Source organism: Drosophila kikkawai, chromosome 2L (assembly GCF_030179895.1).
Source record: "Drosophila kikkawai strain 14028-0561.14 chromosome 2L, DkikHiC1v2, whole genome shotgun sequence".
In the NCBI taxonomy this organism is placed as follows: domain Eukaryota; kingdom Metazoa; phylum Arthropoda; class Insecta; order Diptera; family Drosophilidae; genus Drosophila; species Drosophila kikkawai.
This window is the reverse complement of record NC_091728.1, coordinates 8,848,283-9,085,692: the sequence shown is the minus strand read 5'-3', so window position 1 is coordinate 9,085,692 and position 237,410 is coordinate 8,848,283. Positions and strand designations below refer to the sequence as shown.

At 39.5% G+C, this 237,410-nt stretch overlaps 26 protein-coding genes and 1 long non-coding RNA gene across 46 annotated transcripts; 12 read left to right on the top strand and 15 right to left on the bottom strand.

The window, feature by feature from the left end:
- Positions 1-50,125: 50,125 nt before the first annotated feature.
- On the top strand, positions 50,126-52,618 carry LOC138927907 (uncharacterized). Its single transcript, XR_011444360.1, has 3 exons — positions 50,126-51,437; positions 51,733-52,068; positions 52,136-52,618. It is a non-coding gene; the product is annotated as an uncharacterized lncRNA (long non-coding RNA).
- A 28,877-nt stretch (positions 52,619-81,495) lies between these two features.
- On the top strand, positions 81,496-86,369 carry LOC108074862 (probable multidrug resistance-associated protein lethal(2)03659). Its single transcript, XM_017167075.2, has 7 exons — positions 81,496-81,737; positions 81,965-82,213; positions 82,381-82,534; positions 82,592-84,345; positions 84,402-85,611; positions 85,667-86,083; positions 86,145-86,369. Exons 1-7 carry the CDS (start codon positions 81,670-81,672, stop codon positions 86,178-86,180), a joined length of 3,888 nt encoding a protein of 1,295 aa, XP_017022564.1. The 5' UTR covers positions 81,496-81,669; the 3' UTR covers positions 86,181-86,369.
- An 80-nt stretch (positions 86,370-86,449) lies between these two features.
- Positions 86,450-87,991, top strand: Nthl1 (Nth-like DNA glycosylase 1). Its single transcript, XM_017167076.3, has 3 exons — positions 86,450-86,637; positions 86,695-87,186; positions 87,247-87,991. Exons 1-3 carry the CDS (start codon positions 86,527-86,529, stop codon positions 87,829-87,831), a joined length of 1,188 nt encoding a protein of 395 aa, XP_017022565.1. The 5' UTR covers positions 86,450-86,526; the 3' UTR covers positions 87,832-87,991.
- A 281-nt stretch (positions 87,992-88,272) lies between these two features.
- Positions 88,273-89,351, top strand: RPA2 (Replication protein A2). The gene is made up of 4 exons (XM_017167061.3): positions 88,273-88,370; positions 88,431-88,492; positions 88,553-89,133; positions 89,203-89,351. Exons 1-4 carry the CDS (start codon positions 88,358-88,360, stop codon positions 89,279-89,281), a joined length of 735 nt encoding a protein of 244 aa, XP_017022550.1. The 5' UTR covers positions 88,273-88,357; the 3' UTR covers positions 89,282-89,351.
- A 218-nt stretch (positions 89,352-89,569) lies between these two features.
- On the top strand, positions 89,570-93,558 carry Mtp (microsomal triacylglycerol transfer protein). Its single transcript, XM_017167060.2, has 6 exons — positions 89,570-89,799; positions 90,612-91,411; positions 91,469-92,402; positions 92,465-93,005; positions 93,068-93,235; positions 93,292-93,558. The coding sequence occupies exons 1-6, from the start codon at positions 89,727-89,729 to the stop codon at positions 93,440-93,442; spliced, it is 2,667 nt and encodes an 888-aa protein (XP_017022549.1). The 5' UTR covers positions 89,570-89,726; the 3' UTR covers positions 93,443-93,558.
- Positions 93,559-93,685: 127 nt separating this feature from the next.
- On the top strand, positions 93,686-137,539 carry sky (GTPase-activating protein skywalker). Of its 12 annotated transcripts, none has more exons than XM_017166989.3 (12): positions 93,686-93,783; positions 95,910-96,135; positions 110,197-110,759; positions 127,179-127,381; positions 127,452-127,656; positions 132,612-132,736; positions 132,813-133,141; positions 133,205-133,376; positions 135,123-135,179; positions 135,864-136,022; positions 136,268-136,488; positions 136,555-137,539. In XM_017166989.3, exons 3-12 carry the CDS (start codon positions 110,609-110,611, stop codon positions 136,694-136,696), a joined length of 1,764 nt encoding a protein of 587 aa, XP_017022478.1. In that variant the 5' UTR covers positions 93,686-93,783; positions 95,910-96,135; positions 110,197-110,608; the 3' UTR covers positions 136,697-137,539. The 12 variants fall into 12 exon arrangements, with proteins under 12 accessions (XP_017022478.1, XP_017022487.1, XP_017022482.1 ...); XM_017166998.3 differs by lacking the exon at positions 135,123-135,179 and adding an exon at positions 134,634-134,720; XM_017166993.3 differs by lacking the exon at positions 135,123-135,179 and adding an exon at positions 133,695-133,724.
- A 1,414-nt stretch (positions 137,540-138,953) lies between these two features.
- Positions 138,954-140,651, bottom strand: LOC108074805 (UPAR/Ly6 domain-containing protein bero). The gene is made up of 3 exons (XM_017166999.3): positions 140,323-140,651; positions 139,666-139,824; positions 138,954-139,592 (listed from the first exon to the last, which is right to left on the bottom strand). Exons 1-3 carry the CDS (start codon positions 140,390-140,392, stop codon positions 139,363-139,365), a joined length of 459 nt encoding a protein of 152 aa, XP_017022488.1. The 5' UTR covers positions 140,393-140,651; the 3' UTR covers positions 138,954-139,362.
- Positions 140,652-140,955: 304 nt separating this feature from the next.
- LOC108074785 (UPAR/Ly6 domain-containing protein bero) lies at positions 140,956-143,950 on the bottom strand. Its single transcript, XM_017166963.3, has 4 exons — positions 143,651-143,950; positions 143,476-143,558; positions 143,155-143,328; positions 140,956-141,499 (listed from the first exon to the last, which is right to left on the bottom strand). The coding sequence occupies exons 2-4, from the start codon at positions 143,525-143,527 to the stop codon at positions 141,270-141,272; spliced, it is 456 nt and encodes a 151-aa protein (XP_017022452.1). The 5' UTR covers positions 143,528-143,558; positions 143,651-143,950; the 3' UTR covers positions 140,956-141,269.
- A 540-nt stretch (positions 143,951-144,490) lies between these two features.
- On the bottom strand, positions 144,491-147,584 carry LOC108074782 (UPAR/Ly6 domain-containing protein bero-like). Its single transcript, XM_017166959.3, has 3 exons — positions 147,427-147,584; positions 147,191-147,367; positions 144,491-144,866 (listed from the first exon to the last, which is right to left on the bottom strand). Exons 1-3 carry the CDS (start codon positions 147,485-147,487, stop codon positions 144,658-144,660), a joined length of 447 nt encoding a protein of 148 aa, XP_017022448.1. The 5' UTR covers positions 147,488-147,584; the 3' UTR covers positions 144,491-144,657.
- Positions 147,585-149,911: 2,327 nt separating this feature from the next.
- bero (belly roll) lies at positions 149,912-151,777 on the bottom strand. Its single transcript, XM_017166951.3, has 3 exons — positions 151,601-151,777; positions 151,255-151,431; positions 149,912-150,277 (listed from the first exon to the last, which is right to left on the bottom strand). Exons 1-3 carry the CDS (start codon positions 151,659-151,661, stop codon positions 150,069-150,071), a joined length of 447 nt encoding a protein of 148 aa, XP_017022440.1. The 5' UTR covers positions 151,662-151,777; the 3' UTR covers positions 149,912-150,068.
- Positions 151,778-153,422: 1,645 nt separating this feature from the next.
- Positions 153,423-154,342, top strand: LOC108074778 (uncharacterized). The gene has a single exon (XM_017166956.3). It carries the CDS (start codon positions 153,449-153,451, stop codon positions 154,190-154,192), a length of 744 nt encoding a protein of 247 aa, XP_017022445.1. The 5' UTR covers positions 153,423-153,448; the 3' UTR covers positions 154,193-154,342.
- Positions 154,216-159,767, bottom strand: twit (target of wit). The gene is made up of 3 exons (XM_017166957.2): positions 159,528-159,767; positions 155,009-155,224; positions 154,216-154,867 (listed from the first exon to the last, which is right to left on the bottom strand). Exons 1-3 carry the CDS (start codon positions 159,595-159,597, stop codon positions 154,650-154,652), a joined length of 504 nt encoding a protein of 167 aa, XP_017022446.1. The 5' UTR covers positions 159,598-159,767; the 3' UTR covers positions 154,216-154,649.
- A 3,831-nt stretch (positions 159,768-163,598) lies between these two features.
- LOC108074786 (uncharacterized) lies at positions 163,599-164,641 on the bottom strand. Its single transcript, XM_017166964.3, has one exon. The coding sequence runs from the start codon at positions 164,563-164,565 to the stop codon at positions 163,729-163,731; it is 837 nt and encodes a 278-aa protein (XP_017022453.1). The 5' UTR covers positions 164,566-164,641; the 3' UTR covers positions 163,599-163,728.
- A 215-nt stretch (positions 164,642-164,856) lies between these two features.
- LOC108074783 (UPAR/Ly6 domain-containing protein twit) lies at positions 164,857-174,958 on the bottom strand. The gene is made up of 3 exons (XM_017166960.2): positions 174,638-174,958; positions 169,952-170,137; positions 164,857-165,510 (listed from the first exon to the last, which is right to left on the bottom strand). Exons 1-3 carry the CDS (start codon positions 174,705-174,707, stop codon positions 165,293-165,295), a joined length of 474 nt encoding a protein of 157 aa, XP_017022449.1. The 5' UTR covers positions 174,708-174,958; the 3' UTR covers positions 164,857-165,292.
- Positions 174,959-177,664: 2,706 nt separating this feature from the next.
- On the top strand, positions 177,665-180,362 carry Oseg5 (intraflagellar transport protein Oseg5). Its single transcript, XM_017166954.3, has 6 exons — positions 177,665-177,847; positions 177,923-178,379; positions 178,444-178,671; positions 178,742-179,121; positions 179,181-179,708; positions 179,762-180,362. Exons 1-6 carry the CDS (start codon positions 177,711-177,713, stop codon positions 180,360-180,362), a joined length of 2,331 nt encoding a protein of 776 aa, XP_017022443.1. The 5' UTR covers positions 177,665-177,710.
- Positions 180,363-180,373: 11 nt separating this feature from the next.
- Positions 180,374-181,926, bottom strand: LOC108074777 (glyoxylate reductase/hydroxypyruvate reductase). The gene is made up of 5 exons (XM_017166955.3): positions 181,903-181,926; positions 181,328-181,725; positions 180,930-181,267; positions 180,745-180,870; positions 180,374-180,538 (listed from the first exon to the last, which is right to left on the bottom strand). Exons 2-5 carry the CDS (start codon positions 181,720-181,722, stop codon positions 180,420-180,422), a joined length of 978 nt encoding a protein of 325 aa, XP_017022444.1. The 5' UTR covers positions 181,723-181,725; positions 181,903-181,926; the 3' UTR covers positions 180,374-180,419.
- Positions 181,927-182,395: 469 nt separating this feature from the next.
- Positions 182,396-183,796, bottom strand: LOC108074781 (glyoxylate reductase/hydroxypyruvate reductase). Its single transcript, XM_017166958.3, has 4 exons — positions 183,361-183,796; positions 182,885-183,216; positions 182,700-182,825; positions 182,396-182,636 (listed from the first exon to the last, which is right to left on the bottom strand). Exons 1-4 carry the CDS (start codon positions 183,765-183,767, stop codon positions 182,518-182,520), a joined length of 984 nt encoding a protein of 327 aa, XP_017022447.1. The 5' UTR covers positions 183,768-183,796; the 3' UTR covers positions 182,396-182,517.
- A 680-nt stretch (positions 183,797-184,476) lies between these two features.
- LOC108074869 (glyoxylate reductase/hydroxypyruvate reductase) lies at positions 184,477-187,408 on the bottom strand. 7 transcript variants are annotated; one of them, XM_017167088.3, is made up of 5 exons: positions 187,345-187,408; positions 185,579-186,007; positions 185,188-185,525; positions 184,998-185,123; positions 184,477-184,710 (listed from the first exon to the last, which is right to left on the bottom strand). In XM_017167088.3, exons 2-5 carry the CDS (start codon positions 185,974-185,976, stop codon positions 184,592-184,594), a joined length of 981 nt encoding a protein of 326 aa, XP_017022577.1. In that variant the 5' UTR covers positions 185,977-186,007; positions 187,345-187,408; the 3' UTR covers positions 184,477-184,591. The 7 variants fall into 7 exon arrangements, with proteins under 7 accessions (XP_017022577.1, XP_017022578.1, XP_070145195.1 ...); XM_017167089.3 differs by having other exon boundaries at positions 185,579-185,998; positions 187,345-187,396; XM_070289094.1 differs by lacking the exon at positions 187,345-187,408 and adding an exon at positions 186,438-186,454.
- Positions 187,409-191,138: 3,730 nt separating this feature from the next.
- On the top strand, positions 191,139-193,135 carry LOC108074847 (reticulocyte-binding protein homolog 2a). The gene is made up of 5 exons (XM_017167055.3): positions 191,139-191,968; positions 192,091-192,260; positions 192,330-192,418; positions 192,489-192,800; positions 192,867-193,135. Exons 1-5 carry the CDS (start codon positions 191,214-191,216, stop codon positions 193,047-193,049), a joined length of 1,509 nt encoding a protein of 502 aa, XP_017022544.1. The 5' UTR covers positions 191,139-191,213; the 3' UTR covers positions 193,050-193,135.
- Positions 193,122-213,876, bottom strand: LOC108074848 (protein FAM107B). Of its 2 annotated transcripts, XM_017167058.3 has the most exons (4): positions 198,429-198,568; positions 197,824-197,935; positions 194,145-194,346; positions 193,122-194,078 (listed from the first exon to the last, which is right to left on the bottom strand). In XM_017167058.3, exons 2-4 carry the CDS (start codon positions 197,882-197,884, stop codon positions 193,799-193,801), a joined length of 543 nt encoding a protein of 180 aa, XP_017022547.1. In that variant the 5' UTR covers positions 197,885-197,935; positions 198,429-198,568; the 3' UTR covers positions 193,122-193,798. The 2 variants fall into 2 exon arrangements, with proteins under 2 accessions (XP_017022547.1, XP_017022548.1); XM_017167059.3 differs by lacking the exons at positions 197,824-197,935; positions 198,429-198,568 and adding an exon at positions 212,941-213,876.
- A 1,342-nt stretch (positions 213,877-215,218) lies between these two features.
- Acn (apoptotic chromatin condensation inducer acinus) lies at positions 215,219-218,141 on the bottom strand. The gene is made up of 6 exons (XM_070285433.1): positions 218,028-218,141; positions 216,334-217,959; positions 216,059-216,269; positions 215,749-215,995; positions 215,572-215,684; positions 215,219-215,460 (listed from the first exon to the last, which is right to left on the bottom strand). Exons 2-6 carry the CDS (start codon positions 217,923-217,925, stop codon positions 215,278-215,280), a joined length of 2,346 nt encoding a protein of 781 aa, XP_070141534.1. The 5' UTR covers positions 217,926-217,959; positions 218,028-218,141; the 3' UTR covers positions 215,219-215,277.
- A 242-nt stretch (positions 218,142-218,383) lies between these two features.
- Ttc19 (tetratricopeptide repeat domain 19) lies at positions 218,384-219,854 on the top strand. Of its 2 annotated transcripts, none has more exons than XM_017167063.3 (4): positions 218,384-219,008; positions 219,064-219,227; positions 219,301-219,448; positions 219,506-219,854. In XM_017167063.3, exons 1-4 carry the CDS (start codon positions 218,475-218,477, stop codon positions 219,767-219,769), a joined length of 1,110 nt encoding a protein of 369 aa, XP_017022552.1. In that variant the 5' UTR covers positions 218,384-218,474; the 3' UTR covers positions 219,770-219,854. The 2 variants fall into 2 exon arrangements, with proteins under 2 accessions (XP_017022552.1, XP_070141610.1); XM_070285509.1 differs by having other exon boundaries at positions 218,831-219,008; positions 219,078-219,227.
- Catsup (Catecholamines up) lies at positions 219,772-221,459 on the bottom strand. Its single transcript, XM_017167062.3, has 2 exons — positions 221,039-221,459; positions 219,772-220,972 (listed from the first exon to the last, which is right to left on the bottom strand). The coding sequence occupies exons 1-2, from the start codon at positions 221,355-221,357 to the stop codon at positions 219,999-220,001; spliced, it is 1,293 nt and encodes a 430-aa protein (XP_017022551.1). The 5' UTR covers positions 221,358-221,459; the 3' UTR covers positions 219,772-219,998.
- A 1,528-nt stretch (positions 221,460-222,987) lies between these two features.
- On the bottom strand, positions 222,988-230,248 carry mib2 (mind bomb 2). Its single transcript, XM_017167000.3, has 6 exons — positions 229,891-230,248; positions 229,093-229,252; positions 226,558-226,725; positions 225,683-226,352; positions 225,464-225,626; positions 222,988-225,407 (listed from the first exon to the last, which is right to left on the bottom strand). The coding sequence occupies exons 2-6, from the start codon at positions 229,157-229,159 to the stop codon at positions 223,341-223,343; spliced, it is 3,135 nt and encodes a 1,044-aa protein (XP_017022489.1). The 5' UTR covers positions 229,160-229,252; positions 229,891-230,248; the 3' UTR covers positions 222,988-223,340.
- Positions 230,249-230,319: 71 nt separating this feature from the next.
- LOC108074809 (uncharacterized protein C1orf50 homolog) lies at positions 230,320-231,258 on the top strand. The gene is made up of 4 exons (XM_017167003.3): positions 230,320-230,503; positions 230,554-230,711; positions 230,767-230,928; positions 230,986-231,258. The coding sequence occupies exons 1-4, from the start codon at positions 230,449-230,451 to the stop codon at positions 231,163-231,165; spliced, it is 555 nt and encodes a 184-aa protein (XP_017022492.1). The 5' UTR covers positions 230,320-230,448; the 3' UTR covers positions 231,166-231,258.
- Positions 231,259-231,460: 202 nt separating this feature from the next.
- Positions 231,461-234,063, top strand: hook (hook microtubule tethering protein). Its single transcript, XM_017167001.3, has 6 exons — positions 231,461-232,439; positions 232,497-233,057; positions 233,117-233,235; positions 233,291-233,343; positions 233,401-233,577; positions 233,630-234,063. The coding sequence occupies exons 1-6, from the start codon at positions 231,549-231,551 to the stop codon at positions 233,869-233,871; spliced, it is 2,043 nt and encodes a 680-aa protein (XP_017022490.1). The 5' UTR covers positions 231,461-231,548; the 3' UTR covers positions 233,872-234,063.
- Positions 234,064-234,071: 8 nt separating this feature from the next.
- On the bottom strand, positions 234,072-237,180 carry Sidpn (similar to Deadpan). Its single transcript, XM_017167002.3, has 3 exons — positions 236,778-237,180; positions 235,674-235,985; positions 234,072-235,586 (listed from the first exon to the last, which is right to left on the bottom strand). The coding sequence occupies exons 1-3, from the start codon at positions 236,824-236,826 to the stop codon at positions 234,415-234,417; spliced, it is 1,533 nt and encodes a 510-aa protein (XP_017022491.1). The 5' UTR covers positions 236,827-237,180; the 3' UTR covers positions 234,072-234,414.
- Positions 237,181-237,410: the final 230 nt, after the last annotated feature.

Here is a 237,410-nt window from a genome sequence, read left to right as displayed (position 1 = left end):
ATAAACTTTCCACTCAAACTTCTAAATCATTTTCCCCGGCAATTGCAAAATATAAATCCTTTTCATATTAATATTTGTTCAATATAACCGTTTAACCTTAATGGTCCTACAGCACATTCCATCAATAAATTTACCCAGGCTTTTGGGGGCTCACGATGTGTTTGCGATTCCGCCCACGACAGTTTGGTTTGTTGTTTCATATCAAACGCGTATATCCCGTATTTGTGTTTTATATGTGCACACGGGGCGTGTGCATATAGCATATAGAATATATTATATATATGTATATGCCCTCGAATATCCATTCAATTCTGACATCAGGTTCGAATGATACACGCGGCATTATTATTGTTGTTACAAAATGTTTCCAATGAATATTAAATGTGTGCGCAATTTTAATTTGATTCACCAGTTCGGTTTCTTTTATATGCCGTTCGCGACTGCCATTCCAGTATTTTTATCATTACAAACAAATTACAATAAATATTGTTTTTGAGGGCAGCTTAACACGCCCAGAGGGTGTCCACAAAGCAAATGGAGGTAGTCGAAAAGGGAATCCATGCAGAAATTATCCTTTTGTTCTTAATTAAGTGACATGTACGTATGTTGGGCTCAAAAGTTCAGCTTGAAGGCGTGAAAGCGGAAAATATTTGAAGTTTGGGTTCGGAACAATATCCATATTATCATTTATAATTGGCGCATCAGATGCAGACGAAAATGCTGAATTGCCCTCATTACGGCGAAGTAACTATCTTAAATTGTGACTCGAATGGGAAGGATGCCAACGTTTTCTAGACTTTTCAATTGCCTTTCAATTTGCCAAGGCGGCTGCTACTTAACCTGTTAAGAAACCATGCCCAACTTGTGTGGGCTGCCGCAAGGCTGACTCGCTATTAAGACACATAAATAAGACAGAAGGGCTTAGGGACGGTGCAAGTGGGATGGCACTTTAGGGTGGTGGTGTTCTCCGTGGTACTCCATGTAACAGACGTGACAGCCATTTAAACGGCGAGGAGCAAGGCATTGTGCAGACATTAATGGCTGGATGCAACACCACCGGCACTTCAATTAATTAATTGCAATTTGCAAGGCACTGCAGACAGCGTTCGTTGGCCATTAAATGCGCTTAGCAGCGACGGTCTTGCAGGTAACATTGTGTAAGATGCCAGCATGGCGTATACTTGATGTTCCTGCACACGAACACCCATCACGTATACGCCTCGTATACGACGTACACGGCTGCCTTCTACCGCCAGCCAGCCGACGTGTTATTAACACCGCGTGAATCCAGCAGATGTCGTCATACCCATAATGCATCCATGCAGCGCCGTGGCACGCATAAATAAATGATGATGATACGGCTGCTGATGCCTCAAATAAGATTCAGCATCATGCACGCACCGACTGAACCAACCTCGGCGGTTGAAGGTGCTGCCGGGAAAAGGATTATGCAGCTACCGGGATTCCTGCTGCGGAGAAATGTATCCACTTCAATTTCATATAGAGAGGCACAGGGGGAAGCAAAGGGATTGAGAGCTGGTGCAATTCCCAGAGGTAGTTAATCGATGCAGCGATGCGACCTAATTTGAACCCAAGTGGCTGCTTATGATAGCCAAGACAGTACAGCAATTAGTGCCTTTCTTAATACAATTAAGTCTAATAATCCCCTAAGAGCTTGGAAATTAAAGTTGAAGTAAATATTTTGAAAATAACCAATAACTAGTACTGTAAAGGTCTTAAAATATATTTCATTTGAGTTATTATGATTGCAATTTTATCCCATTAGTAAATAATCGCCTGAAAAATATTGTGACACGGAGAGGCTTACAAATTGATGCCGTTTACATGTATGAATCGTACATACAAATATAAAATTTCGCACGGGGTTCAAAGAGCCATTAAATTTCACCCTAATTACCACAAATCGCCCGCAACTAATTTAATAATAGCAGCAAGCCATAAGGGAGGTCGGATTGAGGGCAGACGCTGGTTGGCGAGGGATGGCTGATGGTAAATGGGAGTGGCAGCTGCATAAACTGGCCTCAATGGCCATTAAAAACTTCTCTTAGTTGGTATATTTCTCCAAACCCCCCTGCCTTTTCACTCCCTCCCCCTGTGTGTACGTATATTTGCGGCAAATTGACGGTTTCATTCTCCGGCAACAGAGTAAACTTTCTGGCCAGGCACTCAAAAGTGGCTCCAAAGTCTCGACAACAATTCGCTCGAGGGTCGGCGGAGGATGGCACGGAGGGGTGGATGGTGGTGGTAGGTAGCAAACACTTTATAGAGACCACTCGTAACCTCAAAGCGCAGACGGCATAAAACAATTGAACGTGAAACGTTTGACGCTAAGTCCGGACTGAGTACGAGTACGAGAACCATAAAAAAATTAAGTGACACTCAAACGGAGACACTGAGCAGCAGTGATTAATTGGCCCTCAAGTTTGCTGCCATCATTAAAAGTTGCTGTCAATGTTGTCATCTTCATTTGGCATTATGATAATAATTGGGCCACGAACCAGGACATCGTCAGGACATTGGGTTCAGGTCCCTGTCAAATGTTCAGGTCAAGCCCTCTAAAAGTTAGGCCCGCCTGTCATCTGGGGAGAACTGGGGGAAATATTTTCGAGGTGGTATGAATTTTCGCAAATTGATGGCGTTAGTCGGCACTCATGAATACGTCAGTGAACAAATACGCATAAAACGGCCACTTGATTATTGGGCGCTCCTCGAGAAAGTTTAATGAAATTTATATATACGAGGGACAGCATGATGAATGAAGTTGTCTTTAAAGACTGAAGCATTCTCGAGAAGGTTTTTGCTTAAATTTGAAACACGTGCCAGCTGAAAAGGGTTTACAGGAAAAGGTCTGGCCAAGTGAGACTTGGTTAGATGGTATCTTTGAAGACGGTTGAATACAGATAAGTAAAGCATGGATTTTTCCAGGAAATATTTGGTGGTTTTCTCGCTATGAGCAAAGTGAAATGAGGCAGCATTTATTGGCTTAAATCCGAATAATCGAGTTCTGGGAATGCCACAAATTGAGTAAAGCCAACTCTCTTCATTTCCAGGAAATATTAAGTGTTAATCTTGGAATTAACACTTAATTCTAAGATTTTCCTAAGGAATATTGTTTCCTGGAATTTTAAAAGGCGTCACCTCGAACTAGGTAGTTTTATTTGAGCTACTTGAATTGGCAAAGGATACTAAGTCACCATTTTAATGTTATACATGCTCTACTAAGCTCATATATATATTTTTGTTTTTTTGTAATATTTAATCAACTAAAACCACTTATTTACTAATGCACATACTTAAACTGGTTTTAAGTGTACTCACTTTAATTTTCTCCTATGCAAAGCGAATTCAGTCAACTGCAAAAAAGTATAATAAAAAGGTTAGTGATGAAATAATATGCACATAATTATTTGTTTTAAAAAGCGTTCTAATTCATATGAATAAATAATCCCTGGTTTATTGTTTCACCATTTTATGCACAATTAAAACAAAAGCAAATTGCAATTGTTTTTCAATGCCTGCAAATTCCATTTTAATAGTTTTGTCCTTTTAGGGCTTATCCTAAAGAGAATCAATCAGCATTTGGCTTTCCTTTTATGCATTTCAAACGATTTACATAAGCCAATTCATTATTCAGGCAGCCCTCATCTCTCCTGTTACAAATAGATGTCAAAAATCGAATAATAAATCACAGGGCGTTAGAGTCGTACTTCTTGCATAATTTATTTTCTAAGCTCGTTGCTCTTTTGTTTTGCCTCCCTCTTGGCATAATTCCATTCTCTATTTCCGATTCCCTTTTTCCTGGGCATATTGTGCCAATTTGGAGCTTATTATAAGTTTGCCTTTTATTTTTTCATCGAATGTTTCGATTTGCTTGCGCGCTTGATTAAATTTGCACTCAACTTTCGAGGGCTTCATTAATCATCCGTTTGAGCAGGGGTGTAAATATGGCTGATAGAGCGTGAAACAAAAGGAAAAAAAATACAAGTAAAACTTTATCCCTGAACTTTGATGCAGTTATTGAAGCCCCTGCAGTTGGCATTGCCAATAATATAATTTACGCTGCCTTCACAGCAGGGCAATTTGAAGGAATGAAAGGGAAAAAATTATGAGTTTTCTCAGCGATTTGCCATGTCTGCAGCTCAGCGAAAATCCACTTTTCGTCTGGACGCTGTGTGAAATAAATTAGGAAATTTATAACTGAGAAAGGAGAAAACTTTCATGACTAATGACCGCTGAACCGAGATGGCATAAATACAAAATATGAAATGTGAATTAATATTAAATTTATAAACACAGAGTTTTTAGTAAGGCTTTGAGATCCTTTAGAGTGTACTTAAAGTCCGGGCTAAGGGATTATGAAGGGCGTGGGGCAAAGCGTTTTAATTATTCCATGCGGACGGAGGAGTGCATGTCGAGTAAATGAAAGTGGTAAATTCTCCTTGGTTGCGTCCAAAAACACAAAGGCCTTCATTTATTCATCATCAAAATGGCGGTCGCGATGGCTAAGACAAAGGCCTCTCTTGTGCTCTCTCCTGGCCCCGTTCCCCATTTTCCACAATATCTCTGAGTCATTTGTATCGCCAAGGCGGTGAAATGATTCGAAAAGGATACACTGAAAAGAAGTCATGTACCTCAGGTTTATTTGTAATTAGTCATAAAATATTTAACAAAAATCATTCCAATATAGAAACCTACAAAATGTAGTATATAAATATATTTAGATTGCATTTAAGCCTTGTTTAAAATATATTTGTTTGCAATATCAACTCCAATACCCTGATTTTCCTCAGTTTACCGACAAAAAATAACAACAAGGACCGCAGTGACCGGCAACCGCAATGCCCGGAGTGCCTTGCAGCCCTGCCATCAGCTGGGAAAGTGGAAAAGGCTCCGGCTCGAGTACGGGTAACTACAGGGAAAGGCGTGGAATGAGTTTCCCTTGTTCATTTAGCAGTCAAACGGAGTTTGCCAGTGTGGAGACATGCCTGTCTCCGCTGGGTTTCCGTTTCCTGTGCCATCTGCAAATTTCATGGAAATATATTTTTGCAGCTTGTGCGAAGAAAGACGGCAAATGCCAGCGAGTCTGCGAGCAAGAGAGAGAGAGAGAGCGATGAAGATGGGCAACTTTCCTTGCCGGGACATCATCAGTCATTTTGTCTAAAAGAATATATTGCAATTAAAACCAGAAAATATGCTTTTACACTGGCCAACAGAGCTATAAGTTTGCCACATCCTTTGGTCTATCCCCTCCCACCTCGGTTCTTATTTATGAAGCGCCGCACTTTGGGCCACACCCACTGCATTTTGAGTGCAGAAAAACTTTGGAAGGAGCCTCGGCCGCTTCCTTCAGCCCGGCTTCCCCAGCTTCCCCAGCTTCCATCTTCATCTTGTTGCCACTGTTGCTGATGTTTTACAATCCGGCCAAGAGCAGCAAATTAAAATTGCTTCATTCTGGCCCTCCAAGTACGCTGTAAGTCACGCCTTGTTATGGCCACAGCCGGACCTTCAATGGATAAATGGACGGATTTGTTGGTTGGTTGGCATCCTGGCATCCTTGGACGCTCGTTTAGTGGATGAAAACTGCTGCTCCTGCTGATGCCGCAGCCGCTCGACACTTTATAAATTATGCGGATGGCAGTGGCGTGGGCTTTAATGAAATTTCCACCTCTTTCCACTGGAATTGAATTAATTTTGAACCTAAAGCGAAATCGGGAGGTCAAGAGGTTATTTACTTGTCATTATATAATATAAAATAGTACTCTTTGATCTTGTAAACTCTGTTATCCTTGTGTAGGTCATACAGTTGCTCTTAAAAGTCAATTCAGAAGAAAACTTTTGCATAAACGCTTATAGCACCCACGAAAAATAAGGGTAGACGGTCAGAGCCCTAATTAAATAAATTGCAGAAATTCCATTCAACAGTACAACTTTATTACAACTTCGCGTTCACCTTAACTGCAAAATGTCACCTTCACGATTCAGAAGTTTTTTAAGTTGAGCAAAAACTTGGCTCAGCCTTTTCACGACTCTGGAAACTAGCAACAAGAATTTGATTACTTTTCATTTCGCAATGCAAGGCAGTTTGCTAAAGCTTAAGCCATCTGCATCCAATTCAGAGAGTTATCCTCGAAAACTCCGCTTCCATTTCCATTTCCATTACCATTTCGCAGTTATCTGGTCACTGGCAACTGCATTTTCATAAGCAAAACTTTAACTGAGCATTAGTTTGGGGCTGAGGCTCTCTTCTCCGCCAGCTGAATTTTTCATTAGAAAACTTTTATGCACTGAGCGAAAAGCTAACAACACAACAGCATCAGCATGGGACACCTGACGAGGCGAGGAAGGAAAATCCGGAGGAAATGACGGCTCGAAAGTCATTTGCCGCTTTAGTTGAAATGTGTAACAAATGTTTAAAAAGCGCTGGGGGACGTCGAACAAAAGGCGGCGGCGCTGCCTAAAATGTATGTGGGTGCTCTGGCAATTTTATAAAAGCTTTGTCAGTTATGCCAAAAAATTTTGGGAGACCCTCTCGCTACCCGGCCATGTCATTTGCCACACTTTTCACTCAAGACAATGAGTGTCATCAGGGAGGCATCAAGTTTTCATAAGACCACGCATGCTGAATTTCTGATGAGTTTTCTCTCCTTCAAAACGGCAACCCTTCTCCGGCGAAATGCCGCCTACTTATGAGAATTTTTCTTATATATACGCGGCTGCTTTATGAGGCGTGCAAAATTTGTTCAAAAAACCCCTCTTAATAGAAAAATTTATTCGTGGAAATGCCAAAGTTTTTGCGGTCTTTTAATGAGCAGAAAAAATATCATCTGCAGATAGCCTCAAAGATTATTCGAGTCGAAATGCAAAGTTTTTATTTGCAGTTTTGATTTAAATTCTTTGAATAAATTATCGAGGCGACACAGAGATAAGGAGCTGTGCGAAAATATCAATCATTCGCAGTGAAGTACAGCTGTTTGCTTTAAGCGTGATAACAATTTGAACAAACAAGAAAAATTACTTTTAAAGCCCAAACACTGAGACACATGTAGCACTTACTTGCAATCCTCCCTCTAAAAAGCCAGGGGAAGCTCTCGACCAGAGTTTAAAGACAACCTGACATATGGGACTGTCGGGCTAAACAAATCACATCAGAACAAATAAAATCCCGCACAAAGGCAACCGCCAGCAAATAGACAGACGCACACAATGTTCTGACATGGCCGTTAAGTAATTCCATATTTTATTTGCCATGCCAACACACAGCAGCCGAAATAGAAAGGATTCGAGGGAAGGACTCCGGCACGCACACAGGCACCTTCAAGTGTTCGCTGAAAAGTCTTACATTTGTTTGCCACATTCGCAGGTGGAGGCGTCCAGGCAACAGATTTGGGAGCAAAATAATATAAAACTAGGAGTGGCACTATAGTTGAAGTACCCAAGATACCCAGCAAAAAAATCTACATTTTCAAACTATCACAAAGCAAATGTTGTAAACTTTATTTTTAAACTAAATATTGTATTAAATGATGATAGCTTAAACTTAGATATAATATAATATAAATAAAAAACCAACACGCAATGGAGTGATATACATTTCAGTAAGACTTTTTCCCTCTGTTACCAACATTACAAAAAAAAAACTGTATACCCTTACGCTGTATATATAACTGGGTATAAAAATGGTAGCCTGAAAAACTTGTTTAAAGGGATAGCAATAAAGTGCCTGGCATATTGGGATTTGTCCCTTTTTCGTCTTCTATTTTTTACCTGCAAATATTTGGCATCTCCCAAATGAGAAGATTTTTTTCGCCACATGCCAATGATGGCCGACGTCCCCTTAACCCTCTTCTCTTGCCTTCCCAACCCCTTTCCCCCTGTCATCTGTCAGTCGTTTTATGTGCAATTCCCTCAAGTGCTTTATTTGGCAACAAAAACAAGAAAGAAATGTTCGGGGACTCGCTCACAACATCGTTAACTCTTTGGCTTCGTGCTCGGCCTTTTTTAAACTGTTGCATATAATTTATTGTAACTAAAAGTTGTTTTTTTTTTTTGTGCCTCGACCCAATAAGGGATTTCGTTTCGTTGGCCTTTTGAATTTTGTGGGTCTCTGGTGTGCGATTTTATAGTGCCTTTGTGTATGTTTATTTTTCTGGCGAGCTTAAGATTGCTGTTCGGCAAGCATTCGACTGTCAGCAGTGACTTTGGTTGGGATTAAAACCGACATTAAGCTGTGATTAGTAGCTGACTTGGCGCTGACTCTTTTGCGCAACTCACTCGGGTTTATTTATTTTTTCCATTGGCACTTGAAAAGATCGAAGCTTATGAATTAAGTGTCCCTGAAATGGGATTAAGCCACTTGAATAAAATATGACAAGCTGCCCTTTGCCAGAAATTCTTTTTAAAGCTGACTTTGTCTCCGAGCAACGGGCAAGTGTTTTCGGTAGAAAATTATTTAACAGAGAACAGGGCGTACTGGAAACACTGAGAAGCCCCTCAACGACTTATGCATAATTAAAATATCTAATTAGATATAATCATATTAAAGCGCCAGACAGCAAAAAATATGTTGAAAGTGATGGTTACCGAGAGCGGAATTCTCGGGGCCACATAATGAGAGCGTTGACTTGCCGCAATGGCAAAATTGTTGACATTAATTAAAATGTCATTCAAATGAAATATATAACAGTGCGGAATTTCACTCTATTAAGGCGGGACGAAGTAAACAGCCGCCGTCATTCCGCTTTCATTTTTTTTTTTTGTTACCACCACCCGCAAGATGGAACAAAAGGGACACAATGTCGGAGAGACACACCGGAGTAACGAACCGAAGGACAACATCTCGAGCAAAGCCGACCTTCAAGTGGGCGGGACATTGTAAAAAGGGCAAAAGGGATCTCAAATGGGAGAGAGGGAGCCGGCCAGTGGGAATGGGAAATTAAGGAGGAGAATGCATGGGAAAAACACTCCATTAGGGTAATGAACAAGTTAACAGGCGCATATTTCTCATTTCTTTCTTTTTATTGTTGCCAAGGGAAGATGTTGGTAAGAAAGAAAGAAATAAAGCGAAGAAGAAAGAAGGCCCAAAAGCAATTTCCATGTCCCAGTGCTTGAGTTTAAATTTTTAATTTCCCTTGTTTTCTTAGGCGAACTTCGACCGCTTCCACCGGTCAGAGTCAATATGAAAATGTCGGCAAATAATTATAAGTAAATTAATGAAAATTGAACAAGCCAAAGGGAGAAAAGAAAGAAACGATGGCCGAGATGGAGAGGCGGCAAAAGTCAATGGAGTGTGCAAAATTGTTGGCAATTTGTTGTTGAGCAAATAGCTTCATGGTCATTATGCTGGCGACTCATTTGCAAATGGCCAAGAGTTCGCCGTTGGCCTTTGCCCCGATGACTTGGCATCAAATTGGTTACTTTGTCTGGATTTCAGAGCCGAGGGCAAAGCTCTTTGAGCTGATTCAGCGCAAAAAGATTAATGATTCGACATCGGATCCGCTCGCAACTCCGCTGCTGGTAAACATTTTCCGTTTCCTTTCCGGCGCGGCTTTCGCTCCGTCTGGCTGTCTGCCCTTTTGGCTGTCTGGACTTTCGTCGCCTTTGACTCTTATCCAATAAAATGAAATTAAATAAATTTTTGAGCCAAATCTTATTTGCGTATTGTCAGCTTTGTCATCATCAATGGCCTCCTTCTTGTTGTTCGATCCAGTGTATTTATGTGGCCCGAAGGATGAAAAAAGTGACTTTTATTTATGGCAATTGTTGGTGAACATTTTCTAAGCCATTTACCCTTAGACTTTATGTTCATTTCTCTGGTCATAGCATCGAGTGGATGCTGGGAAAACTTGTGAACTTAAAGACAGCTTTAATTTGTTCGAAAAATGAAGCTGACATATTCTTAACACTCAATAGAAAACTCGAAAACAAATTCTAAACATAAATCCACGACAGCATCTAAATCCTTTAGATTTTTTATCAACATGCCCTGCAGGATATTCAGACAGCATGAGTGCAAGTTTTTACTAAAAACACAATACAATTAAAGTCTGAACTTGATGAATAACTACAACAACAACAAAAATCAACTATCCTTTTAGCAAAGTTACCAAAAATGCAATGCCTGCTGGGTATGCAAAATTCTTGTATCAAACAGAAAAAAAATATATACAAATATATTGCTAAAATTGTTCAACAACCGCTGGCCCACTGCGGGGCGTACTAAGTGAATTGGGGCGTGGCAGGAACAAAAATTCATCATACGCCATGTGAAACATCGGATATATTTTTCAGAACCAAACAAGCGAGATTGATGAGAGTGGCAATAGATAGATATAGATTTTCTGGCTGGATTTTGGCAGAATCCCACAGACGAGAGGGTTCTGTGTAGGACGGGGTAAATGCAAATTGTTTGGCTTTTTAGCTGGAGTAAGCAAACGTGTAAGCAGTCCAAATAAACTCCCTGGATGTCCCAGTTCCCAATGATTGTGGCTTCAAAATCCAACCCATCTGCGTAATTCCCCAAAAATCACATGCAAATGTATGCACACACACCTTTTCGGCAAACAAAAATACAAAATAGTACAAATTAAACAAGAACATGAGCGAAAACAACAATCAGTGTAATTAAAACAGATTTGTACACTTTATTTGCTAGTGATTACTTGATTAAATTAAATTTAAAAAATATAAAAGAGATTTGATAAAAAATACAACGTTTCAACATAAAGTAAAATTTAAATTTAAAATAAATTAAAAAAGAAGCAAGGAAGCGAGTTTCAACAAATTCCTCTGCAAGTCAATATTGTTCGATATTTCCAAACGCATTCAAGTAAAAAGCCCACAAAACCTGTCACTTTAATTGAATCCTAATTTTTTTTCAAACGAATTTTTGGGTGAAAACCACAAGAGAGTCGTAGGAGAGAAGCAAAAAAGGCTGCACTTGATGATGAAACATTGTCGGTGACGTAGGAAACCGCAATCACAACGCCCCAAGACGTCGTTCGGGTGGTAATACAAACGACAATTACAACTTGCCTTCAAGTGAACATACAAACAGATGGACCGCAATCGAGGAAGGGGATACGGAGTACAGCAATCCTAGGTTCTCCGGAGGAGGAGTCACGAAAGCGCACTAAAAGCAAATCTGTGCGGTTAAACGCAAGTGTCAGCTGTCATTTTTGTGGAAAGAATTCTAACGAAAAAAAAAATCCAAGTACGTACGACAAGAAAAAAATGCACACACACAGAAACAGAGTGGAATATGCAAAGGCAATAATTCTTGGAGCAAGTGTAACAAGAAAATAAGGGCAATGGCGGTGGCAATGGGAAAGCAGCCTCAGGGACAGACGTAATGAAAGCGGAGCTGCAGCCAGGAGATGTCAGCATATGCACTGAAGAGCTATAAAAAAGTCTTCTACTTTAGCAATGGACCGAAGAAAAAAATTAAGAAAAAAATGTACACCGAAAAAAAGGGTATTGCGTTAAAGAAATTCAGATTTGTTAAGTATATCTGCAATACTTCAGCCATACAAAATACCCTTTTTTGCTGAGTTTTATTTAGTATGCTTACCACCTTTTAAGCCAAGTTTTCAAATATTTTATTTAAGAGAAATCAATACAATTTGGCTCAGTGCAGAAATAGAGATTGAGAAATGGAGTACAAAAGAAATGCGTGTGGCTGTAAAGCTGGCCAAAGAAGGATAACGGATTTCCATAAGGCCCGAAGATAGATGGCCGTTTGCTAGGTTTTTTCCTGGTCCACCTTAGATCACTTGGTTCGATAGGAAACGGACAACGAGTAGTGGATAGTCAAAGGGGAACGGACAAAAACCGAAGACAAAGCTGCAGTTAAGTAAGAATCTTCTTGCATAATCGCATTGAGAGATTGCTTAAGCAAATTGAAGACAACTTTTTATGAGAATTGAAACTAAGTGCAGAGTATCTAAAAAAATGATACATTCCCCGGGCTCCAAGTGGAGAATAAATGGTGCTTAGCCCAAAGTAGTAAGGGTCTTAAAGAGGTTTTAAGTTGGTTTATAGTTAGTTAACTACAGCAACCCAATTATTTTATTTCTTCTCTGTATTTTTTTATTGCTAATTTTACAAACTTAAACCACAACAAATATACAAAAAACAATATATCGATTATTTCACCCTGATTTTTTATAGAAATTGAACCTTTTTTTAGGCCACAAAATCCCACAAACGAACAACCAATCTGGAATTAGCGAAGCTCTTGGCCTTAAGTTTCTGGCAATAAGGTATCAGCCTTGAGCGGCTTCACATGAGAATCCAGTGGACACAACTGTCGGAGACATTTTCAAGAGTATTAGGGGCCAAATCCACTGGCCAGCAAATGATCAACCATAGACAAAAGCTAACGTACGACAACAGGCTGGATGGCCAGGTCCTCGGATCCTCGGTAGCCCCGTACATCCCTTCATTCCCGCCATTCTCCATTCTCCATTCTCCGTCTCTAATGCCTGCAAATCGCCTGATTATGGGCTTAAAGCCGGGCAGCCACATATATCGCCATTGAAGGAGCAGCTGGACAAGCCAGTTGTTGATGGGGAAAATGGGAAATGGGGAAAGGACACGACACGAGTGGCCATTATGTTGAGTTGTGTTGCTCAGCAGGATTTGCATGGCATTGCAGCGTTCTTTAGGTTTTTGTTTTTTACAATCAGTTTCTTTTCTTTTTTTTTTTTGCAGCTGAAAGACTCCTTGCTGCGACTTGGCGCCAGCCCATGAGGAAATCTGTGCCGCACATACATACGTACACTGAGAAAAAATGAAGAAAGTCAAAAATAAAGTGGGAAATTTTTGTTGATGATTTTGAAACACAAGTTACAAATAAAATTGGAATGATTTGTGTTATAATCCCCCAAGATTTACATATTTTTTGTATTTTGAAAAAACAAATTTAAAGAATCAAAGCATTTTAAATAGTATTAAATATTTTTCCCAATGAAATATAAATATATTTTACAGAGAATAAACAATTTTTATTAGGTTGAAATAAAATATATCCCACTGAAGTTATATTGAAAACTGAATTTAAAAAAGTTTACTTTTCCGTGTACACTGTTCTGGGTTTGTTTTTGTGTGTGTTTTGTGCGAACTAAAATCATAGTCATGTCCATGAATATCCTTAACTGATTACATGCAAGAAAGCTTATAAAAACAAGAGCACCGCCCGGCGACAATGACACAACAGCTGCTCGGAATGCAGGCTAATATCCTTGGCCCTGGCTTCATCCTCCTTCTGGGTCCTAAGTCCTGACTTGACTTGCCTCGTGTCTCAGAAATGTTTTGCATTCCAAGGCAGCTGGTGGGCTTCCTAGGGGCCAGTGGAAAAATAAATAGGTTTAATGGCTAAAACTCTTCCCCAGCAGGACATTGATGAAGAAAATACTTGCATAATTTGTGTATTTCTTTTATATTATAAAATTTTTTTAATATAACAAATTACTTTCTTAAAAAAGTATATAAAATTGATGTCATATTTTATAAATTTGAATTTTAATGTATTCTTATTTTTTTGTTCTTTGCCTTATTTCTGTGTTCTGCTTTTCAATTGTACACTGTCACTGTGTCAGGATTTACCACATGTTTGGTTTGTCAACTGTCGTCATTGGAATTTCGTTTGGTTAAAAATAAATAATAAATATATAAAACTCTTTAGTAATGGAATAGTAAGTAACTTATTTCCATTTGATAATTACCTAAGGTTTTGGTGGTTTTCTTAAAATCTTGAATGATTCGTCTTAATTAAAATGTATCTGTGTTAATCCATTTAAATACAAATTAAATAAAAGGAATTGCCCTCGCCTAAGTGATGCCAATTAAAAGCAGCACGTAGCGGATCAAATATATAGTATACTCGAGGGTCCAAGGACCGCCTCGTGTGAAACCACTGACTGTGGCCGCTCTAGCGCCAAACCACTTTCCCCACAATTACGCGCTCTTAATGAACGGCAATTGGGCGACCACAACAAGTTGAAAATTATGCCCCGTAATGGCCGTTGACAGTCATGAATGAATGCCATTGACAGGTGGAAGAGGAAGTGGAAGTGGGGAGAGGCAGCGAGGCCATAGACTTCCCCTTATCGCATTTCATCACTTTAAGTGGCTCGCACATTTTTATAGAAGCGTTGGCGGTGTGTCCTTAAGGGCCATAATGCAGCCAATTAATTATTTGACCGGGACTTTTGCCGCAGGCGTTTTGACTGACAGCTGGCCGTATTATTATTGTTCCCAGAGTGCGGCCATATGTCCAGCATCCAGCATCCAGCATCCTGCATCCTGCATTCTGCATCCTGCATGCGGCATCCCTACATTCTGCATCCTTGGCGCATTGCGTGATTTATATTTTTAATATGGATTGCTTTCATTATGCATTTTTCACAATTTTCTCCTCCTGCTGCTTCTGCCTTTGGCGCGGTCAGTAATTGTAATTTCTGTTGTTTAAAAATTTATGACCATCAATGGGCGCCCGAAGCTGCAGTGCAGCAAGAGATATATACTGCCCAAATTTATATATATACATATATAAACATTCGCCAGTGTGTGTGTGCAGTGCAAAGTGGGTGCAAAAGTGGCGCAAAAATAATTGCATTCCCCTTCGAGAAAATTGAAATTGCATATGGGGTAGGTGCCCGGAAACGAGCATAAAGTGGAGAAAAATGTATCAAGTGGAGAAACGAGACAGTTCATTGGGCTGAGATCCCCCCAGTTACCCCTCCTCCGACCCGAGAAAATTGTTGATCTCAGCGTATGCCTGGTATTAATTAAGAAGAGACCCAAGCTGAGCCGAGTTCTCCTCCGGAGCAGAGAAACCAGGCCACAGAGGACTTAATCCGGTAACTTAATGTTCATGGCAACTATCCAAAGGAGTCGCTGTCAAAGTTATTAAGTCCTGAGCGGATTCTCTCACCGGATAAGCCGTTGGCAGTTAACATCATTAGACGATGGCCAAAAGTTTCTCCTGGGCAAAATCAAAATAAATAAAATCGCATAATAAAAATTGAAGTGAGCAAAGTTTGCGACGTGATAACTATGTGTGCAGGGGATTTCCACCGCACAGCTGGGAAATCTAGGGGGGGGGCATCGACACACTTAACTACGTGCGACAGGTGAGAATGGAAAAGGAAAAACAAAAATCTCAATAAATTCGAAGTAAGCGTTAAGCAGACAATTACTTGGGGATTAGCGTCATGCTTAGGGCCAACTTGTTGGGGATCGAACAAAAATTCCGAGTGGAGTTGAGAAGAGAAAGTTATTGAAGCTAAAAAAAAATATTTGTTTAAGGTAATTTTAAAAAATAACAGAGGAAAGTTTACATAGGGAAGATTTATTGTTAGATCATTTATGCTTAATCATGAAATAAGTACTTATTAAGTGTAAAAAGAGATCAACAAAACCTAGGGACAATATTCTAAAGGTTACCTTCTATTCATCAACAAAAATTTGACCATAAATAATATGTATTAAATGGATTGATAAAAAGTATGTTCAACAGATTTCTTGTCGATTATTGCTCAAAAATCCATAAAAAAATATATACAACAAAATATTTTGATATTTTTCCCGTATGAACACAATCACTCAAAGGTAATTCAATTATATTTGCGGATACACTGCACTTGACCATTATAAATGCATTCGAGTCAGAATCACACAAAGTCCCTGTCAGCCGAAGGCCCCCCGCCCGTTTCTTTCTTGCACTTGCTTGGCATTTACTTATACTTTTTGCCAGAGCAAGACTATTTTCGCTCTTTATCTTGGCCATGACATGATTTATATGCAGCCATTTTATCTGCTATGCGCACAAGTGGAATATGCGAGTTTTTGCTCACAAAATGGAGCTTCGAGTCGAGTCCTGCAGAAACACAAAGCCTGCCAGCGATTCACCTATGTATCCGCAGACACACTATAAACTTGGCTCTGTGGTCGCATAAACTTTGCGTATGCACAAAGTCCATATTATTTAAAATATGCATAAATTGGACTTTAAAACCCCAGCTCAGGCCAGCTCAGCCCGCACCGCCGCACAGGTGTATACCTGCGGCGAATGCAGGTTGTATGCATTTTCTAAATACATATATCCAGTATCCGAACATGAGTGCGATACCTGATATGCAAAACATCGGTGAGCTTAACACACTTCGGCCCCGGGCAAGGTATTTGTTGTCTCTCTTATCCTCAAGTGGGGTATAATGAGTTTGTCATGAAGTTTGCCACAAAATACAACTTAGTTCATGAAAACTTTCGATATTATAAGTAACAGTGGGATAAATCTTTAGCTAAAATATTTGTATTAATAATAATTTAAATTAAAACAGACCATTTTTTCATTTTTCACTAAAATAATTACTTCCTTACCAACTTTACATTTTCCAACAACGCAAAACTAAAAGAAATTCCCCTCATCGTTTTTCTGAGTCTGCTACTTTTTTGTTGAACGTTCAAAAAGACATCTTTCTCACAATTACACTTTGCATACCTCAACTTTAAGTACTTTCGGGTAATCAAACAATGTCCGAAAAGTTTATTAATTCCTTTGTCATTCTCCTTTTGCCAGACGTTAGTTTTTCACAGGTAAATTTATCCTTCTGTCTCAGCAGTCACGTGTTTTTAGCTGCGGCGTGAAAAAAAAAGTTGGGGAAAGCACTCTTACAACGAACGTGTAATGCCAGATTCAAGCTCAACTTTTTGGGCGCAGCACCAACGCAAATACACAAACAGAGACAGACACAGAGAAAGAGAAAGAGACAGAACCAACAGAAATATCCAAAGGGCTGGAGTTGGGTTATTTTTGTTTTCCTTTTCCTCAGGAGACTTTGGCATGTGCCATATGGCATATGGCAACGTATATATGACAACGCAAACTTTATGGCAGGTGGTTCGGTCGCCCGTGGGCTGGATTTGTTGAGTTGTATGGCTTAACGAGAATAACAAAAGTTCACTTTGCTCACTAATCCATTTGCTTGCCCCTCACGCATTAAATGCATTAAGTTTTCCGCTGCAAACTTTTCTCAACTGAATGCTCTTGTATTTTTTTTAGTTCTGGGTTTTCTTTTACCCATTATTTAAGTAGGTCGAAGGTATTTTGATTTGCTGATCAGAAAATAGCAATAAAATAATAGTTTAAAGTAAAGAACAAATTGTAAAAGTATAACTGTTAGCTCCTCTAAATTTTAACAAAACAATGTAATTGTCTTAACTAAAAACAGGATATTAGGAAGTCGAATCTCTCAAAAAAACGTATTCTTTCTTGTTTTATAATTGAATTGTACGGCAGCTGGCTGGAGGCCCTTTGTTTACACTTGAAACTACTCGTATTTGCACACAGCTTGGCTCGGTGTTCGCTGCCGCTTTCCCTACTTGCCACACTCCTCCATTGCTCCCTGTGTCTGTTTCATGCGGAAAAATCTAATTACTTGGCTGCTATTTAACTAACTCCGGGTAGCAGCAGCAGCAGCAGCAGCAGCGGCATCAACATCAGCACTCAGACAGCTTCCCGTACGTGTGTATTTTGTTTGTTTTTATTGCCAGGCGTGGCGAACGTGGCGTATGCGTAATATAGCGCCCGACAGGCCTACGTGGCGCAAGGATTTTCCCCGGTGATACATTAAGTGCTTATAATTGGAACGAATGCGCCAAAGTAACTTATGATGTTTACACATGACTTACAAATTGTAAACGTCGTTCGGTTTTTAGCATCCAGCAAACCACCGCTCTCCCAAATGCAACTGACACGAACTCTGCCCCCATATCAGATCTGCGGTGCTGTTAATGGCCATGGTTCCGAACTGCTGCCACGAACAGAATTTGCCTTGGCGCGGCTTACCTCACCATATTTGTCATGCACTTGAGCACGTCGCCATTTGTGGCAGGAAAGGGGGTGGCCCTTGGGTGGCCAAAGGGGAGACCCAATCCCTTGAGCTGCAGCTGTGACTAACTGGTGCAACAAGCGAAGCTTAGTGGGAGCTCAAATGATAATCTCGATATGGAAAAGAAAAGCTAGTTTTAAGAATAAAAGCAAACTACTTTCAATGTTTGCGAATTTAATTTTCTATCCAAGGCAGCAAAGAGATTTAAGAAATATGCAGTTTATATATATAAATAATTTATTGATTTTGCTTCTTTACTCTTCGCGGCTATTCTCATTATACAATTTTTGTATATTATATTTCAACTTAGTTTAAAGTTTCTGATATTGCTTTCACAATATTGGAAAGAGTGTACAAGATAACAAGAACGTCAAGGCTTCAAGAAAATTCCTAGGAGATTAACTTGCTAAATTGCACTTCCTCGGAATTCGTTTTTCCCTAGAAAAGCTCACTGGCATGAAAGCTATTATTAAAGAATATTCATAGTGCCAATTAGGCGGACTTGGGAATACTGCCCAGCGCGAGGAATTAAAAATTCATAGACGCCTCTTATTAAGTATACGCAGGGTGTGACATTTGGTTTGTAAGCAAGAAATGTGGAAACTCTGGGGCCAGAAGGCAAAATCCTCCTGTAATATATCAAAACATTTTAAGCTAAATTTAAATTAATTATAGGAGAGTCTTGCGCTCGATTCTTTTCTGGTTGCCAGGGCAACTCGCGTCAGCTTCGAGCTGGAAAATTAATTACATGCAATAGCAACAAAGTCCTCGACTGATGGAGAGTTGCCTGCTGTTTCTGCCCCAAAATCAACACTCAAAGTAAACTTTGACAACCAAGATGGGGGGAACGAGGTGGGTGGCTGGAGTAAAGGAAATAGGAAAAAATGTTGAGAAAATACTAGGGATGCCTGGGGGGTAGGTGACGGCACGGACGGTATTGCGTTAGGTAAAAGTTGTCAAGTGTTCTGTTTACTTTACTTTTATCAACATTAGAAATCAATTAATTTCGCTTTCAGGCCAAAAGAGAAATCAATAAAAATTACATCTCTTCCGTTCGGAACCTTTTATTGTTGTTTCTCCAAGTTATTTCTGCTTGAATAAGTTCCACAGTCAATGAATAATTTACAAGCTTCTGGCAGTCAGTCTGTCGGAGTTTTTATTAGTTCGCCGTTTGATTTTGTTTTACAACGAAAGTTTTTTAGGTTTTAAATAAATTTACAAAATCTGAGTATATTTTGGACTATAAATTGTGAATGAGATGTGTATTTGTGGGCTCGAATTACCAATGACACAAATTGATTCAATTGATAGAGTCCAGTCTGTGGCCAATTGCAGGTTTTTTTTAACATTTTTACGGATTTATAGTCAATTAGTTTTGATACAAAAAAAGGCAGTCAGCTATTAAGCTTGATTTTGTTGTCATTCGACATTGTTTAATGAAAAAACAAATGAAATTACTGAGCATCTAAGCTTACCAAAATGTATGCGTTTTTCTGCGTATTCCCAATGGTAATCCGAACTGGCCGATTGTTTATGCCATGCATTTAATTAAAGCATTTATTTATCACACACAATGACACAGTCGCACACGGGGAGACACTGATATTTATGTAAACATGAAATTGCAAACATTTTTTGCGCTAGCCTTAAATGTTTCCAAAGGCCCAAATTATGTAAGCATTCTTTTATATATTTTTTTATGATGAGATTAATTTATATTTCGCTATTATTTTAATGCATGCTCAATTAAGTGGCGCCCACACATACACATTCGCAGAAATATGCGATTTCGAATACACATACACACAGATATATATATATATTGAACGGGTAATATGAAGCACTTTAATGCATTTATATCATCGATTTATTGCCGTTTGCCGTTTGAAAGTTTGCCATTTGCTATTTATTGCATTTTATATGCATTTCGTTATTTTGTTGTCAATGCGATTTCCTATGCTTCCTGATATCAGATAGCAATTTTTTTTTCGATTAACATGGATTTAGGTCAAATCGAGGGGGGATTTTTCTGTGATTTAATAAGCATATGCCTTAACTTTTGTGCTTTATCTAATTTTGATTAATTTGAATCAGTTGTTCAGCATTTCCACAGTTCTATTACACTTTTTTGATCACCTTTGTTTGTTTTAATTTATATATTTTGATTTATATTTGCGAATCTCGCTGAGATATTTCGATTGGTTTTTATGTCGTTTGATTATTCAGTTCAACTTTTTTATGGCATGGAATTTATTGTGGCTTTTTGTATGATAATTTATTGTATTCCCTTTGTTTTGGGTTCTTTGTAAACTATTTATTTTTTGAGTTACTTTTCTCTTTTGAGAGATTGATATATTTTTTAAGTACCTTTTAAATTTATTATCTATTTATGCTCCTTTTTAAATGCACTTTACTCTTTGTTCAAGTTTTATTTAAATTTTGATTTATTATTAAGCAGAGGATTTTTCGTTTTTTTTTACAATTTTGATTTATTTTTATTGTTTAAATTTTTGAAAAACGATTAATTTTCGTTTATTTTTGATTTATTTGCACACCTTCGGCCAGGTTAGGCGCAATGCTAATTAGCAGCTGGCCCTGCCACTTTTGGGATATTAATCCTAATACCTTCAAAAATGTTTGGCAACAAGTCAAGCACTAAACAAACACTCGGCCAATTTTTTTGGATCCTTTTTGGCCCCAATTTGATTTGATTTCGGCTGACAGGACCGTCAATTATGGACACTCGACTTAGCACCAATTGCGGGAAAAATAAACAGAAAATGTACCGGTAAATCACGCCGATTTCACACGAATTTCAGCGAAGGATAACGCTTGGCAGGACGCAGCCCCAGTGTCGAGGATAATAGAGTGTTGTGCACGGTAACAGCAACGCCGCTTGACTAACGCTGGGATGCTGGGACGGAATTTCTTGGTCAATGTTAACAGTGAAAAGCCGAAGTTCGAATTGTTTGTGGATCCTGTGGGGATGTGCGCATGCCCCTGGCTTTTCGCCCGCTCGCTCTCTCTCTCTCCGATTTTTGGGCCTCGGCTGACACACTTTTTGGTTTCACATTGCTGTAGGTTAGGGCCTCGTCTTAAAGCGAATCGAAGGCATTACTTAATATGCCTGGCACCTTTTGCGAGCACTCATTTCATGCTCCTAACCCCGAGTCTGGACTTAGCATGGCATAAATGATTTATATGGTGTTGCCCAAGTTTTCATTCATCTTTAATTCGAACCAGAGCCAGAGCTGAAGCCGGAGCCTATAACCCCGCATGCACACACGTCTCGCCACATTAAACTGCAGGTCAGTGTGATTTGTCCATTTGTCTGGCCCTCGCCCTTTCCGGGGCTCAGGGATAGGGTTTCCTTTGGACAGCTGCAAATTCATTTATGTTAATTTCGCTCGGTTAGACTTCTTGGCCGCAAAAACCAGTGTAGTGTCGGTCGGCAGACACATTAACTATGGCCTCTGTTTGCCTGCTTTATGTACTCCGACCTGTCAACACACAACGTTGCGTATGCGTAATTTTAATGAGGTTTTTCGTGCGCCCTGAGGATTAGTTTTATGATTGGGCATATTAGTCAGGACCCTCTGACAGCGTGCCGTGTGCTTAATTATGCGTAATACGTACGTATTTCTTTTCAGCATAAAATATTTACCAGTAGCAATTGAGCCGAGAAGTAATCATCAAAACAGGCGAAGGCGTTAAGTGGAAAAAGAAATAATGGTAAGTCCTTTGAAAGGTTTTACAAAAGTATAAGGAAAGGGTAGAAAAAGTATTTAATATCACAAAATATAACATATTTTTCGTGGATAAAAGGAAACTATAAAATTATAAATGTAATTGTTTTAATTCTTGTGAATATAGAAAACGTTTTAATAAAATCTTCTCACTTATGTCGTAGAAACAAGCTCAGGTTGCCAGCTATAAATTAATTAAATTAACATATTTCAGTGCTGTTCAAGGAATCTCTTTCTTTGGAGTTGTGTATTGCCTAAATAAGACTCATGTGCACTTACCCCCTTCCTAAGTGAGAAGTGGCTCTGTCAAATCCATTCTGATCCACTCCGCATGCCATACAATAGAACACAATCAGGCTAGCAGCACTCGCACTCTGTCGAAATGCGCATTCATAACTCAAAATGGCAAACTAATTTACGCCAGACTTATTATCTCTCCGGTGGCAACATGTTGCCTAGAGTAGACCACCCCGAGGACCTCTCGCTGCTTTCACAGGACCGCCTGGCATCATCGCGGCCACTTGGGCGCAGACACATACACTATATAGGTAACAGTGCTGACATTTTGGGCATACTAAAAATTATACCTTTTCCTATTTTAGAATTTTAATTAGTTTTATTTTAAACATTATAAGGATGATATAAAAAGAAACTATTTATTAATTAATTTATTTTCTGCTTAAATACTTAACTGGCAACTCTGTCAGCAGCCATCTCCTACACGTGACGTACGAGTTAGGGTGCTGAGAGCTTAGGGGCTAGGCTGGGCATACCAGAAAAGCACGTGTGCGCCAAATGCTTTCACCTTTCGCGATGAACAGACAGACTCACGAAGGCAGGCAGACATGCGACACCGAGACAGACACAGACACAGATAGAGACACGGGCACAGGTACAGCAAAAACACACAGACAAAGCATAAATATAGCTATGTATGTTGCCGTGTCACATCATATTTTTTCACATTATGTAATTGTGTCTGGGGAAAAAAGAATAGGCGTGACGGCCCACAATAAACTTACCAGAAAAACAACAGAGACTCCATTCTTTGGAAACATTTCTAGCTTTATATCATTTGTATAATAGTTATCTTATATTTTCATTAATATCTAAGGGAACTTAACTCTTTTTAAAGCACCGTCTCAAAATCGCTCTCACCTGTCCCTCTGCCATGTGTCGTGCAGGTGTTTTGTCATTTTAGCGCCACAGACGCGCCACTGGGGCGAGCTCAAATAAAAAAAGATAACGCCGTCGCGGAATCATTCCCCCAGATCCGAACCGACTCCTGCTCTTGGCTTTATTTACACTTGAGTGAATTGTTACGCATTTGCGACATGGACTCTTGGAAAGTCTTGAAGCTACGCAAATGAGTGCTTTGGGGGCCAGGGCGACTATGATGAGCACATTGCCCCTGTCGGGATACAAGGATATAAACAACAGCAGGAAAAAAAACAACAACTGAAGCCCGTCTTGGCTAGGTACCAACATCTGGCTTTGAGACTGCAGCAAATGAGCTGCCGTTTGATTTTCAATGGCTTCTGTCTGCCTCTAAGCCGGTGACATGTCGCGTGATTTGAATTGAAGATGCCATCGCAAATGTGCATTAATTTGTCAGGCCTTTGGGAAATGTGCATACTAAACATGTCTGCGACGGCAGTCAAATGCGTGAATAATGCGGGATTGAGTGGGGAACCATGTACCTTCGTTGATTGCAATTGTTATTTAAGCCCTCAAACAGTTTGGAGACACCTATGTACATATCAGAAAAGAGCCTCATGAAAGGCTTATCTTGAATAATATTCCTGACAATAGTTTCAACATTTCTTATCAATTTTTATTGTTTATTAAAATAACACAAAAACTTCGCATTATTTCAAGTTCGTCAAATTGTTTTCTCTCATGTATTCAAATGGTCCAACTTAAAGTATTATTTTCTTTATTTTTTTTTTTGGCGACTCACTACCGCATGTCATTATCAGTGGCATTGCGTACTCAAAATGTGAGTTTATGACCTGTAAAAGTTCTATCATGCTTCTCTTTTCCCCCATTATCTAATTTTTATTTTCAATTTTTGCTTTGCCTTTTAATACGGCAAATTTCCCCTGTGCACTTTGCCAGGCAATAAAAATATTTTAATGCAACATTTTTCTTTCCCTCGGCCCGAGTTCGCCCATTATACGGGTGCCCATTAAAAGGGCTAGAGAATACATAGAAAAAAGGAACAAAAAAAAAAACAAACACACAATATATCAAAAAAGGTACGAAGCTGGCCGAAGCATCTCTAATTTTTGGGAATTTTCTGCTGCTAAAGTTTTCAGGTTTTGACCAGGCAAACGAAAATGGTGAACGTGAACGTGGCCATAAACTAATTGAATATTTTGGGGCATTATCTAAGCCATTTATTGTTTGAGTTTCGCCTGGCTGGGTTTCATTTGCAGCTGTGCGCCCGGGCCAGGGTAGCGGGAGGGTGGGTCCAGGCGGTGCGAACGGAAAGGACGAGATGGCCCTAACGAAATCAGCGCTGGCTCCTGATTTTATTTATTTATTTATTCGCCGGCTGCCTCTTTTTACTACTTCTGGCTCCCCCAGCTTTAGTTCCGTTCCATGTCGTTTCGGGCTGCTGGTAATCTGTTTGTGTTTTGTTATTCCCCGTGTATAATTTTTTTCCGGCACACATTTGTTACGCCCCAAGGTCCGCCTCCTGTAATACAATCCCACCCGATATTTTTTTATATTTTTCTTTTCGTTCATTTGCCACCGCTTTCATCTATTATGCTTTCATCATCTGGTAAAGCGACTCTACTCACCTTTTATAGGCCATCATCTATGGACTTTGATTTTTGTGCTCTATTTTAGTAGTCAGCTGTTGAATTAGTGAATAAAAGAGATACTAAAATGTACTTTTTCTGGCATTAAAGTATACTTTTTAAATTCTGAAAACCTTTTTTTAATTGTACATTTTTGTTAATTCGACTTGAAGACAATCACTTAAATATTCAATAAGCCACAAATGTAAAAAAGAAATTATTTAAAGCGTTTGCCGTTAACTGCTTGTCAGTCTTTGCAATGGAAAAAACGTGGCCAAATGGCACTGCAAACGGGCTCAAAGCTTCTGGACACGCGGAGATAGGGACATGGGGCAAAGGACAAATGCGGCTGCAACTTTGCGCGGAATGATAAAAATGGCAAAGGCTGCCCTTTTCGGGCCAACACAGTGACAGTGGCAGTGGAAAAAATTGGCCAACAGAAAGGCACAAAAATCACAGACCAAGGGCAGAAGGACCAAGTATCGTTCCAGGGCAAGTTACCAAAAAAAAAAACAAGCAGCGCCAAAAATTGTGCTTCAAAAATTGCATTTAAGGTATGCAATAAAATGCCATGCATACATTTGGGTCCTGCTGCACTTTTTGCCATCGACTCTGCGAACAAAGGGCTGCTGGCCAAAAGAAGAGAGGAAAAAGTCCATTGAGGCACAAAATAAGATTATTAACATTGTTAAAGCGAACGAGAGCAGGAAGCTGGCGGATAACAGAGACAGGGCCTGGGTGAGGCTACTGATGATTGGCTTTGGCCAACAGGACAATCGAGCGGATGCCTCTTTTTACCAGCTTTTTACCATCATGGTGTTCCTGTTATTCTGCTCGCTCTCACTCTTTCGGCTGAGGTTAAGGCTAAGGCTAGTCTGCTACACCCAAAATGCGGAAACTGTAAACTACAAAAAATTTATTTAAGGAAGCTTTCAACAGCCGCAGTAAGGAAAAGAACAACAACTGAGCAGACACTGCTCTGTTGCCAGAGTAAAAATAGAAAATGTCTAACAATATAAGAAAACCATTTGTGGGATCAGCCCTGAGGGTGGCCAAAAACTAGTTATTATTAAAAGTCAACGCACCAGAAGCGAAAAATGTTTATACCCTTTTGTTAATGAAGGATTTTCAGGTAGAGTTAAAGCATTTTTTCCTTATATTAAAATATTCCACATTGTTATTTCTAGTACTTTAAAACTAAGAAGCTATTTTAAGTTGATCTATAAATCAAATGCAAATAATTACTGAAAAATCTACTTAATAAATATTTAAAAAATATCTTACAGTAAATAAATAAACTTTTATTAATAATCTACCTTTAAGGCTAAACTAATAATAAAATGCGTTTATAAATAAAACAAACTCTTAGTTAGAGTACACCGTTTCGTCTGGGCTTCAATTTCATTGCAAAGAGTGCGGCAGCAAAATGGCAAACTAACAACATTTTGGGGCAACACCAAGAGTTGACTTTTGGTCTATGCTTTTGGACTGAGTCTGGGTTTTGGTCTTGGTCTTGGTGTTGGTCTCGGCCTGAGCCTGAGCCGTGGCAACTGATAACTTCCGGCCTGCAACAACATCATAAACAGCCACTTGGCACAATGAAATGGCTTTCGCCCTGGCGCCCTGGCCTTACTCCTTTCTGCTTTCTACTTTCTACTTTCCGCTTGCTCCTTGCAAGGGACTCCGAAGGACTCCTATGCAAAAGCTGCCAAGATGATGGATGGAGAGCAAAAGGCTTGCACTGGCCAGTATTCTGATGAAGCCTCGTTCGCCACTCTTTTTGCGTCCATAAATCGTGAGTGGAAGCAGGGCGAAAGACATATGTCCAAGTGGTATCATCTTTGTGCATGTACCTTTAAATCTTCGGGTTTTACGCTCAATATGCTAGAGCTTTGGCCCCCACAATTTCCATTGTCAGGGCCCCGACTTGGGTTCATTTGTAAGTGTCGGCGCTGCACTTGGCTGCGGCTTCCCCGTACTTAGGGCAAGTCCTACATATCCTTTTAGCAGGACTTGTGACACACACACACATGCAAGCATCCTTTATCTCATCCGGTTAGCAGGGCCACATCATCTGTTGGACTAAGCCCACAATGACCCAGTGATTTAGCCAGTTTGCAGGGCCGCTTAATTATTTTAGACTATTAGTTTTAATCCCATAATCATTGGGGGGGATTGGTAGAAGGATATTGATTTTAAAAGGGGCTTACGGCTTATCTACCTCGCCGTGGGTCAGAGTCTTTAAAGTTTCAAGTTTATAGATCTTTACTTTTTAAAGTTCTCCTTCTAAAACATTCAAGTGTTTATTTTGAGCTATCTTAAATTTATAAATTTAAATATATATTTAAAAAGAGACTACAAGATTTCCTGCTTTGACTGACCTACCTCCTTGGCCTCAAGTTCTTTGACTACTTTGAGTTTCTCTCTTGGCCTTCGGGAAAGCCTTTGCTCTGGTATAGGTATCCAATTTAAACCGAATGTATCTGATGGTTACACATCGAAATCCAATTAATGTAAATAAATAAAAGATAAAGCCGGAAAAGGAAAATAAAGCAAATAAGTGAGTGCGTGGTTTCTTTTATTTAAAATTTGTTGCCGATGTCAAAGGAAGGAGAGGGGAAGGACCACATGTATGCCCTTAACGCAATTAAGGTTGCTTTTGTGCGGCGTCCACTTTCAGAGTCGTTGGGGATCTTTTCCCCCATTTTCCAGCTTATTTTACACCACTTTTCCCCTTATCTTTTCCCGTGAGCGCTAATGCTCCGGCCAAGTAAAGCACGTTAATCTGTTGCAATGTGGCCAACACATAGCACACACTCCGCCACTAATACAATTTGCTTGGCCATTTCAGTCGGTCTCTTTTCCAGCATCTTTGTTATGTTTTCTCATTTTTTTCTGCTGTTTTTTTTTTGCGTGCTCCGCTTTTCCTTTGCACATTTGACAGAACGAATGGCAGCGGAAAACGGCAGCCGTTAAGCAGTTTCGCCTCGTTTTTCATTGCAGCACAAGATTTGTTTGTTTCCCTACCTCAAACACGGTACGAGTATGTTTGCTCGAGTTTGCTGAGGAAAAGAAACGGTTCCATTCCGGTGTTTGCTATGCCAAGAAGTCTATGCATATGTGGGCGGAAAGTTGATTTCTTTGAGTATCCTGAATTCGCATTCTTAGGGTACTTTATTTGCCAGAGAGATCTTTAGCTCATCTAGCCAGTTCTTTTTGGAAAGGTAAACTTGATACGGTTCATATATAAAATCCATATGCAACAACAAGAGTTTCAAGGCTAAGAAATTCTTCATTATTTTATAATTTCAAATTATTGACACATAAAAACCAAATACAAATTTCATCTTACCTTTAAATTTACTTTAATTGTACTAGATTTTTGCAGAGCATTTCCACGACGTTCAGTTGCCTTAATTTTCCGCCATTTTCCCAGATATTTGTTTTCATGTTTTGTGCGCTTTCCCCAACTGGCAAGTGGAATTGCTAACGGAATTAGCGCACCAACAGCCATGCAACGTTGCTCCTGGTTCCTGTTTCACCTCCATATCCAGACGGCTGCTTCTGTTTCTGTTTCTCTGTCGGATCCTGATTCAGATTCAGATCCCGATTCCACTTCAGCTGGAGTTTGTTGTCTCTGTTTGGGCTTCTGGAGTTGTTGCCATCGCTATCTTTCTGGTTTTTTCCCTTATTGTTGCCTTGTTTATTTCACGTGGGTAGCGGCTATTCCTTACAATTTCATTTGGCTGCCCAGCAATATTTTATCTGGTTTCGTTTTCTCCTTGTTATTTCTTTTGCCCGAATCCTCTCTCGATCCTTGGCGGTGCTTTAAAGTCCTCATGCATATTTAAATGTTATGAGACCATTGGCCAATGTGCTTTTCTAAGGGCCCCGGCGATATGTGCAGATGGCATAATTGATTAGATGTGAAGTGCTTATAAGCAATGTGGTGTAGGAGGTATATCGTGAGAGGGCCGGAAAAAGCCGCGGCAATTGTTAAGGACTATGTTGGATTAAAAGCCGCTCGAAACAGCAGCAGCTGAGTTTGAGGATTTCTCACTGTCTGTCAGGCTGAGTGGTCTTTAGCGAAGACAGCTTTCGCAAATGGAATTTTTGTGATGCCCTGTAGACTTTAGGCTTGTTAAAAGTATCTTGTATATTTTATATTTGTGTTGTAGGTACAAATCTAAGGGTAATATTTCTGTATTAATGTAAAATCAATTTGTATAAAACTTGTAGAAAAATTAAAAATTCTAAAAGATTTATAAAAGTTTATAACTAAGCTAAGAAGAGATTAAATATTACTATTCAAATAAAATATATTAAGTCAAACATTCAAATATTTAAATTTATTCCCATTATTTTATAATTTTTCCATAATTAAAGTATGGGGTGCAGTTTAGTTCACTCTTTTTTTTTCTGAATTTAACTTATTTTTCCTGTTTGCTTTGCGTTTGCATCACATCCCGCGAACTGTTTGTCATTTTGCAGTGGCATGACACAAGGACAGCGACACCAAGGACATCCGAAATGGTTTTCCAAGTACAGGCCTCGCGTCCCCTAACCGTATGAGCCAAGTGAACGACAGGACAGCGGCATGGAGTTGTGTCCTGGCCGGAGATCCTTTGTCGGGGGCTTTGGTCCAGCTTTAGTTTGAGCCGAGCTGCTTGTTATGCACGCGCGCTGATGAAAGACGGGTTCCATTTTTTTCCCCCACTGGCTTCCTTCTCTTCCCAATGTTTTTGGCTTACAACAATGTTGGTTTGTAGTTTTTGTTGGCAATCAAAAGCATGTTTGGCCAACAGCTGGCATGCGCCATTCATTCATTGTACTGACGCTGCCGGAGGACAACGAGGACAGCGACGGACAGCAACCGACTGCAATCATTTTTATTAATTTTACCCAAAAGGGAATTTATGTAGCCGGCCGATTGCCGGGGCTGTCCTTTCGGTCATTAGTTATGTGGCCAACGGGAGCAGGAGCTCATAAAAGTCCAGCTTTCCGAGGCGTACACATATATGCAGATCTCTGGCCGCCTCTAATTGGATATTTTAATTACATTGGGCAATAAACGAAGTCGAAGAGCTCAACAAAATGACCAAATAATAACTCCACGAAATGCGTATAGGGAAGTAGAGAAGAGCTGGTTGAAATCTGCCATAGTTGCGGGACACTGACAGAAATAATATGGAAGTTATGGAAGTGCTACCGTAGCTGTATGTTCTTAAAAAGAATAAACAATGTAAAATTACTTTTACAACTCAAGTCCATCATCTTTATTATTGCTCATTTAAATATACTTCTCCCTCCATTTTCAAAAGGGTTTCTTTCCATTTTGCTCAGTGAAATATCCACCACGTAATTTGTTTGCATAATAACAGTTTGCCATCATCCGCCGTTGGTGTTGCTGCTGGCTCATCTGTCTGCATATTTCAAGAGCTGCTCAGCTGCTCGAATTCACAGGACATCAGGAGTGGAAAGAGGAAAAATGGCAGCCAACCGGAGGAAAGCCGAAGATTGATTGCCTTATGAATGCGAATGGATATGCATATAAAATGAAATCTAGAATTATTAGGCCGAAATATATCACGACTTTATTCTGCGACAATCCCACTACAGAAATCTGTTTATTCCAACGAATCCCGTTTGGTGTCAAACTTATTTGAAAATTTCAAAATACCCCTGTAGAAAAGTGAAACGATCCAAATGTTGGCGTCTTGTCGTGTTCAAAGTACCCCAGCAAAAGCGACAGCAAATGCACATTAAAAAGCAACAATACCAAGTTGGTTAGTCACTACGAGAAAAAAAGAAGGAAAATCCGAGGAAAACAACCAAAGGAAGCATATTCTTTGTTGTTGGTCGAAAAAAAATGCCAAAGAACATAGTCGTTAAAACCAAATGTGCTGATTTCCTTAGTGCTTCCCAGACCCACTGGCTGGTGGTTGGAATTCCCCCCCAGAAGCAGACACAAGCGATAAACTTTTTGTATGAGAATTAATTTGCGCTTTCGGCTCTTGTATTTTGTTATGCTTTTAGTCTTAATGGCCATAAGTGGGCATATTTTGTATATGATGTACAGTGGATTTTGAAAAGAGAGAAATAACACTTGTAAACTTTAAGCCAAAGAGAAGATCATGGGGATTAGCTAAAGGAATATCACTGAGCTGAAAGTATATTATTTAATCAATTTTTTAATACCAATACCAAATAACAATTCCCATCGAATACCCATAAATCCCCTTGAATAATGCCCGCACTAAACTAGACCTTCTGAGGCATATTTACGATGTCCCAACTTGCTGACTCTCCAGTTGCTATCTTCTTTTGTAATTGCCAATAAGTTAAAATATATACTGGGCCCAGTCTGTCCGCAAAGGAGAATTACGCTTATCGCTTTAATCGACCCCAAAGAAAACACTCGACAACAGGCCAAATTACAAGCGGCAAAATGTCATTTAAGTGCCATAAAAGCAAAGTAAATAAGTAAATCAGGGGCGGCTAGAAATTATCTGCAGCTTAAATAAATTTGGCAGAAAAATATAAAAAGCGAATGTAAAGTTAAGCTAAGAAGCGAAACACCTGAGAGAGAAATGGGCAAAGTTCCTTGGCAGCCCATCTTTCAAATTTAATGTCTAATTTAAATGTTGTAAATACCAACTGTGTGTGTGTGGGTGTGGGCTTTCGTTGGGGTGGTGTTTGGCGTTCGGCGTTCAGCTTTCGGCGGACTTTGTTATGCAAATGACTTGCGCTGGCGTTGGCCAGGAAACTCACACAGTTAACACCAGGGTCGAGTGGGTATGGGAGTGGAGGAGTGGACGGAGCGGGGGCGTGGCAAGGACTGAGGCATTCTGGTCAAAAGGACCAAGTGAGTCTGCCGCTCCACTTGCGAGTTTGTAGCTCAGCGCCCTCTCAACCGCCGCTGTAAATATCATTAACGTGATTTTAAAGCCGGCTCATAAAATTGCCAGAGTGGGATAGGTACACTGAGAAAATAAAGACCGCATTTGCATTTCTTTAAAGAATTAAATGTAAAATATAACTGAAAATCTGTGATATTTTAAGATGTATAAAATGTAATACTTAAATTAAATTTATTATTAAGAAACAGTGATTTTGCTAAAGCAAAATGTTTCCTTATTCTTGAAATTTTCAGTGTACTGGCTGCGGAAAGGGATAGCAGATAGAGAGCCACTTCGAGTGTTGGAAATTTGCTTTTAATTTTTGCAGCATTCGTGGGCGTGGCCACCTCTTCTAAATGCCTTTTTGGTTAATGCAGCTTCCCTTGTTTTCATTTTATATTTCTCTCATTTTTTCGTAGCCCCACGCACCTGCCATTTATTTCCAGTCAGACCCTAAATAATGTAAGGACAAAGGATGCTCTATGCCAGTATTTTTCCTCCTTTCTAATTCAGCAGGAAATTGAGACGCTCTTCCTGCCTGAAATATATAATAAATCATAAGAAACCAAAAAAATGCCTTATTTTATCAAAATTTCTTATTACAATCAAAAATAAATTAATAATTGCCAGATTTATCTCCCAAATTATACCAATTTAAATCTTTAAATGTTACTATAACTGTATTCCGCTTAGAGCCTAGATGAAATCATAAATATTTTTATATTTCAAAAGAGAAAACACGCGCCCCAAATATAAAATTCCCCACTCCTCATCAGAAATTCATTGATTTACAGCAGCAAGAAAATTCTTTTCAAAGAATAAAATAGGAAATGTTCCCACTTGACAGGGCAAATCAAATTATATATCAAGATCAAATGCGCAACCAGAATCAAAGTGGTCTAAATTTGGTCGTGACATTTCCCTAATGGCACTGGATGGAGGAGGCTGCAGAAATTAGCTTAATTTTTAATGCGGAATGTCTCAATCTGACGGCTTTCGGTGTGACAAAGGACTATCATATCCTTGTCATCGGAAATAGGAAATAAAAAAGTGAAAATGAATAAAGTGTCTCTGGGGGAAACACACTTGACATACTTGGTAAATTTAACTAATTGAATTCGGTGCTTCCCGCACGAACCTTAATTAGAGACGTCGCGTCGTCCAAAATTAGGCTAAACAAGTTAGGTTGCAAAGTTTTTGGCCAACTAAAGTTCTTGGAAAATCGCGACATCAAAGTGTGCGCTTAACTGATATAAACCAGCCCAGCAGCCGTTGGAAATTGCCTGAATAATTAACCGAGAGCATCAAATTACATTACATTAAGTGCTGGCTGTCGGCTGCCGGTGAAAGTGTTCGCAGCGCAGCTGTTCCCTGTTGACTGTTACAGAGGCCGAGACCCGGCCAGGACCTAACCAAAACCAGGACACAGACCAGACATTGGCTAGCCCTTAATTTAAGCACACACAAAAAACAGCAACGATTTTACGCAATTGTAATGGCCACGGAATTTAACAGGCGGAAATGTTGTTGAAGTGTAAAACGTGCCCCCGCAGAAATATTATTATGTTCCGGTCCAGTCAGGACACGAAGGACACGACCATGGCAACGCTCCACTTGGCTTACGTAGCATTTGCAGCATTTGTATGCAAACTTTTCCCATATTTCATTTGCTTCTAATTAACTTAATTTACTTGCTGGCCAACAACGAGGTTCTTGTATTCTATTCCATATGTGAGCGGGCGGAGGACAAGGCCAAAGTAACAAGTTTTGTCATTTCAATTATGAAACGAGCAAAACAAAAACTTGCTGGCAAGTTAATTAGCCTAATACGGAGAAGGTGAATTATAAAATGTTTTATTGCCGGCGACAGACAAAGGAAACATCTGCTTTAATGTGAATTTTCTGAAATTCTAGGGCATTGGACTGAACTCTGGTATAAGCCAAAGGATTAGAAACAAAAGGAAAAGAAGCTAAATGAGCAAAAGTAATGTCTTGCAACAATATGAAAGCGAAAGTTTGGTAGTTAAAGTTTGGCTTACTATTTTAGGGCATCTTTGAATTGGATGTTTTTAACTTTCTAAATTATTAAAGAGACATTATAAAATTAGTTACTTTAGATGTGATTTTTGTAGAATTCCGAAATCTTTATTAATTATTTCATTTGATGTTAAACTAAACTAAGACTTAGACCTGTTATAGTTCTAGCTGCCAGGGCCATCGACTATATAATTCTGATATATAAAAAAGGTTTATAAAAGGAATACAACTTTGTTTTTTAATAAGCGTTGTAAACTCGTCAACCCGCTTAACTTTTTCATTTAACCATCTCCAATCAAAGTGCATCCTTTACTTGCCGGATTTCCTTTCGCCGCATATGGCATTTAAAATTATTTTGTTGATACCCCAACGAGACGATGATATTCAATTTGGTTAATGCGCTTTTCAGCTTAAGCGCAATTATATTCAATTTGTCAGAAATATTACGTGCAATCCGATAAAGCCAATGCAAAGTGAGAAAAGCGCTACTGAATGAGGCTGGAAAAAGGGATACAGCGATACAGGAATGGAAAAGGGGGAACGTGACCCCATATACATATGTACATATGTATGTCAGCCATCTCCGGCTCACCCATTTTTCCCCACTCTTTTTCCGGTACTTCTCCCCCTATCTGTCCCTTTTGTCACTCTCCATTCCGCCGACTGCCACAATAAATAAACAATGCGAACAAAAGAAATCCAATAACAAATTTTTAAACAAGTGTTAACGCTACCTGAGCCCCGTCATCGTCACAATGGAAATGGGAAAAACAAAAGTGTAAACAAAATATAAAACAAGTAAGACCCAGGCTGATAATTATTTCGACCATTGTATACCCAGTGGTGGTTAATGAAAATATATTACATACTTTTAAGAGTACTTTTTGGCTTAAAGAAATTAAAGAATGTGCAGATATTGTCGGTAATAAGTCAAAATATAATAAAAAAATCCCTTTAATTCTTAGGATTTTCCTAAATATATGTGGTTACAAAATATTATGAAAATAACTTATATAAAAATATAAAATAATTGTGCGTATTTTGAACAAAGAGTATACTCCCTTACTATATACAAAGTAACAAATATATAACAAAAAAAAAGACAGAAACGCAGCGTTTTAAATGTGGAAATGGAAAATGCAAGTACATAAAGTGCCAACCGAACTGACCAGAGGCAGGAGAGCCAGGGATAAGCCTTGCCCGGGATCCGGGGATTGTCCATCCAGTCGGCATGTTGAACCTGGGCATTGTGGTCGACTCTGCGTTTCTGCCACGGCGTTAAGTGCTATGCCGAAAAATATGCAAACAAAAGCTCCGTTTTCCAATGCCTCCCAAAAATGCCCCTCTTGCTGGTCTCTGTTCGTGCGTGGAAAAATATTTGACTACAGCATCGGACCATAAATACTGTGTGCCGAAGTGCTAAAATATCGAGTTAAATAACAGTCTGATGGCTTTACAATACCTTTTCTTGTCGGCTAGTAATTTTAAATATTTAAAACAAAGTAACTTAACAGGATTAATGATGTGTTGAAGAAGAAACATTTAACATAATAAGAAAAAAATCGTGTAACATTGCTTATGTTTATAATTATTAGGTTAATATTCTGATATATTTATTATTTGTTATAACTTTCCATTTTTTGTCGTGTGTTCCTTCCTTTGAAAACCCCCTCTTTCTCTTTGCATTTCCAATTTCTTTATTGCATTCCCTTGATCTTAAAAGCCTTTTAAGCTAATTAGCTGGTATCAGCTGGAAACTTAATAGTTTTTTGCCCCCTTCCGTGCCATAAAAAAAATAGAAGAAAAACTGTCGTCAGACACTTGCCACATCAGACATCGTAAAATTAATTTAGGTGACAAAAACGAGGAATGACCCGGCAATAACAATTTGATTTACTGTCCACAAGAGCTGCCAAAGTCATTAAATTTAGAACATACAATACATAGTGCAAAAAACTTTGAGCAACAAAAATAATTGTGCCATTTTAGCAGTGCCATAAAAGTAAAAATATAAACAAAAAAAAAAGGAAACAAAATAGGAAAGAAAAAAAAAATTAAAAACGAGGCGAGAAAAAAATTGAAGGCGAAAACGCGCGAAATTTATGGGGCATCTTTGCGCAGTAACACGCACGCATATAACGAGCCATAACCAGTACACACACACACACATAGACACACACATAGACAGCGGGAGAAAGTGCTTCTAACAGTACTTTGTTTTAGTTTAGGGCACAATGGCCGCCATCGCCATAGCAGGCCACACTTCAGTCAATAAAACGCAGGCAACAACATAAAATGAATGGAACAATGGCGCCAGCAGGAGAGGAAAATCCTTCGGGGCGGCGATGGGGGTTAAAATAGGAGAAAAGGCTAAGCCTAGGCCTCACTAGAATAACCCCATAACCCAACCGAACCCCCTTAAAGTTTGACCAAGAAACTTTTGTTCAGCTTTCTATCTGTATCTGCACTTAGTTGCAGCTAATGGCCAACGGGGGTGTGTGTGTGAGAGGAGGGCCAGGATCCAGAATCCAGGATCAATCATCAAGTTTAAACGCATTACACAGAGCGTTAAGCGATAAGCAGCTTTGTTGCATTTGCTGACCTGCTTCTTCCTGTTGCAAGGAGATACATCGATGACTTTGGCACACACACACCCACAAGCGTTTTGCTCCTCATCATCAACTCGAGCAATTTTATTGGGCTGCACTGAGGAAAATCTATTATTTGGAAAATTAAATAAAATATATATAAAATACAAAATAAATAAACCTTATTCACCATAAAACTGCACTTTGTATTATGTAATACATTTTAATCATAGCTCTTTTTAGTCTTAATATTTTTCCCCGAGTGTAAGACTCCCCCTGAAATAAGATAGAGCCAAAAGAACCAAAGCAATAATACGCTTGCCTTGGCTCGTCTTACCCTGAGTCGCTTATTTTGTATAGCCGTTGATATATATACTATTTCTCCGGCAGGATTTACGATGCCAGCAGCAGGAAATCAGCAGAAAAGCAGCAGCAGCAGAGTTGTCTCTATTTTCAAGTTGCAAGCGACTCGCAAAGTGCTGGCTTGGAACAATTGCTTAGGGGATGGGCTTAAGGAGGTCCTTTGGAAACTGAGTTAATGCAGGTGCAAGTGCAATTATTGTCCAAAAGGTACACAATGAATGACAGGATACAATTACCAAGCAATCATTTATTTATCCGGAAATCCTGTGTATAAAATATATATTTTCACACATGAGATTACCTTTAAAAATACCTATTTGATAATATTTAAATATGAACTTTAATTTGTAAGCAAATGATCCAAAATGGTATCCAAAAGCTTATTATATTTTCATTACTATTTTTACCCACATAAAAGTCAGCTTTTTCTGTACTAAATTTCAACATTTCCACTCTTACAGAAGATTTACCTCAAATAAACGAAACACTCGCTATTAAATTGTGTGCAAATATTATCCGATCACAATCTAATTGGGCATTGGGAAGCCATAAAAAGAAATTCAAGCCGAGATGGGGACTGAAATTGGAGTGTTGCCTGGTGCCTGGTGCCCCACTCCTGTTTGCCTGTTCCGGCTCTGTCTCTGTGTGGTTACAAAACTATTTATTTAGTTGGTCATTTTGTTGTTATTTGTGCATGTAATAGACACACATACAGGACTGTGTACCCGAACCCCGTGCATAAAGTGTAATATATACAGTGCCCACCAGATATAAGGTCCTCTCTGCTCCTTCTCCGCAACTATTACCCGGCGCATTTCTCCTATCTCGTGTGTTTCTGTCACCGGAGAGACGCACATCCGGTCAGATCTATAAATTTCCTGTAACTTCATGCGGAATGTGTGCGTGTGAGAGAGTGTGAGTGTATGCCATTGCAAAAGCGTATTTATTTATTGTTGGCGCTAACTCGGCCAGGCCAAAAAAGTGCGGGAAGCCAAAAGGAAGACAATGAAAAAGAAATACGAAAAATGATATAAAAATGTTAGTGGGCCAGGACACTGACAGCCGATAGAGCTCTCCATGTGTGAACAGACGTGCACTTGAAAAAAAAAATTAAGGTTAAGAATTATAAAACAATACGATTTTTAAAGCAAAAACAAGAGAAAATATAATCGTTCTCTTGTAAATAAATATCAAAAAAAAATACATAAAAATATTTTTAAACCTTTAAAGCTTTTACAACTTAAAGATATATTTAATATCTTCTTTTTTTCTCAGTGCCTGTGTATATGTGAGTGATTGTACGAGTGTGGGTATAACGATTATTGAAAAGAGAGCAGAGAGAAATGAAGCCAAATGAACGAACGAACGCAATGCGCAGCGGATATTAAAGTGCGATTTATTTTTATTAGTTCCGGATGTCAATGTGCGGGAAATTGAGAAATTAGAAAATATTATACAAGTCCTTGGCTTGTTAACGCTCACCTAAATTCCAACACACACAAACGCACACAGATGCTCGCTTAGATTTATGATTGTGTTGGTGCTTTTATGAGTGTGTTTTATTTTATGTCGCCACTCGATGATGGTGCCCCGCGCCTTGACCTTTGACCCGGTCACGCCTCCATCATTAAGTCGCCGATTTTTCGGCATTGGGGGCCCCACTAATTGTGATTCACTTAATTGGCATTTATTAACATTTGTTTTGATTTTTCTACCGTTATTTCTGTAATTGAAAAATAATAAACGTTTTAATTGCAAATGTACAAGTTAATTAAATTAGTAATTACAAAAAAATATTGCACCATTTCTATGACAGACAAATTCAATTATAATTAAAAGTGCTAAATGGCAAACGGCAAGAATTAATTAGATAATTTAAACGGCAGCCTTGATTATTATTTTAAAATTTTTAGTATATAAGAAAAATATAAATAACTATTGGAAATTGAATGTATATATGTATAGCATTTTTTAAAAATTTAAATTCTTATTTAGGACATTTCTCAATTGGCTTTGATTGGTGATTTTGTAATGTTTTTTGTAAATTGTTAGCTATTCAAATTAATATTATTTATTAAATTACCTTAATTTCTTCCTTTTTTTAAAGAAGTATAGCTTGAACTATATGGTACATTCAATTTTTCGAAATTTAAAACCCATTTCCTTTAAAATTCAAAAACACAGTTAATGCATTTCGAATTTATCTATAGATTTTGCAATTATCTAATTACACAAACGCCTGCAGGAGCCAGTAAATGTCGGCTAGCCAGAATATGGCAATATCCATTGCCCATTTAACAATTGCAGGGACTCGTGGTTATGTACTACTTGCATGTGCTGGTGGGTGTGGCATTCAAATTTATTCAAAACAATTTTATTCAAATCGCAAAAAACTAATTCGGAGCACGTACGCCGGGCTACACAACACGCGTTTGCCAATAAAAAGCAACGTTTGCCCTTTCCTCTTTCGAATCTGTGTGTTAGAGGGCCAGTAAATTTCATATGTGTTTGCTTAGTTTATACATTTGTTGTTTAGTTTTTGCCATCGATTCACAACGGCCACTGCTCGATTTCTATGCAAAAGTTAACGAGAACATTTTCTCTGCCGGCCAGCAAATTATATCGTTTTTGCCTCTCGCCATAGGAGTTTGCCTATATTTTGTGGGCTCCAAATGTGGCGTGTTTTTGTTTGAATTTCTGTATTTCTCCGCATTGATTATATTGGCTAAGGGCTCTTTGTTGTAATTATGTTTAATTTTATTACCGACTCCCTCGGATAAATTTTGTGGTGATTATTTGGGCTGCTCCCTTGGGTTTTTGGCTATCCGTTAATTGCCGACGGTTTGATAGGCGAAAACACTCAAAGAAAATGTGGTTTGGCTTTTGTTAAAAATGTAAAAATTACATCTCTTTATTCTTCATATGTATTCGAATAATAAAGATTTATAGATTTAAAATGTAATTTTATATGATTAATCAAACCTATAATTATTATTTCAACAAATTCATCGATTTCGATTTGTTCTGCACATTTTTTTCTGAACTGTAAATCTGCAGCCAATATAATTTTACTATCTGAACGGGTACGAAAATGTTATAGCCACTGATATTTTTATTTTATATAAATATAATTGAGCCAGCCTGAATTTAAATATGAAGAAAACCGTAAAAACATTTTTACAAGCCCGCACGATTCCTTTTTTTTCATACTCGTATCTTCCCTGAACAAACATTTATTTCGTATTTAACAGATTCCCGGCTTGTTGGAAGGCAAATTCCACTGGACATCAATGGATGTTTGTTTCAAAGTGGCCACGCCCACCGCACGCCAATTGATTGGGGGAGAGAGATACCAAAACCCACCGACTCATGCTTCTGGCCAGAGTTGCCAAACAACGAAAACGTTTCCTAGAATTTTTTTTTCTTTTTTTCTCCTTTTTTTTGGTCCTCTGCAGTAATTGAAGCAATAGAGGCCGCCCCGCCTCCCGTTCCGCCCACAGGGGAATGCTATCAATATTGGCCAACGTACACTTTTTAAATGCCCGCCAACAGATGCAGATGGCGATTTGTAAATGGGAATGTGTTAGGGATGTCTATCGCAAAATATCGACTTTAATATGACAATGAAAGTTTTGTTTATCCGTGAAAAAATTAGTTTTAAATAGAATTTATAAATAAAAACGTTAAGTATATGAAAAAATCGCTTTTAACTCCATGTATTTTCAAAAGACATATGTATTATACTTTTTTTAGGCGCCTTGGTTTTGAAGTAAATTAATAAAGTACAGATAAAATATTGAACACCATCCCAGGACTGATAATAAATCTAAATTAGAAACTACAAAATTATGAATTATATTATAAAATGTATCAATCTTCGATATAATACTTTTCATTTGTCATCCCTATGTCTGTGCTGGGCCAACATGACATTCTTTCTGTTTATCAATTTTCCCTGGAAAATGGCCGGCGTATCTAAACGACAGACCACAGTCGACAGTGAGGGAGCGAATTTCGCTGTCAACTTTTCTCTGTGGCCTACAATTCAATACTGCCAAATTGAAAATCGATTCAGCCACGATCCCCGCAGATCCAACACACCGATTGCAAACGTTGCCGAAAACTTATTTCCACCAATTAGCACAACAGAAGCTCGGCTCTCTAAAAACTGTGCGTAATTAGGGGCCAGCAAAAAAAAAGGAAACTCTTGGGGGGAAATATTGTTGTTTGGTTTGCGTGTTTTCAATAACAAAGTATAAATTTCCATGACTAAAAATACATAAATATGGAAGGCGTTAAAAGGCTTTTACATTAAATATGCATGAGAGTTAGCGTAATTAAATTATGCAAAAGGCTGCGGCCGCGTGCCAAAACTGGTAATATTCTAGTTCTAACGTTCTAACAACTGGCAAGCGTTCAATAACAGCACACTTTGAAAAAAAATTGAGTAAAATAACAACAGGAATATACATTTTAAATATTTATTTGCACATTCTTAACAATATTAAATAGTAAAAAGTAATGAAATTTGCATTAATTTTTAGTTTTTGCACAGAAATAAGAGGAAAGTATTATTTATATTAAAAGAGTTTACTATTGTCAATTTCCTGGAATTTTCTTTAAAGTGAAAAGTGTCTTCTTCCCACTCAGTTCTTCCAACAATTCAATTAAAAGTTTAAAGCTATGTATATATTTATATATATTTCATAATTTCCCGACAATGCCAGTCCTCTTGCTCATTTGGCTGTTGTGACTTAAAGTGACCTGTGCCTTCTGCAGTACTTCAACTCCAAAAGGCGAGGCTTTTCACTTTTCATCACTTTCCACCACTTCAAGTGGACCCAAGAAAAAACGCCGAAAAAAAAACCGAGAAGCCAAAGGAGAAGTGGGCGCGCAAACAGGAATTATGAGTTTCATAAAGGCAATGCGCCAAAGAGCCTGCGCTGCGGAGGATCGTAAGTCAAAGGAGCTCTGACATCAATTTCGAGCTGCATGAATGAATGCACTAATAGCACTCGAAAGTGCCGTGGGAAATCCAAAGTTGGCCGGGCACTTGGATGAAATTGAAGAAAACTCAAATTATACGCGACACTTCAAGAATTTATGCCCAAAACTTGGCTCAATAATTTTTCTTCGCTTTCTCAGTCTGAAAATTAAATTGCCCAAACGGGGGCGAAATCATTTCCCAGAAAGAGAGTCCTGCTAATCTATTGTATTTTTTGGTAGGGAACCCGGCACATTTGTCAGCTGTCCCCGCTGCCATTGCAACTCCATACGCAACTCCATAGCTGGGGGATCAGTATTTGACAACAAACTAAACGAAAACAAACACGAGCCAAGAGACTACACTAAAATAAAATATTGTATAGAAAAAAACTAAAAGTATGTTTTCTTATTATAACAAGAAAATTATATCAAAAAACTTTCTAAGTAACATAAAAAACTAATAAACTTAACAGACAATTTTGGTATTTCCCCTTTTTTAAATTGCTTTCGTAAACATTTATTTTCCTTAATGTACCAGAGATTGCAGACAGATTGAAAAGGGAGAAATGTCAGTGCCTTGGCAAAAATATTTCCAAATAAAATGGTCGCAATGTGCCGGAAGTAAGCCAACTCGACTCCACTCCGCTCCCTCGCCCGGCTGTCTCCGTCCGGGAAAGTGAAGTTCTCTCTGGGGAAACGCATTAAACTAAGCACTGTTCCAAGATGCGCTCCGAAATTTGAATTTGCTGCATTTGTATGCAATTTGCGTCCCGTCGTCGCCTTTTGTCTCGTCTTGCACTTTCAGCAGTCAGCTTTCAGTCCCGGTCATTGTCTGTCATCATTTTTGCACTCTGAATGCATAATTCCCATAATCCTGTTAAATGTTAAGCAGACAAAATCGCAGCGAGTCGAAAAGCCGGCACTTTAGCTTACAGATAATAATGATAAGCTTTTCAGCTTAAAGAAATAAATGTATTTATTTAAGAAGAGTAATTCATGAAAAGAATAGTAAGCTTATTTTTAAATGTGATTATTTATTGTTTGGAGTCCAAAATAGTCACATAAATCAGCAAGGAGTGTAAAATTTTACTAGATTTTTTTTGAAGAATAATTATAAAATTAAATCCAAACAAAATTAAGCACTTGTTGGCCTTAAAGCCTCTTTTAATAGCCCACTTGACGATGCCCAAGCAAACTGCAAATGAAGCTAATTTAAAATCAATTGCGAACAATAGCCGGATTTCAACCGCAAAACAGACGCTCAGGCACTCGCTGCCCACACTTTCCACTAAATTGGTTAACCATTGTTTGGGCCATGTCCTGTTTTCCTGGGGCCTGGGGCAACATCTCGGCCTAACATCTTCTCAACCCATTCAGCCGGATGGATGGAAGATGCCCAGATGGCCGATGGGAGGCCAGAATGATTATAACTGACATAACCCCGGAAAAGCTAGAAACTGCCGGAGCCCTCTGCTCCACAGCTTGCTTGTTTGCTCCGTTTATGTAAAAACAATTTCAGGCCGGGGCCTTCGGTGGCTCTTAAGTGACGAAATATCAGAACTCAAAAACGGGTTGTCAGCACTAGAGTGGGACGACTCGTGCCGCTGTCACTGGGCCAGATCTAATGAGTTGGGTGAGAGCAGGACCCGGCCTGGGAGTCGGAGTCGTTTTCGGTGTCGGGTCATTGGGATGGAGCCCACTCCACTGTCACCAGAGCTCTGACTGATGCACAGAAATAAAAATAGTGTAAGAAGAAGTTTTATAGCTTATGTAAAACTGTATTAGAGAAAATTAAAACAATTTAAATAAATTAAATGAACATATAATATTCTTAACAATATTTACATCTAAATGTTCATATATTTATACCCTTGTGGGTGTAACCAATTTCTCGCTGTGCATCTGCTGTGGCTGATAGACATTCGGGATGAGCTTCAAATCGAGCGTGAATTCTTTTTTGGCTCTTGCCTGCTGGTGGAGCCCCTATTCTGCTCTCACTCCGCCCCTGGTGAAAAAAAGCGAGCGAAAATGTCAGATAAATTTTTCAAGGGGCGTATACTCGATTTCCCCAGAGCTCCGCTGGCAGTCATTCAACCTTCAGCAGCAGATCCACTGCCAAGCTGCCACTACACAAAACTATATACACACTTACATATATATATAATATATCTTTGTAGTGGGGTTTTAATTAAGATGCCTGCACAAAGCAAGTGTTGATGCTTCCAATTAGACGTAGTTACAATTAAACAAACAGCACAAAAGGCATTTGTCAGCTGCAAACAGCAGCAACAATAAAATATGCAATTATTTTTGGGCAAAGCCTTGACTGAGGCATTTGCACAATAATCGTAACAATAATTGCGTTGAAAGCAAAGCTAAATATGTTGAGACAACACCGCAAAATATGCAAGATATCTCCGGAGTTTTCAAGCAGTATTTTACACAAAAATCTGACAGGACCCGAGTCTCTGGCGTGTTGCTTTTAATTATATTTTATGGAAATGTGCAAGTAGTAGTGGTCCAACTGCTGCCAACAAGTCATCTGTGCGCAATACACACACGTGTCCAACAATTTTCTAAATGTTCCAAAAAATGTTTTTATACCTTTGCCAGGTGTTAGTTTGACCAACTCGTTGCCGAATGCAAATTGCCAGCATGAAAGCTGACACATATTTTCAATACGACTCCCCATGGGCTTGGCACACTCCCCCACCCCCATTTTCCACTATTTTTATACCCTTGCAGGGTATTATAATTTCAGTCAGAAGTTTGCAACGCAGTGAAGGAGACCTTTCCGACCCTATAAAGTATATATATTCTTGATCAGCATCAACAGCCGAGTCGATCTAGCCATGTCCGTCTGTCCGTCTGTCCGTCTGTCCGTCTGTCCGTCTGTCCGTCTGTCCACCTGTCCGTTTCTACGCAAACTAGTCCCTCAGTTTTAAAGCTATCTAAATGAAACTTTGCATATAGTCTTCTATATACTCTCACTGCTATATATGTCGGAACGGGCCGGATCGGACGACTATATCATATAGCTGCCATACAAATGTTCGATAAATTTTTAGAAAAAAAATTATAACTTGGCTGTTTTTCAATATTTTTGCACAATTTTTTAGATATGGCCATTATATATTACTTCAGAATTTCGATAAAAATTTCATGAAAATCGGACGACTATATCTTATAGCTGTCATATCTACTCCGGGATATAAGCTTATTTTATTATTCTAGAATTTTGGCACAAATTTCATAAAAATCGGACAACTATATCATATAGCTGCCATATAAACCGATCGGTAGATGTAGAGAAAATGTAAAGCTGGGAATGCAAAACTGTAACTGTCAAACTGTAAACATAATAATATAGGTAAAATGTAATGAAGTAATATCTGCAAGGGTATACAAACTTCGGTGTGCCGAAGTTAGCTCCCTTTCTTGTTCTCGATGTTTTCTAAGCCTTTAACTAGAAATAGTATTATGTATTTCTCAAATGATATTCAAACACAGATTTTACCTTTTCATGTTTGGCTTGGTCCGAAAGATGGCAGGCCCAATAATTGTTAGGCAGAGAAAATCTCTTTGCCAGAAATCTTTTTCCCCAAATCGTAATCCGATGCGGTACAACCGACAAATATTTTTAATAAAATAAATGAATATTTATGTTTGTTTTTTTTTCGATTTTGTTGTACGGATAACAGAACATTTAATGCTTTCCAAGCTCTGTGTTCAGTTGTTGGCAACATTTTTTTGTGTTGAAAGTTTTTCGATTTTTCGATATGCACAGATTGCACATTTCATTTACCTTTTGCGGTTGGCTCAGGGGAGTTGAGTCCCGAAAAACATTTTGTTATTTAATTTTGGTGGAAAAACATTTATTGCGGATGTTCAAGCTTCGACTGGAATTCAGGAACATTTGCATAGCTTAAAAGTCAAGGGAAAACCAAATTTTGTATATTTGTTTAGATAAGTAAACTTCAGCAAATCAACTAGATATTCGGAGGAAAATATTTCTGCCAGGTGAATTTTTGTGTCAGGTTGCATTTAAAATAATTTATTTAAAATACAAATATAGAAAATCTTTGAAAATAGTTAAAAAGTAACTTTAGTTAGGTTAAAAACTGGAACTGGAAACTTTTCTTTGGCATTTCGAGTGCGTGACGCGAGGCAAAAACTTGTGACAGTTGCCAGGGTTGCCACCTCCAAGTAGTAAGCGGTAAACGTCAAGCACGAAGCACCGTTAACGCCTCGACACTTTTGTCAAACGCAAACTGTCAGATAACGATGACGATGCCAATAATGCTGATGCCTTTTTTTGGCAGAACCGACACCGTGGTGCTTGGCTGCTTAAATCGCTGTTTACGACTCACTCACCCAACGTGTGTGCCTGAGTGTGTTAAATTGGATTCGAGTGACAATTGACAACGGGGGCGAAAAGTTTCGAGACCCCTAAGGTCCCCGAGCCCCCCAAAAGTTGTCAATCAGAGGGCAAACTTCACAGCCTCCACGGCGACTCCAACAACATAATCAACAGCAGCTTCTGTTGACAGTCGCGATAATGATGTCAGGCGTGTTGTTGTACTTAACAAACGCCACTTAAACTGAACGTTATGTATACGGAATGTAACGCAACGTATCTGGGGCGCCACATGCCAACGCCGATTAACGCCCGATTCGATCGGAAATTGAAAGCAACTTTTTGCCGGCATCGATGCTGAAAATTGCAATTTAAGCGACACTTTTGCCAATGTTGTTGAGTCATCGGGCTATGATTTATTATTTTCACCTGTTGACTGCTTTTTGTTCAGCCATTGATGATGTGTATTGAGTAATCGGAGTATAAATACCAATTCGAGTAACTTTAAAAATAATGAAAAACTAATTAAAAGTCTAAAATAACCTCATAATTGACGCCATTTCATTTGGAAACATTACTCAGGTATTAATTAAGTTTTATTCAAATTTTCCTTTTGTAAACATTCTGTGTATCAAGTTTCTGAACTTTAACTTATTCATGATCCCAAAGTGCTTTTGCTTTTGAACGAGAAAGTTTACGTTTTATGCCAACTTTTAAAGAACCTTTTCTACTTCTCAGCTAATGGAAAGTTAAATCTCGACATATGCATTCATGAATGGCATAAACAGAAAAAAAAATAATAATAACACGAACAAAGTGATAAACATTTGGCAGACATTATCAAACAGATGTTGCCACTCGGAGAAGAGAAAAAAAATAAAGAAACTCGACTCAAAGACGTGCCTGCCAAGCTCCCCGATGATTACCTGAACCGAAATAAAACAGACCGAGGCGGCGGAGAGCATAAAAAGCCAAGTCAAAAGGTATTCCAAAACCCCGAAATTGGCAGCATATGTGGCTGAAGCACCCGGGCCATTTATTGACACAAGATTGTCAAAAGCTACCTGGTTGATGGCGGAAGACGGTCGGAACACGTTCGCCGTGGGTTCTCCGACCGACATCAATTCAATTAAAATGGAGCACTTAATTTTATGCCAAGTTCGCCGCACTCAAAACTCAACCTGCCTCACCGGCGGCTTGGGGGCGCCCGATGGCAAATCAAAAAGGAAGCTCGGTAGCAGCTTGTTCGCTAGAGACAGAGCGCGGGAGGGAGGGACTCTACTCCGAGTTCTGGTATCGTAACGGTGTCCTGGAGGACTTGGCGTGAGCTTGTGCCGTGCATGCGATATGAGTCAATAATATTGTAACAGCTGTCTGTTTCTGGGGGGGCCACCCTTCATGCCCTCCGCATTTCTGCTGCCAATTTCAAATGGAAATTTAAATGTGCCCAAGGCAACGCCACGACGCACACGCACTCCACTCCACTCACCTCACCCGTGGACCAAAATGGCGGGCGGTATGCAAAATAGCTGATAATCAAAAGTACCGTTTCACTATTTGACAGTTGATTTGGCAGGAAGCGAATGCATCACAATGAGGTGGTCACGGTGAATGTTCGCGCAGAGCTTTTCAGTTGCGGGTCTTTGACCAAGAGACCCACCAGCCAACAGGGCGAATACGTAATGTTTAAAGATTTCTGGTGATTTTTAGTGGAACGTAGGAAAGTAGGAAGTTTGAAGCCAGATTTAAAATGTAACTCATTTTGAAAATAAAAAATAATATTAAAATCAAAAAATGTCTTTAATGTAACAAAATCGTATATATATTTCCTAGGCCATCGTTGGTTTTGTTTTGCCACTCCTTTTTAAAAGCCACCGACACTACTTTTCTCTATTTTTCACCCTCTTTTAGTCTTCTCACTTCCACCATTAGCAGGGGGGGAAACTGGGCAAAAACTCTGCTAAAAATGTCTAGTTTTGCACAGCAATTATACGTTAAAACGAATCCCGCTTAAGATGCCAAGAGCTACAAGCTGCAGGAAAACACACAGGACAATTTGTAATGTGTGTGCGTGAGCACATTTTCCGAGGAAAATGGGAGATAAATAGAGCTGAAACGGTACAGAGACCGGCATTTCCTTTTAATTGGCTTTAATTAAAATGAAAAGCTGCCCGAAATTGAATATGAGGCACGGCACGGCAGCAAGGAGCTGCTCCCTGCTCCTGCAGAAATCCGCAACCAAAACTGTTATTACTCGGCTGCTGATGTGGCGCTATTTTCCCCACAAAACTTTCCGTCTCGCCCCGAAAGCATTGGGTAATTATTGTTGCTGTACTTGTATTTTTAATTGCTGTGTGTTGTGGCGTCCGTAAAGTTTTGTCGCTAATTTGTTGCGCCATTTGCACGCAGTGTGGAAGTGGACTTTGCTCGGCAGACAAACTCGCATCCGGAAATAAAGCCACCCCAAGCTCTCACAATAAAATCTGTCCGCGTTTAGTGCCAAGAAATTGAATCGAATTGACGGCGGCCATGTGCATAAAAGTTGACTTTAGTCTCCTTTCTCACGGTCGCGCACACGGCCCCCCAAAAGTTGGCAATATAAGTTTAATGACTTTCGGGGCGGACTTATCGCCATAGCCTGTGGCTTCCACCGCATTCGAGACATGCGATTGCGGCCAAAGAGATTCCAGCTAAAATTTAAGAGATACTGATACGAATTTTCGTTGAAAATTGTTGAAAATTGTGCCAAAGGGATGATTAGACAGGAGCAATGTCTTTGAGCGGCACAAACATTGAATTGTTTTGGTTGAATGACTGGCAGAGCTTTCTAAGAAAAAATAAAACTGAAACTTTAATCAAGAAATAATGCTTACCTTTCAGCTCTTGAACTGCAAGCCCACGAGGCGTATACTTAATATATTTACTTTTCCAGTATATCAACTGAATTCAAGATTCTTATATCTAAAAATTTTATCACAATAAAAATCACTTTACCCCTTTGTTGCTTACATTCCATTATATTTTAAAAAATTATTTACCTCTTAATCAGAGCCCATCTAGACGTCTGCAACCTACGGCTGTTTGCCTAGATTAAAAACGGAGTCAGACAGAAACACAAATGAAAAATTGCGCATACGCCCCAGAGAAACTTTAAGCTTAAGCTGTTTATATTATTTTTCAATTTCCAACACACACACACACACACCCACACACAAGAACACAAAAAAAAAGGGGTCAGCAAAAGCCGAGAAGTTTAGAACAAAGAGTGTGTTGTCAATGCCAATCAGAATGTCAAAGTGCAGCTTCGAAAACAGAAGGCAGAAAGTGAGGAGCGAAATGAAAAAAGCTAACCAAGCAGCAAATGCGGCAAATAGGATTAAAGCCAATCTCATACAGCACTCGCAGTCGGGAATCTAGGTATTAACAAATATGTAAGCTTCGTGTAGGGGAGTGGCCAAAAAAGGTGTGCGACCCAGCCGAGAGAGACGGACGAGACAGTGGAACAGCCCGAGATAGTCAAACGTATGCTCCCAAAAAATGCACCTAAAGAAATAGTATAGAAATTCTTTACATTAAAATATTCAAATAATTTCGACACTTATTTTTATATTTCAATATGAAAGCAATAACATTTATTTTTCGTTTTTGTCAACGAGACGTAAACATTGCGTATACTTAATTTACTTAATTATTTAAGCTTTTGCTCGAATTTAAATATATGTAGATATATTTTAGTAGGTTTATAAAACACAATAATATTTCCCATACTCCTTTCATTCCCAATTACTTATTGATTTTTTGCAAGTGCATCAGGAATTCTCAGTTAACGAAGCATGAAGCGGAGCCAGAGCGGTACGGCCAACAACAAAGCCCAGCCAGATAAAGGAATTCAATCGAAGCTGCCAAGTTGACAGCGTCTAGCGTGGCAAATATTTAGGAAGCGTACCTAAAGCGTTGGAAAAAAAAATGGAGAAACGGAAAAGCCAAAACCAAATCGGAGACCAAAGTGCAAATATTGCCCGGGAAACGCTTTGCTGTTTGGTTTTCACAGCCATGAGATTATCATCAGAAAACCATTAGAATTTTTATTGAATTCCGCACGCACATAACGCCTACCCGCAACAAAACGATACGGCACAGGCTGTCACCATCACGAAATAGAGGTGGTATTTCCGGTCGTAATAAGGATTTAAAATTAATCAGATATTTATATTAAAACATGCAAATACAATTTTTAAGCTGTTTAGCTAAATCTTTTCCTTGTCTCTAAGAACAATTTCCTTTACAACTTTTCACATTCAATTTAGTAATTCCCATCGCTTGGCTGCTATTAAGGTGATTATCCTATATCATGATTATCAGCTTCCGCTCACGCTCCCATCCCTATACCACAAATATATACATAGTGAATGCTTTCCATTTCCCTTCACCAATATTGACACACGCTAGGCATTGAATAATATGCCATGGGCTAAATATACCCCGGGAATGAAGACAGACACACGGAAAGAAAGGAGAGGAGAGCTGGGTGAGCCACAGGACATTCCGCCGAGGATGCCCAACACTTTCACGCGCATTTTCGTTAATCATTTGGGATTAGATGCCGAAAACAAACTTCCGGCTCGGCCACGGCATTGTTATTGGGTTTGAATTGACTTTGTGCGGGACATTTCAATTAAATCCACATGGAGACCCCAACTCCGTCTGGCTGTCTGGTTAATCTTTTATAATTAAACTGATTTAGCCGCATTAGGCCAGAACAGAGCGCCCGGGGTCAGGGGTCAGACATCGGACCTTTGACTTGTTAGCATAATTACGCCCCAATATCGTCCATTCTCATTCGCCAGCTAATGCAAATAGATTGCCAACGTGGACACTTGCACAATTTACTGTGCTTATACTTAAACCTAATTGAAATTTAGTTGTCCGCCGGCCCTCGACTGCGGCTGAATAGGTATTCTCTCCGATTTAAATGAACCCGCAAATGCACTTGCATTGTAACTGAGTCCGCAATCAAGGATATTGTGTACTTCAATCCTGGGCTTTGTGTCGTTGGTTACTCATATTATGTGTGTCCCACATTCTGTGCTGTCAGTTTGAGATGTCTGAATGGTCTTAGTTTCTAGAATATCAAGAACCAACACAAATCAAGCTTAAGCCGGGACTTGAATAAAATAAATTAAATTGAATAAGAAAATTGAACATCGCACAAAGGAAAACTGCTATAAAAAATTATATTTAAATAAATAAAACAGATATAATGCAAATTTAATTTATTTAAAGTTCTTCCGGCAAAACATCTCTTTAAATTGTCATAATTCTTGTGAGGAAATAAGTCACTTGGCTTATTCCGCACAATGCAAATTTCAAAACAATGGACTTAGCGACAGGCTGACGACGACGACGACGACAACAACGAATTTTATGTGCTTTAAATTTATGGAATATTTTTACCCGCAAAATGCAAAACACTCTCCAAGTTCAATGACATCACAAAAGCCAAGAAAGACGCACACAGAAATGCAATAATTCTTCAAAATGCATGAGTACACATAGTGTGTATATACAGGAGCACAAATAAATATACGGACATGAGCTACGGACTCGAGGACTTCTTTTCGAAGAGCTCTCGAATTGGCAACAAAATTACCCAGACTAATTCAGGGGGCTTACCTCCTCCTCCTCCTCCTCCTCCCAGAGCCCAGGGAAATGCAGAAAAGGAAATGATAAAATTGCCAAAATGTAAGCAAAATATATGCATAAAATTTAATCTAGTTCGGGTCGAGGAAAAAAATAAACCGAAAGCCGGGGCAAAGGCACGCTTCAATAGAGCTTTCACTTGAGCATCGCCAGCATTTCCAGCTCTCTGTTGCTTTTCCTCTGGCCTGGAAAATTTATTATCATACCGATATGCGTAATAACTTGGCAATAAAAATAAATCTCGGCCCGATGCTATAAATATAAAAACATCAGCACAAATGCCTTATAAATAATAACGCGTATGATAGAAATGTTTGGATTTCAAATTCATTTCCAGACTCCCCAATCGAAAGTTAAAATAAACAAAAAGGCAGCAAAAACATAACGCAGGGGAGAGAAGGGACAGAGCAATCATCATGGACCGATGCCCAGGCATGTTTATTGAGCGAAAATCTCCAATTGAAGGCACCAAAATTTGCCGCTAATATGAATATTGTCGTGAAACGGAAATGAACAAATGTTTTGACTGCTCCACCCCAAGAATATTCCTTCCATCAGCAATGAAGCATGCGAGATTTCATAAGAAAAACGGAAAACGTTGATTGCTTTTGTTAAGCCGAAGCTGTAATACTCTTTTATTAATAAGCAAAAATAAGGAAAGAATTGGAAACAGGTAATCAAATCACTAAGACATAACTGACTGTTGTGTAATAATTATTTTAAAAATATTATTTTAATAGGAAATTAACTACTTTTTTTTTAATATACCCGAAGCATCATAACCCATTGTAAGTGTACGAAAAAAATGGTAACGAAAAGTCGGAGAATGATGAAGAAAATGCCCTGGTAAATGTATTTCTTGCTGATTGCCTTGCCTCGCATTCTCCTTTCCGCCGCCTTTACGCTCCGATATTGATAGCCCTGATCTGGGGGCGTGGCTTAGGGTATTGGCAGGACTCAGGGCAGCGGAACTTCAATTCCATTTGATGCAGAAAAATTGCTGGCAATACGTAAGTGCTCAATGGTAAATGAAATAAATAAACGCTTCGATGCGTATTTTGGATGCCACACAAATCGACAATAGGGAAAGTGAGTTCTCTCCCTTTGCCATATTTCTCATTTAAGCCATGTCTTTCTTTTCATTGGAACAAATGGTGAAAATGATTGAAAAATTCATTTGATTTGAAATAAGCCTGCCCTCGATAAATTGAATATAATTTTATGATATGCGAAAAGTTTGGGGTATCAAATATCCTTGTCTTTTGATTTATTTGTATAAAATCAGTTCAGAAATATTTGCTCTACCACTTACCAATTGGAAAAGTCCACAAAACAAACACTTACATATCCTTACTAACTAGCTAAACAAGTTTAATTTAGGGTAAACAGTTTCAATGACAGCATTTGCACGTCAACAGCCCGAATTATCTTGTGAGTTATTAATACAATGCATAATTTTTTGCCCATAACTAAGCCGTCAGGAGAATGCAAAAGCAAAAGCAACAGCAACGTCAACGGCAAGAAAACAAAAACAAGGACTAGACACAAACATGTGTCGTGGCACGCACAGATTGAACAGATTTAACAGGCGACGACATAATGCCAGAGTCTCGCATTTACAAAATATATACAAGTAAATATACAAGGCAGATATTTTGTTTGCCTAGCTGGTGTTTAGAAGAGGGAATATATGTCTGTATACATGCATGTAGTGCGTCCCATGTTTGCCTTCTCGTCACATGTGCTGTTGAGCTCTTGAGAAATTAATTTCAAGTGGAAACATAATATGCGCAGGACCGGAGGGGCGAAGGCAAACAAATATTCAAAATACGGGCGCAGCAGACTTAAGTCCCCGGCCGACATCTGTGGACGTTGATAAGTCCCCGACTTGAAGATGACGTGACTGGCATTAGCCCGGTATAACCGAGGGCAGACATTCGGCAAATATAACCAAAATATCAGGTGGGGACCGTAATTGAAATGTATTTCTATTATTATCTCTCAACAGCTTAATTGGCATATTTTAGTCGGTATTAATTCACCCTTGTTGGTATTACTCTCGAGTATAGTTTTTTAGTGGCTCAGCAAGGAGCGCATTAATTAGGCTTATAGTTTTGGTAGTAAAAACTTTTATTTTCTGTGGGTCTGCTCACAAAAATTCAACTCATTTGTCAAGCCATATACATCCGCACTTCATTTAATGCATATATTTGATATGACCCCAAAGGTGTTTATTATTAGCAACACGGGAATAATGGGCGAATGAGTAATATCATACCACATCTCACCTCATTACTCATACGCCGCGTGGGCTGCCAAGCACTTTGAGCATCTTAAGAGGCCACTAAAAGGCAAAAGTCATAAAAGCAAGAAAAAAAATAAAAAAAGAGCAGGGAAGCCAGAAAATAAGGAAAAACAAATGAGAGTCAACGAAATAAGTGAAAATGCTGCCGAGTGCCTCACAAATGAAATAAACTACAGGCAACAGAGCCTGTAGTAAAAGGTGCAGCTTCGGGGGTATGAGGGAGGCAGGGCTAAGTATAGCAACAATTATGCCTAAGAGGCAGACAGTCGTCAGTCGCTTGGCTTTAATAACACTTAAGTAAGGCGGCGCAAACGGGAGCTCCAGCTGCAGAGGGGTGAGAACTCCAACAAGCTGGTGACGGATTGCTGCTAATTTATATACATATAAATATATATATATATTTGTTTTTGCACTCACCCTTGTATATGTGAATGCAGCACTCGAACTGTATCCTTTGTGCCGCTGCCACATTTTTTATACTTTGTCGCACTTTTTGAGGCGTGAAAAAAATGGAGGGAGCGAAAATAAACACTCGTTTGTTGAAGAGAAACAATTTTACAAAGTTTTTGTGACGCAAAAATTTAACCGTAGCCAGTGGATTTAAGGTGTTGTTTTCTTTTATTTACTCGAATAACTGGAGGAACATAAGTGTCTTTAATGTTTTAAATATTTTAAAGCTAATGTAAACGAAAGAATATTGTATTAAATAATTATTTCAAAGTACAATTTAAAAGTTTTTCTTCATCTTAAAATAGTTTTAGTAAATTTAGTAAAAGAATTTGGATCATCTTTTATGTAAAAAAGTCTTCCATATAGAATTTACTTTTCATATTTTGTTGTGAGGCTGCCAGTTTACCGAAAATATATTTTTCCGCGGGCCTCCATGGAGGCAGACGAGCGATGGGCAGCCATTCATATGGCTCCCCTACGGAATCTTCCATATAAACACGCCCCATTAGATCGTCCTATGCGCAACCTATCCGGAAAACCTCGCTAATCTTGTCTGCTCCAATGAGCCGCTGGTGTTGGTCCGCTCAGGGGCGTGTTCCTTCCATTCGAGACTCCTGCTTTCCTTGCAGCGCGCCTTGGGGAAATTAGTTTTGTGCGGTTTCCTTGGCCCTGCCACGCCTCATTTCTATTAGGGATTTTACTACTTCCTACCGACACGCTCACACTCCCACTCACACCACAAAACCTACACACACACACACACACACACACAGTTGGGCAGCCATAAACTTCATTTCCGCTTCCTGCGTGTGTGCGTTTTTACGTTCACTTTTATTTTATGGAAATTTCTCACCATTTATTTGCCGCAAGTGCGAAACGGAACGGAAGTATTGTATTTTTTTTGTTTTCTGCTTGGTTTTTTGGTTTTATGATAAATTAATAGGAACAATGGAGTTGGTTCGTTATTATTTAAAATGGGTGTAAAAGCTTATACTCATTCAATAAAGCTAAAATATTTTAGTATGCTATTTTGGCGTAGGAAAATAAATATATAAAAAGATCACGCTTAATAAGTAAACATTTGGCTTGGTTCCAAAATATTTTCTCTGCTTGTTCAGGTCAGGAGCTTATGTTCCCGCCCCCCGCGACTCCGAAGCGCTCCCGCTTCTTCAAAGCTCCTCAGCTCGCTCTCTCGCTCCCGCTCTTCTAGCGGATGCTTCGGCTCTGGCCGATCGTCGCATCGCTGAGCGGCCGCTCCCGCTCTCCTAGCTAGTTTGATCTCCCACTCCAGCTTGTACATTTTAATTCCTAATTAGAACTCGAATAAAGCGGATCATACGATTTTATATATATTGAAAAATACCACGCCCCCCCCCGGACTACTTTCTTTGCGTTTGGTGGTGATTTTTCTCTTGCGCGATTTCGATATTTCTACTCCGGTGTTCTTTTCACTGACTGCGGCGCGGGAAGTGATTTTTTGTGCCTATCTGGAAACTGAAGGAAGTTTTCCCCCCTCGAGCCGAACACTGCTTATTGATTCAAATTTCCACATATTCATCATATTGGCAGAACCAAACGGAAGCGAACAGAAAATATATTTTATTGCAAGCTCATTTCGAAAGTTTTCCATCTTTTTTTTTGGGACACTTTATTATTGGACAAACATACACTCCCACACACAAAACACATTGATATAGATGTGCAGACGCCATAGGATGCTCATTTCTTTCCTCATCCTAAGCCACCACAAGCACACAAAACGAAGTTTTCCCGGCCAAGTTTGAAGAATTTCCCATGAAATATTTTCCTTTCTAGCATTTGTTGCTGCACTCGGCCACCAACTGTCGCACGAAGGAAGGAGGGCCAGAGGGGGGGCTAAGCTGAAACTGAGGAAAATTTTTGAAAACACGTAGCAAACATCAAACAAATTGCGGCGGAATCCTTTTAGCCAAGTGCTCCTTTCAACGACGACGGGCGGCGACAAACAGGAGCTTCTGCTGGCGCTTCCGGTTTGCTTTTGCGTTATGGCAGGACTTCCGTTCTGCTTGCTCCGCTCTCCGTCAGAAATTAATTCAAGCAGCAGAAGTGGCGCGGTGACAACTTTCCAGTTACCGAGCCAGCAGCTAACTGCTCACACCGCCACTTGACGTGCCAACGAATTTTATTTACCCAATCCCCAATCCCCCGAATGCCACACGCAGTCTCTTGGCTTTCTTTCTGGGAAGCCATTCAGCCAGCTATTCGGCAGTTGCCAGCAAAAAATTGTGGATCCCTTATGTGCACTAAAAAGGCCACATGCTGCGACAGACAGACCTTGTGTCTGACGTCTGGACTCTGGCCCGCCGCGTCCCATATGGCATGTGTTGGCCAAGGGACCCCAAGAGGTCAAGAGCTGCCCCAAAAAGTTCAATGTTCGGTCTGAAGGAGAGAATAATAATTAATTAAATAGCAGACATTCATAATACTTTTTTTATTGAGAAAGAATATTTTTATAAATTTTAATTATGCAGACATTTAAAAAAAATAATTTAAAAAGATATTTTTAATATTACAAAAAGGTATTTGAAAATTCAAAGAATTTAATTCAAAGCCTTTAAAACGCTTAAATGAACACAAAATGGAAAATCGACTTTTAGCTATTAAAGAATCATTAAGAAAAAAATCTATTTTAATTATTATTAAATCAAATTTCAGGTGAGCAAATAACTTATTGAAAAAAAAGTCACCAATCTCTTAAAGAATTTAAATAAAAGAAAGAATTCACATGAGGCACACAGATATTTTCACATAATGCAGACATAGCCACATACCAAATTGAATCATTTTGGTGAACCACAAAAAAGGAAAAAGAAAACTCTAAAAGAAGGGGAGAAACATACAAAGAAAAAGAACCTGTGCCCCTGGTCAATATGTGTGTGGGTGTGTTGAATTATGCGGAAATGAGTCTGAATGCCAAGTTCTTTTGTGCGTATTCTTGCCAATAACTCAGAGTGCCAGGGCAGGCAGAAAGGCAAAACAAAAAATTAAAATGTTTTATCTGCCACTGAGCGTCATTTACATAAAACCGATTTCTGGCAAAGTCCCCTCCCCCCCCCCCCCCCCTGGCATAACCGGAAAAATGCAAAAAGCCCGAGAATGAAAACTAAAGCAAATGGAAAACTTGACGGTCGGGGCGGGGAGAAGCCAGCAAAAATTTTAAATTAACTTTATGATGGCTCAGACGGCACTCAACTGAACAAGCACATATGACAAGCAGCTTACTCCTGCCATATCCCTGCCGTTCCTCACACTTCTTTTCACTTGGTGTTGCCACTTAATTAAGGACATTGCTCCCTTGGCCAAAGGCATGCAAATGAAGAGCGTGGCAGGGCGAGGAAAGAAGAAAAAATCATTTTCTATTAGCAGGCAAACAATTTTAACGCCGCAGTATAATAAAATTGCCACCATCCTGAAAGGGGGAATGGGTGGGAAAATAGCGACAGCCCACTCACTTATCAAGGCTGATAAAAAGCAATAACGGAAAAATACTTGTGCCACCCACCAGAAGCTGCAGCAACAAGGAGTAAGTAAAATCAGGCCAAAATGGCCAAGGCAAAGTGAATTTTTCGTGCCCACATAGTCACCCCATACACACACACAGAGCGTTTAGTATGGAAATTAAATTTGCATAAATAAACGTCGACATGGGAAAGCGACAACGACAGCGGCGGCAATAGGAGGACGAGCTCTCTAGCAGCAGCCCAGGACAATGACAGGACAACAGCCAAGGCTGCCGTCTGAATAGTGTCAGATATGGGGTGAAACTTCTCTTTCTCTCTCTCGAAACCAAAGAAATCTCAAATATGTGTTCGAGTTGTGCATAAACAAAATTAAATATAAAACGGGGAACAAGCCGAAAGCCAAGAAAAGGCAAGAAAAGGGTGCTCTCAGTGCAACCGCAACGAAAAGAAATACAATCAAAATAAATATCAACAATAAATACAATAAAATAAAATAAAATAAAGTAAAGCAGGGCTTTTTGTGTGGCAAGCGTAAACAGAAAATACAATGAGGCAAGTGCCGGCCACAAAAGTGGTTTTTCGAGGGGGAGAACAAAGTGCATTTGCAATTTGAATTCCAGACAAGTGAGAAAAGAAGATCAAATACTCTTCTATTGTGAATGGAAAATACTTCGAAGGGAAGTTTGCCCTATAGCTTTCACTCATTGTGATTTTAAGCAATCAATAAAATATCAAAGCCACCAACAAATGAGTTTTTGATTGTTAGATTGTAGAGGTGGGTTTATTAGAAAGCAATCAACTAGGGGGTTCGTAAAGGAAAAATAGATACGTTTTTTCGAGTAAACAATTAATTATACAAATGAATAATTGTAGAAAATATACATAATAAAATATTTATTATGCAAATAAAACAATAAATAATCAGAAATCTAAAGTAATCTAATTCAAATTCCAATTGTTTCAAATGTCTGCTTGATTTCTGGCTCAAAGTGTGAGCTCTAGAATCAACAAGTCACCCATAAATATTCATAGGCCATAAAATGCGTAGTTATAAGAGATTTCTTTTGCAATTATTCAGAATGAATCACGCCGAATAAATTGCTTCATTAATATGCCATAAACAAAAGGGTTTTTCGTTTGCCCTGACAAGTCAGGCACACATGTGTTTCACCATTTTCTCATTACGGAGGCCGAAGAAGCGTCTTTCTGTTTCTTTTGTGGGGTTTTGGCCATTAAGCCACTGTGTTTAGTTCATTATGACAGGCAAACAAGAGGCGCTCACACACACACACACACACACACAGCAATATAGCGCTAATTTCGCCCAGCTTAAAGTCTTCATTATTTACAATGTCGCCAAAAAATTGAGCCGACGTCTGCCGCAAGGCCGGAGCAAACATTACTCAGGCTTAATGGCACAAAAATGGGGTGTTTGCCTCTCCTGCTGCGGCGCACCTTGACATATTTTCCCTTTGTCCTGGGGAGTTGAAGGAGAGAGAGAGAGAGCGGGAACAATAAATAAACTAAGCCAGCGCCAAAAGAAGCCACAGAATCTACACAGAAATCTGCAAACAAATGACAAACAGGAGCAGCAGCCAGAGACAACTAAACAACGAACCAAACAAAACCACTGGGCGACAACAGAAAGGACCAAAAGAACCACTGAGTGTCGGGTCCCGTGTCCTGGGTCCCATGTCCTGAGCCCCATGTCCTGGGCCCCTTGCTGTATTCCCGCCTGCAGTAGCCGAGAGGGAAAGTGTAAACTACATAGAGAGGGCAGAGGCGGACTTTTTGGCAATTTCCACAGGCGAAAAGCACTTCTATGGCCAAGTTTAACAATAATAAAGGTTGTTCTGGAAATCAATTTCAAAATAAAGCGGTTTCTGACCAAGTTTATTAAATAAACAAGTCTTGAAAATAGAATTTAAAAAGCAATAATATTTACACCATCAGGAATAGTGCTCTTTGTCTTTGTAATCTTTTGTAGAAACTTCTTTGAGGGTTTGTTGAACTTCTTAAGCAAACATGAATCGAATTCCGGAGCTGGAATACCCTTACTCCTTCAAGGGCTGCCCAAAATAATATTCATGTAAATGACTTTCGGTGGGGAGGCCACCTGTAATTGCCTCCAACTGGCATTGCATTCGCATGTGTACGGGTATTTGGAGTAAGCGTTTAGCAAATATAACAAACAACCGGCGCACATAGATACTTGGTGTGCGTGTGTGACATGCAAATAGACCAACACAATTGCTTAGATTAGTTCCTATTGCCTTTGTTGTTGTTACCAACGCCGTCGACCCGACTTGGCCATAATTCGCCGTGTGCGTCGCTTTGTTTGTATTTGCCCTGGCCTGTGGGATTAGCCAAAAGTCTGGGACAGGTGTAATTTGAAGTAGCCCTGATTCAAATCGATTTCGGCTACGGAAACGGCAACGGCAACGGCAATGCCAAGGCACTTACGTTTCGAATCCAATTTAGTAGCCCAAAACGCAGGTCTCATGTTTTATTCAGCAGTTGGCAAGCTTTGAAAATCTTCCCCCCAGCAAAGTAAACATATCAAAATTTCATGTGTATACAACACTCTCACTCTTTCGCACCAGTGCTTTCCCTCTCGCACACTCTGGGTGAGATTTAAAGGTATGTCTGCATTGGAGGTGTTGTGTATATCAACAAAAGTTGGGCAAATATTCCAATAATTATCGATCTATAAATACATAAAAAAATATCCTTATTTTTTTAAATTTTAGTATGTAATTAAGTAAATATATTTAAGTTTATCAAAGCGTTATTTATAATTTTTAACATTTTTATGCCGAACATTATATCGATTACTAAATATTATATTATCGATTTATATCGATCATTTGTTAACAACATATCTACCGTTTCAGGATAAGTCATACATGATAAACGAATTATTAAATCATCACAAAGGCTACAACTTATTATATTATCGATTTTTATTCCGATTTAAAATATATGTATTTCAATTCCCTAACCCGCTTTCCGGATAAGTGGCAAATTGTCGGTTCATTGATGTGTTTAATTAACAAACTACATTGAATCGCTCAGGTCACACCATTTTTTCCACATTATTATTTCAATTGTTTGACTGCCAATTAGTGATTGGAAAAAAAGAACTAAAGCACTGTCGAGGCATTGATAATTATTTCCGACATGCAAGATTAATTGCCAATTACCAGAGTCTATGTACAATAAGTTTAATGAACTATAGCCCAGCAATCAACTTATTTTTTCTGCGAAAGAAAATAGGTTACAGCTTTTTAATAAGAGCAAGAACAATGAGAACTTCCCCCTTATCCAATCCCCTTGAAGTTTAGGTCAAGAAGTGTGAAAATATTTCCTGAATAAAACAAGATTTTCTTTCTACGATTTGTAATGAAAATCTAGAATTAGGAATCAAATTATTAGCTTTTTCAAATCTTTAAAATCTCTTTAAATGCTCTCTATTCTCTACATTTTATTTACCCTGCTCGAAATTTCTAACATCAACGAACAATGTACCAAAATCGCACCACTTGAAATTAAAATCGAATATTCCCAACATTCTCCAAAAGTTACCCAAGTTCAAGTGATGACTGTAAAACTACTATAATGTCAATCAAAATGCTGATGGGCCACATGTTGCCTTAAGCAGGCCAACGAAGTAAAACAACATAGTTACGGGCTCAACATTTCTGTACACTTTGGGAGGGGAAATTTTTCGAGGAGCGGAAAACTCTGTCAGTTAACAGAAGGAGTTCTAGCCGAAAATCAACAGTGAAAAGCTACCCCTTGAATACAAACAGGTTCCACACTTTAACACTCAGTTGGATCGAGTGTTAAACATTCATTCCCAAACCACAAATGTCTCTCGGCGGTGACATGTTAATTTCGAGGGAAACTTATTACAACTTGAGTGTCTGGCACCCGGAGGGGGAGAGCTGTGTCCTTCCGACTTCTGGGCTGAGGAGCAGATAGCTTCTCTTTGATTTCCACCCAGCATCAAGCTTTAATTTTAGGCAAGAGGCTAATTCTCGGAAAATTGGATTTGGTCAGCAGGCAGGGAAAACGTTTCGGCCTCCCAAAGAAATTGAAATGAAAAATCAAATTTTTAACGAGGGCCCACCGAATTCCCTTTAAAGCGCCCGACAACGAAAAGTTCCATAAATTTCAACTTGGGTTGGCGGTAGGAGACTTTGAAAGTTGGTCACAAGGTGCACAAAATCATATTTTTTCATACAATTTATTGCTTTTGGGTCTGCGTTCATTTTCCCTCAAATATTTGTCACACATTCGGGGTCCCCTTTGCCCTGGCGTAGTCCCAAAAGAGGACAGAAAAAAGTGTTTTATAAACCTTCAATTGCTGTCAATTTATTGACAACATGTCGCCGCAACTTCCTCTCCACTCAAAACCTTCAGGCGGAAAACCAGAAAGAAAGGACGGGTCAGAGCAGGAGCAAAAACGGGAGGCGAAGACAAAAGGGCTATGAACGAAATTTGTTTGCCAGCCTTGGGCAAAAAAAATATGACGAAGACGATTTTGGTCCGCCTTTATACATTATTTTATTTTTCCGCCGTCATAGCTGCTGCTGATGCTGGAGGATAGCAGGAGCTGCTATCGTTGTTTTTTTTGTTTGAGCCCGTGTGAGAAATGTGAACAATTTACAATAGAAATTGCTGTGTGTGCATTCGGCTGACTCGTCGTATACGCAATCAGCGCGCGATTGCTAAAAGCATTGAAGGCAACAACAACATAGCCAGCGGAATCTTTTGCCGCCAGGTGATATGGAGATACAGCACAGACGATGCCTGGTGCCAATAAAATATAAATCTAACGAAGTAGGTGTACTCTTAAATATTTTAAAAAATATGGATACATATTTAAGATATTTAAGAAGTGCTGATCTTAGTAACATGAAATTATAACAAAAAGTAAAGTATCTTTTGTAAAAGACAGCCATTGTCCCTACTTTCAATCAATAACATTCCCTTTATTAATTCCCATATACCCTGCCGTTCCTAGAGCACAAGGGAAAAAAGTAAAACAAATGTTATATTTTACATTTCAATTGTTTTTTATGATTGCGCCCAAAGTGCACACGTACAGCGCTTGACAATTCTCGATGGTTGTCTCCGATGTTTGCCGCCGCCGCTGTTGCTGTTCTTGTCAGCCGGCTGTCAATTTGGCTGCCGTGCGTGTAAATTGCACAGCAGCTGCTCGATTGACAATCTCTGCCCCAGTGTTGGTGCGACGCACTTGGAGGTGTATGTGTGTGTGTGTGTGTTCCATCAGCGTTCCGCTTGATTTTATGGGGCATTGCGTCGAAATTGAAAGTGAAAAATGCCTTTCAGGTGCTTAAGTGATGAAGTGCCAATTGCCTTTGCCTTTACCCCTGATTGCGCGTTTGAGTATTTTTCGCCAGTTTCCATATTGATTTCCGGTAAATTATTATTATTTTTTTCTCATTCCCTCCCCTCTGTTTCGGTTTCCTGTTTGTTTCGCTGTCGAAAATTTGCGTGCATGTTGCCCGAAAAAGTAGGCAACAAAATTTTATGATTCCCGGGATATGTGGGTTAGACATGAAATGCTTGTATAGGTTTTTATCAGGAAATGTCGAAATGCTTAAAGACCAAAATAGAACTGAACGGGTATTAACGAAGTTTATTTCGATATTAATAGTTATCGATGGGGGAGAGAGTGGAGATAATATATATAAATATGAGTTATATATTCATTTTTAAAGAGTTTTGTTTTATGTTCAGTAAAAAGCAGAGAACAAACACTGGGTTTTTTAATAGTTTTATAGAGTTTTAAATATAAATACCACCATTGAGAAATATTAATATTTGTTTACTTTATTTAAGCCTTAAAGAAAATAAATCCCTTGAACTTTAAGACAATTTGTCAGCCCGTTAAACCTACACTTTCATTATGAGCATAACTCACACTTATGCCACTCAAATCAGCGGCATAAAAATGCAAATTAAACTCCAAAAGGTTAGGCTAACGCTGAAGAGCGGCGGCGAAATGTAAACATTATCCAGAGCCGGCAATCATAAGACATTGCAACTGGAGAAAAGCAGCCCAACTCCCTAATGTACAGTTACGTCTTCAGAGCCAACTACTAAATTAAGGCCGCCCGGCCATAAAGCAGCGGCCCACAAAAGATGAAGGAGATGGAAAAAAAAAGAGGCACTGGTAGCAAACAATTTTACAACTTTAGGCTCGCGCTTACATAAAAATAAATTTCTTATTTACATAAAGAAACTTTTAGGTTGCCAACCAACAAACAACAAAATAATAATAAAAAAAGAGAAACAGAAAAAAAACTGAAATCAAAATAAAAACCGCAAGGAAAAATTCCTCCTCTTCGCATTTCTGAGCTGAGGTGGCAACAAACATTAAGAGCATCAACATTTGCATATTCCGTATATTTGGCTTTTGCCTTAATTTGTTTGCACATATAAGCAAACACACGCTCGCAATCTCCACAAAGTGACTTTGCATGTTTAACAGCTCAGCGGGATAAGGATCTGCCGAAACTTTCGCTGAATTTTAGTTTAGATCAAACAACGAATAAAGGTAAATATTTGTAAATGATAAAATGGCTGAATGGTTTAATTATCTTAAACAGTTTCTAGATAATGTATTTTAGAGTAAGAATTCGTAAGAAGATTGAAAAGATGGTAATTGAAAATCCGGCTCGAAGGACCAAAATAAATAAATAAATTCAAATAAAAATCAAGTAAAATAGCTCTTAAAATGGCAAACAAAGCACATACGAGACATTTATTATCCGTCAGTATAATTAATCAATTAATTATCTTATCTTTAATAAAATTCAGCCGCAAACTGTTGTTCCCGAAAACAATTACCCGAATTTAAAGCTTTCAGCAGTGCAATTTATTTATCCCCTGATAGTTCTTCTCTAAATAAATATGAAAACACCAAATTTTTAGTAAATTTATGGATAGGAAAATCGCTGGGAGATCGGGACTAACTGTTGTTGCTAACCAAGCATTAGCGTTAACGATGCATTGCCGGTTCGGTTTGGGGGCCTGAGTGTGCGGGAGTGTGAAGTGGATGTGCCTGGAGTTTCTGTGTGTGTGTGTGTGTGTGTTTGCTGATGCCAATTCCCAGTGCAGCATTTGGCCCAGTGCTGGTTTTGTTGATTTGCTTACGCTGCCAGACGCAGACAAAAGTAAATTTAGACAGGCAGACAGGGCGAGGGGAGCTCTTTTTTCACAGTCATTTGGGCACATAACAATCTTTCTTTTTTTTTCGCAGGGCCTAACGTAGTGCCCATAAATATTCTGGCATTGTTTTGCTTTATTATTTTTATTGCTATTGTTTCCCCTTCCAGCTGCTGCCCGGCTGCGTTTGCCTCTTCACAATTTATGTTGATTATTTTTATGGCGCGGTCGCTTGGTGGCCAGTATTCAGTATTCAGACGTATCAAAAACAGGAAACTAAAGCCCGGCAATATGTCAATATATGGCAGAATCGAGACTCCTGGCCTTTGTTTGGTTTGTGTTTAACGTTTAACATGACAAATGGCCACGCCCCCTGGCTTAACGCTTGTGTTGTCAATGAATACGGCAATTTATGCCCATACATATTTAAAAAGGCCAAACAATACAAAGAGAAAGCGCGTGCGATAAAAACATGGTCGGAAAAGTTTTTGCCAAAATGTTTAGAAAGAGTCAAACACCAGTTGGGGCGAAAAAAGTTCCAAAAAGCCATTCGTTTAAATGCAGTTGGACTTTATAGAATTTTCTTAAACCGCAAGACGATAAAATAATTTAAAATTTTTTCCAAATGAAATGGACCCAAATGGGCGCTAAAATAGCTTAAATATTTATTTATATTTGCTTAATTTTAGCAATCAATTTGGTCATTCAATACAAAACCTACGTTCCATGCAGTATTCTTTCCCTTTGCTTAATTTCAGCGCAATTAACAAAAGTTATAATCAATTCACTCGGCTCTGAAACTAATGAATTCCCTGACTGCCAGAGACATAAATTCTGCGTTACACTCTATATGTAGACTATATAAAAGGCACAGACGCGAATCCTGGCAAGATGACACATTAACAGGCATCCGCACACAATTTTGAGGCTAAGCTCGGTCCCACAAACCACCAGGAGAATGGAATGGAATGGTTGGCAATGGTGGTGGGAGTTGAGCTAGAGTAACGCGGAATGTGGGTGATGGCATCACGGTTGGCTGCATACCAAGTTTTCCGTCTGAGCCAGAACCTGCGAAGTGGCTTAAAGCCACCAGCCAAGCCCAAACCCGCTAATGCCCCAACTCCCCTTATCTTGAGACCTCAAAACTCGTTGGTTCTTTGGCCCCGATGCTGATTCTTTGTGTCTTGTGTTTGGATTTTTGCCTCTGCTATTTTAGTAGCTGGCTATTAATATTTCACTTCTTCTCCTGCACGTCCCGAATCCTCAGTCAGAGTCCTTGATATTTGTTTGTTTGCTTGTTTGCTCCTCGGTTCCTTGCCTGGCTGACGCCCTTTTATTGTTGTCGTCATCGTTGTCGTCGTCCTCGCTGCCATTAATACGCTTAACATGGGTAACATGATAAGCTAACAAGTGTGTTTGTCTAGGTTTTGACTTGACTTGATTTTGATGTGGTTTGCTTTCACCCCGTAAAGCCCTTTTTGGCCTTGACTTGGTTTCCTTTCAGGCGGTTTCTCGGGATTACCTTGATCTGGTTTGCTCCCATCTGGTCTTAGTATATAAAGGCATCATCAAGAAGAAAAAGAAAATTAATTGTTATGAAAATATTAGGTTCATATTTTTTATATTTAATTATTTTACCTTTGGAGTTGAAATATTCGCAAATGCCAACAGCAAGTATTTTCTAACATACAACCACCTTACTCATTGTGTAAAACAATCCACACTAAATTCCATTCAATTTATTTCTTTATTTGTTGTGTGGTTTTTTCAATCGCAGTGTCCTAAATTAATTGCAGTTCATTATAACGATTGCCAGCCAGCCTACCAACCAGACCGCACATGGAAAATCAATTAAAAGCGGCGTTATATAACAAAACATTTGCACAGCCACCGCAAATCGCGGCCGCAGAAATTTAACACAAAAACGTTTTGGAAATTTGTCCACCAAACACCAAATCGGCAGACAAACAAACCATCGTGCAAATCCAACGCGGATCGTGTCAATATTGGGCATTTTTGTGGGTCTATCAAGTGATTCAATCGGGTAATACTTAAAAAGAAATATTTTTTTTCAATTAGAAATTAAATGTACTTGCGAAAATGTTTCACTGATACACCTGGCCATCTTTCCAGGCAAAACCATCGTGCAAATCCAACGCGGATCGTGTCAATATTGGGCATTTTTGTGGGTCTATCAAGTGATTCAATCGGGTAATACATAAAAAGAAATATTTTTTTTCAATTAGAAATTAAATGTACTTGCGAAAATGTTTCACTGATACACCTGGCCATCTTTCCAGGCTTTGTATGTCTACAGCAGACTTTTTTTTTGCATATTATAAATATCTGAAAGTATATTCAAATAATCCGTACCCAAGTAGAATAAGGATTATACTCAGACGTAGACACATGGCAAACAAACGCAGGACAAACCGAGCATCAGCCAAAATGAACAAAAAGTGCAAGCAATGGAAGTAAGGGACAAATTTGCATTTGATCCGCGTTTTACACAGGATTCTCAGGACCTTGGCACGACAGAAAAAAAGAGCCACAACAATATACATAAAATATATCGAATGCAGGTTGTGACTACACGTACATCTGGAGTTTATAAAAATTGCATTCAACGTAAATGTATATGGATGGTAGTGAGGAAATTGTTTTTGAACTTTTTTAAAGTCACTTGGGGTTTAAAATAAAATATTGACTTCAATGCAAGATATTTAGAACATGGAAATCTCAAATGAAAGCAAATAAAAGAAGAGGTTGTTCAGGAGCTTAGGTTTATACATAAAATATTAAAATATAAGTGTGACCTTTAGTAGTATCCTTTAAGTCCTCAACTTAAATTCCAATTCATTTCCCAACTTTCAACTTGAAATGCACTTTAACTTTTGCTCTTTCTTCAGCCGAAAATCGCTTAGTCGCAGTCCAATTTACTCCCCCCAGGAAAATACTTTGCCAAACATTTGTCTCATCAGGGAAAAGGAATGATTTCCGCATCTGTGGCTCATCCCACTGCGGGCGGCATTCGTCAGCAGATGCAAGGACACCTGAGACTGACACACTTTCACTTTAAGCCAGTTGTAAAAGCGAGAAATTCACAGGATTAAGAGCCGTAATCCAACGCCAACCGGGCCTCCCCAGTTTCCCCAAACGGCTTGTCCTCTTCCTCTTGCTGCGATCCTGTTCCTGTTGGATCCTTGCAACCATAACCACCAACCCAACAGTCCACTTGTGCATCGGAGCGTTTTGCCAGCGACTTAACAACATTTTGCATTCTGCCCACTGTCATCAGCCGTTGTTCACCCGCCCGCCGCTTTTCACCATACCTCTGAATAGTGCCACACTCAGAAAAATTAGTTTTATTATAAGTTATCGAATAATTTAAAATCTAATGGGTCAAGGATTTAAAATTGTGTTAAACTAACGAAATAAATTGGTTAAATTTTAAAAAAGATAAAGTAAAAACAACTTCAACTTCTGCTATGCCATTACTCAGTTTCATAAAAATAAACGCCATTACTTATAGTTCTCAAGTCATTATTCCGACTGATTTGCAATTTAAAATATTAGATGCATTATGTAATTTTTAAGTTATTAATAATTAAATAAATTTTTAATATTTTTATTTTCAAAGTGCAACCGAGCTTTTCCCGCTTCCACTGCCTGTGCAACGGCAACGGCTGTCGTTGTTTCCGCTTCCATCACTGGGGAGGCACATTTTGCGTAATCTTGTTAGATAATTACCGTGTAGGGACTCTGCGGTTTCCCCATCGGTGTGAGCCGGCCTCTCTGCTCCGTGTGCGAGTGTGTGTGTGTCTCGGCCAGGTTGGTAGGCCATTTCAATTGCCCCAACCCCCTCGTTGCTGCCAATCGGTTTCAGATACTTGGACTGTCGACCCAGTTTTCCGGGTACCATTTTGAGTGTCTCTGGCAGGGTGGGAAATTGGGAAAGACAATCGGAGCTTTTCTCGGACAATCAGGTTTGGGGTTTAGGATTCATGAAATTATGGTTGCCCTTAATAGGAAGACTATACAATGTAAAACACAAACTTAATTTCAACTCAAACTATCTTCGCCTGACTCAGCTGTATCTAAAATAGTACGATTAAGTTAGGTTATCTTTAAAAAACAAAACATTTAATTAATTTAAATAATATAATAAAAAAGTCCCAAATTGATTTCCCATTAGTTAGTAAAAAAAAAAACTGTAAGCTGGCTCAATAATTTGTATAAAAACGAAAAACACAAAAAATCAATTTATTATCTAAAATTCCGGATATTATTTTCCAGCCGGACATCCTCGCGCACAATAATTCGCTATCAATTTAAGAGCTCTTACGCATACTTAATAGGCTTCATAAAATAAAACCACGATTTTGGTTGCTTTTTAACATTCGATTTAAATTCAAATTTTGTGAAATCACTAAAACCAATTATGGCGCCAATAATCGCCGATTTATTGCAACAATTCGACTAACATCTAATTTATTTATTAAGCCGAATAGGTGGGCCTTTTCAAAGGCCAAGTGCACAGGTGGGGGTAAAAAGAGTTTTGCATAAATTTATGCAAAAGAAACGACAAAGTGGGTTGGAGAGAAGGAAATTGGTCGACTTTATGATTGAATTTCATTTCTGCTCTATCGATTGGAAAGCAATTATCACAATTGTGTTGCGCAAAAAAAAAAAAAATGCAAATTGAAAAAGAAATATTCGGTTGGTCGGGGGTCACGCACTTAATTTGTTCATTGTTTTTCCTCGGGCAAACGTTTTTCTCCTTTTTTTTCCTTTTTACTTTTCGCACTGGCAATTTACATAATACAAATTGCAATTATCTTTAATGCGCTTAAGTTGGTACTTTGCCTGTGGTCAATTTAAATGTTCTAATTGATTTTTTGGCTTATTTTGCATGGCCTGTTAGTGTGGTTTACTTGAAAAATGTGAACATTTTGATCTACTTTATATACATTTATTTTTTATAAAATAAAAATATATTTTTAAAAGCTTACCTTCAAATTAACTGTCCCAGTCGCTTGCCTCTACTATAAAAATAATAACGGCAATCCCAAAATACACATGAAAACAAAAAAACACAAGCATTTTAATAGACTAAAATTTTGTTGATTTCTATAGCCAGGCCTACTTTAAAATTAATATTAAATGCTAAGCAAATCACTTAACCAAATAATTTCAATTAAAATTGTTGAAGTTCGCTAGGTTTAATATTATTTTTTTTATTTTATTTAATTCAGTTTGCATTCATTTATTTCCCATTAACCTTTATTTAATTTCAACTTCCCTGCTTTATTTAATTTATATTTTCAACAACTCATATTCAATTGCAAATTTGCTTACATTTACAATTTTAATAGTTTTTCAATTTTTCATTGAATTTGTATGACTTTTACCACCCCCTTTTTCTAGTCCAACTTTTCTGACGAACAGCTCTCGCAGGAAGTGCCAGCAGGACGATGGATGCGAGCCGTTGCATGACGCCATTCTGGGCGCATAAATATTTTAGATTTTCCACGCCAGACTTTGTTGCTGTCACAGAAAGTATGAAGGCAGTGGATGGGCCTCCCCGAAGTGGGGAGGAGCAGCTGCATTTTCCGAGAGCCTATCCCGGCAAGCTGTTCGTCCAACTGGCGCTGGATTGTTAGCAGCTCCCTGGCAGCCCACTGTGTCTGTGTCGCTTCTGCCTAGTTGGCCAACTTGGCAGCAGGCAACTGCAATGTTGACACTGCTGTTGCAACGGCACTGCGGTGCTTTCGAAAAAAAAAAAGGCAAACTGCGGGCTTCTGTACTGGAAGAAATAATTATGATCATAAATTGTAAATCAATATAAACCATACTCTTATATTTAAGTTAAAATTGGAGCTTTACTAGTTCTCAAATAACGTAAAGAATCTTGAAATTATTTTCCTCTCTGCTCCACAATGTCCTTAACTTTATTTCATAAATTGTAATTGTTGCTATGATCCTGCAACAAGCCTCCTGCAATATGTTGAGGTGGCCTCTGGTATTAATTTGTTGCCTGCACCAAAAGTGCTTAATAAATATTTTAATTACAAAGAAGCACAGAAGCTCGCTCGGGTCAAAGCCGGATGTCCTGATGGCCTGGCGTGCATGCCCCTATGCGGTGGATCAGATGCACGTGCCAAGCAGGTGTTGAGATCCTGAAACCAAAGGAGATTGAGAGGACATATTGCTTCCTCTCAGACTAATGATACACAAGAGGCACGTACTCATAAGGGCCACATAATGGCTTTAATGGATAAATAATATTAGCTAAAGATAAAAGTCGCGTGGACAAATTAAAAGAAAATTGTAATTTATTGCTGAAAGTGTATTTAAAAAAGTGTGACAAGAAGAAAGATGTTCCTTTAGTTTTTCTATACTTTCTTAAATCAAGAATTTATTATTTCCTAAAAGAATCTTAAAACTTATAAAAACTTTATATAGATTAATCAAACTTCCCCGATAATTTGTGGCCAAACGATTAAATCTGAAACTAAAGCTGGCAGCCTGAAGCCGGGCCAAAATTGAGCAAAGTTCAAGTTGAGTCGAAAATTGCATAAACTCATTTGTATAATGCACACGCTTCGCCATCCGAAAAACCAACCAAACCCCCCGGCTTGCCCCCAGTTTTCCTCGGCTTTGCCCCGCTTTTCCTCGGTCTTTATGTGTGTCCTGCTCATCTGCATATATGCAGCGATGCAGGGGGGGCGCTGAAAACTATGACTCGAAAATGTGACCTGCTGGATGCGTAGCTGGGAAAATGTCTGGGAAATGAGAAAATCTGGGTGAAACGGGGGGGGACATGGGCGGGAGCTGGGCGGGTCTTGGGGGCATGGCCTTGGGCGACATTTAGCACTCGCCACGTAGCGCGGCCACGCCCACCCACTTTGGCCCGCCCTGGAAAACTTAGCCAGGAACATGGCGGAGCTTAACTGTGACACATTTTACACATAATTTTCAACACCTAAATCCGCAAGTTAGTGCCAACCATCAGATTTTGCACACGTTAACGCAAACATAAAGCGCCGGATTTTGGATTTTCGACTGTGCCGTGCCAGCTTCCTGCAGCTGAAACAGGTGCAGCAAGGATGCTCAGCCGGACCAAGCTGTTTTTTTTTTTTTTGTTCTACTTTAAAGCCAGCAGCCACGAATAAAAAATGGGCCATGAAATGCACAACTTTTGTGCATGCGGAAACAAAGGAAAAGTGGAAAATGTTCTACGTGAGAGTGTGTCTCGGTCTTAGCTAAAAAATTTAGTCTTCATGTCAAAAAAACTTTGACCAGACAGGAGTGCTGTGTAGTCTTTTGAAGAGGTCAAAGGAGCTCATGAAAGCACTCAGACTCGGGACATAAGCTTGGGGTTTTCCCTGGGGTGGTCCATTTGAAAGTGAAGTTTGGAGGAATTATTAAAACGAAAATATAATTATCCTAGAGTGTCCTAAGTATTCATTTTGGCAATAAGTTTTAATTAGAAAAATGAAAATAATTATTTTTTACAAACTATAGTATTGTATCCTGTGTGATAGAAATGTTAAACAACCGATAAATAGATACTGATATCGAAATTTTAAAGTGCCGCATATGTATTAGGATAACCTTGGTTTCTTTTTATTGTATCTTACTAATTTAACTGAAGCAATAGACAAATAAATTAAATAACATTTCATTCTGATATTTTGAAAATAATAATATCAATACTTATCGATAATACCGATACATAAATGTAAAATTGTATATCAAAAAGTTGTTAAATCAGATCTTACCATATTTTTTATGAACACCATTTATTTCTATATACGAAATGTTTGATAATAATAAATATATACACAATTTTTGTTGTAAATTCCACCCCAATAATAAATATGATTAAAAGATAACATATTTTCGATATTGAGCCCGATCATTTTGTCTGTGGAAAGCACTAATAACTATGGCGAAAAACGATATATATCGATATTGTAAATATTCTTTTTGCAAAAATTAAAGCTAATGATAATAATAATTTGGACCAATCGAACCGAGTCTAATTTAGACAAGAGCCTTATTTTATTAAATAAAATTCTTAAAAAATGTATATTTTCCTACAGCATAAATTAACAAATATTTCATATATTTAACTTTTAGCTTAGCTGTATCCTAGCTTCTAAACTGGACCCAAGGGGCATTAAATAATTTACATTATAAATAATCCGCAACCATTTCGCACCCAAAGGAAACCGCATTCCACCGGTAAAATGTAAAATAATGCTACATAAATCTAAAATTTTTGTGCTGCACATAATACATTTACACATTACACCATCATACGACGGACCCGACCCTTTCTTCCCCTTCGCACATTATGATTTATCAACATGGGAACAGAGGGCTTTGTAAATGTTGAACACATCTGGCTATATGATTTACATATCAAGCCGACCGTCAACTCGATTGTTGGTTCTCTTGAAGTTGTTGACCGTCCATCACGTGACGTGGCCTGTTTGTTTTAAGCAAAAGTTTACATTGCTGGCAAGGAGCGCAGGATAACAGCCAGATGAGGCGGCCGGCCGGCGACGGAGGAAATGAATGAAACCTCCTGTAACTTGAGGCGGAAATTAATAAAAACAAAAAATGTTTTCAGCAAGCTGGGCGAAATAACATTTCAGCAAAACAAAAAACGGGGGAAAAAAGACAAAGAAGAATTAATATGCAACATTCTGATGTGGCATATGTTGCATGTAAATGCAAATTTTTCACAAGTGCAAAAAATAAATACCTAATTTTGGGATGCGCAGCAAAAGGCATTGTGTTTGGGTCTCTATATATATTTTATATTGGAAAAATTAGAATTAACCATAAGTATTTGTTTAAAATGTTGTAAAAAGGACCTTAACTTAAGCACTTAATTTTAAATACAATATAGTACTTTAATTTTAAAACTAAACTTTACAAACTATATATGTTATGTTCCCAAACGAATCTTTGGATAATTTAGAATAATTTATATAAAGTAAGCTAAGCTAATCAAGGCAAGTTCGTGATTTGGCATAAATAACCGATAAAGATCCATTCCCAACCGCAATATTTTGCCAATCAATTGCCGCCCCAGAAGGCCGGAAATACAGACAAAATCCGAGCACTTTTCCCACTACAACTACAAGCTGTTTATACATATACAAATCTATGTACGAAAATAACTGGAAACTGGGGGGCCTGCAACCTTCCACCCTGCTCCTCGAACCAGGCGAACCCTGACCTCCCAGAAAACGGGTCGAGTTGGCGGCTTTGGCTGGCATAAAGATAAAATGCCCCCAAGGAATCGGGCAACAGTTTGTAAAAGTTTTCAATAAGCTTCGGTATATCGACAGCAGTTTGTGGATGCGCAGCAGCGGAAATGCATAAACATTTATAAGAATTTCCTTTGAAAACATGTTAAACATAATTTCATGCCCAGGGAGACGGAGGCCCAAGGATGAGTGAGCCGGGCCGCTGACGGGGAAGAGTGTAACAAGTGAAATCAATTGAAGTTACTTGTAAATGAATTTCAAGTTTTCCGGGAACAAGTTTACTTAATTTGTGTAATGCAATAATTCTGAGTAAAACTTGCTCATCGGCTTGCGAAAATGTCAATTGAAATTCGAAAAGGAAGTAAATATTGATTTGCTGAAAAGTATTCAAGTTTTGCAATCATTATTGTTATCGGAGAAAGATTTGTCTGGCTTTTTTAGAAAGTTTCACGGTAAATTCTAATAAGTTACTTAGTTACTTCCTTTCCTGATTAAGTTTGGATTCCTGTTTTATCAATAATAAAACCTCAGCTCAAGCGCCTAATTAGGATTTCTTACACCGATTAAAAATGTACGTATAATTCTCCATCATTTAAAGTTAATTCGTTTGTATTTATTCAACCATCAAGTGGTGTATTCTCTGTGGCCCGGAAAATCCTGCAAACGAATGCTCATCCCTGGAGGATTTCCCCATGCCTAATGTCACCATAACTCAATGGGAACCTATTGAATCACAGCAAATTAACATGCATATATTTGGGGCGATGGGGAGGAAGCTGCCAGCGTTGGTGGGACGGAGGAGCTCGTGTAGAGCCCACAAGGACACATGTCGCCCCATGGCACTCTGCTGGACCCCCTCGAAACTCCATCCACCCCCGTCAAATGAAACAGAACAGAACGGGCGGCGACTCTTGCGCCGCTCGGCATACAAAATAAGCACAAACAAATTCGATAACAAATGGTTCGGAATCGAAACAACAACAAAGGATATATAATATATTTATAAAGGAGGAGGAAGAGGACACAAAACAAAAAAAAAAACAGAAGAGCGAAGGACGCTGGCGCATTTAGGAACAAATGACATATTGTCAGGGGCAGCAGACAGAGATGGCTGAGAGAGAACAACATATGGTTAGTCCGATGTGACTTTCCGTTTCTTCTGCTGTTTGTTTTTGCTTAACGTAAATATAAAATTTATTATCCAGCGAAGCGCATAAATTAGCCAAACAAGAAATCAGAAGCAGACGCAAATTGAGACCAAAACCCCCAAAGTCTCCTCTCTCCCAATATTTCCGACACAGATCAACTTGATGATGATAACAAATGAAATCAAATGAGTGGAATGTTGGATATGGCAAAGCCATGGAAAAGACAGCAACACAAGCATCATCAATTGTGGGGAGTTAAATTTGTGACTTCACAATTAAATTAATGAACTAGCGCACATGCGGCTCTTAATTCGGAAAAATATCAAACATTTCAATAGAGTTTTTAAAAGCTGGAGATTATGTTTATTATTAGCTAAAACTATATTATAAATATTTCAATGTCCTTATAATCTTGTAAATATTCCATTTAAATTTCTTATTTGTAATACCCATTTTGTTAACCCCATCATAATGTTCACTGTGATGATTCTGCCAAAGGCATGCCCCCAATCATGGCCTTAAATAAATATCAAATATCAGATCCAAATAGGCCCTTGGGGCATTTCATTACATTAGGTTCACACTTAACCATAAACAGGCTAATTAGTTGTCTTGCTCTTGACACACACAAGTGTTAATTTTCCCAAAAACAAACGAAACACACACATACACACACACTACTATCCCTCACATTCGGCTAATTAACACATTTTCGCAGTTTTCACAGTTTTCGCAGCCGCTGGCTCGCCCAGGCTCTTTTCCGTTTCGCAGCAAGACCGCAACCTGGAAGCTACATGGTTTTCGATGTGTTCTAGCCATAACTTTTGCGGCCCAAAGTCGCTGTGAAGGCTAAAGGCTCGACTCGTGGTGTATGCAAAAGTCCTCTCAAAGACAAAAAAACGATGCAGATTCTACAGCAAAATCCATGGCAACATGACCAGCAGGCAGCAGCGGTAACGAAAAGTTTTTGGCAAAACCAAGCCGAAACTTTCAAGATTCACAACTGCAACACTTGCAGTGTGTTGATAGAGCTGGCAGGCACACAGAGAGAAATTCTAACAAAAAATATAATTTTTTATAAACAAGAACAAAAGATTTCTTTTGAAATTTGTTGTGTACTTTAGCAATCTAGATTTTTTATAAATTTCATATATTTTCTTCAAGCTTTTTAACCTTCATTTTTTCATGTGCACCTGCCTAATCTCCCATATACACATACTCTGCACACACGCATACCCAGACCATTGTGCACATCCTGCATATCCTGCCTGTTTACCAAATGAGTTTTGTCCTAGTTTGTTTAATGCCTTGGGTCGCAAAATTTATGACGACAGCCGAGGGCGAGGGCGGCAAGACTGCATCTCGTATCTATCCGGAGAGTTTCTTGGTGTAATGGACAGATAACTGTTGCCTAATTGTTCTGACATTCATATGAGTCCATGAGTTTCGAGTTTGGGGTTTGGGGATTGTCTTAAAAGTAACTTTATATTTAATTCGTTCTCGATTCGTGTAATTTAATTTTATTATTATCATTTTGCGGCTTCTGGGTAAATGGTGAGGTGTTTAATTTAAAGAATATAATTTGTCAAGATTGATCTAGCCAAGTCCGTCTTTAACCGTAACTGTAAACTTCTAAAAATGAAAATATTATTATTATATGTACCTTTTAGTAATGTTTGCATTTGAAACTTCAATAACAATTAATTGACCGACAGACATGCCGCTGAGCTCGCGTTTAATTTGGATTGACAATTTCATTGAGTGCACCTGTTGCCCGGACAACGGTACACACATTCATCAAATTATGTCGCCGAAAATATTACGGCCCACGCGTAGCATAAATTCCATTTCATTTAGCTCTTAATTAAATTTGTTTGTCACATTCTGCAACCATGGGTGGCGCGTGGACGAGGAGTGGCACAATTATTGAATGCCGCACGTAAATTAACCCAAAAACGTATTCGTGCATGAAATGCCAAAAATTAACTAAAATTATGCACCTTTGTGCATGGCAGAGCCGGAAAAATGGGAGACAAGTTGGGAAAATAAAACCCACCGAAATGAGCGGCCTTTGAATGGGGACTCTACAGCTCCCTCGCCATCCTCTGTTTTTTTTTAACATAAAACGCTGATTGCAGCAACAACTCCCCTTTTTTTTCCCCAGCGAACGTGACTGAGTTTACACGCAAATAAATACAAATCGCAGTAGGAGCAACTGCAGCAGCCAGGAAAATATAAATTCCTGGCTCTATGGGGTTAAGCAGCTGAACAAAAGTTAACACAAAAAACCCAAAGGAGTAAAAGTGCTGGAAATACAAATATGAAATGTGGCTGCCGAAACAAAAATGCAATTTATTTGCATTACTTTTTCTTTAAAAATAAATGTTAAATGTAATGTAGTAAAACGTTACGAATATTAGGTAACGAGGTTTAAGGTCTTTATTAATTTGTGGTTAAGATTTAATTGAGAAATGAGTGAAATAGTAAGTGCAAAAACAAATAAAATGAATAATATTTTTATTAAATTAATATATCCCCAGTTTACTCTTCGATTACCTGGCATAACGTTAATAAACAAAAAATATAAAGCAAAAAATAACTTTATAGCGACATCAGTGGCCGACAGGTGGCGCTAGTCGGCGAGCAGCAAAACTGAACCGGAAACTCTGCTGACAGCAAAGCCTGTTTGGAATGAAGGGAAGGCACAGCTGCCATCGCGTTATCTGCATTTTGTTTATTTCACTTCACCACCCCCACGAATCCTCTTCCTTTCCATCTCCGCATTATGCATGAAAAATTCTCTCTCGGTTTTGTTGTATTTTTGCAGCTTGTAAACTCAAGGGCGCATGGTGCAATAAGTCGGGATTACTCAAAGAAAAAATAATACAAGCAAAAATATGGCATATTACAGAAAAGCCTGAAGATGGAATTAAATGAATCGAAGACAGAAAGGCCGAGGTGCTCGAACAGTTTTATAAATTTTTTAAATAAGAAAACAAATATTCATAGAAATGATTGAACAATTTTTAGAAAACAAATTATCACTTCGCTCTCTCTCTCTCCATTTATTTGTAATTATTATAAAGGCAATAAGGCCTTTTTTAGCAACCAAAGCACAAATATCCTTTAAAGGTTTACTAACTAAGTGAAATGAATAGCCATTTACATTTATTGGCATAACCCTTTGCGCAGGGATCACGGGTCATTAGGTGCCGCAGTCAAAGGCAGATTTACAGAAAAGCTAAGGCCAAAGCAATTGGTTTCAAGGGTCAAAAGTCCAGCATTAGTGAAAAGCTAATTAATCACAGACGATAGGCTTACAGACGTGCCAGGAAAATGGAGGGAAATGGAGGGAAACGCATGCAAATGTCACATTAGCCTTATATTTTAATTAATTTCTAATCCCCGCTCATCGAAGGCGGCTGCAATTAGATGGCGATGCTTGTGTAGGACTGGCAGGGATTACCAGGATATAGCCATTTGGTCCTCACATTTATCAAACATTGCACACACACACACACAAACACAGGCCCAAGGATATCAATTTGTACATGTGAGCGTTAAGTACGGAATTGGCCCAGCCATCAACTATGAATTAGACATTTGAAATTTAATCGTCAAGTGGTATTTCACGGGGGTAGGGAGGGGCACAAAGCAAAGGAGAGTGGGCAGGATTATCCCATGTACATATATCCCTAATAATCAAACCACAGGATATGAATAGTATGTGTAATGAACTATTTGGAAATGTTTGTAATCAAAGTTTGTGGTAAGGCAAAGCGTTTAAGGGTCTAATAATTATGGGTTTTGGGTTTGGGGTTGAGCAGAAAATTATTTACAGTAGTAGCAAACTAATAATTATTTCAAGTTTATATAAAATGTCCAAACTTAGTTATTACTCTAAATATTTGCACACTATATTTATTATATTTATTTCGATTTTAAATTGTGTCTTTCATATATAATATATATAATTTCTGCTTAACTTATGGACAACTTTTATGTCCTTGAGCGACCTCTCCCTCTAATTTCTGCTTAAGAAATTGTCAGGATTTCAGGCATAATAAATTATTTATTGCCGGGAGGCCGAGATAGATCCTGCATAGATAAATGTGCAAAATGTGTTAACAAACTGCCACGCCCACCGATTCCAGGCACTTTGATTTGTGTGTAGGCCAATTTATCTGCCACAGAAGTTGAGTGCCACGCCCCCAAAAAGCCACCGACGTCGTCGTCGTCGGGGAAGGCATGGCAAGGCAAGGCACTTTACACTCAAATTGTGTTAATTTGCATATTGGAAACTTTTGCCTAATTGAACATAATGCCACTTAATTAAAGTTAAGACAAGTTTTTGACGGTAAAATGGTTTTTGGCCCAAAGGGGCGCAACCGCACGGGGCGGTGCGTCTTGGCAACTAAAAGTATGCCCAACATTTATGGCAGTTTGTTGTTGAAATTTACGGCAATTAGTTTAATATGAGAAGATTATAAGGGACGAAATAAAATCCCTTTCGGCTCTGGGAAATTAATTTTTACGGGGAGGGGCAGGCAGCCAGGCATCCACCCAAAATAAACACGGACACTCGGACATATGGAAATCAATTAGCACTTGAATGTCCTGGCCTTAAAATGCTTAATGGCCCTGTTGGCTAAATGTACATTTGTTAAATATTTATTAACATAAATACTTAGAAAATAAGTAGGATTTCACTTGAAGGCAGTCAATTGAGCATAAGGCTGGGATTAATCTCAGTTAGAAACTCACAATTAAATGTATTTGAAATTCATATTAAAAACAAGAAAGGAAGCTAACTTCGGCACGCCGAAGTTTGTATACCCTTGCAGATTGGTTTTGATGTTTATATTATAGATTTAAATGCTGAAAACACACACAAAACAGAGTTTCATTACATTTTACCTATACTTAATATGTTTACAGTTTGACAGTTACAGTTATACATTCCCAGCTCTACATTTTCTCTACATCTACGGATCGCTTCTATGGCAGCTGTATGATATAGTTGTCCGATTTTCATAAAATTTTTACTAAAATTCTGAAATAATAAAATAAGCTTATATCTAAAAGTAGATAAGAATATGTTGAAAAACTACGAAGTTATAATTTTTTTCCTATTCATTTGCCGATCGTTCCTATGGCAGCTATAAGATATAGTCGTCCGATTTTCATAAAATTTTTACCAAAATTCTGGAATAATATAAAATGGCTATGCCTCAAAAATGATGCAAAAATATTGAAAAACAGCCAAGTTATATTATTTTTTCTAAAAATTTATCGAACATTTGTATGGGAGCTATATGATATAGTCGTCCGATCCGACCCGTTCCGACATATATAGCAGTGAGAGTATATAGAAGACTATATGCAAAGTTTCATTCAGATAGCTTTAAAACTGAGGGACTAGTTTGCGTAGAAACGGACAGACGGACGGACGGACAGACGGACAGACGGACAGACGGACAGACGGACATGGCTAGATCGACTTGGCTGTTGATGCTGATCAAGTATATATATACTTTATAGGGTCGGAAACGTCTCCTTCACTGCGTTGCAAACTTCTGACTGAAATTATAATACCCTGCAAGGGTATAATAATAATAGCAATCTTTTTGGGAATAAAGTTTAAATAATTCAATTATTTGGTACAAAGCTGGTTTTTAGTTATAATGAAAATATATTGCCATACATTAAGGAGTGTTTTATAATGTTATATTCATTTTGAATAGAAAAGAGCTAACCTGTAATCTATTTAATGTTTAAAAATTAGTTAAGAAGAAGAGTTTTTTTTAAAGAAAGAGAAGAAAAATAAGAAATTATTGTCTCCTGTCTATTTTTAGATTTTCCGTAGTTTTATCTTTATTTAGTTCTTATCTCTCCATAATAAAATAATTACAAACTCTTGTGAAATAAAAATCAATTAACAAATAATCCATATTTTTATTATATTCATGGACAATTTTACGTTTTAAAACCTGTGAGATGCTTAACCTTTGACCTTCACGGACAATGTGTTGTAATCAAAACCGAAATAAAAGATTTCCCTTTGTTGGCAACATAAACTAACGAGATTATCTCCAAGATAAACTACGTCAGTCAGGTGAGAAAAGTTCCGCGACTTTTATCACTCAGTGCGAGGCACTTAAAAATGGACCAGATCAAGTTGAAAAGCGGAACCCAACGGACGCATTTATCTCGATATCTTTCAATGGAAATTTTTTTATTTCTTAAATTATAAAATTACAATTTCATTGGAATTTGTTTAAAAAAAGTATATTCCTTACAAAAAGTGCTTCTAATTGTTTAGAAAAAAAGTGTTTAAGTTATATGTACAATTCAATAATAAAAAAAAAAACTAATAAATAAATCATGCAGGCTAATAAATTGCCACAAAATCCTCGCGAATCAGCAGGAATATTTTCATCACTGATGTTTTGGTAAGTTCTTCATAAAATTACCATTTACAATTAAAAGTTTGATGTTACATGTAATTATGCAAATAAAAGTGAGTCCGCTATCAGTAGATAACCAGTGCTCAAAGATCACGTCTGTGGCTTCTCTTTATCGTGTTTTGGATAAACAATTACAGTAGAGAGCGTTGATGCTTAACTTTTATGAAAATATTTGGTTTATTTTGACTGATTCCTTATCATTTCATTCACAGCTTTGCCTTGCCCATTCTCTTCAAGGGCAGAAAGAAAACCCTGGAACCCACGGATCTCTATCAGGCTCTGAAAGGACACAAAGCTGATAGCTTGGGCGATAAATTTTTCGAGACCTGGCAGGCTGAAGTCAACTCATGCCGGAAAAATCCCAAAAAAGAACCAAGCATTATAAAGGTTATATTAAAGGTATTTGGTTGGCAGCTATTGATATCGGGTTTGATTATTGCTGTGCTGGAATTGGGAACGAGGTAAGTTACATAGTTGCTCAATATAATAAAAAAAAAGTATAGTAGAGATAATAAGAAATTTCAATACATTTGAACCGAAGGCCTATATACTATTAATCCATATATGTGTGAGATCAATCGATTTTCCTAATGAAATATATTTAAAAATTCTTTAAATTTATTTACAGAGGCACCTTTCCCCTGCTTCTGGGTGCTTTAATAGCCGAGTTTACCAAAAATGGCAATGGCGATGGAATCAAGGCTCAAATTTATGGGATTACCTTGATCCTAACTACTTTAGCTGGAGTCGTGTTGTTTCATCCATTTATGATGGGAATGATGGTGAGTTTAAGTGATATTAGTACTTCGCCTAATTAATAAGAATATAATTTTCCACAGCACCTGGCCATGAAAATGAGAGTGGCCGTAAGTACGGCCATTTACCGGAAAGCTCTCCGGCTGAGCCGCACTGCTCTGGGAGACACAACCACGGGTCAGGTGGTTAATCTTTTATCCAACGATCTAGGACGCTTCGATCGGGCCCTAATTCACTTTCACTTCCTTTGGTTGGGACCGCTGGAGCTGCTCATATCCTCGTATTTCCTCTACCAACATATTGGAGTAGCATCGCTGTACGGCATTGGAATATTATTGCTCTATCTGCCAATTCAGACCTATCTCAGTCGGCTCACTTCCAAGCTAAGATTGCAAACGGCTCTGAGAACTGATCAGCGTGTGAGGATGATGAACGAGATTATATCTGGAATACAGGTGATAAAGATGTACACCTGGGAGAAGCCATTCGGAAGGCTGATCGGACAGCTGCGCCGCAGTGAGATGAGCTCCATTCGCAAGGTGAACTATATCAGGGGGACGCTTTTGTCCTTTGAAATCACTCTGGGAAGAATTGCGATATTTGTGAGCCTCCTTGGATTCGTCCTAATGGGCGGCGAATTGACAGCGGAGAGAGCCTTCTCGGTGACAGCTTTCTACAATATCCTGCGGCGCACGGTGAGCAAGTTCTTTCCCAGCGGCATGTCACAATTCGCCGAGATGCTGGTTACCCTGAGGAGAATCAAGGCTTTTATGATGCGCGATGAAGCGGGCGTTCTGTCCCTCGAGGGCGGTGAAAAAACAAAACATTTGGATACAAATTCAGATCCTGTTGTGGAATTGGAGTCCTTTAAAGCGCGCTGGAATCGAGAGCACATTGAACCCGTCTTGGATAATATCAACATCAGTCTAAAACCTCCGCAATTAGTGGCAGTCATAGGACCCGTAGGCTCTGGTAAATCCAGCCTGATACAAGCCATTCTGGGAGAACTTCCCCGCGAATCTGGAAAGCTTAATGTACGGGGAAAAGTGTCCTATGCTTCCCAAGAACCCTGGCTCTTCAATGCCTCCGTTCGCGACAATATCCTCTTTGGCTTGCCCATGGATAAGCATCGCTACCGTAATGTTATAAGGAAATGTGCCCTGGAAAGGGACTTTGAACTGCTCCAGGGAGATCACACTTTGGTGGGTGAACGAGGTGCCTCCCTCTCTGGAGGTCAGAGAGCTAGGATTAGTCTAGCCAGAGCAGTTTATCGCCAGGCAGACATATATCTTCTCGATGATCCCCTGAGCGCTGTGGATACCCATGTCGGTCGTCACCTGTTTGAGGAGTGCATGCGGGGTTTCCTTCGAGATAAACTGGTGGTCCTGGTAACCCATCAACTTCAGTTCCTGGAGCATGCCGATCTCATAGTGATCATGGATAAGGGAAAAGTAACAGCCGTTGGCACCTACGAAGAGATGCTGAAGAGTGGCCAGGACTTTGCCCAACTTCTGGCTCAGCAAACCCACGAAGAAAACGAAGATCTTGTACAAGATCAGGATATGGATGAGGCCAAGGGGGATAAATCTAATTACTCGCGACAAAGCAGCCGTCAGAGTAGAGTTAGTGTCGGCTCTGTGGATTCTGGCAAGGATTCTGTAATCGAGGATGAGATGCGACCTGTGCAGGAGGCCCGTTCCACGGGGAAAATCGGCTTAAGCATGTATGGGAAATATTTTTCATCTGGCTCTGGATGGTTCCTCGTGGTCCTGGTGGCTTTCTTTTGCCTGGGCACCCAACTTCTGGCTTCTGGCGGGGATTACTTTCTGTCCTACTGGTAGGTACTCATTTTTCTGGGATATTATTTAATTAAATTGCAATTTGTACTTTTAGGGTGAAGAACAACAACTCCTCTTCATCGTTGGACATTTATATCTTCAGTGGTATCAACATAGCCCTGGTAATCTTCGCTCTCTTGCGAACCCTTTTGTTCTTCAGCATGGCCATGCATTCCTCAACTCGGTTGCACAACTCGATGTTCCATGGCGTATCCCGGACGGCCCTCTACTTCTTTCACTCAAATCCATCGGGAAGGATTCTAAATCGTTTTGCCATGGATCTGGGACAAGTAGATGAAGTCCTACCCGCCGTCATGCTGGATTGCATCCAAATATTCTTGACATTCACCGGCGTTATCTGTGTGCTATGCATCACGAATCCTTGGTATTTAATCAACACAACAACGATGTTCGTGGCCTTTCATTTCCTGCGGAAGTTCTATCTGAGCACCTCGCGGGATGTGAAGAGATTGGAGGCGGTGGCCAGATCGCCTATGTACTCGCACTTTAGCGCCACCTTGAATGGCCTGCCCACGATTAGAGCTTTGGGTGCCCAGGAGTTGCTGACAAGGGAATATGATAACTACCAGGATCTGCACAGCTCGGGATACTACACCTTTCTCTCCACAAGTCGCGCTTTCGGTTACTATCTGGATCTGTTTTGTGTGGCCTATGTGATATCGGTGACCCTGATGAGCTACTTTAATCCCCCTTTGGATAATCCAGGACAAATTGGATTGGCCATCACTCAAGCTATGTCCATGACTGGCAGTGTACAGTGGGGAATGCGTCAATCGGCAGAGTTGGAAAACTCAATGACTTCTGTCGAAAGGGTCCTGGAATATAGGGACCTTGAGGCAGAGGGAGAATTCGAGTCTCCAGAGGACCAAAAACCCCCGAAAAACTGGCCTCAAAAAGGAGAAATTAAAGCGGAAGAACTTAGTCTGCGATATAGCCCGGATCCCAAAACGGATAATGTGTTGAGATCCCTAAAGTTCGTCATCCAACCTCGTGAGAAAGTGGGAATCGTGGGAAGAACGGGTGCAGGCAAATCCTCCCTTATAAATGCCCTATTCCGACTCTCCTACAACGATGGATCCCTGGTGATAGATAATCAAGATATAGCCGCAATCGGTCTCCACGATCTGCGAAGCAAGATCTCCATAATACCCCAAGAACCGGTACTATTCTCGGGCACAATGCGCTATAATCTCGATCCCTTTGAACAGTATTCCGATGACAAGTTGTGGGAGGCCCTTGAGGAGGTAAGTTTATAACAAATTAATAAATTATAAATTAACTAAAATTTCCCTTCTCCAGGTTCACCTCAAAGAGGAAGTTTCCGAACTACCCACGGGTCTCCAAAGCATGATTTCTGAAGGTGGGGCTAACTACAGCGTTGGCCAGCGGCAGTTGGTCTGCCTGGCCCGTGCCATTCTCCGGGAGAATCGCATCCTGGTGATGGACGAGGCAACGGCAAATGTGGATCCGCAAACGGATGCCTTGATACAGTCCACTATTCGAAGGAAATTCAGGGATTGCACCGTCCTGACCATTGCCCATCGGTTGAATACAATCATAGATTCTGATAAGGTAATGGTTCTAGATGCGGGCAATCTGGTGGAGTTTGGTTCTCCCTACGAACTCCTCACGCAGTCCAGGCGGCAGATCTTTTATGGAATGGTCTTGGAGACGGGTCGTTCCAGTTTCGAGCACCTCTTGAAAGTAGCTCAACAGGTAAATGAATAAAGAGTAATTTATATTATATATTTATCCTTATTTATTTATTATTTTACAGGTTAACGAGACGAAGTTGCGCAGCAAATCGGAGTGAACGAAAAACAAAGTAAAAACCCTTAAAAAAGATTTCAAAAATTATAAACAACCTAATTTACATTTATATATCAAACATGTAACCATATTAAATATAAAAATCTATTAAAATTAGTATATTTAAGCCTTTTGGAGTATAATATATAAGTTTTTACAAATAAATTAAGTTTTATTAATTTCCAAATAAATACTTTCAATATTTGAATTTAGCGCTCTAAAAATACAAGTGTCCGCTGATTAAAAAATACCAAACCTAGTTATCGTAATCGCAATCGATTGTTCAAATGTTTGTAAACAAAATTCTTGATGCGCACAAAAATTGTTAATGTTTCAATAAATCAGTTAAAATGGCCAAAAATGTCAAGAAATTAAGCTTGGCCAACAAATTGGCTAAAAAGGGAGATGTCATTAAGCCCACAGAAATAATTGGTAGACACAACCGAGCTGATAATGTGCGGGTAAGTTGTAAAATAGACTCAAAATGGCTCATAGTTAACACTTTTACGACTTTTAAGGATATTGAAGATCTGGTGGGGACTTCGGGGTCAAGTAATTCGATTTACTTTTCACCCCTTCAAACCCGCAAACAGCGGGGAACTCTAAAGAATATTAATATTAAATCGGAACCCTTGACCCCCACACGGGTTGTGCCCAAAAAGATCAAAAATGAGGTTCAGGATGAGCTGCAATCCAAAATTTTAATGGGCTCAGTCATGGTAGTTAAGTGCAAGGTGGTGCCAGATGCCCTGAATTCCTCCATAAGGATTGATCGGATCAAGAAGGAATTGGAAACAGAATTCAAACAGGAGCCCAAACAAGAGATTTTGCAAAATATTAAAAAAGAAATTAAGCCTCAAAAGGAACCACTTTTGTTTCTGGGTGTGGAGGCCCCTCATCCCTTGTGGCAAAGTCACCTGGAAAACATTCGCACAATGAGAAACCGTCAGCCAGCGCCTGTGGACACAATGGGCTGTCATCGCTGTGCGGATCCCACGGCAGATCCAAAGGTATATCCGTGAAATTTAATAAAATCAATCAAATAAAACCAGAATTCCATTATCTTACAGACTCAACGCTTCCAGAACTTGGTGGCTTTAATGCTGTCCAGTCAGACCAAAGATCAAACCACTTTCGAGGCCATGAACCGCCTCAAGGAACGCACTCTCACTACCATTACTATTAAGGAAATGCCAGTAACAGAACTGGAGAATCTACTGCATCCCGTATCCTTTTACAAGAACAAAGCCAAGTACCTCAAGCAGACAGTGGAGATCCTCATAGATAAATACGATTCCGACATACCGGACAATCCCAAGGACCTCATAGCTCTTCCAGGAGTTGGCCCTAAGATGGCCCACATCTGCATGGCGGTTGCCTGGAATAAAGTCACGGGCATCGGAGTGGATGTCCATGTCCACCGCCTTTCGAACCGTTTGGGCTGGGTCCTACAGCCTACCAAGGAGCCGGAACAAACCAGGATCGGGCTGGAAAAGTGGCTGCCCCACAGCCTCTGGTCGGAGGTGAATCATTTATTTGTGGGATTTGGTCAAACCATTTGCACTCCACTGAAGCCCAACTGCGGCGAATGCTTAAACAAGGATATTTGTCCATCGGCCTTCAAGGAAACTAAAGCCAAGAAAAGTAAAGAGTGATGGAAGAAAAAAACATTAAAGTAAAATAATTTGCATTCAAAAATAGAAGTAAACTGTCCTAATTTATAAACTACAAGGAAAAACTCAGGAGTAAAATATTTCTATAGGGGCTAGAAGTCCAAAATACAGTTTAAGAAATAATGTATAAGGCCGATGAAATACAAAATTAATGAAGAATAAAAAAAAATTTATTGAGTTTCTTTAAAAAAAACAAATATATATTAAAAAAAAATACAGAACTTAAGGTTTGGGTTAACTATGAAATAATTTACATTTAATTGTTAATATATTTATTTAATTATAAAAAATCTATAAATAAACATTTACAGTATTTTATATAAAATATTCAATACGTAAAAATACGGTAGATTTTAAAATACCAAATACCATAAAAACCACTTGGTATTTTAATGCAAGTAGAATACGGTCGTACTATTATAATATATTTGGCGCGTTTTGTTTTTTATTTGCGGCGTCTTGTAAAATTAACCAAAAACTCCATTCCCAAGCAACAAACTGCTACAAAATGAATGATTCGTGTAAGTAATTGGTGTTACTATTGTCCAATCCTAAAAGCTACTACTGAAATTCCTTTTTAGTTGGAGATTTCAATGCCACTCAAACGGCGTCGACTGGGGCCGCCAGCAACCAAAAGGGAGAGGTGCGTACATAAACAAATAATCTTAACAAATGCAAAACTAACCATCTTTATCATGCTTAGGGCATTATACCGCTGGTGATTAAGCAGATTGTGGATGCCCCCGAGGGCAATATTGAGATGTTCGGCATGCAGTTCGGCATGGCCAGTGTGGTGGCCATTGTGCGAAACGTGGAGACTTCCTCGACAAAGATAACGTACACCCTGGAGGATCACAGCGGCCGGATTGATGCCCACTATTGGTTGGAGGAGGGCGACGCTCTCAAGGCACCTGAGGTGATGGTCAACAACTATGTAAAGGTGTATGGCACCACACGGTCGCAGGCGGGCCAGAAAACTCTGATGGTGTTCAAGCTACTGCCTGTACTGGATCCCAACGAGGTAACCACCCACCTGCTGGAGGCTCTCAATGCCCGCTACAAGGCGGAGGACTACCAGAGCAAGGGTGGCGCTGCTGAGGCAGTTTCATCGGGCTCCGGCTCCATGGCCGACTTCACCGCATCGCAGAGCAATGCCATTGTCAGTGGGCTGGATCCCAAGCAGCAGGCAGTCTTCCAAGCCATCAAGAGCAACGTGTCCGAGGAGGGCATTGGTCGCAAGGAGCTTAAGGCCAAGTTTTCGCACATCAGTGATTCCGAGTTGACGTAAGTGGCATATTCTAAGGAGTTTCCCCCGATTTCTAACAGTTGAAAATGTGTTCATATTCTTTTTAGAAACATTCTGGATTTTATGATTTCCGAGGGTCACATTTACTCCAGCATTGATGCAGATCACTTTATTTGCACCATGTAAATCGAATATCAAACCTGCAAAAAAATGTTACTCTTAAAATGCGTATTAAAAAGATTAGTTTTATAAAAAATCGAAGATGCTTAAAAAATTATTTTTAGTTTAACGAAATACAAAAATGTTAAACATGTGAGAGTATATAATACTCTCATTACAAATTGATTTTTAAAACTATTCATTTTTAGTTTCAATTTTAATTTTTAAATTATTTTTTGGTATTTTTTTCCAGCACGCGTTAGCTCCTTTTCGTGCGCTCGCTGCCCTCTATCGCTTTCTCTCTATTGTGCCCTCACTTTCGTTTCTCATTTCGCGGCATTCGGTCGGTTTTCTGTTTTACTCTGCCTTAAAGTCCAATCGGAAGCCGGCTTAACAACAGTCTTATCAATGAATTAATTTAAGTTGAGATTAAGTAGCATATCGAACAAAAACACAAAAACCACCAACAACAATGGCGAACAAACGTAGAAACAACAAAGAAATTCTATCTCTGCTTCTTCTCACCGTCTTATTGGGATTTTTGGGTGAGTTATATTAATATTTAATATTAAATGTGGTTTTTGGCTAAATCAAGGCACTTAAAAAGGAAGTAAAGTAAATAAAGTTGAATGAACTATTTGTTGCTGTGTTTATACACACGCACACGATAAACAACACATTGACATTGCCGCTCCCTCATGGACACAGACACGCACACAAAACAAACCAGAAGAACTTTTAATTGACACACTTTCCAATTGGACCAGCTGATTTCGAACAGTGGGCCGAATAGTTAACAAAGGTGCTAAACATTTGAAGGTCAAGGCTATTTTGTTACATTATTTTAAGACTTTTGTAAAAAATAATAGTACACTATAAAAAAAAAACATTTTAGAATATCGTTATTATAATATTTAAATATATATTAAAAAAGATTAAAAGTAACTCTCTTAAATATTCAATACATTTTCCGTATCTGTATCCACTACTTAGCAATTACCAAACATTTGTTGAGCCAAAAATAGTTTTTATCAGCATTTACTTTAGAAAATATCACAAATACGTGGACTTATATGCATATCTGAAAAGACCTTTATTGTCTATCACCTCATCCCGCTTGCATCTTATCTGCACCGCAGCTGCTGGATCCTCAAACATATTTTACTAATTTCTTTCACATCTGGCGATAACGCCACCCACTGTGCAGGGCCACTTGGTTGATAACCTCGATCCCAGGCCAGGCTAAAAATTGTGGAATCAAATGTGAGCAACGTGCTGCGGCTCTGCTTCTTTCCGGGTGAAAGTTATAGCTATTCGATTGACTAAAGACGTGTCCCATTCTTTCTTCTTTTTCCAGCGGAGGGAAGTTCTCTATTGATTCCCCCGAAAAGTCAACAATTCTTTAAGCTACAAAATGAAGTTAGTCTGGAGGAATTGGGACAAAGGTCGAGTTCTCCACAAACGACTTACAAATTCGAGACGGATCTGGAGATCAATTCTGTTTGGAGTCAGAATAATGATCAATTGCTGGAGATTTTCATCAGCGAGAGTCGAGTGGCTGCCGCAGAAAGGGATCGTTCCATCACGAAGATCCCCGACAGACCCTTCTACATCAGTCTGGTTAATGGACAGCCCCATAAAGTCATAGCCCATACTTCCAAGGATCAATCCCTGCTAAATCTGGAGCGTGGTATCGCTTCCCTTCTGCAGTTGAGGTTGGATGCATCCCAAGAAGAGGAGCTGGACGTTTCTGGGCTGTGTCGTGTGTCCTACAATGTGAAATCCTCAACAAGAGTTGAAAAGACCAAGAGAGACTGTGCTCTGTGGGATCTCAGGGTTACCTATCATCCAGAAGAAGCTCTCGGTGTCAGCCAGCAGTCCCAGGAGCAAGTCTCCTATCAACTCTCTTCAGAGGGATCGCTCATTAAAGCAGAATCTGTGGAGTCTCATCGTCTTAGCTTGGCGGCCAAGCCGGATGTGGGAAGCTTGGTCAAGAGTGTTCTCATCCTTCAACAGAGCGGCCAGGGATCGAGTGATGTCAAGCAGCTGGACCAGGACAGTTTAGAGGCGGCCATTGAGGGTCTGTTGGAATGGTATCGCGTCTTTGAGCTGGAATCCGATGTTGATGGCATAATAAGCGAGTTGAAGGAGCAAACTGTAAGCAAGACTTGGTTTTTCTTGACAGAATTAACCACTTTTCTTCTTCCTTGACAGCTTGAGGAACAACTGAAGGCCTCTTTGGACGAACTGCAGTCTGAGGACGTTGGAAAATCCTCACTGGCATTGGCTTACGTCAAACTCATTCCATTGGCTCGGATTACCAGTCAGGAACGATTTGCAGCTCTGCTTAAAGAGCATTCCAAACTCCTGCCCCAATTAGTGGACCTTTTGGGAGCTGTTCAGACCTTCGATGCCCACAACGCCACCTTTGGCTTCTTATACAAAGAGGCGGACACAACTAACGAGCAACTGGAGCTGCTGGAGAAGTATTTGCAATCTCTGGCAGTGGCCACGCATCCGGAGAGGAAAATCATTGAACATTTATATGGATTACTTCAGTCAGAAGTCGTCGCCAAGAAGCAGGCCAAACTGAGAGATAGCATCATTCAAACTGTAGCCACCTTGACGCGCCAAAGTGGATTCGATGGAAATGATCTTTTGCTGCAGCAAGTGCGGGCATATATCCTGCAGGGCATCACCTCCAAGGAGCCAACATTGTATATCAGGGCTCTGCAAAATCTCCAAGATCCCGTCACCATTGAATCCCTGCTGGAACAGGCCCAGAGTCGCGACGAACCAAGCATATCGGTGGCTGCTCTGCAGGCTCTCAAATCCTTCCCCGTTGGCAGCTTTAATTCCTCGCATCGTCAGCAGTTTGAGGGAATTTTCTATCAGCGAAAACGGAGATTCGACAGCTCTGCACGTACATTGGCCTTGGATGTTATCCTATCGCTGAGGCCCAGTCAGGAGCAGTTGGGCCATCTCCTGGATTATTTGGCCTCCAATGATCGCCAGTTTGAGATAAAAACCTATGTGCTGCAGAAGCTGAGAATGCTTGCCGAAAAGTGTCCAAGATTCCGGGCTTTATTCGAAGCGGAATTGGTCAAGAGGAGACGTGTGAACAACTACAATGTGCTGGGACAGAAGGGTGAGTAAAGTTGTGATCTTTCTTAGAATTCTTCATAATTTTCCGTTTCAAACATTTTCCAGGACTCACCACCGTGCTCACCCGTCAGCTTTCCCTAGCCCCCGCGTTCAACGAGTCGCTCCTAAGTACACAGGAGGTTTATCAGGGCATCCTAAAGCGTGGCTCTGTGGAGTTCCTGCTCCATGCAGGGCGCTTACAGGCCAGCACTTTTAAACTGGGCATCTACACCGCTGGCTTGGGGTCGCTGGTGGGCGATGGCGATGCTGAAGACGGCAACGATGCCATCCCAGCAGATGATGAACTGGGTGGCGAGGAAACCATTACTGCTGGCATGGAAATCAGTGTGCAGGGCTCTCAACTGCGGCCTTTGATCTTTTTCAATGGCCAAACTGAGCTCATGGGTCATGTGTGGGGAGGAACCGCCTCCGATACGACTCCCGCCTATCAGGCCACCACTTTGGCCCAGGATCATGAACGCTACGTAATCCTGGCATCGGGAGCCACGCTTCACTGGCGAGTCCTGGGAGCCAGGAGTGTTGATCTCAATGGCAAAGTGGGTTTCAGCCTGTGGAACCGGAATGCCCAGACGGAGATCCAGCAAAAGTGAGTTGAGGAACTTAGCTTTAACTTTATTTTAATTCAATTTAATATCTGTTATTTCTCAGCACGGGAAGCGCTTTGTTGGGTCATGTGGCCGTGGGCTTCACCTACGCGAAGTTGGTCCAGGACTTTAGCCTTATCCACGAGCCAAAATTAAGTCTGCAGGCAGATTTGGACTTTTATAGTGGCATCAAGCTCTGCATGCAGTTGCAGCGACCGGAGCAGCTGCTAAAGTGAGTTTTTGTGAAATATCTCTGCGTTCTCTCTCAATAATTACATTTTTTCACAGACAAACCAGCACTCGATCCGTTTTCCTACAGTCTGTTGATCGACCCTATGCCAAACATGTGAGCTCCAAGCTCTCTCACAAGACTCCGGGCTGCACTTTTGCCCTCAACCAGAAGAACAACGAAATGTGCAACGTTATTTTTAGCGATTAAGATTCAGAGATTTGCAAAATGCTTCCTTGATATTAAACCCTTAAAAATGTAAACTCAGAGATTAAGACTCGTAGATGTAAAACTCAAAAGAACAAAGACAATCTAATTTTCTATTACACAGCAAAATCTTGTTATTTATTCCCGAAACGTTTATTTTTTGAATTTAGCGGGAAACTTGGATTTTTTAGGGAGTATTTCAACTTATTGAGATTTTAGGGAGAAAGCACGTTTTGGTATTATAGTAATTTTTAGAAATGGTCACACTCTCCGCGGCAAAAAGTAAGAAGAAAACTCGGAAGTAAATAACAATTTGCGAATTTAATAGAAGCGCCAATCGGAACGTGAGTGTACAGCGAAAAGAGACTTAAGTAATAGACATTGTAGAAGAAAGTTAAAGCTGAAACTGCAAAAATAATAATTAGGCCACCAAACGTTGGCCTTCTTCTTGGTGTTTAGAAGAGGAGGCCCGTCGTCTAACACACACACACGCACCCATAGAGTCGCCCAAAATAAATACTCTAATTTAGCAGATTTAAAGCGAGTGCTAATCCGCGACCATAAAACTGTTTACATGCGATTAAATCAATAAATGTGCCATCAGTTGATATCTATGTGCTAAGCGAATAACTAAATAATATAAATTTTGTACACATTTTTCTACAAACAATTGGAGTGCGAGTGAGCGAGAGAGAGAGAGAGAGAGAGAGAGCGCTAGAGTGTTTTTGTTGTTGCAATACGCGACGTGTTCCGTTTATTTTCTAAATTTGTACGTGTATGTGTTTGTGTGTGCGGGAATTTCTGTTGCGTGAAGTTGCAATAAAAGAAACCACGTGTAAAAGTGTTCTGCAATTTTTGTTCACCAGTTAACTGCGAGTGCGGATAATGATAATAAACCCCCCCTTAAGGCCCATATGCTTGGAGTATTTGTTGGACTATTCGATCGAGAAATAAACCTCACAGCAGCTGTCAAAGTCCGTTCAAGTTTGATTTCAGTTTCGCCATTAAATTTAGGCATTACCCGAGGATTTTAACATAAATTAGCCGGCAAAATTAGCATTTGTATTTATCATTATCGCACCCATACACTGACATTTAAGACAGAGTGATAAAGAAAAAGGTAAAAAAGAGAACAATTTCTGCCTCTCTTCTTATTTCAGAGGGATCTCTTTTAATTTCGCCATATAACTAAAATAATAATAATGTATGAAAATACCATTAAATTTAACTATTTTACTTTAACTTGACTAAAATTGTATAAATAATGGAAACAGAACCTAATCCTCTGCAAAACAAACATTTTTTTTTGTCTAGAAAGGCGAAAATAGGTAACTTTTTTTGTGAACTGCACTGTGAAGAGGGGGCCATCTCTTTTCCCACACACACTTGCGCACTTGCTTCTCTCCCAGTTTCCTATTCTCATGTCCCCTGGCACTCTCTCATACTTCTAATAACGGTAACTCGCGTCATTGCTGGGGTTTATATGGTTTTTATTTCACGTTTTCAGAACTTGCAAAGTTCACATCTTCGTCTTGTATTAAAAATATATTTAATTTTAATCAATACTATTTAATGATAACTTGCTTGATCTGCCGTCTCTTTCTACAACAAACCTTAAATTCTCACTGGTTCGACGTCGAACTTAAGACTTCGCACCATGGGCAAAAGACCACAATATCTGGTCAAAACATATTTTTGAATCGTTGAAATTATTTTTTTTTTTTAATATTAACATATTTTTGAATCGTCGTTGAATGCGTCGATATATGATGTATATAGAAAAAGCAATTATTTAAATTATTTATTCACTTTCCAAAGAGTAGCCGTTCGGATCGAACATTTAAACACGTTCGTCGAACACATTCTCTCTCGGTTCGGTTCGCAGCAGTGATGCCAATATTTTGTCGAAAAAAAGGACAGATTGAGAAAAAAAACAGGAAAAATAGGATAAAATTATTATAAAACGGATAAAAAAAAAAAGGACAAAAAGTTTGTTTACAGTCATATTATTTTTCATTATTAAGATAATAGTTTTAAGGCATCTTCGAATTTTTTTTTCGGATGAAGCATTAAAAAAGGGCAAATTGGCATCACTGAGTTCGCAGTTGAAAGAAACCTATAAATACGAGTGCAAGGTGCTCATTCGAACAAAAATTTTGAAAATATTTTCTTTGGCACTCTCCGCGCTGCTTGTGTCTTCGGTTCCCTCTAAACAACAAATAAATAAATAAATATGGATAAAAATAAAATAAAATAATACAACTAAACTGCAATTTATACCAAAATTATTGGATAACTTCAAAAAACCTAGCAACTTGCTCGTTTGCTCACTCTTTCGGTATTGCTCTGTGTTTGCGTGTGTGTGTGTGTAAAGGCCAATAAGCCCCCTTCTTGCCCCGCGCCACGCCCCCAGCGGGCAGCAGAATAAATTGGTTGCAAACACAACAACAACAAAATATCCTCTTTTTAGAATTTACCTGTGAAAGTGAAAACGTGACAACACGATAAAAACGAACGAGGCAAGCAAAACAAAAAACGAGTGCATAAAAAACACTCAGCGACGCAAACGAATAAAGGAACAGGAGCAGAAGGCGAGGAAGAAGAACAAGTGCAGCGACAAAAAAGAAAAAACAAATAATCAACGAAGGAAGTGCTTGAAAAAAACAAGAACGAAACAACTGAAACTAAATTGACAGGTAAGAAGAAAACACCCTCCTCTCTCTCTACCTCCTTTTATCTCTTGGTGTCCCTTTGGTTGCACTTTTTCGTGTGTTATCTTTGCCTCATTTTTTCTATGATTCATTCTTTTTTTCTATTGATAACTTTTCGCAATTCACGACGACTAAAGGTTCGATCGAATGATGAATACTTTCCATGATTCATTCTGACTATAAATTGTATTCAAATTCTTTTTTTTCGGGTTCATAAAATCCAGTTAGATTTTATAAGCCTTAAAATACCGTCGTTTTTCTTTTGTTGGTTTCATGTGCTTTTTATACGTAACTGATAAGATAGACCATTCTAACCTTGCACAATTTATGACGGCAGCAAACCATGTTTTTTCGGCTTGATAATGGTCTAAAGAAGAGTTAAAAAATGGTAAAACCTTTTTATTCGGCCCCCTAAATTTATTCTGCGACTGAAGAGCACAGACATTTATACATTTGTGACATTTGCAAAGGGATTATGTTTCCAGTGTATCTTACACTTTTATTTGTGTCCTAAATTTCCAAATTTGTTTGAATGGGGTTACAAAATAATTCATATGTTTTCCAAGTAAGAATTTACTTAAAATTATATTTTTGCTAGCTTTTAAATAAATAATATTCTTTGACCTAGTCTTCTCTGAAGTACATCACTTTTAAGTTTTTCAATATTAAAGTACACGGGGATCTTTCTTCAAATTGTGATTTTTTTTTTTTCATAATTCCCCGAATCCAAATTTAGATAAATGCTTTATGTCTGGCTTTATGGCTTTGTGTGACTCAGTTATTGATAAACACTGCTTTTCACGGGTTTGTCAAGATACAATCGTGATATAGGTTTCTTCACTGATGACTTCAAACATTTGTTTTGGCGAAAACTACCATTATTTATGCCTCTATAAATTACCTAATCTACAGCTTTCTAGCCTTGTTCGCTGAACTTGGACGAAACAGAGCAACAAACATTTGCCAAAAATTCAACCTCTGAACGGGCCCGTTATCTTATCGGTGGGAAAGATTGCCCAAGAAATAACCCACTTAAAAAAATACCAAATATATATATATGTGTATTCATATATGCTGGATACCTTTGACAAAGTTGACTATTTATCTAAATACATTTGACTGGCAATGGACAAATTGTATTTGGGTAAACTGTCTGTCAGCCAGCTCCGTCCAATCGCTCGCTCACGTGAGTTTGACCGATACAAAACGACTTTTCAAATTTGCCTCACAAAATCATAAGAAAAAAAGCTGTCGTGCAATTTTCAGATCCGGCAGACTAGCGGGCCAGTAAAAAAAAGTAAAATAAAACCAAAGCCGACAGACTCGGATTGAGACTCAGACTGGAATCGGAATCAATCGATTTCAATAAGTCAACGTCGCTTTGCATTCGGTCTCACATCCATTCAACCGTCCATCCATCCATTTATCCATATATCGCATATTCAGAGATTTGTGTACGTGCCTGGGCGACGACAACGTGATTTGCCCGGTGATTCACATCGATTATTATTACCAGAGTGCAACTGGCCAGTGTCTCTGTCTATAAGTCTACGAGTCTCATTGAGTCTGTGTCAGTCAGTCGGTCATCCAGTTCGTTGAACTCTGCGCGAAGGGCCTGAACTTTATCGAGAGTAACCAAACGAACTAACCCAGTGGACTGCTCGCCCTGGCAACCCATTTTTAAGGTGGCCATAGGAAAATCAATACTTTTTCGTATTAACCCAAAACCCGCCCTGGAAAAACGCTTGCTGCTGCTGTTGTATTTATTTTTGAGACCGCGAGAATGTTGCATAAACTGGCCGCTCGTTGGCCATAAATCTGGCTGGGTTTTGTCATGGGACCTGGTTTTATGTTAAATTACCAGAAAATTAATTGTTTCTGCTCGCACTTGTCCTCTTTTGTGGGTGATTGTGGTAAGCTAGGTTAGGGTTGTTACTAAAAACCGTGTGTCAAGGTAGGATTTTTATATAATAATAAACAAATACTTGGGTAATTTATTTTATTATTTTTTTTTTCTATATTTAGGTATTTAATACTATTTATATCTCCTTTCCGATCATAAGATAGCCCTTTATAAAAATCCCATTAAAAACTAGGCAGCTTAGTTTTAATATTAATATTTTCATTTTGTTTAAAGTGATACACATTCAAATCTAATTTTGGCACATATCCGTTTTTATCCGTGTGATATCTTTTATTGGACATGATCACCTGATGGCTGAGATCTCCGGGGTAAATTTCACACATCAGACCGCTCCAGTTTATGAGGCCCTCGCCAAATGCAGGCCGAAATTGAAATGGAAACCCACACACTCGTAAATCCTAATCAAATTTATTAAATCAAGTACTGGCCGCGATGTGTTAATGACAGAACAGAGGAGCGAAACAAAAATACGCCCACCAGATGGATTTCCTACACTGGAACAAACAACCGGCGAGCATAAAAAGGCGAGACTAAAATAAACGGGGCACATGAAAGCAATTTTAGCGATATGAACGAGGGCTGCCTCTGTTCCATATATAAATCCTATATAGAGAGAGCGGGCATATGCCGAGATAGCGAACAATCAATTTATGCCCGACTTTGGATATGACTTTGTCGCTCGCTCACTCACTCGCTCGCTCGTTCGGTAATTGTGCGGCATTAATTTGTGCAAGTAATTTCATTGAGCCCGAACCCGATCCCGTTTGTTGACAACCGACCATTGCACGGCCAAAAGCAAAAGCGAAATATTTAACAGATGTCTGTATCTGCTGCCTGTACATACGTTATTAACTCGACTCGGGGTAAACATTTCTACATTTTTCCCATTGATTAAATAACCTTGATTTCGACTGACACCGTGTTGCCGTGCTGTAAACGTTATCCGTGCCGCGATATGTAGTCCGGATAAGCTGTAAATCAATAACCAGATCTGGCTATAACGTTATCAACGTTAACGTGGTTCTAGGTAGGAAGTGTTGGTGGTGTAAGCTAATTGAATGGAATGGTTTGATATTTAATTATATTATTAATACAAATCAAGATCCAATTTTTACTCTAGACTGTATTTTTGCTCTACACTGCATTTGCAACCCATAGTTCAATAATCGTTAAAGAACTCTTTCAAATTGAAAATAATACTCTAAATTTTCTAGTTCATTGTTCGCTTATCCACCAGCCACAACTGAGTGGGATTAATGTGCAAGCTGTCGACGGATCCCCAGGGATTTTTTTATTGTGCTTATCCGCTGCTTTTCCAGTGGGTGGCCACTTTAGCTGGCTGATAACAACCTTAGTTAGTCTCTAGAGCAGAGTGCATTATGGCAATTTATCCGTTGCGACAATAATTTCCATACTTGAGCACCAGAGATGATGCCCCCAGAGACGTTCTCATTGCTCTGGTCGCGTTGTCACTCTTCATTGAGATAAGTTCAATTCGCACAAAAGCCATATAGTTGGGGTCTCACTCGAAAACATCCGGCTCCAGTCTTTTGTATCTGAATCTGCGACAAAGCTCGCGGCAAAACCAGTAAGAACACACGGGGAAAAACGGTGTACGATCCAGGATCAATCCGATTTGGTTTTATATGAAAGTAAACTAAAACTCAGATTACAAGTTTATAAATAATACCTATTGCTTGGAAAGATCATTGATTAAGTTTTCATAATGTTTGAATAGTTTCTTAGTTTCGAAAGTTCTCCGATCAGGATTACTGATTAACAGGACTTTGATTCTTTGATCTTGTATTTCTTTCTGTGCAAAAGAATAACTCGGCTCGACAATGGGCCGTATAGTTTTCCTTTTTTTCGCCCATTGTGCCTGGCATACAGGCGTTTATTTTATTATACACATTTGAATAAAGTGAATTACGTTGAGAGCAGAGCAGACAACGACAAAAAAAGAACATAACAGAAAAGGTCCCAGACGCCAGGTTCAGCAATGTGTGCTGAACTCCGCCCGCCGACGCTTAATTGAATTGAAAACTGAAAAATGAAAATACAAAACAGAAAAGTGAACTCAAACCGGACCGAACCGAAACGAATGAAAGCGAAACAATTCCCCCACAGAACCCAGAAGCAACTAACAGCGGAATTCATGTAGAGCGATTTGCGAAAAATTCTTGAGCTCCGCTTTGTGTTTTTTTGTTTTATTTGTTTGCATTTTTTCCTCCTGTTTTTTTTTTCCTGCTTTTTTTCAGAAGCCTCCGGGTTCCTTTCTGTTTTGCTTGCATATTTTATGTCTGTTGTTTATTATTTTTCCCTGGCTAATTTGAAGCTTTCGATCGTTGAGTGATTGAATTATTTGGTTCTGCCTCTGGGATAATTCAATTTATTTCTGCGTGGGCCGGGGTCGGCACAGATTTGCTTTAATTAATAATTTGTATTTCGTTTGCTGTGATGTGCATGCAAATTGTGATGCTTCCGGAAGTGTCAGTCATGGTCACTAATTATTCAGCATCTGCTTTGCTTTCCCCAACTAAACGAAGCTAAATGAAATTCCCACAGCAGCTAGGTAATAAATTTGAATGTGCTATTTATGAACAGTTGATTGTCTTCAATTTGTTTATGTTCAAAGATAGAACACATGCTTAAAATTATTCGACTCAAGTTTTATAATTTATGTACGGATTTTAGGTGTGTTTAGTAAGTAGATTCAGTTCAAGAGTCACCAAATTTCTCTGCATGTCCTCTGCTCACATGTTGGCACCCTGGTCACCTCTCCCCTAAAGCAATGACAAAGAACCAATTTATATAATTCCTAGAAAACCATTTTAAATTAAATGCCATTATAATGATCTTAACATTGCTGTGTGAAAAATGTAATTATTCCGACATCGAATTAACATAGAATTAACATGGAAACCCTATCCGTGGTTAACAACCCATTCGATTCCATTGAAGTTCATCGGTCTTGACAAGGGAACTTCTCGGAACGAAAAATATTCCATTACACAGTTGCAATTGACGCAAGTCTCTTGCAGCTCAAAAGCCAAGCTTTAGTTAATTTTGCGTGTCTGTGAAATTAGCGAGTCTTTGTCTGCCTACGCATCCATATAGCATATTTCCATATTTCGGACATTTTGGCGAACGTGATCGCACAATAAGAAGGCGGTATTAGCGGTTAAGAAAGTTAGCGAATCACGAAACACGCCCACCCAGCTGCAAAAGTCGAAGACTTTGCCGAAATGTTAACTCGTGCCTAACCTAAAATGGTATTGTATAATAAGCGATACCGAATTACACAAAATACATAGGCAAAGGCATGGGCATGGGTATGGGTATGGGCACTGGCACGCAAAATGAACACGCTATAAATATTTAGAAACAAGCCTCTCATTGTTTACAAAGGCGAGTAACGAAAACAAAACCAGCGCTAAAGCTAAAAAGGCGAGCAAAAAAGCGTCGTCGATAAAGCGAATCGCTGCGAAAAGCACGTGATGTTTTTGGCGGCGGCTCACTTGGAATCGAAACGAATCGAATTGAATCGAATTGAAACGAAACAAAAAGCAAACGAAAAGGCTAACTGAAACCGAAACTCGGCTCTCGAATATCGTTGGAGTTCGCTGGAATGCCGAAAGCAAGTGTGTATGAGACGCGGGACTGACTCACGGCGGGCTCTTACACATTTTGACAGAGTTTCGCGAAAATATGCCATATGTAGGTACTCCTCTATATATGTAGGTATATAAGAGTAAAAAATACATTATGATGCCATGATGATGGCATCGAACCGGTTCCCCGCAAGCCGGCCAGCGAAATATACAATATCGGCGAATGCACATCGCTGATAAATCTACAGTAGCTATCGGTTGAATGTTTCTGTTCTATGAATAACTTTATTATATTTTTGTACTTTTTTTAGGTTTCATGACCTAATTCCAACAAAGAAAACCTTTTAAAAAAAATAATCTATCTATGAGATAAAGTTTGTACCTTAGGCATTTCCACTGTACATAAAAAAACGATTGGCCAGCCTAGTGGGAGGAGTATGATCTGGTCACACGCTCTGAGGTTGGCCATTGCCAAGATTTACAAGCCAGCCAATGTCAGCGACTTTAAAACTACATATTTACTATTTTTAGTCAGCAGTCTCAGGCCCGACCGATAGCTCGTGACACAGTCCCCAGTTCGAACGCTTATCAAAAAAATGCCGAAACAAATGCTCAACTTTGACGCTCTTTCTCGCAAAATCAAAATAAATTGCTAGCCGCTGCCGCTTATCATCGCATTTGGTACAAGCCAACTGACTTTTTAATGCTTCTCACATTGCCGCTATCTTATCGGACAGAATATATAAATATTGTGCGTATTATGCATATTTTATGCCGTCAACGCGTGTTCTAAGTCACAATTTATGTTGCACGCTCAAATATTTGACATAATTGTTTTTGTTTTTTGGTTTCTCATGCTTCTGATTGAATGATAAAATAGGTAATAATTTACACGAGGCATAATTTTTGTTTAAAATTTATAATTTTAAGGTACAAAAAGCCGAAGAGAAAAGGAAGTATCTGTATATGTAGTAACTCCAAATTGTTATGCAATAAAAACAAAGTTGCATTTGATTTTCCCATTCCCACCTAATCAGTGGAATTTTTTTTTCTGAAATTTTAACTAAACCTCGTCTCCACTGTGGTTATTTGTCTAATAGCTGTTATTAATATGTCACCTTATCAGGTCCACGTTTTCAAGGATTATATAGATTGCTTAATCTAACTGAAAACGGATTTCAATTAATCTAGTTATCATGAATTACCTAAAAAGAGATTTCTGGAACGGGTACGAAAATGAGTTTTACAGAAATGATTACTTATAATATTTCAATAATAGCTTGCAAAATGTATTACCATATGTATGAGGCAGCGAACATATTGTTTATTTAAACAACTTGAAGTTTCCTTTTGGGTGTGTTGCAATTCGCCAAGTGTAAACAAAACACCACCCGCTGTGTTTCATGTTTTATTATTATTATTTTTCTTTTTTTTCGCCCAAGGGATGTGGACAAGGCGTCAGAATTTACATTACTTTGTTATATAACAACAGGCCCTGCTGTTCTTGGCCATGTCGTATTCCTCCAGCGATTTGGCATCGTTTTAGGGACCATTAGGCTGCCCCTGAGGCGACATATGGTGGGATGTATATGTATATTAAATTGTCCATGTAATTAGCCATAATTCGAGTGCAACGGCCACTGACGCTGATGTCTTCATAAAAGTTTCATTGACCAGGCCCCAAATGCGAACATTAGCTAATTATGGCCATATAGAAAGCGTTTTACATGCATATTAAGTGTCCAATAGTGGCAAATTAGACACAAAACGTCTGAGCTTTGGCGATATATATAATTTTAAGAAATATTGCCATATGGCGGGGATCGAATGCTCGTCGGTTGTGTAATTATTTTGGGTTTATGGATATTTGAGCGACCGACGTGTCGTATGAGTAATATCTCCCCATCATCCGCCATGGTGTACAAACTTGGAAAAAAGGCTAGAAGCCGAAAACAGAACTAAGTATGGCAATCATTATGACACACCCCTTAATGTAAACACTTTAAGTTCTGGGTACATCTCCCTTATGATTCACGTGGCTCCGTTTCGCCAGGCCATAACATTCTTAACATATAACAACATGGAAAAAAAAATACTGACAACGCTGCGCTTTGCCTATATTTTTTCGCCCATTTCTCTGCTGCATGCTCGTTTTTCTGGGCTGCATTGTGAACTTATTTTATTTTTCTGCCAGCCAAGCAAAGAAAACTGGACAAGCAAATATGTTGGAAATGCGCGCTTACATAACACATTCGCTGGAAGTTTTTGTGGCCCCTTTGGGGAGTTGCTTTTGCGGAGAGTGTGGAGTTGGGTGGCCAAAAAAAAAAAAAAAAAAAAAACACAAAATGAGGAACCGAGAGCCAAAGCTTTTGGCGGCTCCAAGTGGCTCCCAGTTACGAGTCTGCCTTTGTTTGGCGGCTCCAGGGACGATGCTGGTTATGTGCGAGGTTAGCCATTGCGATTTTGTATTGTTTTAAAAGTGAATTTTATAATCTCAAATTTATTTTAAGTAAGTTAAGTAAGTTTTTATCTTACTTATTTCCTTACGAGTACATTACATAATTTTTAATAATATTATAAATATCTGCTAACATTACGTACTCTATATTGTATTTTATTTTAGGCTTTATTAATAATGCATTAAAAATATAGTGTTTTCAGTAGATTTTTCAAGTGATATCGGAGGCTCTTCTTAGCTATTTTATATTTAATGCCGGTATCTTTAATGCTATTAATGTCAACTTTGTTTGTTTCCATGTCTATATTCGTTACTATCTAATCTCATCTTTCGACTCATCTGTTGGCCTATAAATGTACATATATAACCCCCGTTTCATGCGATTTTTCAAGTAACTCTCGCAGACTAGCCACAAAAGCTGATGTCGTATTTTTTATTTTCCTGGCATTTGTCGGCAGTGGCTTTTCCTTGTGTCTAGGCCAAGTCAAGTCGGTTTTTCAGGCTCATATTCAGTTTCAGATTCAGATCCAGAGGCCTGGCCAAATGCCCATATATAAGTAACACAGCCCAGGGCCCGTTTCACGTGATTTTTCTTGCCAGCGAGTATCTCAGGCGTTGTGCTCATGTGCAATGATTATGAAATAAAATGCAGGCCCAGCTACCGTTGTAGTTGCTGCTGCTGCTGCTGCTGGTGCAGCACTTTTTTGCTCTCGAGTTCAGTGACCCACCAGTGAGCTCGATTGTTGTGCTGTTTGTGGCAAGTGCACTGTACAGGTTTTCCTTTGTTGCCAAAATAAAAATACAAAAGGAAAAAAATAGAGAGATAAAGCGAAAAAATCAGCAGAGACCCATAAAACCTTGCGTGTATGGCATTTTCAGCCGTCACGAAGTCTGCCGCCAAAAAGGAAAAAAATAATAAAAATATAAAAGCATTCAAGAGGCGGCGGCAAGAAGGAGATACTGAAATCAGGTCAACAGCTCGGGGCCCCGTTTTAATTGTTCGTGCTGTCTGACAAATTTCAGTTTCAGTTTCAGTGGCTGTCCTTGCGGCAAGTTGAAGTTGATTTCCTTGCCAATCCATCCGCTCTTGGCCTGCCCTCTCCTCTGCCCTGTGTCCTTTGCTTGCCCTCTGCTCTCTTGTGTCGTTTTCCTGCCCCTAAATAAGCTTAAATTGATTCGATTACACTGGGGAAATAAATGGCTTGCAAGTGCCATCAATAGCAAACAGTGTTAACACAGACAAGAAAATTGCTGAAGCATATTTTTATAATTTAGTTTTAGAGAAAAATATAGCATATTTTTTTAAAATAATTTATTTAAAATACTATATGTAGATTATATCCATAGCTTGCACTTTTATATTGATGAAGTTCAGGTTGTCACAACCTTATTGGAAAATTTTATATTGTAGATAACACATTTTAACATTAATAAGTTTTCCTTTTTCATTACTTTCCTTTATTGAATTTGTTGCCGCCTCCTCGCTGAGAGAGACAGGTCTTCAATTGCATTATAAGTTTAGAATATTTCAATATTTTTCTTAGGATTAGATTACAAGGCTGCTCTAACTACATTGTAAGGTCCTGGTTTCGCTATTGTCCTCGCTTCCTGCCTTCCTTTTCGTTTGCTCATGCGTATGTTTCATTCATTCATTGATTTCAGCTCCAGGACCCTCTCTCTACTCGCGATTCTCCCCAGGACTCCCCTATTTCGCTCTCTCTCTCTTTTTGTGCTCCCAGTCCTGTCCCGTTTCTCATTCCCCGGGTTTTGGTACACACCCTGTTTGAGTCGGCACTACGCAATTCTATCCTTGTTGTTATTTTTCGGTCTGCTGCTGTTGCTGCTGCTGACGCAAAGTGTCCTGTCACACCCACACAAAAAAAGCTAAGTAAATACACTAATACATATAAATGTATATGTACACACACCCCCACAATGAGCTTTGTGTTGTCCTACATTTTCTGTACTTTAAGGACTTACCGAACCGAGCGATGGCATAATTTCACTTCCCTTTTGAACTCTATTTCCCTTTATTCCTTTATATATTCCTGTATTAAGGGTATTTCACTCAATTGATGTATTGTATATATTAAAAAATATATATTTTTTATTTATATGTACTTAAGAAAAGTAAAATTAAAGATTTCCTTCGCTTAAGTATATAATAAAAAAAAATAATAATACATTTATTATTAAAAGCAAGAGAATCCTGACTTCGTCTAGTCCGAACTAGCCAGCTTTTCAGCTGAAATTGACACAGTTTTCATTGGGAGGAAATGGGTTTTGAAAGGACTTAGGGGTGTTTAGGGGTGGCGCGAGGCGAGAAGAAGGATCTGGCCTAAGTCAATGCACTTTCAAGGCATTTTCGAGGATTTTTCATGTGGAATGCTGACAGCTGCTTGGCCTAGTTAGAAAGCGTTTTCGCATGGCTTCGAAGGGTTCCTCAGGTATGGCTTAAAAGTCGGTCTGCCCCCTCATATCGTATGCAAATTCCTCTCAAGTGGGAGGTCTCTTGTCGGTTGCCTTCACTGGCGCTATATTTGGGCCCCCAAACAGTCGACCTAGTTATTTCAAAGCTGTCATTTATTTAGACGCTAATTAATTTCAGAATAAATGGAACTTTGATAACTATTTCTACATAGGCAGGGGAATATAATTAAGGTTTGCCTTGGAGAGCATAAGAGAAACGCTAACCGCTAGCACTAATTGGCTAAAAAAGTACAAAAAAATATTAAAAATACTTAAAATTCATTAGTTATATCTTATAATCTATTAAATATTGAATATATTTGGTATTATGTCATATACTCTGTATATTGCTCTCGTATAAAATATAATCTTCTAATTAGGTATTTGAAGTGTGAAAAGGGACTTAATTCTACTTATGGGTGTTTGACTTCATTATTTTCATTATCTTTTCCGCTCTTTCAAGGAGTTCCTATTGTTACCCACTTTATTTCTTGCAATCTAACAAGGTCCCGCGCTCGCTTATCAAGCAGGGATTAACTTTTGCTTCCCCCTTTGTCAAAACGAACAGAAAACACGAAATGAAATATTTACACAGCTAGCTAGAAGCTAATAACTTCGGTGAACTTTGGCGTGGTGGAAAATTACTTGGAAACCTCAAAAGTTTCCCCTCTTCGCTAACTGACGCAAATTGCACCGAGAATAAACGTGTCGAGAGTCGGATTGAATTGGATCGAATTAAGTCCCGACTTGACCCCCACAATGGTTGCACTTGCGTCACCAAATAACCACCACCCACAAATCCACGTAATAGTTTCGGCATTACATGGGCCTCGGGGTCTGTTAACCCATGATGGTGGCCAGTGATTAGTAACGAAAAAGCTAAATACCCGATTTAAGTGAATTCCCAGCTAATTTCGAGTATTTTTCTCGGCTATTTTCGGACTTTAATTGAGTTGTTTTGGTTTCGCTTATTTTGGCTGACAATTGCCAAAGGCTAAAGTCGTGTTTAATTTGTGAAATTTGGTAATTGAACGAGGAATGGTATACAAAATAAATAGAAAACTGATTTTATTATGGAGTATTTTGTATTATGATAAAAAATTAAAGAATATTGTTAAAAACTTTACTATTAAAAGATTATCTTCTATATATTTAAACATTTTTTGTTTGTTTTACTTCTACTACCCACTAAAGCTGTGAAAACCAGGTACATTTTTGGTTCATTTCGACCTCCGGCCTGTCAGTAATTTCGTACGATTTTTCCTCCAATTTTTCCAGCTTCTTTTGGGTTGACATCTCGCGACACCGACATGACATCGTGTTGGCTCATTAGCATAAACGTTTTAATTAGTTGTGTTGGTCCCGGGTAACGTTAATCGATTCGGTGCTGTGCCAAAACATTATGTTTTCTCGGGGCTAAGCTGAGTTTAGTTGAGTTAGCCATTGTAAACTGTCCAATTGAATTCAATTGAGTGGCGTTCTGTTTGATTTCATTAGCGCAAATTGGGTGCATTATAACATTTAGATAACGTTCTCAAGTCCGGAGGCAGCAAACGGCAAACAAACAAGCAAACGAGCAGCTCGACTGCAGTGTAAACGATTGTTAATAACTTTATATACAAGTCCAAACGATACCTGCCTGTCGCCTCTATTTGTATAAAGCCGCTGCCTGCTGACGACGTAACCCGAGGCACCTTGAAAAAAACTAGACGTAGCATAATATTGACATACATATGAAAATTGCACATTACCAATATTGCAACGAAACGCAGTGAATCGCCATAACTTGAGCCGAGTTGAGTTGAGTTGACTGGAGTGAAGTACATCTGAAATACAACTGTTTGGCCAATTAACGTGGCTTAAGTGCCCCGGTATTTGTTCTGTGGGGAAAGGGCGGAGCTATTTGCTGAGAGGCCAACTTTGCGATTCGAGTAGGTGAAAAGGGATTTCTTGTCGAGTATTCCGAAACTTATATTTTTGGTTGTTAGACCATATTACTTTATTCAATTTCAAATATAAATCATTGTTTTTTAATCAAATTCATCTCATTTGATACAAAAGTTGTTTGCGGTTCTTTTTGATCCTACATTGTAGCTATATTGTAGCGTTTTCCCCGCTTTATGTTTGCAGATAATAGCCACACATTCCATATTAATTATAAGACACTTCAGTCAAAACTTTTCTTATCTGCTGTTGGCCAAACACAGTTTGCTTTGAAACTGCCATAGATACAACTTGTCTGGGCCACAAATCCGATTGACGGCACCTGTTTTCCTCCTCTCTCTGCTTCCTTGGCTCTGTGGCCAGGTAAAAAGTCCGACACCTTCTATCGGACAGCCAATCAAGCAAACGCAGCGATCTATCAGACCTGTCCGTCGGTCCCGTCCGTGTCTCTCTCTCTATTATAAGCGACGTCCGACCCTCGTAGGCCCCCGTAAAGCCCCCTGAAATGTGGTTCTGGCTGCAGTTGACAGGCGAAATCATTAAGAGTGTCAAAAGGAAAATGAGAAATAAAAACACAAGTAAAAATAATAGAAGTGTCTGCCGGTTGTTTCTGCTTTTGTTTGGGTTTCGATGCGTGCCCGGAATATTGTTGGAAAATTTGCAATTCAATTTAGTTTTTTTTTATTTAGTTGTCTCTCATTTTCCGCCAACTTTGAAGCCCCATTTGGCATGCGAATTGTGAGAAAAACAGAACGAAATATGTGAGTAATTTTTGGGGTAAAGTAAGGGAGAGAAAAACCACTTAAGATAAATAGCTAGACTTTTAGGTTGTCGGAAAGGAGAGAATAAAGCAGTTGAATGTTAAGTATACGCCGCGTGTGGCAACGCTTGATTAGGCTAAATGAGTTGGTTGGCTTAAGGTGATTATTAACAATGGGAGTGCCTGCCATCTTAGGTTGTAAAAGGTCTAGGGAGTTGAGAAAATTTTTCTTGCTAATTTCCCCATTCCATTTAACTGTCCGTTTTCTTCGCTTTAAATGGTACTTTTAATTTAATTTATATTTCTGCTCTTTTTTGTTGTTTCTATTTGATTTATTTCAACGAAGTTCTGCCAAATACCCAGGATACTTTTATGAACTTTTAAATAAATTGTTTAGCAACTCTTTGTATATTATAAGTGCGATTGTTTATAGCCGAGCGAAATATTTGCGCCGGTTTATTATTTTTTTCGATTTCTGTTTGGTTTAATTAGAAATCAAACCGGCTGCTGCTGTTGGTAATCACAAATACCCTCAAAAAACGTTGGCAAAAGTCAGATCTTATATATGCGTGCGATTTTATATACATACAAATATATATTTAAATCTGGCCAGTTCGCTTTTTATAGCTGGACCCGAATTAATGAACGAACCAAGTATTTTATGGGGGAACGGCGCCTTTGGCATTATCTATATTTTTGAATGGGTCATGTCATTGAACTGACATGGAATCCGATTCAAAGGATTGCTTTCCATATGCCATCGCTGCTATCTTGCCGATTGATGTTGATTGACTACCCACCCGCCCGAGTTGTTTGTTTGTGCTGTTTGAAACAATACGAGAATAATAAACAAATTTCCCCTTTCTTTATCTCATTGCAGACTTTGAAAAGCCGCCATATTCTTCGATTTGATTATCACACAGCTATGCCCTTGCAGTGTTCGTGCTAAATCGTTTACTATAATGAATTCCGCGCGGCATCATCGTATTGGAGTGTTTCTGTCTCCATAAGTTGGCCACCAGTCACGACGTCACACTAAATCTAAACAACAAGATATCTAACAAAACGCCATTTAAACAAGGCTCGCAAATTGATTCCCACGCAACGGAAACGGAAGGCAACGCTCTGCAAAATAAAAGCCATCTAGTCAAACGGAAACATCGAAGGAAACGCACCATACAACAGCTGCCCGGCGTGAAGTGAGTGCTCAAGTGGAAACGCAGACCCAAGACCCAGATCAAAACTTGACAGCCGAAAGGACCCCAAGAGTGACCGCAAAACTGGCTAAGAAGATGCCATACCACCGCGGAGGAGATGCCTCCTCGCAGGCTGACAAGCTGAGCGGTATCGTGGAGGAGAGCGACCTGTATGAGGGGTTTGCTCCTCACGTTGAGACTTCGGGAATCAAAACCCTTGACTTTTACAATCTACCAAAGCCCACTGGTGAGTACATCTATTATTTAAAGTAGATTTATGAAAGGTAAAATTACCTTAAATATTAAAAGAGTTTCATTTTTACTTTAAAAGTTTTGTAAACTTTTTGTCAAGTAAAGTTAGTCAGCAGAACCAATCGCATTTTATAAGAAATGATTAGTTAAATGTCTGTTTAATTTTATTGATTGATTTTAAGCTTTTTATTTGTTAAATAAACTGGCTGTTGATTCTAGGTCAAGTCCGCTGATTTAATCCATATAAATCTATATTCATTTCTCAGCAAATGGATCTTTAATATTATTGGTAGTTGAATTTCTACTTGGGACAATTATCTACATAATTTTTAAAGACTATATGACAGCATTTTTCATTCTTAGTATTTCTTTTATTCTGTTTACCATTTTTCTGTGAAATATATAAATCACAAAGGATGCAAATAAACAAAATAAATTTAAACAAGAGCAGATTCTCATAAATATACGGTACAAAGCAAATACCGGCGAACAAGTGATTAAAATGAAATGATCAGCAGAAGTAAGTAGGATAGTAGGATTGAAAAATTAAAGTAAAATCTCTGCGCTGACTTTAATGAGTTTTCACATAAAAGATCAGATGATTTACCCAGGCCATTCCGTAGCATATGCTTCATTCATTGAGTGGGAAATTTTAATTTATGCAGTATTTGTTTGCTTTTTATATTTCGTTTCGTACAAAATACCTTAATCAATAAACAGGCCGAGATCGGTCGAGTGAGAACCAAAAGTAAACACTAAAATAAATTAATTATAGGTATTTAGAAAATAATCATGGCGTTACGCCTTGCCATTCTGACCCCCGTCCGTGCAAAACACGATTCTAGTATATTTCTCACTGGATATTTTTCAGTGACTGCTGGCTGCTGCATATACATTTTTGTTGGGCTATTACTGCACGCAACCGTGAAATGAAATAAAATAAAAATATATTTGTATTTATTTAAGAAAAACCCGACGGCAACTGTCTGTCAAATTAATGCAATGGCTATGTGTAAACATTGCCACAGCAGCAATTTTCTTATTTAAATTCGATTCGTACACACAAATGCAACGGAAAAAAGGTTAATAAAAAGCTGGTATTGATTTTCTTTATGCAGAAGGTTTGAATTGCTAAAAAAATATATATATTTACTTATAAACTCCCACTAAATGCTGTAATATGTCGTTTTATCGAGTGTGCCACTTTTCCTGCCCTTCTCTTCAAGTTTTGTTTGTATTATTTCGTTTTCATTCGAAAATGGAACTCTTTGTAAATTTGTTTATTTCCATTAAAAGTGAAAATTGCAATTTACATACGAGTTTTACAACGAATTTTTCCCCTTACTTGTTTTTCTTTCGTGGAACTCAAATTGCGCCTTGGTAAAGGAATACAAAAAATGAAAATTGTATATAAAATCTAATCCAGATTGTTGGCAAAAAACGTTTGCCAATTTTTAATTGCGTCTTATGATTAGAACAAATTGGTTGTTGCAAATGGCCAAATGGCAATTTCGATTTATTTCAATGTGGCATCAAAAGCAATTGCATTTTACAGCATTATATAATTGATTTGAGCCGCCAGAGGGAGGGCAGAAATATTTCTATATCGAATTTGTTGTGTGCGATAATTTTGTAAAATTTTACTTTGATTTCCAACTTTACTAGCAGCTCTCGCTGTCTGTCAGAATGGCAAAAACCAAAAGCCACTAAATGTTATTTCGATTCCAAAGGCAATCGGGCGATGCGATTCAATCGAAACATTAGTGCATCATCACCCCCACCAACGACATTGGCCTTGATTTTGATTTACAAAATAATGAGTCTTGTGCGGGAAAATCCATTAAATGCATTTGGATAAAACCCATGTCTATATATAGGAGTCATCGCCACCACCTTGTTGGTTTTTCCCCTCCGGAAAAAATACGTAAAATTGACTGAAATTGAAAAATAAAAATAATATACAGTTTGAATATTTTACTATATTCCATTTATAAGTGCTGAATATTCGTTTAACATAATGAATTCAGAGTATAGAATTCTTCTGGCCTGCGCTGCTGTTGTGGGAAACGCAAACAAATAAAAACATTCACGTTTTTATGGCACTTGGCTAGCGGCCAATTAATTTGTTTAAAAATAAATGCAATTTTTTCATCACTCTCGTGCCTGTGGCTGTTTCTTCAACTGCTTATGTTTCGCCATGATTTTTTTTCGTGTGTAATATTTTGCGTGTTGATAAAAGTTATTTGATTTGAATCAGCTGCTGATCATGTGATTAAATTTTAGATGCTATATCAGCGAACGAGAACGACAAAATTTATGAGGAGAAGGATGCTTAGATATTTTTATGGAATTTATGTTATAGCTTTATCTGTGAAGCACATAATTTTAGTATAGAAAGTGGCTAAAATAAACCAATTTTTATCAGTAAATATTATTTGTCAGAGGCCAAACTGATTTGAATTGTTTTAACCAAAGCAAGTCTCAGATTTTAATGAACCTAACAATATTAATAAACCCTAATAATAATAATTTTTTATATGATATATATTTTTGGGGAATTTTCTGTGTCATAGAACTGGCCACGTGCCATCCTAAAAACAGATAGTATACCCGAAATATTAAAATAGCAAGCAAAAATTCGAATCTTTATGGCTTAAAATCGAAAATTTATTTGTTGTTAGCAATAACAACATTTTTGCTTACGCAAGCAAATGGAAACAGAATATTTTCCCATTTTTTCTCTCATTTTCTTTTTTTTTTTGTTATTTCTGCCGTTGACGTGCAGCGAACCCAAATTTTGTTTTGCTATTTAATGCCAAATTATGTATTGGCAAAAAATAACAAGAAATACATTCACGAAAAATAAAGAGGGGGAATAAATTTTCATTCAAGAAGAATTTTTTATGATCCACTTGTACGATTGAAAAAGAAAAATTGTTTTCCAACCTAAAACAAAAAAAAAAAAAAAAAAACCAAAGAATTTTATTTATTTCAAATAGAAAATTTTCCGCTGATCAGGCGATCGTTGCTATAAATATATATGATTTTTTACCGATACGCCCAATAATGGATGCCTCAGTTTTGTGTGGCACACGACCCCTCAATTTCTTTTGGCTTTTCTCACGTGCCTCGGGAAAATGTGCGAAAAGTGTGCCCCAAATGAATCTCTAAAATTCTGTAACTGACTTAAACTGGTTTTTGCGAATTCGCTTTGTTTTATTTTCGGTTTATTTATGTTTGGTATCGTGCTTTGGGTTTCTGTTTTGGTTCTGCCTTTATTTTTAGTTAATTTCTATTTAATTTGTTTTCAAGAGGATTCTCTCGGTTATTTGATGGGATTGCAATTTGCAAATCTCTTATATAAGTCACTCATTCGCATATTTTATAGTCAGTAAATTTTATGGGATTTTTTCTGTTGTGTTCTTTGTGAATATACATTTTTGATATATAATTCATTGGAATTCTTATTTTGTATTTATTTATTTCTTGTATTTTCATTTCTTTTGACCGCTTTGACCGCTGTCCCAGAATGAAAGTAAAATTTATAAATATATTTTATAAGAAAAAACCCCCTAAAAGTTTTCTGGGAGTTCAACTTTTGGGACAGCCACTTGAGCAAGGTTTTTAAATAAAAGTTTATTCGTGCTTAATTAGATTAACAGAAGTATTCTTTTTAAAGCATTCTGTGAGATCAAGTTTGTCATTTTTTCGCTTTTATACTTTTATTGGGGTGTGAAAAATTAGGTCAGAAATATTTGACACTATGTGGGATAACATTTGATTATTTATTTTTTAAGTTGTCTGCCTTAAATTGTATTATTTACTAAGCCTAGTAATTATGAGAGGTATTTCATGTTCCATGATCCCTTTACTTTTCACTTTATCATATAAGTTCAGTAGATCAAATCTAAAAACCACATCACACGCCCACTTGTCGTTAGTCTTTTGATCTTTGGAGGCATAAAACAATCAACAGCTTTGGCCTGTTGAATATCTCGGGGATTCGGATGATGGACGAGGAGGAGCCAAGTGAAAGGGCGGAGGATTTATTTATTAATGGCACTGTTTGTTTGTCCGCCAGTATTATATCTCTATCACGATACTTTGCGTGACGAGTGATCGTGAATATCTCTCTCAGGCGGTGGTCTCTCCAGTTCTCGATTCCAATTAGGAGCGGGGAAGGTCTTTTAGCGAGCATGGAATATAATTATGAAAAAATACCAATCCGTAAATCACAGGAAAAATGCTAATCTTAATTTCATGTATGAAAGTTTATGTCAAAATATATAGCGTGTAACTGCATTAAAAATAACAAAGAATCTGACTTCTGTTTGAGTTGACTAAGGCTACTGAACTAATGTTTACTAATAAAAAATCCAGCAAATTTATGAATGACTTGAGTCATTAAGTAACCATCAATCGATAAATTGAGTTGAAAGGAAATGTTTAACTTGATTTAATTTGTAATTGAATTTCCTTTAACCTTCTCCCTTTTGTGTTGGCGGCTGGCTTGCTCTTTTGGCCTTTCTGTCAACAGCGGCGCCTGCAATTAGACATATTTATATATCGTGTAATGTACGCAGATATACATATGTATAGTTTTATGTACATACACATATCTTTCTAGGTGCGTCTGTGTTTGAGGTCACTGAGCATTAGAAGAAGCTTTTTCTTTAGCTGTTTTGTTTACATGCTCTTTGATTTTCAAATGCCTACGCTGATAAATTTTAAAAATAGCAAACACAAAAAATAAAGAAAAACAGGTGCTTGACTATACAGATTTTGATATACTCTTGCTACTTATATATTTCGATCTTAACAAGTTTTTTTAGATTTTCCTTTTTAAATTTCTGAATAGGTTTATTAGCATTAAGGCTAATTTTCCTAGAGAAACTTTTACCATATAATGTTACTTACCGCATTACGAAACCTATCATACCTTCTCGAAGAGCATACCGCTAAAATAAACAAAAAGAGAGAACATTCTTAAAATAAAGTTACACAAAAGCTAACGAGATATTTTGCCGGCCGATAAAGCTCCCTCTCTCATTTTGGTTTTAAGTATCTCTCTCTCTTGGTTTTCTCTGCCGGCGATAACAATGTTTGCATTTCTCACTGTTTCTGATAACACAGCGAATTGTTGGGGCATCACCCAGCCATTATTATTTTTTCTCTTCTCGTTTTTTTATTTTTACATGGTTTTGCTGTTGCCTTTTGACCATAAAACTTTATATTTATTCTCCTTTCCTGCTTTTTTTTTTTAAATATTTTCTGGGAGTGTAAATAACGCTGAGGTGTTGTACATTTATTTGTGCATTTAAGTTTTTTTTTTTTGAAACAAATAAGTCAGTTTTTAAAATTACTACAGCAAAGAAGATAATAAACGTGTTTATAGTTAAAAGGTAACGTGCTTAAAATATTGCCAGCAGTATTTTAGCTTTCACAACATTTATTCAACTATAATATAAATATATATAACAGCCAACAATAACACAATAAATTGTTTGTACTTTTGTATATAATACATTATTACGATTTCCAAAAATTAAATTATATTTAAAGTATAATCAGAATGTTATAATAATAATCTGTCATAATTTACATTCCCTCCCCGGAATACTTATGTTATCTACACCCTTTAGCTGCCTGAAAGTATGCTCTAAAAATTTCGATAAAATGGCCACTACTGTTGGCTTTGCAATGGCTGTGCTTATGGACGGCCATGACTGTGACACAGTGATGGCGCTTTTGATGTTTTATCAGTTTAAAATATAACAACTATTGTTTTTGCTATTTAGTTTCTTATATTAATAGCGAAAGTTACTCCCAAGCTAACATTTAAATGGTCTTTCAACCAATAAGAAAATATATTAAAGTAATTTTATAGAAAACAAGTTTAATAATTCTAAGGTCTTGCTGTGATAATAGGACATTTTAACTATGCAAATAAACTAAAATTGTTTCTTACAAGTAAGAAATTATAATTAACAAGTTAATAAACTAATAAATAATAATATGCCTTTTAAAAATCGAGTAATGAGAATTACCTTACAAATGTATTGCACTTAAGATAGTTTTTCGATCTTACGCAAGACTAATATAAATTTGTGACATTAATTGCGCAAAACGTATATATTTCGCATATGATTTCCTCAGACCAGTCTAATACATTTACCCTTGCAATCGCTGGTGTCATGGTCAATTGTCTTCCCTTCCAACTGACTTGTCGTCTTCAAATGCGACACTTTTGATTCACACGTTGATGATCGGTTGTTCAGCTGATCGGCGATTCAATAACCACAAAACCGTGATCACATGACGACGACAACGAATATGGAAATAACAAAGTTGCCCTGCACTAAACACTTGATGGCTAATTTCAATATCGATTAAATTTGCGCCAGATGGATGATTTCACTGCAAATCGGATGTTGTTATAAACCTTTTCATTTAAATATGCAATTAATGGCTGAATGAATAGCTGATGAGTTTCAAACACGCTTCGGTAATAATTTTCAAAAATATTTTCCAACATTTCCGTCAGTTGTAGTGCAAAATGCCATTACATATTTTCTTCTTCAATATTTATATTTAAATTTTTGTTGGAGACGCGCCCCCTAAAAAATTTCCTGAAGTTGAACGAACTTCTGAGAGCTGAAATGACAATACAAAAAAGCAAACCTTTATTCGATATTATGCGAAGAGCTTTTAATTAGACAGCGTTTTGTTTAATTTTCGATGAGACAAAGAGCTTTTATAGAAAATTGTTGTGTCCCCAATTGCAGCCTGTTCACCTGTCTTTTCCCGGTTTCTCGCTCTCTCCATTTTCTCATTTTCTCATTTTCTCTAAGAGAGATAGCGAGAGTCAGAGAGAGGTAAATTGCTTCGATCGCTGGCGACTTCTCAACTTTAATCTCAGTATATTTCCAACCCTCGGGCCCGGTGGTTGTCGTCTGTCTCTGTCTCTCGCCCGATCCGTCCCAGTTTTAGTATATATGCCCAAAAGTTGTCAACTGTCAAATCACGAAACAAAATAAAGAGGAAAAGGCGAAAAACATACACAAGCCCGAAGCCAAAAAGAAAATCGAGAAAACAAACGAGCGGCGATCAATTGGAATATACTTTTCGAAACAAGTCGCGTGTCAACGTAATTACTTTAAATGTTTGTAAAGTGCGTGTATATAAACCTATACATATATAATTGGCACAGCAAAAAATTAAGATTGTTTTTAACCAAGATCAATAATAACTATTTAAGTGATTTAATATGTTTGACAATTTTTAAAAATTGATTCAATTGATCTGGAAAATATCACAAATTTGGTTTCTGTGTTGGTGTGGCAGCCTCCAAAAAAATTGCATTCAAACTGCACATTAAAAGCAAATCGACTTTTAAATCACGGCTCGTTAGTTATCACGCCTAGCTGCCAAACTTAAAAATAAACAACAAAAATATAACCATGTTGTAGTTGAGAAAATACAACAACAAGAAACGATTATAATATATAAACTTTGCTTTCATGTGTTTGTGTTTACATAGTCTCGTGCGTTGCGTTCAATGGTCAGTCACTCGATCAGTCAGTCAATGCTATGTAGCTAATGACTGTGCGTTGCGTATACGCCATGTAGGCGAAAAGAAAAATCATTAAAAATACCTTGTAGTAACAGAAACCGATGAGGAGAAGAAAATATATTGAACTAGGAATAATTCATATAAAAATACGTTTTGTTTACACTGATTTTTCTAGAGCAAACAGTTGCCGTCGCAACAATCAAAACTGAATGAATTGTGAAGGTTTTTTTCCTCGCCATATTAATTAAATGCAAAATTATGCCCATAATAAAAGAAACGTGCTGTATTTAATAAAACACACGGCACAGCGTACAAAAAAAAAAGAAATAAAAGCATATAAAAACCGACCCCACTCAATTGAATAAATAATTCATTTCGAAATCGATACACAAAAAGTGCAATAAGCGAGAGAGTAAATGCCAAAAACCAGTCCCTGGTTCATCCCCACATTCTGGGGTGAAATAATGAAATGAAAACAAAATGCGTTCTGTGCCATGCTCAAAGAGGTGCAAATAGCAGCTACTATCATCGGTTTGCAGTTAACACGGCAATAACTTAATTAATTTCCCATATGGACGGACACGGTCCGGGCTCGTGGTTCGGATCGAATCACAGCGAATCCGATTTCGAGAACCCGCCCACTTAGGCCGGGCATTATACGATCCCCGGCGAATGCCAATTAATACCCATTTGCGAATCCCTCCCCCGAGGAAGCGAGGCGCGGAGTTCGCGCCCAAAGGTCGCCCGTCATGTGCCTCGTCCCTCGAAATTCGGTCCAGAAATATATGACAGAGGCGGCAGAACGCGATGCTAATTGACAAATATCAAGCTCACGACCGATCGATCGATGGATCGTAGAGAGATATTTATAGCGCGTGCTAAACAATCTGAACAATCTGAATCTGGCCGAGCCAATGCAGCAGCGCCTCGTTGACTCGTGTCTTTCCATCTCTTCAACTTAATTGATATGAATAATTTGCTTGAGAAGAAGGCGTCTAATTTGGTCATATATCATACTCAAATGCTCTGATCAGTAATCACTTATTTGCCGATCTTATTTTGAATAAATCAGAATTCACAAGCTCAATTTATGCAAATGAATTTGAGTTACCTTAAGTAATAAAATTTATTCAAAGTATTAACTGTAGGGTTGAAATGCAATTTGCAAGTCTCAATATAATTAGCATTTTAATTTCCAGGAATATAAGTATGAATATATATTTATTTATTGGTAGTAATCATCCTTAATTCTTACTAATTCTTATATTATATTAAATTTTGAACTGTTTGTTGTTATATTAATGTTTTTGATATATATTTTTATACCCTTGCAGGGTATTATAATTTCAGTCAGAAGTTTGCAACGCAGTGAAGGAGACCTTTCCGACCCTATAAAGTATATATATTCTTGATCAGCATCAACAGCCGAGTCGATCTAGCCATGTCCGTCTGTCCGTCTGTCCGTCCGTCTGTCCGTCTGTCCGTTTCTACGCAAACTAGTCCCTCAGTTTTGAAGCTATCTGAATGAAACTTTGCATATAGTCTTCTATATACTCTCACTGCTATATATGTCGGAACGGGCCCGATCGGACAACTATATCATATAGCTGCCATACAAATGTTCGATAAATTTTTAGAAAAAAAATTATAACTTGGCTGTTTTTCAACATTTTTGCACCATTTTTTAGATATGGCCATTGTATATTATTTCAGAATTTTGGTAAAAATTTTATGAATATCGGATGACTATATCTTATAGCTGCCATAGGAACGATCGGGAAATTAATAGAAAAAACATTATAACTTCGTTGTTTTTCAACCTATTTTTATCTACTCTGAGATATAAGCTTATATTATTAGTTCAGAACTTTGGTATAAATTTTATGAAAATCGGACAACTATATGATATAGCTGCCATATAAACCGATCGGTAGATGTAGAGAAAATGTAAAACTGGGAATGTAAAACTGTAACTGTCAAACTCTAAACAATAAGTATAGGTAAAATTTAATGAAAAAATATCTGCAAGGGTATACAAACTTCGGCGTGCCGAAGTTAGCTTCCTTTCTTGTTTGTATTAATATATATAAAACATGTAATGTTTCCATTTGGATGTAAATTAATTCCTTAAAAATCTGAAAACAAAACCTCATAAAAATATAAAGTTAAATTCCTTGTATGATTCACTGTTTATGATTCACTTTAGATACGTTTTAAAAAAGGATTAGTTCTACTTAAAATTCAATGTACACCTCTTTGCTTTATCAGTCTCGCATTTTTCACTGATTCACTGTTGTCGCCTTCCACTGCTGAACAAATTGTGTAGACATTTTTCCGCCAATGCCGAAGACCTTGGTCTCAGGTGGATTCCCACTTTGCATTTCTGGCCCAAACCTTATTTTGCCCAATGACGCCTTTCTGCCCAATGCAATTAAGCTGAAAAATGCTGACAATTTGGAAGCAAATCCGACGCAAGGAGGGCATCCGGTGGCAATAACAACATTAATCTGCAGTTTGCCAAAATGAACAGGAAAAGAAAAGCTTGTCAAATTAAATTTAGCTGCAGCCGGCGATTGTTTTTTCTGCATCCCATCGGGCTGCTCGGTGTTGGCAAGCAAAGTGGTGACAATGTCGTCAGAGGGGAAAATGTAATAAATTGCATTTGCAATTTACAATTTGCATTTGTTGCTGTTGCTGTCGCTAACCTTTCGCTCTAACCCCTTCGCTAGATATTTCTTCTTGATTCCGACTAATTGTATTGTTTCCGCTAGCTAAAAATTGCACATTAGATCATGTCACAATTATTTTAGTCTGCTCATAGGTGTAGCTCTCGCTGATATCTCATAAGATTAGAAAGAAGCTTTCCCTCTCCCATTTTGCCCCATTGATCCAATAATAATTTGATCAATTCGTAAGAATTAATAATTCATGAGAAACGTTTGGGGGGCTGTGTGTCAGAAATTCGTGTTAATTGTATAAGTGAAAACTCACGAGTTCTATAATAAACTACGTCAATTACTGTTCGAAATTAGTCAAATAGTTAATTGACAAGTCCTGTGTGTGTCGCTGTATAAATATTATTATTATAATAGCGACGCACTGATCGTAAAGATATCGGTTGCAAACTTTATCTATAATTTCTTTATAGCCACTTGAGTAATACCAATTAACTGCCAATGGCGTATTTTGGTAGACTGGTTTATGGAGCCCTTGATTTCCAAAGACTTTTGAAGAAGTATAAGCAGGGATGAATAATGGAAAGAATTTTTAATTTATTTGTGCTCATATTATGACATCTCTTTATATCTGTTCCTTTAGGTGTTATGGGGAAACACTTAAGTGTCGCCAGAATTTCGTTTTGGCAATCTCTGCCCCATAAATATACCCACCCAAAATAAAACCGAGCAAGAACAATTTCTATAAAATCCGATACAGCCAAGTCAAAGATAATTGCCATTGGGCTTATTTTGTTTTTGGGTTTTCCTCAGATTTTGAACATTTCGGTTAATTAATCATTGGCTGGCTGACTCGACATGTGTGAGTGTCGTCGCGAAAAGCGTTTTTCCCAATGGCCAATGGCCACGCGTTGTTTATTTTGCCTATTTTTATTTATATAGGAATATATTTCGGGTATAAACAAATGGCCTGGCTTGACTTGATTTTATTTCGCCTGACGAAACATGTGAGAAAAATCAATTTGTGAAGAAGTCGCTAAAAAAAGATCAAACCCACGAAAAGTGTGTTGAAATGCTTTGAAATGTGTGTGGGGAGGAAGCATCACGTGAGGTGTTTGATGTACTATGTTAAATTTTCAATTTTCTAGCTGAAATCGGGTCTCTGGGTCGTTGGATTTATGTAAATGATCGTAATTGAAGGGGTGAACTTGAAAAGGGGTACAAAAATTAACAGCTTATTGTTAGTTGATTTTTCTTAGAATATCTTTGCTCTGTTGATTCATACAAGTCGAGTGTTTATTTTAAAAAATACAAATATTGCGTATTTTATACCACAACTATGAGGTATTAATAACACAAATTTCACAGCGCTTTTAGTACAAAATTCTGATGGAAATGTTTATTGTATTTATTTGCTTGCCCAAAGTGAATTTCGCAATTTTTCCGCTCTCGTTTACCTGTTCAAAATGTAAAGAAATTCCACACACACTGAGGTTTTCCCCATAAATTTTATTTTGCGGTAGAGCAGGGCAAGAAAAATTTCCAACATTTGCTCTGGAAAATGCTCATAAATTAAATAAGTTACGTATACGCAGCGTTGCCAAAGAATTCTTTTACCAAGCTGAAATTCTTGCCTGGGATTTTCCAAGCATATTTTCGCCATCGCTTACGAAATTTTCCCCACAAAGGCTATTTATAAAGGTATTTACACTGCATTTGGGTAAACCGCTAGCTCGGCGCTTTTCCTTACCCCTTTACCCCAACAGAAAACAGCTGTTTGCTCTGTGGCGCCGATAGGAGAATGCACAAACAAACAAAAATAAAAAGAAAACAGAAAGGGAAATAAAGAAAACAGAAATAAATCACAAAATATAATAGAGAAGAGCAGAGACCCCGTGAAAAAGCTCTATGAAATAAAGCTTGCACGCGCCAGGTTTCGATCGCTCTCTCTTTATTTATTTTTTTGTTTTTTTTTTTCACTTACGGTTAGGAGCTTTCATTGAGAAGGCACGGAATGAAACCGGCCTGTCCGCCGGAAAATATCTGAGAACCCCGAACGCATCCGAACGCTCCGCACGTAGGCCTGTCCCCGTGTCTGTCCACCGAAAGCATCCGCAGTACACTCCGATTCTCGGGCACGATCTTAGGGCAAATCCCGAGATATGCTCTTAATGATTCCTTTCAACCCTCGCTGAAGTATTGAAATTAATTTCGAAACACCCGCAGAGAGTCGGCGATCGCTGAAATACATCGAAAAATGTGAACAGAAAATTTAAATGTGCTGCAAATTAAATTCAAGTGCTGTCGGCGTCGCTGCTCGGGCGACAGCGAATTGCAGATCGCAATAAATTAAAACAATAAAAGGCAGCAGTGTACCAGTATATAAAAAACACAAAAATTAAGAAAGCGAACGGCGAAAAACGAAACAACAAAAATAAAGAGAGAGACTGAAATCTACATAAATGATGTCGTTGTTGCTGCGGCTGTTGACAAACAGCGCGAAAAGTTCTCGGTGCCAAAAAAGCGAGTGAACAAACAAAAATTAAAACAAGGTGATAATAATAATAATAATAATAAAGTTGCTACAAAAAAATAAATACCAGAGGAAAAACAACAAACGAGACCCTGTAAGACACCCACAGAAAATTACAAAAAGGAGAGAGAACCCCCAAAATGGTTGGCAAAGTCTTGGGCATTAAAGACTTGGAGCAGTTCAGCAGCCGACGGAGCAGTGTCTACGTCGATCCCGAGTGTGACAAGTTCTTCGAGCTGCCGCTCTTCATTGCGGCCAGCTCGAACGACATCACCACCAAGTGCCAGTGTTTCCAGTTCAGTCCAGGTAATAACACCACAGCCCATCCGACGCCAAAGTCCACCTCGTAAAAGATACACACAAACCCGAAAACCGATAAAAATAACACAAAAATAAAAAAAAAACTAATGGTAATAGTTCAAACCAAACCCAGTGGGCAAAAGCTACAGAAATTGTTTTTTATTAACTTGCTAAAAAGTTACTGAAGTGATTTAAGCAAATAAAAAGGTTAAGAGTGATCTATAATGTGCCTATATTACAGGGATTTTATTTCGTTAAGAAAATAGGCTTAATTAATTACCTATGCACTTTTGAATTCCAAAATTCTTTTATATAACTGAAGAATTAACATAAATTTTGTATTCGTAAAGCTTCTTTAGATTCTAAATACAACTCATAACCTTTGCCATAAAGTTTTAAAAAACAATAACCTTTCTTATCTCAAGAAAACTATATAATTAGCCTAGACCTAGATAATTCTAATTTGCTTATGCTGGCCTATATTTATATTTTGAATAAATTTCCGTTCATCCAAATGGTTTTTTTCCTCTAATTACAACCTTGCATAAAAAAAATTCTTTGAAAACTTTGCCTTGGACTTCCTTGTTTACCAGAAATTCACTGTAGGCCCTAACGAAAATAAATTTATACATTTCGTAATATGTTTAGCACTAATCAAAATGAATGCAGGGGCCATAAACTATGCTATGCAAACTATAAAATCAATCAGTTGCGGGAATAAAAGCATTTTTATTTTTTAAATATTCCCAAGTGAAGTTTGGAAAACAATGAATGATATCTTCGTGTGTGTTTGTGTGTTTTGATTATCTTGTGTTAGAGCGATAAAATGTTCCGCTTTGAGATAAACTCGAATCAGATATCTCTCTCTATACAAATAATTGCTTATTTAATGGCATTACGTTTTGTGCTCCTAATCGGATTGCACAATTTTAATGGTGCCTAAGCGTATTTAAAATACGCGAATAAATCACCAATTAAAACGAGTGCTGCTTTGTCTCTTTGGTTGCTATTTATTTGAGGGACTTAGTTTGGTGGCTTGTGCCATAATTATCCCCAATTATGATGAATTTTCTGTAACAACAAACGCAATTGATTGCGTTGATAGGAAAATTACTGCATCGATTGTAAGTGGAATGTGCCATACTTATATCGATGACGTTAGATATACGCAGCTCAGTATTTCCATATTGGTTGTTGGAAAAATGCAAATAAACCCAAGAGATTTCGATGGGGATGCTGGCTGAATGAATGGGGAATGTAAATGGGTATTAATTACCTCCCCGAGCGACAAAGCTTCACTCAATTATTTCAGTTTTTATTATTATTGCATTTGCTGCAATGAACACTATACCCTGCCATATCTTATCACACTCGCGGCGATTTGATAGTTTGCCTTCCCAACGTTAATTGGTCTAATGCCATTTGGCTAAATGATTCTCGTTTTGTGACATCCTAAACACTTTTTAAATCATAATAAAGTGAGTGTGCAAATAAATCAGAGGCTCTACAACTTAGTATCTGTGATTTGCTTGGCCGATATTGATAATGGCGCTGCCCCGGCGCTATTTCGCTGGATTTCCACCTTATCAGTCATCGGCGGCGATAAGGGTTGGGGGGGCCATGCAAAAATCGATCAGCTGTCGCTGCCTGTAATGAGACATGTCCGCACTGCAATCAATTACCCCCACGCCGATAGAGCTAATCAATATGGCAGCCCCCGATGAGGTTCAATGTGGCATTGGGGTGTTCTCGACGGGAATAAAAGAGAGGGAGTGGGGAATTGGGATTGGGGATGGGGTTGTCCTACATACGCAGTTGACCAGCTGACCGGGTGAGAGATAGAGAATCTCCGGCTGCCACCTAATTGACACATCAACTAGAAAATGTCCGGGGGGGTCGGCCTTTGATAAATGCTGATCTTAAGTATATCTCGTAGTTTTTGGTTCCATGTGATTGTATTTATTCAATGCAGTGTTTTTAATGCGATTTTACACTATTTTAAACAATATACTTTCAGTAACTTATTTATCAGTAATATTTACTTATTTGCTCTAGACTTAATAAACTAATTTATGGCCTTACTTTATAGACTTAACTTGGTAATTACAAACAAATGTAATATCAACACTTAACTGATAGATATTTCCGCTTCCAATGTCCTCATCCACCTACTGACTAAATTAGTTCATATACTTTTATTCCAAATCAGCAATCAACCACAAATAGGTAGAGATAATATGCATTACCTCTGGCTTTATTAATATTCAACGTTTTCCTTTGAATTCATAAAGCTTTTCATCGATAAAAGTACTCTAGGGTAATTTCTTTCCTAGGAAGTTCAGCATTAGCTAAATTTCATTCACTTCAGTGGAATCCATTAAACAAAGACGTCAATGGTTTTATATTTGGTTACATTTCATTTCGAGAAAGTTTTAGAATACAAAAAACTTAATATCAGCAAGGGCTTTCATCATAAGTAAATATAATTTTGCTTTTTATCACTGATTCACTTATCAGATGCACTTTCTCAAGTATTTTATTTTGACCACTTGTCGTATGAGTAATTCCGCTGCCTTACACATGAAATTTAACTACTTATCGGCCCGAACGGCGGTGGTGCACACAAGTATTTTTATATCTTGAGCTGTTTGGGCTGGCCCCACCTGCGAAAGCGACTTTGATGATAGTGGAGAAGGCTCCTTTGCACTCCCATTTGAATGGGTCTAGAGCGTCGGTGGTGATAACCTCAAGAACCCCCATTGTTATTAGCCGTAACAATAACAATCGTGTCATATGATTGCCAGACCTGAAGTACCCCTGAATTCAAAATAAAACGGCAGCCTCGAGCACTCGAGGAGGTGGCTTCTGACTTTGTTTTTGGCCTCTTTGGACGATGATCAAGTTTCTGTTATTGACCTAACCTAAGTGGGATTAGCTTGCAGTCTAATCGAATGGAAAATATATATTTTTAGCCCTGCAATTAGTCTGTACTTCGAGGTGGCTTTATCAACTAAAGGGGGTAGAATTGTAGCTGGCTTTTGAATTACACCTAGCATTCTAAATTTTAATTTTAAAATACTTTAAATTAAGTGATTAAAGTAATTATCCTAGTATGTTGATTAATTCATTAAATTATCTTCACAGAATTGACACCACAACAGCCTGTCAACTTAATTACCAGTAATTATTTGTAGTTTATGACTATAAAATCGAACAAACAAAACCATTAGCATTAATTTAAACAAAATAACATTAAATACCTTCAGTTTCTCTGGGGAAACCTTTAATCGTAACTTTTCGCTTATCGATTATCCGCTATCTCTGTGTTTCCAGGCAAAGAGCCGGCACTGCGCTCCTACACCGAAATCCAACAGCTGCTGCAGCAGGGCAAAAAACGTGACGTGAAGAATATACTCAGGGAGAACTCGTGGCCGATCAACTCCCCGATCCGATCCCAGCTATGGCCGATGCTGTGTGGCCAGCACCAGACCAAGGAGCACATGCTCGATGGCTTCTACTGGGAGATGGTTCACCAGGTGAGTGACAACCCTCTTAGATTTTTTATAATTTACCCGAAATAAATATAAATTTTTTGAACCTTTTAAGGTCTTTGGCACCACGGAGCTGTCGGAGAAGCCCATTATGCTGCCCGCCTTTGTGGATGCCACCCATTGTTTGCCGTATCACCTGACCAGCACCGGCAGAGCCGTGGCCGATCGCATCGTGAATGTCCTGGGCTACGATTGCCCCGATATTACTTACAGTCCAGTATTGTATCCCATTACATCGATACTATTGCATTTCATGTCGGGTAAGTTGAATTTAACGGAATGCCATTCAGGCACAGACCACATATATGTACCACTCCAACCTCCAACACGTGAATGTCAATATTTGATCAACTTATTTTTATCGCCTCTACAAAGCACACAAAATAAGTGGCACAATTGTAAGGGAACCCTCGCCTATCCGGTCCTCTCGTTTCTGAATGCGATTGCCTTTATATGTGGTGATTCTCGGCGCGTATCGCAGTTGGTTGCAAATTGATGTATCGTGATTTTCTGGCTAATTGATTGGGCCAACATGCAATGAGCCACAAAATAATTTCAAATGTAAATCTTATTACTCCCCTGTACCGAAGGTACAGTAAAGAACGTAATTGAAAGGTAGTTGAAATATTGGGAATATTTAAAAATATTATAAACGAAAAAATGGAAATGGAAAATGTGATACAAATTAATTTACTGCTTATTTTTTATACATTTTAAAATTATAGATATTTTTGTTAGTTTCATATTTCAACTATGCTTTATTAGTTTAAAAACGAAAGTTTATTTTTTGGTAATACATTCTCTTTGTGTGCTATGACTGACACTGTACCGCAATGTACTTGACCATAGTCAAATGATCAACGTCTAACTGTCTGCTTTAGTTCCGCATTTGTTGTTGTTTTCGAAACACTTTTTTTCGTACTACTTTATTATCAGCTAATCATTATTTCATTGTTGTTGCTGTTGTTGCGGGCGGCGACACAATAACAGAAACTCAAATATTAAACCTACAGTATAGATTATTTACTCGGAATTTGGTTTCATCCAGTCAGGTGTGGACTGGGGACTGGGAATCAGTAAAGATCCGCTCGATTCCGTTGCCTCCATCAATGAATAAAGCAAGGGAGGGAAAATTTCTGAATACGAAATCAAAATATTTATGTGTAAAAAGCCTTCACAACAGATCCATTTCGGAAGTTCATCATGGGAATCGTCTCAGGCTTAACCTCAGATTAAAATGACAGCTGGTCATGTGCCCGACCCCATAGATAACCCCTCTCGACATTGTCTGATAATTATTATCTTTTGTTGTAATCTAATCAGTTGCAGATGCGGAACCCCAATCTAGAATTTATAGATCTATCGATCTGGGGTTCAATGGTGAATTGTAGTTCTCTTGGAATATTATCTCATGTTAATTATCTCGATTTTTTTTTTGCAATTTGAATATTTATTTGTAGCGCTAATGCGCCTTATTAGTGGGAGCTGATAAGCTGGATTTGTATTTTTCGATGAGGAGGTCAGACAGACACACAGTCATTCCGAAGGTTTGTTTACACTGTGCGAAAACGGTTGTCCTCCACATGGGAGTGTCTGTGTCTGGCAGATAGGGAAAATGAAATTCCGGGCAAGTTCTCAAGGGAATTTCGTCTGATTTTTCAGTCTAGTTTGTTTCGGCTTGAAATAAATATAGCAAATAAAGCTTTAAGAATATCTGGAATATTTATTATTTATGGATTGCTTAGTGCAATTGTTTATCAGTCGAAACAAAAAAAGTATTTATTTGTTTTCCCTTTTTTGTTTCTGTTGTAAACACAATTTTTAGTGCTGCCATTAAATAGCTGAAAGAAAAGCCGGAAAGCTCAAAAAAATTAAGTGTCAAACCGAAGGGCACTCGAAATGAAACAATGTGAAAATGAGTACGCTGCTTTTCAATCAACGCATTTCAATATTAAAAATATTTACGCTGATTTTCGTCTGTGCTGTTGCATTTTCAAGTTCAAGAGTCGAGTCGGCCCATAAACAAATGTTTAAAGTGATATAGATAGCACACAATATGCATATGTCTGTCTGTTGGCACTTTGCTGTTGACGTCATTGCGATTCGATTCGATTTTGATTCGTCTTCTGTTTTTGCAATTTGCGAATTTCGCCTTTACCCACTTAAAGTAAACAGAGAAAAAACAGAGAAGAATAAGAAGAACTGAAAAATAGGGAAAGATTTCAAGGCTTCTCCCTTGTTTGAATTCGTTTTGGATTCTAAGTTTACTACTGACACACTTTTTCTAAATCTTGTAATATGCACAGAAGAAAAAATTATACTAGAAACTAATAAATATCAAGTTTAATCTTTACTTCATTCCATTTCTGTCCTTATAATTCAACATTTGTTTATATTTTGTTATAGAATTTTGAAATGTTTGTAGTTTGCTTTGCTCTAATGTTCTGCTTTTTCACGGTTCTGCTTTGATTTCGCTTTCTGCTTGGCTAATAATGCCAACACGTGAGCATAAAATTCACATAAAACGCAGACAGAAGACAAAGCAAATGCGCACATATGTGTACTCTATCGTTTATGGCTCTGTTTGCCAATTCTATTCAGCTCGCTTCTCGGTTCTCTTTCAGTCAGTCGCGGTTCTGCGTTCTCCATTCTTCTCTGGAAGCCCACATTGTTCTGTTTGTGTTCCTCAGAGCCCTGCCCAAACATTGTCGCATATATAGTACATGGCGTTGTGCATATTTGTTTTGCACGATTTTTTTTTATATATATGGAGTGGCTGGATCTCCGGGTCTCATCATCACAACATCAAATGCGAGTAGTAGTAGTTGACTATGCCGGGCACGCACGATTCGGATTAAGATATATGGAATATTCGCCAGTACTTGGCTTTAATGGCCCGTGGCTCTGACGTCAGTCTTGAGTCAGGTAGGGAGTGAATGAAATTCAGAATATACATATAACCCCAGTCAATTTGCATTCCTCGGTGCCCTTTTCCATTTATATTCATGACCCAAGTAAACAACCGAAAGGGGGAAAGGTTTCAAGGTTTTCTTGGGGTATTAGGGAACTTTGCTTTACTTACAAACTTTCTGTTTCAGCACAGAGAGAAAATAAGGTTTAAACTTTAATCTTTTATTTTTGTAATATGTTATATCCTTAAGCTATAGTAGAGGGTATTTTGAGAGCTGTCAAATTTCGATTGAGCAATCCAAAAATTGTTATTTTTTCTGTTATCACAATTTATCAAGTGTTTTGTATACTTTTTCCACTTTTGCTTTTGCTAAGAAATATTTGCATTGTTTATGTTTGAGTTTGTTGAGCTAATTAAAGCAGAGCAGCAGATGAAATTGCGTTTAAAGTCTTCTATCTCGACTGGAGGTGTGTTTAGACTATCTTCTTTGCTATTTTTGGCTGGTTTATATCTCATAAATAACTCGACACGTGCTCGCTGACGTCGTACTGACTTATAAAGCGCGCGCGGTCTCATTAGCAAATCAACCTATGCTCAGTTTTATGCCGGTCATTTAAATATAGAACAACCTTATCGCTAGCTTTCAGCCAAGTAGTTGTACCAGCACTTTAATTGCCTAATTAGTGGCACTGCAGTTGTGTTCTTTGATTAATTTCAATTGGAAATTGTTTACTTAACTTCTGCTCGCCGACTGATAATGCAGCTGATGATGATGATGATGATGATGGGTCATTAAAATTTGAGCTGAATGTGTGCAGATTAATGCAATTGCAATGGCAATTTCCATATAAGCCGACGTGCGTCATGCTCTATAAATAGCGCAGTAAGCTAGCTGGCTTTAGGAGGCCCTTAAATATTTAATAAACTTATCAAATGTTTGCTAGCCAGGCGTCTTTCCGCAACAGATAAAAAGTTCAACCCTCTATACAATCATGCACTCCAGACTCTGCTCCGATCCCTTGACAGTCGAGAGCAGGCCGGGGGAACTAAGTGGAACCGCCTTTGGCCGGAGTAATCCACTGATAAGCCGGCGAAATCCGCTGATAACGCTCTTTTGTTTATTCCTCAGTGTTTGAAAGTAATTAAACTTTGTAATGCAGCGATTCAATGGAGTCAAGGAGGAGGAGGGGGAGTTCCACAACGGTTCAGTATCTAAATTGAATTTAGAGACCCCCTTCAATCCCTTGGACTTGACTGATTGCTAATTGATCGATGAGTCGCACGAAGGGTTGCTTACACAATTACATTTTTAAATGCCTGACAAATTTGTACAACTTTTTGGTTGATTTTTAGTCCGACTTTGGAGGTGTGCTAATGAATCTCTCACGACAGCAAAAAAAAAAAAAATAAATAACTCGAACAAAACGTTGGGAGAATATTTTTAGAGCTAGGCTACACAGGGAAATATTGTGGGTTGAAATCTTGTATAAAATAAAAGAAAAATGGAGGGAATCATTTTACGTACAAATATAGAAATTAAATAATTTCAGGGATACAAATTGATGAGCAAATTGTGGGCCTGAAAAACCTCTCTTATGTTAGTTATAAATTTAATTATTTAAATGATCTGTTATCTTTATTTAACTAGTAAATAGATCTATATATTTTCCTTTGAGTGTACCTACAACATTGCATAATTTGATCTAATTTCAAAATCAAATAATCAGAACGAACGCACAGCTCACAAGCTCGTTGATAAAATTGTGCCAGCTAATTATGGAAAATTGAAGAGGGACGTGGTAGGCCGGGGGGAAACGGCATGTAGAAAATGGCATTTGCGATGACGCTGGTCAAAGTGCACTATAAAACCAACGACCGACTGACTGACTGGCTGATTCTCAACGCATTCTCGATTCAATTTGAGCTGCGTCATTGCGGTAATGCCACTACTTCCAACCTGCTTCCACCACAAATGCCAAGTGCAGTTGTTTCAGTTGCAGTTCCACAGTTAAATTAGAAGCGGATCTGGGATGCGGGGGACTGCATAAATTGTGGCTAAGGTTAGGCCTGTTATTAAATAGATAATTGTTGGAAAACTGACTGCCATACGATCTCAGTTACAACTCGGCAACGGGGCGTATTAAATATCGAATATTACGTATGCGACGTGTTGGCTACTCGATTATACCAAATGATCAGAAAATAAATAAAAAGAAAAGGGATTAGCAATCAAATTGATTGAATATTGAAATATTTATCAGACATCTAGTAAAATAATAATTTATTTATTATTAACTGTTGCAGAGGAGGAGGCGTACGTGTGCCTGGCCGGTCTGGTGGGCAGCAAGGAGAAGGTATTCATCAATCAAACCAAACTACAGCACGAGGTCACCTGGAAGACGGTGATGCAGATAGCCAAAAAGCACACGGTGAGTAGTCCATCCATCAATAAATTAATCAATCAATCAATGACCAAATTTCCTTCTTTTTTTTTTAATCCTGCAGAAAAGTGCAACTTCGTATTTCCAACGTATTTGCCCGGGCCTGAAGCTAGAGCGCGTCTTCATGGACTGGTGCTGGTGGATTCTAGCCGGTCTTCCCTTCCAGCATCTGGTGCGGATCATGGACTGCTATTTCCACGAGGGCATCAAGGTCCTGTATCGCGTGGCCCTCGTCATACTCAATCTGTTTCACAAGGAGTGTCAGTCGAACAACGAATGGAGTCCGGATAATATTAAAAACGACATTGGCAATGCGCTGATTAAGTTCTGCAAGAAGATACCAGTGTCGCCGGCGAAGCTGCTCCATGCCGCCTTTAGTATTAGGGGACTGAGGTGAGTCTAATTTAAGCTGGAGCTAAGAACGTATCTAATCCTTTCTTTTCGTGGCTCCCACAGTACCCAGTATATTTCTAGAATATTTATCAAGACTGAAATGCTACTAAAAAGCCGTTCCGTGCTCACCAGCGGTTCGAAGCAATTAATCAAATCGCGTTCAAGTGATAATCTGCCCACTAGTCAGTCGCAGGTCAACATACAGATGATGTCGCACACCCTGACCATCCGAGAGGTATGCACACTCCCTTTTTACCCCAAATCGACACTCCCCTTAACCACACCACCATCACACAGAATAAACGTAATACATAATACATAAAAAACAGACAACAAGAAATCTCAGAAATATACAAAAAAAGACAAACAGAAACCGAGTTAGGCATTCCGTTCGTTCGATTACACAGCACTGCAAACAAACAAACTAAGAAACACCTCTCGTCTAATGGTAAACTCTGATTTATTTTTATTTGTTTTCTGTTTATGTTCCACTCTCTTCAACAACTTTTGAAACAACAACGCACCCAAAAAATATATCAAAACCAAAAACCAGAAGCTGCACTCCGAGAGCTGTCGCAATTTGGTATGAGGCTAGACAAAAATTATACAGCAAAATTACTATCCTAAAAGCAATACTGTGATAATGCTGCTGATGTTTGATTGATTCTGCTTGTTATGTTCTGGTTTTTATTTGAAATTTATTAACTTTCTTCTCGAGTCGATTGAGAGTTTGTTTGGCGTAAATGAAGAGCGCTTGAATGAATGTATCGCATGAAAAATGAGGGAAACTTAACAATATAATAATTCAAAACACTCAATTGTGTGTGTGTATATATCTTTGGAAATAACTGGAACTGGAGAATTCTAAAAATCCAGTTAATTCCCAAATATTCTTCAGATTCGACTCGATTTTGTGTTCGTTCGTTCTGCTGCCACTTGACTTTTTCGTTTTTATTTCGCCGAATGATCTAACTTCTTGCTTTCGACTTTCTTCGTTCCTCGTTACTTGTCAATCAAAGCGAAAGCACAGCCTCAACACAATAACCACATCTATATAATATAACCACACACTATATAGTACAGCTTTTTATATTCGTTTCCTTTGCTTTTCCGTTGTAATAAAAGGCCAATATACTCACATACAGAAATACTTACATAAACCAGAAACCAACAATAATTAATCCTCAAAAGTGCAATTATTGCTCCTCTTATATGAAATCAATATATATAAAACGTTATTTTCTATTTTTCTTGTACCTTTTTTTGCTGCCTTGGCAACGAATGAATGAATATTAACAATAAACGATACCAAATAACAATTGCAAACGAACAAAATAAATATAAATTTGCGTACGCTTGATCAATGTATACATATCTTTTCGATACATCGATGATAAATGCATTTCCGCGGGTTCACATTGGGTGCCATAACTGTTAAATATTCCATCCATCTGCATCATGATTATATGTATAAATATATATATATATATAGGGCGAAAAATCGCCCGGTCATAGAGCCATCGCGATGGGCGTTTATCCCATACACAATCTGAAAAGTCAAGCTTGTAAGAACGAAGATGTAAGTGAAAGTCAAAGTCCAAATCCAAAACTCCACTCCAATATCCGCCACCAACAGAGAACACACTTTTTAAATCGTATTATAAATATATACATATATATCCCAATATTTATCAAAGCTTTTGGCTTCCATTTCATTCAAGCCACACCGAAAAAAATAAAGTACTTACTGCATGAAGTGCCAGAAATTCAAACTTTGATTCCAATTTTTACTTTGTGATTGATTTTACCTCTTTTTAAGTTGCCAGCCATCGTGTATATTATTTCTTTAAGATAGGTAAAGTTATAGGAGGGCAGAAGAATATATAGGAGCTCGTTCTCATTTGTGTCCCCCTCAACTCTCATCCGCCATTATTGCATATAATTTGTTTGCTATATATCACATCTATATATCTTTTCATAGCATTTTGGTTTGCCGGGCACAAAGAATTTCATAAAAACCTGGACGGATAGACAATTTGTAAGCATTGCATTGCATATTGACAACCCTCCAAACCACCTGTTTTTACCCCATATATTCCACATGTCATTATCTCTATCCCATCCACCATACAAAAAGTGAATGCAATTCCATTTCCCTTTCAAAATTACAAGAAAAATACTATCTGTTTTCCATTCCGTGTGCCGCTTTAGGCAAGTCCTTTGTCTCCCGTCCTGCAGTCGTCACTTAAATGTTAGTTATCCCGATAGTTCCATCTGTGAAGAGTTTATTTGGCAGAGCCTCAAAAATAATATAAAAACAGCTTACAGTTTGACAGCCAAGCCAAGCCGAGCCGAGCTGAGCCTCAGTTTAACACGCACTGCTGCTGCCGCGCCGCTGCTGCTGCTGCTGCTGCCCGAACTGTGCCGTAGTTTACTTTGTTATTTTGTTGTAGTTTTTAGTCATCATCGAGCGTTGTGTTACCTTGTTGTATTTGTTTATTAACCCTGGCTTTTAGTTGTTTTCCTTTTGACTTTTTGGCCATTTAGCTCATGTTCTTTTCACTCTACTCTACCCAATGCCAACTCTTATGTATTTTGTTCTGTCATTTGGCTAATTGCTACCCCTTTTCAAATACGTTACTCGTAGTTGTAGCCAAGTTAATGCCTCTAACATTGGTGTATATAGTTGTTAATAATGCTTCTTGTACGCTCTACCCATTAGCTATTCACGCTGTGGTCCTGGCTGCCCGTGCGGATAACAATGTACCAACCGGTGCTGCTCTACACCACGGAGGAGCATGGCTGTTCCCTGACCACGTTCTACGTCCGGGTGGAGCAGCATGAGCCCACGCTGCTCATGATCAAGACGTGCAATAATGAGGTGAGTAATGATCAGAATTATTATAAGGATGAAAAGATTGAATAAATTTTCGATTTTCGCTTGAAATATCGATAAGTATCGATAAGTAATAATTTTATGTTTAAAGAAAGATCATAGTTTAGATCAAAATCTTTTTACAACATATTAAATACTTAACTTTCGCATGCTTAAATTATAATATATAAATTAATAAAATTAAGATTTAAATTATTTATCAAATAATTATATATATTCTTCAACTTTAGGTATTTGGCGCCTATTGCTCCTCGCGCTGGTTCGAACGGAACGTCAAAGATGACAAGGGCCAGCGACAGGCCTACTTTGGCACCGGCGAAACCTTTTTGTTCTCCCTGTATCCGGAGCGAGCCAAATACCCCTGGGTGGGCATTGAGGGCGACAAGGATCTGGGCCACAGTTCCGAGCTGTTTATGGCCGCCGACTCCAAGATGATTACCATTGGTGGCGGGTATGTTTGACCGATTTTACTCTATTTCACATATTTATTGAATGTTCTTACCAATTTTGCTTTTAGCGAGGGTCAGGCCATCTGGATGGACGAGAATATACGATTTGGCAAGACGGACAGCTGCAAGACCTTCAACAATCCGCCCCTGTGTCCATCGGGAGACTTTGAGATCCGTGTACTGGAGGTCTATGGCTTTGTGGGCATCTAAAACTCCTCTTTCAGTCTGACCGAGATATTGCCCGCCGATGATCAAGTGCTCGCTCAGCCAAGCGCCAAATTGTTCGACCTTTCCCCCCGCGTTTCCTATATACCCAACTCAAGAACCTGCAGATTGCTTTCGTTTCCGCCGTTATGGCGGATGCCGACGATGATAAAACCGAGATGAGAAAATGTGTAAACATTTATAAAAGCTTATTTATAAATGCATGTATCGAAAGTGTGGCCAAGCAGCAAGCTTGTTAAATGTTAAATGTTAATGAAAACAAAATTATATATTATATAATGGAAATACTCTGTGAGTTCATATGTTTCAAAACGCAAAGCTTTGAAATTACAATACACTAGTTGTTATATAACCCCTTTACATATATATATATACTATACAAGCATATATGCATAATGAATTATATTATAAAAGTGTATATCTAAATGTAAATCATGTATTTCTAAAGCAGCAGAGAAAACAAAATATTCCTTAAACGAATCGAAAGCAAAAACCACAACAAACACCAGAAAACTTTTGGGCTGCAAATTTCATTATTATTATTATTATTATTATTATTGTTTATTAGCGTTGTAATATTTCATTTAGTTTAAAACTATGTATGTATTTTTTCTTTCTGTAAACCAAATTTACTGACTTGACTGAATTCGTTATTAATGTTATTAATATTATTATAATTATTATTGCTATGTGTATAGAAGAAAGTGTAACTTGTGTAAATTGCATAGAAAACAAAGCAAAACAAAACAAACTTGAATGTTTCTAAAAGTTGTCTCCCAATCAATTGGTCGCAAACAAAATATATATAGAGATAAAGCAAAAACCAAACATCTTTCGATTAGTTAGTGCTGTTGCCGACCATGATATATGCTCAGAAGATACTACAGATATATGTACTATATAGTTTATAGCCCACAAAATGATAATATACAACAAACTAACCGATTTTGTAGTCGCTTTGCAAGGTGCCAAGTCAGGAACTGTAGGGAAAGTAGGCAATGAGCGCCCCTCACCCCCCATGTGCAATTGATCTCAATGCGAAAAACGAATGATGAAATGTATTACAAGTTGAAGGCTACATAAACAAAAACGGGAGAACAATCAATATAAATATCTTAAGATTCCATTCCAACGAAATTTTCTTTTTGCTCACTCACCTACACACCAAATTTTTTGCACCTCTTTTCTAGTCAATTTTTATGTTTAAATGAAAAAAGAAAACATGGCGTGTTTCCGTTCATTCCGCTTCATCTCCACCACATCTCCCACTTGGCCTTTGAGCGACTGCAGATTCGGATAGCCGATTGAGATCGTTGCACTACTCAAGCGAATTGTTAATGGAATTCAAAGAATCACAACGAAAATTTAGGAGGACCAGCCACAGATTGCAGAAAGAGCACTTTACAACATAATTGCGGAGCTGGTACTCCACAAATCCCGCACCCGAAGATCAAACTGTCCCTGAAATTATATGTTACACCTGCAATCTGTGACCCCGAAAAAGAAGAGCAGCAGTGGAAAGCAAACTAAATATGATAAATAGCCTTTAGGTTTTAAACAAAACTCTCTGTGTTGTTGTTACTATGATTCAATGTATATGTGCAGGATTATATATATATATAGTATATGGCAAACGAAATAACCGAACCCCCAACTACCAATAGTTGCCAGGCAAAGCGAAAATATTTGAGTAAAGCAAATCTCTTTGTTATTTGTTTCAGAGTGTGTGATTTATAATGATGAATAGTAAGAAATAATAAGTTTTACTGTACTTTTGGTTGACTAATTCGTACACGCAGATTGAATTGATGATATGAATAATTGTTGATAGAGCTTAAGTTGTCGCGGAGTGCTGCTGGGAGAGAAGGGATTGTGCTTTGAGGAGAGACTCCCTCGACAAGGACAGTATTTGGTAAAGCAAAAAACAAATAAACAAACAAAAAACTGTTGAGAAAAAGTAAAATCTTTTGTACATAAACTGTTTTCTATCTGAACTGTTCTCAATGTGTAGTTGAAATACAATATCTTGCTATAAAAATATCCATATATATATTTATATTTGAATGTTATTTATGTGTAGCCCAGCAAGTGACACGAATATAATCCGCAGCTAAGATGATGATATACCCCACATACAATAATTTACACAAGCAACTGGAAATATATGTAAATCGAAATGTGTTTGAAGATCAACAACAAGTATATATTGAGTATAATTAACTGCTAAGAGAAACAGCAAGTGTGTGTTATTTTTATTTTTATTTAATTTATGCATATTTTGTAATTTATAAAGTCTAATTACAATAAACACGCCTACATACACACACGAAGATAAATAAGAGGAGACGAGAAAATTTATTCAGTAAATAAATTATATTAAAATCAAACAGAATAATTATATTATTATTATAAATATATATGTATGTTAAATCATTTTAGTGGATGTATAAAAAACCAACGGAAACAAAATCAAATAAAATGAAAATTAAAAAAAAAAAACTACATTGTATCTAATCAATTCTTAGCTGGTTAGTTTTGTATATAGGATACATCGCATTTGATGTGTTTTGAGGATATATGTTATGCAATACTATGGTTTATATCGTGTAATATAGGACACTTTGAAAAGAAGAGAGAGTATTCTCTGGTCGTTAGTTGGTAAGTAATACAAGCAAACCAAACGTGGAAAGAGCAGCATATAGGGACACGGGGACAGCGATTCCCCTGGGCGCTGCATTGCACAGATCAGTGTTGCATAGTGTACAGCCCAGAAAGGTGAGGAACGGCACCACAGGATCCGGCTGTTCGTCACAGTTCATGCCAGCCGGCGAGGAGTCACCGTAGTAGCAGGAGCGACGCACGAAACGCGACTGTCCAGGCACTGCCCAAGGAAATTAATAAATCTTGTGAGTTTCCCAAAAAAGAAATATATACAATATATTATGTACTCTCACCTCCCTCATGATACTTGGTCAGACAGGTAGGTTCCGTTCCTGGGGCTCGCAAGTCCGCCACCACTTCGCAGTCCGTTGTGGCTATGTCATCGCTCGCGAATTGCTCCCCACACCCGGGGTTATTGACGGAATCGCATTCGTAGCAGGTAATGGCCCGCGCTGGTGATGACGACATGCGTAAATATGTGTGTCAACGCAAGCGCACAATAAAAAAAATAGGAAATAAACAATGGATCATATTCATATTTCATTGGAAACTTAAATTTTTATAAATGCAAATGATAAGTGAACGTATTTACTACCATTCATATTTAGTTTATTTTGTATTCTTTAATTCTTTTATTATCTTTTTGTATAGTTTTGTTTTTATATTATTAATTTTAACAATAAGAATTTACTTTTGCTAAATGTTTGCCTCTTAGAAAGTTCATTTCATAAATATACAACTTTTATTCCCTGTTTACGAATACAAAAGAATACATTTAGAGTCTTGGGCTTATTGTAAAGCTAAACGGGAACGGGTTTAGCTAAAAGACCAGTTTATAGTGAATTGATAAGAATATAAAATAGGCAAAATACCTTTCATAATCTTAAAAATAAAACCTTATTTTTTGTGGGAATGAGAGATGAGTTCGTGGAGGCGGTTGGGAAGCTCACCTGAGCTGGCCAGCGTGACGAGCAAAAAGAGACAGACAAGAGCACGTAGGGGCAGCATCGCAATCGGCATCGTACGCCCCCGAAAACAGTTGATCCCACTGTCCGCTGGTGTACCGCTGAGTCAATCGCTATAGAGATACGGCCACGGAGCACACAGATGTTGTCTTCACAGCTGCCGGACCGATCGTAATCACATGATCGAGATATAGAGAGGGGCCAGCTATATAGCCACGATCCGACCACCGACTCGAAGCGTTGCACACACGCGACTAAACGGGCCGAGCCGAAACTGAACTGAAACTGAACAGAACTGAGACTGAATGAACCGCCCGAGCGAACAATCACATTCAGAATGTGAATTTGATTTTCAAAACAACACACAGATTTTCCACGTCTCCTCCTTCGTGAGCGTTCGCATTCGCATTGGCATTTTCCTGGTGGCACACTGACTGACTGACTGACTACTACTACTACTACCCCGTGTTGACATTGTGGTTAGCCAGGAGGCTAGATATATACAGGTCGCCCTTCCCCATATCCATATATCCATAGCAGCCATTTATTTCAACGATGGCAGCCAGCAGGCAGGCAAAAGTTCATTAGTGGCATTTCGTACAAATAAACAATTTGGCATTCTGTGTAAAATTAGTTTTTATTAGTTTTCTATTCGTATAGCGTTCGCGTTTTGTTTGCCAGCTTTTCGGCTCATGTCAGCTAATGTTGCTCATACGCCCTGTTTGCCTCCTGATTGACCATTAACACAGAGTGGGGCAGATCTGCGACTAATTAGTCCTAAATGGCTGGTGCGCTACTACATGGTAAATGTGCCTTGGGAACTCTGGAAAATCTATCTAAATTGAACTAAGCTTTGTGTGTGGTGGTGTGTATGATGTGTGCCTTTTATTTTGCATTTTCTTCGATCCACGGGGCCTGCATCCATCATCTCATCAAAGGAGTTGTGTAGCCAAGAGAAACAATAAAATACTGGAGGCGATTTTCCACATGTCCACCGGATTACGCTGCACTGCATCCGCTGCGTTGCAGTAGTTTTCGTTGTCGCACACATGACAGGTGGCATTCTGGACGGCGGTCAGTGTGGGATCCATCCGGCAACCCACATCAGTGGCATTTACCTCGCCGAAATAGCATCCTCTAACGATCTTGCGTACGCCATTTTCTACGGAAGATAAACATTTTGTTAGTCTACTTTCGGGCAGGTCTAATATAAATAAATTCATTTTATACGCTCGAGTTTAATGGGCTTATACATATATTCCTGCAAACAATTTGGCGATTTTCGAATCGTCGCTCGCCAGAAAGAGTCATCTGGGAGTTGCTTTGACGATCGCTGGAGGACTTATGTATAACGAAAATCTCCAAAAAGAGTCTTCTGGGAATCATGGTGGCGATAACTGTATGACTTATTTACGAAATTTCCCGAAGAAGAGTCTTTTGGGAATCGTGGTGGCGATTTTTTGTCGATTTTGAAAGCATCGCTACTCTTTCGCCACTCTTCCGAATAACTCTTCAGCGGCTCTTCCACAATACTCTTACGCTACTCATTTGCGAGACTCTCTCGCGACTCTTTCAAAAGACTCATCTAGGACTCGTTTAGATTAGCTGCCGGCGACTTCCTTCAGAAGAGTCGCATTCGCATTTTCTCCCAACAGAAGATTGGAAAGCAATCAGCTATCTTCTAGAAGACTCTAAGGCGACTCTTCCGCTAATGAAATGGTTTACTGGGTATATATCAGATAATAAGATGGATATCAACGACAATCTACGCGATATTTGAATATTTTTGAAATAAGGCCACAGCTGTTTGTATAAGCAGGAATATAATGCATAGTTTATTTTGCTAATTATTATATTTATGTATTATGATTTGCGTCACAAATCATTTGGGATTAAGTATCCAAGTATTTCTGGGGTGTCTCCCCAATGATGTAAAAGTATAATTAAAAAATATACGTTTTTTGTTTTTATACCCTTGCAGGGTATTATAATTTCAGGCAGAAGTTTGCAACGCAGTGAAGGAGACGTTTCCGACCCTATAAAGTATATATATTCTTGATCAGCATCAACAGGGGAATCTTTCTAGATATGTCAGGAAGAAATCGATTTTTTGGCGATTTTTGCAAAATGTTATAAGGGGTTACATCATTAAAGTTTTTGATTTTGATAAAAAATTGAATTTTCAAAATTTTTAAATGAAGTATGCAGATCTATTAACTGTAGAAAATCATGCACAGAACAGTTTTCCGATTTAAAATTAATGCTCTTTTGGCCGAGTTATGATATTTTTAATTTAAAAAAATCAAAAAGTTTTTTAATATAAAAAATCCGATTTTATAATACAAAATAATATTTATCTAAGTCAAGGAATCATTTCCGACCCCATAAATCATATATATTCTTGATCAGCATTAATATGCGAATCTTTCTAGACATGTCCGGAAGAAATTTTTTTTTGGCCATTTGTGCGAAATTTGATAAGGGGTTATCATTAAAATTAGAAAAATTGCCAAAAAATTTTGATTTCCTAAAATTTTAAATTTGGTATGCAGTTTTTTTAAATTAAGAAAAACTAACACAAAACTGCTTTCCGAATCGAAATTAATGCATTTTGGGCTTAGTTATGATATATTTTAATTGTTACCTGCAAGCGTATACAAACTTTGGCTGGCCAAAGTTAGCTTTCTTTCCTGTTCTATATATACATGTAATGATATAATATTGTTTTATTCGTAAAAAGTTGAAAAATGTGAATTGTACCCTATAGAATATGTGTTTTTTTTCACATAAAATCCCTTGGATTCCCCATAAACTCACCCCTGAAGACCCGCTTCAAACAGGCCGTGGCATTCGGACTACTCAGATCGTTCTCCAGAAACCGCGGCGGGGCTATGAAGGCACAGTCGTATTTGAAATGATTCTCCACTTCGAAGTCCTCGCCGCAGCTCGCCTCGTAGACGGATTCGCAGGCGTAGCATCTGATGCCGTAAGCTAATGGCATTGGGGAGATGAAAAGATCAGAGAGATGCCTCTTATTTATGGCAGAAATGAGATCAGACAGGGGACAGCCAAAGGCAGTCCAAAAACACAAAACGAATACCAAAACCAAATCCAAATACAAACAGAACAAAAACAAACCTGAGGCCAGCAGCGAGATGAGCGCGCCAAACAAAAGAAAATACTGCCGCATTGTTTTGAAATTTGGAAATTTGTTTTTCCAGCTTTCAACGTTTTGGGAATTTCAAAATTGTCTTTATTTAATGATTTTATGAAAAATTATTCAGGCTGAGAGCTACTATAGAACCCTACTCACTCGTCGTCACTCGGCGCGGCAATTGAAGCTATCTACACGCTATTTAAATATAAAACACGCTCGCACACTTTTATATATCTGCATATTCTAATATATATCCTCAAAATAAATAAATGTATATTTTGTTTTCCTCCAAATGGCTTTTACATATTTTGTTTGGCCTAAGCACGTAGGGAAATTAAATGTAAACACGCGTCTTTGCGATTCGCACAGTTTCAATTTTTCTTTTTGGTTTTCGGAATTGTTTGTGGCGTTTTTTTTCCGGCTCCGTCAGTCGGCGGCCGCTAACGAAATCGAACTAAAAGAATGCCAAAAGCATTTTCCAAATTCAACTCCTTGGCACTTTTCTCTTTTTTCCGTTCGGTTCTCTTTTATTTTTATTTTTTTGTGTGCGGTGCGGGAAAACTTTATGGCCATTTCGCCTGGCGTCATCGCTGAGCGTTTTAATTTGTCTAATTTTAATGAACATTTTGTGTGTTTCTTTTTTACTTTGGCTTTTCCCCATTTCCCCCAAACATGAGTGGAGCTGCTAAGGGGTCTCGTTGGAGGTGGTTGTCAGGGGAAAAACTAGGAGTGTGCAAGGAAAATCACAGAGAGAACTCTTCAGCTTTGCTGCCAGTTCTATTATCGTCAGGCCAAGAGAGTTCCAAAAGTAGAAAAGAGAAATGGATGGAAAATAGATTTCTTGTGGGTGAGGAAAATCCAATGAGTGTGGCCAGGCACGCACAGGGTTTTCGCTTGTAGCTATTGATGAGTTGGGAGCGTCGCAAATAAACCAACAGTTAATTAAATTAACACTCATAAAACCCCCCCTTAAGTGGTCGATCAAGGAAACGGCCATTTCAAATAAATAAAATGATTTTATTGCGAAAAAGGGCACGACAGGTGGTGTACAACAATTAACAGAGATTCCAAAGTGACTAAAGCAGATAGATCCATTTAAAGCAGAAAGCTCATAACAACTACGATGTTGACGAAGGTTTAAAATTCACTGCCGAAATATTTCCTTAGGCCAACAGACGGGCGACGCCGAAGAAAAGCAGGATGGCACCGGCCACCGGGGCCAAGGAGGCGGATCCGTTGCACTCGTCCTTGGTGCAGACATCGCAGGCCAGCTGCTTGGAGAAGGGCAGCGAGGGATCGTCTTGGCAACCAACTTGAGTGTTGCTGACATCTCCGAAGTAGCAACTCCTAATGATCTGCGGGTGTTGGGGCACTGAAAGGGGTGGAGAAAACGGGTTGAGATTATATTTGATTGTTTAAATAGAGTATTTTAAGTAAGAATAATTTAGGAGCAACTACAACATTTATTAAAATTATTTAAATTACATTAAAATTAGACATTTATCTTCTTTGTTTAATTTTGATTATTAACATTTTCTGTATTAATTTATTATTATCATTTTATTTACTACCTTGATCTCTTAGTTTCCTCGTATAAATCACAGACCTATTCTACATTCTGGCCTAATAAGTATACATTTTCCCTTTAATTATTTTCAAATGGCTATTAACGTTTCCTAGGCAATATAATGAAAGCCTAATTACCTAGTCAAGCAAAGACAGAAAACGCTTCAGGTGGAATTAGTCAGGCTTTAAAAAAGTAATGATAATCGGAAGGGAAAATTCTAATTGCTAGCTATTTATTGGTGAAATCATCTATCAATCATTCTATTTTTATCGGCTTGCGTATATGTACATACATATATCTGTGACAAGTAATATATTTCTATTGATCATGCACAATTAATTAAGCTTTGAATTTCTTAGCTGAACGTCTCAGAAAAACTCGATAAAATGAGAATATAGTTAACTAAAAAGAATGAAAATAGTTGAATAATATATTGTTTCTTTAGACGTTTCTTTGATAGATTGATAAACAAACCAAGAGTCATAAATTATATAGAAAATGTAAGCTAAGTGAACACCACAGAAAGAACCTCCTAAACTATTATCTTAGTGGGAGATCACATATAAGCTCCTAGCCGCTCAAGATATGCATATGTACAAGAGCTTGGGACCTCTATAAGGCGGATATTTTTTAGTTAGGCCTCATTTGTTCTTGATTCTCATCTCATGTCACCTACTTAAACCGAAAATATGCCTAAATAAATTCATCTTTTTAAAAAAAACTTAACAAATGAAGGTCTTTCCTCGTTACTATTGTCTTTGTTATGCCCAGTTACTATTTCTTTTTAATGAGTTCCACCCCCACTTCCTTAATTAATAATTTTTTATGCCCATATAGAGAACATTTTCTCGTCTTCCTCATACAATTAATATCTAGAGCATCGCACAAGTACAGGTCGAAATAGCTGTGACTAATTTGTGGGGTGACTATATGTCAGTGAGTTAATTACAGCTGCCACTCCTTTGCTCACCCCAGTCTGAGTGTGTTTTTTTTGTTTTTTTGCAATGAGAAGTGAGGCGTAGCTTGAATGTTAATGCAATTAACAAACAATTGTCGGCGGCAATGTTGCGGTCACCGAGCATAAATACTCCTCCGATCCCCCAGAGAAATCTATGGGAAATCACTTGGTAAAAAACTGCTGGCATTAATTATTCAGAAAACAAACGAGAACTATAGTACACTTGGGGAATATTTTATTGCTGGGCAGCAATCAAACAAATTGCCTGAAAATGTTAAACAAATGACTTGAATACTTCTGATATTAATATCCATTGTTCACGATGAATTTATAATGGAGCGAAGGGATTGCTTGAGGGACAGGGCTAATCTCCCCTGGGTTGGGTGCGTGCATGTACATATTTATACAGTAGCATTCATTTATCGTAAATGTGAAAGGGAGAGTGCTTCTTGGAGAACTGAGATTTCAATAAAGGATTGAAAAACAATGACTTTGAAAACATGGTAAACACACAGATTAGCCTTATCTCTGACTCTGACGAAGAATACACTTCCTTTATAAATTAGGGATGGGCTGCCATTATCTGAAGGTAATACATATAATATATATCTTAAACTGGAAGTCTTCCAATATTTCTCATGGATTTTGAGCAGTTCTAAATATACTTCATGGTAATGTGTGCTGCTTTGATGTTCATTTTGATATTTGGTGGGTTTTTAAAACATTCAGCTTTTAATTTGTAAATGAAAAATATTATTCTATACATTTTATTTTCATATTCTCCAATAATCTATCGATATGAACTGATTTATTAGTACATAATTTCTTGAAAATAAAAACTTTTACACATCTTAAAATATCAGTTCTTCTTCAGAAACATAATTAGTTTTACTAATGAATTATATGCTGTATATATTTTGCTTTCACTGATCCAAGAAAACCTTTTTCTTTGCTTTAAAAAGTGAATATTTAAGCCGGAAAGACTTGGTGAAAGTTATTTTTGGAAAACTGTTGAAACCTTACTTTGCCATAAAGTTAGTGTCTTATAGTTCCAAGCCCCCGTCTTGTGTCTGATTAAAATTAATCAAGCTAATTGGTTAACTGAGCACTGTTCAAATGTGCGTAGGCGATCGATTTACTGCGATGAGATCATTATCTTGATCAGACTTACCCGTGTCCAAGACCTTCTTCAGGCAGCCAGTGGCATTGCGAACTGGGAAGAAGTTCTGCAGGAACCGCGGCGGGGCAATCTTGGCGCAGTCCAGCAGGTAGCTACTGTCCTTCTCGAACTTCGCGCCGCACTTGGGATTCGTGATCGAGTCGCACTGATAGCACTTGATGGCATACCCTAAAAAAACGATGATCTGTTGACTCTGGAAGTTAGGGAAGTACCGGAATTTTGCATACCCGTGGAGGCCAGAGTAGCCAGGACCGTGAGGCCCAGGAAAAGCTTTACACTCGACACCATTTTCACTTGGCTTATTTTGAAAAATTTACTTTTTCGAGAATACTATTTCGAACAGACCTTGACGGCACGGCGACTGGCGAGCGTTTGTGGGCAGCCGGGTCTGAAATAATGCCAGAAGCGTCCAGCCCATTGTCCACAGTATCTCACTCCGGTTTCCACTCGAGATTCCACTCGCCATTCCGCTCAGAGCTCACTCGTGACAGCTCGCTTTGAGTGATTTCTCATATGTACGTTGCGTGTTTGAATTCTGTTTTTATTCGAATTTGTATAGAAGCTGGCGCAATGTTTTGGTTTTTTTTTTTTGTTTTTCTCCCATCGTTTGACACACATAAGCACACGTATTTTTGTACATAAATATCAAGAATTTTTGCCGACTTGTTTGGGGTGATGTCAGCCGTTTTTGGCTCGTTATTTATTTTCATTTCGCTCTCGGCACTCCGTAGAAGACAATTTCGTCGCACCCAAAATTTGTCGAAAAAGCAATACGTTGCTTTATTTTTAATAAATTTTTTTTTTAAGAATTATGTAAGCCCTTTTTAATGTTTGAGTCTGTTTTTTGCTATGTGGCGTCATCGTTTTTGCTGGCTTTTCGAGGGGCTCTTGAAACCAGTTGGCAATTGTGCTTCGCCTTTTTGCCTTTCCGATTCTAATGCGCAGTTTGAAACAAACTCGTATATACATATTAACTTCTCCGTTCTCATTGTTGTGCAAATCACAACAATTAACAACGCCCAGAGGCTGTCACCCAACGATGATCGCTGATATATCATCGACACAAGCTGGGGCCCTTTGGGGATACTACAGAAAGCATAGATGCTTGATCACTAATCCCTACAAGCATATTTCTATCTAAAATAGTTAAGTAAAACAAAATAAACGTTCTTTAAAGTATAATACAAATATTTTTCATTAATAAAAGCAGGAATTTTAATAATAAAATGATTCATTTTATAGAAAACTTAATATTATATTACAGTAAAACTTAATTTGATAACATTTTCTAAAAGCCTTTACAAAGATTATAAGCTAACAACAATCTCATTTACTTGTAAAAATTCTATATTTCTTAATGCTTTCTTAATTATTTCCCCCTCACATTTTTGGTTTGTACATTTAATTAGCTACCCTACATATGGTCAGCAGGCATTTCAACGCCCAGTTGGAATTGTTTTATTTATTGAAGCCTGCCAGTATTGGGTTTCCTAATCTCGCCAGCACATGGACGGACACTCGGTTAAGTGGCTTTCCCACAAATTTCTATTTTCTTCAATTAAGTAATTTTTCAAAATTATGCTAAATGAGTTTGGGTTAATTGAACTGTCGCAGACGGACAGTGAAGCGGGGGTGGTGTTCCTCCAGATGCTACATATATTCCATCCGAGTTCTCTTTTAGATCGGATCTGGGGACCCCGAGTTTCTTGAACTCTGATGAACTGCATTTAACACTTTGTAAACTCAAATTCGAAGGGTTGAAGAAATGCTGCTGGAACTGGAACTTGACTTGCAAATGAAATTGAACTCAATTAAATGTGATTAAGCAGGCAGACAAGCATAAATCCCACTTCCCGCATCGGAAGGGGGAATCGGTAGACCTTTTGTCTGAACATACATAATTTTTGGTTGCCCATGTGGGTGCACATACTAATTAGTTCCCAGGTGTTTCACACTCGCCAGGTAAATAAAATGATTCAAATTCGGTTTCGGTCTTGAGTTCTGAGTCATTGAACCTTTGTATGAAAATATATGATTATTTCACGACGCTACCTGTGATGTGTTCCGTACAAATCGCAATTTGTAAGGGTCTGTTATCAATTTCTAGTTTAAGTAAAATTACTAGGAAGTTACTCACAGCACAAAGGGTTAGCCGGAAATTACAAATAATGTAAGCAAATAAAAATAGTACGTGAAGTTTGAATAAGCTCATTTACTTTTTACTAGAAAATCAAACAAAAACTCATAAAAAAATAATATGAACAAGAGGAAGCTAATTTCGGCACGCCGAAGGTTGTTCCCACAAATGAGTCATATTATAAATTAATAAAATAAGCTAAATGTTATTTTAAAAATACTTTTTGCATGATGAAAACTACTGGGAAATCTGCATATTTATAGACATTTAAAATTGTGATAAAAACCACTTTTAAATTAAAAATAAATACTCAATAAAGCATAATTTTCTTAATTATTCATTTTATATTAAATTTGATTTTTTATTTGTAATTATATTAATAATTATTAATCATTTAAAATGCCATTTCCAATAAAAATCAAAAATTAGCATATTATTGTTAATTTTTATATTTAAAAAATTTAATCAACTTATTTAATGTTTCCTTTTCCAAGCATTCTACCCTTTACTACATAAATAATACCTTGTAAATAATTATTATTATTTATCCCTAAATAAATAAAAACCACAATAAGTATTTGGCATGTTGCTTGGGATAAACTTCTATCCTTCTTTTTATTACAAATTTAAATTTAAACAGAATTTAACCAACTAATGATCCTTGAGCGTTGGAAATGAAAATGGAAAATGCTACAAGGAATTAAGGGTAATTACAAGCTAAATAGTTAAGATCTATGCCAGCAGGCGGGCGACGCCGAAGAAGAGCAGGATGGCTCCGGCCACGGGGGCCAAGGATGCGGATCCGTTGCACTCGTCCTTGGTGCAGACATCACAGCCCAGCTGCTTGACGAAGGGCAGCGAGGGATCCGACTGGCAGCCACCCTGGACGTTGTTGATGTCACCGAAGTAGCAGGTCCTCACAATCTGTGGATGTCCAGCCACTATTCAAATAAGAAAATAATTATTAATATTTATTATTTAAAAAGGGGGAAATTAAGAGCAAAGGTTTTGGGCGGATGAGTAACTGGGCAAACAGCTTTCGCTGGCGGCGATTGCTAAATGAACCGATTGTTCCCCTAAAACCGGGCACTTGTTAATTGTTGTATGACTCCACTGTACCCAATTGCTCTGGTAAACAGTGAATAACAATTGGTTCCACCCAGCGGTTAAAAAAACACAAAGGCGGCAAATAACAGCTGTCTGTTTTTTATGATCTCATCTTTGAAGTTAAATTAATTTTCACCGCAAATTCGCCATTCGATTTGCTGCCATAAATTAATTTTAAGACTATAACTTATGATCGTTATAATATTTATGAGAAAATAATCAAAAAACAAATATGTAAATTTGTTGAGCGAGCGAAAAGATTGCGGCATTCAATCTTTAACTCGTCACCGCCATTATTATTTTCTAACCAACCGGAATTAAGCTGCTACTTTGATGTAATTACGCGAAAATAAGTCGCAGAGAAACGTGATGAAAAATCACGTCGAAGTGGAAAGGAAGGTAACATCGCAGAAACAGAAACGATAGTAAAATATTCACGCATGACATCAGAGTTTAAATACATAACCCATTTCCTGCGATGATCTCAGGTGTTGTCTGCTTTTTCAGGGTTTAAATTTGGGCACATATAGAGTTAAAAGGCTAACGAAAGTCAAACTTTATATGGTCTAGCTTAAGTTATTAAAAGTTGTATCACTTCTTAAATAATTGCTAATGAACATATCACAAGCCGAGGTCTAAAGTATCAAATTATTTTAATATTAATTTTGAAAAGTTGTCTTGAAAATATAATTTTCGCGTTTTAAATAAGCTTTTTCAAGTTTATCTTGTATATTTATAAATAAATAAATAAAAAAGGTTTCTTTAGTGATTATTGTTCTGTGATAGTTTGTCTGGACATATTTTTTCTTACCACTTTCAAGGGTCTTCTTCATGCAGCCAGTGGCGTTGCGCAGGGGGAAGAAGTTCTGCAGGTATCGAGGGGGTCCAATCCGGGAGCAATCGATCAGCAGATTGTCGTCAGCCTCGAATTTCAGACCGCATTTGGGTGATGTGAGCGATTCGCACTGATAGCACTTGATGGCATAAGCTACAGAGATTAAAGCGTGGTAATTGATTAGAAAATATATTCAACAAAATGAATATATACAAAAAATAGGTTTTCTTCGCAAAGGAACAGGCTGGGAACTCCTTGAACTCCTTAACCGTTTCCTTCGTTACCACTTGCGATTCGAAAAACACTTTCTAATGCAACGCACCCGAACAGGCCAGACTGATCATAACGGCCACGGCCAAACTGCATTTCAAAGCGGACACCATCTTGATTAGAACTTGGTTGTCGGAGATTAACTTTTCGAATATTAAAGATTGCTAGAGTTTAGGCTTGAATATGAACCGCCGTCAACGAAGTCTGCTGCACGTCTGAAAGCGTAGTGGCAACAGCCGCCGCCACAGTGCCTTCATCTCCGAACAACTTGAGCAACTCAAAAGTTTCAGACTCAAAATGCGCCAGACTCAAAGCCAGTTGGCTTTGAGTGAACATTTTGGCTCAATGTAAATGCAGGCCTAGGTTATCGGTATTTGGATTTTTTGTCGTTTTCTTTTTTGGGGTTAGAAAACCGGTTCGAACAGAGTGGGCTTGTGTATTTTGAAGTGTTGTTGTTTGGACAGCGGTCTAAGTTGATCATTTAATGGGGCTTTTTATATGCATGCAGTTTGCATTTGGCTGATACACAAGATATTTGTGTGTTTTTTGTTCATGCGAGATGTACATAGTTAGTATTTGTTAGTTACTAAAGTAAAATTGCTGTACAACTTATGCATTTGATGATTTTAAACATTTATTCATCATTGGAATTTTTTTTTTTATTTACAAAGTGTTCTCCTTACTAGAAAATTCCTGTAAAGATACTCAAACAAGGGAAGATCACTTGGAAGTGATAATGTCATGTGTGAGTCAGAAACAAAAGATTTATTAACACTGATACTCTAAAGTGTTGTTTACAATGCCAAAACAAAATAAAGTCATTTCTATGTGACAGAATTTACTTGCTAATTCACAAACTCAGAAAGATGATTTTTCCCCTGAAATGCACTCAAATTGAGTGACTTTTTCCATCCACTGCTCAATTTCCGGCAACCGAATTGCACAACCGCCCAAAAGTATGTCATCGAATTTAGAACAAACTTACGAGGCCGTCGAATTCGATTTGATTTCGTCTTATCTCATTGAGCACGATCGAAACTTAATGAGGCAAAGGGTTGGGAGGCGACATAAACCAACAAGGACATTGAATAATTTGCATAAATTTAATTAGAAGGGGCCAGCTGTTTGCCGGCCATTCGGTCTGAAGATGGGGCCAGAGGAGCAAGGCAACGGCAACGGCAACGGCAGGATATCCTATCACGAGGGTTGCATTGTCTCGCATGTAGGTCGACTAATTGGATTCAACTTCTATGGCTATCCGAGTGTCGGTACGGATTAGTGTGACAAGTGGCTAAGCACACACACTTTGGGGGATGGACACAAACTATGGGAGCCTTCATTTCCATGTCGGCTTGTGGGCTACGACTTGTGGGGTTTGATGGATTAACGACATAAGCAAGGCATTATAGCTTTCTTTATATTTAAGTCCACATGGTAATAATACAAAATGATGAATGATAATTATAATATATTTCCATTGAGTCAGACATTAAATTTTTCTAAGAAAACTGCTTCAGTATCAATGTTCCCCGTGCAAAGAGATGCTTTCACTGATGAAATGTTTCCTCTCCAACTCTAGCTATAAGATTAGGTTCTGAATGGAACTGATTTAGTCAGTTAAATGAAGTCTTACTGTGCGGTTTTACTAATAAACTTTCTTCTGCTAGAAGTCGTCTTCCAATTGATGATAAGGCCAAAACTGTTTTAAGGAAACTAAATCTCAAAATAACAATTTTAATAATAAAGAAACTGATGTACACTGCGCGTTGCTTGTAGTAGCTTTTTCCATTCATTTTTCATGAGAGAGATTTGTGGTACAGCCTTGCTGATAAGCTCAGATCGCCGATAACCCAGCTGTTTGAGCTTCAATCTGTGATTCAGTGCCGTTTCAACCCGCGAGATGCTGAGTAAAGTTGTCATAATAATTCCGCTGCTGTTTTTCCCGGCAATTGCCGCGCTAGGAACTCAAGTCGTCAGCTACGACAACAGGCGAATGCTAGATCTGATCGAGAATCTCAATGGAAGCGTCTCCGAGCAGCTGTCCCTGGTGGCGATCACTTGGGGCAAGCTGAGGGCCGACTATCCGAGGGATGTTGGCAAGATTGAGAGCTTACAGGAGACACTGCAACATGTGATTTGCAAGCCGGCGAGAAACGTTACTTTGCGCCACAACCTGCAGGCTCAGCTCATAAGGGAGAATATCCGGGAGCATCTGGAGATTCTGAATACCACGGCACTTTTTCAGGAAGCTCTGGAGGCCGAAGAACATGATCAAGGCAAATGGCAGATGGCGATTGGGAGGCACTCGCAGAAACTGCACTGCCTGTACAAGCCAGTTCAACTGGAGAGGATCCTGCAGAAGGTCCTGCGAAAGATCTATAACTTGAAGAGTATCAGTAAGTTGGCTGCTCTATTTTACCAGCTATACATCGCTCGAAATCGGGAGTCATATGTGACAATGATTCACGCCGAACTAATGCTCTATGATCGCTACAAAGCCATCGGTCAACAGAGTGTGGAATTCAACAGCTACATGGCCAAGCTGTGGCAGAGTTTCCAGTTAGACGACTTCTATTCGGGCCTGGATCAACCCACCAACCAACGCCTAGTGGGTGCCATAATTGAGCTGCTTAAATACATTTAAATTAAATTAATGAAAAGCCTTAATCAGTTGTGTAAACTTTATTCGGTGCATCTGTTCGAGTGCTTAAGTACCTTGATTTGAATTTGCTATAATTACATATAGAGGTGAATGCCTGTGTTCTTTACATTAAAATATCATGTTGTACATAGACTATTAGTGAGTATTTACTGTGCTTGGGCTGAGTTTATTCCCAACTGATTACTGTTTTTTCTTAGTTGAAATTTAGGGGTTTATTTTGAGGGGCTTTGAGCTTGGCGTCAAATTGGAAACCAACATATATGAATTTAAGCTTAATGAGTGGGGGCTCTAGTGGCCCGAAACTAAACTAATTTAAACCGAGGACTAAACGTAAGTCGTTAATCAGCAACAGCTCGGCCCCATTCTTGGGACCGGGCAAAATATCACGTTCCAACTAAAATACAATACGGAGATGCGTCTAAAGAGGCTGTCGTGCCACTTAGTTGGCCAACTGTTGGACCAGGGCCAGCATGGGCAGGAGCAGGGCGAACTCCATGAGCGAGGATCCCATATAAGCTCCGTTGCAGCGATCGGTGAGGCAGTCCTCGCAGAATATCCGCCGCACGTTCTTCTCCGGACTGGTGATGTTGCACAGCTCCACGGGATCTGATTTGTTGGTGTAATAGCAGAAGCGTTTGGTGATCACCTTGCCATTGTCTGAAAATTTAATAAAAATATTTGTAAAGAATATTGCAGAGACATATAAAGGTATAGCGAAGAGAATACTAATACAATCTTTGGATTGTTTTCTATATTTTCTCCTCAAGAAAATTCTAAAATAAATTTAATCCAACTCACTCTCCTCCACAGTTTTGCGACACACTGGCCTCTCGTGATCGGAATGAATAGTGCTGTTGCAGCTCCTCAGCAGATTGATGTTCCGCTCCCTGATGAGATCCGTCGGTATGTTGTCCTCTTGGAAGGTCACATCACAAAAGTCCTCCGACCCGATGGTGTCCGAGCTGCAATGCCAGCACTCCAATTGCTGCCGCTGATGATGCTGCTCGTTTACAGCTGCAAGAGAGGATTTAAATTTATATTTATAGGGAAAAAATAATGCCATCAGTAGAACAAACTCCTGATGACCTTTCGTAGGGTCACCGGCAAATAGTTGGCAGTCAGACAATCAAGCAAAAAATAAACTTTGTTTGCCGACTAAAAATAACAGGGGATGACACAGTTTTCATTCGACTCTTGGTGCCCTCCCCCGACAAGGACTCATTGCCAGGGGTTGACATCATCACAGTTTTCATGTGCCGCCCACAGCGAGAATGTGCAAAAGCGAGATTGGAGAATGCGTGGCCAGTCGACGTGGCGCCACAGTCGAATTTTATTACGTATACGCAACCAAGTCCGTGCTCATAAAATGCTGGGTAATTTGTTGGAAGCTTTTGGGAGGTTGGATGGGAGGTACATTAACGTAGAACTGGAAGAACCCAGTGGGTTTGCATTAAAATCACATCACCAAGATTTAATGGTTTATTAAAATTATAATCAGCAAGACACACATTATTTTAATTTGTACGTTTAACGAGGGGAGTCTATTATATGAAACTAATTTGTTAGTTTTTATAGTTTATAGTTAGTTTTTAAAATGAATTTTATTTTTAAAGAATATTTTCCACTGTATTTAATATAGAAAGCTGTGATTCGAATTCGGGCAAATCTTGTGAATAAACATTGTTTACCCCACATTATTTCCTCTCGATTAAAAGGCATAGTTAATGTCTCGCTGTCTGATTGATCTTGTGCCATAAATTTTCCAATTTTAGTATCACTTGGGATTATGTTTACCTTTCTTTTTTTCATTCCCCTTCTTTCGGTTTCAATTCATTTAGGTAATTAGTTTTAAATTTAATTAAACTTATTCATAACTTTCCTGACTGATATATATACATATTTCATTCTGTGCTCATTGTTTATTTTTCTTTCAAATATAGTTTGTTTTCATTGTGCTCACCGCAATCGCTTCACACTTCTAATTTAATTTGCCCGCCTCAAGCATAGAATTTTAGGCTATTTATAGAATTTATGTAGAATTTAGAATGATTTAATTAGTGCGAGAGCTAGTTGATTGGAAGTTAAAGGTGGTGGGGAATTCTTCTCTAATTGGGTTGATGGTGATAAGGTTGCGTGATTTGGCCTGACAGTGAATCAAGATCGCCGGCTGTGTCCTTGGCGCAATTTTGCATGTCCTGAAAGTGAAAGGTGCCAAAGGATGGCAACCGGGACTCGCCTTGTTTGCCTTCTGCCACAGTAAAAGGTAAACATGCCACAAGACCCCCACCTTGAAGACAAAAGAGCTCTGGGAAGGGGTTTCGTTCCAACTGGAGGAGTGTTGGCTGTCAAATATTGACGGTAACACATTTATACTTTATATTTTTCTGCGAAGCTTCTCTGCTAAATTATATTATTACGCCAGAGCTGGCGATATTACGTATACGTTTTAAAGCCTCCCAATGCCGTGGCCTTGGCATGTAAGCGGCTTGTGGGTTGGCCGGGCGTGTGTTGCTGCCCCACATCGACTGGACATATGCAAAATCCGCCTTAGACCGTTTGTATATTCATTTTCCCAGCCTTGTTTGGGTCCTTTATTCAGGTATTTCAAGAACAATTTCAGGTAATTGGAGGAATTGGCGAATTTTACCTTTTAAAAGTGTGAGTAATTGATTGTTGTTTTTTTTGGGCCTAACACTGAAAAGATAATTGTTTCTTTTCTATTAAAAATATTTTCGTTTTTATAAGAGGGAAAACACTGAAATATTTACAGCTATACTTTAGTTTTTAAAAAGATATTGCTTAAAAATGCCCTTGGAATTCTTGCATTCTTTCTTTTTTGATTACATTTATTCAACACCCATTTTAGGTGCTGTAAAATTTTTTCAAGTGTAATTTATCGGCACACCAAGGTCGTGGCCTGAGGGTTTTATAACGCCCGCGCTTAGCATTCCGGAGGAGCTATTCGCTGAGGTCACGCACATGGTGAGACTTGGTATGGCTTCCCTTGAGCGGCTCTCAATGCAAATTGAAAGCTGAGACTTGCCGGGAGGAAGTTGCACTCCACTTGCTTCTTGTTTTTTGTTTCTCGTTTCTTGTTTATTTGAAACTTGCAACCCCTATGTAACAGCCCCCGTAAAAGATGTCGTGCGAGAATAACAAATATAATACGATACGGATCGGATGTGTGTCAGGGCAATCTTCGCTTCCTGACTGGAAGAGCGACCCCAAACCCTATTTATACTCATTATCAGTTTGTGAAAATTACGCAATTCATGCCATTGAACAGGGGCAGGAGCCACTGAGAAGTAACCCCCGAGGAAGGCGACCAGGCTCTGACATAGTTTCCATACAACCAAAACCCGGGGGTTGTCACATCCAGGACTCTGGGGGAGTGGAGGGATGCGGCCATCAGATGCCGAAGACAGCGGGAAACTGGAGCAGGCGACATTCTGGCGCCACTCTGACATGCGCAGTCTCCGCCAGGATACGGCGTAAATCCAGATTGATAGCCAAGCAAAAACAAAGCAATCAGATAATTGCAGGATACCCGAGCGGGCTAATTGAGAGCAACAGGGAAGCTGCATTGAGTGACCCAATCACAGTTCTCCCTCACCCCCACCATCATCATCATCATTAGAAGCATTTCAGAAATATTCAGCGGAGCGGACTGCATTTGGCGTTTTACATTCTGTTTGGGAAATCGAGTGAACCGCGCCGAAATGGTTGTGGAAACAAATATTGAAATGTCTGGCAGTCGGTCGAATATTTGTATTTATAAGGCGTGCAGGTTGCCAATCACAGAAAAGCGTGAAAATCACCCAAATGCGAATGCATGTGTATAAATATAGGTGCATTCAGCGATGTTCATCAAAGAAGCAATGACCCACGAAATTTCCTTAAATAAAAATATATAATAAGGAAGAATGCCGACAGAGTAAATAAGAATTTAAATCAGAAAATTCTTATTGAATATTCAATATATTCATTAGAAAAATGATTAAAGAATAGCTTAAGATATCTGCAACTATTCCATGAGAAAGAAGTTAAATGAATATTCGAATGGTTAATAAATATTCTTGATTTTACAATGATTTTGTAATATATTTCGGATTTGAAGAACTAATAAAATATATTATAATGTTTACCTCATTATATTTCCAAATCAAAATCCAAATTACAACAAATATAAGCAACAAATGTAAGTAATCTTTTCTAGTTAGGTGAAACATATCTCTTTTCTATTTTCAAATACAATCTTCAATAATAAATCATAATTCTTTTAAAAACAATCTTCAATTGTCTTCGCTCTATCCACACGTGTTTCGCCAGCAAAATAAACAGATGAGCTCTTTCTATATTTAAGTCCCATTAATGTTTCATTATAACCCGGCCCCATTCGATATTAATTTGTGTACGACAAACAAAATTGGCTTTCACCTTCATCATTTTGAGTGCTGAGCAAAGTGTCGTCCATAAATCTACAAATTTTGACTCACTAATAACATAAGAATAATGTGCCAAGAACATTTAATGGTTTCCACCTGAAACTCTTATTAGTTGTTAGGCATTTCTCAGCAAATAAAAGAATATTTTTTAGTCTTATTTTCTTTTTTCATAAACACCGCAAGGGAAACTCGTAAAATCGCTGGCGGGAACTACATAAACAAAATGTTTAGCGAAATGGGAAACAAATTTCATTCATGGGCTTTGAGTAGAAAAACCATCACACCTCAAAAACTTAATGCGGATCGGTGACCTTGAGGGGGTGGATAAAATTACAGGTGCACAGAAAGAAATTTTAGTTGTTGATCATTTGATATTTACAGGGAAAATGTATAATTTATATCAAAACAATTATTGTATGTATTTTATTAATTAAAAGAGTCTCAAAAGTCGCCGTTTATAAACAGATTTTAAAGATGCCATAAAAGGAAAGTTTTCTATTTGTTTTTGAACATTTTAGCTTTTTACAACTTATAAGAATCTGTAGTTATCTCATTTTATTTTAGTTAATTAAATATTTCATATTTAATAATCAGATTTATTATATTTTGTCAGATATCTAGGTCGCACGTTTATAGCACTTTGTTAAAATTAAATATTTTCCATATTTATACCCTTGCACAGGTAAAAAAATATTTATAGATTTAAAATCACCACGGATTACTTTATTTCACACGAACTTTTTAAATGATCATAAAAGTTGAAATCTTTTCGGTGTATTTTCTTTGCAAAAACTTTGAAAAATATGCCCCGCTTGTGCGGCTTTATGTTTACCAACCGATCGACATACAGCTTCCTGAAAAATCCATCTCACCTGTGATGTGCCAGGCATTGGCCAGCAGGAATACTCCGGCCAGGAGGATTTTCATCGGGACGGCTGACATGGCTGCCTTGGAATGTTTTTCGCTGGAATCCTTGTGCGAGATGTGGACTGCGACTGAGTGGCGCCTGGGTGGTGGTGAATGCTCTGTATCCTTCGAGGAGGCCAAAGGGTTCGTTGTGGGATTCGAAATCGAAATCGCTTCGAGAGCTGCGCGCGATGCAGACGGTTGCTCGGCCGAGGAACGACTGTGCCTGTGGCCAGTGCCGACCGAGGCTTCTTCGCCAGAGTGCCAATGTTCTGGAAAAAAAAGTACTGAAAAATTCTCAACTGAACGCAAGGGCAGCGACGCGGCGCAGATGCTGCTGCCTCTGTCGGCAGAGCAGTGCTTTTGTTGTTGTTGTTGCTTCGCTTCCTGGGGAAGCCCCTGCCTTTCTCCCTTTTAGTTTTTTTTTTCTTTTTTGTTTTGCGAATCCTTCGAAAAGTCGGCAGACAGGCAGCCAGACACACGCATTCGGTGTGCTTTTACTAGCAGCTTGCCCTTTTTTTCGGATTTCTTTGAGGGCGCGACCGCCTGAGCACAATGCAGTTTAATTGATGACGTTGCCTTTTGGCAGAGAGTGTGTTGTCATAACTAGAAAAACAGATATCCCATAAAGATAAATGGGAAAGGATGTCAATAAAATTAGAGAAGCAATTGGAGATTACTGAACCTGATTAACATTTTTGTTATTTTCTAAGGAAAATAGAAAGGTGTTGAGCTGACTTGCTTGCTGTGAGCTATATAAGATAATCCCTTCTTCCCCTCCCCTCCCTTTTTCTAGTTTATAAAAGTTGTAGGGCTAAAAGTAAGTATATAAATTAATTATTTAAAACAAGAAAGAAAGCTAACTTTGGCCATATCATAACTAAGCCAAAAATGCATTAATTTCGATTCGGAAAGCAGTTTTTTGTTAGTTTTTATTCATTTAAAAAAACTGCATACCAAATTGAAAATTTTAAGAAATCAAAATTTTTGGCTATTTTTGCGAATTTTAATGATGTAACCCCTTATCAAATCTCGCAAAAATGGCCAAAAAATCGATTTCTTCCGGACATTTCTAGAAAGATTCGCATGTTAATGCTGATCAAGAATATATATGATTTATGGGGTCGGAAATGATTCCTTGACTTAGATAAATATTATTTTGTATTATAAAATCGGATTTTTTATATTAAAAAACTTTTTGATTTTTTTTAATTAAAAATATCATAACTCGGCCAAAAGAGCATTAATTTTAAATCGGAAAACTGTTCTGTGCATGATTTTCTACAGTTAATAGATCTGCATACTTCATTTAAAAATTTTGAAAATTCAATTTTTTATCAAAATCAAAAATTTTAATGATGTAACCCCTTATAAAATTTTGCAAAAATGGCCAAAAAATCGATTTCTTCCGGACATATCTAGAAAGATTCCCCTGTTGATGCTGATCAAGAATATATATATACTTTATAGGGTCGGAAACGTCTCCTTCACTGCGTTGCAAACTTCTGACTGAAAATATAATACCCTGCAAGGGTATAAAAATTGTATTTCTAGTTATAGGTTTTTAATTAAAAGAAAACTCTTGTAACTGTCAGGTAATATTAAATTAAATTTATATGCACTCAAAGCACTTCCTAATTCATTACAGATGACAACTATATGATTACAATATATTAAATTTCATGCCTTGAAACCACTTTTTCAACCCTTAGTTGGCTATAAACTAGTCTTAAAAAGTAAAACGATATTTAACACCACCCGCGAACTGAAGCATAAAGTTGTGTGTTGGTAGTGTTATGTTTGTTTGAGAGCATTATATATATTAAGTTATATGTATAAGCTCCAACCTAATGCTGACATGCCATAAATTCGAAGTACTTCCCATTAATATTAAAAATGTAAGCTATTAATACATAATGATTAAGCCATAAATTTGTACTTTTCTGAATATTTACAACGTAAAGAGCTAGTAAATTTAGCTAGCTAATTTAATTAATACTTCCGGTAATAGATAAAATTATTATTTAAATAACTTTTAAGCTGTTAAATATTTTATTTACAAGAAAAACCATATAGAGGTGCAATTTTCTAATTTATGAGGTATTTAGATTAGAAATGCATGCTATTAAAGATCGAATTATTATTTAAATAATTTTTAAACATTTTTTAAACAACGGAAAATTTTTAAATAAAACTTTGAACTCCCATAATTCAAGTATGGTCACCCCAAAAGACATTGGTTTGAGACTTGGATAAGACGAGCCATTCGATGCGCAAACAAAAAGCTTTCCTGCAACGCATCTAATGAACTTTTCAGGGAATGGTAAAGGAACCACTATTACCAGTATAAATTTAAATTTAAATTTAAATTGAACACACCTTTGAGTGTCGAACAGCACTTTTTAGGTGATATAAATCAGCTAAGGATACCCTTTAACCACTTCCCAGCCATTAGGCAGCGACATATCTATATCTGGATCTGCGACTACTAATCGCATTCAAAGTGATTCACATCACCACCGTGCCGTGTCACAGAAATGATTCATGAGCTCAACGGAATTGGCCAAATTTGGCAACACTCTTACCAAATTGGCGACACACGCACCTGGCAGACATACGATTTCGTATGCAAATCTTGACACTAATCTGCCGCACTAGTGGCTCCTCCCAGTAGCCAAATAAATGCGGCAAAGCGTGAAATATCGATTGGCAGATCGGGCCGAGAATAGCCGGGGTTATAGCCAACTGACTCCGATGTTTGCGCATGCGCAGCTCCGGCAGTCAACAGCGACCAACAGCTGCCCTCCGGGGCGTATGCGTAACATTCGATTGTCGATTCTCGGCTCAGTTTTTGTTTTTTTTTTTTTTCTTCCAAGTAAAAAGCCCCGGCTGCCTCATGATAAATGGCCAGTTTTATTGGAAACTCTGTACGACATTTTCGCTGGCCAACAACTACTACGACTTAGCACAAAAAAAAAAAGTAAATAAAATAAAAATAAACTAAAAACCAAAACGCATAAAAGCCGTGCGACAAGTTTAAATGGCCAAAACGTTTTATTCGCATTACTTGCGGGCTTAGTTGCCACCCATTTTTTTACCTTACTATATATTTTCTTTTGCGTTATTTTTTTGACTAAGATTTTCGCAAGTGTTTTCCTTTTTTATGACAGCCTTCGGTTTTCGTGCCATGTGACAAATTTTATTTATACACACCGTCGGTTTTATGCGATTTTAATTAAAGCATAATGGAATTATTACGCTACCGGGCGGCACCCAAAACTAAGCAATTTATCAATCCCAGTCCCCTCCTACGCTCAATTGAAGCTGAGGTCAGAAGTCATCCGGAGTTGGATGCAAAGGAGGCTTTGCGGAGATTCAACATTTGCGTGGTTGGCAATTAGCGGAATTTTGCCAATTGAATCAGCGACTGAACTCATTTCCGCTTCAAAGCGGTGACTGAATCGTGTAGATATATACGGAAAGTACGACACATAAGCATATTTTGTATAATGGGAAGGAAACCAAATGCATCGCAGTCGGCGGGCAATGTCAAGCGCAGTGATGTGAGACAATTACTTTTGATTTGCTTGGCAGAAATGTGTTTTTAATGTGGGCCTCGTCGGGTTAGGAGAGCTCCAGGGGTTGTTCGTTTTAGTGCACTTTTTTTTTTTAAGATAATAAAAGAGACAATAAAGTGCATAATTCTTCTTGGATTAGATCATCTCTCGGGAAATGTAATGGTTTTATACAGCTATTCAGGCTGTAAGTATATACTTTAACCTTTTGAAAATAATCTAACCTTTGGACATTCAAGTTTTGCATTAAGAATTCTGCCTCTTATAGCTTTATCTAAATTTTGTTAATCTTTATTATAACATTTTATTAACTAAAATTACTTGATAAGTTAGGGCTAAAAGTTTTCCTTTGGCAAATGGCTAACACAATCAATAACTTTTATAATTAAATCCCTTCTCTTGTGTTTACCATCTTTACTTTTAGTTTCTCTAAACAAAAATTGTTTATACTTGTTGCCTTCCTTTAGATTCAAGTTTTATTGGAGAGGCGAAATGCTGTTGGGATCAGAAGATATATAAATTTCGAAAAGTACTTCTAGTTTTCAATAACTTGTTAATTTAAAATTGAATATCCCCCCATATATGGATGTATCTACATATAGGCGGCCATGGGCACACAGTGGACCTTGTGTATCTTGAAGGGCACATTGTGCTGGCGCTCGTCTAAAGTGATCAGGATGCAATTGAGTAACTGCTTCAGCTGTCGCATCCTCAGGACATACGGTGCGGTCTCGCATTCGTTGAACACCGGCTTCCCCTGCGCCTGACAATGGAACATGAAGAAGGCACCACCGGCAGCAAATTCTGGAATATAACCAAAGGCCAGCGCCTGATCCCTTAGCTGCAGGATGCCGGTCTGCAGGTGGTGAGCAAAGAAGACACTCAGGGCGGAGCCCAGGCTCTTGCTTTTGTTGTACAGCTTGCCGGAACTGAACTTCTCGATGTCCAGCCAAAAGGGCTGTCCGTCTAAGGAGCACGCAGTGCCCAGACTCTCTAGGGTTAGTTCACCGCCCGGTCCCAAATCCTTGCGCAGCCTGCCCGCCAAGCTGACTTCATGGTAGTCCTGCCCATTCACCATGATCCTGTCCAGCAGCTGCGAGTCCCAGCAGTCCAGCGAGTGGAAGCTTCCCGCGCAGCAAGCCATCACACAGCAGGCCAGCGTTTTTCCGGAAGCCGCAGTAACGCAAGAGCCCAGCGAATAAAGCTCCCTCTTTTCCGGCTCCACTGGCCTCACATGGCCAAACAGCGACCACAGCCGGTTGGGTATTTCCACCTGGTAGCGGTCGTTTTTCTTCCTCTGTCGCGCTTCGTCGTTGTGGTCCAACAGGCGACTCCATTGCGGCACAGGATCGAGCCGATGGCGACGGCTCGAGGAGGTCGTGGGCACTCCAGGATCGGGGCTGGACTTTTTCTTGGGGGACATTAACATTTTAAGGATCTGGAAAAGGCGGGAGTGACAGGTGTTTCAAGGCCAAGGTGATATGAAGGGAAATTAAATGAATAACTGACATTTTTATGGGTTGCTATGACTACAAATTGTGACAGTAGGTTCTACTTTCTTAGTTATTTTATTGAAATTTTAGTGATAACTTAAGTAACAAGAATATATTTTTAAAGTTTTATTATAAGTTGGTTAACAAACTACACTATATTTAATTTTATATTACTTAAACTTACCTTGAACAATTTACAAATAAAATCCTTATAAAAACACAACTCATTTACCATCTAATTACGATTTATTTATTTATGTAAGAGGCTGCGGCCGTAAGCCTTGCCATTTCAATTACAAATACATAATAAAGATATTACAAAGATGTACAAATTACAACAAAGTTAAGTGTGTGTGTGTGTTGATCGAGTGTTGAAGTTGAATGATGAATGTGGAGTTGTGACTACGAATAACTGATTGTTTCTTGTTTCTTTTTTATTTCTTGTGAGGGAGACCATTCTGCTGGGTCCTGGATGATGGCGAGGGGACATGGAGCTCCGTTCCTTCGCGTGTGATTTGTGCTGATTCGTGGGGGGCAAAGTGACTAAAAACTCGTTGAAGAAATCCAGTTAAGTCCGGGGGGCTAAGAGCACCGAGCGAGATACCCGGCCAGCTTCAACTTGCAGTCCCGTAATTAAGTCCGGGCCGGTTCCGGATCCGTGGCTCATTTGCATGTCTGCCGGAATGCTGCCAGCAAAAGAGGCAGGACTAGCAAGACGGCCCAGGGTGAGGCTCCTCCGGCTCCATTGCAGCCATCCGTGGTGCAGGTGCGGCAGTAGACGGTCTTGATGTAGGACGAAGTCTGGTCATTGGCACACTTGTCCGCCGGATCGTCCATGTCCTCGTAAAAGCAGGAGCGCGAAATTACCCGCTTGCCGTAAACTGTAAATGCAGAGCAGTTGAAATATTTTAATTTAACCATTTTAATTAAGGTCTACTCTGTATGTGTGTGTGTGTGTGTGTGCGCATTAAATTTAATTTATGTGTACGTGCCGGCGTGGGCTTTGCTTGTTTCTTGGGAGCCATGAAAATATCTCAGAAATGACATTTGCAATGGCCGCAAGGCGAAAAAATGAAGCCAACAATGTGGTCATGGTCTGGGGTATGAACCCAGGCTGATGGATAGCTCTAAGGCGCTTAGTTAATTTTGTGGAAGTTGGTGGGTTGATATACTTTAATATATATCTTAGATAATAATGGAAGTTTAAGCTAAAAAATATAATATTTCAAAAGGAAATCTGTAAGCAAAAAGTAAGAAATTCCCTTTATTAATTTGTTTGAAAATAAAATAATATAAATAAAAGATAATCATATAAAATCAGCACAACTCTTAGTCAAATCCTGTTTAAAATACTATGTAAATTTCAGCAATGAACCAGTCCTAATCGCACCTAACGATCTGTGTGAACGAAAGAAAGTAATTTGAGTAGGACCCGATCTGACCTCTCCACCGGCGAACGGGTTCAAGGCGGGCTATATCTATATGCCCGGCTATATGCCCGGCAAACAAAAAAATAGCCGCAAAATGAGGCCTGCGAAACGCACACGATTTGCCGAAAACGAACGAGCGCGAAACGAGAGACAATTTGCAATCGGACAGCAAATGAAAACCAGAAAGAGCAAATCTCACAAAAAAAAAAAAGAAATACAAAATAAATAAGTAAACACACACAACAAATTGCGTGTATAGGCTCTCAGAGGTTGAGTGTGCGTATTGGCAAATAGAACAAAATGACAAACTGGTAAAAACATTTCCAATGGAATACGGCAAAGTCGAACTTTAAGAGCCGCTCGAAATGGTCAACGCTAACCATTTTCGTGATTGGCTTCGATTGGCTCAGACGGTGGACAGTGGGCCTAATAAAATTGTTGACAATTGTCGCCTTATCACGGCCGTCGCATCAAACAAGGCTCAGAATGCAGCGGCCACTCGGAATGCGTGTGTGTGAGTGTGTGTGCCATTGCCACATTGCGCATACGCCGCGTGCTCCGCTCGCCAGTTGGTCAGTTTTACGAAAACGCAACGAAAAATGCCGTTCGGACATTGTCTACCGCACACACAGCGTAATAAATTTAAATTTTAATTAATTTAATTATTTATGGCTCGTTATGTATGTTTTAAAACGACAAAAAAATGCTGAAACAAATATGGTAAATTAAAACAAAATAGAAAAGAGTTTTGGAAAAGCGGTTTAAGTCGAAGATGTTATACTCTAAAAAACTAGAACCTATAAATTTTATTGAGGTTCTTTTGGATCTATAATTTAAAATATATTTATACCCTTGCAGGGTATTATAATTTCAGTCAGAAGTTTGCAACGCAGTGAAGGAGACGTTTCCGACCCTAAAAAGTATATATATTCATGAACAGCATCAACAGGGGAATCTTTCTAGATATATTAAGAAGAAATCGATTTTTTGGCCATTTTTGCAAAATTTTATAAGGGGTTACATCATTAAAATTTTTGATTTTGATAAAAAATAGAATTTTCAAAATTTTCAAATGAAGTATGCAGATTTATTAACTGTAGAAAATCTTGCACAAAACAGTTTTTCGATTTAAAATTAATGCTCTTTTGGCCGAGTTATGATATTTTTAATTTAAAAAAAAATCAAGAAGTTTTTTAATATGAAAAATCAGATTTTATAATACAAAATAATATTTTTCTAAGTCAAGGAATCATTTCCGACCCCATAAACCATATATATTATTGACCAGCATCAACAGGGGAATCTTTCTAGCTTAAAAAAATATATCTCTAATCATTTAATTTATAAGGAGCTCCATTAAATTGAACCTCTTCAGAGTCCCACATCAATTTTCAGTGACTTGTTGAGCAAAACATATAAATCAAACTTTGACGATATAACCTCTCCCTTTTGGCTCGACACGTCCCGAGAGAAAAGTGCATTGGAATAAGCTGTTAGCGGCCCAAAATGGTCTTAGGCCGGCTCTCAGCTTTTTGGGCCTGAAACACAGGTTGCGAAAATATCTTTTGCCAAGTCACTGGCAAAACCAACAGCCTGCGGCTAATTGCTCGGCTTCACATTTGGGGCTCCAAGTGCCCCGGTCTCTCGGCCGGTGGCAGAATTATGGAATACATTTTTAATTTGACATTTTGCCAAAAAGTCAGCCACTCGTCTAAGCCGGGCTGAGCTTCATAGGCAATTAATTTAACGGCATATAAATTGATCGGTGCACTCAGATGGCAACAACAAGTTGCATCGCCTAGTTGCATTTTTCTCAGACACATTCTGCTGCCGCGTTTTCCGCCGATTTTCCACCCCACACCCCCCCGGCTCTCCTCGCGACCCGTAATTGAGCGCTTCACGCTGTGCAACAACTTAATTAATTTATATGTATTTTGTGTATATTTTTTCCTTAGCCGCTCGACTCTCGTATATTATGTATTTTGCGCATTACAAGCGCTGCTCATGTAGCTGGGCTTAGTCCCCAACAGTCGCAGATACCCGAAGATATAGACGCGGAGACGTAGCCTCGCCATTCAGTTGAGAGTCTGCAATTGCAATTTTAATTGCCAACTGCCAACTGCCAGGCGCAAGTCTTGCAAATATTCGCCGAGCCAATTTGTAGACGCTTGATTGCAAAAATTTAATGGTGTTCATTAATTGGTCATAACAAAAAAAATTGCCTAAGTGCGGATAGGAAATCCCTGTCCGGCGTATATCTACATAAAAATACATTTAAAAAAAATTTATTAAAGGTATATACTGTAATTCAAAAAGTAGGGTTTTTCTTAAAGTTATTATAAATACAACCTTCTTCTATTTACTTATATTTGTATCTATATTATTCATATTTTATTTATTTATTTATTTATTTAATGCTAACTAATAGTTATAAACTAAAAGTAAACAAAGGATAATGAGCAATGGCTACCGAGGCCTTCCGCTCTACAGTGTATTAACAAAGATATGTGTGTGGAATATGTTATAATTAAATTTTATGTATGAGATTCATATTTTATTTTCTAGGCTTAGTTTTTATAGTTAATTACTTTTTAAGCAATGCAAATTTCAAACTAAATGCCTTTTGTTATTAACAATAAATTAAGTACATGTCACAAATTATATATAAAATAATAGCAGTCTCCCATTTCATTAATTTCTGCCCCTATAAGCCTCACAATAAAGCTTTTGCTGGTTGAATTACATAATTTAAAGTCAACCATTATTTGTATTGCATTGTTTAGCCATCAATGGCCTACATTATGAGGCTCAACACCAAAACGAGTCGTCTGCAGGCTGATAGGCATAAATTTATGCACGGCTGACGTACAAAGTGAATTTAGATCGAAATTGGCGACACGGAACGCTTGGTAAATTGGCCAAAATAAATAAATAAATAAAAATAAAAGGTGAAAAGTGTGATTTTGTTTTGTTTTGGTCGCGTATGCAAATGCACAAATTGCCTCGGCCACAGACAACAATAAAACCGGCCATAAACCAGACAGGCAACAAGCTGAATCGGACTTCAGATCGCCAAAACAAAAAGAAAACGTATATCACTCATACGCCTCGTTTGTTTCTAGCACTCTATCTCTCTCTCACACTCTCTTCATAAATTTGCCGTAAATTAGCGGCACATGCAACTCGGCTCAGCGGGCCAAAATGTCGCCACTTGTTGTTGTTTTTTGCCTTCCGCCCCGCCCCATTCCCCACCTGCCACGCCCCTTTGACCGCCCAGCAGCTGCACTTCTGCAGCTCAGCTTGTGTATGCTTTGTTTGCTGTGTTTGTTGTGTCGCCTGCACTTGTTTGGACTTTGTCAGGCCAATAAATTTCAATCTCGTTTGACTCTAAGCCACAGCCGGGTGTGAGTCTTGTCGATCGGCTGATCTGATCCCCTTGCTTCTTAAGCTACATTGTGGATTTACACTTGGGGAAAAAACTATACAACATTTATTTTATAATCTTGAATGCTTTGATTTCAAGGGTATTTTGTATATATTTATTATTATAATTATTGATTACTAATTTAAAAAATATTTTTGAGTAATTTTCTTAGAGTTCAACTCTATATTTCAAGAGATTTTTCTTGAATTTTACAAAACAAGTTCATATTTATTTTTTAAATATTTTTTTTATAAAGTTCCTCCTATGTATTTATCCATTTTTCTCAGTGTAACCTGTCCAAAGACCGCACAAGCACTCACAACAATGCAAATGCAACGGGTGCACAATTATTCATGTGTGGCATTATTTTGACTTTTTTGTTTGATGTGCACTGCCACTGCCACTGCTGGTGATGTGTGTGGGGGTTTGGCTATATAGTTAACAGATATAGATATATATTTAGCTCACCTTCCTGCACCAGTTTCTTGCAGACTGGCCGCGCATTCACTGACTTCACGCCCACCGAGTAGGTGCAGTTCACGTAGCTCCAGTAGCGCTGTTGCTCCGAAATGCCGTCCGGTTGGAAGGGATCATTGCAGAACTCGCCATTAGATACATCCGTGGAGCAGCGCCAGCAACGCAGCACAGCAGAGGCTGAAAAATAGGTTAAAGATTAAATATTATTAGGGAAGAATCTGTTAAGGCTTAGTTTTCTTTTAATATTTACTTAACAAACACAAAGAATGAGGTAAGTCTAAGGTAGGTCTAAGGTATAGGTTTACCTTGTCTTCGTTTCTTCTACATGATTTCCCGTTTCTCTGGGAACCAAAGCTGGACAAGAGTATAATAAAGTAACTAAGTAATTATTGCTCTTCAAATCCATAACTGACCCGCTAATGAATCGAAACCCATCAAAACTCAACTGGAATGGCCATAATTTCCTGCTGCATGCAATGCCTTTTGGCGGATATCTTTGAAATACTGCTTAGAGCCGCCACTAATTTGAGTCCAGAAGCTGAGTTTCGGCCGGGCCGAGTTATTTATGGGACAGCCTATGGGGCAACTGCCTTATAAAAGTGTCAAAAAGTTCGGCTAAGGCTGGTTTATGCGTGCGATTAGCCGGGCCCGAGTAGTGTGTAAATAATTATTTGATTAAACGGAGCCAGCAATTGTGGATGCACAGGGGAAAAAGAGGCCTATCTTAATAACTTTATAATTACTAAAATAATATGGCTTATACATTTTTAAAAGAAATATATATTTCTGTAAAGAAACCTCTTAGAACTTATAAAGAAGTAAAAGTAATTGATAATTAATAATTTAATTCTTTTGTAGATTTGTCTGGAATAGTTCCAATGGGATAATAACTCTTCACTGGAGAGTTTCCAATCTTAAATATTGATTCTGCTTTCGTATTAAATTATCCCTTTCCCTGCCAGGAAAAACAATATTCTCATTAATATTCTTCGGTGTATGACTACAAGAACACTTGAGTGATGATGATGACCGCGGTGGCTAAGATGATGGCGACCATAAAACTAGTTTCGCTGGCCAATTTAAACGTCAAACGCTAACGTTCGGGTTAAATGCACTTAGCCAACACGTTGAGGTGCGTTTAAACGAAAGCCTAGATAAGTGGCGGGAAAAGGCGGGAGAAGTGTGCCAACCAACGCATTGATAGAAGCCGAAAACCAAAACCGAAACGTGTTTTCGGCCAGCGACCGCATTTGGCCATAAACAAGGGGCATAAACATTGCAATTTGCGTTCGATTCGCATTCGCATTCGTTTTCGCATTGGCAGGCTACGTTGGCAATTGAGAACCGAAAAAGTGCCGCGAAAAACGTATGCGTAACTGAGATGGAAATTATAATCATTTACAATATATTGAAATTAATTGACAGTTGAATTGTCAGATCGTTTGCTGAATTGTTTATTTGCGCGTCCGCTTGCCGTCGGTGGCAGTTTACTAATGGTAATGACTGTAATTCCGTTGCAGCTCGTGGAAAATTGATATTGTGCCTTGCATTATGCCAACTGCTGTGGCAGCCGCAACTGCCTCCCAAACATGGCCAAAACGCATTCGAGTTTGAGTACGATTCCGATTCCCATTCCGAATCGGCTTCAGATTCGGTTTCGGATTTGGGGGCTGCTAAGTGCGTAAGTATTTGTTGGACGAGATGTTTTCGCCGATAGTTTTGGCCATTGGAATTCGGCTTTAATCATCGTCGAAGCAAAAGCGAGGGGGCTGGGGTTCCCGGGAAACAAAAAGCTGGCTTCAAACATAGATCTTAAGTTTTCAGACAGGCGAAATGGTTTTATGTTTACAATGAGCTGCATTATTAAATTAAATGTTAAAAGTCATGTGATTTCTTGGGTTTTCTTTTAATTTCTAGTCTGACTATTCCTTAATAAACTCAACCCTTAAAACATATTCATATACAACATAAAAGGCACTCCACAACTAATGTCAGTAAACTTCTGAAAATGACAGCTAGGCCTATAAAGTCGCTGGAGTTTATTGCCCTCGGCATGTGGAACTGCAGCACATATGCCATATGCCATTTACACATATCCAACTGAAAGTCAGAGTTCCCAACAATGGGGCACAGAGTTTCCCACAAAACACACACTCAAACACAGCCATTGGGGGTTCACATGCAATTTTTCCATTAAGCCGCAAAAACTTGAGGCAGGCCGCAAGTTGGACTTGCAACATATTTCGATCTCACCCCCTGTAACTTCATAACCCTACGACTTTGCCCCATAAGAAACGTGTTGATTACCAGCCCCGGTTTTCTTCCCCCTGAAAACTCCCATAAAGTTTGGCTCCATATCACCAACTCCCCTTTAAGCTGCTCGCCAAACTTACGAGTCTGAGGAGGGGCGTAACTTTGTGACCCCAAAAAGGCAATGGAGGTTCAATGGAAAGTTTAACTGACATGCCATCAAAGTTCGTTCAACTGAGCGAAAAATGCCAAATGCTAAACTCAGCTCGTCGAACGTTTATCAAAATTGCAGCGCAATTGGCCCGAATGCCTAAGTAATTAGGTATATTGAAATGCATCGAGAAATTGCTGGAATGCAAAGGGAAGGGCCAGTGGGAGTGTCTTTGAAAGGTTGCGCCTTTTTTGTACATATTTGTGGATTATTCAATGTATGTTTGATATAAACAATGACCTTAAATAGAGATTTCATCAGTATAAGATATTGAATACGTGATTTTTAAATATTTTATTAGGTTTCATTCTACTCTTAATACAAATATTTAGAAATACTATACATGTTTATAAAGTTTCTGACATAAACAGTAAATGTGACTATAAATAACAACAAATTGTGTAATGAAAGAGCACGAAATCCCCTTAGGAATTCTATATAATTTCCTACATTATGCCTGTCGTTATTTCCGCCCACCCACAAATACGTTTTTCATACGTTTTTCTTAGTTTAAAAAATATAGAAAAAGTGTATAGCTTGTTTTTTGTTGAGATATAAAAAGGATAAAAGGTTATACAACACAAACAAGATTTAAATCCCTGTTTATGAACCTTGAAATCAATACTTTTTGCTGTAGAAAAGTTTACATTAATGCATTCCCCACAAATTGCTACAATGCCATGTGGGTGGGTGTGTTCTCCCAGGGATTTTAATTCCAGTCTAGTTTCCATATTCAAGATGACTGCGTTTTATGCCACAGAAAACTGCAGTAAATTAGTAAGCAGCTGAATGGATTTAATTAGCCTTTGGGCCCAGCGGCGGATTATTAATTAAGACGATCTCGGCAACTGACAATTAAGATAAGTGGAAGGTTAAGGCTGGATATGCCTCATCGGGCAACTGACAATCAGATGAGCTGTTTTGCGAATACCAGAAATAATAATGTAACCCCCAAGATTTGGATGACTAGGGTTTATCACAAGCTGAGTCACTTTTTATGGGGGCTGTCGTGAGTGGTGGCCAGCTTGTGGCATTAAGTTTATGCCACTCAAAGTTGTCATTTGCTGCGACTACTCCTGGCCACGCCCACGTAGCATAAACACAAATAAACTTTTAGTTGATGACAAGACCAGATATGTGGCACGCTTATCCATGGAAAATTTGAAGTGCGCTTTGAGTAATGACTTTAACATAATATAAATACGACTATATATCTCCTCTTAGATAATAAAGGCATTAAAAACAATTTCCATGTTACTACACGAATATTTCTTGACGCACCCCTTTTTACTTCTCCGAATATAATATAATTACTGAAAAGCATTTCTCATTTTTCCATCGTTTCTGGTGGCTGCTATTTATAATATTCATGTTTTCCGTAATTTTAAGGTTGTGAAAATATTTTTGTTCTCATTGTATTCGAACGTCAGGCGTTTGAAGTAAAAATAAACACGAAAAATATCGGGCAAGTGCATAAATATCAATAAATCATGGAAAATGAAGCTGTTGGCGAACGCTCGCCGGATTTTTCATTTTTCTTCTCTCCTGAATTTCAGGTATTTCAAGTGGATTTCAGATGTCAGGCAAAACTGCTCTGATAATGCAAAAAATAAGCCTTTTTTAATGAAGTGCAGACAGATGGCCATGCAGGGAACTCAAGAGGCTTATCAATGAGGTCAATTGATTGTGTTTTGTAATTACCAGTAATTATGTCAGTTCAGGAAAGCGAAAACAATAAGGAATCTTAACGGGGAAACAATATATAAATTTAAATTTATGTGCAAAAATAATTTTTGAATTCAAACTTGAGACAATGAAAATGGTTGTTTTTACATTTTAAATGCAATTACTTGTTACTTTAAATTTCTATATATTTTTAACTTTAAAGAAATTCGTTTAGGAAGCCACTACTTTATTTATTATTCGTAAGGTTTCCCTGTACATTTTCTCTGCTCTCCTTAAATGATTTTCACAGTCTTGCAGCAGCTGTCAAATACTTTAATCTGACTGAGTTTCCCCCTTATTTTCCGCTTACATGAACCCCTTTGATTTGGTTCACTGAACCCTTGGCTTGGCTTTTTGTTGCACATTTAAATGGAAAATCACGCCCACGCACTTGAGCCAGTCCGTGAGCTCCCTCCACTTAATTAGCTGCGATTTCATGGGGGTGCTCAGGTGCATAAAAGGTGGAAAAGTACTTGGTGCTGGAAACCCACCAGTATTAAGCAACATCAGCAGAGAGAATAAGCCCAGCAAAAGGCAGCCTGTTGAACCGTAGGACCTCATGGCTTTTTATTTTATTTTCCTTTAATATTTCTTTGGGTGAAGTGGTATTTATTTATTTCACTGCACAGGCACTACACTTTCTTGTAGCCTTCCGATTTCCCAAAAAATATATATGAATATTTAGGTTGACGACGATTTTCCGAACACGCATGCGACCCGTTGACAAACTGACAGCGAACTGAAACAGAAACAGAAACTGAATCGCAGCGAACTGAAGCTGAGAACTGAACACCGAACACCGAACACTGAGCACTGAGCACTGAACACCGAGTCTGAATACTGAAAACTACGCGACAGTTGAACCAATAACAAAACGAACCCAACCCCACGGCACTCGTGTGAGATCGTTGAAAGCAAACCGATTGAAAGAGGGCTTTCAACGCAAAGAATAGTACCGCGATTGGCGGGGGCTATTTCGGCTTTTCGGTTTTCGGATTGGGTTGGAGCGGAATTTGAGCGGAACGAAGTTCGGGTTGGGTTTGCGTTAACGTTTACATTTACGAGCTCCACTGCTCCGCGATGTGGCTGCACTTTTAATGGTGGCCGCAAACACTTGCAGTTTTAATGGCAAGCACAGTGGCACACAGAACAATTTGAGATTAAAAATAAGATTAAAAATATTTTGAATCAGAAAAACTAAAAAGTTCTTAGTGGAAACCATAGTTAAAATCTGCAACATTACTTTTATAGAGCCTTATTTACTATATTACAATATTTATTCATTAAATTTACAGAAATAACTTGAATTTTCAAAGGCATTGCAAAATTGTACAAATTAAGCTATAAAATGTTACAAACTTATTCTGAAATTGATGGATATTACCTACTTTTAAGCACATTTTAAAGGGTTTTAATTTAATTTCTGCAGTAAATTTAATTTTTCAAAATGTATTTATAGCATTAAAATTATTCACATTGGTTTTCTATGTATATGCACTTCTGTATTAACCATTTAATGTAATGTAAATTTAAAAAAATATACAACAAATACCTAAAAAATATTTTTAAATTTTAAATGCTAATCTTAAGTTCCCCAACCACTGTTCCCCATCGATTTGTTCTTTATTTTTCGCTCCATTTGACGCTTAAAGGCAGCCACCGCCACCATCAGAGTTGGCTGCAGTCGTCAACGCATCGCCGTCACTGAGACAGCTTCAATTGGATATTGACTTCGATTTGACCATCAGAGTGTCGCCAGTCTAATCAAGTGCAATGCTCTGATAAGGAAATGCAATGCTGCCATGCTGCAATGCTGAGGGGTGAAAATGTGCCACACAAAAATGTTGCAAATACATTATGCGAAGCTGGATTTATTTGCGTTTTATGGCTGCAAATAATAAAAAGTTAATAAAGTTTGTTTTGCGTTCGGTTTCAGTCGTCAAAAACATCAATTTTTTACGACATTTCGTGGTTAGTTCTTTGGAATTTACAACAGAAGACGAAAGGGAATGGATTTACTAAGATTTGCTTAAGGATTTGACCAAGAAAAGGAGACTACCGACTGAGGGTTCATGTTAAAGATTCTAAGTAAAAATATATTTCTACTATATAAAATATAGTTTTACTTGTTGTTTATTTATTGTAATATTTAAAACCCTTGCCATTTATAGAAAATACCTGAAAATTGCATACCATTATATAACTGATTTGGTTAAAGACCAATTATAGTCCTAGTCCCAGTTCAATGGCCAGACGAATAATCGGCCAATCACTTTGGTATGAAATTATCTTCCTCAAACTCCTAGCCATTCCTTGATTGTCCCCCAAAAAAAAAAAAAACCTTTTACTCGAGCACAAATAAGAAAAATCCAGTAAGCCAATGTACTCGGGTACATGAAAAATGAGTTGGGCTAGTTCGTTGAACATGAAATGTGTCACTTGTGTCGAGTAAATCCAATAAACTACGCCTCCAAGACAATAAACCAAACAAGACAATGGGGGGATGATAAGACAGAACCGCGTAGATTTCCACTATATAGATTGATTGTTCTATATGAGTGGATATGGAAAGCCAGGGAAATCGGACAGCGACTTGACAACCCCATTGACGTGTGAGTTTCCCTTCGGGGTGCGATGATTAGTACGATTTTTACCGATTTATTGATGAAATTCCTTCTGTGGCTGCAAACAAATTAGAAAATAATTGAAGCCTGCTTCAGGAATCGATTAGTTCACTCCGAAGAACTTATGTTGGTCATTATGCTGAAAGCCATTTAGTGGAGTGGCCGCAATTAAAAGGAAACGGAAGTAATTAGTACAAAGGGAAACTCAATAGTTAAGTGGAACTGTGCCCGAAAGTTTTTATATTAATCAACGTAATATTTGCCCTTTAAGTTCGAATCTGATCTCGTCACGTTCCAGCATTTCCGTCGGCCAAATCTTATTTGTCTGAACAATTCGCATCTGCGTCTCAGTCGCTGACAATGATTACGGCAAATTGCTGGTGAAAACGGTTTCGCTTGCTTGACTTAATAATAAACCTTAATTATAGACTAGCCTACTAACTTAACTCAACGCGACTCCCAAAAACTAGACGAAGCAAAGTTGATCTCAGACAATTTGCTTACAGCGTTGATTACAACAGTAGAAACGAAGCTTAGCAAGTAGGAAATTAAAAATTTGTAATGAGATCACACAAAGTAAGGAAACTTAAAAGGTAAAACAAAGTTTCTACGATATTAAGGTCGTGGGGAAGTTGTTCGGATTTTTCTATATTTTCTCCCTATATCACAACCATTTATACGAATACGATATTAGGATCAGCGTGGTAAGTTTTTTTGTGCTTACGATAATACAACCAAATATTTCAACCAAACTCGAATCTCGTTTAAATACGTTAGTTTTCCTATATCACAACCACTTATTACGATATCAACCGCGCAAAACCATGGCAACATTCAACAATTAAAATCAAAAGGAAACCAAATCACCTTGACAACCAGTGCTTTGGCCCAAACAAAGAAAATATTTTGGTTTTTTGGTTGTCACAAAAATATTGCCGCCATGAAGCTGCGAACGCGACTCTGCAAGAAGAGTTCCCTAAAAACCACCGAGGCAGCAGGGGAAGGCAGCCAAACAAGTTCGAATTATCCACTGAGCTGCGTGGATTGGAGCAGCAATGAGGAGATATATTTTGTGAGGTAGCATCATCATTATTAATAATAATTTAATATTATTATTTATGATGTTTTTAATATATTTATATCCTTCTGCAGCGATGACCACCAGATCTTCAAGTGGAGCGACGTGACCCGAGACTCTGTGGAGGTAGCCAAACTGCCAGATGACTTTGTCCCTACGGACCTGCACTGGCTCCTGCTAGGCGGCCGGAGCAGTGGCGGGGGCAAGGGCAGCGACACCTTGCTGGTGTGCAGCAACGATGGCCGGTTCGTGATCCTCAATAAGAGTGCCCGCGTGGAGCGAAGCATCTCGGCCCATGGGGCAGCTATTAGTTCGGGACGATGGAGTCCTGATGGCGCCGGTCTGCTCACCGCTGGCGAGGATGGTGTGATCAAGATCTGGTCAAGATCCGGTATGCTACGCTCCACGGTGGTGCAGAACGAGGAGGCCATACGCTGCGCTCGCTGGGCACCCAACTCCACCTCGATTGTGTTCTGTCAGGGAAGTCATGTGTCCATCAAGCCACTGGCAGCTAATAGCAAGCTTATAAGGGTGAGATATATTATGCCTATTCTGTAATAAAGTTCTTATAATAATTATAATCTCATCCCAATAGTGGCGCGCCCATGATGGCCTGGTTCTGGCCCTCAGTTGGTCCGCTCAGTCCAATGTCATAGCCTCCGGCGGCGAGGACTTTCGCTTCAAGATCTGGGATGCCCAGGGCGCCAATCTGTTTACCAGTGCCGCCGAGGAGTTCGCCATCACGAGTGTGGCCTTCAATCCCGAGAAGGATTACCTGCTGGTTGGCACTTTCAATCTGCTCAAGCTGTGCCACAGCACGGGAGTGAGTCCTAATCCTAGTTCTGACTTCAAAAAAACTTATAAAATACTTTATTTTATATTTATTATCTCAGTGGTCCTACAACAGTGCCCGCTTTACGGCCCCGAGTGTGGGCTCCTTTTTCAGCTTGTCCTGGTCGGCGGATGGCACTCAGGTGGCGTGTGGCACCTCCACGGGTCAGCTAATAGTGGCCTATGCCATCGAGCAGCAATTGATCTCCAGGAATCTAAAGGCCACCAGCAATAGTCGCAAGTCCATTGCTCTAAAGGACATTGCCAATGGCACCCAAGATGTCCTGGATTTTCCGCAGCGCGTTATTAACTTTGGTCTGGGCTATGGACACCTGGTGGTGGCCACCACCCATCAGATTCACATCTACAATGAAAAGTACATCAATACCCCTATTATAGTCGATGGCAGGAACGATACCAGGGTCATTGAAGTGGGCAAGAAGTGAGTAAAATGTACCTTTCATCTCTAGAATGTCTCTAATCTTTAATAAATTATTTTAGATACTTTATGATCTTGGATGCCTCGTCTATATGGGTGTACACCTACACGGGTCGCCTGCATTTGAATCCCCGATATCCCGGCTCCCAAGCGCAGATTCCCCTGCTCACCTGGCGCTCCCTCTCCTTGGGCCTTGATGTCCTGGCCATTCGTGACAATTCAGACCCCACGCTGCTTCACCTTTTCGATCTGATACCAGGTGCATCGCGGCAGTACGATCCGCATTCGTTGAGAGCCAAGCAGCCGCTGGCGGAGATCGCCGCCTGTCGAGCGGGCACACCGGATGACCAGTTCGTGGCCTTCATAGACTCCAATCGGGAGCTGTTCGTCAGTGAGTCGCGCAATCTCAGTGGTGAGCGGACCGACGAGATTTACAAGATCGGGACGCAGCTCACGGCGATTAAATGGGCCAGCGAGACGAATATCCTGGTGGGAGTGCACGACTCCTGCTACAGCATTTGGTACTGTCCCGGAGAGGGAGCCTCCGATCCCACGATCATTGCCCTCACCACCATTACCTTGGACACCGCGTAAGTTTCTTAGATTTAATACAAAATTCACTATAAACTCCTATGTTTTGTAGGGAATTCGGCAAGCAGATTGCCATCGAGAGTTTCGAGGATGCAGTAATTACTTTTCGTTGTGCTGGGGCCCTGCTCCCCGTCAATGTGAACATCTACTGCGAGGTCCTGCATCGCGCTCTGCTCGAGGGCCAGTGGCCGCAGGCGCTGAAGATCTGCCGGCTGGCACAGCATGCCAGTCTGTGGGCCACCTTGGCGGCGGTGGCCACCAGGAAACACCAACTGCAGATTAGCGAGGAGGCCTATGCAGCCGCCTTGCAAATCGACAAGGTGAGCTACCTGCAGCACCTAAAGACACTGACGCCCTCGAGTGCCGAGCAGATGGCAGAGAACTCGCTGATGCTGGGCAGGATGCTGGAGGCGGAGACGATCCTGCTGCATGGCCGTAAGATCCAACAGGCGGTGGGTCTGTCCCTGCGAATGCACAACTGGCGGAGAGCCTTGGAAATTGCCCAGAAACATAGAGTGGAGGAGCCGGACCTGATGCAGCGGGTGCTCCAAGAGAGGATCAAGTACCTCAAGGCGTTGCAAAGGGAGGAATGGGATCCCACATACCTACCTCACGTGGTAAAAGAGGATCCTAATAGTAGTCCCAGCGAATAGAGGAGAATATTTTTATGGGTTTCAAAAATTTAATTAAAAAAACAATAGATTTTCCATTTAATAAGCGGGTGACAACATGGGCTCCCCAGCTAATCCTCGCAGGACGTTATGGGCAGCCAGGGAAGCAGCATCGATTCGGGTTCGCTTCGTAGCATAACCCACATGCGGAGTAACCACTGTAAGGGCATAGCAAATAAGAAATTAGTCAAGTACTCTACGATAATGGGACTTAAAAGATAACAGCTAAAGGCGTCATGTTGTCAAGAAATTCAACAAGAGATTGGAGCTGTTATACTTGTTGCCATTCAAAAAATTCCATTCAAAGAAGTATTACTTTTTAAAGATAAACTTCTTATTATAATTTAAATATATTTTAACTCACCAACATTATCCAATGCCAACAGCTTATCTGTTGACTTTAGGGGTTCGGGATCCATGACATCCAAGCCTGCGGCAAATATTTGGTTTGATTTCAAAGCATCATAAAGATCATCCTGGTTGACAATTTCTGTGGGATAGCCATGCCATATAAAAAGCGATAATAAATCTGAATTATAATCAACTTACTGCCTCGGGCAATGTTGACCAGCACAGTGGTCTTCTTCATCTTGTTAAAGGCAGTGGCATCAAACAGACCCTGAGTTTCCTGGGTCAAAGGACACGCAATGACCAGGAAGTCACTTTCCGCCAGCAACGTATCGAAATCCACCTTCTTGGCATTAAACTTTTCTTCGATCTCCGGACTAACACGACTTCGGGTGGTGTACAAGACACGATCGATATCGAATCCGGACAGACGCTGGGCTATAGCCTGACCAATGCCACCAAAACCATAAAAACCCACGGTGGAGTCACGAATGTCCTGGCCCAAAAGCCAATTAAGGTGATAGTTCTCCCACTGGTCTCTGGAAAAACGTTTCAAGTATATCAATAAAGAAAAGATATATACTATATATCCTGCTCACCTGTCGATCTTTCTTCGTCCCTCCTGGAATCTCCGAGCAGCAGCGATAAGTAAACCCACCGCTAGATCGGCCACCGCCACGGTTAGCATGGCGGGAGTACTCCCCAGAGGTATGCCCCGCTTTTTCAGCTCCGGAACATCTACATTATTTATTCCGGAAGACATCGTGGATACCGCCTTGAATTGCGGACCTGCAGCATCCAAAACCTCGGCATTTAGAAGATCTCGACCACCCCAAACAGCGGCATGGCAACCCCTGATCTTCTCCAGGACTTCGATCCGATTATTGGGCGGTTCACTTGTGACCTGCAGGATTTCGCACTTTTCCCTTAGGATATCGATTCCCTCCGGCGGGACATCGGTGTGTGCTATTAGTACCTTGTAGGGCTTGGACATTATCTGGGGGTTTTTTTTAAATAAAATAATAATAATAATTATAAGTGTGAAGGTAAACATGTGAAAAATAATTACTAAGAGAGATTTTCTCTTGATTTTTCGAAATATATTAAAGAGCGTGTTCTGAAAGCTTTTAGACTCTTAAATTCTACGAAATATATTTGAACACAGACTATTTACCTGCACGTTTGAGTAACGACTGAAAAACTATTAGCTGTGGCAGACCGCTTTTATAGAGTGTCAGATATCACTGATACTTATCACCTAAAAAAAAGCCAACAAACCTTTCATACCCTTGCAGGTAACAATTAAAATATTTCATAACTAAGCCAAAAATGCATTAATTTCGATTCGGAAAGCAGTTTTGTGTTAGTTTTTATTAATTTAAAAAAACTGCATACCAAATTTAAAATTTTAAGAAATCAAAATTTTTTGCCATTTTTGCTAATTTTAATGATGTAACCCCTTATCAAATTTCGCAAAAATTGCCAAAAAATAGATTTCTTCCGGACATGTCTAGAAAGATTCGTATGTTAATGCTGATCAAGAATATATATGGTTTATGGGGTCGGAAATGATTCCTTGACTTAGAAAAATATTATTTTGTATTATAAAATCGGATTTTTTATATTAAAAAACTTCTTGATTTTTTTAAAATAAAAAATATCATAACTCGGCCAAAAGAGAATTTATTTTAAATCGGAAAACTGTTCTGTGCGAGATTTTCTACAGTTTTGTACCTAATTTATTATTCAGATTGAACATTTTTAAAATATATTTATTTCCAAATTAAAATCAGTAGGCAGGCCTTATCATGGGCTTTCCCTCCATGGCATTAAGAATGTTGTTGGCGGCCAAGAGACTCATTTCAATGGTGGTTTTCATGGTCTGAGTGCCCATATGGGGTAGAATAACTAAAAAACAAATAAAAGATATAAAATGCAACCATATATAGTAAAGAATTTAGCCCAACTCACCACAATTGGGCAGTTTAAGGAGTGGATTGTCGGCGGGCAGTGGTTCGGGAGTGGTGACATCCAAGCCAGCTGCAAATATCCTTCCACTGGTCAAGGCCTCATGTAGGTCCGGTTGATTAACGAGACCTTTAACAAATTATATATTTATATTTGTGAAATCATACAAACTTACTCTTAATACCCACCGCCTCTTGCCACATTTACAAACACCGAAGACTTCTTCATCTGGCCAAAGGCCTGGGCATTGAACTTATCCCTCGTCTCATTGGTAAGTGGAGCAGCTACCACCAGGAAATCGCTTTCCTTCAGCAGCGTTTCAAAGGACACGTGTTCTGCCTTGAAGTCGCCGTCGTTTTCCTTTCGGGTTCGGGTGTGGTAAAGGATCTTGGCCACGTCCCAGCTCTGCAGGCGCTTGGCAATCGCCTGGCTAATGCCTCCGAAACCAAAGAATCCTATTACCGAGTCCCGAATCTCCTGGCCCATCATCCAGTTGATCTGCTCCGTTTTCCATTGAGACCTACAAACAAATGGGAGTTTAAATTATAAATCCTTAAAAATTCAAAACCTCTCCAAAAAGGGTATTCAAAAGTCTGGTTAGGGGACATCCCCCCGTAAAAAAGCTTTCTATATAAAAAGCTCATCACAAGCTGTTGGCTCCTACCTCTCGATTTCGGTGCGCCCAGCATGGAAATGACGACCCGCTGCAATCATCAAACCGATGGCCAGATCGGCAACCGAATTCTTTACCACTCCCGGTGTGTGTCCCAATGGGATTTGCCGTAGCTTAAACTCGGGCACATCCACATAATCAATGCCCGACGACATGGTGCTAACGCACCGCAGCTGGGGCCCGGCCGCATCCAGAATGCCGGCATTCAGGGGCTGATAGTGGGCCCAATAGATGGCATCGACACCGGGTACCTTCTTTAGGATCTCCTCCCGCGACGGCGGTACACTCTGGCACACAATTGTCTCTGCTCCGCGGGATCTGAGGAGTTCCAGCGCCGGCGTCGGGACATTTGGATGCGAAATTAGCACCTTGAATGCAGTGGATGCAGCGCGGGACATGATACAAAAAATGAACAATCAGCCGTCGCTTACGGCGCTAAACTATTCAGTGGAAATTACCCAGCCCCAAAACAATTCTCAAGCTTTCGCAGGGGGTTGCTCTCCTTCTCAGTCTCTTCGGTTCTAACTTTACTCTTAAGCTTTATATTTCGTTCTCAATTTGGCATGGAAATGGTAGCGGCAGCTTTAATTATTTCCTATTTTTGTTGTTATCATACACTTTAGTGGGGTATTTCGATTTTTTAGACAGGGTTTTTTATATCAAAATGCATATATTAAATGCTCATTGCATTTTGTTTAAATAATATATAACGAGGGGAAATTAAGTCCCCTTCAAAGTGTGTAAGAAAATGTCATACACAATGTTTATTTCTGTCTAAATTTTCCCATAAATATTCTGCATTCGAAAAAACTGTTATATCTTCTATAATATAATTCTTATTTAAATTAAAAAATTACTTTAAAGTGAAAGGCATTCAATAGCGCATATAGAAAGTTTTTAAAAAAAGATCTTAGCCTAATAAAATATTGGTTAATTGAATAATTATATATTTCCTGATTTCTTGCCACTACTTTCTTAATAACAATTAAAATTCTACTATATTCAAGTACATACAAACCAACTCGTATAAGAACTCTTAATTTCCATTCTCTCGAAACAACCTTTTTCATATTTAAATAAGGCAATTTGTACTAGCTTTGTACGTGATTATTTTTAATTATAATTTTTTATTTTCACATCTACAATAATGCCAAGGCCACTCAGAATGCATTTCACACTCCGCTAGTTGCCCGTATTTCCATTTAAGTCCGATTTGAAATTCCTAGTAGGCGGGCGACAGCATGGGCTCGCCGACCAGTCCGCGGAGCACATTGTGGGCGGCAATGGTGGCCATTTCGGCGCGAGTTCGCTTCGTGGCAGAGCCAATGTGGGGCAGGACAACTGAAAGAGATCATAGATAAATCAAGGTTAGTGGTGAATTTAACAAAACTTAATTTGTAGGTGAAGATAAAACTTTAAGTTTAACCTTTAAAAGACATGGCAAGAATGGTTTGTAACCTTCAAAAAACCTTAGTTAAATCTCACCGAAAATACTTTTAGACAATGTCAACCCACTAAGCAGATAAGACTGAATCACGAAACTGATAACAAGGCCAGAAATACGAGCATTTCCTAGACTGATATCAATAAACCGAATTTTATTTCGATCGTCTCCACCCCCCACTTACCAACATTGTCCAGCGTCAGCAGCTTGTCCTTGGGCGACAGGGGCTCTGGATCCACAACGTCCAGGCCAGCGGAGAAGATTCTGTTCGACTTGAGAGCCTCATAGAGGTCATCCTGGTTGACAATTTCTGCGGGGTGGATAATATAATATAATAAATAAATAAATAATGATAAAAACGAAGACAAACTTACTGCCCCGGCCAATGTTGACCAGCACTGCAGTCTCCTTCATCTTGTTGAAGGCGGTGGCATTGAACACTCCCTGAGTGTCCTTGGTCAAGGGGGAGGCGATCACAATGAAGTCACTCTCCGCCAGCAGAGTGTCAAAGTCCACCTTCTTGGCGTTGAACTCCTCCTCGATCTCCTTGTGCACGCGTCGGCGGGTGGTGTACAGCACGCGGTCGATGTCAAAGCCGGACAGGCGCTTGGCAATGGCCTGGCCAATGCCTCCGAAGCCGTAGAAGCCCACGGTGGAGTCACGAATGTCCTGGCCTAAAAGCCAGTTCAGATGGTAGTTCTCCCACTGGTCACTGGAAAGAGACTTTAGTAAGTACCCTTTAATTGGAAGGTATTAAGGACTCACTTATCGATCTTCTTGCGTCCCTCGTGGAAGCGACGACCGGCGGCAATGAGGAGGCCCACAGCCAAGTCAGCCACCGCAGTATTAAGAACGGTGGGAGTGTGTCCCAGCGGGATCTTGCGCTTCTTCAGCTCGGGGACATCCACATAATCGATGCCTGCCGACATGGTGGAGATGGATTTCAGCTGGGGACCGGCAGCATCCAAGGCCTCAGCATTGAGGGGTTGATGACCACCCCAGAGGACACCATCGACTCCACTGATTTTACGCAAGAGCTCGGCCCTGTCAACGGGAACGCTCTGCACTTGGATGACCTCGCAGTTCTGCTTCAGGATATCGATGCCCTCCTGGGGAACCTCGGGATGGGTAACCAGGACCTTGAAAGCCTTGCCACTGGACATGGTGCGGTTCTGCTTCTGATTCCTGCTGCCCCTGCCAAAGAGGTCGGCGTTACTACCAGCTATGAGCAAGGCCACGATCAGTGGGAACAAAAGTCGAGAAATCGATCCCATCTCGAGAAATATTGTTGCGATCGAAGTCGAGCTTGGCGAGCGACTGAGCTCAGAAGCGGCATACGCACCCGGCTTTTAAGAGCGACGACGAGGACAGAAAGCCGCTGCGACTGCTGCGACCCACGATCGTGGTTGATAAACCAATGAACCTGTTTAGCATTATGATCCGCGCTCTATCTCTTTGCTGTACAAAAAATATAGAAATATTTCCCAAGCCGTTGAGCAGCTGTGTTCTCCCACTGAGTTCTCTTCTACCTCGCGACGTATAAGACTTTTAACTCGTTTTGAGAACTGAAGTTGCGCGACATTAAGGAGTAAGCTCAGTTATTTTTAGAAATATATTAACCAACCTTTTTTTAAAAATAAACTTTAAAAAGAAAGGCATTTCAGGAATTTGCAGATTGATTTGAAAATATATTTAAGATTTAATTATTTAAAAAAGACGCAAAATATACATTAGTAATTGTAATTAGTTTATAGGCTTAGTAAACTTTGTTTATAAATTAAAAAGTATCAATTATATACACCAATTTCAAACGACAATGTTTTCAAAGAAAATTTGATGCAAACTATTTAAACAAGCAAATATTTAATATAAAAAATATATAAATATAGGCAAAATCAATCAATTTTATATTATATTTTGGAATGAATGAAAAGTCTTGTTCTCTGACCAAGAAAAATGTTTGGGATTCAATTAATATTTTTTACGCCAAGTAAACAGTAATGGTTATCTGACCAACATTGTCCCAGTAAACGCCCAAAGTCAAAGGGGTTATATATGGTCGCTATCTCAGCACTTGAGTCCCCCCACGAGATTTATGGCGAAATTCCGACAAGCAAACCTTCTAGATATGCTCACATCTAATCACTTGCCCACGACATTCGAAGCTCATTCAACTTTTTTGACAATTTGATGCTTATTTCGCATTGTTTATTGGGGGAATGGAACAAACCCACACTCAAATTTTGATTCTAATTACAACTTGGTCTCAATGTCATAGAAAAACAAACTAACACTCTTTGGACCTCTCTTAAAAAGCTGGGGCTTACAACAGTCTCTAACTAAAGGGCTCTTATTATTTTTTAAATAGTAATTATGCACTTGACACTATTAAATTGTTCTCTCGCATCAAACTCTTTCGACGAAGGAAACGAACTGAAATGTTTTTCCGGGGGGATTGTCCGGTAATGAAAAGCTTTTTCAAGTACTCGCGATCGGTTTCTCTTACTATATTTTCTCTTTTTCACTCTTACCGTGAGATCTAGAATTTAGAATACTTTTCTGCTCTGCGCTTGCCGCACGACTGAATAATCGGAGCCCGAAGCCTAAACCTTTATATAGAGTCCCCGTCACATCGGCGAATACAATTATCAGTTTACAAAAAAAGAGTTAGTTGAGCGATAATTGTTTATAAACCAAATTTTAGAGGAATTTGGAAAGTCATTAAATGTCAGTAAAAAAATTAAGAGAATTGGATTAATTTGAATTTGTATTTGATTATTTATTTAACAAATTCAAAATTATATTTGAAATATGTATTTATGAGTAAGATGTGTATTTAAAAATGCATAAAAATATTTGGATTTATACAAATGATGAAACTATTTTACAGATTCATCTGGAAAGTCATTAATGACACAGGAATTGGCTTATCAATAAATCAAAATGCAATATTTGATTAAACTATTAATGTTATTGATTGTAAATTAAAGACATAAAACAATAAACAACAAAATTGTATGTTAATATTATAAAATATAATGTGCGTATACTTAATTTTCACATATTATATTGTTGATTATGTGTATTGCTAATATTCTCAGGTATCTAATTAATTAATTTATTTTTATTAATCGATATTCAACTGCATTAATATTATTTTAAGCTGTACAAATTCCTAGTGTTACTATTTACATTGCACAAAAGCTTATAGCCATGATAAATTTCAGGTAAGAAATCCTTCTTATAGAGCAGTAATAATTTAGTTTTAAAAATTGTTAGCAATAATACTAACCGGAATTCCAGTGCTATCATCGCGATCAGTGACTCTCTTTCTGATTAGACATTGCGCTCGTCACTTGATGGCCCTCTTCCTTCACTCCACAGAGCGCTCTTTCATCGCCTCTCACTCCCTCTTTCTCTGCCTCTATGGTGCCATCTCACTCTCTGTTGCTTATCTCGTCTCATTGTGATTGTGTCATTGCTTCTTATCGGAGAAGCGAAGCAGAATCGGAACTCTTCGCGAGGAGTGAGCAGTTGGGAAATCTGTGCGCCTGCTCGAAATACCAGTTGGGGACTTTTCCCATGCGAGCGGTGTGTGATTTCCAATTGGAATGGGCACCATTTGGTTAGCCGGAGGCAATGGAGCCGTGGAGCCCTGGAACTGTGGAGCCACTGGAGATGGTGACTGGGACATCACAGCACTATTTCGTAGTTTTAGTACATAATGCCGTTTTTTTGTGAGCGGATCTGCTCAAATTTTGTCCGCAAAGCAGCAGGAGTTCAGCACTGGCAAAAGCACACTCACCCAGTCCTCCATTTTTAGTGTATTTTTTTTTTGTTGCTGTGTGAAAGCGGCGGCAAGAACCGTTCGCGTTGGCGTTAGCATCAGTGGTGCTCGCTTAGGCTTTTTACTGCCAATGTTTATTAAGTTTATTAAAAGAATAAAATATATACATATGTATATGTATAGTTGCTAGGAAAGCAAATCCCTGATATGTATATATTGCGTATACTTAATATTGACCAATATATTGTATAGGCCTACATTGCGTATGAGTAATTTTTTGTATTAATTACAAATAAATAAATAAATTTTATTATGAACTGAAATACGAGATAATTTATTTAAAGTAATTTTTGTTTGGTATTTAGAAGATTATAAATTTATCTAATATCTCCACAAATTCAATAAATGGAAATATTTTAGTTGCTTCTAGTAAAATTATTATTAGCTTTTTTAAACTTTCAACACTGATGTTTCCTATAATGCTGCAGCTGTTTATGTATGTACATATAGATGTTGCTGCTGTATGTTGTTGCAGTTTGTGATTTGTTGTTTAGGGCGCCAAATAGCATTCTGCACTTTTCCCTGCCCCCCCATAATGCTTCACCTCGCTCCCACCCCCTAAGAGGCAGAATTTGCCTAGACAGTGCACTCTGCCTAATTGAAAAGAGGAAGCGAAGGATGGAAAGAAAACCAACAAAGTTCTGTGGCGCGTGATGCGAGGGTGGATTTTTTCGTTGTCGTGACGCCGACTGCGCCGAGTCGCTGCGTCGTGTGTGTGTTTTTTTGTTTTTTCTTTTTACTTTGGCTTTGTTCTGTTTCCTTGTGGTGATTTTCTTGCAAGTTCCAGCGGCGGCAAGGGGGGCGTCTGTATATTGTCTGCGTTTTTGGTTTTCAATTCATGCTTTCCTGTTACCAAAACACGATGCGTCATTTTGACTGACGTAACCGGGAGACAGCTGTCTATCAGATGGGGCCGCCACGATGTTATCGTTATCGTAGTCGTTGTGTCGGGCCGCTGGTAGCGACGTCGTTACTTACCGTTACGCCGCGGCCGCCGGCATTGCCAGCGCTAAACTGCGGTTTGGCGAACAAGCAATCAGCAATTGATGACAGCAGACAGCAGCTAAAATACAGCCAGAGAGCCAGAGGGCGGAAGTGGAGGCAGGAGAGACACAGAGAAAAAGATAGGCGGGCGGCGAGTAACGGTGCCCATGTAACTGCGATGAAAGCAGCTGGAGCTGCGTCAAGTGGCCACTGCCCTCGATCTCGACGGAGCTGCACCAAGCTATTTAACCCTATAAATAACACTTTGGTAGTACATATCTTAGTACGATAATGAAATTTAATTTAAATTTAATTTTCTAAATTTATTTATGGTGTAGAAAAAATGTTTAAATATGTACAAACCTGTCAGAATATGGCATTAAAAGTGGCATCTAGACCACCTCTTTTTACATAAACCATAGTGGGTTAAATTCAAGTGTCAAGGTCAAGTCGCTAGCATCATCTAAGCAGCAGCATCCGACTCCAACGACAACAGTAAGCAGCGGAAAGCTGAAAATAAAACATCTCATCTCCAATCCTACTTGCAGCTCATTCTGCTTGCTTCATATTCGGCGACAGAGCAGCGGGAATCGCAAATGGCGACCGAGCGAGCGACAAAGCTGCAAAGCGAAGCCAAGAAAATCCCACCGCACTCCGCGCAGGCGCCTTCAGACACCACCCAACTCCACAGCAAAAGACGGAAAGTAGGGGCCGAGCCATAGACGGAGAGGGCGCAAAAAAAGTGGAGGAGCGTCACCGATTTTTATGGTGTAGGCTCCCTAAAATCGACGCGCAACATTGAGGCAGGTCCCTCTACGCGATACATTGGAACAGGCGGCCAGAGTTGGCCAGCAAGAAAGCGAGCAAGCCAGAGCAGCCCCAAAGCAAACAGCGAATATGTGCGGTGCCTACTACTACTACTACTACACATAGCCGAGACAGAGTCGAAGAGCGGGAGAGGGAGCTTCCAGTGGGCTCCAGTGGGGGAGAGAGGCAGCTCCAATAGCGGGAGAGCCAGTAAGTGAGAGAGCCTCTGCAAGCCCCACTGGTGCGAGTGGAAGTGTGCGACTGTGGGAGCTCCACCACATGAGCGGTGGAGTGAACGAGTGTGCGCCAGCGTGGGAGTTGTGGAGTACATGCATTTTGTGTAAACATTTACATACATATTTGCATTAGTCGCCTTGTGACTTGCACACCCTTTAATTAAGATATAATAGAGTAGACCCGTTTTGTGTTTGTTTACTCTATTAAATAAACAATAATAACAAAGCTATACAGAAAGAAATCTAGCGCACGTTAAGAGATGATTTTGATTGTATTAACTTTGTATTAACTTTGATGAAGTTTTGGTAATGCTAAAAGGATACCATGAAGGTTTATCCTTAAATTATAAACTTGTTAGCGAGAAAACAATGACATTAATGTAGGTACAAGTTTGTTATAATATTATTTGTATTTCTTTGTTGTTTTCTTGGCAGAACCATAGCAACATTACATACAAGTGTCAGTATTGCAATCTCATACTTTTAAATTGGTCCATAATTTGTCACAGAAGAAACACATATAAACATGAAGTCATTTAAGGAATCCTCACATTTAAAGGGAAGTCAAATTAGTTTGGGAGTCCTAAGAGGACCAAAAATGCAACCCAAGATTTATACCCTGCCTGAGTATATAGAGAAGATCAACAGCCTCTTCCCGCTGCCGCCGAAACCGGATGAGATGTGCTATGATGAGTTTATCAAGCTGCTGCTTTCTCCCTACGTCCTGGAGAAGAAGGTGGAGGTGCATAGCTCTTTAGACAAGGTGAAATCAAGTAGCTCTGAAGTGGATTCGGAAACGGCATTCCGGGCCAAGATGTACAAGACCAACGTTGCTCCGCGTTCAAGAGGTACGGAGGGTCGCAGCACTGTACGGGCGTCGATTCTCACTGAGAAGCAGCGAGACTCCGCCCTATTGATGAAAGAGAAGTTCCAAGTGCGGTTTGGCAACCTTATTTCCGACTTCCGGAACGTGTGCATCATCTATCAGCTGCTGCAGCTCCAAGAGATCCTAAATGTTATGCGGGAGTTCCCACCGGCGGGTACAAATCCCAATGACACCATCTTTGTGTGGTCCTATAAGAACAACTTGAAGCGCTTCGAACAGCAGATGACCACCGTTTATGTGGACATTTTGGAGAAGAATAAATCGGATGCTACGCTCGATGATCTCAAGTTTTATGTAGATTTGGGTGAACTTATCAATCTGGTACAGGCCCTGCTGAATGATATCGTCGAGGATAGAGATATCTGCGAGGAAAATGCATTCATGGATCTTCTTCGGTGAGTGCTCATAGATATAGGGAATATGCCTTCTTAATTAATCTAAACTCGAAAGTGAAATCACTTACAAATATACCTAAAAGTATGCTAATTCATATTATTTGTGCAATAAATTTATTCAGGGACACCCAAGTGGACATAGATAAGGTAATTGGTGTTCCCTATGAAACCATAATGGCCCAACACGATGCCTTAAGGGAAGAGAATTCCAAGAAGAAAATCATTGGTATCCAAAATCCCCAATTAGTGGCCAAACAGCGTTCCCTTAAAAAGGAGCGAAATCAGATAGATTGTAAGTGCTTTCCTTATTTTACTACCGAGTATAATAATTCTATATATTTATATTTAAATTATTTTATAGATCTGAGCCCCATAGAGACCCGCTACAAGGTTAATTGGGCCTATGATAATGTGGAGCAGGGACAACATAAAGATTTCCTTCGCTGTAAGGTTTGTATGCTTAACTCACATAGCTGGAAATGCGATCTGCTGAACATATTTTCTTATTTCTTACTTTTAGGTACTTACCGATGAGCTGGAAAAACTGGCCGAGCTGAAGGCCAAGGATGAGAAGGTTTGGATGAGCTGCCAAGTGAAGTATGTGACGTTGATCGAACAGTACAAGACCCGCATTAATACAGTGCAGGAGACCTTTGACGAGGACATGGAAGCCGCAGAGAATATGCTGCAGGCCACCACCAATCGAGTGACCAAGTGCAAGGAGGACCTTAAGGCGCAAATGGATATGGTCGAGATGTTCCACAGGAAGATCAAAGAGGTTCGCGATAAGATAGCCATGGAGGAGGAGAGAGAACGGGCCCGTTTGTCAGCAGTGAGTTGCAATTTAAAAAGACAAACAAAATGGGCCGAATTCTAATAACAAATTTGATCATTGCAGGCTCGGCCCTCTAAGAGACCATCCAGAGTATTGGCTAGACAGAAGGCAGAAGCCAAGGAGGCCAAGAAGCAGGAGAAGCTGAACTTAATTAAAGCCAAAAAGGAGGCAAAAGCACAGGCCAAGGCACTGGCCAAGCAAGAGGCCTTGGAGAGGGCCAAAGAAGAGGCCAACGATGAAGACTGATTCCTTAACACATTGCACTTTAACACATTCGAAACGTTTAAATAACGCTATAGATATAAAAATAAACTAAAATGAAATAAAAAGTATTTATTCGGTTTTGATAACTCTTTGTCTACAATAAAATTTATTAATTCCAGAAACTAAATTTGTATATAGATATATGTTGTATATAGTTTTGTAATCTGTTCAAATTTCTTTGCTTTGACATAAAATAGTTGTTCAATATATATATATATAGATCCAATATCTTCCCTCCAAGTTCTGTCTGTCTGTCTCTCTGTCTTACTCTCTAACACATTGCCCTGTTTACAGCATTACCTCGGTCACTCTATTTTAGGGATATACATATAGATAACTACACTAGATTCATAATATTCCTTAATGTTTCGTTTCTCTTTGTTTGTGGAAGAACGGGGTCCGCCGTCTAGAAACTAAAACTTTATACACACGGTTTTATACACAACGAAAATTAGCGCAAATAAACTGTACCTTAGATTAGTAACTAGAGCTAACGAACTAAACAGGTAAATGGCTTAGTCTAAAAGTTAAACGTTAAACTATAATAACCAACTAGTTTTGCATAATATCAAAATGAAAACCGCTCACGAGTTATTAACACATAAAACACATATAGCTCCGTCAACGCACACAATTTGGTTTTAGGTCTCCTTAATAAAATTAAACATTAATCATTAATCAAGCTGAGGACTGGGCATCATCCATCCAGGTATCCGAGGAGCGGTGGCTCCTTAATTGTTGGCGTGCGCCGTGCGGAGCTTGGCCCGCACGTTCAGATACTCGGGATTCACGTACTGCCGCTCCTCGGCATCCTCCTGATCCTGCTTCTGGGCCGCCGCCTCGTGCTTTTGCGCCCGCTCCATAATCACACGACCGAGCTCTCCTTTTAGGCCCGGAATTCCGCCAACAATTTCCGCATCCGGTGAGTGCTGCTCGGCGGCCGCGTGTCGCTCCTTCTGCTTGTCGTAGGCCCGTTGCAGTTCCGACTTTTGGTTAAGCACGCTTTTGCCACTGAAATAAAAGCAAATTTTTAATTAGATTCGGTCTTTAAAGAACAAAAATAATAATACGACTCACATTCTGGCATTGAACTTGAGCTCCCGATGCAACTCCTTGCGATCGGTATTTTCCATGCAGGGATTAATGAGCTTCTTGGGCAGAATGAGGCCATCTTGGTCCGTCTGAACCCCGGTGGGCGTGGCCGGTGGGGAGCTGGTCATGGACATCATCGTTCCGGTCGCGTTCTCAACCTCCGCCTGACTCTGCCTGAATGCTGTATCTGAAAGATAGATGCGAAGAGTTCAGCGATAAGTGAATGGATTCGCATTCTTTGCCACTACACTGTTACAAAATTAACGATCGATCTTAAGATATGTATATTGCTTGAGAAAAAAGGAAACCTAATAAGATTATGCATGAATATTACCCTCAACTGGTGTTTAAGAGTGTGATTTTAATCACAAGATATAAGAGATTGATCTGGATTAGGCTAACATTATGCAAATTTTCTTTCTTCCGGTGTATCTCTGCTGGATGTCCCCTTCGGTTGACTGTGCCAAAGTTTAATTGGCACTTGGCCTTCCCCTCACAAATCAGTTCGGGCCTTAACCACCCAACAATGCACACACCGACGACGACGGCGACCATCGCGAGAGCACCAAGAAAACCCAACAAAAGACGTCTAAAGCTTTGACGTTGTTGTCTTGGTCGTTTATTAAGGTTAAATATTTCTTCTCATTCATGTCATTGTCAATTTGTTATTACAAAAAAACAAGAACAAACAACAACAGCTGTAAAACCGTAAAAAAAATTATGAGAGGCAGAAAAGAACTCGATTCAAGTCAGCGGTAAAGTTTTTTTCTTTTCTTTTTTTTTCTTGTTCTGGTTTCTTCAGGCGCTGCTGCTCTTTTTGTAAATTTTTTACTGAACCGTCACCAGCGAACTTCTTTTGTTCACCCATCATATTAACCCACATCTTGCAGCGGACTAGTTAGTCGCTCGAAGCCCAAAACCTAAACTAGATTAATAGGCGATGATAAGGGACAGAGCAGAAATAAATAAAAAAGAAATAGCGCTGAAAGGGCAATGACATTGCTGAAATGGCTTCATAGAGTTCAGTGGGTACAGATTGTGGCAGAAATTATAGTTTGGTAGGAGGATGCATTAGGGAATATTGCCAACATATAATCTACATCAAAAAGGGGGATAATTTTTATAGATTAGATATAATTTATCAAATGAAACTTGCTTTTAAAATTAGTTCAAAACAAAAGCTAATTCACTTAGTTTCAATATTTGTCATACAAAAATAAACTTTAATTAAAGGTTTAATAGGTTGAAGAACCTTAAATAAATTTAAGGGCCATAATGAAGTCTGACAAACGAGGTCATTGATTTTCCAGCGGCTGAAAATGTATTAAAAAACTTGAGTGGGCAGAATTTAAGCAAACTTTTACGAATAAATATACTTGTACCTCACAAAGTGGGACGTTAAGGTAAGAAATGTTAAGTAAATGCAAGCAATGAGTCAGTAAACTAAAAGAAAAGTGGAACAGAATTGAATTATTTATCTCAAAAAGGGTTTTGAGATGCATAAAACCATTAATATGTAAGCAAAGGAAATCATTGGCAAACTATGTAGTTCACACGAGTCTGAACGTTTCTTCTTCTTCAAGAGGGTTAAACAACCTTAATTGCCATCTCCGCTCAGAGTTCGCGGTCGACAATCAATCAATCAATTTCATCAGAGTCATTTCAAACAATTCCAGCAAATTATGGTTGTTGATTCAATGGAAAAGGCATCCAAACCAGAAACCTCTTGTTTGGCCGACTCTAATGGCCATGAAAAGCATCGAAACCTTTAACATTTTTGTAGGCCCGCGGCAATAGTGAGGAAACCAGCTTTATTATCAGCCACTGGCTGCATTATGCTAATCATCAGATGTGCCATGTCCCATGTCCCATATGTGGCACAATCGGAAATCGCATGCAAATCCGCATTGATTGATTTAACTTCTTCGATTTCAAATGAAAATTTGCATTCGCCGCCGCGACGCTCCTGCACTCGTAATTTGCATTAACATTTTCAGCGATGTCTCGGGCGATTTTTCAAAAAGTTTAGCTTGGATTGACCCAATGCAACCATGAAGGGAAATGGAGGAAATCCTAAGGGAGAGACTGATTGGAGTGGAAGTTTAAAATACCCTTGGGAGAATAATATTATACCTAACTTTATTATGAAAGTATGATTCTTATTAAAAGTGAACAAGTGAGATACATCCCTTGCATCCTTTGTAATTAATACTTATTTAACTTTTTATATAAGGAAATCAAACTTCTTTTTCAAGTAGAATACCCTGGGTATATGCCATCCATTCCAGACAAGGCTTCACTTCACTTACGGTGTGGTGTCCATCGTCGCCCCAACAAGTATTCACTTGCGCAATCGAGTGGTTCGACTGGCCAGACCCCCGCCTTAACACCCTTTTGCCGACTCGCTGCCAGGCCATGTGGGTTAATGAGCGCTGCACATGTGTTTTGGGTTTGTAGAGAGTCGGGGTTGTCGAGGGGTAAGGGTGTGAAATTAACGCAAATGAAATAAATGGAGGCGACTCCATAAGGGAGCACAGACCCAGTCCCAGTCCCAGTCACAGACCCAGCCCAAGACAGCCCACTCCGACCGGGCTAATTATATGCAATTTGTTTTCACTCGGAATGACCGGAGGCGACCCAGTCTAAGGCCCGTAAATCAAGACAACATTGGAGTGCATTGTGTGTACACAATTTATGATATAGTAGATGTCCCGTAGAAGAGCTCTGAATTATTATCAAGTGCTCGGCTCGTTTGGGGTCTGCGGTCGCCAAAAGAAAGTTTTCCAGCCTATCCATGCAACCGGTTAAGGGACCAACAAGCCATGACAGCACAGTTAAATGCAAACCATTGTCATGGCGGGGTTAACTAGCTCAAAACACAAAAAATATTTGTTCACAAGAGGCAGGTTAGAGTTGAATATCATGATTATACCTTTGACAATTTTATAATTTTATTAAAAAGGAAATTGAAGCATTAGTAGGGTTCCAATTTCAATTTCTCTCTTTAAACCGAATACAGGTTTTAGTAATTGAACGAGTTTTTATAATAAATCCAGTTGTACTTAAGTTCGACATAACTTCAATTATCTAAGTGATTTACTTCATGGTTTAGTGGATGAATCTCTTTTATAATATGGTTTAATAATTTTAGTTTACATCAAAAAGTTCGAAATCACATAACAAATGTGGGTAAGTAAGAAATAAATACAAATAAATGTCATTTTGAAGATTGCAATCCTTTTAAATGCATCACAGGAATTTTTCACAGTTTTTAACTTAGGTTTTCCTTACTTTCAAGATAGGTTTAAGTTTCTCTAACGAATCTCTCGGCCTTTTCATGTAAATACATCCCAATCAACATTAAGCCCCGAACAAACCTTTGAGTCTTTTCAACCTTATCAGTCCATGTTATGTGATGGCATGTGATATGTTGCTGGCCGAATTTTTTACACTTTTACCCGTACTTAATCATTTTACACAATCGCTGAAAGCCAGGTCGGTGGAAAGCCAAAAAACAAAAAGAAATAACCACGATTTCACTGACTTTTGTCTGCCTACAAACAAGAAGGCTGTATGATAGAGCAATGAATAAGTAAACGAATGTGTGAATGAGCGAATAACTAAACAAATGAATTATTCACCGGGACTCGACTTCTTGACTTACTTTCGAAGACGGACATGCGGTTCATGATGTTGCTGGAGATATTCGACGAGGGACGCTGCATTTTGGCTAAATTTGCTCCTCTTCTTCGGTCAACTAGCTCTTTTTGTATACACTTAAAAAATGTGGTTTAAATTTTGGGAATTTTTTGGAAGATATTGGATAAGTTGAAAGGGGACGAAAAACAAGCGATTGTTGCTAGGTTTTCAATATTTTTCGGGTTAAATTCGATGTAGTTCCTGTTTACAGTTCAGATAAAAAATATTCACATGGAATAAATCTGTTTTTTTTTTTCATAGTTTTTAGATTTAAGTGAAAGTCAAACTAAATGCATCCGTCCTGATAGTAAGCACCATGATACTTCTGCCCGAAAAATCGGGCAACCATATAAACTCGATTCCATTTGGCTTGCTTCCATGCATCGAATATTTGTGAATATTCGTATGCTTATTCCTTTTCCGATGGGGTCTGAATACGAATTGAAATACCATGTCTCTTCTTTTCAACTATACTGTAAAGAGGTCTTAAAATTTTGTAATTTTTGTGGTTTAAATTTTGCGGGGGTGGAGAAACAATCAATCGTTTTTGTTTTTTATTTCTTCATTTACTGTTTAAGAGAAATGATTTTAATATAAGAATTCTCCCAATCAGCTGGTGGTTATTGGTGCTATTTGGTTAGTAACTCGGTGTGTGTGTGACTTTCGCTTTCCACGACGTTCTTATCAACGCGACAAACGGCTCAAAACTGCGAGCAGAGAAGGAAAATGTTGGTAACCAGACCCCTCAATCGATTGCTGCTGCTGCTGCTGCTGCAAGTTTGTGCAGTGCAACGCCAACACGTAACGCGTTTGGCCTGCTGCTATTTTAGGCTTCCTCATTTGCAGCAGCTAACCAAAACGGGGTATGAGGCTGTTCATGGGGGTTGGGGATGCAGTTTTCCCTGCCGCCGGACGGGCTTATGCAAGCCGAGCAAACGACCAAACAAACAACTGACCCAGATACGTACTTTAGCCACGAACAGAGCCAACTGCTTAGAACAAAAAAAAATAACAAAAGTATAGCCAGCGGTGAACTAATGCCAAAACGGATTAGATTCTTCAGAAAGTGAAAGCTCTTTGTTCTCAATCAAAATCAACCCCCAACCCTAGGAGTCAGAGCACATTAAGCTGAATATATCCATTTGTAAATTAAAGTAGTTGAAGCTGGAATACTAGTAGTATTTGGGGGTATTGTTATTATTATTATTATTTTTTCAGTTTTCGAAAGTATTTTTAGCTTTCAATGTTTTAAAATCAATCAATTCACTCATATTTCATATTACAAACTAACTTTAAACACCATGTTGAGACTAATAACATTTTAAATCGTTTAAAAAGGGAAATGTCAGAAATTTTTAATATTAATTATGGTTTCAACCTTTCAGGTAAACCACACCGAATAGTATATGCACCTGTGATACCCTTCCTTGTGGCGCATTATGAGTCAAGCCAGCACAAGGATGTTGCATGTTGCGCGTGGCAGCTGGCATGGCAGCTGGCTGACAGTGGTAGGCGGTAGCCTTGACCCGACGCTCCTGCCTGCCTGCAAAAAATAAAGGACATCCCACACATGTGCAGGATAACAAAGCACCGAGTAAAGAGGTAGGCGCTACAGCAGCCTCCTCCTGCAAGAGGAGCTTTTCCGGAAGCTCTGTGCTTGGTGCGCTCTGCGCCTTTCTCTCTCTCTCTCTCTATGTTCCTCTCTATCGGGAGAATTTCGGAGGAGCATCGGCACAGCCTCCTCCTGGGGAAGAAATCGGTAAATCGACAGAGCCAACAGTTTAAGCTTGGGGTTGCCCCTCAGCTTCCATTTCCTGGCCGCCTGGTGCTAATTGGCTCCATGGAGAAAATGGCCGCTCCACACACAACACAAACATAGCGGGGAAGCCAACAGCATTTTCACACATTTTCCGGCCCCTTTTTTGTAAGACGCCAGCCCAAGACATAGACCAACTTCTTAGCCGGCAAGCAAAGAAAAAAAAAAGCCAAAAAACAAGAAATCCACGAAGAACAGCAGGGGAAGTTTCAGCCACTCCAGTATTTCTCCAGCCGACTAAAAGGGGCGGTTTCCTAGTGGGAGTGGTTAACACGGGAGTGGTTACCAGTGGGGTGGTTCTGCCCACAGAGGCTACAAAGGGGCGGAACAGGGAGCCCGCCATTGAGCAACTCTAACTCAAATACTCCGCCTCAAATCAACCGGCGAGCAGGAAAAGACGATGGCTGCCACTTTAGACAGGAGCAACAGGAGTCGCCAAAACAGGAGCTATGACGACAACGGGCAACAGGATTAGACAGAGACAGAGGCGAAGAAGGAGAGGTAGTTAGTGGGTGGCAGCAGGACAATGGAAGTGCGCGGGAACACTTGGTGAGAAAGCTATCAAGGTACACTGAAAGTAATACAATCTAATTAGGGGAACATCTTTTATAATATAGCCTTGTTTACACAAATACAGGATACAGGACTACTGATTTAAGGTGCAAGGTGTTCTAAGACTCTCTTATTTTAATAATTTTATTACTTTTTAAATGTCACTCTATGCTCTCTGAAATGATTTATTATTTACTGCAAATGAATTAAATTAAATCATTAAACAAAATATATAGATTTTTCCAAGTGCAACCCAGCTTTACTTTGCCTTGAAAGCTTTTACAAAACCCAGCAGCAAGCTCCGCATTTCGCCTCTTTCTCTCTCTCTCTGTCACGCTCGGCGATACCCGCCTCTTTCTGTGACGTCACGCGCACCGGAATCGAACCCCTGGGGAACCCTCGTGCCCTCTCTGTCACACGCGCAGTGGGCTTGTGCGAAAAACATCAATAAATAGATTTCCCTGATTTTTCAACAGGATAGCAGCAAAAGGCAGCAGCAGAAGTCACGACAAACAACAATCGCTATTCTTTCAACAACAAAAACAACCTAAAATCCTCCCCCTAATTCCCCACCACGCCTAAGCACTCAGTCATAAAAGCTTCTGTCAGTGTATATTCCTAGTGAATGGGGGGGGGGCTCGCTCGTCAGGTGTTTTTCTCTGAGTGCTTTTGGTGGCTGGTTACGGGTTAATTTACAGGCGACGAAATCAGCTGTGCGTGTAGTCAGGGGTTAAGAGGTTGTTCTGCTAATTTCCGTAGGAGTTTTTCATACCATCTCTTCTAGCCAGCCAAAAAAAGAAAAAGGAAATATATAGAACACAGTGGGGTTGGTTTCGTCTATTTGGTTACCACAAAAGTGAGTGTGCGTATGTCTGGTGTAAATATTTACTTAACAAGGCCAAAAATAACAGAAATGGAAACGAGCAGAGGAAGACGGTTCAATAAATAAACCAGCAATCGAAACTTGTGTTTTGGCTAAAAGCAAATTTGTGTCTTTTGTTGGGCTTCAAGCAAAAAGTTCTTTCATTTTGATTCGAGTTTAAATGTGTCAATAAAAATTTTAACTCTTTTTACTGTGTGTCTTCAAATGTTTGGACATTTTCGTGGGCTAGCTGTTACAAGTTTTTCCACCAGCTTGGCAGTTTTCCTCTTGTGGAAAAACTTTAGTGGTCAGAACTTGTGTGTGGACAAAGTTTTTGTGGTAATGAAATGAAAAACCATAAAAAGGTTCCTCGTTGGATTAGAAAGAAAAAAGTTGTAGGAAATCGTATAAAAATAAATCAAGTCTGGAAATGATTCAAATGCAAATTAAGCATGTCATTTTAAGATGTAAATAAATTTTAAATTATAAGAAAATTGTGGAATTTATTTTCATGTAACTTAAACTAAAACTAAAACTTTGGCATTTATTTAATTTTATAGAACTTAAAAAGAAGAGAATTTTATCGCATATTTATTAAGATATTATTTTATTTACTGAAACAAGAAATTTATTTTATTTGTATAAATATTATTCCAAGAACCTTATCTTTCAAGTTTCCAATAAGTTCCTTCTTAAGTAATTACATCCCAGATGTACGTGTTCAATAGCTTTTTATTTTCTGGCTCACAATTATGTCACGGAACCTAATTACCAATTGTTTCTGGTTCCAGCTAAATAAACCCACCCAAAAGCAGCCCCCTTTTGTCTATTTTCTCCCTTGTTGTAGGCGCGTGTTAGTCATAGAAATTTTATATTTACTATTTATTTGTGTTTGCCACATTGACTGGTGTTTGCCGGCAACAAGCAACACGCAAGGCTATCCCTATTAGCTACACAGTTAAAAATGGTTTTAAATTATGATTGGTTATTATTTGTGTAAAATTGGTTTATATAGATACAAGCTGGGGTTAACATTTAATTTGTATTTTAAATATAATTTTTGTGGTGTTTTTCTGATAATTTAAATAAATTATATTTGTTGTATGTATATATTTACATATTTATTGTTTTGCATGCCTCAGAAGTCTATATGTGGCTACCAATAATGGTTAAAAATTTAAATATAATACTATTAATTGATGTCTAATGGAGTAAGTTATGTTAAATTTTCTTTGAAAATTCCTCTTTCAACATTTGCCTCTATCAAAGTTGTAGTTTTTTTTTTCTTTGCCTCTTTTAATTTTAATGGCGTGTCAGAATTTATTGGCCACGTTTAGTCGGCCGTTTGTGCCCCACGCCCATCGCTAATTATCCGGCTGGTGAGTCATGAAATTAGCTAATCTGCCACGCCTCCTCCCCGGCTTTATATTCATTATATATATATATATTTTTTTGTGGTCAATCAACCCAGCGGGAGATGCAACCATAGGAAGTCGTCCAAGTGGTCAACTTAAAAGCATTCGGCAATGTAAGGCAGTCATTTTCATTCCCCACCTGCAAGGTGGCTTACCGGCGGCTTTCACTCAATCCCTCAGCCCCGCCAACTGTCCGCTTCAGTCACTCATCCAGTCATTCATTCATTCATTCGCAAGTCGCAGCCACTAATTTTCCGCGTCGACATCGTTCGTCGTCGTTGTACGCGCTTTTAATAACAATTTTCAGTTTAATTTCTGGCATTTTTCCCCCCTTTTTTTTAAATGTTTTTTATACTTATATATTTTGGCTAAGCGGCTTGACAAGTGCCAAAGACAAAAAGCAAAAACCGGTCAAAAGTCCAGCCAAAGTCCACTAAAGTCCGAAAACAGTTTTCATTGCGCAACAGTTAAGCCTCAGTAAATAAAACCTGGGAACGGGACACTAAATGGTTACTGGGAATTAGCGTGGGGAAAACTGACTGAGAAAAACTCCCTGAAAAAAAAAAACTCACTGGAAACCTCCCTGAAAACTGACCTTTCCCTGGAACTAGTCAGAAAAAACGAACACTTTGGCCCCAAACAGAGGGAGAGGAGCGGTTCCGAGAAGTTGGAACCCAGGCAGAAACTGCATTTCTAAAACTGAACAAAAATGTATTTTATAAACAGAACCAGAACTCGGCACACACATGTGGCATTCCGAATTCAACATTCCGCATAAACAATAACACAAACAATTTGCCCCACAGCCCCACACCACAAAACTGAATTTTTGTACAATAAACAGAAAATTTGTTTTTGCCTCGAGTCAGAAACGTTTATAGTTCGAACAAGAAAAAAGAAATATGTACATGGGTTCGACCGCAAGATACCTAATAAAACTATATTCAGTTGTCTAAAAACTATCTTTTGATATTTTCGTAACGAATTGTACAATTTTATAAGGAATATTTTCAGATGCTAGATAGTTTTAAAAGCAAAAATAAAACTATTTGTATGCTGTAAATCTTTGGATAAAATTTGTTATATTATTAAATTAAAAATTATTCTTTGAAATATAATAATTTGATGGTTTAATTCGAAAACAAGAATTTCTATTTCTTCCCAAATGGAATACACACTCTTTGACCTCAAGATCAGAGGGTATTAAATATAAAAAAAGAGGGGCGCTGAGCAGCGAGTCCATTAAAGAATTTCGTAATCGAAATCCCGCATCGAGCTAATCAAGTCAACGAAAAATTCTGAACCATAGCCATGCGGGTGCAAAACGCTTATCAGTCAGAATAATAATAGCTGCGACAACAACAAAACAGATGAAATAAATTTAATAAACATTTTTATGATTGCTCTTCGTTTCATTTGTTTTTGCTTTTTGTTCAGAGCTTTATGGAAATTTGTTACTTTTTGATGTGGTTTAAGTAATCTCAAGTTATTTCAGGGGATAAGCGTTTAAATTTAGGCAAATATTTGACCATGAATGAGCATTAAAAAGCAGACGTCAGTTCTTGATAAGAAGCTCTTAGCTTATCTGTAGAATTAAAAAGAAAATCATAAACGATAATATCCCCTTTTTTTCCACATGGCAAATTTTGGAAACTGAAAAAAAAACAATTGTAATGGGGCCAGAATTTAAAACTTTGCCTGTACTTTGTAAATAAAATCATAACATTTTATGCAGCCATTTAAGTTCAAATGGTGCAAGTTTATATGATGTATTTTATTGGTACTAAATAGGGGCTCATAAAAATGTATAGTTTAGGGCGCCTTAAGAAATTTGTATGTACAATCGTGGACATAAGTATTTTGACACAGATTATGGCTATATTCCAGCGCGTGTCTCTTTGTACTCGTACAAGTTACGGGATCCATTTCACTTTCCAGTAAGAGATTCTATTTAAAACTTTAAAAGAGCAAAAGATGACACTGATAAGTAAATTAACTTCTTTGCTATGTCCCGTGATGTGAGAGATCATACATTTTTGGGTGGACAAAAATATTTTGACATTGCATTCAATTAGCTCTCATTTGTTTCGTGCGCATAAAATACAGTTTATCATTATTTATAACTCCAGCTCATACATTTTTTAGCAGCTTTAATACATTTTTTGTAAATTTTCCTAATTTCTGTACCGTTATTTAATGAAAATATGGGTAAACCACGGCAGCTAAGCCAAATCCAGCAAAACAAAATAGTAATTAAGTACCACCTAGGTATTTCGGTCCAAAACCTCAGCATATTTTATAAAATACCCCGTCAAACCATTTACTACCAAATTAACAAACATAAACTGACAATTTCGACGGATAATTTAGTCAGAAAAGGGCGACCACGCAAGACTACGCCTAGACAAGGTCGTCTAATCCTTTCAAAATTTAAAGATAATGTCCTTATTATACCAAAAGCAGCTTCAATGGATGTTCAAAACGATTATGATATTTTAATTAATAGAAAAACAGTTGAAATATTATTTAAAGAGGCTAACTTTGCTACTTTGTGGCCCGTCATTTCACCTAAAAATGAGTTGAAACGATTAGCCGATTAGGCCGCACTTTCTTGCGAATATTTTTTGGTAATCTGCAGTAAATTTCTTTGTTTTAACCATGGTACTCAAAAGGACTCTCATCGGTCCACAATATTTGTTCCCAAAACGATTGAGGCTGTTAACAAATGATTTGGCAAAGGCTAATCGTTTCAACTTATTTTTAGGTGAAATGAAAGGTATCTGACGGGCCACAAAGTAGCAAAGTTAGCCTTTTTAAGTCTTCTTTCAACTGTTTTTCTACTAATTTAAAAATCATAATCATTTTGAACTTCCATTGAAGCTGCTTTTGGTATAATAAGGACATTATCTTTAAATTTTGAAAGGATTAGACGATCTTGTCTAGGCGTAGTCTTGCATGGTGGCCCTTTTCTGACTAAATTATCCGTCGAAATTGTCAGTTTATGTTTGTTAATTTTGTTTGCCGGGGTATTTTATAAAATATGCTGAGGTTTTGGACCGAAATACCTAGGTGGTACTTAATTACTATTTTGTTTTGCTGGATTTGGCTTAGCTGCCGTGGTTTACCCATATTTTCATTAAATAACGGTACAGAAATTAGGAAAATTTACAAAAAATGTATTAAAGCTGCTAAAAAATGTATGAGCTGGAGTTATAAATAATGATAAACTGTATTTTATGCGCACGAAACAAATGAGAGCTAATTGAATGCAATGTCAAAATATTTTTGTCCACCCAAAAATGTATGATCTCTCACATCACGGGACATAGCAAAGAAGTTAATTTACTGATCAGTATCATCTTTTGCTCTTTTAAAGATTTAAATATAATCTCTTACTGGAAAGTGAAATGGATCCCGTAACTTTTACGAGTACAAAGAGACACGCGCTGGAATATAGCCATAATCTGTGTCAAAATACTTATGTCCACGATTGTACATCTAATTGGCTATAGTAGAACAAAACGTGTGTATTTTTAGGGAAATGTTTAAAAGCTCTTTAATTTAAGTTTTTTAGTCAGCTGTTAGTGTATAATATATCTATATATATATCTATATCCCCTCCCCTATAAAGCTATAAATAATTTCATAACTCAATCTCTGAATAAGCATCTTTAAATAGCCCAAGAATCACTCTGCTGCTGGCTGATTTCATTCTCCAAGTATTTGTTTTCATCCAAAATCTGATTTTTAAATGAATACCAATAATGGCTGCATTTATGACATAGTTTGAGGGCCATTAAATACGAATGCTACGGCTGCCGTTTTATCGAAATGGGTCATAAATGCGACTAGTTGATATTCCATGCAGCCCCACCTCCTTTAAAAAATATTCATATATAAAAATATGCCAGCGGCGACTTAACAAGAAATGATTTTAAATCATAATGCGTGTAAATGAGCCTTACAACAAAATGGCCTTGACAAGCCGAAAACAGGTAACAACAAAAAAGGCCAACAACAAACATCAAATTAGCCAATCAAAGAGAAAAAAAAACACATTTCACGCGCTCGCCGACAGTAATAATCATTTCGAAAAGGTAAGAAAAAATGTTAAAAAATTTTATGTAAGCCGCCAGACGCTGAAGAAATTGCAGCACTTAACAAATAAAACACAGATTGCAGCCGGCTTGAAATAAAAAACAATTAAAAGCTCTAAACACGCATTTGAACCTTTCACTCTTTTATTTTCACTCGCTTATCTTCCATGACGGAGCGAAAAATATTTGCCTAGCTGAACTCGCAAAAAAAAAAGGAAAAACAACAACAAAAACCTCAATTGAAATTTATATTGTTTGATAAATTCATGAAGACATCAACAAAAACAAATCAATCAGTTGCGGAAACGGAACCGAATGTGAGAAGCGAATGAAATCAAATGGAACCAATCAAAAGAAAGTAAAGCTAATTTGCATAAGCAACTTTAATCAAAAAAGATTTATGGGGGAAGCAATGTTTGTAATGGTAAGCCAAGTTATAAAAGAAATTGAAAATATAAAATTTTAATTTTAAATTTTAACAATTTATTTTATAAAAAGATTGTGGGTCATCGAAACCAAATGAATTAACGTAATGCAAAGTACCTTATAAAACCATTTGTTATCGAAATTAGGAATATTTTATTTGTCACAATTTAATATTTCCCAATGAACCATTAAAATTCCAAATTGCATGGGATCTCAAGCACGCTAACGTCACTCGGGCAAAAATTACAAAGAAATAGGTTTCATTTATCGTTTGTATATCTTGTTTCTTTAATTTTACCCTTCCCCTAACATTATTTAAAATTTGTTTATTACGGTTGACGATTGTTTCTCTTGTTGTACAATTTTCTCGCTCTTAAGCAACTTTTTTGTGTCGCATGCAACAAGTTCCTCACATTGAAATATCAAAAATGTTCACAGGAAACCATCAAAATGTGCAGCGCGAAGTCGAGTTTTTTTGAGCAAAAGACTCTTTGTTTTGTGTCGCTCTCAATGTTTTCAGTATCTCTTACTTCTGGGGGGTTGTGTTGTGATATTACCCTCTACTGCTCTCTGCTCTCTGCTCTTTTCAACGTTTCCCCACCATCAAGAGACCTCGCGTCATTGCACTTCGAATGGGGAGCTTGGAGGGCGCTAAGCGTTGGGTGGTGGTGGTTTGAAGGGGTGCGAAATAGACATAATAAACATTAAAATGCGTAAGGGGGTAGAAAAAACGAAATCCAGAAAATTATTGGTGGTGGCTGGCCCCCGGAACATTGGAGCATGGAAGCTATCCACAGCTGTTAATGCAATTATCACCCCCAACCCAAGGTTATCCGTGCGAGATGAATTGCAGTCAACTGCGTCAATTACGTTCTGTAAGATAATTGAATTTTTTCCATTAATGAACAAGTGTTAATTTTAATGCACTTCAAATGCAGGTGCACTTTTCTGTCGTTTAAAATATAAAACATTTTGAAATAACAAAATAACACATTTGCATCAAAAGGTGCAGGAATTGCGAGCATCTAATTCTTTCATAATACCGCTAGGGGCATCTACATAAGTAGCTTATGTTTATTTATTTTTTAGCCTTCTTTAGCATTAAACTTGTAACTTGAAACAACATTAATTGGCTAACCCAGAAAATCAGCAAGGGTGACCATAGAGATCGACCTTGAAGATAGCCCTCAGTACATCATCAAAGTCGACTCCGTGGTGTAACCAATTTCCATAATTTTTTAATGCGATTGAGCACACTGTGACTGTGACTGCCACCGGTGACTTCGAGCGATGACGAGGGCGCCAACAAAGTGAAAAATACGAGGAAGATGGAAAAAAACAAGACTGCCGCGGTTGAAAAGTCAAAGTCAAATGCAACACATAATACAATAAAACAATAAAGCTACAAGAAAACAACAACAGCAACGGCGACGGACGAACAATAATCGCAGAAAGGAAAACAAGTTTTCACTTTTATATATTTTTTTTTGTTTTTAGTTACTCGGGTTTCCAAACGCGATTCAATTGCACTACGTTGCTGTGTTGGTTCGGTCGCTTGTTGCTTTTGTTGGTTGTCGCTTGGGCAAATTGTGGCCATAATGATGAATTGCATAAGCCGGAATCGTAATTGCAATCAGTGACTACAACCGCCTCAGTTGCTCATCCGCTTTTGGTCATACAGTCCAACTTGCCAAAGACCGATCATCTTGTAGATCAAACATTCGATAACCATAGTTCTGATATTTATACTATATTTGAATAGATTTATTTGTATTTTTCTTGATTATTTCACAGACAGGCTTTAAATTATTTATATAATATTATTAACCTTTAAAACTACTGCAAACTCTCTCTATATTCTAAAATTTTTCAAAAATCTTCTTAACAAGATTCAAGTCAGACGAATGGTGGTTCCAGTTAGCTAAGTTGGCCTGTGATTGACACTCTTATAGATCGAGCCAAAACCTGTTCCCACTCTCCCTATCTTTCTCCGCAGATCTGTGCAGGAGTTGGGATATCTTTTGGAGGAGCCAGAGCCTGCTTATCAAGCTCGCGATTTTCGCGCGTTTAATAGTCTCCAAACAAAAAACATGACCATATAAGGAGTCGCATGGCAACCCAAACAAACCAACAAAACATTCACAAATGACTATTTTCAGCAACAAAATGTGCGATGATTACGTATCAAGCTCATGGCCTCCGCCGCCCCTCCTTATTTGCACCCGCGCGTCGTACATTTATATATTGCCCCTCCCCTGATAGTCAAAAAAAAAAAAACTTTTCATTCATTCACCCAGCGCCTACATATTCCCTATACAATATGGATCCATGCACTGATCCATGGCGGCGGGGTTTGTTTTTCTCCAAGAAAAGTAAACATTGGTCACCTTAAGTGTATAGCAATAAGTATGTACTTGTATATACATTTACAAGGTAAACCAAGTGATGTTAGCTTGGGGTTTACCTTTAAATGGGTTATCATCTATAGTGAAATATACTAGAAGAAAATTTCACATTATTATCTTGAAATTTCTTAAGATATTCATGTTGAACTGTAATCGTATTGCAGGTTATAAATAATAATATAATTTATTACTAATACTTCATTGATACATAACACAAATTCTCAATGTTATAAAGTAATTGAACAATTTATGTAGAGTAAAGTAATGTCGGCTTTAACCCACTTCCCCCCTATTCTTTTTCACTTTGATTGCTCGGCTGTGTGGCCTTGCTGCCTATTTTTTTTTTTTTGCAAATCTAATCCAAATGGGAAGCGAATTCCAGAAATGGAAGTGTTTTTTCAATTGGCATTTACATAAGTATGTAGGCTTTCTAGTTGACCTAATCGTTATTTGAGCAAACAAATGTAAAGCGCAATTTCGAACACAAAAAAAAAAAAAACAATTAAAACAATTAAGCTTCTACAAAAGCGATAAATTAGAAGCTTGTATGTTTTTTGCAGAGATTGTGCATGGCAATGAATTAAATGAATTGTATTGTTTAGTACACTTATTCTGATTGCCGTATCAGTAAGATGTTTTGTGCGCAGAAATTTAAACCTCTTTCAGTAGACATCTGCTCAAATTTTAAATATTAAACATCTGCTTCATTTGGGATTTGCGGAGCATGCAAAAATGCTCACTTCATTGCAAATTTTGATGTGTCAGGGGTTTAAGAGTGGTCCATCAATCAAGCCAAGATTAATAGCATGCAATCGCGGTTAATATTTTTGGTTTTCTTTTGTGTCTGAGCTCATCAGTGACAATTTATCAATCATTAACCCAACCCAAATGGGCAGCCATGTGACGAGGATGAGGGTTAATAGCTCGAAGAGGACAAAAAATAACCACTAATTAGAAATTTATAGATAAAAATCAAGTGAAATATGAAGCGTGTAAAAATCAAGTGCACAGAAAACAAATTAGATGTTTTACATTTAATTTCATAATTAGAAGAGAAGATTTATGAAATGTGTTTCCGTTACGTTAATGTTGGATGGTGTGTTGTACTATTCACTTATTTTTTGTTGATATCTTTATTTATTTTAATGGGAACTTAACATTTTTCGTGTAGTTTTACAAGTTTTAACAAGACTTTAATTTTATTTAGGATTAATACAGATATTTTTTCAGTGCATTCACAAATAAGCATATGAGTGGAGCAAGCCCGAAAAACAAGCGAGGGTGTGGGGGATAAAGAGAGGAGAGAAGGCCAGAAAAAGGGCTCTGGATCCCAATCCCCAACACTTTCTAAGAGAGTGAGAGAGAACCAGTGGGCATGCTAATCACGCACACCGCAATACAACAACACAATAACAACACAAAGGCGAAAAGAACGGGAAACAAACACAGCAGCGAAACAAAAACCCAATTCGATTTCGGCCTGCTGAAGTTTCCTCGGCGCCTGTTCAAATAAGTTTCAAATTTTGACAAATAAAACCATGGTTTTGTAATTTACGATTTACGAGCGCGCTATTTTCATAATGATTGAGCCTGGGAGTCGTTGAGTTGAGTGGAGTGCTTGCAGTTAGGTCTCGTTTCCCAGAGGGGAACATGCAAAAGGACCTTTATACATACGGCTCTCTTTTACATATTTGTTCTTCTTCTCTGTCTGTCCCACAGCCTCAGAGGCCGTGCAATAAAACGGGATTATATACGAGGGTTTTTGGTGTCTACTGTTTTGTTTGTGTACACCACCGATACAGTAGAACCTCTCTGTAAATAAACATTGAATTTAAGTATACGAATTAAAATTGTAGCGCCAAAGCTGATCAAGTATTTTTTATACAAGTATTAAAAAGTCCATCGTACATATGTATCTAAGACACAAATATCTCTTACTTTGTTTTATAATTGTCCCACCTATAACATTGATCACCGAGATTCTACTGTACTTAGAGGACCCTTTTTTAACCAGTTGCTAAGGGGCCATGGGGTTGATTACTTTGGGTGCAAGCTTGTTGCAGCGGATGGAGCAGGGAGCAGTGGTTGGCTGTTGGTGCCTAAAGAAGCTGCAACGACGGACGGAATGTGTCTAGACGTTTGATTACCGGGCAGACGCAAACGCAGACGCAGATGCCGCGAGGTCGCGGCACAGTGGACCTGAGGCGACATTTAAGCGTGGCTCTCTAATCGTAATTGCCCCCGATTATTTATGTCACTCTATTGGTTTTCTGGGCTTGGCCTGACTAAAGCTGACACAAAGTGTTTGCTTATCAGCGCCGTCTTCGGTCCCAGACGGTCATGTCTTCGACATCTTGTCATCGATGACACAGTGGTGTGAAGCAGATAATGGGATAAGTGCGAAAATGGCTGGGTAATTAGGCTGGGAATTTATGGCAGCGGGTTCGATGAAGATTAGGTAGTTCCAAGGAGAACCCAATTATTGCGGCTTGGGAGTGCCGGCAGTTTGCTCTATATTTTCACCCTTAACGGTTAATCAACAAGTATTTATGAAAATTATATAAACGATGTTATACTACTACAAAAAAAAAATTATTTACAAAATAAGGATATCTAAAGAGGTAAATTTCTAGCTACTTATCAGTTAATATCCTATATCCGGTTTATTTCTAGCAGAGATGGAATTACTACAAAAGAAGGATCGATTGTCTGTAGAAAATCCGGTTTTACGGATCACGTCATCAATCCGGTTATGAAACCAGGTTCTTCTGGCTTGAATGCCTAAATCGCATTCCTGAATTCGCCACATGCCATTTGAGTTTTAGGTTCTCGATTCTCAAGGTAACCCGATGCTACCCCGATTCCCGTGACAGGAAAGAAGGCACGTAATCTTGTTCGGGGTTGTTGGCAATCGGAATCGGTACCTTTTCTTCTACCTGACTTACTTTCAACATTAGCGCTTATTTTTCAATCGTCTTTTTTTCCACATTTCGTCACAGTGCATTAATCAGCATTACTACCCTTTGTTTTAATAATGCGCATTTCAAATACTACATTTCCTCATGGATTATATTGTATAAAAAAAGCTCAATTTATCACATAATACCACTGTATTGTGCATTAAAACTAAGGGTTCTCTGAAAAGATCCAACTTTGTTTAAATAAAAATAAATTACAGAATATATGAATAACCCGTTGGCCTTTTAATTTTTCACTCAAGGATTCCAAGCAAGAAGTGAAAACGATATGACAACCACTGTGCCCCATAAAAATCAAGGACTCCTCGGGCTGTCTGAGTGAACTGTCGATGGTTAAACTCTGAGTTTTTTCATCTATATTTTTGCGGGTTACTTTTTTGCCAAAGGTCAAATCAAAGCGAATGAGCCTTTGAAACGGGGGCCTTGACTTTTGCACTTTTGCCAAATGTTTGCTGGAGGACATTGAGCAAACGGGCGAAGGACACATGCGAGAGAAGAGGCAGCAAATAATGTTCGAAATCTGAAACTCACCACGAATGCCTCAAGTGTCGTCCTGCTCGGCTGGCTGTGCGTGGGAGCGGGCGGTGGTGGTAGATAAACAGGAATTTCAGCCTCTCGATGTTTTGATTTTTTCTTGTCTCTCCTGTCTCTGTCCCTCTCGCTCAGCTGCTTCTGCTTTGTTGTTGTTGTTTTCGTTTTTGTTTATGTGTGCAATCCTTTTGTTTCTTTGGCTTTTGGCGCGCAATTTTCTTGTTTCTTGCTCTTTGTTGTTATTGTTGTTCCGCTAGTTTGCAATGCAATTTTTCAACACACGCGAGACCGTTTTGTTATTGTTGCGTTGTGATTGCGGTTATTGTTGTTATTTCTTTTGCAATTTTGTATTTTCCAATTTGCATTTCACGTTTTTTTTCGTTTTTCGCAGCAGCTTCGACGACTTTGACTTTGTTGCCACACACACACACACTCAGCAAGGCACACACAGACACGACGAAACCCGAAACAACAACAAAACAATTGCGAGGAAGCTGCGGCGTCTTTTCTTTATTTTGGTTTTTGTTGTGATTTTTCTCAAGATTGCAATGCCGATTTTACTGCCTAGATTTATGGCCCTTTTACGGTCTTGATTGCAATTTCTTTTTGCATCTGAGCGGAAATTGTGATTGTCTTAAAAGGAAATCATAACATTTGTTTACAAATCAATCGTTTAGCATTTCGTGTTATTTTCCTCGATGATTTTCCGTTTTCCTTTTTGTTTTTTGTATACGCGAAATTAAACTTCACTAATTTATGGTACCATTATTAAATATCTTTACACTGCGCAAAAGTTTTTAAGCATAACTCACGCCAAAAGGTGGAAGCGGAGCGGGCGATTGGCAACGCGAGTGACGTATAGACCGCAATTTTTCAATTTTTCCGCGGTGGAGCGCTACGATGTGACGTCATGGACCGCTAAAAACAATGTAAAAAGCATTGCACATTGGTATTAACTTTATATACCACTTTGAACGAACAGTGTTACCAGTCCTTACCCCATTCCAAATCCCAAATCGAATCTGGTCACCCTGATGAGAGTAACAGAAATTTCCGATTGGAATTGCCCAGAGTGAGAGCGTAACAGAATTTTCTGTTAAAATGAGAGCGTAACAGATTTTGCTTATGGAATTCCCAAATTGAGAGGGCTTTTAACAGAATGAATCTAGAGAGCAACAGAATGTTCTCAAAAACCCGAACGCTGCTTCGGCGATGTCATTCCCGCTTTTTTCCCGTCAAATTCGGCTTCTTTTTAGCAGTTTATTTTGGATAATCCAGGTTTTTTTTGTCAGAAAAAAAGCCGAAAGTCCGGGCTTCCCTAAACAGTGATGGCAGCTCCGCTTTTTTCCCGTTGCCTTGGCTATATTCGACATGTGATTGCCGGGAAAATTTGAAAATAGCGTGTAGCAGGAATTCTAGGTTTATTTTAGAAAATTTTATTTATTTTTGTAATATTTTATTTTCACATCTGAAATGTTTTTTTTTTTAATTGAGTTTGACATTTAAAATTTTATTTTGGCGGAATTCTGCCTTTTCCCCCATATTGACTATATCCCTTAATAAGATTACAAAGTACACCAAATACCATTTCACTATTTATTACCCTTTTAATAATCCCAATTACCCCATAATACCGAGCGAAGAGGAAAAAACTATTTCGTTTTCTGGCATGGTCACAAGTTTGCCGACTGTTAAATTGTATTTCAAAAGTTCATTAAAATTTGTATGAAATATTGATTTTACATTTAATTAATCAATTATTTTCCGTTTAGTATATTATATGTAGATGTAAGCATGATAACTTGCTGCAAAGGGAGCTTCTACATTCCGCCGCAAAGGCCGAATTCCATGGGCTGCTGGTGGTGCTGCTGCCGTCGCAGAGTTGGCTGTGGTTGTTGTTGTTGTTTTTGGGGGTGAGGTGACGTTAGGCGCTGTAAAATGCTACATTTGAGGAAAGAAATCAAATCAGGTTATATATATATGTATATATGTGGAAATATATATGTGCTATATATATATGGATCAACAACAAAGAGGAAAAACAAAGGAGGAAAAAGTTTTTGAAGTCTAAAAGAAATTCCAAATGGATCAAACAACGTATTCGGAAATATTCAAATTGAAGTGCGTTCGTTCGTTCACTTCAAGTTGAACATTACAACGTCGTTAAGTTTTGAGAACGCAATAACGCTCGAAGAGATTGAAAAGTTTTGGAGGATCCTAAAGGAGTTTAATTGTTACTGCTGTTGTTGTTGGATTGCTGATGTTCGATTTTTGAGAGTTATATTTTCAACGTTTATTAGCCCAAACTCAAGCCACTGCCTCCGCCTCAGCCTCAGCCTAGTAACGTCGACGATCGCGATCGCGACTGCGCGAACGTCGCCGTTCGTTTGAACGATTGCGGCGCGTATCGCGTTGACGCTCGCGATCCTTCCCACGCTCCTTCTGCCGATCCTCCCGCTCCTTCATGCGCTGCTTGTGCTCCTCGATGCGTTTCTGACGGAATGCCTCCTTTTCTGCAATCTGCAATGAGATAAAATATAGTTCAATCGTGTCGTTGGCATATAATTTTTGACCAGCTTTAGCAGCGTTTCCACAGCGACGATGTAAACAACGCTTTTAGTAAGAACTTACCGCTTCCGGCGTCAGTGGCAGCCAATAGATGCAGGGTGTTCCTTTAGTCTTGCGGAATAGATCATCCAATAGCCTAATGGGCGGCTCATTGTCCTTCTTTTTATTTTTGGCCACTTGATAAAATAAATAAATATATAGATAATGCTCTGGGGACTTACTTCTCCCGCTGAAACTCACCCGGTGATCCGCTGCGGCTGCGACCAGGTACATTGCGATCGCCTCCAACAATTCGCTCTCGCTCGCGACCTGCACGCACCTCCCTGTCCCTAGAGCGTTTGCGATCCTGTCCGGCACGTTCCGCGTCCCGAGATCTTGGTTCCGGACGATCCTTGCTACCGCCTCGACGACGATCGTTATTGGCCTTGTTATCGTGGTCGGTCGGCTCCTTCTTACCCACATCCCATTCGCGTACTGGGCGCACAGGCTGTTCGGTAATAATAGTAATGATTATCTGAGAATCCTACATCTCCGAGTTATGCATTCTCACCTTTTTGTCAGTCGCATCCAATCGGGACCAAGTATTGCCCGACTGCTGATTATCCCTGGTGTTCTCCTGTCCATACCTGGGCGCTTCGTCCTTGGTTGATTGTATCGCCCGGTCCATGTCCGTACGACTGCCAAAGTCAACGTTCAAGCACTTTGGATTAGACACAGGCCATCGCACTCCATGAAGAGCATGGCGAGTTTCAATAGCCTCGCTGCAATGATCAAAAGTAATTATTTGTTAAGGTTGGAAAAGGTTTAATGATTTAGAACACTTACTCTTCTGTGGAATAGGCAACGAAGCACTTGGATTTAATGCGATCTATCCAAAAACCATCCTCATCGACAATCTTGCCTGTCCGGGCCAGCAGTCCCTTCAACTGCAGCACTGTGAAGGGTCGCACTAGATTGGTGATGTAGAGCACGTGGCTGGCTCGGTTGCGGGCTGGACTAGGAGAGCGGACTACGTGAGGAGCTGGTGTAGCGACGGTGGCCTTGCCCTGCGTCTTCACCGAGTCAGCGGTAGCTGGCGGGGAAGTTGTCCGAACGGTGGCTGCTCCTGCACTCTCCTTGTCCGCCGCCGACGACGACTCTGCGCCTGTGTCGCCAACGTTGTTATCGTTGTCACACTCCCGATCCTTGCGAGCCTCGGAATTTGACCTAGTGGGCGATGCGGAGCGCTCGGAGTCGCGGTCGCTGGTGACGAGGCCCTCCTCCTCCGAGGAAGAGTCTAATTGCACGTCGCTCAGAGGCACCGGCTGAACAACATCGTCGATGATATTCTTTAGCGAATCAGTCGAAATAGCCAGCACTGGTGGAGCACGATCGGATGACTTCTTGTTCGTCAGCCATCGGCGCTTCTTCACCGAGCGCTGCTGCTGAAGCACCCCTCCCGGAGCTGTGCTTGTTGTGGTAATGGTGGTGGTGCTGTTGCTAGTGGTGTTATTGATCGCAGATGAATCGTGGTTGTCCTTTTGAAGATCTGTGTCTTCGTTCTGAGTTTGTTCTGGCTTATCCTCTGGCTGCTTCCGGTTCTCCTTTTGCTCCTCCTCCTCTCCATCTTCCTCATCATGCTCTTTGGCAGGGCTTCTCTCGCGCTCCGGCTTTTGATCCTTGTGTTTCTTCTTCGAATCCCTACGCTCCGATCGCTGAGAGCCAGCTGGGCAGCTGGCCGGGGCTTCTTCGTCCCTTTCTTCGACGTCTTCTATCTGAATGTCTAATACATCGCTTGACGTTTTTAGTTGTTCCTCATCCTTACTGGCCGTTAGGCTACCTGAAGGAGAAGGAACTTTTACCTCTTCAATCTGCTCGACCTTGCAGTTCTCATCATCCTCATCGGCAGCATCCTTCTGTGGCTGGCCTTCTTCCTCCTTGCCATCTTCCTTATCCTCGGCTGCTATTGGCTCGGGCTTGGCTTCCTCTACAGGGGCCTCCTGCTCGTTGTTGGCGGCTTCATTAGTGGCCGATACGGTAATAGCTTCGGCTTCCGGCCTGCTGTCTTTGCTGTCCGCCTCCTTTTCCTTTCCAGCGTTATTGCTACCCACATCCTGGCCATTCTCGGCTTCCTCCTCAGGTATGGTTTCCACCTTCTTCTCGCCGCTCTTGGCCTCCGTCCGTTTCTTGGGCGTAGCGCGGCTGCCGCGGCCCTTGCGCACCGGTGAGCCGACGGGCTCCTCGCTCGACGCGCGAGGCTCATTGATTTCTTCGCGAGAGGCGGTGGCAGATGGCGGCTCCGGCGTGTCGACCTCCTTTTGGACAAGAGCCTCGTCCTCGGTCTTCTCGCTCTCGGACACCTTGCGGGAGCGGCGACTACGCCGTGCCGGCACCGGGGCGGGCGACGACGACTTTTTTCGCTCGCTGCGCCGTCTCATGGCTGAGAAAATCGCAGAGCAACACTGGAAAGATCTGAAACAAAATGCACGTCAACTCGTGGTAGACGCCGGCGACCCGACAGCTATCTCATGCACTGCGACCTGGGTCCACTTTTGTTGCTGCGAAAGCACCTTGGGCTCGAAAAGAAAATTTATTTTGCCAGGAAAAGAGCGTCAAAATCCGCCATCAATATGAAGGGTTGCTCCGGACGGTTGGTGGTGGTGGACTATCGCGAGGGGAGTATCGATATATCTATCGATGTATTAGGATTTTGGAAATTCAAAAGGAATTGGCAAAACGTCTAATAATTAACAATAGCATAAACAATATTTTTATTATAAATTTATTATAAACATATTATTAAATTTGTAATATTTTAATTTGTTATATTACTCATTTCTACGCCGAGAAGTAAAACCATTTATTTTGCAATCGATATCCATTATTAACACGCTTTGCAACACTGCGAATTTCATAAGTCGCAACTGCAACTGCAAAGCAAAACATTTAAAAAGGCTTGGGCTAAAAATGAATTAAGCTCATCAACTATGATTGTGAAAAATATTTGGAAATTGACCCAGGCAATGGGCAGGTTCCGCCCGTTGGCTGCTGCAAAGCCTCTGGAATACTGTCACCCAGCGCCACCGCAGAGAGGCAGTTTCCGCCAACGGACAGAATGTCCCGGATCGCTGTGCGCCTATGTGGATCATCCGATAGCAGCGCCAGCTTCCCAAGGATATGGCTCATCCGGAGATATGATCTGGGCATTCACGGCAGCCTTTACCCTGAATTTGTTCGGCGGCGGCGACGAGAAGGAGGAAACGCCGGAGGACAAGTTGGTGACAACGATCAAGCGATCGATCCTGTGCATCCAGCGGGAGCAGTACGACCGAGCCGAGCAAATGCTCCACCTGGCCCTGCGAATGGCCCAGGATATACAGAGCAAGGAGGGCGTTACTTATGTGTACGACGTCATGGCCAACCTGGCCATGGAACGGGAGCAGTTCAAGAAGGCGGAGAAGATCTTCACTGACGTGATGAAGCGACTCTTTGCGGATGGCCACACCGAGGAGAGTCCGAAGGTGGGTTAATCATGAAAACTATTGCCGTAACTCTGATTTCTTGTAACGTTCCCAGATCCTGCACATCAGCTCCAAAATAGCCCACATGTCCCAGCTGCAGGGTGACCTGGAGAAGAGCTTTCAGGGATTCACTTGGACGCTGCAGCAGCTGGCAAAGCTTCTGGAGAAAATGCCCGACGACAAGGACATACAGGAGCTGTATGGCTTGACAAAGAATTGGTAATGAAGGTGTTTCTATTGTGACGGCCCCGGTTATCCAACTAACAACCGAATGCGATCCTCCTCCTTGCAGGTTTGGCCAGCTACTCATGAAGCAGGGCAAGTATATGGAGGCTAGGAAGCTCTTCCAAGAGGCTTATGACGCTCTAGTTGATGTTTACGGCGCCGTCAATGAGGCTTCAATCACCATCCTGAACAATATCAGCGTGGCGTACGTGAATGTGGGTCTTCGTGTTCATTCCGAAAATTGTTATATTAATCAGTCTTGCCTCTTCCAGGTGGAGAAGTATACAGAGGCCCGCGAGATCCTTTTGCAGGCCATCGAACTGGCGAAAGAGCTGAAGGACGTGGCCCAGGAGGGCATTCTTCAGGCCAATCTTGGCCTGGTGTATCTGCGCGAAGGTCTCACGCAGCAGGCGGACAGCGCCTGCCGTCTGGCCTGGAAAATGGGCAAGAAGCACAAGAATCCCGATGCCATCGAGCAGGCCGAGTATTGCCTTGACGAGATCAAGGCCACCCTTAATGGAGAGAAGCGTTCGTGAAATAGCTTCCACACTGTATTGTTTCGACTATTTAAAAACATTTAATTACAAAGTAAAGTGCAAATGTTGACGGCTTAACAACTAATGCCAGCATGATTCCATTTCGACAAGTAAGTTTCCTCCGATCCTTGCGAACTGGGAGAATGTAAAGGTTGTTTCAAGGCATCGCAGAAGGGAGAATCTGAAGACCTGCTTAACATTTTTAAGTTTGTTTTGGAGGAACCACGCTCTACTCGAACTTGGCAATGACAATCATCAGGGCCACGCCGGTGAGCAGGGCGAATATCTCCTTCAGCGACTGCTTCAGCTTCGTGGACTCCTCCAGCAGCTCCGGCAGGACACTGACTGTGGCTATGTAAATGAAACCACCGGCTGTGAAGGGCAGCACCCAAGGCGCCGAACCGTCACCGCTGCCGGCTCCCAAAAGTGCCAGCGCTGTGCCCGCAATCGCACCAAGGGCTGTGACCAGCTGCAGCAGCATCGCCTTGCGCCGCGAGCAGCCCGACTTGATCAGGATGGCGAAATCGCCAATCTCGTGCGGCACCTCGTGCAGCAGGATGGTGATGGTGGTCACAATACCAATGCTATTGCCAGCCAAGTAGGAGGCACCGATGGCCAGGCCGTCGGTGAAGTTGTGGGCAAAGTCGGCGGCCAGGTTCAAGTAGCCAGAGATCTCCACTTCGCCCTCGGGCTCGGCTTCCTGTTTCTTGGCCTTTGGCTTGCTGCTGGTCTGCTTGGCAGCCGCTTTATCCCCATCCCCGCCGTCCTTGTTCGCCTTCTTGTTAACGGGCACTGGATTGGGCTTCGGAGAACCGTGGCTGTGCCCATGTCCTCCCTGGCCTCCCTTTAGGATGCGCACTAGTTTCTCCACGGACAAGAAGGCAATAATGCCGCCCAGCACCCACAGGCCGACGCTCATGTCGTGACTGTGCGCGTGTCCATGCTCCTCTTCTCCGTGATGATGATCATGTCCGTGATCGTGATCATGGTCGTGCTCTCCGTGGCTGTGCGGGTGCGTGGCATGTGGAATCAAGTGCAGGAAGGCATCGCCCAGCAAGCCGCCGGAGGCAAACGCCAGCAGAACCTTGAGGCGCGGTTTCATCGCCTCGCTGTTGTCGAGCGGAATGATGTAAAGCAGAACGAAGGGCGCGGCGCTGATAAGCAGAGTGGATCCAATCGAGTGCAGCCAAATGGTGCCCATATCTGTGAAAAGTCCGAGTCAGTTAAGACATCTTCTGGGCCAAACAGGTGTCTGTAAGTCTTTCTTACCCAATGCCGGCTTTGCATGGCGCTCTTCGCGGTGATGATGATGATGTCCATGGTCGTGGTCGTTATCATGATGATGATCGTGATGATGATGATCATGATCGTGATGATGATCGTGGTCATGATGATCGTGCACTGCCGGCGGAGCCTTCTTTGGATCAAAGTTTTCATTGGCTTCCCGCGAGTATTTGAAACTGGGATTGCCCTGGCCGGCGCATAATGCCGGCAGGGAGAGGAGCACGATTCCCAGGATAATGCCCAGGGCCAGCTTCTGGTAGAAGTGCAGCTTGCTGCCCGGGAAATCATCCACTTGTTTGGCCATTTTGACTTAATCGCTCTCGATGCGTGGGACTGCGGCAAAAGTGTTGTGACGTGTGTGTTTTTTTTCTTGCTGCGTACTGCAGTTATCGATAGCCGATGACTGCCTGTCGATTGCTCGTGGGTCAATGACAGTTCAAAAAGTTTTACGTATTTTTTAATATTTAATTTATTTCAAAAAAGGAAGCTAACTTTGGTAGGTCTAAGTTTGTATACTATAGAATATATATTTATACGTAACATAAAATAATTTGTTCTTTAGAAAACTTCAAAACCATTATTTTTAAGTCGTGTAAAATAACTATATTTTAAAACTTTGTAATTTCTATCATAATATAAATTATAAATATATTGGCTGAAAAATAACAAAATAATTTCAACATTCATTAATTGACCTATTAAATATTGCATTTACAGTTTTATATTCACAGCTTCAGATTTTTCTCTATATATACCGATCGTTACTGTGGCAGCTACATTATATTTATATAAATTATATACATTAAAACCGAAATTCTCTAATAATACAAAATGGCTTTATCTCAAAGTAAAAAAACAATTAAAATATATCATAACTAAGCCAAAAATGCATTAATTTCGATTCGGAAAGCAGTTTTGTGTTAGTTTTAACTAATTTAAAAAAACTGCATACCAAATTTAAAATTTTAAGAAATCAAAATTTTGGGCCATTTTTGCTAATTTTAATGATGTAACCCCTTATCAAATTTCGCAAAAATGGCCAAAAAATCAATTTCTTCCGGACATGTCTAGAAAGATTCCCCTGTTGATGCTGATCAAGAATATATATGGTTTATAGGGTCGGAAATGATTCATTGACTTAGAAAAATATTATTTTGTATTATAAAATCGGATTTTTTATATTAAAAAACTTCTTATTTTTTTTTAAACTAAAAATATTATAACTCGGCCAAAAGAGCATTAATTTTAAATCGGAAAACTGTTCTGTGCAAGATTTTCTACAGTTAATAAATCTGCATACTTCATTGAAAAATTTTGAAAATTCAATTTTTTATCAAAATCAAAAATTTTAATGATGTAACCCCCTTATCAAATTTCGCAAAAATGGCCAAAAAATCAATTTCTTCCGGACATGTCTAGAAAGATTCGCATGTTAATGCTGATCAAGAATATATATGGTTTATAGGGTCGGAAATGATTCATTGACTTAGAAAAATATTATTTTGTATTATAAAATCGGATTTTTTATATTAAAAAACTTCTTATTTTTTTTTAAACTAAAAATATTATAACTCGGCCAAAAGAGCATTAATTTTAAATCGGAAAACTGTTCTGTGCAAGATTTTCTACAGTTAATAAATCTGCATACTTCATTGAAAAATTTTGAAAATTCAATTTTTTATCAAAATCAAAAATTTTAATGATGTAACCCCCTTATAAAATTTTCCAAAAATGGCAAAAAAATCGATTTCTTTCGGACATGTCTAGAAAGATTCCCCTGTTGATGCTGATCAAGAATATATATGGTTTATGGGGTCGAAAATAATTCCTTCACTTAGAAAAATATTATTTTGTATTATAAAATCGGATAAATTATTAACTAACCCTTAAACTTAACCCTGTTCCCATCTATTATAAAAATCACACATTTGGAATTATTTTAAATTTGTATATTTGCAATTTAATGACTATTAAATATCTTTAAGCTTTTAGTTTGTTTCCTATTTGTTTTTATCGTCACCAGACATTTGGTTGAACGAGGCTAATAACTAGACACTTGAAGGGTGCACAATAATTTGTTGTATGTATAACGAGGCCGTTGCTAAGTCGTTTACAAAAAGAACGCGTAAAATTCGTCGGTGTTCAATAAATAATTATGTAGTTCGAGTTGCACATGACACGGCAAATGTGGGTGTGTTGTGTGTGTGTCAGAGTGCTGATTTCCCATATGTATGTATATATACAAGCCACTTTGGTTGCTGGTTTCCGCTGCCGCTGCTGACGCTGCTCAGTACAGGTTGATCTTCTTGAGTATTGTCTTGCGACACATGTGGCAGGTGCGCAGCGTCTCGGCGCAGTGAGAGCAGGCTCCATGGCCGCAGAGGAAGGCCACATCCCGCTTACGCTCCATGCAAATTCCGCAGAAGTGTGACTCCTCGAACTCCTGGACCTTGTTCTCCAGATAGCGCAGCAGATCGCCCGATGGCAGGCGTGCGGGGTCGCTGGGTGACGACGTGGACGTGGGCAGGGCTACGACCCGACCACTGACGGTCAGACGTCGCTCAATTACCACTCCGCAACGCAGACACTTCTTCATCCTGATGCCGCACTCCTCGCAAGCGATCTGGTGCTGGCACGGCTCGAATCGAACCAGTTGCAGGTTCTCATTGCACACGATGCACTCCTGGGGACCCGAAACGATCACCGGACTGGGACTAGGACCCGCCGCCCCAGCCTCCGAGGTGCCGGATGTAACCGGCGGCTTTGGTGCCTTCTTACGGGGCGCCACCTGCGGCGAAACGTTTTGCTGCACAGCATCCGAGTTGAGTTTCTTCACGCCTGGCGAGGCGGAAGGCGTGCTTGTAGCGGCTGCTGCACCTGCTGATGGCGATGGTGTGTCGTTGGGCTTTGGTATTAGATCCAGATGCTGGCGCTGCGGAGGCAGTGGCACTGCTGGCGCTGCTGCTGGTGCTGGGCCGGCTCCATTTGATTCCGCTTCCTCGCTGCCAGCGGCTGCCGACATGTCCAGTGCCTGCAGGTTCCTTGGCAGCGCCTCAGTTTCACCCGGTTGCTGGCCAAAGATAAGCTGTCGGATGTTGCGGTCCGTAATCCATTCGAAAATGCTCGCGTTGGCGTTGTTCAGCTCCACGCGGCAGCCGGCCCTCGAGAGATAGATCAGGATGCTGTACATGAGCCGATCTTCCGCCCGCACGCTCGTCTGCACCAGGCTCTGATAAAACTTGTGTATCTCGGGCGCCTCCTCCGGCTGCGGCTCGGCGGCTGACTGCAGATTGGACTTCTTAATCACGCACAGGTGCATGGCATTGTCGCCATCCTCGTCCTTGGCGTTCACGTCGCAGGAGAGCCGCACCAGGCGCTCGATCACACCGGCATGACCCTGCGAAACAGCCAGCAAGAAGGGCGTCTGCCTACGGTTGTTGCATATATCCAGCTCGGCCTGTCCCTCGGTGACCAGTGTCTCCACCACCTGAGCATGTCCGTTGAGGGCAGCCAAGTGAAGAGCGGCAAAGCCGTCGTCCTTGCGCACGTTGACCAGCTGACGGGAGAGCAAGAGGATGCGGCGGGCGGCCACCACATTACCCTTGAGCGCCGCATGGTGGAGCACGTTGAAGCCGCGATTGTTCTTCACCGTGAAGTCCAGGTTGGGAGCGTTGCAGAGTAACTCCACGACCTCCGTGTTCTCCTTGCCGATGGCGTCGTGCAGGGCAGTATCGCCATACGAGTCCTGGATATTCACATTGGCGTTGTGCTCCAACAGCTCGCGGACGCAGTGCGGCGTCTTCTTGTGCGCACAGATATGCAGGGCGGAGCAGTGGCTCGAGTTGAGGAAGTTCACCTCGGCGCCGTGCTGCAGCAGCACTCGCATTGTGGCCGGCTGATTGCCAAAGGCTGCGTAGTGCAGGGCAGAGTCGCCCTCTTTGTCCACGGCATTAACATTGGCCCCCTTGGAGATGAGGTAGCTGACCAGATCAACGTAGCCTTGGTGGGAGGCCACCTGGATGCAAGCCTTGCCGCCACTCATCACGTCCACCTGGCCGGGATTAACGTCCAGGTACTGGCGCACAAAGTCCAGATGCCCCTGGGCGGCCTCTCGCACCAGCTTGTCGGCCACAGAGCTGCCCGAGAGGCCGGATAGCGGGGTCATGACGTGATCGGCTCGTCGGTGACTCAGATCCATCATACTGTTGGAGCGCTCGGCAGCCGTGGCGAGGGGCGAACGCTCCAGCTTGACACATTTGGGATTGAGAGTCCACTCGAAGCCATCATCCAGCTGCTGGATGCGCAGGTCTCCGTCCGAGTAAACCTTCACCACCTTGCAGAGTTTACCTAGCGCCTGAAAGTTAGGTGTTGCTTGAGATTCTTCTTTGAGAGATAACATTTTCTACTCACATAACGCATGATTTCGATCCATTCGCCGTGGCCCTTCTGCAGCTGCTGGACCTTGTTCGCATCGTTGATGATGGTGACCAGATCGCCCACTCGAAACGATACAACCTTGACGAGGGCAGCGGGATGGAAGGTCCAGCGATTGGGACAGTTCTCGTACTGGACACTGGGGGGACAAAAATAATATTAGTAATTATCCTTCGCTTACTATGTCGTACAGACCGTATGTCGCCCTTGTCCGTGATGCGATGGACGGTGCCCAGTTTGGACAGATGCTCGACCATGCGCGGATTCCATCCGCCGTGGCCCTGTTGCAGCTTCATCAGGGCATCGACCTCGAGGCACACCTTGACGCGATCGCCCACAGAGAAGCTTGGCTTCACCATGGGCGCCACCGGCTGCAGCTCCTCCGGCTGCCCCAGCACTGGCATATGGTCCTTGTAGTAGTGTCCGCCGACAGTAGCCGCTATATATTTGAGGTCTACGTTGCCCTTATGCCCCAAACGATACACGTTCGTCGATCCTGTTACCCACGAGACGTTGGCTACACTGCGACACGATTCGTTGTCCCAGCCACGAATTTCCATTACCCGCCCCGTCTTGCCCTCGCCGCCGTCCTGTTCGCTCCACTCCCAGTCGGGACCGCGAACCACTTTGGCGCCCACAAAGATGCCGCGCAGTTGAATGCGCTTGGAGTTTTTCCGCGTTGGCACCCGCACTCCCAACGAATTGGGCGTGGTATAGCGTATGAAGGGATGCTCCAAATCGTGCAGATCCTCGGCGTAGCAGTAGGCGCAGAGATGGTAGTTGGCACACTGGGCGCACTTGAAGACTATGCCGGCAATGCCTGCCTTTGAGCAGCCATCACAGACGACATTCGAGTGTCGAACTCCTGCGGGTAATTGTAGAAAATACAAGGATTAGGATTAACAAATACAAAATTCAAACGGAATACTTAAAAAGTATTTGTATAAGAAAAGCCAAAAGATGTTTTAATAATACTTTTGGCAATTATGGGAATAAAATATAAAGTTAAGGATGTAAATTATAGAATTTTAAGAATTATAAAACAAATAAAATGAAAAATGTTTACTTACCAACTTGAGCATTATCCACAATTATCAGGTCGTACTGGTTTTGATAGCCCACTCGGTAGTTAGTCCGGTGTCCGGAATCCCAGTTAACCACCACAGTATTCTCCGGTGAGTGTGTCGATCCGCAACGCCCGATTTCGCAAACGGTTCCAACGTGACCTTCTCCGTCGTCTATTGTGTAAGGAATGAAACAAAGTTGGAGACGTTTTGAGTTTGTGGCGTTTGAGATATCTAACTGCAGCCAGGCTCCTCTTGGGGCTGAATTGTGGATTCACATCCGGTGGACGTCCGCCATGTGCAACGCATACGCAACGCTTCCTCCCCTCTTGAACAACACGCCGCGCCATGACTATAAATACCCGGAATCATTGACTGACTCGGGCTGAGGCTCCAAACGGATCTGGTTATGCACTCGGACTGGGACGTGCAGCTGCTCTTTAATTACCCAACCGACACACACGGGCGTGAAATCATTCTCGAGAGGGTGACATTTAATGTTAGCCTAGGGAAGCCGTCGTCTGCAAGTTTTTGTTTATGTCTATTTTCAACGCACCCTAGCCAGCTAACAGCCGGTTTTGGGGGCTAGAGGAGCCGGGCGAGCCAAAAATAAACTCTCCACACACTCTCCCCAATCAGCAGCAGCAGCAGCGGCAGGGCCTGCTGGAACTGTTCGCGTGGGGATCGCGGTGTGCCTAAAAATAAACACTCCAAAATGGAGACAAAATGGCACGCGCCCTTGCTGTGCCATGACAGCCAGACTTTTGCCGCAGGGCTCTTGGAGGAGTAGGGGAAATCCTGCTGTGACCTAATCTGTGGGCATGTGTGTGTAAACTCCGACCATGTGCAGCTGCAGTTGGAGCCTCTAGGCTCGTGTGGAACTGCATTTTTTACAGTTGCCAGTCAGCCGGCAACAGATAATTTTTATTCTAAGAAGCTGTCATTATTTGCTCGGAATCAAAGGCATATCAGTTACAGCTTTCATAATTTGTAGGCATAAACCTTACTTAAATTTCCAGTTAATAGAAAATATGGAAGCTTAAAGTTGTCATGGTTTAATCAAATTAAATCATTATGTTACGTGGGCTTAAACTTTCTTATATTAGTTATGGGAGCATTGGAAGTAAACTATTGTATTTATTGTAAATTTTATAAGGGAACTAAAGGAATATTTTTAAAGATAAATACCCTGCTCGATCGCATTCTCAAATGCTTTTCTCTATAACAAGTAATTCGCAATTTACGCAAACTAAGAGCATTTCCAGCTAAGGAAAATTAATTCAATTAAAAACTACGCAATATTATTGTTTGCATTAGAACTTATTTACCTGCCACGTAGGGTAGGGTGTGAGCTTGTATATATACGTAATACCGAGAATCGAACCACACACATATCCCCGCCATATATGTATGGACCATAAAACGAAGCGACGAAAGCAGAAGCAATTGGTAAGCGCAAGAATTTCGCTGTTGCTGCTTCTGCCGCCACAGTGAGTGTTGCTAAAAATAGCGAGGCGCGTCCTCTTTACATACAACAACGCCCCGAGCAGTGGCAACGGACACGGACACGGGCACACACCTCTCTCTCTCGTCCCGTCCCAATAGCCCTGCCTCCTCCTTCACTTTCTCCACCGCTCCCCGTGCACGGGGTGCCAATGCCAAGTGAGTTGAGTTTCGGGTGTACAGTGGAATATCGTTCAGAATAAAAGAAGTACATTTTATCTAATCGCATTGATCGGAAATATTCCCTTTTTTTTTTATAAATTTAGTTATTACAGGTGGATTTATCAGGTTATAGTATTTGTTTTAGATTTTTTACTTTCTTATAGATATTTATTTACAATATCTTTTGTAAACTTTTTAGTCTAGTTTGGATGATATTTTATTTTAAAAATTGGTTTGTCAAACCTTAAAAGGAATATGAAGTTTTAAGTTAAAATCAGTATTAAAGAAGGGATTATCATTCTATAAGAACAAACATGGAAAATTTAATTAGATTGCAACTTGAATTCTGTTATATTTTTGAATGGTAACGAAACTAAATTAAGCTAAGTATTTGTTTTATAAAAGAAAACTAAAGCTGAAAGTGTTAATTTTATGGAATTTTGTCTGTATTTCATAATTTGGTCTTCTGCTAATTTTTAACTTTCAACTGATTTAAGTGCAGAGCCAAATACAAAGAAATCATTACTAAACTTTGATGGTTTTAAATAGGCTTCTTAAAACAAACAACTTCAGCTGTAAAGTACTATAATTCCTGAACCATTTTTTGGCATGTATTAGTCATGTAGGAAAGGTAATCGTGATTTTTGATTACGCCTAATAGAAAGCCGCAAACCAAATTAGCCATATTTTTATCATTATCCCCGAACCAATCTCCACCGTGAATGATTTCAATCTATACCACACATATTGAATAAGACTCGTGTATAAACAGAGAGCTCCCGATGGCAAGTTAATTTCCTCTTTTACGAGAAGGAGCAGGGGAAGGTGAGTAAACAAAGTGTCTTGCTCGTGGCTTCCTCCGGCTGTTGTTCCTACCTTGATTCGACCAGATCCAATTGGGTCCACGCACTACTCGTATGCCGGGCGGAATGGAGGCTCGCATGGCGGTTAGTTGACTCAGCGCTGGTTGGGTATGGTGTGTGATTCAGTCTCAGCTCGATGCGATTTCGGTTGCCAATCGGTAGCCTTCGCCTGCCTGCAAGGAGGATATGTGACATTTGACATTAGTCGGTTGTGTCTGGGGTGTCGGGTCAGGAGGAGTTTGATGATGCGACCCGCGCGATGATAATTGGGTCAACTAAATGGCGCCCCAGTCAGCGCATGACTGAAGGGAGAAACCCGCACAAGATGCGCATATTTGTGGGAGGCTGTGTGAGGCATATGCTGTTCGAACAGAAGATATGGCCTTCTGCCACACGGTCTCCCGATCGCCAGTGCCAGTGCCACTGCCTCGGCTTCCGTTCCAGGGAGCTTGTGTCGTCGTCATGGTGCGGGTGCAGCCGCTCTCGCATGACGCATGCCGATAAGGCATATACACATATACATAAGTATGCTCTTTTTTCGGGAGGCTCCCTAGTAGCCAAAGCAGCAGCAGCTGATAAAGGCCAAATGTTGTGATTTTCCGTCTTTCCTCAACTGTTTCAGGGCTTTAGTTCTATTAATTGACCCGCATGTGTTGTTTACGAAAAGTATTTACGCGCACACACAGCCACATATCGCCTCTCACTCACATCGTCCAAATGCGGACAAGTATATATGCGGAATCGCCCTCGGTGTGTGCGCGTTGCGTAGATATGTGTGTGGAAAAATGATTGGGGCACAGCAGCAGCTTACCAATGCAATTGGGGAACACTGTCGCAAGTCCAGCAGTCGCTGCTGCTGCTCCAGCTGTTTGCAATTGAAAAAAACTTTAGATTCTGCTCCTCGGCCTTAATGGTGCATTTTATGCGCGCGTGCGCTTTTTATTGGGCATTTAGCGTTTCCTTTCGCCTAAAGTGCATGGGGACCGTTGCTACGGTGGCCAAATGGGGCATTATTCACTCGATCGCGCTCTATTTCCGCACTACGCTAACACACCGCCGACGCACGAATTGGCTCGAGGCTAGGGCACATAACAATTTCGATTTTAATTGGCCAAATTCACAATTTTGCTAGAACTAAAATAATACAACTTCAGTTTTGTCTTCTTCTTTCGTTAGGTATGGCCTAAAGGTGGCAGTGCAAATATACTAGGCTTATCGATACACTCGATTGGCGGCGGTGGAATCGCAATCGATAGTACACAACAAACCCGAACACATGTTAATTGTTGTCTTTTTTTGGCCGTAAAATATTAAATTGTAATTGTTTAACTAATGTTAAACTAGTTTACCCATTGCCCGAGTGGATGTAATGAAAAGGGCTGCCACAATGGACCAGTTACCATATCAAACAGCAGTAAAGCAGGGTGAGTCCTAGAGTGAAAAGTTTGAACCAATAATGATTTAACTTTTGTAGCCCAACTGGTGGAGAGGAATCCCCAATGCCAGGTGGATCCCATGCGGGTGTCCATGCACGAGGAGGGAGACATCATAGCCCTGGCCCAGCAAATCCAGAATGCCGACAAGCAGCTCAAAAACACTACCTGCCACAAGCTAGGCGTGATTATGGATCAGGTAAATAACTCTACCTTTGGGTTACCTGCCATGAAACCAAGTTGTTACTCCACAGATCAAAATGCTGCAAGCCCAAGCTATGGACATACTCAAGGAGTCCAATATTAACCGAGAACTGCATGGTGCCGCCTGCAACTTTAACAAAAAGCCCGGACAAATCTATCATCTGTATCAGAGGGCATCGGGTCAAAACTATTTCAGCATGCTATCGCCACAAGTGGGTTTTTGATTTTAAAATGGTACGGATCCTCTGCTAATCGTCCTTTTTTTTTAGGAATGGAATCATTCGGTGGACCAGACCTTCAAGGGCAGCTACAGACTGGAGTTCGATATGAGCTGGACACCTGTGGATAAGATCAAGGAGCAGGATGCGAAACTCAAGTGGACAGAGCAATGCATACAAAATGCCATGGACTCGACGATGGCCATTGATTTTAATTTAAGCAATAGCTAAATTTTCTAATGGAAGTTAAGCATAATAACCAAGGTAGAGATTAGTTTCAATTCATTTCAGTCTACTAATAAACACAATTTGTAGAGAAGTCAAGTCTCAGATTTTTAAATAAGTATTAGAAAATTGCACTCATTTAAAATGATTTTTAAAATACTTAAAATCTTTTTCGAAACGGTAATTTCTTGAACTTAAATTATGAATAAAAAATATCGTAAGCAAACTTTAAAAACATTGCATATAGATACTGAACGCATTCGACTAACTATCGATAGTTCGATTGCTGTTTTGTTTTCACTGCAACAGCTGATCGTACGTTTTTTAGTAAAACTCTGCGTATTTTTTGTTTGTTTTGTTTCATTTAGTGTTTCGTTCAGACATCTAAAATGTCCGCTCCCAAGAACGAGATGTACTACAGCCTGCTGGAGTGGTTCAAGACGCTCAACCTGAATGCGCCGCACTCGGATGCCGAGTCCCTGGCCGACGGAGTGGCGCTGGCCCAGGCGCTGAATCAGTTTGCCCCCGAATCCTTTACGGACTCGTGGCTGTCGAAGATCAAGGCCAGCGCCGTCGGCAGCAACTGGCGGCTGCGGATGAGCAACCTGAAGAAGGTTACCCAGTCGGTGTACGATTACTACAGCGAGGTTCTCAACTACTCGCTGAGCGACTTCGCGAAACCCGATCTGCAGCGCATCGCCGAGAAATGCGACCTGGGCGAGCTGGAGCGGCTGCTGCAGCTGGTCCTTGGGTGCGCCGTTAACTGTGCCAAGAAGCAGTCTTACATTACAGAGATAATGTGCCTGGAGGAGGAGCTGCAGGCGAACATCATGCGTGCCCTCCAAGAGCTGGAGTCCACACGCACCGCCTCCTCACCGGAGGGCGGAGTGGTCACGTCACTGTCGCGGAGTTCCATTAGCGGCATGTTGGACAGCAAGGCTGTGCAAGAGGAGCGCGACGCAATGGCGCAGAAGTGCTTCGAAACAGAGAAGAAAATGCTACTGCTCATCGACGAAAAGACCAATTTGCAGCAGGAATTGCAGAAGCTGCAGCAGGAGTTTGCGCGCCTTGAGCAACACTCTACGGTTATTGGCGACGATGGCGTCTCCTTAGGACCAGTGCAAACCGGATCCGTGCGCTACAACGAGCTGCGCCGGCAACTGGACCTTCTCAAGGAGGAGCTCATTCAGTCGGAGGGAGCACGCGAGGATCTGAAACTTAAGGCCCAGCAGCAGGACACCGATCTCCTGCATATGCAAATGCGCATCGATGAACTAATGGTGCGGAAATGTGGCACTCCTCCCTAAATACTTAATAACCATTGTAATTTTTTACAGAAAAGTTCGGCTGAGGTGACGACACTAAAGGACGAGGTCGACGTGTTGCGAGAGTCCAACGACAAGCTGAAGATCTGCGAGGCCCAGCTGGACACTTACAAGAAGAAGCTGGAGGACTACAACGACCTGAAGAAACAGGTTAAGATATTAGAGGAGCGCAGCGCCGATTATGTCCAGCAGAATGCCCAGTTCGAAGAGGAAGCTAAGCGATATGCCAACACCAAGGGCCAGGTGGAGCTGTTCAAGAAGGAGATCCAGGATCTGCATGCAAAGTTGGACAGCGAGAGCAGCAAGAACGTTAAGCTGGAGTTTGACAACAAGAACCTAGAGGGAAAGAACCTGGCGCTGCAGCGGGCCAAAGACAGTTTGCTTAAAGAAAGAGATAATCTTCGTGAGACCGTCGACGAGCTGAAGTGTGGACAATTGTCTTCGAATTCGGCCCTAACAGGCACCACAGTCTCCCGGGAGCTGCAGCCCTCGGCTGCGGTGGAGAAGCTACAACGCTTGGAGGCGGAGAACAAGGCATTGCGCGAGGGGCAGGGCGGTCAGACCGCACTGGCGGTGAGTCATCAAAGATAATACTACCCCGAGACACAATTTCTATAGAATTGTTATTGCAGCAACTTCTGGACGATGCCAACAAACGCTGCGAGAATTTGCGTGACCAACTAAAGACGGCCAATGAGCGCATTCTTTCCCTCTCACATGCCTCCCAAAGCGATGATCCCATCTTAAAAGAGTAAGTAATCATTTTTGTTTCTGGTCTGTAGTATTTTATACATCTATCCCAACAGGAGCGAGTTTGGCAAGCAGATCAAGCAGCTGATGGAACTAAATGAACAAAAGAGTAAGTTCCCAGAGAACAGTACAAATAATAGCTCTTTAATAATAAACATCATTGCAGCACTCCAACTAGAGGAATCGGTGACCCAAAGCACTTCGCTGCAGTGCAAGGTTACGCAGCTGGAAACGAATTTGGCTGCCCGAGAGCAGGAGATTCTGGCCTACGATGCCAAGTACCGCAAGTGTGTGGAAAAGGCCAAGGAGGTGATCAAGAGCATTGATCCCAGGATAGCCAGTGGTTAGTTCATAGAATAACATATAAGAATATCAGTTAATGTTTCCAATTCCAGCTCTCGACGCCAGTGTCTTGGAGAAGAGCGCTGCCGAGGTCGCTGAGGAGGAGCCCAAGCCCAAGATGAGCGTGATGGAGGAGCAGCTGATGACGTCGGCCTTCTACAGATTGGGTATCAATGCCCAGCGCGACGCAATAGACTCGAAGCTGGCCATCCTCATGGGCTCTGGCCAGACCTTTCTTGCCCGCCAGCGACAGTCGGCGCCCCGCAAATCCCTAAGTGCAATGAAATCAAAGTAAAGGGCAATGACCTGATGTATAGGCTAAGGACTTTTCAATACTGAGCATAGTTCTGATTGCAAATTTATATAATTAATATATATAATGAAACTATTTATTGGACAGTTGCATGGATCTATACTATATCGTATTTATAGGAAATCACAAAATTTAATTTACTAAAATATATCAATAAACCCCTTAAAATATTCACCATTAAAAATCACCTTGCTTTTATTGTAAATATCTTAGCTTTTAATATGTAGAATTAAATACATTCAACGCAGAGCACAAATAAATAAAAGGGTAGCTCTCCTCGACTCTGGGAACCCATCTTGGAGAGGAGAGAGTCTCTTGGGCATTGGCACAGCTAGGAAATGCAATTCGAAAGGGAGCTACACAGACGATCGGTAATAACAATAGGTTTTTCACACACTTGGCGATCTGTTCAAGTTGGGATGCCCTCCGCCGGTTGCCGGCTGGTTCGCATTCAACGAAACTGCTGCAGTCTACATACTTGGTACATATACATATAGGATCTCTGACCCCTGCCTGCCTGCTGCTTCACCATGGCCGCCACATGCTTTCGTCTTGCCCGACTGCGGCCGCCGCTGCCGCAGCCGCAGCCTGGGCCATGTAGTGGTACTCCTCCTCCTGGCGCTGCCTCAGCGCCTGGCGAGCAGCCGTGCTTGTCTGCGGCCGGGGACCTGCCTCCGGTGCCTCGTTCTCATTGGAGCCGATACCGCTCTCAGACCGGGGAGAGGATTGCTGCGTGGGCGGCATGGACTTGAGCTCCGATACCGATACCCCCGAGCTAACAGACGCTGCCACCGAAGAGGGCCTCTCCGACTGAGTTATGGGTAAGGGTGTTCCAGCCGTAGATGTTGCCATGCCAGAAACGTTGACTCCGGCGGAAGCGGCCACCGCCATGCTGTTGGCATAGGCCGCGGCGGCAGCGGCAGCCACATGGGCCGCTTCCAGGCTGCCGGGAAAACTGGGACTCAGCTTTCCCGCCAAGTGCGGCTGCACTCGTTGCAGCTCGATCAGGCGTTCAAAGTCCGTACGCGTGGCTATCGGATCCACCAGGGGCTGGGTACTCAGACCAAGAGCCGCCGCCAGTTGAACGTAGTGGGGCGGGAGGACCAGGACTCCATTGACGGAGTCGGGTTGCACTTGCGCCTTCAGCTGCTGCTTGTACTGCTCCAGGACATTGGCGCACACCTTGTTGCGATCCTCCTCGTAGCTCATCTCACCAGGAACGGCTACATCCTGCGGCGACTGCTGACTTTGAACCTGGGCCTGTTGCACCTGGATTGGAACCGGAGTGTGCGCCTGCGGCTGCTGTCCGCGATTGTTGTTCTCGTCCTGGGGCGCTGGCGTTGTGGGTAGAGCTCTTTGCTCCGCGGCCACCAGCTTCAGGCCCTTGCTATAGTCCACCGGATTCGAGTCCTGACTGCTGTAGTCAAGCGAATGCTCCTCCGGCTGTGACTTCTTAGTCTGATTAAGGTCGAAGCAGCTGCTGTTGCTGGGACTCTCGGAAAAGCTGGCTGTCGTGTGGGGGCAAATCTCCACATCAATCTCCGCGATGCACTGGTCCAAGTGTCGCAGCAGTCGGGCCTTGGAGCCCGGCTCCGCCAACGTGGGCATAGTGCCCTGGGGCGGTGGTTCCGGGGTGGCCAGATACCGAGCAACCTCGCGGGCGCAGTCCGTATAGCCGGCTCGGTATTTGTTTACAGCTAAAAAGGGAATACATTTCGTTAATTTCAAATTAGAAAAATAAAATATATACGAATAAGCAAATTTAGGACAAATTTATTACTTACAAGGATCATCGAGATTGCGATGCCTCTGGAAGTGACGCACGGTCAACTCTAGGATGTCCGCCTTCTCCAGCTTGGTGTGCTTCGCCTGGCCCTCGCCGTTCTTGCCATTCTGGCTCTTGGTGGACTCAAGGATGAGGGCCTTCAGGATGGCCAGGCTCTGATTGATGCGCGCCCGCCGTCGCTTCTCCATGAGTGGTTTGTTTGTCCGCTTGCTGATGTCCTGCGACGAGGTCACATTCTGCGTCGAGCTGACCAGCCCGATGGACTTTATGCCGCTGCCATTGGTTGAGCCGGCGGCTGTGAATCCGATGCCTGACCAAAAACGAGCCACAAATATAAATTAGTTTGAATTCAATTAACAGTATCGAGGACCTTCAGGTGGGATTCCCAGAAGAAGCAAGGGTTTTGGTTTAACTCAAGTATGGTTTTGGCCTTAATTGATTTATGGAATTATAATGAGTTTAGTTGTTGGCTAACACTAAGTTCAAATTTTGTTTTAAAACTTTTAAAAGGATAAAGAACAATACAACATAAAGGGAATATAAAACAGTCAGAAATTCTAGATTAATATTATGAAAAACAAAACACTATATTGGTAGTAATATTTTAATTTCTTTTAAATTATATTTAAGATTTTAAGTATTAATCTCATAGAGTCGGTTTGACTGCTGACTTATTTTTGTATTTTATTTATTAAACGTATTTTTGAAGCTTTCACTTGTCACATGCTCTTTTCCCACAGGTGTCTTTCAATTTTAAAGGCCAGAAATGTTGTTTATTATTCAAGCTAAGCCTTGTATAACTTTTGGTGATAAATTTGTAAATATATAGATATATATTATAAATTTTTTATATTTTTTAAAATGTTATTTGACTTGGATTGAATTATTATTAACACAGAACTATGTGCATTTTTATTTAAACTCTTGGCTTGTTCTTCCACTAATTTAATTATTTGTAGTTTTTATTCACGAATATCTAAACGCTCTTGTTCCAAATAAAGGCGTTAAACACAACTTTACATAACATTCATTTTTAAGGCAAACAAATAAGCAGAGGGCAATAATGTTTTATTTGTAAGTTATTTAAAAACATGTATTTTACCAGATGTTGATTTATTTTTCGAGTAATCCTTATCACGTTTTGCTGTCATTGTCTCATTTTAGCGGAATTCACAAGAATTCGTCGGCCGTTAGCAGGAAATAAAGGCCCAGGTAAGGCTTTTAGTATTTTTTATTAATATTTGTATATAATATAATAATGAATTCCTTTTAAAGACCGCGTCAAAAATTACGTATTTTTCTTGAGACAATGTGTGACGATTTAGCGGCCGAGCGATAAAGGACCTGCGTCCGCACAGTTCGAGGATTCACGGCAAACTGAAGGCGAGTGCCAAAAACAACTGCGACTTTTCACTTCGGCTTTGGGTTTCTTCGATTTTCCGCTGCCGCGTGCGCCTGGCTTGTGCGAAATTTCCCGACTGAATCGCTTGGTTAGCTCATGTTGCTGCCACCTCTGCCGCTGCTGATGTTGCTGCTAATGTTGCTGCTGGCTGTGGCACGAGCCGCCGTCCTCGTCGTTGTCGTCGTCGTGTGGCGCAGCAACCAAAGCAGATTGGAGTCAACCGACAATAAAAGCAACAACAACAAAAACAGCAACAAAAACAATAGCAACACCAATCAGCAGGAGCAGCAGCAACACCAACAATGGCCAGGGATGTGGCAGCAACAGCAGCAG

Coding starts and splice junctions, on each gene's coding strand:
- LOC108074809 (XM_017167003.3), top strand. CDS start 230,449: ATGAAAAGGGCTGCCACAATGGACCAGTTACCATATCAAACAGCAGTA. Junction 230,712..230,766: donor TAGGCGTGATTATGGATCAG/GTAAATAACTCT, acceptor GTTACTCCACAG/ATCAAAATGCTGCAAGCCCA. Junction 230,929..230,985: donor TCAGCATGCTATCGCCACAA/GTGGGTTTTTGA, acceptor CTTTTTTTTTAG/GAATGGAATCATTCGGTGGA.
- Sidpn (XM_017167002.3), bottom strand. CDS start 236,826: ATGACAGCAAAACGTGATAAGGATTACTCGAAAAATAAATCAACATCT. Junction 235,986..236,777: donor GAAAAATAAATCAACATCTG/GTAAAATACATG, acceptor GTTTTTGGTCAG/GCATCGGATTCACAGCCGCC. Junction 235,587..235,673: donor TCGCAATCTCGATGATCCTT/GTAAGTAATAAA, acceptor TTCCCTTTTTAG/CTGTAAACAAATACCGAGCC.
- LOC108074869 (XM_017167086.2), bottom strand. CDS start 186,247: ATGCTAAACAGGTTCATTGGTTTATCAACCACGATCGTGGGTCGCAGC. Junction 186,008..186,155: donor TCGTCGCTCTTAAAAGCCGG/GTGCGTATGCCG, acceptor CCTCTTTGGCAG/GGGCAGCAGGAATCAGAAGC. Junction 184,711..184,997: donor GCTGACGCTGGACAATGTTG/GTAAGTGGGGGG, acceptor GATCTCTTTCAG/TTGTCCTGCCCCACATTGGC.
- Ttc19 (XM_017167063.3), top strand. CDS start 218,475: ATGATTGTGAAAAATATTTGGAAATTGACCCAGGCAATGGGCAGGTTC. Junction 219,228..219,300: donor TATGGCTTGACAAAGAATTG/GTAATGAAGGTG, acceptor TCCTCCTTGCAG/GTTTGGCCAGCTACTCATGA. Junction 219,449..219,505: donor TCAGCGTGGCGTACGTGAAT/GTGGGTCTTCGT, acceptor TGCCTCTTCCAG/GTGGAGAAGTATACAGAGGC.
- LOC108074777 (XM_017166955.3), bottom strand. CDS start 181,722: ATGTCCAAGCCCTACAAGGTACTAATAGCACACACCGATGTCCCGCCG. Junction 181,268..181,327: donor GGACGAAGAAAGATCGACAG/GTGAGCAGGATA, acceptor ACGTTTTTCCAG/AGACCAGTGGGAGAACTATC. Junction 180,871..180,929: donor GGTCAACATTGCCCGAGGCA/GTAAGTTGATTA, acceptor GCTATCCCACAG/AAATTGTCAACCAGGATGAT.
- LOC108074778 (XM_017166956.3), top strand. CDS start 153,449: ATGCTGAGTAAAGTTGTCATAATAATTCCGCTGCTGTTTTTCCCGGCA.
- hook (XM_017167001.3), top strand. CDS start 231,549: ATGTCCGCTCCCAAGAACGAGATGTACTACAGCCTGCTGGAGTGGTTC. Junction 233,058..233,116: donor GCGGTCAGACCGCACTGGCG/GTGAGTCATCAA, acceptor TTGTTATTGCAG/CAACTTCTGGACGATGCCAA. Junction 233,236..233,290: donor GATGATCCCATCTTAAAAGA/GTAAGTAATCAT, acceptor CTATCCCAACAG/GAGCGAGTTTGGCAAGCAGA.
- LOC108074805 (XM_017166999.3), bottom strand. CDS start 140,392: ATGCCGATTGCGATGCTGCCCCTACGTGCTCTTGTCTGTCTCTTTTTG. Junction 139,825..140,322: donor CGTCACGCTGGCCAGCTCAG/GTGAGCTTCCCA, acceptor CGTCATCACCAG/CGCGGGCCATTACCTGCTAC. Junction 139,593..139,665: donor GACCAAGTATCATGAGGGAG/GTGAGAGTACAT, acceptor TTCCTTGGGCAG/TGCCTGGACAGTCGCGTTTC.
- Acn (XM_070285433.1), bottom strand. CDS start 217,925: ATGAGACGGCGCAGCGAGCGAAAAAAGTCGTCGTCGCCCGCCCCGGTG. Junction 215,996..216,058: donor TGGATGCGACTGACAAAAAG/GTGAGAATGCAT, acceptor ATTACCGAACAG/CCTGTGCGCCCAGTACGCGA. Junction 215,461..215,571: donor TGCCACTGACGCCGGAAGCG/GTAAGTTCTTAC, acceptor ATCTCATTGCAG/ATTGCAGAAAAGGAGGCATT.
- LOC108074862 (XM_017167075.2), top strand. CDS start 81,670: ATGCAGGCTAATAAATTGCCACAAAATCCTCGCGAATCAGCAGGAATA. Junction 82,535..82,591: donor CATTTATGATGGGAATGATG/GTGAGTTTAAGT, acceptor AATTTTCCACAG/CACCTGGCCATGAAAATGAG. Junction 86,084..86,144: donor TCTTGAAAGTAGCTCAACAG/GTAAATGAATAA, acceptor ATTATTTTACAG/GTTAACGAGACGAAGTTGCG.
- bero (XM_017166951.3), bottom strand. CDS start 151,661: ATGGTGTCCGCTTTGAAATGCAGTTTGGCCGTGGCCGTTATGATCAGT. Junction 151,432..151,600: donor GATCAGTCTGGCCTGTTCGG/GTGCGTTGCATT, acceptor TAATCTCTGTAG/CTTATGCCATCAAGTGCTAT. Junction 150,278..151,254: donor GAAGAAGACCCTTGAAAGTG/GTAAGAAAAAAT, acceptor TTATTTGAATAG/TGGCTGGACATCCACAGATT.
- Mtp (XM_017167060.2), top strand. CDS start 89,727: ATGGCGAACAAACGTAGAAACAACAAAGAAATTCTATCTCTGCTTCTT. Junction 93,006..93,067: donor CAGACGGAGATCCAGCAAAA/GTGAGTTGAGGA, acceptor GTTATTTCTCAG/CACGGGAAGCGCTTTGTTGG. Junction 93,236..93,291: donor CGACCGGAGCAGCTGCTAAA/GTGAGTTTTTGT, acceptor ATTTTTTCACAG/ACAAACCAGCACTCGATCCG.
- RPA2 (XM_017167061.3), top strand. Junction 88,493..88,552: donor CCAGCAACCAAAAGGGAGAG/GTGCGTACATAA, acceptor TATCATGCTTAG/GGCATTATACCGCTGGTGAT. Junction 89,134..89,202: donor ATCAGTGATTCCGAGTTGAC/GTAAGTGGCATA, acceptor TATTCTTTTTAG/AAACATTCTGGATTTTATGA.
- mib2 (XM_017167000.3), bottom strand. CDS start 229,159: ATGCGAGCCTCCATTCCGCCCGGCATACGAGTAGTGCGTGGACCCAAT. Junction 226,726..229,092: donor TTGGATCTGGTCGAATCAAG/GTAGGAACAACA, acceptor CTTACACAATAG/ACGACGGAGAAGGTCACGTT. Junction 225,408..225,463: donor GGATCGAAATCATGCGTTAT/GTGAGTAGAAAA, acceptor CCTAACTTTCAG/GCGCTAGGTAAACTCTGCAA.
- LOC108074785 (XM_017166963.3), bottom strand. CDS start 143,527: ATGCGGCAGTATTTTCTTTTGTTTGGCGCGCTCATCTCGCTGCTGGCC. Junction 143,329..143,475: donor CATCTCGCTGCTGGCCTCAG/GTTTGTTTTTGT, acceptor CAATGCCATTAG/CTTACGGCATCAGATGCTAC. Junction 141,500..143,154: donor TTTGAAGCGGGTCTTCAGGG/GTGAGTTTATGG, acceptor TATCTTCCGTAG/AAAATGGCGTACGCAAGATC.
- LOC108074781 (XM_017166958.3), bottom strand. CDS start 183,767: ATGTCCCGCGCTGCATCCACTGCATTCAAGGTGCTAATTTCGCATCCA. Junction 182,826..182,884: donor TGTAAATGTGGCAAGAGGCG/GTGGGTATTAAG, acceptor AATTTGTTAAAG/GTCTCGTTAATCAACCGGAC. Junction 182,637..182,699: donor CCTTAAACTGCCCAATTGTG/GTGAGTTGGGCT, acceptor TTTGTTTTTTAG/TTATTCTACCCCATATGGGC.
- LOC108074848 (XM_017167058.3), bottom strand. CDS start 197,884: ATGCAGCGTCCCTCGTCGAATATCTCCAGCAACATCATGAACCGCATG. Junction 194,347..197,823: donor CCGCATGTCCGTCTTCGAAA/GTAAGTCAAGAA, acceptor TCTATCTTTCAG/ATACAGCATTCAGGCAGAGT. Junction 194,079..194,144: donor CTCAAGTTCAATGCCAGAAT/GTGAGTCGTATT, acceptor CTTTTATTTCAG/TGGCAAAAGCGTGCTTAACC.
- LOC108074783 (XM_017166960.2), bottom strand. CDS start 174,707: ATGAGGTCCTACGGTTCAACAGGCTGCCTTTTGCTGGGCTTATTCTCT. Junction 170,138..174,637: donor GCTGATGTTGCTTAATACTG/GTGGGTTTCCAG, acceptor CCTATTTTTCAG/CCTCTGCTGTGCTGCGTTGC. Junction 165,511..169,951: donor CAAGAAACTGGTGCAGGAAG/GTGAGCTAAATA, acceptor CTGCATTTACAG/TTTACGGCAAGCGGGTAATT.
- LOC108074782 (XM_017166959.3), bottom strand. CDS start 147,487: ATGGTGTCGAGTGTAAAGCTTTTCCTGGGCCTCACGGTCCTGGCTACT. Junction 147,368..147,426: donor GGCTACTCTGGCCTCCACGG/GTATGCAAAATT, acceptor TCGTTTTTTTAG/GGTATGCCATCAAGTGCTAT. Junction 144,867..147,190: donor GAAGAAGGTCTTGGACACGG/GTAAGTCTGATC, acceptor CACCCCTTTCAG/TGCCCCAACACCCGCAGATC.
- LOC108074847 (XM_017167055.3), top strand. CDS start 191,214: ATGAAGTCATTTAAGGAATCCTCACATTTAAAGGGAAGTCAAATTAGT. Junction 192,261..192,329: donor GGAGCGAAATCAGATAGATT/GTAAGTGCTTTC, acceptor ATTATTTTATAG/ATCTGAGCCCCATAGAGACC. Junction 192,419..192,488: donor AAGATTTCCTTCGCTGTAAG/GTTTGTATGCTT, acceptor TCTTACTTTTAG/GTACTTACCGATGAGCTGGA.
- LOC108074786 (XM_017166964.3), bottom strand. CDS start 164,565: ATGTTAATGTCCCCCAAGAAAAAGTCCAGCCCCGATCCTGGAGTGCCC.
- sky (XM_070283508.1), top strand. CDS start 110,609: ATGCCATACCACCGCGGAGGAGATGCCTCCTCGCAGGCTGACAAGCTG. Junction 110,760..127,178: donor CAATCTACCAAAGCCCACTG/GTGAGTACATCT, acceptor CTGTGTTTCCAG/GCAAAGAGCCGGCACTGCGC. Junction 136,023..136,267: donor TCAAGACGTGCAATAATGAG/GTGAGTAATGAT, acceptor CTTCAACTTTAG/GTATTTGGCGCCTATTGCTC.
- Nthl1 (XM_017167076.3), top strand. CDS start 86,527: ATGGCCAAAAATGTCAAGAAATTAAGCTTGGCCAACAAATTGGCTAAA. Junction 86,638..86,694: donor ACCGAGCTGATAATGTGCGG/GTAAGTTGTAAA, acceptor ACGACTTTTAAG/GATATTGAAGATCTGGTGGG. Junction 87,187..87,246: donor ATCCCACGGCAGATCCAAAG/GTATATCCGTGA, acceptor ATTATCTTACAG/ACTCAACGCTTCCAGAACTT.
- twit (XM_017166957.2), bottom strand. CDS start 159,597: ATGTCAGCCGTCCCGATGAAAATCCTCCTGGCCGGAGTATTCCTGCTG. Junction 155,225..159,527: donor CAATGCCTGGCACATCACAG/GTGAGATGGATT, acceptor CCTCTCTTGCAG/CTGTAAACGAGCAGCATCAT. Junction 154,868..155,008: donor TCGCAAAACTGTGGAGGAGA/GTGAGTTGGATT, acceptor TTAAATTTTCAG/ACAATGGCAAGGTGATCACC.
- Catsup (XM_017167062.3), bottom strand. CDS start 221,357: ATGGCCAAACAAGTGGATGATTTCCCGGGCAGCAAGCTGCACTTCTAC. Junction 220,973..221,038: donor CCATGCAAAGCCGGCATTGG/GTAAGAAAGACT, acceptor GACTTTTCACAG/ATATGGGCACCATTTGGCTG.
- Oseg5 (XM_017166954.3), top strand. CDS start 177,711: ATGAAGCTGCGAACGCGACTCTGCAAGAAGAGTTCCCTAAAAACCACC. Junction 177,848..177,922: donor GAGGAGATATATTTTGTGAG/GTAGCATCATCA, acceptor ATCCTTCTGCAG/CGATGACCACCAGATCTTCA. Junction 179,709..179,761: donor ACCATTACCTTGGACACCGC/GTAAGTTTCTTA, acceptor TATGTTTTGTAG/GGAATTCGGCAAGCAGATTG.